Source organism: Moschus berezovskii, chromosome 23, assembly GCF_049115385.1.
Source record: "Moschus berezovskii isolate FMDL1 chromosome 23, NW_MosBer_1.0, whole genome shotgun sequence".
Lineage (NCBI taxonomy): Eukaryota > Metazoa > Chordata > Mammalia > Artiodactyla > Moschidae > Moschus > Moschus berezovskii.
Window position 1 is genome coordinate 45,697,496 of NC_142482.1, and position 288,358 is coordinate 45,985,853.

The window sequence follows — 288,358 nt, forward strand, 5'->3', positions numbered from 1 at the left end:
CCCTCTTCTAGCCCTAACCAAAGTAGAACAAAACATTCTGCCAGAATTGCCTGCTGAAGATTGCCATGAACAGAGTAAAAATCTTAGCTTTTGACATAGACCAAGGAAAAACTAAATTTGAAAGAATACAAGAATACAAAACCAGAACAGTATTTTTAATCCCTAAGGTCTGAATAAAATTTGCCACATACAAGAAAATGAGAAAAACTGGTAAGAAAAAAAGAAATAAACAAAAATTTGTGAGAAGGTCCTTGCACCATACTTCTTTCCTCCAATTCATTTGGGGGTAGGAAGAATATTAGAATCCTTGAATTTCATTTAGAAATCTAAGAGCATAGAAGTATGCCCTCCAACCACAGAGTCACATACTAGGAAACTGGCAAGTTCTTTATCTTATGGAAAGAAATATTCTGTGCATCTGAGAGGAACAAAGAAGTGTTAAAGAGTCTTTCATTGCCCCCAAAAGTTCACAGAGTTACCCATGTCCCAGTCCAGTAATGAAAGTATCTGGATAGATGCTTCCAGGGCCTGATAGGTGGATGGTGGCAGGTGGTGGAGAGCCGGACCTGAAGGGTTGTTGTAGTTGGAAGCATGGGACACCCCGACAGCTCTGCGAGAGTTGGAATCTATGGAGCAGGTGAGATGAAATATGGCTCAAGAGATGTCAGCCTGCAGTGATAATAAGTAAGAATCAGATACTCCCCATCTCCAAGCAAGACACCATGAATCTCTGGAATTTAGATGCCATGGAGAGAAAATAGGGATAGGGAAACTCTCCCATCCCTAATCCAAGCACTTCACTTTTTCCACCAACAAGGAAGCAGGCACAAAGTGAGAATTAAGGTAATGTATTAAAATATATTATTTATTAAGCCTCAGAGCTTTGGGAATATGGAATGAAAGTCTTTAGAGAATGACATCAAGTAATTCTTGCCTCAGTTACAAACTCTGGTCTTGTGTCAGTCGGTTTGGGCTGCTATAACAAAGCACTGTAGATTAGGTGGCTTACAAACATCAACAAAAAATTTATTTCTCAGAATGTGGAGCCTGGAAGTGGGAGACCAGGGTGCCTACAGGACTGGGGTGTGGCAAGAGCCCTCGTCCAGTCTGTGGATTACTGATTTCTCCTAGTGTCCTCACATGGTGGAAAGAGAGCTAGCAAAGTCTCTGGTCTCTTCTTGGTGGTTTAGTCACTAAGTCGTGTCCGACTCTTACGGCCCCATGGACTGGAGCCCACCAGGCTCCTCTGTCCATGGGATTTTCCAGGCAAGAATACTGGCGTGGATTGCCATTTCCTTCTCCAGAGGATCGTCCCGACCCAGGGATCGAACCCAGGTCTCCTGCATTGCAGGCAGATTCTTTACCGACTGAGCTATGAGGGAAGCCCGGTTTCTTCTTAAAAGGGCATTTATCTCATTTTTGAAGTTCCACTCTCAAGATATAATCATCTCCTCAAAGCCCCACCTCCAAATACCATCACATTGAGATTAAGGTTTGAACATATTAATTTTTTTGTTGGGGGGGACACAAACATTATATCCATTGTAGATCTAGACAAACACATCAAGATTTATTAACAGTTAGATTTTCCTGTGATGCGCTATGATAACTGTTTATAGAACATTTTCAGAAAAAAACAAAAAAGGCTAAGCCAAGAAAATTTAAAGGGACACATCATGATGCTATGTGATTATTATGCTCTGTTTGCTGAGGTTTCAGATAGTTCTATAGGGATGTAGACCAAGGCATCCAATGCATCCTATATTCTCCATCATCACTAGGGTAGTGCATGGACTTCCCAGGCAGTGCGAGTGGTAAAGAACCCATCTGCTAATGCGGGAGACATATGAGGTGTGGGTTCAAACCCTGAGTTGGGAAGATTCCCTGGAGGAGGGTATGGCAACCCACTCCAGTAATCTTGCCTAGGGAATCCCATGGAGAGAATATCCTGGAGGGCTCCAGTCACAAAGAGTCAGATATTACTGAAGCGACTTAGCAAGCACACACACATAGGATTGAAGGCTCAAGAGCAGAGAGTCAGAAGAAAACTAAGTAGGCAATGTCTTCTATTAGCTCAAAACACAATACACATTAGGTACAATAAAGGGATATTGGAAGAGAACTATTTTTAACTAAAAAATTGAGTCATAAATTACTGAAGCGGCAGAGGCATGATCAAAGCGTAAATAGTATAGAGATGCAAGACACTGCTTTGATTCCATCTTTGTTTTGCTTCTGTGAATACATCAGTTCTGACTTTTCTTGGGGAAGAGGTGGCAAACACCTTCCACCAAATACTTTCTGCCCTGTGTTCTTTGCCATCAAGGGCAACAGACTCACTGATCTAGCCTGATGGATTTCCAAATACCTCCTATTTCCCCAAGTTAGACTCCAGCTTGCAAACAGTTTTATATAGACCTTGAGTTTTAGAGTGATTTATCTGTATGGGTGTGTTGAAGTAATTTACATGAAGTCAGATGTCCAACTCACTTACCCCAAGTCTGGCTCCTTCAAGGTCCAACAGCTTTGCTTCTTCTTAAATCAGTCGCGGAAGACAGAAGTGATCCTGGGTATTAGCATACACAAGATTAATCTGCATGGAAGTCACCAGTCAGGGGTGCAGAGGTGAAGTGGCACACATAAAGTATAAGAAATTGGTCACTGAGGGACTTCTCTGATGGTCCAGTGGTTAAGACTTCATCTTCCAGTGTAGGGGGTACAGGTTTGATCCCTGGCTGGAGAGCTAGAATCTCGCTTGCTTTGCAGCCAAAAACCAAAACAAAAGCAATATTGTCGCAAATTCAGTTAAGATTTTAAAGATGTGTGATGTGCTTAGTCACTCAGTCATGTCTGACTCGTGACCCCATGGACTGTAGCCCACCAGGCTCCTCTGTCCATGGGATTCTCCAGGCAAGAATACTAGAGTGGGTTGCCATTCCCTTCTCCAGAGGATCTTCCTGACCCAGGGATCAAACCCAGGTCTCCCACATAGGAAGCAGATTCTTTCCCATATGAGCTACAGGGAAGTTCCCAAGGCTTTAAAGATGATCCTCATCAAAAAAAAAAAAAAAAAATACATAAAATAAAAAGAAGAAGAAAAGAAAAGAGAGAAAGAAATCTAGGGGGAAGAAAAAGAAATTGGTCATTGAAAATCCCTTTCATGCCTAGTTTTTTTTTTTTTTTTTTTAGTGGATATAGTTGTTTGCAATACATTGCTGAGGGTGTTCCAATCTTAATGATCTCAATGGTTAGTTACAGCCTATCACGCTTCTCCTCCAACACTACATTTCGAATTATGGTGCTGGAGAAGAGTATTGAGAGTCCCTTGGACTGCATGGAGATCAAACCAGTCAATCCTAAAGGAAATTAACCCTGAATATTCATTGGAAGGACTGATGCTGAAGCTCCAATACTTTGACCACCTGAAGAGAAGAGCCAACTCATTGAAAAAGACCCTGATGCTCTGATGCTGAGAAAGATTGGGGCAGGAGGAGAAGGAGGCAACAGAGGATGAAATGGTTGGATGGCATCACTGGCTCAATGGACATGAATCTGAGCAAACTCTGGGAGTTGGTAAAGGACAGGAGAGCCTGGCGTGCTGCAGTCTATGAGGTCTCAAAGACTCGGACACAACTTGGTGACTGAGCAACAACCACACCCCTATTATATTCCTCTAGAAAGAGGACAGCAGTTTCCTTGCTAAATAAAGCTGAAAGAGGGACTCTTAGAAATGTCTTTCATGCTCTTGTATGCAGATACCTAACCATTTATCTATTTTAGCGTTTTCACTGAGTATGTCCTGGAGCTGTTATATCAGACGTAGCTTTAACCTTGTTAAAAGTTGAGTGTGAAGCCTTTATCAATTATACTCCAATTTAAAGACAAAATTTCTAGAATCAGTAGAGGTGGGCTGAGTTTGAGAACTTGCAGGGGGGCCGTAGGAATCTTTGCTTTTTTTTTTTTTAAACAACCTGCTTCTTCCCACTAAAAGTTAAGAGCTTTCCTAGCTCTTCAGAAACCAGGCTGCCTTAAACAAGGTTTTCCAGTGCAAGCATGGGCCAAATCAAAATGAGCCCTAGTTTCTCTGGTGTGAAATGCCTCTGAGTTTCATTTGGGTGAATTGTTCCACTGGGATTCTGTCCTGATGGGTGAGCTGAGATTACACAGTTGATCAGCAGCCAAGAGAACAGACTGTAGCCCCCGGATACTGCTGAATAAGCCACAGTCATGTGTGCAACATTGAGTGTATGGTCCCATCAAATTTATGGACAACTCTGTTTATAATCTTGTGGCATATGCCTCTGTAGTATTTGTTTATAAAGGGCCAGGGCTGGGTGTATTATGCATCACAAAGATATACTGTAAAGTTTCCCAGGATAAATGAAATATGTCCATTTTGTCCCATCTGGATCTTGTTATTTATTTTTTTTCCATGATTAGCATTTTGGCAGCTTTCACTCTTTTATTCTGCTGTTCTGTGTGCCCAGGGGAGACGAAGAGTTGAGTTCTTTCCAAACTCAGGGTAGTGCTGTGTGGAGAAAAACTACAGCTGAAAGGGCACTTTCTTTATGTAGATTCTCCACACTCCGGTGGAGAAAGCCGAGGTTGGGAATATGATTAGTGGGGAGTGAAAGCACCGTGAGCTCAAGGCTCACGTGAGTCACCAAGTGTGGAAATGTTCTTACCAGATGATAGTCAGGGTACAGGAGATGTTCTGTCCCCCAGAACCAGCTGAGCTTATAAAATGCTCCACAATCCGGTTTTGCTGAGCTGCAGACAGAGGCTCTGTTCTCCGTTATGAATTTAGTTTGCTTGAGATAAAAATGGGGTCATGCTGATCATCTGACACCTTGTTAACTTCTGCTGCAACCAAACCAAACCAAATTCACTTGTATGCAGTAATATGACTTACTCTTTTTAAAGAATGCTGTAACAGAACCAAAGTCTGCTTTCCATTTTGGGCGAGTTACTGGAGGTGAGCATAGAAACAAAACAGTCCACAAGGGCAAAGGTCTCTTTGTCACTTGTGAAATAGATGTAAGCAACTCAGAAGCCAGTCTTCCTGGCCTGATGGCTTTCTGCTTTAAGAGAAACATCTATGGTTTGTTTCAATTTTCCATTTAAACAGTAACTTGCTGTTTTATTCTGCAAGATCTACTTCTATTCCTATTTTTATTTATATTTGCAGACTAAATTTTCACTTGCATTGTATTCATTTTAAATGTGCTGAATCAGGGAATTAGAAACCAATTTGAGATAAATAAGCACTGTACAATACCTAAAACAAGAGCGAAAAATCAAGAAATAATCTTTAGGAGTTTTGATAAATAATTAATGCAGATACCCATCTATAATCAAATGACTTCCCAGGTTTCAGCTACTTAAATGCCTTTATTTTCATGTTATTGAAATCAAATATTATATACAGGTGAAATGTCTAATATATTTTTGATATGCCACTTCAAATGATGAAATAAAGTGTTTTATTCAAAGCAAAACCCCAAAATCTTCACTTAAAATATTGTTCTGATTATTATATTTATATAATTTCCATATGAACTGAAGCATATTGGTACAAATTACTTTGCCTGAATTATCCATCTGCCTATTTATCTATCTGTAATGTATTATATTACATATTATGTAGCATATCACCAGTTGATATATTCGTTTTCCTTTTCCATTTTCTGCCTCTGCAGAAATACTGCTGAATTTTTCAGCTTCTAGAATCAGCTGTCTCCAGCTTCTCAAACCATCCATTCAAAAGTAGGAATTGCAGAGAAAGTGCAGTTGCCTCTCCTCATATCTCCCCTCCATCCCAGTCCTTTGGTGTTTGATATCTGTTTTCCAGATTTTTTTAAGCAGTCTCCTGGAAAGTTTATAAAAAGTCCAGAGCCTTATTGGCTATCCTCCAAATACTTCTAATTTTGACAAGCCTGAGCTGAGGCCCAGAAATCTTCATATGAAATGACCTCACAGGTGGCTCTGATGCAGATGGTTCTTTGCAAAGCAGTTTTGTAAGATCCATGGTCTTATACAAAGAAGACAGGCTTTCCTATTGCATCTCAACTCTCCTGGAATTAAACTTCCCCAGAACAGAGAGCCAGGAACTTGTGATTCTTGATTTTCTCTCTCATAAATGAATATTGTCATGTTTTGATTGAAATAATCATCATGCCAGCTGGATTTTTGACCCCAAGGTGCAGAGTAATGACATCTCAACTCTATTGATCCTCAAAACACTCACCCCTTTCCAGCAACCTGTCCTCTGACCCCTTGTTGCTGACAATTACCTGGATTGCAAACGAACTTGCTCTGTTTTTCTGAACCCTGTGTCTGTATGTCTGTTTACTCCTAGGCAGTCAGACTCTGTGAGCTGGTCAGTTCCACTGTATCCTCTCTTCATCTGACAGGTAACAAGGGCCAGACTCCAGAGCTTGCCTCTTCCATGCCTGCTGTACATACACGATCACCATGCCTTACAAACTCAACTTAAACCATCAGATATTAACGTTTCTTAGCTCTTTGAAATCTTGGGTTAAGCAAAGCTTTAAGATCTATTAGGAGACAAAACACATGAATTATAAAAGAAAGATTTGTTAAATAGGACATTATAAAAATTAAAAGCTTTTGCTCTTCAAAATATACTGTAAAAAATGAACCAAAAACCACACACTGGCAGAAAATAATTTACAAAAACATATGATGATAGCTAACTGGTTTCCAGATGTCTAAAGAAACCATTGTAATTAATTAAAATTAATATTTTATTAATAAGAAAAAGAACCAGGAGATATTTTAAAACAGGGAAAAAACTTGAACAAATGCTTCATCAAATAAGCTCTATGGATGGCAAATAAGTCAAAAGATGCTCAGCATAACTAGTCATTAGAAAAATTCAATTAGAACTTCAGAGAGATATCACTTTGCCTCTAAGAACAGTAAAAAAAAAAAAGCGAGTACCAATATCAGGTATTGCTAAAATATGGAGCAACAGAAACTTTGTAAATCTTTGGTGGCAATGAAAAACAGCACAACCACTTTGGAAAATAGTGGACAGTTTCTTACCAACTTAAACATACATTAACTGTGCATCCTAGCAATTCCACTTATCTAGAAATAATGAAAATATACATATACAAAAACCTATATTCATATTTTTATGACAACTTTATCAATAGTCATCAAGAGCTGAAAATAACTCAAATGTTCATCAACTATAAAACAGATCAGCAAATATAGTCACAGTCAAATAATGAAATGTCATTCAGCAGTAAAGCACGCTTCTTATGTATGCAAAGAAATGGATGAATTTCAGATGCACTGACTTTTGTGAAAGAAACCAGATACCAAATCAAAATACTATACAAATCTATTTGTATAATATTTTGATAATATTAATAGCAAAATAATAGGGACAGAATGTAGACTACTTATTGCCAGGGTCTGGGAGTAAGAAGAGAAAATTGATTACAAATGTGTATGTTCTGTTCTGTTCAGTTGCTCAGTCATGTCCAACTCTTTGCGACCCCGTGGACTGTAGCCTACCAGGCTGCTCCGTCCATGGGATTCTCCAGGCAAGAATACTGGAGTGGGTTACCATTTCCTTCTCCAGGGGATCTTCCCGACCCAGGGATCGAACCCGGGTCTCCCGCATTGGAGGCAGACGCTTTAACCTCTGAGCCACAAATGTGTATAAGACAATATTTACTTTAAAAAAATTATTTATTTTTATTATTTGTTTTGACTGTGCTGGATCTTCATTGTGACATGCAGGCTCTTGGTTGAGGCATGTGGGCTTAGTTGCAATATGTGGGATCTTGGTTCTGCAACCAGGAATGGAACCTGGGCCCCTGCATTGGAGCAAGAAGTCTTATCCACTGGACTACTAGGGAAGACCCAGCAACATTTTAATGTGATGGAAATGTTCTGTTTTTATTATTATGGTAATGACGTGACTATATGGATTTGCAAATTTCATAGAAATGTGCCCCTAAAAGGGTGAATTTTATTGCGTGTAATATAGACCTCAAAAAAACTAACTTCCAAAAAATTAAATTTTGTCAAATGTGGCAAAAGCGAGATCTTTTTATAGAACATTTCCTGTGACTTTGCAGCACCATACCAACTCTTTTCCCCTTCTACACTCTTTGAAGATAGAGGCCTATTTTTGCAATTAAGTTTCTTACAACTGAAATCCCATAATCTTTGCAATTAGACTTCTCCTGACCTCATAGTAATAGACTATGAATGAGTTGAAAATATCTTTTTCTTAATAGTCTTTAAGGATCTGAAATGGAGAATGGGAATAAAGATTCTGATAATCATACAATTCAAAATGTTTAATTCTGTGTAATCTAACAATGTCTGTAATTGCTATTTTCCACCAGAGACACTTGTATTTGCTTGGCAGTACAATACGGACACGCACATGAAACAGAGGAAATGGATTGTGACCTCCCCCGCAACCCTCCTCCCCAAAAAAGTCACAACAGCAACAATAACCATAATCGCTTGGGTTGTTTTAGTGTTTAAGTCATGGTTGAAAAGAATCTGATGCTAGGAGGGATTGGGGGTGGGAGGAGACGGGGACGACCAAGAATGAGATGGCTGGATGGCCTCACCGACTCGATGGACATGAGTTTGAGTGAACTCCGGGAGTTGGTAATGGACAGGGAGGCCTGGCGTGCTGTGATTGATGGGGTCACAAAGAGTCGGACACGACTGAGACTGAACTGAACTGAACTGAATATTTAACCCGTTAAAATCCTTTCAGAATCAACCCGTTGCTTCCTGATTATGCTGCAGCCACCTGTGGGGTCACTAGAAGATGACTTTTAATACAAGTAATCCAGCCTGTGCCAGCTAGCATGTTATGGAGATTTAGTAAGAGAGACCAGCAACTGAGAACGAAACATCACACAGATGGGCTCATTGAAAATCCACCACATCCTGGCTTCTTCAGTCTTCACAACAGATAAAGTGCCTTGGTTGTAGTAACTGTGCTGCAATCATAATGGAGCCTGGCTGCATGGACACGGTTTTGCACGACTTTCTGTGTGACCCATAGAATCTCATGAGAAGAACACACTGATGAGAATAAATCACCATGGATTCTATAGCTGATGCTCTTCCATGCTGTGCCACGGAATGATTGTTTATTTAAATAACACCTCTAATCAATGCACTAACTTCCAACTAAATGGATACAGCAGTCTTACCACCATTTGAGTTTCTCAATAATAAGGGGTGCTTTGAGCATCGCCATGGATTGGAAAATTAAATACTCACAATTGTTAATCAAAAATGGATTTAAGGAGTGAATAGATTATGGATTTATCTGCATGAGTACAACCATCTGGGTGAGCAGAGTTGCATGTTTAAGCAGAGAAGAAACACACCATTTCTGGTGATCTGATGTGAGACAGGATGACAACCAAAGAATAGGAAAGGTTTGATATTCTTAATGACTATGATCATGATTCACTAATCCAGCAATCATTTCTAGGGTGCTAACTGTGCAAGGCATTGACTTAACTTCTCAGGAAGTAATAAGAGTAATCCATGCTTTCTAATATCTCTATAAAAACACATGTGACCTCACTGAAGATTAAGTGCTAGATACTTAAACTCTGAAAATACCCCGTCAGCCTCATCCAAATAATAACTCTAACCCAACAAATGAACATTTTCACTTTAATCTTCAATAATTAAAATATCACTGAACTGGAGAGGGAATGGGAGTCACATCCTTTTAGTTAAATGAAAAATAATGTGGAAAACATATCACAAAACCAAACTTCTGAAATTTATGCCAGAGACATTTTTAAAGCACACTATAACCCATTAATAATGACTTTTAACTAGAACAAATATAAACATATCAGTAACATTTGTTTAACAAGGAAACCTTGAAAACAATTATTAGAATGTGTCTAGTGTATTAAACTTACAGTATAGTGAGGGCATCTTTACTTTGGACCTTTTAAACTGTAAGAAATAAAACAATTGGAACTAAAGCTCACAGTGAGAGTAGATATGTGCATTCATGTCATTCAGTGGAAAACAAATACCACGTTTGCACATGTTGTCCTATATTCAGTTCAGTTCAGTTCAGTCGCTTAGTCGTGTCCGACTCTTTGAATTCATAATTATCACCAGAAAATGATCAGTTTTTAGCTCTCATGACCAATAAGGAGAAAAGATCTAGAAATTATTTAATGTTTTTCTCCCAAAACAAATATATGCCCAAAATATGATAAGTGGGAAAGACTTCATTTGTTCATAATTAAAACAAAACATAGTCAATGTTGTATTTATGCAGAGTATCAGAGGTATATATTGCTTTGTTAACTGCAGGAGAAGGGAATGCGGATGCAACTGAGGATAGGGATAAAGTTAAGTTTGCCTTTGTATCACTTAGGCGCTGTTATTGATTGATTTATTTTTTCGGCTGGACTGGGTCTTCATTGTTTTGCAAGGATTTTCTCTAGTTGCCACAAGCTGGGGCTACTCTCTAGTTGCAGTGCACAAGCTTCTCATCGCAGTGACTTCTCTTGTTGCAGAGCAAAGACTCAATTGTGGTGGCTTAGTTGCTCTGTGGCATTTGGGATCTTCCCAGATCAGGGATCAAACCCATGTCCCCTGCATTGGCAGGTGGACTCTTAATCAATGGGCCACTAAGGAAGTCCTGACACTCTCTCTCTCTTTTTTTAATTGTGTTTCTTTGTTACTGAATGTGATAAGGAAGAATTCTGAGAACAGTAACCTAGCACGCATTTGCTAGTTTGTTCAGCCACTAAGTTGTGTCTGACGCTTTGCGACCTCATCTGCAGCACGCCAGGCTTCCCTGTCCTTCACTATCTCCCAGAGCTTGCTCAAACTCATGTCCATTAAGTTGGTGATGCCGTCCAACCATCTCATCCTCGGTCACCCCCTTCTCCTCATGCCCTCAATCTTTCCCAGCATCAGGGTCTTTTCCAATGAGTCAGTTTTTCTCATCAGGTGACCAAAGTATTGGAGCTTCAACTTCAGCATCAGTCCTTCCAATGAATATTCAGGGTTGATTTCCTTTAGAATTGACTGGTTTGATCTCCTCTCTGTCCAAGAGACTCTCAAGAGTCTTCTCCAGCACCACAGTTCGAAAGCATCAATTCTTCGGCACGCAGCCATCTTTACGGTCCAGCTGTAACATCCATACATGACTACTGTGGAAACCATAGCTTCTTCTAGATCGACCTTTGTCAGCAAAGTGATATCTCTGCTTTTTAGTATGCTCTGTAGGTTTATCATAGCTTTCCTTCCAAGGAGCAAGCTTCATTTAGTTTCATGGCTGTAGTTACCATCTGCAGTGATGTTGGAGTCCAAGAAAATAAAGTCTGTTGCTGTTTCCAATTTTTTCCCCTTCTATTTACCATGAAATGATGAGACTGCATGCCATGATCTTAGTGTTTTGAATGTTGAGTTTTAAGCCAGTTTTTTCACTCTACTCATTCACTCTCATCAAGAGGCTCTTCAGTTCCACTTCTCTTCTGCCATTAGAGTAGTATCAGCTAATTATCTGAGGTTGTTGATATTTTTCCTGGCAATCTTGTTTCCAGCTTGTGATTCATCCAGCCCAGCATTTTGCATGATGTAGTCTTCATATAAGTTAAATAAACAGGGTGACAATATATAGCCTTGTCTTACACCTTTCCCAATTTGGAACCATGCCATTGTTCCATGTCCAGTTCTAACTGTTGCTTCTTGTCCTGCATACAGATTTCTCAGGAGGCAGGTAAGGTGGTCTGGTATTTCCATCTCTTTCAGATTCTCCACAGTATTTTGTGATCCACACAGTCAAAGGCTTTTGTGTAGTCAATCAAGCAGAAGTAGATGTTTTTTCTGGAATTCCTTTGCTTTTTCTATGATCCAGCAGATGCTGGCAATTTGATCTCTGGTTCCTCTGCCTTTTCTAAACCCAACTTGTACATCTGGAAGTTCTCGGTTCAGGTACTGCTGAAGCTTACCTTGATGGTTTTCAGCCTAACCTTACTAGCATGTGAAAAGAGCACAATTGTTTTATAGTTTGAACATTCTTTGGCATTGCCCTTCTTTGGATAGGAATGAAAATTGGCCTTTTCTAGTCCTGTGACCACTGCTGAGTTTTCAGATTTGCTGACATGTTGAGTGAAGCACTTTAACATCATCTTTTAGGATTTGAAATAACTCAGGTGGAATTCTATCACCTCCACTAGCTTTGTTCATAGTAATGCTTCCTAAGGCCCATTGACTTCACTCCAGGATGTGTAGCTCTATGTGAGTGACCACACCATCATTGTTCTCTGGGTCATTAAGAAATCTTTTGAATAGCTCTTCTGTGTATTCTTGCCACCTCTTTTTATTCTCTTCTGCTTCTGTTAGGTCTTTACCATTTCTGTCATTTATCATGCCCATCCTTGAAGAAAATGTCCCCTTGATACCTCCAATTTTCTTGAAGAGATTTCTAGTTTTTTCTATTTTATTGTTTTCCTCAACTTCTTTGCATTGTTTATTTAAAAAGGCCTTCTTATCTCACCTTGCTATTCTCTAGAACTCTGCCTTCAGTTGTATATATCTTTTCCTTTCTCCATTGCTTTTGACTTCTCTTCTTTCCTCAGCTATTTTCAAATCCTCCTCAGACAACCACATTGCCTTACTGCATTTCTTTTCTTTAGGATGGCTTTGGTCACTGCCTCCTGTACAGTGTCACAAACTTCTGTCTATAGTTCTTCAGGCACTCTGTGTGACCTAAATCTAATCCTTCAAATCTATTTTTCACTGTCACTGCATAATCATAAGGGGTTTGATTTAGGTCATACCTGGATTGCCTAGTGGTTTTCTCTACTTTCTTCAATTTAAGCCTGAATTTTGCAATAAGGAGTTCATGGTCTGAGCCACAGTCAGCTCCAGGTCTTGTTTCTGCTGAATGTAAGAAGCTTCTCCACTTTAAGCTGCTAAGAATATAATCAATCTGATTTCCATAATGACCATTTGGTGTTATCTATGTGTAGAGTTGTCTCTTGTGTCTTTAGAAAAGGATGTTGGCGATGACTGGTGTGTTCTCTTGACAAAATTCTGTTAGCCTTTGCCCTGCTTCATTTTGTACTCCAAGGCCAAACTTGCCTGTTACTCCAGGCATCTCTTGATTTCCTGTTTTTGCATTCAAATCCCCTATGATGAAGAGGACATTTTATTGGGCTCCAAAATCACTGCGGCTGCTGATTGCAGCCATGAAATTAAAAGACACTTACTCCTTGGAAGGAAGGCTATAACCAACTTGGATAGCATATTAAAAAGCAGAGACATTGCCAAAAAAGGTCTGTCTAGTCAAGGCTGTGGTTTTTCCAGTAGTCATGTATGGATGTGAGAGTTGGACTGTGAAGAAAGCTGATAGCTGAAGAATGATGCTTTTGAACTGTGGTGTTGGAGAAGACTCTTGAGCATCCCTTGGACTGCAAGGAGATCCAACCAGTCCATTCTAAAGGAAATCAGTGCTGGGTGTTCATTGGAAGGACTGATGCTAAAGCTGAAGCTCCAATACTTTGGCCACCTCATGCGAAGAATTGACTCACTGGAAAAGACTCTGATGCTGGGAGGGATTGGGGGCAGGAGGAGAAGGGGATGACAGAGGATAAGATGGCTGGATGGCATCACTGACTCGTTGGAGGTGGGTTTTACTGAACTCTGGGAGTTGGTGATGGACAGGGAGGCCTGGTGTGCTGTGATTCATGGGGTCACAAAGAGTCAGATACGACTGAGTGACTGAACTGAACTGAACTGAACTAGAAAGTCTTGGAGGTCTTCACAGAACCTTTCAACTTCAGCTTCTTCAGGCTCAGTGTTTGGAAACAGACTTGGATTACTATGATGCTGAATTATTTGCTTTTAAACAAATTGAGATCATTCTGTTGGTTTAAGACTGCACCCAAGTACTGCTTTTGAACTCTTTTGTTGACTATGAAGCCTACTCCATTTCTTCTAAGAGATTCTTGCCCACAGTAGTAGATACAATGGTCATCTGAATTAAATCCACTCATTCCTTTCCATTTTAGTTTATTTATTTCTATTACGTCAATGTTAATTCTTGCCATCTCCTGTTTGACCACTTCCAATTTTCCTTGATTCAAGGACCTTGCATTCCAGATCCCTATGCAATATTGTTATTTACACCATTGGACTTTACTGTTACCACCAGACACATCCACAGGTGGGCGTCATTTCTGCTTTGGGCTAATTGCTTCATTCTTTCTGGAGCTCTTAGTAAATGCCCTCCACATTTCCCCTGTAGCATATTGAACAGCTTCCAACCTGGGGGGCTTATATTCCAATGTCATAACTTTTTACCTTTTCATGCTGTTCATAGGATTATCATGGCAATAATACTGGAGTGGTTATCATTCCCTCCTCCAGTGGGCTATGTTTTGTCAAAACTCTCCACTATGACCTGTCCATCTTGGTTGGCAATGAATGGCATGGCTCATAGCTTCTTCAAGTTAGACAATCCCCTTCACCGGGACAAGGTTGTGATCCATGAAAGGGTTTATGATCATAATTTTTATGAATTATGTTTTTAAGATCTGAAACATGTAAAATAAACACAAATTTCCTAGAAGTAATTGACATTTTACTCTAGGCACATATACCTTAGTTGGTTTTGTTTTTTTTTTTTTAATTATTGTTGCTAATTTTGAGTGAATTCTAAAGGAGATCAATCCTGGTTGTTCATTGGAAGGACTGATGCTAAAGCTGAAACTGCAATACTTTGGCCACCTCATGTGACGAGTTGACTCATTGGAAAAGACTCTGATGCTGGGAAAGGTTGGGGGCGGGAGGAGAAGGGGACGACAGAGAATGAGATGGCTGGATGGCATCACCAACTCTGTGGACATGAGTTTGAGTGAACTCCGGGAGTTGGTGATGGACAGGGAGGCCTGGCGTGCTGTGAGTCATGGGGTCGCAAAGAGTCAGACACGACTGAGCGACTGAACTGAACTGAACTGAACTGAGGATACACTTGTAGTCCTGAAGGTAGTTTGTGCACTTGGGAAAGTGTGATGTCTATCAGGTTCCTTTCAGTTACAAACGTGATCCACATCATATACTCTGGTTGCACCCAGCTGATTTTCTTTCTTTTTTTTTTTTTTAATATTTGAATGCCTTTATTTTATTTATTTTTTTAATTTATTTTAATTGGAGGCTAATTACTTTACATTATTGTATTGGTTTTGGCATACATTGACATGAATCTGCCCCAGGTGTACATATGTTCCCCATCTTGAACCCCCCTCCCATCTCCCTCCCCATCCCATCCCTCTGGTTCATCCCAGTATACCAGCTCCAAGCATCCTGTATCATGCATTGAACCTGGACTGGCAATTCGTTTCACATATGATAATATACATGTTTCAATGCCATTCTCCCAAATCATCCCACCCTCGCCCTCTCCCACAGAGTCCAAAAGACTGTTCTATACATCTGTGTCTCTTTTGCTGTCTCGTATACAGGATTATTGTTATCATCTTTCTAAATTCCATATATATGCGTTAGTATACTGTATTGGTGTTTTTCTTTCTGGCTTACTTCACTCTGTATAATAGGCTCCAGATTTTCTTTTTGAAAGTGTCTCATACTAAAATTTTCCAAATAATTATTCCAAGTTTTAACAAAGACTTACTGACCATCTTAGTCAGAAATCTGATAGTATAGAAAAAAACAAGCTTTTTCCCATGTTAAGCCCCCATGAATGTGTGTATACATTTATGAATTCAGTATCTATCTGAAATTTCCCATATTTGTTTTGTCCTTGATGTTAGGAAGAATATTATTGCTATCTCCAAAAGCACAGATATAGTCTGAGGTTAGACTTTCTTTGAACAAATGCAAGTGAATTAAAAGCATTGTCCCTCCTGATTTAAAAAGCAAACAAAACCAAATCTTTTTTATGTAAACTAGCAATAATTAACAGTGATAATATTTCTGAGTTCATATACATGATGCTTAAAAGCAATATTTACAGTTTTCTGTTTGATGCAATAATGACACATTTCATTCTTATTATCTTTCAAAATAAAACTACAAGCAGAGTTATTTGATCAGTTTTGTTTACCCCACTGCTTATTTTAAATAACTCACTCTCTTTTGAGGAATTTAGAAAATCATCTCTTTTTAAACTGTGAATTTTCTTGTTTTAGTTCTTAGAAACCACAACTGTTCATGGAGTCACAAAGAAATGGACACAACTCAGTGACTAAGGACAATTGAGAATTAGAGCTATATTTTATTTCCTTTGAATCACCACAACTGGCTCCACAGTGGGACCTAATGTCCAAGTGAGTGGGTGAATGGATGAGTAAAAGACTCTTAACCTGCTGTATAAAAGACTTTTTTTGCATCTAAAAAAAAAAAAAAAAAAGAAACCATGAAGGTTTAGAACATATAGCCTATCTCAAAATGAAGGAATTTTGATATTACCTTTTATTTTTTAATATTATTTTATTGATTGCCAACAATGAACTAGGTAACATACTAAAGAAAGCTTAATTTTAGATCACTAGATTTTTTCCAAAATGATAAAGTTGTAAACATTTTTTTCCGGCAGATAACATGGATCATGTTGACTATAAGTGGGCCATACATTGATAATAATCATGGGTCTTCACTGAGTCCAAAGGTAGCCTTGTTCTTTGAAAAGTAAGGGGTTGTCAGTTAAGATTTGTTAATAATCATTTTAACAATGGACTATAAACTGGCCCATTACCTGTTGTTGTATTGATTCTTTACAATGGTTTAGTAATAAAGTTATTAGACCATGTATTAGATTCCTATTGCCACTGTACCAAATCACAAATGATTGGGTGGATTAAAACTAGAAAAATGTATTAATTTACAGATCTGGATGTCAGAAGTCCATGTGGGTCTCATTGGTCTACAGTCAAGGTATTGACAGGGCTGCATTCCTTCTGGAGGTTGTAGGGGAGAATACTTTTGCCTTTTTCCAGCTTCTAAAAGCTCTTATCCTTCCTTGGCTCCATCTTAAAGGCCAGGATTCGCATGACTCCCAACTTTTCTTCTCTTGTCACATTGCCTCCCCTGCCTTTGACTCTGTGCCACTCTTTCATTTATAAGGCCTGAGTTTGTGATTATATTGGTGCCATGCAGTAAATCTGGGTTAATTGCTGAAGAATTTCAATTTAGTCACAATTTGCAAGGTCCCTTTTGCCATAGAAGATAACGTAGTCACAGATTCTAGGAATTTGATCTTGGACATTTTTGGGGAGCCATTTTTCTCCTATATCAAATGCTTTTCTCAATATGAACAAACAACATACATCTACTGGGTTTCTGTCAAACTGGGATTTTTCTTTATCTCAAATATTTTGAACATTTCATGACATTGCCATTGTCAGCCAACTTGAAGAAATAAAAGAAAACATTAGAGATACAATGAAACATAAATGGGTCATTTGAACATGACATTGTCCCAATGAGAATATGGATAAAAATATATAATTGGTAATAAGTTTAAAAAGCGTAACATTCCAATCACCTTTGATCTGTCACTTTACTCTGGAAATTTTGACCTTTGATGGTGTCCCCTTCTGATTCCAGGAAAGTGAAAGAAAGGAATGTTTGCACATTTGTCATTGCCTGTTGGGGTCAAAATTGTCTTTGGAACAATAGCCAGGTAAGAGAGCAGAGGGTAGTCATGGCCTTTCCTATTAGCCTTGAATGGTCACAATGGGGTGTTTTTCTCTAACTGTCCTAAAGGGTAAATCAGAGTTTATCAGTCTCATTAATCCTGGCTTCCACCAGGGCTTGGGTGAAAAGGTATAGAATGTGATCAGTATGCAGCTTTCATGACCTTTCTATTGAACGAGGATCTTAGCAAGGGACAGACCTCTTGTAAGTCTCAGCCTCCATGGGAGGTGGTTTGTTCCTTCCTACATGAAGATGAAAGGAACCATACTGAAGTCAATTCAGCAGAGATAGTGAAAAGGTCATTGAGATTGTATTCTCATGTCATGTATTCTCAATTCAGGCTGAGTGGGTGTAGCTTTATTTTTCTTCTCAATCTATTTCATGTCAGTGAATTTTTATTAGCAAGAATAATGGATGTCTTTGCCATTTTCCTATAAAATAGTCTTGATCAGTAGTCAGAGAGGAAGTATTGGCATTGGATGACTACTTACTGTTTTTAATGCACTACAGTTGTCTTTGTTTTTATCCTTGGCATCTTTTTTGAGACATATAGTTAAAAACAAACAAACAAACAAGGAGTGGGGATAATCCAAGTCTTGTTTGGGTTTTTGAGCATGAGATGTATCGACTATAATCAAGAGATTTTTTGTATCTTTGCTTCCATCTGTCCCTGACAGTATCAGAGCTTAAATGAATAAATTCTTAATTCTGTTGAATGAGAGTCCAAGGATGCAAGGTGCAGTAAAAATATCTTCTTGTGAGTATGAGGAGGGCAGTAAGCCAACTGTTTTGTGTCCGTGCGTTCAATGCTTCAGAAAACCATGCTGCTGCTGCTGCTAAGTCGCTTCAGTCATGTCCGACTCTGTGCGACCCCAGAGACGGCAGCCCACCAGGTTCCCCCGTCCCTGGGATTCTCCAGGCAAGAACACTGGAGTGGGTTGCCATTTCCTTCTCCAATGCATGAAAGTGAAAAGTGAAAGTGAAGTCGTTCAGTCGTGTCCGACCCTTAGCGACCCCATGGACTGCAGCCCACCAGGCTTCTCCATCCATGGGATTTTCCAGGCAAGAGTACTGGAGTGGGCTGCCATTGCCTTCTCTGAAACCATAAGTTAAGTCAAATAGTTGCATCACATGTGAATCCTTGGAACCTTTGTGAATCTTAGCAACATTTAGCATCAGATGGGGCAAAGGAAGGGTGCCAAGCTTCTGTTACCTTTGCACGTAGGTTTTACTCCTCAGGAAATTAGTAGGATTGGTATTTATGGTCAAGTTGACCTTCTAATAATTGCATTAATATCCACAGGAGACCTGTAAGCAAGTATTGTTCATTCTTCTATACTACTCGACTAGAAGTGGGGTATCTGACCTTATGTCATTTGGGGCAAACCAACAGGCCTTACCATGTGGACATGCATAAGCCATTGAATGTTATTGTGTTTTTCTTTGAATGAACACACACAAACACACACACACACACAACCTAATTTTGGAGCATTTATGGAAATGTCTAAGTGATTATAAAATTGAGTGCTCTATTTACCATTAACACCTGAATTATAATAAATTATGATCGTACAATGCAGAGGGTGTCATTCTTATTTACTCATTCCATTAATGTCTTAAACCATCTAAAAAGAAATGACATTATAGTGTCAACTATGGGAATCAAAATTAATGAACTATCCTAGAAACAGAAATATTTTTTTTTAGGACCAGAACAAATGACTGGTATATAGTTCCAGTATCGGGGACCAGCCTCGATATGGCCCAGGGTATCCTCGGGATGAACGGCGTCGGCGTCAGAGAGAGAGAGAGAGAGAAAGAGAGAGAGACAGGGACTGATGATTCCTTGGTTTACGCTGGAAACCAATAAAACCCCAGCACGGGGTTTGCTCTGTTTACGTAGGCTGCAGGCGCCCTCTCGAATCACTGGAGGCACCCCACCAGGGCACCCCCTCGAGTGGGTCTTAGAAGCCCAGGCAGATAAGTAAACTCAGAGGGCCCAGCGCTCCAAGGATCTCAACCAGAAAAAGGAGAATAGAGAAAAGGATGGAAAAAGAGAAAGAACGACACGGGGAGACCAAGCTTCAGTGAGCAAGGCCCAAAACTTTATTTTCCAGTGCTGCTTTTATACCCTAAGTTATGCACATAAGAACAGAGAAAGGGAGGTATAGAGTCACGCCAAAATCGCATGGGGTCAGCAGTCTTGACCCTTATCAGGATCAGGGCTTATTTTTGTGTGTCTTGTGATAAAAGTTTTAGGTGGTTTACATCCTCTTCTGGCCAGGGGGCCTGCTAACAGTTTATGGCCCTCTCTCCTAACAATAGGTTAGTTAGCAAGTAAAAGGCTTATATTCTTTTAAGGTGACTTTCCTAGAGTCAGGTGCTAGACACATAACAAAGTTACATTCCTATAAGGCACCGGTGTAGTGAGCTGCAAGAAAGGAATTTATTAACTTAAGATCTGATGTGGTTAAATCAAAGGCTACTACTTATATTCTCTATATGTGATTAATATATTTCCAAGGATACAATAGATAGAGGAAACTGCAACAAGCATTGATTCAACAATGAAATCTTTTTTAGTACTACTCTAATGATTTTAACTTCTTCAACAGATTCCTGTATTTTAGAATATTAGGCTTTCTGTCCTTGCATGGCTGGGAGGCTATAAACAGTCACACTCATAGTTGTAAGAGCCCGGACAAACTTGTCATGCAAGTTAGAAAGCTATCAGAGGGGCTTGGATTGGAACACTCCTATTAAGCCGAGGAGAACTTTTAAACTACAGCTCTGAATTAATGTTTTCAGAGAAAGGTGGTTGGGGGAAGCCCCTGTAAGTATTAGAGGACTTGGTAAGAGGCGTAAGATAGTAAAGCAGTCAGACTCCAGTTTTCTTTGGGGTAGATGCTCAGGTAAGTCCAGGGGGTTCCTCGAGCCCTGATTAGCCTTTGCCCGTCAGGCCTCTTCCCCGATTGACCTTTGCCATGGGTAGGATTTCCCTCGCTGGCTCCCGGCATTCCAGGTCCTGAGAAGTAAAGGTTTCTTTTCATTTCTCTCATTTATAACAGCCAACTCTTAAAATTGTTCTAGCCATCTACTGTTACATTGTAGTAGTATTTTAGTGGTGTTTAAGTGTACAAAGAAAAGCTATGACCAAACTAGACAGCATATTAAAAAGCAGAGACATTACTTTGCCAACAAAGGTCTGTCTAGTCAAAGTTATGGTTTTTCCAGTAGTCATGTATGGGTATGATAGTTGGACTATAAAGAAAGCTGAGCACTGAAGAATCGATGCTTTTGAACTGCGGTGTTGGAGGAGACTCTTGGACTGCAAGGAGATCCAACCAGTCAATCCTGAAGGAAATTAGTCCTGAATATTCATTGGAAGGACTGATGCTTGTAGCTGAAATTCAAATACTTTGGCCACTTGATGAGAAGAACTGACTCATTGGAAAAGACCCTGATGCTGGGAAAGATTGAAGGAAGAAGGAGAAGGGGACAACAGAGGATGAGATGGTGGGATGGCCTCACCAACTCATTGGACATGAGTCTGAGTAAGCTCAGGGAGTTGGTGATGGACAGGGAAAACTGGCGTGCGGCAGTCCATGGGATGGCAAAGAGCCAGACATGACTGAGTGACTGAACTGAAATGTACAATTTACAGATGTAGAGAGGAGATAAAAACTGAATGTATTTCAATAACACCCTTTAAAAAATAGCTAACATTCCATGTTTCAAGTGCTCTTCTGTTGATTTGCTTAATCTCCACCAAAGTTTCACAGTGTAGGTGAGAAGCATATTCATTTTGTAGACTAGGAGATCAAGAAATAAATAAAACTCAGTTGCCTGTATATTAAATATCACAGCTGGATTTCATAGTCAGCTTCAGATCAATGGTCTTGACCATTATACAGTACACTCCCAACTCATTGAGTCACTTTTGAAATAACCTTTTGACAACACCTCCAGAGGCAGGAGATGGAATTGACACAAAATGAACAGCATTCGATTTGCATGATATAGATGTATATGCAAAACACGTGATAGATGGAATGCGTTAGAGAGGGGCAACTATGCAGGTATGCTGTGGAGGACGTAGGCAGTTTGCTTTACTGGTTAGCAAGAGCTAAACTTTCTAAGTATCTTGTTCTCCATGGCTTCATGGAGAACTTATCCTGGTAAGCTTATCCCCTTACCAGGGTAAGCTGCCTCATAAAATCTTACTGCACAGTTTGCCACCTTCTCAGTCATCCTCAACTGGACTCAAAGGCAGTCAATTCAAAAGGTTATGAGGAAGCTGTGATGTGGTCTGACTCACAAAATATGAACTCAGTTAGTGAGATTCTCTTGAACCAGAAAATTCTAGGAGAATGAGTCATTTAGCAGCAGGAACTAAATTTGAATGTGATAGAAATCAGCTGGAAAGATATGATGAACTTTGCCAAAGTTATGAGGTAATAGAAACTATGAGTAAGCAGAGCAGTTGGGTAGAGAAAAATTCAATGTAAAGGATAACAAAACTATTTTTTTCATAGGATATTAAAAGTAAGTTTGTGGGGTGTATTTGTGTCATATTGTTGGAGCAGCAGGGTGTAGAATAAAGAGTCCCACCTTATTGCTATTGAGATTTTTATACATATTGTGCATCCAGTAATACCTTTCTTTTCGAGTCTCCTTTACAAGGTGGCCTTGTCGATAGCTCCTATTCTCTTTCAATAGAAGCTGATAATTTTTTCCCCTTAAAAATGGAAATTACTTAATACAATAAAGATGAGCTCAGAATTCTATTTTATTGTCCTAGGCAGTCGATTCTGGTAGTTATTATTTCATAGCTTTTCCAGGTAAAGAGTTAGCAGTTTACCTGGGATTCAGCTGGTGACACCTTGGGCATTTTTTTGAACAGTACTGGCATGTGACTTCAAAGAATGGAAGTCTAGCCAAATTAGAATAATTTTAGTGGCAGAAATAATAAAGAAATATGTCTCTTGCCTGAACTCAATTTTAGATGTGGAATTGAAAGAGAAACAATTCTTATAAGAATCTATTTTTGAAGAAACTAGAAAATATATTTGGACTGATATTAATCTTTTCCTCAACTCTAATTTCTCCATAGTAAATTAAATAATTAGGCAAGAGTATCCATCTCTGCAAATGCAACTGATATTTTATTTTTCTTACTATTTCAGACAAATTTTATAGATAACATAATACTGTATTATTCAGTAAATTCACCCTAACTTTTTTCTTTTTAGAAACTATGCTCATCCCATCATTTCCAGATTTCTTTCTTTCTTTTTTTTTTTTTACGTCTGGCAGTTAGCCAGTTGTCTGTAACATTTCTTCAGAGTTACCATACTAATCACATCTAACTACATAACTGGGAAGCTTTTATTTTGTTTCAGAGTTTATAATTAACAGAAATCAAGTTTAAACCCATTTACGTTAGGAGTTGCAACATATATACATGATGATTTTTAATTTATGAAAAAATTTTAAATCAAATATTATCATTTTTTTTTCTACTGATGACTTTTGAAATGACATCCCATTTATTATGCTTTCAATTTCAGATACATGACCAAGAATAGTTTCTATTGCAATTGACAGAAACCCAAACACAAGTGGAAAAGCATAAAGCATTTATTAGATGACTGAAAACCTCCAATGGCAGCTCTGGCTTTAGATAGTTGAAATGGGGTTCTGCATCCTTTACTCTGGAATTTCTGTATCTGTCCAACAAACGTTGCCTTTTTATGCAGGTAAGATTGCCACATGGCAGCAATATAAAGCTCCAACACTAAAAGAATTCACATCTTCTCACCTGACCATCTGCTGGACCAGGGAATTAGAAAGTTTTTGTTTCAAGAATCTTTCAAAATGAATATTATCTTAGGAGTGGACATTTTAAAATTGTTTATTTGATTAAGTATTAGCTGACCGTCTGCTGAGAGTAAGACAAACGAGGGACAACCATAAACAAGGGAGGATTATAGCAAAAGGATTGAGAAACACTTGGAGGAAGTGGACACATGTTTAAGGACAGCACTACTTCTGCTTTGCTTAGGTTTTGGAACGGGATGGATCTGTAAAGGAATGGGTCGCTTTCATTTTATTTGCATCCATCCTCTTTGCTTTACAATGTATGTCTTACGTAAGTGTTGGAAGTGACTAGTGACTTACTGCTTGTTATCACTGCAAGTGATGCTTTGGTTCTGGTATTTGATAGAATCTAGCTGAGGCTCTTGAGTGCAGTTATTTCTGTGATTTGCTGAAGTAACTTAACATTTTTTGATGACTTCTGCTTCTAAGTCAGTACCATTGATGAAATACAGGAAAATAAAGTTCAGATGCTTTTGGACAAAAGCTTAATTTGTCTCTTCCCTTCTCTCTGACTTTTCAGTCATTTATTTACGCATCTAGTCTCATGTTTTGGATGCCTTTTTGACTCTTATGTTTGCCTCATTCCCTCTGTGTGGTCAAGGCCTTATTCTTTTCCTGTATCTCTCACATCCTTTGCTTCTTTTCCCTTGGCAGAGCCCTCTGATTTTCCTTTAGTGTCATAATATTCCCAACTGTTTCTGGGATGCTTCTTTTTCTCTGCTAGCCCCAACACTCACAACCCCTCAATCCAGGTTAAGATTTCTCTTATTTAATTCTGGACTTATTGCTCTCTGGCAATAAAACTTCCTGGTTTCCTGTTGCCTTTAGAATAAATACAATTTCTCCAAATTGTCATAAATGATCCTCCCTAATGCATAAGCAATCCACACAAGATTTTCTCCAGTATAACTCTGCAGTAATGTATATAGCATATCATGGGAGTATAATCCTGAGAGATATTACATGTTTATTAGAAAAACGAATATTTCTTGTGTTTTGGTCAGACTTGATTATTCACTGACACATTTAATGCTATATGTTTTAATATCTCAGTTCCCTAGGTCCCAGATGTAGTAGATGATCCTAAATGAATTGACAGATATGCTGTCCTCCTATTTTTGCATATAAATAACCAATAAGCTTTTCAAAACTCCATCATAAAGTGACACAGTTGTGTCACTCCAAGAACTCTTTGTTCTCACATCCAGATGGCTCCTAGCTGTATTTCAGTCCACTGTAGCACCTTATTTGGCATCACCTCTTTTCTTTACTTTGCTGTAATATAATATTACATATAATACATATAATATAGTAATTTGCATGTTTATGTCACTTCTCTCTCCAAAACATGAGAGCCAACATCTGGAAAATAAAGATATATTTAAACCTCAATTTTAGTCCTTGCTGTTTCCAAGACACATGATTTACTAATCTATGTGGTCAGTGAACTTCAAGGGTTCTTTGTTTGTTCGTTTCCATTCTGTAACTTCTGCTACTATTCTTGCTATGCTCCTGCTGCTGCTAAGTCACTTCAGTCGTGTCCGACTCTGTGCGACCCCATAGACAGCAGCCCACCAGGCGCCCCCGTCCCTGGGATTCTCCAGGCAAGAACACTGGAGTGGGTTGCCATGTCCTTCTCCAATGCATGAAAGTGAAAAGTGAAAGTGAAGTCGCTCAGTTGTGTCTGACTCTTAGCGACCCCGTGGACTGCAGCCCACCAGGCTCCGTCCAAGGGATTTTCCAGGCGAGAGTACTGGAGTGGGTTGCCATTGCCTTCTCCAATTTTTGCTATAGCAGGGCTATTTCTTCAAATGTAGTCTTACATGGAAATCTGTAAAAGAAGAAAAAAAAAGTACTCTAGATAGCAAGGGAGTGACTTAAATCTTGGCCAAATATCCTCTTTTCAGCTACTTCTCGCTGTCTCTACAGAACACCTATGGCTCTGCTGAATATTGTCTGAAACCTACAGTGTTCAGTTTACATGTCATGGTCAAACTCAGAGAGGTCTTTCAAAATCATCACCTCTGTTATTGATCCAAAGCCTTCTTTTCATCACAGCACTGTTTATATTAGCCAGGACATGGAAGAAACCTACACTTTGAATAAACTTTATGAGACGAATACATGAAGATGTTTGTTGGTAAGTTGTGAGTGTATGTTTCCTACAGTTTCATTGTCCCCCTTATTGCCAAATTTCTCTTCTAATAAATATCATCCTCTCTTCTGGAAATACATAGACATTGAAGGAAAGAAACTTAAGTGAGTAACACAATAAAATTAAATGTTTTCAGCAATAGATGATTTGGAAAGAAAATGCATATGGATTTTACCTATAGTCTTTTGCCTTTCAAAGAAGAAAGCACAAATATAGGAAAGCATGCACACAAGAGTCAAAAAGAGATTGGTAGATTGATTTGGAGTAGAGTATTCTGTCACATTTTGAAAGGTTTGGGTCATCACAGCTAGAGGCAGGAGTAGGACTCAGGTAAAAATACCCCTGGCTATGAGGGAAGAGGGCTTCCCTGGTAGCTCAGTTGGTAAAGAATGCACTTGCAATGCAGGAGATTCCAGTTCAATTTCTGGGTCAGGAAGTTACCCTGGAGAAGGGATAGGGTATCCACTCTAGTATTCATGGACTTCCCTGGTGGCTCAGATGGTAAAGAATCCACCAGCAATGTGGGAGACGTGGGTTCGATCCCTGGGTTGGGCAGATCCCATGGAGGAGCGCTGGCAACCCACTCCAGTATTCTTGCCTGGAGAATCCTCATGGACAGAGGAACCTTGTGAGCTACAGTTCATGGTGTCACAAAGAGTCATACACAACTGATCAACTGAACACACATGAGAGAAGAGGCTGGTTTTGCTGGACAGCGTTCCTGTGTGAATATGAAAGCTTCCTTTGCGTGACAGAAGAAAATTGCCTTGAATTCTTAGCTGAAGAGGTATCAAGTTTTGTTCATCTCTAGAACTATGGCAACTCAATTAATAGCAACAAAATAATACCTATAAACAAAGGGCAATTTCAGAAAAAGAGAAGAGGAAAGGAAAGTAAAAGGAGAAAGAAAGTTTGGTGGTTTAGTTGCTAAGTCGTGTCCAACTACTGTGATCCCATGGACTGTAGGCAGCCAGACTCCTCTGTCCATGGGATTTCCCAGACAAGATTACTGAAGTGGGTTGCCATTTCCTTCTCCGGGGGATCTTTCTGACCCAGATGTTGAACCCAGGTCTCCGGCATTGCAGGTAGATTCTTTATCAACTGGGCTACCAGGGAAACAGTGATGATATTTGGTCTCAGAGTATAAAAATTAAAACATATATATTTGGGTCTTCACCAATTACAGTGTTCTAATAGCATTTCATTCTTCGTAATCCAAGTCTTTTACTCACTTTCCCTCTTCTGTTTTTCTTTCCTTATATTGCCTTCTTCTTATTTTACTCTTCGTCCCCCTTCCCTTTGCCTTTTTATTTTGTCACTATCAGGATGTTGGATGAAACATTTCCCATTGTATATTGTCTAAGAATTCCTGCTAATGCCCTAAGGATGCTACAAAACCAGTCCAACAACACCACTGCTTTCTCAGGAGAGCTGATCAAGAGATTGTCCTTCATCAAAGGTTGTTGGAGGCAGTTGAACAAGCTGAGCAACCCCAATCCAGTCACATTGCTCCAATCTCAATAGAGACTAAGTCTATGAAGAGGGTTTTGCAATTCAGGGTCCTAGCCCGGGATGTTTGTAAGGCCAAATCACTATTGACAAAGATAGTTACTCATGGTTCTAAAAGGAGGAGATAATGGAATCTTACTCCTCAGATAAATGTATCTTTATGTATCCAATTTTCTGATCTACTCTGTTTCTATGTGACCAGGTGGAGAATTGTCCATAGACTCCAGAAGGTGTCAGATGCACACCAGTATTTATTCCATTCAGTTGTTTGGAGTGTTTATGATACATGGGTTTCCTGTGGGTCAGCTAGTCAGCAGCTGACCTTAAGATAATAAATTTTTTCCTGTAGGGTGCTTGCAGATTGAGGGAAACAGAGAGGCTGTGGAGAATACATGCAGGTGGTGAGCTGTGTGAATGGGAACATTTTTCCTGATTTAAAAAAATCCAAAAAAACAAAAAAACTATGCAGTAGGGTGGAAAAAGTCAGTTTTCATTCTAATCTTAAGGAAAGACAATGCCAAAGAAGGTTTAAACTACCACACATTGTACTCATTTCACACACCAGCAAGGTAATCCTCAAAATTCTCCAAGTTAAGCTTTAAGAGTACATGAACCTAGAACTTCCAGATGTTCAAGCTGGATTTAGAAAAGGAAGATATCAAATTGCCAACATCCATTGAATCATAGAAAAACCAAGAACATTCTAGAAAAACGTCTACTTCCGTTTCATTGACTACACTAAAACCTTTGTGTGGATCACAACAAACTGTGGAGAATTCTGAAAGAGATGGGAATACCAGACCACCTTACTTGCCTCCTGAGAAATAGGTATGCAGGTCAAGAAGCAGCAGTTAGAACTGGACATGGAACAACAGACTGGTTCCAAATTGGGAAAGGAGTACATCAAGGCTGTATATTGTCACCTTGCTGATTTAACTTATATGCGGATTACATCATGTGAAATACTGGGCTGGATGAAGCACAAGCTGGAATCAAATATTGCCGGGAGAAATATCAATAATCTCAGATATGCAGATGAAACCACCCTTATGGCCAAAAGCAAAGAGGAACTAAAGAACCTCTTGATGAAAGTGAAAGAGGAGAGTGAAAAAACTGGCTTAAAACTCAACATTAAAAAAAACTCAGCTCATGGCATCTGGTCCCATCACTTCATGGCAAATAGATGGGGACACAATGGAAACAGTGATAGACTTTATTTTGGGGAGCTCCAAAATCACTGCAGATGGTGACTGCCACCATGAATTTAAAAGATGCTTGCTCCTTGGAAGAAATACTATGGCCAACCTAGACAGCATATTAAAAAGCAGAGACAGTACTTTGCCAACAAAGTTCTCTCTAGTCAAAGCTCTGGTTTTTCCAGGAGTCATGAGTGGATGTGAGAGTTGGACTATAAAGAAGACTGAGCGCTGAAGAATTGATACTTTGAACTGTGGTGTTGGAGAAGACTCTTGAGAGTCCCTTGGACTGTAAGAGATCCAACCAGTCCATCCTCAAGGAGATCAGTCCTACTTTCATATGTAAGAGACACAAAGAGCTCCATAGTCGTATCCCAACATGAGGCTACAGTAAGAAGTGTGTGACTGGAAGAGGGCCCTGCCTGATGCCGTTGTGGAAATCCATTTCCATTGTTAATAAGTCTGTGATATTTTATTTTAACACCCCAGAAGGACTAAGACAAAAGTCTAATGATCTCTAGACATTTCAGTAAACCTCATGCTATTTGGGTAGGAAGGGGCACAACACTTATATTTTCTGGTGTAACACCATGAAAGTTGGCTGACAGTACATGGCTGGCTTTCATAAAGAATGAGAATTCAGTCTTCTTGTTAGCATAACCAGTGCAATGAATAATTATCTAATTCATTGATTCTAATAACTTGACCCAGAATAATTTGCTGTAATTCTAAAGCAAGCTTTTAATGGTCTTCTGTTTAATGATAGCTTCTGCTATTTTTGACAAATTTTAATTGGAACTTCATTCTCTCAAATGTAGGGATGGATTTTCTTTTGCTTTTCTAATAAACGACAACAAGAAACTTTGACAAATTGCCTTATTAGATGTGGTTTTTTTATTTTTTAAGACAAGACCCTTTACACTCAAGCATGCATTCAGTTCAGTTCAGTTCAGTTGCTCAGTCGTGTCCGACTCTTTGCGACCCCATGAATCACAGCACACCAGGCCTCCCTGTCCGTCACCAACTCCCGGAGTTCACTCAAACTCATGTCCATCGAGTCGGTGATGCCATCCAGCCATCTCATTCTCTGTCGCCCCTGTCTCCTCCCGCCCCCAATCCTTCCCAGCATCAGTCTTTTCCAGTGAGTCAACTCGTCGCATGAGGTGGCCAAAGTATTGGAGTTTCAGCTTTAGCATCAGTCCTTCCAATGAACACCCAGGATTGATCTCCTTTAGAATGGACTGGTTGGATCTCCTGCAGTTCAAGGGACTCTCAAGAGTCTTCTCCAGCACCACAGTTCAAAAGCATCAATTCTTCGGTGATCAGCTTTCTTCACAGTCCAACTCTCACATCCGTACATGACCACTGGAAAAACCATAGCCTTGACTAGACGGACCTTGGTTGGCAAAGTAATGTCTCTGCTTTTTAATATGCTATCTAGGTTGGTCATAACTTTCCTTCCAAGGAGTAAGCGTCTTTTAATTTCATGGCTGCAATCAGCATCCTCAGTGATTTTGGAGCCCAAAAAAATAAAGTCTGACACTGTTTCCACTGTTTCCCCACCTATTTCCCATGAAGTGATGGGACCAGATGCCACGATCTTTGTTTTCTGAATGTTGAGCTTCAAGCCAACCTTTTCACTCTCCTCTTTCACTTTCATCAAGAGGCTTTTTAGTTTCTCTTCACTTTCTGCCATAAGGGTGGTGTCATCTGCATATCTGAGGTTATTGATATTTCTCCCAGCAATCTTGATTCCAGCTTGTGCTTCTTCCAGCCCAGCAATCCTCATGATGTACTCTGCATATAAGTTAAATAAGCAGGGTAACAATATACAACCTTGACGTACTGCTTTTCCTATTTGGAACCAGTCTGTTGTTCCATGTCCAGTTCTGACTGTTGCTTCCTGACTTGCATACAGGTTCCTCAGGAGGCAGGTCAGGTGGTCTGGTATTCCCATCTCTTTAAAAAGCTGTAAAAGAACTTGCTATAGGATGCATCACTAAAAATCATCTCAGAATGAATGGGATGGATGTGGACTAGCAGTTGTTTTTGTAGATGATTTGGGCAATTCAGGTGATTGAGGTAAGTGCTAATCTTACATGAATCACTGTGCAGGCACTGGAGCAGGTTATATAAAGCAGTTTGGCATGCATCTTCATTTGTCTGCAGGAATGGGAGTCTTGACCACAAGGGATAAGTCACATTCTCCTTGACTCCAGGATGAATCTAATCACCCAAAAGATAATGAGTCATTATGAGTTTTATTAGTATTTTCTCTTTTTCCATCTAATTATCAAATTAAGAGTGGGGAAAGAGACTTGAAACTCTCTTGATATGGGTTTTGGAGCCAGCATATCAGAAATCTGTTAGTAATCTAAAAACTAGAAGCAGAACTCAAGTATGAATTCAGTTTTAACTTTCTCTCTTCTTCCTTCCCACTCTCATTCTTTGGTTTGAAGAAAACAAAGATAATATATGAGCAAACTTTCACTAGCAAATGTCCCGGGATATACTTTGAAGAAAACATTTGTCTTGGAAATTCTGTTCTCTGGTTCTCTTATCCTTAAAATATATCAATCTCCTGTGCCCAGGAAGAGGCAAGTTTTTTTTGGTGGAATTGTGTGCATTGCAGGGAAGACTGCACATGTCAAAAATTGCAATGGAATTCTGATTCACTTACACTAGAATCTATCGCGATAAATGACTCTGCTCTTGCTTTATGTATTAGAAATCTAGAATACAGAAGGCCTGGATCTTGTTCCTGTAAAGTGAGAAATTTCAAAGCTCATTCCTCATTACAGAGGTCACCTCTTTCATTCATGAGAAAAGCAAAGAAGCTTAGGAGTCTGTTCACCTGGTCAGTTATAGTTTCAATGCCTTTCTGAAATACTTTGTGTATTCTCAATTCTTCTGGCCCTCTGTAGGAGAGCATCTGGGGCTCTTTTTGTACCTCTCGGCTCTGTGACTAGGTGATGCAGAGGGCCATTCTGGGAGCACAGCAAAATAAGCACCCACCTCAGAAGGATTTTTATCCTAAGCAACCATAGGAAACAATCTCATTAAAATAAGCATAATTCAGTGGGTTTCATAACAAGTGATTTTTCATCAGAGCAACTGAACTAAAAAGCTTTCTTATTCATCTGTTTATGCAAAAGTTCCTGAAGGTGGTAAAAGTTGTAACATGATAAAATGAAAACTATTAGTTTCTACTCTGCAGAAATATTTTTAAAAATCTTGTTTATTTTGGTACCTCATCCTTCTGATAAGTTCTAATCTATAACATGAAGAATTTCCTTTTCCTTCTGAAATTCTACCATCCACTCAGTGAGTTCTTTTGTGTTTGAATGCTATGCTTGTCCATGGAGAGAAATCTAAGCATTTTGTTGAAACTCAGTATGTGCCTGGAGTACCTGACCCAGAAAACACAAATTCTACCTGTGCCCATGTCATTTTCACCCAAGGATTCATTTGTATTAATGAATCAGTTCACTCACTAATGTATTCATTATCTGATTGGTAGTTTGTTTTATGATATTACAACAAAGAGACAATGAAGAAGACGTGGCATTCCTAAATACACTTTCCTCAAATGATCCCAACAGCAGCCCCCATGCAGATATCAGAGCAGTCTGTTTTGTTGACCTGTGTAGGGACGGAAAATGGCACAGTACTGTCTTTAGTAACAGCATCAGTGGGATTCACAATGGAGGGTTTTCTCCCCTAAATCACTACTACCAGGATTGAGCATGAAACTCCCAGGGGCTGAGTATCTCTAATTAAAAGGCTTGATTTTTTGAAATACTTTAGTGGTACAATAAATGAAGAGCAGAGAATAATCAGATAGACATTGCAATGCAAACATGATGGGATGTGAGAGTAAGGAGCTGAAATGCAATTCAGACTCTAGGGTGAGTGTCAGCATATATTTTCTGGGGGCGTTGTAGCTTAAAGAGGAAGACTGAGAATTTTGAGTTGGATGAAACCTAGACTCACAACCTGTGTGACTGGCAGAACTTCCACAACTTTTCTGAGCCTTGGTTTCCATATCTCAGGAAGTATAATAACAGTCACTGTGTTACAGGATTTTTTATGAGGATTAAATACAGTAATAAACACAAAACACTTTGCAAATTGTATGGCAATGTAAGAGCTCTAAAAAATTTTAAATTTATTTCAAAAAGTCCTCCTCCTCCTTCTCCTCCTTTTCCTTCATTTTATCATCCTCGTTATTAAGGAGCTTAGCAGATGGAAAGAATGCTGGTATCATTGTTGTAGAGAAAGAACAGATTGTATTTAAGTGGGGATGCATGTGAAAATATTTTAAATAATGTTAGGACTGAGATTAGTGCAGGGAATCAAAAAAGAGAGATTATAATGATAAAAAGTTGGAATAATTGATTGAAGCTTGATATAGAGATTGTGTTGTCATCAGAACAGAGGCAATTGTTGTAGCCATGAGAAGGAAGACAAAATTTTATAGGCCATTGGTGGATAGACTTATGATTAAGAATAAAAGATGATAGAAGAGTCATTGAGAATGAAGAATGAAGGAGGTGTCAGAGAGGCAGAAGCAGAATCAGGAGATCCTGGAAAGTTAGAAGCGATGGCTAAGTAGTATGGTGTAACAGTGACTCCTAGGTAGGAGTCACGAGTAACAGGGAATACTCAAAACTGGGGTTGTGTTTCTTACATATCAATGGATTCTGCAAATCTTATATTTTATACATGGAAGGTCCAGTCAGTTCATGTTTTCATACAGTAATAGCTGCAATCCTGGGTCTAATGCATTTGTTGAAATAAGGTTGTCTGCATGGACAATTTATAGATCTGTTATTTATTTTGCTGCTGCAGATCTTAAGTCATCACTCGATTTTACTCAAACTTTATCAGCTGTATAATATAGTTTCTCTTTGATTGCTTATTCTTCTTCTACTTTTCTCTGCATGTGCGGTAGCTGCTGCTGCTGCTGCTAAGTGGTTTCAGTCGTGTCCGACTCTGTGCGACCCCATAGACGGCAGCAGACCAGGCTCTGCCATCCCTGGGATTCTCCAGGCAAGAACACTGGAGTGGGTTGCCGTTTCCTTCTCCAATGTGTGAAAGTGAAAAGTGAAAGTGAAGTTGCTCAGTCATGTCTGACTAGTAGCGACCCCACAGACTGCAGCCCACCAGGCCCCTCTGTCCATGCGATTTTCTAGGCAAGAGTACTGGAGTGGCTTGCCATTGCCTTCTCCAACTCCTCTAATAATCTGAAGCCTCGTAACATGCGTGTACTGTCTCAGCTGCTTGGGTGAAAACCTGGATAAAAGACCCAACTTTGTGCAGCTGCTTGTTTGCTTTGAGGGGTAGAGAGGGAGGAGGTGTGGCAGCTATTGAAGAGATCGAAGTCTTTTCCTTGGCCATACACTGTATCCTAGAAATGACTGAACAAATTCAAAGAGTTACTGTTATATGGAGCTTCCCTGGTGGCTCAGACGGTAGAGCATCTGCAGTGCTGGAGACCCCGGTTTGCTCCCTGGGTCAGGAAGATCCCTTGAAGAAGGAAATGGCAACCCACTCTGGTATTCTTGTCTGGAGAATCCCATGGACAGAGGAACCTGGTAGGCTATAGTCCATGGGGTCGCAAGAGTCGGACACGACTGAGCGACTTCACTTTCACTTTTCACCGTTACATGGGCATTCAATAAACAAACCCATTACTAGAATACTAACACATTTGATAGATGTGTACTTTTTTTAATGAGGATCACATAAAAATTGAAAGTCTTTCTTTTTCCTACATTTTCTTTCCATTATCTCTATAAACATTTTTTCATCTAGCTCTCTAAATTTCAATCTCTTCCCTTCTTTACTCTTCTTGTTTAATATTATCCTTCTCACAGTTAATATTTGGATAGCAAACACTAAAAATACCACAAATATGAAATAGTAAATGTTTTATTAAGTACCATTATTTTAGTATTTGAAACAAATATAGTACCTATATAGGTATATGTTGCCATTCGATCTCTAGTTTACTGTTAATTGGAACCAATATATTCCTTTAAAAGGAGTTATAAAATTATAACTTCTCTTTGTCTAATCTCTGAATCCATACACCTATAGCTTAGTGTTCATTATAGATGCAGAATACAATGTTGTTGATGGCAATACCATGATAGTCAGAAAAACATGAATTCTCAAAGTTCTAAGAAATACTAAGCAATGGACTGAGAATAAGAATACAAAACTAGCTAACATACTGATAGAGAAAAAACTAAACAAATCTCTGAACATTTAAAGAGATTACTTGGAAGATTTGGAAAAAAAGATGACAGTCTAAAATGGAGGATGAAAGAAAAGTTAGTGAATAAAAAGAACTACATGAATTTAATAGTTATTTTTTAAAGGTGTCTGCTCTACTGTGGGCTCCTTGATTAATCTAAAAGAGTTTACACATTACTTCAAGATAAATTTATCAGAAAGAGAATAATTATCTCCAATTCTAAACCCACCCATTTGTTTTAGTTCTCAACCTATTCACTGCAAATCTTACAGCGATATACTGTAGCATTTAAAAAACGGTTATTATTTGTTTTCATGACAAGAATTCAGCTTTGTCTAACATGTTCCATCCACCCAATTCACTGACATTCAGTTCTCATTGATTGGCTATTTACTGTGTGATGGGTGAAGAATGCCCAGAGAGACACCGAAGGACCAAAAAATTAACATGCTTCCTTTTCCCAGCCCTACCTAAGAGTGCTTTATGTCAGCTACTGTTATGGACTGAATGTGTCTCCCACACATTCATATGATAAAGCCCTGAATCCCAGGGTAGTGTGTTGTAAAGGGCCTTTAAGGTTAAATGCGCTCATAGGGTGGAACACTAATCCAGCAGGACTAGTGTCTTTATGAACAGAAACACAAGAGAGCTTTCTCTTGCATCTCCATGTCTCTGTCTTTGCCACTATCTCTCCCACCCCTTCACCCTGTGAGGATACAGGCTGAAGCCAAATTGGGAAGAGAGTTCTTATCAGAGCCTGACCTTGTTGGCACCCTGATCTGGGGCCTTCAGCCACAAAAACTGTGAGAAAATTAATTTCTGCTGTTTAATCCACTGAGTCTATGATATTCTGTTAAAGCTGTCCAAGCTGACAAATACAGGTGCTTTAAATTTATTTTAGAACTTTAAAAATTAAAATGAATGAAAGGAAATTGAAACAGCCATTTCACTCTTTAAGAATCTTCGAGATTTCACAAAACTGATCCCTTCTTCCATTGCTCTTAGGAGCTGACGCCTTCTTTGATCTAGAAATTGTATTATGTGAAATTTGGCTGATGCAGCCTTCTTGTTTTGAGGATGATATAGCCCAGTCACTTACACAAAGGTTCCTTCTTTAAATAAGCAAGAAGTACAGCACTTAAAAATTTGTGGAATATTTCCCTGGAGAGGTAACAGATATAGTTGGACACTGTGACTGCAAGGTAAATCATTTTGGAAGGGGAATCTCACAGTTGTCAAAGTTGGAACAGATGAGCGTGGAGACCACACTCTGGCACAAAAGCAGATTTGACATCATCAGGAGATGGAGCAGGTGCGGCCCTGCTTAAGTAAAAACATGAGCCACTCTGAGATGATCTATTCACTCATGGTTAGCAAAAGCCATCCTGTCCAGGGAAGACTTCTCTCTCCCCATTGCTCTGAGCAGGATGTGGTGCTGGAGTAGCTGGGATGGGGAAGAGGCAGAACCTTCCACTGTGCAAATTTAGATGGATGAGGATATTTGCACAGATATATAGTTGGAGAAGTCGGTTACTCCCTGCATTTTTGCATTGCTCCCAGAAGTGCTCTGCAAACATTTGGAGCTTAAATTAATCCTGAGCCAGAGTGTTTAGGTCATTTTCGTAAAGGAGTTTAATGTCTTGTGACTTTCTGCAGACTCTCAGCAGCGAAGCTCTCTAGGAGTTCGTAATTTTTTCACTCTACATTGACTACTGGTTGCATTTTAGACACTGAAATGGCAAGAATAGCACAGTTGATGTGTGTGATTTTACCATCATGCTGGGTAAGAATGAACACTTGGCTGATATTGCTACTATAAAGTACAAAGAGAATTCTAAGAAGAAAAGGATACTGTAGCTTGAATCCACATGCATTTCCTGATACTTTGCCAGAAGCTTTAAAAATTTTGTAAAATTTCTGTTTCACAATAACCCTTTGAAATAGCCTTGACCTTCATTGTGCTGTTGTTTCTGAACATAGCTAAGTCTTGTCTGACTGTCACCCCATAGACTGCAGCATGCCAGACTGCCCTGTCATTTACTCTGGAGTTTGCTCAAATTCATGTCTACTGAGTCAGTGATGCTATCTAACTATCTCATCTTCTGCTGTCCCCTTCTCCTGTTGCCTTCAATCTTTCCCAGCACCAGAGTCCTTTTCAATGACCTTCATTATTTTCATGAAATAGTGAAATAGTATTAATGAAATAACAAGGCTTAGAGAGTGTAAGTGATTTACCCAAGTCCCATGATTAGCAGATGAAAGTGACTGGGCACCAATACTGTCCTTTTTTCACTTTCTCACATCACATCACACAAATATGTGAGCTCTTGGTCTGCGCGTGTATAACAGGGACCACATCAGTAGCTGTGATACCCCCGTGCTTGCAGAGGTCATTGCCATTACTAGCAGAGAAATATATTTTGTCTTTGCATGACAGCAGTGACCCTAGAAAGTTGACATTATCTACTTGTTCTGATCTATCTATAAAACACTCACTTTTAAAGTCTTTGGCAGTTATCAGAGATGATTTAGTCACCAATTTCTATCTCAGCAGACAGACAGTCATCTCAAGGTTGAACTCTGCTAATTGTTTTTTGAAAAGATAATCAATGACATTTTCCTGTTTCCTCATATGTCAAGCAATTTCATAATGACAGTTTCCACTCATCATTGTAAATGTCATATTGTGTTTAGACTTTGTTATAATCTATTGCAAAGAATTGCTTTTTGCTTATTTGTTTTAGCTAATGACTCACACTTTAAACTCCATTTCTTAGATGGCAATTCAAACCTTGGATCAGTTATTTAATCCTTAGCTGTGCTGTGTGAAGTCTGACACACACACAGAGGTCAGCCAGAAATTTACACAGAATTTGGGATTCCTCTTCTCTGTGTTTTTACTTTCTGAGAGTCTCCCTTCACTTTCAGTTCAGCCACTCAGTCGTGTCCAACTCTTTGCGACCCCATGAAATGCAGCACACCAGGCCTCCCTGTCCATCACCAACTCCCGAGTCCACCCAAACTCATGCCCATTGAGTCAGTGATGCCACCCAACCAATCTCACCCTCTATCCTCCCCTTCTCCTCCTGCCCTCGATCTTTCCCAGCATCAGGGTCTTTTCAGATGAGTCAGCTCTTCGCATCAGGTGGCCAAAGTATTGGAGTTTCAGCTTCAACATCAGTCCTACCAATGAACACCCAGGACTGATCTCCTTTAGGATGGACTGGTTGAATCTCCTTGCAGTCCAACAGACTCTCAAGAGTCTTCTCCAACACCAAATTTCAAAAGCATCAATTCTTCCCCATGCAGCTTTCTTTATAGTCCAACTCTCACATCCATACATGACCACTGGAAAAACCATAGCCTTGACTAGACAGACCTTCGTTGACAAAATGATATCTCTGCTTTTTAATATGCTGTCTAGGTTGGTCATAACTTTCCTTCCAAGGAGTAAGCGTCTTTTAATTTCATGGCTGCAATCACCATCTGCAGTGATTTGGGAGCCCAGAAAAATAAAGTCAGCCACTGTTTCCACTGTTTTGCCCTCTATTTCCCATGAAGTGATGGGACCAGATGCCATGATCTTAGTTTTCTGAATGTTGACTTTTAAGCCAACTTTTTCACTCTCCTCTTACACTTTCATCAAGAGGCTCTTCAGTTCTTCACTTTCTGCCATAAGGGTGGTGTCATCTGCATATCTGAGGTTATTGATATTTCCCCTGGCAATCTTGATTCCAGCCTGTGCTTCCTCCAGCCCAGTGTTGCTCATTATGTACTCTGTGTATAAGTTAAATAAACAGGGTTCGCCTAGAAGGATGGTGGAGTTCCTAACAGATGGTGGAGTTCCAACATTCTGTTGGATGGTTTATCCACCCAACAGAATATTACTATACTCTTCTCTTAGACTAAGAGCCATTCAATGCAGAACTATCATTCTTATCATTTTTTTACTTACTCTTCAGTTATGGTCAAGCATGGCTTTGCTTGTTTTACTTTTCCTTCTGCATCTCTTTTCCTTTCTCCTCTCCTTCTTCTGCTCTGTCCTCCCTCCCTGCCTCTCTTTTTGCTCCCATCTCTCCCTCTTTCCCTCCTGCATTCCTACCTTCCTTCCTCTCATCCTATCTTCCTTTCTCTCTCTCTCTCACACACACTTTCTACTTCCCTTAGTGATCATAATGATTACCAGAAGAAGGAATTAACATAGTAGAAGCTTCAAGTATATGTAAATTGAGGATGATAATTCTCCGTTGAAATTCAACAAAACTCAAATCTTCTGATACCCTGCTCTAAAAATATAAACAACCCATGGTTATTAGATGAACCATGATCTATTTTATATAATGTTATTTCAATTGCATAAAAATAACTCTCAATAGCATTTTCAAAGGTGATTATGCATTTGCCTTAGTATAAGAAGAATATCAGAGGACAAGCAAATATCCTTTTCATCTAAATATGCTAATATTCTTGCTTTTAAAATAATTTTATTTTGAATATCTCATAAAAATGTTTCTGAGAAGGGAATTTTAAAAATATCTCTATAAAATTAACCATAGTCAGATCTGCTCTAACTTTCATGCTGCCATCAAGTTTTACTAAAATGCATTTTTACCCATGAAACTGAAAATGTAAATACATTGAAAATTGATTTTAGAAGAATAATATGGCTGTTGACCTTTGTGATTAATCAGGATTTAAGACTGAAGTGAACAAACTTTACTTTGGACAAAGACTGACAAATGAGATTTTATCATTTTGAATGAGCTCTGAACATGATATTGTTTTTCCAATTTATCAGTTCAGTTCAGTTCAGTTCAGTCGCTCAGTCGTGTCCGACTCTCCGCGACCCCATGAATCACAGCACGCCAGGCCTCCCTGTCCATCACCAACTCCCGGAGTACACTCAAACTCATGTCCACAGAGTCAGTGATGCCATCCAGCCATCTCATTCTCCGTCGTCCCCTTCTCCTCCCGCCCCCAACCTTTCCCAGCATCAGAGTCTTTTCCAGTGAGTCAACTCGTCTCATGAGGTGGCCAAAGTATTGGAGTTTCAGCTTTAGCATCAGTCCCTCCAATGAACATCCAGGATTGATCTCCTTTAGAATGGACTGGTTGGATCTCCTTGCAGTATAAGGGACTCTCAAGAGTCTTCTCCAACACCACAGTTCAAAAGCATCGATTCTTCGGCGATCAGCTTTCTTCACAGTCCAACTCTCACATCCATACATGACCACGGGAAAAACCATTGCCTTGACTAGACGGACCTTGGTCGGCAAAGTAATGTCTCTGCTTTTTAATATACTATCAAGGTTGGTCATAACTTTCCTTCCAAGGAGCAAGCGTCTTTTAATTTCATAGAGGGCTAATTTCATTAAGGATAAGATATCAGCATTTCCTGGGTTTTCTCTGCTCTTAGTCAGCTATAAAGGGGCATGGTATCTAAGAATAAAATGGTTATTTAAAATTAGGTGATGAAAATAAAAGAAGACTCTCAAAGAGAAGAAATATGTTGGAGAGATTTGAGGCTATTTCTCTCAACATTTCAGAGCTTATTGCAACAATCAAGGAGAATAATAGCTTGTATCACATAGACGTATTGGTGTACATATATTTCTGTGTATGTATACATGTGTTATGCATAAATATAAATGCATACTTAATTCCTACATGAAACTTTGGACCTTATCAAAATTAGATTTTATAGGAGGCAATAAGTATAGCAGAATATCCTAAGTCCTAATGTAATTGATTATTTATTGGCAGATGGCTAACTATATGTTTTTTTCTGTTAAAATATAATTTGGTGATCATATAACATATCCAAATATCCAATATATGACCAAAGAGGGTCTTAGTGAGTCATTCACACTGTAAACTGTTGGCATCAATTATCCCTGGATAACTATCCATTAACTTTATAGTTTAATGAGCAAACTAAACTAGTAAACACTATTTTCTTTGACTCCGTGTCATAGCAAGCGATAAAACCTACGTATGTTAATTTTAAGGTTCTGTAGTGCTCAAGCATTGAAGTTGAGGCTGTTCCCAAAACTCACAGACAGAAGCCTAGCTCCAGAGTTTTTGTTCTTGATACTGGGTCTCTCGTTCCCTGGTCCACTAAGTCCCAAGCTTTGTTTCCTGAGCATGCTCTGGTTCCACCATTTGCACAAGTGTTTCTACTTTGGTTTTCAAATTTTAATCTCTTGTTCTTTTGATCAGACTACCAAGTCTCTTGATGATTTATATTTTAGAAAATTTTGTTGTTTATTTTTCCTGAGGTTCATCAGTGTATTTGCTTTCTAACTTGCTTTCGTATTTACTTCTAAGCCTGAATTTCTGTATCTACATCTAACCTACCCTACCCTATTCTCTTGCAAAAATTTTGACTTTTAGCATCAACATATTTCTATGAACTTTTCTTTCTGATATAGTTTCTGGTATATACCTTAAGCTGCTTCCTTACATCTGGCTTGTTCTTCGTACCTCAAGCAACTTTGAGAATGCTTTCTCTCTAGGCAATACAGCCCTTTATTTTATTTTACTTTTTTTTTTTTTTTTGGTGGTGTAAATTTTTTTTAAATTTATTTTTAATTTTTTAAAAATTTATTTTATTGGAGGCAAATTACCTTACATTAATATATTGGTTGGTTTTGCTATACATTGACGTGAATCCGCCCCGGGTGTACATGTGTTCCCTTTCTTGAACCCCCCTCCCACCTCCCTCTTCCCCATATCCTCCCTCCAGGTCATCCCCGTGCACCAGCCCCAAGCATCCTGTATCAAGCGTCAAACTTGGACTGGTGAACCTTGATAATATATTGAAAAGCAGAGACATTACTTTGCCAACCAAGGTCCGTCTAGTCAAGGTTATGGTTTTTCCTGTGGTCATGTATGGGTGTGAGAGTTGGACTGTAGAGAAAGCTGATCGCCGAAGAATTGATGCTTTTGAACTGTGGTGTTGGAGAAGACTCTTGAGAGTCCCTTGTACCGCCAGGAGATCCAGCCAGTCCATTCTAAGGGAGATCAGTCCTGGGTGTTCATTGGAAGGACTGATGCTAAAGCTGAAGCTGCAATACTTTGGCCACCTCATGCGATGAGTTGACTCACTGGAAAAGACTCTAATGAGTTGACTCACTGGAAAAGACACTGGGAAAGGTTAGGGGCGGGAGGAGAAGAGGACGACGGAGAGTGAGATGGCTGGATGGCATCACCGACTCTGTGGACATGAGTTTGAGTGAACTCCAGGAGTTGGTGATGGACAGGGAGGCCTGGCGTGCTGTGATTCATGGGGTCGCGGAGAGTCGGACACGACTGAGCGACTGAACTGAACTGAACTGAACTGAATATACATGCTACAATGCCGTTCTCCCCAATCATCCCACCTTCACCCTCTCCCACAGAGTCCCAAAGACTGTTCTATATACCTATGTCTCTTTTGCAGTCTCGTATACAGAGTTAAGGTTACCATCTTTCTAAATTCCATATATATGTGTTAGTATACTGTATTGATGTTTTTCTTTCTGGCTTACTTCACTCTGTTTAATAGGCTCTAGTTTCATCCACCTCATTAAAACTGATTCAAATGCATTCTTTTTGATGGCTGAAAAATACTCCATTGTGTATATGTACCAAAGCTTTCTTATCCATTCATCTGCAGATGGGCATCTAGGTTGCATCCATGTCCTGGATATTATAAACAGTGCTGCAATGAACATTGGAGTACATGTGTCTCTTTCAATTCTGGTTTCCTCGGTGTGTATGCCCAGGAGTGTGATTGCTGGATCATATGGCAGTTCTATTTCCAGTTTTTTGAGGTATCTCCACACTGTTCTCCATAGTGGCTGTACTAGTTTGCATTCTCATCAACAGTGTAAGAGGGTTCCCTTTTCTCCACACCCTCTCCAGCATTTATTGCATGTAGACTTTTGGATAGCAGCCATTCTGACTGGTGTGAAATGGTATCTCATTGTGGTTTTGATTTGCATTTCTCTGATTATGAGGGATGTTGAGCATTTTTTCATGTGTTTGTTAGCCATCTTTATGTCTTCTTTGGAGAAATGTCTGTTTAGTTCTTTGGCCCATTTTTTGATTGGGTCACTTAGTTTTCTGGAATTGAGCTGCAGGAGCTGCTTGTATATTTTGGAGATTAATCCTTTATCAGTTGCTTCATTTGCTATTATTTTCTCCCATTCTGAAGGCTGTCTTTTCACCTTGCTTATAGTTTCCTTTGCTGTGCAGAAGCTTTTGATTTTAATTAGGTCCCATTTGTTTATTTTTGCTTTTATTTCCAATATTCTGGGAAGTGGGTCTTGGAGGATCCTGCTGTGATTTATGTCGGAGAGTGTTTTGCCTACATTCTCCTCTAGGAGTTTTATAGAATCTGGTCTTACATTTAGCTCTCTAATCCATTTTGAGTTTATTTTGTTGTATGGTGTTAGGAAGTGTTCTAGTTTCATTCTTTTACAAGTGGCTGACCAGTTTTCCCAGCACCACTTCTTAAAGAGACTGTCTTTTCTCCATTTTATATTCTTGCCTCCTTTGTCGAAGATAAGGTGTCCATATGAGGCCACCATCACCCTAATCCCAAAACTTGGTAAAGATCCCACAAAAAAAGTAAACTACAGGCCAATATCACTGATGAACATAGATGCAAAAATCCTTAACAAAATTCTAGCAATCAGAATCCAACAACACATTAAGAAGATCATATATCATGACCAAGTGGGCTTTATCCCAGGAATGCAAGCATTCTTCAATATCCACAAATCAATCAACGTAATACACCACATTAACAAACTGAAAAATAAAAATCATATGATTATCTCAATAGATGCAGAGAAAGCCTTCGACAAAATACAACATCCATTTATGATAAAAACTCTCCAGAAAGTGGGAATAGAAGGGACATACCTCAACATATTAAAAGCTATATATGACAAACCCACAGCAAACATTATCCTCAATGGTGAAAAACTGAAAGCATTTCCCCTAAAGTCAGGAACAAGACAAGGGTGCCCACTCTCACCACTACTATTCAACATAGTTCTGGAAGTTTTGGCTACAGCAATCATAGCAGAAAAAGACATAAAAGGAATACAAATTGGAAAAGAAGAAGTAAAACTTTCACTATTCACTGATGACATGATCCTCTACACAGAAAACCCTAGAGACTCTACCAGAAAACTTCTAGAGCTAATCAATGAATACAGTAAAGTTGCAGAATATAAAATCAACACACGGAAATCCCTTGCATTCCTATACACCAATAATTTGAAAATAGAAAGAGAAATTAAGGAAACTATTCCATTCACTGTTGCAATGAAAAGAATTAAATACTTAGGAATATATCTACCTAAGGAAACAAAAGACTTGTACATAGAAAACTATAAAACACTAGTGAAAGTAATCAAAGAGGACACTAATAAATGGAGAAATATACTGTGTTCGTGGATTGGAAGAATAAATATTGTGAAAATGAGTATACTACCCAAAGTAATTTATACATTCAATGCAACTCTTTCAAGCTGCCAATGATATTTTTCACAGAACTAGAACAAATAATCTCACAATTTGTATGGAAATACATAAAACCTTGAATAGCCAAAGCAATCTTGAAGAAGAAGAATGGAACTGGAGGAATTAACCTGCCGGACTTCGGGCTCTACTACAAAGCCACAGTCATCAAGACAGTATGGACTGGCATAAAGACAGAAACATAGATCAATGGAACAAAATAGAAAGCCCTTTATTTTAATACCATTGCTGACTTTTTGTAATTTCACTTCCTGCCTCATATTTTGTCTTTCTCTATCCACTATAACTTCAGTACTATATGTCTCTATGTGTTTGCATTAATATTTATAATAAAATATTAACCTGATGTACCAGAGAATTAAAAAGAATAAAATTACAATGGTAAAAATAAACTCCCTCCAAATTATAATCCATTAATGTTCCCATTTTAAATGATTTTCTATCCATATGCTATTGAGATCCCCTAACTCATGTTCCTTTACTACGTGGTTCAATTTTGAAATAGAATGTAGAGAATCAGTTCAGTTCACTTCAATCACTCATTTGTGTCTGATTCTTTGTGACCCCATGAACTGCAGCACGCCAGGCCTCTCTGTCCCTCACCAACTCCCGGAGTCTACTCAAACTCATGTCCATTGAGTCGGTGATGCCATCTAACCATCTCATCCTCTGTCGTCCCCTTCTCCTCCCACCTTCAATCTTTCCCAGTATCAGGGTTTTTTCAAATAAGTCAGTTCTTCACATCAGGTGGCCAAAGTATTTGAGTTTCAGCTTCAGCATCAGTCCTTCCAATGAACACTCAGGATTGATTTCCTTTAGGATGGACTGGTTGGATCTCCTTGCAGTCCAAGGGACTCTCAAGAGTCTTCTGCAACACCACAGTTCAAAAACATCAATTCTTCAGTGCTCAGCTTTCTTTACAGTCCAACTCTCACATCCATACATGACTACTGGAAAAACAAGAGCTTTAACTAGACGTACCTTTGTTGGCAAAATAATGTCTCTGCTTTTTAATATGCTGTCTAGTTTGGTCATAGCTTTTCTTCCAAGGAGTAAGTGTCTTTTAATTTTGTGGCTGCAGTCACCATCTGCAGTGATTTTTGTGCCCAAAAAGATAAAGTCTGTCCCTGTTTCCATTGTGTCCCCATCTATTTGCCATGAAGTGATGGGACTTAGTTTTCTTAATGTTGAGTTTTAAGCCAACTTTTTCATTCTACTCTTACTTTCATCAAGATGTTCTTTAGTTTTCTCTTTCTGCCATAAGGGTGGTGTCATCTGGATATCTGAGGTTATTGATATTTCTCCTGGCCATCTTGATTCCAGCTTGTGCTTCATGGAGCCTGGCATTTCACATAATGTACCCTTCATAGAAGTTAAATAAGCAAGGTGACAGTATACACCCTTGACACACTCCTTTTCCAATTTGGAACCAGTCTTAACTTTGGAACAGTTTTAACTGTTGAGTCTTGATCTGCATACAGATTTCTCAGGAGGCAGGTCAGGTGGTCTGATATTCCCGTCTTTTTAAGAGTTTTCCACAATTTGTTGTGATTCACACAGTTGAAGGCTTTGACATAGTCAATAAATATTCCAGATGTTTTCCTGGAATTTTCATGATTTTTCTATGATCCAATAGATGTTAGCAATTTGATCTCAGGTTCCTCTGCCTTTTCTAAATCCAGCTTGAACATCTGGAAGTTCACGGTTCACATACTGTTGAAGCCTGGCTTGGAATGTAGAGAATAATGGGTTATTAAACTCTGGCAATTGCACTGCTTTTTATATGCTACATTAGTAATATTAATGTTAATAGTAATAATATCAGTTTTTGTCCAGTGGGGCTTTTCTTACCACATATTATAGCTCACTGCGGGCTAATTGCTTTTGAGTGAAGGATGTACACTGTGAACTGCAGTTACCAAATAAGTGAATGGAGATGAAAGAAAGCAATGCAAGGGAGGCATAAGTTTTTGTTGTTCTGAAAGGAAACGCTTTCCATGTCTCCCATCTACAGTCTAATCTTCAGATTTATCTAAACCGTTACTCTTTCTATGATTGTTTAAAAATTTGGGTTATTTAGGGTTTTTGCTATTGAGGCATAGGAGTCTCATATATTCCTGGGTATTAAAAGCCTTTCAAACATGTGATTTGCAAATATTTTCCCTCATTCCATAGGTTGTCATTTGATTTTGTTGACGGGTTCCTTTACTGTGCAGAAGTTTTGTGTTTGGTATAGTTCCACTTGTTTATTTCTGCAGATGTTGCCTTTGTTTTCGGTGTCAAATCCAAAATCTCATTGCAAAGACCAGTGTCAAGGAGATTACCCTCAGTGCTTTCTTCTTGTAGTTTTATGCTTTATGGTCTTTTGTTCAAGTTTTTAATTCATTTTCTGTACTGTTCATTTCTTTATTTTTGCATAGAACCATCTAGTTTTCCCAGTGCCATTTATTGAATAGACTGTCTTTTCCTCATGGGACATTCTTGGCTTCTTTGTCATAAGCTAACAGACAATACATGGGTGTGGGTTTATTTCTGATTTCTTTGTTATGCTCTTTTGATTTATGCGCTTGTTTGCATGCCAATCCTGTATTCTTGTCTGGAGAATCTCATGGACAGAGGAGCCTGGCAGGCTACTGTCCATATGTTTGCAAAGAGTTGGACATGACTGAAGCGACTTAGCATGCACACCTCATTATTTTTTATTAGTATAGCTTTGTAATGTAATTTAAAATCAGCAACTATGATGCCTCAAGCTTTGTTCTTCCAGATCAAGATCTTTGTGACTATTTAGTGTCCTTTGTAGTTCTTTACAAATTCTAGATTTGTTTTACTCTGCTCCTGTGAAAAATTCCTTGGGATTTCAAAAGAGACTGCCCTGAGTCCATAGATATCTAGTAGAATGGATATTTTAACCATCATTTTCTTCTAATCATTAATTATGGAATATGTTTCCTTTTATTTGTGTCTTTTTTAAAATTTCTTTATCAGTGTCTTCAACGTTTTCATGATCTTTCAACACTTCATTCAAATTCAATCCTGTAACATGCATCGACCCTGAACTGGTGATTCGTTTCTCTTATGACAACATACATGTTTCAATGCCATTCTCCCAAATCATCCCACCCTCACCCTCTCCCACAGAGTCCCAAAGACTGTTCTATACATCTGTGTCTCTATTGCTGTCTCGTATACAGGGTTATCATTTGCATATTTCTAAATTCCATATATATGCGTTAGTATACTGTATTGGTGTTTTTCTTTCTGGATTACTTCACTCTGTATAATAGGCTCCAGTTTCATCCACCTCATTAGAACTGATTCAAATGCATTCTTTTTAATGGCTGAGTAATACTCCATTGTGGATATGTACCACAGCTTTCTTATCCATTCATCTACAGATGGACATCTAGGTTGCTTCCATGTCCTGGCTATTATAAATAGTGCTGCAATGAACATTGGAGTACATGTGTCTCTTTCAGTTCTGGTTTCCTTGGTGTGTATGCCCAGGAGTGCAATTGCTGGATCATATAGCAGTTCTATTTCCAGTTTTTTGAGGAATCTCCACACTGTTCTCCATAGTGGCTGTACTAGTTTGCATTCCCACCAACAGTGTAAGAGGGTTCCCTTCTCTCCACACTCTCTCCAGCATTGATTGCATGTAGACTTTTGGATAGCAGCCATTCTTGACTTATAATTCTTATTTTACTAATAACTGCTAGCTATGGCTATATTATTTTCTATGTCACTTGTTTCACTGAGCCTGTGATATAATGCTGAACTGACAGTTCCATATGGGATCAATAATTGTAATAATGTGACTCTGGGTTTGGGAAAAAGCAACAACAGGAAATATTTTCCTGGACCAGGAGGCTAGTAAGACAGTGGTCCAGAGACTTTTGCTACTTGCAAGGCCTGGTCCAATTTTAGCACACTGAGTGGCCCATCACTTCCCTAGACCTGGGAATGAGCCTTCCCAGCACCGTGGGACACAATGGCCATGAAATGGTGTCACATGGTCAGATATGTGGCTATGAAGGGACCCTGCTGACTGGAAGTTGGTACTTGCCAGCTGCCTCTACAAAGATTACATCATGACCATTGCAAGCTGCTGACCTTCAACATCCCCTGAAAGAAGTTCAGGGTGAAAATCAGGAATGAGGCACTCCATGCTCTGAAAAAAAAAAACAAAACTGGCAGAACAGGCTTTCAGATAGTTAGATCTTTTCAGAAAAATGTTTTATGAGTTCCAATTCTTGCATCTTCTCATACCTAGAAAAACACTGACATCATTAATGGTGAAATCTCCTTTGGCTATTAAAAAAATTTTTTTTTTTTTTTACAATTAAAAGTCAAAGTAGAGTAGCTATGGTTCAGACATCCTGGGAAATAACTATTTCCCAGATATCCTGAAAAATGATATTATGGGTGTGATTTCAGATTAGACGCTGTGACCTAATGTAGAACTTAATGCTCCTGTAATGCATTTTTGCTTCTGTACTTTGCTTGTTGCTCGTAAAACCAAAGTTACTCCATTTTAAGATAAGGTTGTTTTCAAGTTCAGCTCAGTTGTCAGTCGTGTCCGACTCTCCGCGACCCCATGAATCACAGCATGCCAGGCCTCCCTGTCCATCACCAACTCCCGGAGTTCACTCAAACTCATGTCCACAGAGTCGGTGATGCCATCAAGCCATCTCATTCTCCGTCGTCCCCTTCTCCTCCCACCCCCAACCTTTCCCAGCATCAGAGTCTTTTCCAGTGAGTCAACTCGTCGCATGAGGTGGCCAAAGTATTGCAATTTCAGCTTTAGCATCAGTCCCTCCAATGAACATCCAGGATTGATCTCCTTTTTTAAGTAAAGATTCCTAAAATTGTTTTCATTCCTAAGTATTTTATCCTTTTTTTTTTTTTTGATGCAATTGTAAACAGAATAGTTTTCTTTATTTCTGTTTCTGATAGTTGTTCCTATATGTGTAAGCAACTGAGTATTGTATATTGGAATAAAGTATATAAAATGTATTCTACAGCATTATGGAACAGACATTTTCCCCCCAATAAGACATACAGATGGTCAAGAAGTATATGATCAGATATTCAGCATGACTAATTTTCAGGGAAAGGCAAATGAAAAGCACAGGTGATATCACCCCATACCTTTTTGAATAGCTATTACCAAAAGGTGTGAAATAACAAGTGCTGGAGGGAATCTGGAGAAAACAGAGCTGTTGTGAACTGTTGGTGGAAATGTGTATTTGTGTAACTCCCGTGGAAAACCATTGGGGAGATTTCTCAAGAAATTTAAAAGAGTACTGCTATGTGATCCATTAATCCCACTTCTGGGAATATATTCAAAGGAAATGAAATCATTATCTCAAAGTGAGATCTGTACTCCCATGTTCATTGTAGCTTTATTCACAGTAGTCAATGTATGAGAGAAATCTAAGCATCTGTCAACAGGTGAACAGGTTAAAACAATATGATGTGAGACATATATACATATATATGTATGTATATGTGAATATTATTTAGCCATTAAAAAAATCCCATCATTTTTGGTGACATGGATGAAACTGGAGGGCATTATACTAAGTGAAATGTCAGAGAAAGATAAATTCCATATGATCTCATAAATATCTGAAATCTAAAAAAAATCCCATAATATCTCATAAATATCTGAAATCTATTAAAAAAAGAGAGAGAGAGAGAGAAACTCAGAAACAGAGTATGAAAGTCTGGTCTCCAAAGCCTGGAGGGTGGGAAAATAGGGAGAGGTTTGTAAAAGGTTACACATTTTCTCACATAAAATTAAGAAGGTCTGAAGATCTAATGTATAGTTTGGTGACTAAAAATGATAAGATTGTGTTGCAAAATTGAAATGGTCTAAAAAAAGTGGAACTTCTTTTTCATTTTTTTCAAAAAACAAAAGGCAAACGTGAGGTGTTACTAAAGTCGATAGAAATTGAAATTCTTTTCTAATACATACATAAATTGGGTCGACGAGATGGCAGAGGAGTAGGTGAACATGGAGTCCATCTCTCACTATGGATGCCTCTTGAATACATTATAGATGCAGCATTTCTCAAAGAATACCAGCTAAATAGGGGTAGGAGTCCCTGACCAATGGAAAGGAATATATGGATCCACTCCACAGCTTGCAAGGATGAAGTAAAGAAAGGGAAAGAGGAGGAGAGTGAGTGGGACTGACCTGCACTTGGAGTGGGGGAGCAGAAGCAGGGGAGAGGTCCCCACATCTGGGGCAATCTGTTGGGACAGAGGGAGGCATTTGAGGCTGCTGGAGATTAAAGAAGCTGATCTGCGATAGTCTGAATGGAGAAAGAGCCACATAGACAAGCATGCCACAGCCTTATGCACCTTGGACAGGGTGGCAAGTCCACTGGTGTCCAGGGCAACTGGGAATTGGACCTATGTGGGTTGGAGAGCAATCTCAGGATGAAGGCTGCTTCTGACTGTCGGGAAATGGCCTGACTGGACAGATGGAGGAAGTCTGTGGTGGGTAATACCTTGGGAGGAAAGTTGGCCTTACGTATACGGCGCTATTGCTGAGTAACACCCATGGGCTGGAGCAATCACTGTAGCTTCTCTCTCGCCAATTCTGGTGCCTGTGGATGAGCAATGGGGAAAGACCCCAGCATTGGTGACCCTTGAAGAACTGAACAATAGGGAATTTCAGTATTATTATGTATCTTACCATATACCAGAGAACTTCCAGAAGTACAGCTGGATTCAGAAAAGGCAGAGGAACCAGACATCAAATTGCCAACATCTCTGGATCACAGAAAAAACAAGGAGATTTCAAACAAATAAATAAATCTACTTCTGCTTCATTGACTACACTAAAGCCTTTGACTGTGTGGACCACAACAAATTGGAAAATTCTGAAAGAGATAAGACCAGACCCCCTTACCTGCTTCCTGAGAAACCTGTATGCAAGTCAAGAAGCAACAGTTAGAATCGGGCGTGGAACAATGGACTAGTTCAAAATTGAAAAAGGAGTACATCAAGGCTGTATATTGTCACTCTGCTTATTTAACTTATATGCAGAGTATAATCACGCATGCGAAATGTCAGGCTGGATGAAACTCAAGCTGGAATCAAGATTGCCGGGAGAAATATTAATAACCTCAGATACGCAGATAACATCACCCTAATGGCAAAAAGCAAAGAGGAATTAAGAGCCTCTTGATGAAGATGATAGAGGAGAGTGAAAAAGCTAACTTAAAACTCAGCGTTCAAAAAAACTAAGCATCCCATAGACAGAGCTGCTGTCTACGGGGTCACACAGAGTTGGACACGATTGAAGTGACTTAGCAACAGCAGCAATAAAGCTATGGCTTTTCCAGTAGTCATGTATGACGTGAGAGTTGCACCGTAAAGTAGTCTGAGCACTGAAGAATTGATGCTTTTGAACTGTGGATGTGAACTGTGGTCTCTGGACCTGCTGTGTGGAGAGCTCATACTTTAATTTGGTCCTACTCCATATGTTTTTGCCTCCAATGTCCACAACTGCTAAATCTAGAGCATTTCTTTAATGGAACATTCATGGCCCTTTTATATATTCCAAGGGCTAAGAGTCTACCTAGTTGTCATTTGGGTTTTTTCTGTAGCTTATATATCTGATGGAAAGATGTTTGATACTCTTCCTTAGTCACTGCATCTCTGGGACTCAGTTGTGGTTTCATTCCCACAACAGCCTGTGGGTCAACAGGAGTTTGCCCCTGGAGGACTTGGGTCTGCCTCCCTGAGTACCAAATGGGAAGTGATGCCCCAGCTGGGATTTCAGATACCCCAATCTCATCAAATCGCTACCACAGGTTTAGGACATATGGCTCTATTAGGCTTATTTTCTAACAGCTGGTACTCAAAGTGCCTCACTGGTTGCTCCTTTGCTATTGCTCGCCACATCAGGCATTAAAAGGAACACTGTTACTGGGGTCTTTATTGCTCAGCTGCTGGCACCTGAATGAGGAAAGAAACAAGCTACAGTGGTAACTCCACACCTGGGAGTGACTCAGCAGTAGCACCCTGCTTTCACAGCCACCCAGGTTTCCTCCAAATGCATTCCCCATAACGGATTTCCACCCTCCCATTCCCTCAGACCATCTTGCCACAATCAACAGCAATCTTTACCCTGAGATAGCTCTTCAATCCCCATGGCTCTAGCTCCCAGCTGCCATGCACACCAGTGGACTCCCAACCCTGTCTGAGATAGATATGGCCAAGACTCGGATTCTCAGTGTGGTTCTCACTCTATTCAGACTGTCACAGATTACCTGCTTCACTCTCTGACAACCTCAGATGCTCCCTTCTCACCTAACCCTATCCCTAAGGCATGGATCTCTCCCTGTTTCAGCTCCCCCTCCGCCGGGTGCAAGTCCTTTCCAGCTAGCTCTCCTCCACCTTCTTCATTCTTTCTTTCATCCTACTGAGTTGTGCCTGGATCCCTATGTTCCTTTCCATTGGTCAGGGACTGCTGCCAGTATTCCACTGGTGTTCTGTGATAACTGCTGCATCCGTAGATGTATTCTTGAAGTACTCCATGTCCAGCTACCCCTCCACCATCTTGCTGATCCCCGTTTATGTATGTAGAAGGGGAACGCATGTACACCCAGGGCAGAATCGTGTCAGTGTATGGCAAAAACAACCAATATATTAATGTAAAGTAATTCAGTTCAGTTCAGTTCAGTTCAGTCGCTCAGTCGTGTCTGACTCTCCGCGACCCCATGAACCACAGCATGCCAGGCCTCCCTGTCCATCACCAACTCCCGGAGTTCACTCAAACTCATGTCCACAGAGTCAGTGATGCCATCCAGCCATCTCATTCTCCGTCGTCCCCTTCTCCTCCCGCCCCCAACCTTTCCCAGCATCAGAGTCTTTTCCAGTGAGTCAGCTCGTCGCATGAAGTGGCCAAAGTATTGCAGTTTCAGCTTTAGCATCAGTCCCTCCAATGAACATCCAGGATTGATCTCCTTTAGAATGGACTGGTTGGATCTCCTTGCAGTATAAGGGACTCTCAAGAGTCTTCTCCAACACCACAGTTCAAAAGCATCGATTCTTCGGCGATCAGCTTTCTTCACTGTCCAACTCTCACATCCATACATGACCATGGGAAAAACCATTGCCTTGACTAGATGGATTAGCCTCCAATAAAAAAGAAAAAAAAAGATTCTGTTGACTTTAGTAACACAGGCTTCATCTCACATGGTTTACCTTTACTTTTTTGAAGAGAAAGCAGGTAAGTTCCACTTTCTTCAACAATTTCAATTACACAGCACAGTTATATTAATAACAGTAACCTTGCTTTATAATAGATCCTTAATTTTGTATGTGAAAATGTGTAACCTTTAACAAACCTTTCCCTATTTCCCCCATCCTCCAGGCCTTGGCAATCACTTTCCTACTCTGTTTCGGAGTTTCTGTTTGTTTTTTTTTTTTAGATTCCAGATATTTGAGATCATGTGTTGTTTGTCTTGCTCTGACTTATTTCACTTAGCTTAATATCCTCCATTTTCATCCATGTTGCTACAAATGGCAATATATCTTTCTGTTTTTAATGGCTAAATAACATTCACATATATATGTCATGTTGCATTGTTTTAATATGTTCTCCTGTTGACAGACACTTAGGTTGTTTCTGTACCTAGGCTACAATGAACATGGGAGTACAGATCTCACTTTGAGATCATGATTTCATTTCCTTTGAATATATACCCAGAAGAGGGATTAATGGTCACATAAAATTTCTCTTGTAGACTTCTTGAGAAACTTCCAGAATGGTTTTCATGGGAGTTGGACCTATGCACATTCCCACCAACAGTGCTTTTTTCTCCACATCCTCACCAACACTTATTATTTCTTGCCTTTTTGGTAATAGCCATCATAAAAGGTATGGGGTTATATCTCTTGTGCTTTTGGTTTGCATTTCCCTGATAATTAGTGATGCTGAGCATCTTGTCATATATCTCTTGACCATCTTGAGAAGGAAGAACAAAGCTCAAGCTATCATAGTTGCTGATTTCAAATTATTTTACAAAGTTATAGTAATCAAACAGAAAGGTGTTGACACAAAAAAAAAGACACATAGATCAACAGACCAGAAAAGAGAAATCAGAAATAAACACACAACCATGTATTATCTGTTAGCTTATGACAAAAGAACCCAAGAATATCCAGTTGGGAAAGGACAGTCTCTTCAATAATTGGTACTGGGAAAACTAGATAGTCCTATGCAAAAAAATTGAAACTGTATCCCCTTTTATATCATATATGAAAAGCAACTAAAAATGGATTTAAAAGTTGAACACAAGACCTTAAACCATAAAACTCCTAGAAGAAAACATTGAGGATAATATCCTTGACACTGATCTTTGCACTGAGTTCTTAGGTTTGACATCAAAAGCAAAGGCAATATCTGTAAAAATATACACGTGGTATAATATAAAACTCAAAAGCTTCTAAATAGCAAAGGAACCCATCAACAAAAGCAAGTGGCAACCTATGGAATGAGAAAAAATATTTGCAAATCACATATTTATCATCTTACTCTGAGTTCCAATTTTCTTTAGATTCCAAATAATTGAGACATTACAGTATTAATCTTTCTCTGGTTTATTTCACTCAGTAACCAAAAATATATGAGACTTATACAACTAAATAGCAAAAAAGCAACCCAAATTTTTGAATGAGTATAGAAAGATTACTCTTTCTTTTGATAAATCAGAAATTAGACTGTAGATGAGAGACATGGGAAGCTTTTCCTTCCAAAACAACAAAAGTCGGCACCAATTAATACGACAGTCTCCATACAAATTTAACTATGTGCTTGGTCCCCAGAGGTGACAAAGTCCTTTATCACTTGGAACAGCTTGTGGGGAATAAAACCCTCCCCAATCCCTTGGACGAGGACATGGCAACCCACTCCAGTGTTCTTGTCTGGATAATCCCATGGACAGAGGAGCCTGGTGGGCTATTGTCCATAGTGTTGCAGAGTTGGACACAACTGAAGGGACTTAGCATGCACACACCGGTATCACTTGTATTTTTGAGGAGATCCAAAAGGCTGAAGTAATGCTGAAGGAGAGGTTCTGTTTTCCAAGCTGGACTCCTCCTGTCAAGACTAGAGTGGTGGTACATGAAATTTTTTAGGCTGGTTGAGCAGCGGTGGTAGTCTTATGCATGTATACATATGCTCCTCACACACGCACACACACACACACACACACACACACAATAAATCTATGGGCATACAAACAAAAGTCAGGATACCAATTTCCAGTGAGCAGCGAACAAAAATTTAGACTTCTTGTCTGGTTACTTTAATTCTCTTCTTTTCAGAGTAAAATCTGAATGAAGTGAAAACACCACACCACAAAACCTTGAAATCAGAAGAGATTCTTAACTTTCCTCCTTCATTTTCTTAAAATAAGAATATTAAGAAATATAAAATTAATCAGTAAAATGCACATACATACGCATAAACATATTCATACAGATGTGCATAAAGGGTAGCTAAAGGATCGTCTAACAAAGATGTCATTAACTTGTGTGTGGATTGTCTCTGACAGTGTTTATGATGACTAGTCACTGAAAGGTTGGATGTTTTAAATATGGCTGAATTTTTTTTTTTCCTGGACACTTCATATCATAAAGACTTCTTGGGAATACAAACAAAAACTGAGAAACTTGCTCTTGTGCTGCTACTACCACCTCTGTGATTTTTGAACCTCTTGCTTCTGCTGCTGCTAAGTCACTTCAGTCGTGTCCGACTCTGTGCGACCCCATAGACGGTAGCCCACCAGGCTCCGCCATCCCTGGGATTCTCCAGGCAAGAACACTGGAGTTGAACCTCTTGGGGTGCCTTATAAACAGAAGTCTCATCAGAAATGGCCACTGTGAAGAATTCCGAGTATTGTGCAGTGCATGTTTTATTTGAAAGTATTTTTATTATTTGTTAGCATAATAGTCGGGATTTTAAACTAATTTTCTAATCTGTAGGAGATTTTGCTTTTTAAAATATGTATGTTTATATTAAAGTTATAGGGACTTTGCATAAGAGTTTTTAAAAATTATTATTTTGACCAAATTTTGGAGCTGGAAAACAAGATTGGGGTGACCAAATTTTTCTCATTCCTTTTGCTTGGTTACAAAGTGTGAACCACTTTAGAGGGTGACCATTCTGCTCCTTATACGATTCCTGGGAAGTCAGTCCACAGTCTCCTTTAATGATTCATCCATCACAGGGCTCAACAACCCAGACTACTGAAATTTCTTATTATATATATCTTAAAAATTGAAGTCATTCCATTTTTTTTCCTGTTTTACATTTAATTTGAAGCCTCTTTAGTCTTATAATTCCTAATGTACTTACATGTGATTATTAAATGATCTTGAACATAATTTGTAAAGGGAAGCATTCTTAAGCATTTACCATTTCTCATGTCTTCCTTTCCACTCTATCTTTTGTATATTTCAGCATATGAATAAATAACCATAGTTGAAATTATTACAAAGCTTCATAGTTTACAAAGCACCCTTTTATTCATGCTGTCTTTTTCTTGTTTCTCCCAAGAACATTGTGATACACAAAGAGACAAGGCTTCAATACACTAGATGGGGAACGAAGAGATCTGGGGGAGAAAGTTATGGTAATGCGTAATGAAGGGTCAGATGGATGTAAGAACTTGAATTAATGGGATGCTTACATAGATCAGTGGCCAAGCTATGTAAGTGATGGGTCTTCTGAGGAGTTTCCCTTTTCTGATTCACTAATTTTCATAGCAAAATTTATTTTTTGCAGATTCTTGTCTGAATCCCATCCTGACCACGTTGGCACATGAATGCTCAACATACAGGTATGCACACAGACCTTAACAAGTGAAATGAACCAGTTATTTGGATTGTGGCTACCAATCGCTTTTGGTCTTCCCCTCTTTCCCTCCAGCTTTCTGTACTCTTCTTGCATGTTCTACTGGGTAGGATGTGGAAAATGAGGAACTCAAACAGACTCATACATTAAAAGCTTAGGGATAACATTGGCTCCATTAAAAGTTAGAGTCACACTGGTGGTTCAGCAGTAAAGAAACCGCCTACCAAAGCAGGAGACAGGGTTCCATCCCTGGGTTGGGAAGATCCCCTGGAGAAGAAAATGACAACCACTGCAGTATTCTTGCCTGGGAAATACCATGGACAGAGGAGCGGGGTGTGCTGCAGTCCATGGGGTCATAAAGAGTCAGACAAGATTAGCAACCAAACAATAACAACATCAGAGAAGTCTTTCCCCCATCACTCCCTCTTTTTTTCTGGTCACTGCTGAATAGGATTTAAAAGCTGGACATTTGGGGTTCTAACTGAAAATTAGAATTATTTATAAACTTTATGACTGAAGGAGGAGTCCATAAACTCAGTCCCTGAATGTTTAAAATCTTAGAACTTCCTTAAGCTGTGATGCCTGCAGTGAGACAGTCAGGGTTGAGAAAGAGAAGCTCAGCCTTCTCTCCCCAGCAAGGCAGCTGCCAGATGATACTGTGCTCTGAGCTTATCCTCCTTGCCTCTCTTCTGTTTGTCTCCTGCAGAGCAAGAAAGCTGAAAAGGTTGTTAGGGTTTTGTGGTTCAGATACCCAATGGCAAAATTTTCCCCCCTCCCCAGTCTTAAAAAGAAAACAACCTTTAAAAAAAAATTGAAAACTTTAAGAGAAGCTTTAGGAACCTTCCAGTTTATGAAACCATCTTGTGCTTTGGAGTTTGCAGGCTGGTTGCTCTGACAGTTCAAAATTTGGACTGAGCATGCCACCACTACCACCACCACTCCTCCTTATTGAATAGTTCGATTTAGTTTCTACATTGATACCTAAGGAGCTAATCTTTTAAACTTATTGGACAACTTGTAAAAATCAGTAGGATTTAGAATATACTTGTTTCTTTTTAAAGGCATCTTTACTGTTTGCTCCATGCTCCATTAAGGAGTCCAGCTGGTGAGCTCTGGTTTCCACTCAGCTTAGCTTCCTTGCAGGAGCACTGTGTAATTTGGGTTTTGTTTTGGCTGTTGGTGACCTTTGACCCCCTGAGTAAAATGTTTAGGCTGAGAAGGACTGAAAAGAGCTTTCAGATGGGATATTTCCAACCTCTTCCAAACTAGACCAGTTTTCCCCTCAGTCATTTCAGTCATGTCCAAATTTCTGTGACCCTATGGACTGCAGCCCACCAGATCTTCCCAACCCAAGGATCAAATCCTTGTCTCTTAAGTTTCCTGCCTTGGCAGAAGGGTTCCTTACCATAGTGCCACCTGGGAATCCCCTCTTCTCATTGGCAAACCTTTATACAGAAATGATTTTCAGCCTCTGTAGAGTGTTCTGTTAAAGCAAATCAGATCAAAGGCTTGCATAATATGTTTGAAAAATGCACATGAACACTGCAGAGCACAAAACATGTTCTCGAAATCAATAATATCATATTCAAATGGCCCCAACTTCTAAGTGACTCCTATGTGCGTTTTCAGTTTCAAAAGAAAATGGAGAAAATGAAAACAGGGTGCATAATTTTTCTCTGCTTAATTCTATTTGTAACTGAGCTGAGATCTCAATGATCTTTTTATTGCTATTTGATGGGTCCCCAAGGATTCTGGGCATAGGGCAATATGCCTATTAATTGCCTGCATCTGTGATAATCTTGTACACATAAGTTACAAGGGTGACAAACTTTCATCCACCCCGCACTTTTGGAATTCAAATTATTTACACTTTATTGGAGGGATAGCATTTCAGGGAAGAATATAAAATGAGAAACAGAGATACTGTGGATTAGCTAGCCCTTTAGATTTTTTATTCCCAGAAAATTGGTTGTTTTGATAAGATTTTTTCTGTTACAGTATTTGTTGAGTACCCATGGCATGGCTGTCTGCCATTCTCCTAGGTACAATATAATTGTATCTTTGCTGCTGCCAAGTCACTTCAGTCGTGTCCGACTCTGTGTGACCCCATAGACGGAAGCCCACCAGGCTCCCCCGTCCCTGGGATTCTCCAGGCAAGAACACTGGAGTGGGTTGCCATTTCCTTCTCCAAATTGTATCTTTAGGTGATAAAATATTTTAGGGATAAGACTGTAATTTTTTGCATGCTGAATATGCTCTATGATAACATTAGAACAAGTAGTTTTATGTGTGCATCTATGCGTGTATTATATCAATACTTACTTGACATGTGCATCATCATACATTATCTGATTTTCTAGAAACTAAATATTAATCATATCATGATAAAAAGATTGTACAAAATCAACTATCCTGACAACTCCTTTTTTTTTTACTTTTACCTTGTTTGTTTCACTTTTTTCTTTTCATTTTAATTAATTTATTTTAATTGGAGGATTATTACTTTACAGTAGTGTGGTGGTTTTTTGCCATACATTAACATGAATCACCCATTGGTGCACATGTGTGCCCCCATCCTGAACTCCCCTTCCACCTCCCTCCCCACCCCATCCCTCTGGGTTGTCCCAGAGCAATGGCTTTGAGTGCCCTGCTTCATGCATTGAACTTGCCCTAGTCATTTATTTTACATATGGTAATATGCATGTTTCAAAGCTATTCTCTCAAATCATCCCACCCTTGCCTTCTCCCACATAGTCCAAAATTCTGTTCTTTACATCTGTGTCTCTTTTGCTGCTTTGCATATAGGATTGTCATTACCATCTTTCTAAATTTCATGCTGCTGCTAAGTCACTTCAGTCGTGTCCGACTCTGCGTGACCCCATAGACGGCAGCCCACCAGGCTCCCCCGTCCCTGGGATTCTCCAGGCAAGAACACCGGAGTGGGTTGCCATCTCCCTCTCCAATGTGTGAAAGCGAAAAGTGAAAGCGAAGTCGCTCAGTCATGTCTGACTCGTAGCGACCCCATGGACTGCAGCCCACCAGGCTTCTCCGTCCATGGGATTTTCCAGGCAAGAGTACTGGAGTGGCTTGCCATTGCCTTCTCCGTCTAAATTTCATATGTATGTGTTAATATACTGTATTGTTGTTTATCTTTCTGACTTACTTCACTCTGTATAATAGGCTTCAGTTTTATCCACCTCATTAGAACTGATTCAAGTGCATTCTTTTTTATAGCTGAGTAATATTTCATCATCATCATCATGTATATGTACCACAACTTCCTTATCTATTAATCTGCTGATGGACATCTAGTTTGCTTCCAAATCCTAGCTATTGTAAACAGTGCTACAAAGAACATTGGGGTACATGTGTCTTTTTCAATTCTGGTTTCCTCAGTGTGTATGCCCAGCAGTGGGACTACTGGGTCATATGGCAGTTCTATTTCCAGTTTTTTAAGGAAGCTCCACACTGTTTTCCATAGTGGCTGCACCAGTTTGCATTCTGACCTACCATGTAAGAGGATTCCCTTTTCTCCACACACTCTCCAGCATTTATTGTTTGTAGACTTTGATGGCAGTCTTTCTGACCAGTGTGAGATGATACCTCATTGTAGTTTTGATTTACATTTATATGATAATGAATGATGTTGAGCATCTTTTCATGTGTTTATTAGCCATTTATATGTCTTCTTTGGAGAAATGTCTGTTTAGTTCTTTGGCACAATTTTTGATTGGATTGTTTCTCAATGGTGAAAAATTGAAAGTATTTCCTCAAAAATCAGGAACAAGACAAGGGTGCCTACTCTCACCACTGCTATTCAACATAGTTTTTGGAAGTCCTAGCCACAGTAATAAGAGAAGAAAAAGAAATAAAAGGAATCCAAATTGGAAAAGAAGAAGTAAAACTATCACTGTTTGCAGATGACATGATCCTCTACATAGAAAACACTAAATATATATATACCACCAGAAAATTATTAGAGCTAATCAATGAATATAGTAAAGTTGCAGGATATAAAATTAATGCTCAGAAATCTCTTGAGTCCCTGTACGCTAACAATGAAAAAGCAGAAAGAGAAATTAAGGAAACAATCCCATTCACCATTGCAATGAAAAGAATAAAATACTTAGGAATAAATTTACCTAAAGAAACAGACCTATATATAGGAAACATATACACTGATGAAAGAAATAAAATATGGCACAAATAGGTGGGAAAATATACCATGTTCATGGATTGGAAGGATCAATATAGTGAAAATGAGTATACTACTGAAAGCAATCTATAGATTCAATGTAATCCCTATCGGAGAAGGCAATGGCAAGCCACTCCAGTACTCTTGCCTAGAAAATCCCATGGATGGAGGAGCCTGTTAGGCTGAGTCCATGGGGTCACTCAGTCGGACACGACTGAGAGACCTCATTTTCACTTTCACGCATTGGAGAAGGAAATGGCAACCCACTCCAGTGTTCTTGCCTGGAGAATCCCAGGGACGGGGGAGCCTGGTGGGCTGCCGTCTATGGGGTCGCACAGAGTCGGACACGACTGAAGCGACTTAGCACCTAGCACTAGCACCAATCCCTATCAAGCTGCTGCTGCTGCTGCTGCTGCTAAGTCACTTCAGTCGTGTCCAACTCTGCGTGACCCCATAGACGGAAGCCCACCAGGCTCCCCCGTCCCTGGGATTCTCCAGGCAAGAACACTGGAGTGGGTTGCCATTTCCTTCTCCAATGTGTGAAAGTGAAACGTGAAAGTGAAGTTGCTCAGCCACATCAGACTCGTAGCGACCCCATGGACTGCAACCCACCAGGCTCCCCCGTCCATGGGATTTTCTAGGCAAGAGTACTGGAGTGGTTTGCCATTGCCTTCTCCGCCCTATCAAGCTACCAATGGTATTTTTCACAGAACTAGAACAAATAATTTCACAATTTGTATGGAAACACAAAAAACCTCAAGTAGTCAATCCAACCTTGAGAAAGAAGAATGGAACTGGAGGAATCAACCTTCTCTACTTCAGACTATATTACAAAGCCACAGACATCAAGACAGTATTGTATTGGCACAAAGACAGGAACACAGATCAATGGAGCAAAATAGAAAGCCCAGAGATAAATCCACGTACCTTTGGACACCTTATCTTTGGCAAAAGAGGCAAAAATGTACAATGGAGAAAAGACAATCTCTTTAACAAGTGGTACTGGGAAAACTGGTCAGCCACATGTAAAGAAATGAAACTAAAACACTTTCTAACACCATACACCAAAATAAACTCAAAATGGATTAAGGATCTAAATGTTTTTGGCAAAAGAGGCAAAAATATACAATGGAGAAAAGACAATCTCTTTAACAAGTGGTACTGGGAAAACTGGTCAGCCACATGTAAAGAAATGAAACTAAAACACTTTCTAACACCATACACCAAAATAAACTCAAAATGGATTAAGGATCTAAATGTAAGACCAGAAACTATAAAAATCTTAGAGGAAAACATAGGCAGAACACTCTCTGACACAAATCACAGCAAGATCCTCTATGATCCACCTCCCAGAGTAATAGAAATAAAAGCAAAAATAAACAAATGGGACCTAGTTCAACTTAAAAGCTTTTGCACAATGAAGAAAACTATAAGAAAGGTGAAAAGGAAGCCTTCAGAATGGGAGAAAATGATAGCAAATGAAGCAACTGACAAAGAATTAACTTCCAAAATGTATAAGTAGTTCAATAATAGAAAAACTGACAACTCTTTTTTTCCTTGTGTTCTTTCCTGAAATGATGGTGGTAAACCATAATATTATGGAAGTCATGTTCAGGATGTAAAGCTCAAAACAAAAAACCCAGACATTGAATCATGAGGTCTGATCTGTACCTTCACTTTGCCTTAACCTGTTGAACATTACATTAGCAGTTAGGCAAGGCAATGACTTTCCTTATGCAACAGTAGCTCTTATTTTGCTACTCACCCTCTGATAAATCTACTTGTTTGGATCTTTTTTCCAACACAGTGTTAGCATGTCGAAGTTCATATGACAGACTGAGATAAAAACTGAATTGTGGATCTTAAATAATACCACACAGTTATTTGTTTGGAAAATGGGGATACTCTAGATTGAGCAGATATGGTACACTGATCTTTGTCTAAACTGGTTCTGGATTGGACTCATCTGTGACAAAATCTTGGTTATTAGACCTGCATTTCATTTCTACTTAAACTCCAAAAGTGCTTCAGAGATTTTGATCAAGTTCTTTAAATTTACTTTTATTTAGTCCCTTTAGACACAGTATAGACTATGGGGAAACTCCCAACTCCTTGCAAAATGAAATTGCATCCCCTAAAATGGTTCCTTCTTGAACTGCTCTTTGACTGATTGGCATAAGAAAGCAGGCTGACTTGGGCTGTTTTCTTTCCTATTCTTTTGTAGCAGTAGAAAAGGAAAGGGCTCGGAAAGTTTAGTTGAGTGAGTACACAGCTAAAGGCTCAAGATTTTAGAGCCACCTTCGCTCACTCACTTCTTTCCTGTCCTCAGATCTATCTGTCACCAGTTTTCTCAGACGGTTCCTTCAGAGTGTGGGCATTTCCACCTGACTTTGATGTCAAATGCACTCAAAATAGCTTTGAGCTTTGACAAACATATCAACTTCAGTTTTTCTAACTAGAAGTACCAAATAAACTCTGACTTGCCATTTACTGACTCCGTGTCTGCCAACTGGGGTTGATCCATGGTTGACATCACTTTTTAGGAAAGTACATTTGAAAACATCACATGATGTGAGTCTCAATTGCAAAGTTTTGGGGATCCTCAGAATCCATCTGTTGCCACAAGTGTGAAATTTAGAAAATCTCTGAAACTCTATATATGCCCTTTTGTATACTATTTTATATATAAATATAATTTATATAAATAAACATATGTATGCATGTATATATAAATTGCAAAGGTTATTTGTGTTAAATATTTTTTATCTTTTTCGAGAAAAGACAAAACAAATTCTGTTCAATCTTTCACATTAATATGTTTGGTCTTTCCTCTTAAACTAGAATCAAGTTCTAGTTTTCACTTTAAATTGAGTGGAATCCAGACCGAGTTTGTTATTCTCCCCAAGCTTATTAAATGTTTCATCATGGGGTCATGTTCATGTGTTTTTTGACCTCTAAATCTCACCAGAGCAAAGTCACAGTTTTCCTTAAAACTCACTAGAGTCTGCCAGCCTTGGCCTCTTGGTCATTTATTTGAGATTTTTATACTAACTTTGCATTTCTGGGTAAGTGAGCACACATATCCAGAGAGGGCAATGGCAACCCACTCCAGTACTCTTGCCTGGAAAATCCCATGAATGGAGTAGCCTGATAGGCTGCAGTCCATGGGGTCACTACGAGTCAGACATGACTGAGCGACTTCACTTTCACTTTTCACTTTCACACATTGGAGAAGGAAATGGCAACCCACTCCAGTGTTCTTGCCTGGAGAATCGCAGGGATGGGGGAGCCTGGTGGACTGCTGTCTGTGGGATCTCACAGAGTTGGACATGACTGAAGTGACTTAGCAGCAGCAGCAGCAGCAGAGCACACATATCCATGTTCTTCTGCAATATTATGGTAAAAGCCTCTGTCAGTGGTTTTCACAGGGTTGAGAAAACTGTACTTTTAGTACCAGAGGGGCCTGGGTAAAATGTAGACTGCAGAAAAGAATACATGAACAATCCAGAAACTTTGGCCTTTGACCCAGAAATATATATTGACGGGTCTCTGGCTGAATCTCCACAGCAATTCTTAGCCCAATAAAACTGACTACCATGAGTTTTTCTCAAATGTTTACACTGTAGTTTCTTAACCACATGTGAACACAATTGAAACAGTTAGAAATCTTTGGATTATTTGTTGTCTCATTTCAATAAGGTGAGCCAAGGTGTAAGTGACACGGTGCCTTGAAATGCCCCAGCTATGTTTCACTTTTGTTTTCCAAATCTTATGGCAAAATGCCTCTTGCCTTATGGCCCACACTCATCTGGAACTACTCCAGGAAGGGATTTCTGGAAACACAGTTTCAGCTCATCTTAAAGCAGACAAAAAGAAAACGGACAATTAATACTTGGTGAATGAGTGAACAAATGAAAAATCAAATTAATTACCTTTAAGAATTAACTGCTGTGAATTTCAGATATCTGAATTGTCAGGGCTCTTCTTTTCCCTAGGGAATTTAATATCACCTTTGCTGGAAAATATACTTATTATCTTTTTTTTTTTTATTTGCTAGCATCAAGTCTCTTACCTTCTATCTTCCATTAAACATCATCTCAGCCCATTTACTAGAACTTCTGTTTCCAACAGCCTCAACTCATTTATCTGTGTCATGGAAGCAGCACTGCCCTAGATTAACCAGGCATCACTTTCCTGATGTTTTGATTATTCTAAATGTCTATCTCAACATGCAAGAGTAATCAAGTAGCATTTATAGAAAGGGTTCAGGAAGAGATAAAAGATAATAAAGGCTGCATCTTGTGTAATGGAGCATGTGATGTTAACTTCTTTGGATAATGAAAACAAGGAGGCAAGGAGAGATAAAGAAAATAAAGATTAGCTGTTTCCCTCACCCTGAGCCTCAATTCTAATACATTTATAATAAGACACCATCTCTCAGGGTAAAGATAAATATTCAAAATTAAGAGATAAGTTATCATTTTTCATTAATATTAAATGATTTCCCAGCATTTGCCAATTTGGATATAGAAGGTTAATTCATTAAGAATAATTATAAAAGTGATTCATGATGAATTGTTTGGTGCCAAAACATAGCAGGGATATGTGTCAGGCATTCTCTTATAACCAGTGATTCTCAAACTAGCAAGAGAAGAATCACCAGAGGGACTTTTTAAAGCATAGATTGCCCGACCTCATCCCTAGAGTTTCTGATACACTGGGTCTGTGCAAGGGCCAAGAATTTGCATTTTGAACATATTCCCAAATGATGCTGATTTGCTCCTCTTCTGAGGACTGAGCTTTGAGAAACACCGTTAGAAAAAAAGCTACATAAAGAGGGCGGAGAGTCTGTATCTTATTTGTCAGGATCACTTAAAGGTATGTCTTGCAGGTACCTACAATTAACTCCACAATTAACGTGCTTATTATCACAAATGGCTAAACACTAAGCTATGTGTCAAATCATTGCTTCACACAACCTTAAGTTAAAGCATCTACTGTATGTCTTGTTATCCAGCCAATACAGAAAGTCGAGCCAAGCATTTAAAACCGTGTTTAAATAGACACAGTTGCTATATCTAATCAACACAGCAGCAGGGCTTGCCAAAAACCTATAAAACTAATGGATTTGCAAGAAAATTACATCACCTTCAAATCAATGCTGGTAACACAGGTGGCATTTATAAAAAGTAAAGAAATTGACATTAACACAGCCCATCTTTTCTGCCTGCCAATGAATACTCTAGCTTTGTTGAGGAAAGATCGACTTTCTTCCAAGAATTATATGTAAATTCACTAACTTAAATCATTCCAAAATAGTGTAGTAGAAAGCAGCAGAGACTGTTCTGAAATGTGTCAATTGATAAGTTGAGAATATTTGGGTCTAAGTTTTATAGGGCTGTCCTTATCCAGCAATGGGCAAATGGTCTTCAAAATCAAGGATTCTTTTCCTATTGAAAAAATAAATAAAAGGATTAACTGTCTAACTCTCATTTTCCTTACTTCATCACCAAAGAGGCCCACAGAAATTACAGTGTACTATGTAATGGAAAAGCAGCTGAGGACTCAAACCTGTGGCTGCAGGCATAACCTCTGCTCTGGGGACCTGCATTTACTTAGCAAATGGAATTAAAATTCTGATCAGTGATATAAAAGGTTTATAAGGGAGGAAATTGTTGTGTGGCCACATTGGCTGCCTTAATCCCTTTCAGTTTTTGCTGCCCAACTTGTTTTAAAACCAATCCACAAGGAATCATTTTCACCTTGAAAACTCCAGATTCATGTGAAGCTTAGAAATGAAGCTCTCTGGGAAATGCTTTCCTGGATAATCACAGAGAAATAGGAGGCATGTGTTGAAAGTGTGCACACACGCACACACACATACACACACATGCACACACACAAATATGCACTTGTGCATGCTTACACACCATCATCATAAAATACCTATATGAAGCCAACATTTGCCAGGAAGAAATACTGCCTACTATAAATGTAATTGACTATAAATCTACTCAAGCATAGAAATGGCTTATATTCCACTGATTGAGCTGCACAAATATTCCATCTAAATGACTGGATAGTGACACAGACTATTTAGATCATTTGGGTTTGAAGTATCTGTGTTCTCTACTAAAAATGCTTTGTTATCTCCTTTGGAAAAAAATAACAATTAGGGCGAGAAACTCAAAAACCTGGTTATACAGTGGAAGGACAAAATAGATAATGGTCCATTTGATTATAAGTTTTGGTATCTTGTATAGTTCATTTTTTACATGGAGACGACAGACATCCAGGGAATGTGTGAGCAATAATCACGATAAAGACACTTATGTATATGACAGTTGTTTCAGAAAGGCAGGTTTTAAGAAAGGACATCATAAGTATAATTATCAACAAATATTTTTTTAAAGTTCGGTAGAAGATCAGTCAAGGTGGAGTAAGAGGACATGGAATTCACCTCCTTCCATGAATAACTTTAAAAATACATCTACATGTCAATGTATGGCAAAACCAAAACAATATTGTAAAGTAATTAGCCTCCAATTAAAGTAAATAAATTTAAAAAAATGTGGAACAATTCTCACTGAAAACTAACTCTTGTACATCCAAGGCTGCAAGAAAAATTCACACATAATCAGGTAAGAAAAGAAGAAAGGCAATGCAGACAGGACCTGTGCCCCTGGGAGGAAATCTAAAGAAAAGAGAGAGTATGTGGGTGGAGATCCCCTCCTCTCACCCCGCTCCCACCCCCACTACCCTCACCTCCCTGTAGGAGTGAACAATGAGAGCCACAGATTGGGTGCTTCCATCCTGGGTTCCTACACTTGGGAGAGGAGTCACCTTGTTTGGCTGGAGGGCTTACAGGAGGGCTGTGGGAAGCTGGAGGAGTGCTTGGGGGTTGGTTTGCCACCAAGGCAGAGCGGAGAGGGTAGAGAGAGGACTGCTCTAGAGACTCCCTGGTTTCCGCCTACCACCTCAACAGGAACCCCATCCAAACCAAGTAAATGCTGCAGCCCTGCTCATTCTGCCTCCTAGCACAGCACTGGATCTAGGGTGGCCAGACTGGGGAGAAAGCCAGGCCATGGACTTTCTCAGAGGCAACCTGATCTCTTGGGGGCTGAGCCCAGGTAGAGCAGCTGTGGCCATTGTTGGTGCTTATTCAGAAAAGTCATCTGAAGCAGCCCAGAATTCTACCATGACTGATGCCCCAAAGTATGCCAAGAGTTGATGGGAGTCCCACCTGATGTACAGCGTGGCTCCACAGCAGGGCAAGGGTGGTAGAAGCTGGGCTCAAAGACTGGCAGCAAGGAGCAAAGGGAACTTGCACCCAAGGCTCTGTCTGAGCAAAGGCAGAGAAACAACTTGGGGCACCCGCACAGGCAGTTGCATCAGAAAGTGCTAAGGCCTCTGTCTGTGGCTGATATGAGCAGATAACCTGCATGGGCCTCCTTGCTGAAGTTCTCCCGCATCTGGGGCAAGGGTCCCAGTGCTAGGAAAGGGGAAGGCATACACTTAAAGAGAAGAGAGCCACTGTGCGTGGGCTCCACCCTCAGGGCTTCTTCACCAGCAGTTTGGTATCAGACCCTACCCCAAAAGGGTAGTGAGGGTCACTGAGCAGTGGGGAAGTCCCACCTTACACCTGGCTCTGCTCCAGCCCCTCCATCTCCAGCCCCACCACCTGCCAAGGTGGTACCTGCAAGGATACCCTGTGAAAAGATGTGACTTGCATCCTTGTCAGTGCAGCTCTCCCACCAGAGGCATGAGCACACACAGTCTATGTCAGGATACAAAAGAACACCCATTCAAGACCACGTTAGGGAACTGCTTCACCTAAATTCATTGAGGCAGAGAAAGTTATACAAAACGAAAAGGCAGAACTGTTCTCAGTTGAAAGAACAAGAGAAAACCCCTGGTGGGGCAGATAATGAAACAAACAATTTATCAGATAAAGAAGTCAAAGCATTGGTAATCAAAATGTGAACTGAATTAGGGAAAAGAATAATGAATTCACTGAGAATTTTAGCAATGAACTCGAAAAGAGATAAAGAAGTCTCACTCAGAAATGAAGAATATAATAACTGAATATATAATTATATGAATGGTCCCCTCTAGAGCAGTCCTTGGTCATCACGGTAGCCTTGTGAGAGGAACGTTTCAACACGTGAGAGAGAAGACTGAGTAAAATACTTAATTGAAAGAATAAACATGAAGAACATTAATTTGCTAAATTAATATGTTCAATTGTTTTTATTTATTAATACACTAGAGTCTATATTTAGTATGATTCTGAATATTTTAAAGAACCCAACACAATTACCAATAACTGCCTATGGATAATATTTCTGGGAACATGGGACATAAAGCATATATAACATTTAAGTGTGTGGCTTAGCTAATGTTTTTCAGGTTGTTAGTATGTCACCACAAAGCAACTTGAAGACTAAAAGACAGAGCGATAATAGTTTTCATCAATGATGTTCACACAGTTCAAGTAAAGACACAGATGGAAAGCATTCCAGTTGCAAAATATTAACAGCCAATATTGAGAGGAGAAAGAACGATTAAGTTGAGCAATGAGCTATTTATAATTTCGGTTGCCTTGAATCCTGAATTTTCTTTATTACCATGAGGCTGTGGTTACTTCTTGAATGAGTTTTGGCCTGAAGTATCCTAAAAGTAGGTTTTCAGTTTGATGAAAAAGTTTGTTTTTGTAAAAATAATAATAATAAGGTGCCATCGTTAGTATAAATGTACAAGGTCTTTGTTACCTTCCATTCTTCCTGATGTCCTTTTTATACACTTTTTTGCACACTGGTCGCAAGTCCATCATCTTAGTCAAATGTGACAGTCAACGGGCCAGAGTGACGTGACAAAACAAAGTCCCACTTTAATATACCAGATTATAAGCTTCTTGAGGGAAGGGACTGGTCAATTTTATTTGTACCTCCAGTATCTAATAAACTGTCTCTTAAATAGTAAAAGAGAACTGCTGTTTTGAATGAATGCATAATATTTATACGATTGACTAATATTCACACATAAGCAGAACACTGTCAAATATACATACAAATAAAATTATTCTAAGTTTAGTTTTTATTCTGTGATTCTGGGAGTGTTAGGATGTTATTTCTAGTCCTACCTCAACAGTGTGAACAATAGCAGTTGCAATGCTAGATCTGGATTATTTTGACTTTTGGTTATTTAGATTCTTGATAGGTATTTGTAAATTTTAAGTTATCTTGTGATAGTTTTTTAAAAGCCTTAGAAGTTTTTTGAATTTTCTCCATTTTCCTTTAAATGCCCCTTTTTTAAAAAAAAAAAAAAAAACATGGTCTGGGCTTTGAGAAACATCTCTATCAGTAATTAATAAAGACAGAGACACATGAAGCAACTTTTTCCACAAGAGTTATTATAGATATATCACTCGTGACAGCTTTTTGGGTCCCCTATAAATTCCTGTCTCACCAAAAGAGTTATCAATCTCACACGCGTCATGAGAATCTACCAAACTCAGATTGCTATGTTTTTTTGTCAATTTAAGCTTATTTATAGAACAGCAAGCACTGTAGGTTAAAAAGAAAGCTATCCCACAGGGAGGATCTCTTCAACTGAAAAACCCCTGTTTCAGCATGAGTTTCCACGGCCTATCAAACTGAAATAGCTTAGCAGTAGCTATACGAGTTTGGTGTATCCTTTTCCTTCTAAGACTTGTATTTAAGGATAACAGAAGCCCTTCTTTTAACATGAACTTTATCATAACCAATAAAGGATTAATATGGGGGAAAGAAAGCTACTTTGTGGAATGAACAATTAACAGTGTAGCCATTTGTTCCCCAAATATTTATGGACAGCCACCCACATGCCAAGAAATGTGCCTAAACAATACAACATTCACCTTTGGGCCACACATCACATGAAAAGTAAGTAATGTGAAGGTATAATTGCAACCTAATTGCTTCTTCACCATGGTATTTTTAACCTTATCTAGAAGCAATGGGATGAAGGGGTCTTCATGCTGATCTTTCTTCATCATTATAATTCTATGACTTTGACTTCTCTTGTTGTCTATGAAACACTGGCTCTATTAGGTTGTGAAATTCTCCATGATTATACTGGAAAACTCTTAATCTCTGCAATTGCAGTTTGCCAACTTTCATTCCTATGCTCTTTATACCTCTATAGTCACAATTCCTCACTAGTATCATTGTGGGAAATCTTTTGATTCCTAATTGATACTGCCTTAAATCTAAGGAATGTCTGTAAACACTGAGAGGTACAAAATCTTTTCTGTATTTTGAAATGTCGGTATAAGCATCCCAACTTCAAGTCTGTAATGGGTAGAGATTTATAAATCTTCTAAAATTAAGATGAAATAAAAATAACTCCTGAGATGAAAGCTCAAGGTCATTTATCACATGTTTTTCCTTTGATCCAGTAGAAAGGTCACTTCCTTCTTCATTCTTTCCCAATTCCATAGTCATCCTCCACTGAAGCTGTAGAAGTTAAAAGATAGACCAGAGCATCTTGAAACAATGCTTTTGTACTCGTATATAAAGCAAGCCCCCTTCTCAGATCAATTTTTGTTCACTAGTAAGGCAAAAGATTTTTTCTCTATAAGGCTATCAGCTAAACCTCCGAATGTGTAAATTTTTTAAATGTGTTTTCCATAGCATTTACTGGAGAAGGAAATGGCAACCCACTCCCGTATTCTTGGGTGGAGAATTCCATGGACAGAGAAGTCTGGCAAGCTACAGGCCATATAGTCCATGGGGTTGCAAAGAGTCAGACAGAACTGAGCAACTAACATTTTCACTTGCATAGTATTTATTCATATTACCACTAAAGTACTTATCATATTCCACTGTTAGCTAATTCAGTGTGTCTTCTCCAAGAAACACCTTCTTGAATCTTGGTGGCTCAGATAGTAAAGAATCTGCCTGCAATGCAAGAGACCCAAGTTCGATTCCTGAGTCAGTCGGGAAGATCCCTGGACAAGGGCATGGCAACCCACTCCAGTATTCTTGCCTGGAGAATACCAAGGACAGAGGAGGCTAGCAAGCTACAATCCATGGGGTTGCGATGAGTCAGCCATGACTGAGCAACTAACATTTCACTTTTCTTTTGTCCAAGAATTTATAAACTTCTTGAAAGCAGAGGGGATATCTCTGTATTTTCATTCCTTTTGCCCAGTTCTGTGACAGATACATTGTAGGTATCAGTAATAGGACTTATAAAAGAAATAAATGAGTTTATTTAAAACACTGCTTTCTGCAAAAAAAAAAAAAAAAAAGTCTGTATTACTGTGTTTTGCAGCTTAACTTTTCATCCCTTTTACCTAAGGGATAATTAGCAACTAAAAGGGAAAGGGCAAATGCTTATTTTTAATTTAAAAATCATGCTGTGATGAAAGTTAAGAGAAAGCAATTTGACTTTGAATATCACTGTAGGGCTCAGGACACAGTCACAGTTCAGACAATAAAATGTCTTCATATTTTCCACCTGGAATTCAAGCAAATGTGAAGACTGGATGACTGAATGCCCTACTTCCCTCCGCTCCTGACAAAATGGTCCAGATCACACTGTCATGGATCCACACAGACCCATCCAAGTCAGCCAGTGACAAAATGACCATCTGCTTGGTCAAAAGTTGGTAAATACAGGGTATGCTGCTGTCCCACTGATAACCTCTACAAATTGATCAAATCAGTGCACTTTTAAAGAATGTATAATCTTTTCCTCCATTTTCCTCATTCTTCAGTTCAGTTCAGTCGCTCCGTCATGTCCGACTCTCTGCGATCCCATGAATCACAGCACGCCAGGCCTCCCTGTCCATCACCAACTCCCGGAGTTCACTCAAACTCATGTCCACAGAGTCGGTGATGCCATCCAGCCATCTCATTCTCTGTTGTCCCCTTCTCCTCCCGCCCCCAACCTTTCCTAGCATCAGAGTCTTTTCCAGTGAGTCAACTCTTCGCATGAGGTGGCCAAAGTATTGCAGTTTCAGCTTTAGCATCAGTCCCTCCAATGAACACCCAGAACTGATCTCCTTTAGAATGGACTGGTTGAATTTCCTTGCAGTCCAAGGGACTCTCGAGTCTTCTCCAGCACCACAGTTCAAAAGTATCAATTCTTCGGCACTCAGCTTTCTTCACAGTCCAACTCTCACATCCATATATGACCACTGGAAAAACCATAGCCTTTACTAGATGGACCTTGGTTGGCAAAGTGATGTCTCTGCTTTTTAATATACTATCAAGGTTGGTCATAACTTTCTTTCCAAGGAGTAAGCGTCTTTTAATTTCATGGCTGCAATCAGCATCTGCAGTGATTTTGGAGCCCCAAAAAATAAAGTCTGACACTGTTTCCACTGTTTTTCCATCTATGTCCCATGAAGTGATGGGACCAGATGCCATGATCTTTGTTTTCTGAATGTTGAGCTCAGGTCAACCTTTTCACTCTCCTCTTTCACTTTCATCAAGAGGCTTTTGAGTTCCTCTTCACTTTCTGCCATAAGGGTGGTGTCATCTGCATATCTGAGGTTATTGATATTTCTCCCGGCAACCTTGATTCCAGCTTGTGCTTCTTCCAGCCCAGCGATCCTCATGATGTACTCTGCATAGAAGTTAAATAAGCAGGGTGACAATATACAGCCTTGATGTACTCCTTTTCCTATTTGGAACCAGTCTGTTTTTCCATGTACAGTTCTGACTGTTGCTTCCTGACCTACATACGGGTTTCTTAAGAGGCAGGTCAGGTGGTCTGGTATTTCCATCTCTTTCAGAATTTTCCACAGTTTATTGTGATCCACACAGTCAAAGGTCCACAGTAGAGACACACTTAAATGATCTCAGAAGAGTTATAGCTGAGTATAACCTGGCTACCGCTTCCTGAACCACACGGCACACAAGCTTTTCTTAGGAAACATCCATTGTTCCTACAGGCAGGTAAGGACCATTTGGTTTTAACCTCAGCGAGTTGTTTATCAGCATCATTTTAACTCATGACATCTGGTCTAGTAATATTTTTAACTTTGACGACGCATGATACAGGTAGCTTGGGGCTGGTGCATGGGGATGACCTGGCGGGAGGATATGGGGAAGAGGGAGGTGGGAGGGGGGTTCAAGAAAGGGAACACATGTACACCCTGGGCGGATTCGTGTCAATGTATGGCAAAACCAACCAATATATTAATGTAAGGCAATTTGCCTCCAATAAAATAAATTAAAAAAAAAAAACTTTGAGGACGAAGCTTTGTAAAAAATCATGTAAAAAATCATTTTTCATTGTGTATCAGACTTCTAGTCAGAGATGTCTGAATATTCATATATATACCGGGTTGTACACTTTGTTTTCTGTTATGAAGTTATACTTCAAATTCGTATTTTTGTCTGCTTTTCTTAAGCACATTTATAAAATATATTACACTCACCTTTTTCTTTTCCAGCAAAAGGCAGTATCCTTGAAAGAGACAGGAACAGAGAACTGAAGGACCAGCGGAGTCTAATTTAGCATCCAGTTCTGCCACTTACAGTGAGAATCGTCTCATCAGCCAAGTAACTTCTCAAGCCTCAGATTTCTTTCTTATATAGAAAAGAAAGTTTGGCTAGATATTATATTTTCCAGTTTTAAGATTCTTCGTAAGATAGAAATCTTACTTCCTCATGGTCAATTGGAAGTGTAGCATCAAAAGTCAAACAGCCAAGAACATCTGTAGTCGGGGTAGGTAGCAGGCTGTGCCCATGTATTCTAGGAGCCTAATACCGATGCTGGAGTTTTACACTGCAGCAGCATAATCATTCCTACCAGCATGTTCCATTAAAGCTTGACTTACTGCCAGGGAATTCACCTGCTGACACAGTAAAACTCCTAACTGGAGGCATTAACATTGCGATGTCAGATGGGGAAAAAAATTGTTCATAAATTCCACAAACATGCACTGCTTTATTTGGGGTCCTGGTTGCAAACTCATTATTTATGCTGTGTACAGTAGGCCATCAACATATCCCACTGGGAAATTAGTTTGCAATTTAGAATCGTTTCAAAGTACAAGTGATTCTCAAGTCATTTTCTGAGGTTAAATGAGAACTCTTATTGCTTTTCGTGGGCTCTGAGGGAATTTTTACTCCGTGTGTTCCCTCCTCCCACAGCTTCAACTATACTGTCTTGATTTTACTTCCTTAAATGCACTTTGGTGCTAAATCTCTTACTTTTTTCCCCTAAGTTTTGAAAGCCAGGAAATGGAATGGTATTTGTTGCATTTTCTTGCTTGCTGGGACAGTTTAAGTACCTCACTTTTGATTACTGCTTTTATTCTTCAAAGACCCCTCCTGAGAGATTTCCAAGTTCTCCATGAATGACATTGCAAAGCTAACATAGCAGTCGTGGGGGAAGACTGGATGGCATCCACTTTAAGGTGCATCGAGTCAGAGTCATGATGCCACTCTCATTTTGGCTCCTCACTCTGTCATGGGACAGGCCTGAATCCCGGCAGATGGGCTGGGAGCAGAAGGCATTAGTCTTAGAATTCCAGGTAATGGAAAATGGAGGTTCAACCTTGCTTATGGGTTTATGAGCCCATAAGAGTGGAACAAATTATTTAGATAAAAAGCATTCATTCCACTGACCCTTTTTATGTTAACACGCCCCTTTATTTGATTCTTTCCTTTAGAACTTCCTTAAGCAATTTTTTTTTTTTGACGTTTGAAAGTTTTGGTATAATTTAAATTTCTTCCAGATTGAGAAATTTACAAAGCTCATTCATTTTGAAAACTGAAATCTCAGAAATGGAATCAAATCTTTAGGAAGAAAGGAAGTAGTAAGTGGTATTTTAAAGGCAGTTCTATAGATCAGTTTCTTTTTTTTTTTTTTACTTTACATATTGTATTTGTTTTGCCATACATTGACATGAATCTGCCCCGGGTGTACATGTTTGCCCCATCTTGAACCCCTCTCCCACTCCCTCCCCATCCCATCCCTCTGATTCATCCCAGTACACCAGCCCCGAGCATCCTGTATCATGCATTGAACCTGGACTGGAGATTCGTTTCACATATGATAATATACATGTTTCAATGTCATTCTCCCAAATCATCCCACCCTCGCCCTCTCCCACAGAGTCCAAAAGACTGTTCTATACATCTGTGTCTCTTTTGCTGTCTTGTATACAGGGTTATCATTACCAGCTTTCTAAATTCCATATATTTGCGTTAGTATCCTGTATTGGTGTTTTTCTTTCTGGCTTACTTCACTCTGTATAATAGGCTCCAGTTTCATCCACCTCATTAGAACTGATTCAAATGTATTCTTCTTAATGGCTGAGTAATACTCCATTGTGTAGATGTACCAAAGCTTTCTTATCCATTCATCTGCAGGTTGACATCTAGGTTGCTTCCATGTTCTGGCTATTATAAACAGTGCTGCAATGAACATTGGAGTACATGTGTCTTTTCGATTCTGGTTTCCTCGGTGTGTATGCCCAGGAGTGCGATTGCTGGATCATATGGCAGTTCTATTCCCAGTTTTTTAAGGAATCTCCACACTGTTCTCCATAGTGGTTGTACTAGTTTGCATTCCCACCAACAGTGTAAGAGGGTTCCCTTTTCTCCACACCCTCTCCAGCATGTATTTCTTGTAGACTTTTGGATAGCAGCCATTCTGACTGGCCTGAGGTGGTTCCTCATTGTGGTTTTGATTTGCATTTCTCTGATTATGAGTGATGTTGAGCATCTTTTCATGTGTTTGTTAGCCATCTGTATGTCTTCTTTGGAGAAATGTCTGTTTAGTTCTTTGGCCCGCTTTTTGATTGGGTCGTTTGTTTTCCTGGAATTGAGCTGCATGAGTTGCTTGTGTATTTTTGAGATTAATTCTTTGTCCATTGCTTCATTTGCTATTATTTTCTCCCATTCTGAAGGCTGTCTTTTTACCTTGCTTATAGTTTCCTTTGCTGTGCAGAAGCTTTTAATTTTAATTAGGTCCCATTTGTTTATTTTTGCTTTTATTTCCAATATTCTGGGAGGTGGGTCATGGAGGATCCTGTTGTGAGAACCTCTTTAAGCATTTTTAAACTTTATTTCACTGCTAACTGTGGGCATATCCTCTGTCTTATCCCCAACCTAGGAGACTTGATCTCAGACCATCTGGTAAATCATTTGTAACCCAATCTTATCTTTGGGGAAATACATAGCATTACTTTAACTGTACCATTTTAGCCTTATCATTCCCAGAAAGTAGCAAATAATCCAAAGTGGAGATCTTGTCAAAACATTGTTTTCTCCTTTCTGAAATGCCAATATTACTAGCTATTAGGCTGATATTATTAGCTATAATGAACAAAAATCAAAATAGAAAATAAAGCAGAGTTGCTAAGCCATATCAAAGGGTTCCTCTCCTCCAAGAAGGAACACTAGAGTTTATCTGAAACCAAAATTTTAACATCTCTCTAACGCATTGGGAAAGTCTTTCCATAAGCCCAGACCAGAAAGTATACAAACCAAAGAGATTGAGTGTTTAGTTTCAAAATACATGAAATCACCAGTTTAAACATAGACACTACACACAAGAAGTGCAAAGAAACAATGAAAGCCAGAGATCAACAGAGTAAATATCACCTAGAAATACTAACAGTCTTAAAGGTTAGAAATCCTTAGTTAAACGAAAAGACCCATCCATTAAAAACAATCAATTACAAGATAACCTGAGAATAGCACACTATGAATTCTCTTTAAAAGCAGATGTTATTCAGTGAAAAGCTATTAGCTATGTGTTTTAGAAGTAAATAAATAGAGCAGGTAACAAATAGAGACTGAAACTTGAAGAAAAAGAAACCAAAAATTAAGTGCATTTGAAACTGCTTAATATTGAACGTCTAAGGCACTGGAGAAAGTCTTTGTTCCACACGTATAAATCCATGAGTGTCAGTATGCTCAAGCTCTGGTATTGCATGGAAGAAACAAAAATGATTCACTAGTTATATTTTGAGTTAGCCTTCCTGGCTGAAATTGTTTTAAAAGGTCTTCCTTGATTATGGACGATTCAAGTCTTTCTCTACTGCTGTTAGATGATGAACATGCATCCAAAATAATCCCCTTTTCCTTAAGGCTTTGAAGGATACACATTTTGGATGGTTTTCTAGTGTTTTTGGTGTTTTTTTTTTTTTTTTCCTTTCTAAATGTTATATAGACTTTATAAATTGTTAGCACCTATATTCAACTAAGGGGTTTCCCAGGTGGCGCTAGTACAGGAGTGTCCAACACAGGAGACGTAAGAGATGTAGGTTCCTGGGTTAGGAAGAACCCCTGGAGGAGGCTTGGCAACTCACTCCAGTATTCCTGCCTGGAGAATCCCTTGACAAGAGTTGCCTGGCGGGCTACAGTTCATAGGGTCACAAAGAGGCAGACAATACTGAAGAGACTTGGCATGCACACACACATATTCAACTTATCTTGGCCTTTGCTTGGTAAAATAACAGGTTAGACAGATATGATACTTGGCATATTGAAGCTTAACATCTCTTAATCTATAAGAAATCTGGAGTGGATGATATTTATGAAGACTTTTCTCTTGTCACCAACAGTTCTTTTTTCTTAAACTTTCATATTATTATTGCAGATAACACTTTCTGATAACATACTAATTTCAGATAACTGCTTTCAGATAACATACTAATTATTTATCATTAAAGCCCCAAATCTTCTTATATTTATGGAGATAGGCTAAATCCTTTGAAACTTTCCAACTCTCCAAGGTAGTATCTTATCATTGGCAAATTCAGACATTCCTACACGTTTAATGTTTCATGAGATAAGTAGTTTATTAATAACATCATCAGACAATGTGGCAAAAAAGCAGTAGGATATGTTCTGTGGCTTTTCTGTTTTCATAACATTATCTGAGCAAGAGAAGAACTCATTCTTTAGAAGTCAGATTCCACTTCCAGCTTCTCAAAGCTGTATCTTACTCTGATTCTGTAACAGAGCCTTTCTGGAAGGTTTATCATAATTTACCAACAAAAGGAAATTAATATATATTTTTCTCCTTTCTCCCCAAAATGTTGTTTTGCTGAGTGGTCTTTCTTTCTTTTTTGAGTGATGTTGATATTTATTGACATCAATGCAAGACAAGCTAAGTTGCTATTTAACTAGAACAAATATTGGCGCAATTTCCTTCCTGGAGAAGGTAGGTACTCAGCTCATGAAACCTAAGGTCAAGCAAAGGCTGGATTGTCAAGCACCAACTAAGGGTTAAACTTCATGAATATAAAAATTGCTAAAGGCAAAAGGATATGTTTTTTAAAAAAATTTTTACACTAATCCCACATAATCAAACAAATAACTAAAGTGAAAGTGAAAGTCTCTCAGTCATGTCTGACTCTTTGTTACCCCATGGACTACATAGTCCATGGAATTCTCCAGGCCAGAATAATGGAGAAGGTAGTGGTTCCTAAACTAATTCTAAAATTTTAGGACATAAGATATTGACATGACATGACTATTTAAATTTCTGCATAAATGAAAATGTGTTATATCTTCCACTGTACTTGTATTACAATTACATGCTTCTTGATTCTACACTCCACAAAGTCAACAGTTATCACCAACAATGACCTTAACTAGATCTGAATGAGACTTCACAGTGACTCTGCTCCATTGAAATTTAAGAAAATTCAATCCAGGATTAACAAAACCGTTTGATTTTAAAGCCAGTTCTCATATCTTCTACTCCTGTCATACTTAAATAAGTCCTCTCGTGACATTTCTTGCCTGCAAACTGCGATGCCTGTCCTCTCCCCATCAGCTTTGTCTGACATTTTAATTTGTAGAAACTGCATAAAAAAATGAAAATTGTACTTCCAATCTGAACCTGCAATCGGGTTCCTGCTTGGACACAAAACATAATCCTCTGCAGTGTACCCCACCAGCACAGCAACTCCTTTTCTCTCTCTCTCTATCCCTTTGTCCTGAAGGCACTTCAGGATTGCTTAATTCTGTGCTCTTTGGCTGCTTAGACAGTCAGGACACCTAAGGCCATTTGGACTTACCACTCCTCGCTTCCTTCTTTTCTATGGTTGATACCACTTTCCTGCTTTATTTCTATGGCTGAATCTCCAGTCCTGGTGCTGGTCTCAGGGGGACAGAGTCGATTTAGTCTTCGAGCTTGTGGCTGGTGAAGCTGCATCGCTGGGCGTTCCTTGTTTCTTCTGCAATCTCTCTTAACCACTTCTTTCTTTTCAGTTCTTTTCTGAGTTGCCTACTGGCTCTGTACCTTCAGGCTTCTTCCCTTTATCCCAAAGTGCTTCTTTCTCCTTCTCCATTTCTTCTTCCTTTCTCTTGCAAGCCTTCTCCTTCTCATAGCGCTCCTTCTGCCTGAGGATCTCTTCTTCCTGCCGGTTCAGCCTCTCTCTTTCCCGCAGGATGAGCTCTTGCTCTCATTCGTAATCCCTCTCCCTGCATTCTCTGCCACTCTCGTCTTCAGGTCTCTTAGGCTTTTTACCTTTAAATTCACCCTCAAAACTCCTGGGCAGTGTACAGCTTTGTCCACTGGCTCTTTCATCACTCAGATTCTCTTTGTCCAATTTCTTGAGCTTTTTTGTCCAATGCTTTTTCATCCCCTTTTCACAGCTTGATCTTTGGTTCATCCTTTAATTTGTCCTTTTCTGGAACTCTGTCTTCTTTAGCTTTTCTATATCTTTCTGTTTCTCTTCTTCTTTCCGCTTCCTCCTCTCTCCTTGTCCTTGTCTTTTTCTATTTCTCGCCACCTCCTTTCTTCTCTTATCTTCTGCTTGTTTTTTAGGAAGCTCAAAAGTGGAGTTGCCTTTTTAGCTATTAGTTCTCCATTTTTTGTTTCTATTTCCTCTAGCAGTGTCTCGGGAGTAGATGTCATTTTCTCATTATATGCGGCATAGCTTTCCAAAAATTTTCTATATTCTGGATCATCATCAATAGTCCCAACTTTAGTATCTATTTTCTTAGTCTTCTTTTTTTCAGCTTTTTGAAAAGGTGTAAATTCTACGATGGCAGGATATTCCTGACCTTTATTGTCAAGGAATAACCATCATAACCATCAAAACGTTCCCTGAACAAAATAATGTCCTCTTGGCTTTAAAAATTGATGTATGCTCTTGCATACACATGCGGATACATACTAGTATCATTAGAAAAAAAAACTCAAAATAATCTTGCTCAGGAATAGGCTGAAGATGTTCCTGAAGTTGCTCCTTGGTCAAAGTGGGCGGTAATCTCTGAATTACCACCTTGCTCAATGCCTTTCTTCTCCTTGTTCCAATCCTGCTTATCTTCCCCTTTAGTGCTGTCTCCTGAAGCCCCACCACTGCTGCCTGTAGCACCGTGGTAGCTCGGCCTAAACGCTGGCTATGCCAGTCACCTACGCCTCCCAGCCCCTGCTGAGAAGTCTTACTTTAAACCCTATGCCAGAGGATGCTTCCTCTATCTAAATTAAGATCTGAAGTACTGTATAAGTGAAACCTTTAAAATAATTCCATGGAGGCAAAATCCATGTTTTCTAGGTCACTAAAACCTAATGTTCATGCTATACTTGCAAGTGAACGTTTGCAAAATGCAAGCATAGTATTGAAATCAATAAGAACCCAGTGACTGCAGGGAAGCAGAAAGACTCCAGGATAGATAGTCTCGTGTCAGCAGGCTGGGTGAGGTGCTGAAGATGCTGGTGAATTCAGAAATCCCCTTCTTTATAGTAATATCTATCTGACTCTAATCCTAAGCCTAAAGCAGGGATTGAGGACTGCCCTTGTAGTCCAGTTGTTCATACTCCATGCTTCCAGTGCTTGGGGTCTGGATTCAATTCCTGGTCATGCAACTAGATCTCATATGCCATAGCTAAGACCTGGTGCAGCCAAATAAATAAATAAATATTAAAAAAAAATAAACCCAGGGCTGACCTCTATGTTCATTAACATTATTATGCCCTCCCTCTATTCTCCAAGCCAGGCTTCAACAGTACGTGAACCATGAACCTCCAGATGTTCAAGCTGAACTTAGAAAAGGCAGAGGAGCCAGAGATCAAATTGCCAACATCCACTGGATCGTTGAAAAAGCAAGAGAGTTCCAGAGAAACATCAACTTCTGCTTTACTGATTACAACAAAGCTTTTGACTGTGTCTATCACAACAAACTGTGGAAAATTCTACAAGAGATGGGCAGACCACCTGACCTGCCTCCTGAGAAATCTGTATGCAGATCAAGACACAACAGTTAAAACTTGACATGGAACAACAGACTGGTTCCAAATCAGGAAAGGAGTGTGTCAAGGCTGTATACTGTCACCTTGCTTATTTAACTTCTATGAAGAGTCCCTGAACTGAACCGAACTCTATCATCCAACTCTGATGCTAGGAAAGTTTAAGAGGAGGAGGAGAAGGGGGAAACAAGATGAGATGGTTGGAGGGCATCACTGACTCAATGGACATGAATTTGAGCAAATTCTGGGAGATGGTGGTGGATAGGGAAGCCTGGCGTGCTGCAGTCTGTGGAGTCGCAAAGAGTCAGACACAACTTAGTGACATAACAACTACACTCAAACATGTTGTTCTTAATTATTAACATTTAATTTTGAGGGATTATGTATTTTCACATTAGATATAATCACACATTCTGAAAGTTTGCCTAGCTGTCCTGAAATTTTTACCAAAAAGAAAATAGGACACACACCTCCTCTACCAAAAACATGAATTTTTTGAGGCCGTGCATATTTTACCTAGTGGGTCCCATGGTCAGGTCTCTGGAGAAGAGACATGGTACACTAACAGTCTAGTTTTGAGGTTCTCAATATTTAAAGTGATATTTTTAAAAGGCAATATAAGCAGCCTCAAAACCTGTTGTTTGGACACATAAACACATGGCCTTGGATCTGGAAGAAACAATGAGGTTGTAACATATTATGAGGCAAATTGTTGAAGCCAGGAGTTGAAAGAACACAGAGCATCCCTTTCTTCAGCTGGTTTTTACGTTTGTCCATGTCAGCAACTCAGACTCGAGACAGTCAAAACAGAACCCTTGGGTTGACCTCGAAACTTGCCACTTCAAAACTTGCCACTCTGCTGCACAGAGTCAACATTTTTTGGTGAGTTTTTTAAAAGTCCTGTTTCTGAGCAGCAACAACTCTCAAGGACAGTGTCTTATTATTAAGACAACCTCAGAGCAGAGGGGAGACATAAATGCACTGCCACAATGATTGGTTTGGATTTCTTTCTTTTGTAAGTTTCTTAGAAACATAGTGGCCCTCCCTGTAAAGATCTTGAAAGATCTTCTGTCTGAATGCCCTTGGAAAATTGAAAACAAAACAAAGCAATACCAAAAAACAAAGTCTATGCAACAGATAGCCAGATTTGACTTTAAAAAGTTGCTAATTTTGGACTCACTTCTCTCCATTAGGGCCATGGAAGAATTATGCACGCAAGGCTGAGGCTTTTCTCTGCTCACAGAACATCTGCAGTCAATTAGAAATAAGCCTGAGTGTCGTGTTAATTCTGCAGAACCAAACAAAGTCATTTTTGTTTAAACTCTTTCAGTGCTGTGAGAATGAGAGGTTACAGGAGGGGCGAATAAAATAAGCAATAGAACAAAACTGCTGTGTGGCCCTGGAATGGAGCTGAGGGAGCAAATAAGACATTACATTTCTTTGAGAATACAGACCTGGACATTTTTTCCAGGAGAATTCTATTCTATACTATATCTCTCTTGGGGCATGGGGGTGGGGAGCAAGCCTACTCTTTCTTTTAAAAAGGCAGCATTTAAAGTAATGGAACATCTTCCAGATTCTCTCAAAATGAATCTGACCAAATAGTTGAAGTGTTTGGCAAATGAGTAGCAGCATTTCATTTTTAATTTTGAGGTGGGCCAAATAAATCAAAACTATATTTATAGACCATTGTGTGTGTTTCAAATCACTTTCATAGTTATTAATTGTGATTGGTGCTCGGAGCTCAAATGTACTAAAAAACAGCTATTTCTATTGAAACACATCTTGCCGTGAATATCAGCATCTTTGTCTACCTTTTGTTAACATCAGTGGTACTGATTCTACTGGAATTTGAGTTTACTTCTCTAAAGAAATCTGTGGCTAACCCCAGAGAGAATTTCCAAACAAATACAGTAGAACTACATGTTTTTAAGTTTGATAGTCCCTAAATTGAAAAGGGGGATTTCGGTTATTCCTTTGGGCCGATGATTTATTTCTTCTCGATACCTTTTCTTAAGGCTTCCCTGATGGCTCAGCTGGTAAAGAATCCACCTGCAATGCTGGAGACCTGGGTTTGATCCCTGAGTTGGGAAGATTCCCCTGAAGAAGGGAATGGCTACCCACTCCAGTATTTTTGCCTGGAGAATTCCATGGACTGTATAGTCCATGGGGTCACAGAGAGTAGGACACAACTGAGCGACTTTCACTTTCACCTTTTCTTAAGATTAGGTCTGATTGTAGATCTGATAAGAGAGGCAGGCAAAGACTCTATCTTTGTTAATAGAGTTTTGAGAAATATGATTCAGCATTTAATCTGCAGTTTCCAATAGCTACACTACAGGTTTTTTCAAGCAGGTGAAAATGTTTAAATCTTTGTTATTTAATCCTTATCAAAACATGAGTGATAGCAAATTGTTTCTAGATACAGACTGAGAGATTTCCTGGTGGCTCTGCGGCAAAGAATTGTCTGCAATGCAGAAGATGAGGGTTCAATTCCTGGGTCACAAAGATCCCCTGGAGAAAGGAAATGGCAACCCACTCCAGTATTCTTGCCTGGAAAATCACATGCACAGAGGAGCCTGGTAGGCTACATTCCTGGGGTTGCAAAAGAGACATGTCTGATCAACTAAACAACATAAATAGGTTTGATGAGCATGCTAAACATTTATACTTTTATATATTTTAACTATTTTCCCTAGTGGCTCAGATGGTAAAGAGTCTGCCTGCAATGCAGGAGACCCAGGTTCGATTCCTGGGTCGGGTAAGATCCCCTGCAGAAGAAAATAGCAACCCACTCCAGTATTCTTGCCTGGAAAATTCCATGGACAGAGGAACCTCATGGGCCACAGTCCATGGGATCACGAAGAGTTGGACACGACTGAGCGACTAATACACTTATATCAAACCAAACAGTTGGGCATTCAAACACAATATTTGATATTTTTAATGATTTTCACTTAATTATCCATAACTTTATACCAGTTGTCTGTATTAAGAAGCACCATCAGAAACAGTCCAATAAAATTACCGCTATACTTACCATAGGCATATTTCTATTACATTATTCAATACTTTATGAGAAGTGATGAGAGAAAAACCTCAGATTTCTACTTTTGGATTATTTTTTCCTCAATTACTGTTTTCTATTTCAGTTTCATTCTGAAATCTTAGGAACACTGTGATTCTTATAATTGATACTAGTTCCCTTATTGCTTAACTTGCTAAAAGCTTTAAGGCAAAATTTGTGGCTTACTTTTTAAATTACTGTATATCTATTATATATATTTACACTTCTATATGTCTCTAGCTCAGTTCAGTTCAGTCGCTCAGTCGTGTCTGACTCTTTGCGACCCCATGGACTGCAGCACACCAAGCTTGCCTGTCCATCACCAACTCTCAGAGCCTACTCAAACTCATGTCCATGCAGTTGGTGATGTCATCTAAATATCTCATCCTTATCATATCCTTCTCCTCCAGTCTTCAATCATTCCCAGCACTGGGGTCTTTTCTAATGAGTTAGTTCTTCACATCAGGTGGCCAAAGTATTGGAGTTTCAGCTTCAGCTTCAGTCCTTCCAATGAATATTCAGGACTGATCTCATTTAGGAGGGACTGGTTGGATCTCCTTGCAGTCCAAGGGACTCTCAAAAGTCTTCTCCAACATCACTGTTCAAAAGCATCAGTTTTTCAGTGTTCAGCTTTCTTTAGAGTCCAACTCTCACATCCATACAAAACTACTGGGAAAACCATAGCCTTGACTAGATGGACCTTTGTTGGCAAAGTTCTATCTCTGCTTTTTATCATGCTGTCTAGGTTGGTCATAGCTTTTCTTCCAAGGAGCAAGCATCTTTTAATTTCATGGGTGCAGTCACCATCTGCAGTGATTTTCGACCCCCCCCCCCCCCGAATAAAGTCTGTCACTGTTTCCATTGTTTCCCCATCTATTTGCCATGAAGTGATGGGACTGGATGCCATGATCTTAGTTTTCTGAATGTTGAGCTTTAAGGCAACTTTTTCACTCTCCTCTTTCACTTTCATCAAGAGGTTCTTTAGTTCTATATATCTAGGAGTTTAAGAGAAGGCAATGGCAACCCACTCCAATAATCTTGCCTGGAAAATCTCCTGGCCAGAGGAGCCTGGTGGGCTGCAGTCCATGGGGTCGCAGAAAGTCAGACACGACTTAGCAACTTCATTTTCACTTTTCACTTTCATGCATTGGAGAAGGAAATGGCATCCCACTCCAGTGTTCTTGCCTGGAGAAACCCAGGGACAGCAGAGCCTGGTGGACTGCCATCTATGGGGTCATACAGAGTCAGACAGGACTGAAGTGACTTAGCAGCAGCAGCAGGAGTTTATTTAAGTGCGGCCCTTATATTTGATTTACTCTATCTTTCTCTCTCTCAACTATTTGTTTTCCTCTTTTTTTTTTAATGTTTATTTCTTTAAGCTGAGACAATTCATTCGTGATATAAATCAGGTTGTTTATCAGTACATAAATAAGTAAATCTAAGTTAAGCCCTGCTGTTGAAGTGTTAGTCTATTTAACCTAAACCTTCTCCATGAATTTTGCTACAAAATAACTTTCCTAGAACATTTAATTTTGGTATAATTTGTATACCATACAGCTTAATTGCATTCAAAAATTTTTTTTAAAGTGAATAACATGAAGTAAATGGTTTTGAATATGTACAATACACTCGACTAGAACATCTGAAATGATTACATAATTGGCAAAGGGGGCAAAAAAGAATGTAAAAGAAGTTGTTTACTTGACCAAAGGGGGAAAATGATGATAAGAAAATTAAAATACAATATTCAAAATAAACACTTGACAACTGTTTTTATTTTTTCCTTTACCCCTTTAGAAAACAATTCCTAAGGAAAACATAAGAGGAATTAAGTTTAAAAATTTGAAAAGAACACTGAGAAGATGGTCTGTGTGCTTAAAAAAATGTATTTTAAAGCATTTTTATTTTATATCAGAACATAGTTGATTAACAATGCTGTGTTAGCTTCAGGTTTACAGCACAGTGATTCAGTCATATACATGTAACTATTGTTTTTAAAAATTGTCTCCCATTTAGGTTATTACAGAATGTTGAGCAGAGTTCCCTATGCTATATAGTAGTATCTATTTTAAAGAGAGTAATGCTAAAGCTGAAACTCCAATACTTTGGCCACCTCATGCGATGAGTTGGAAAAGACTCTGATGCTGGGAGGGATTGGGGGCAGGAGGAAAAGGGGACGACAGAGAATGAGATGGCTGGATGGCATCACTGACTCAATGGACATGAGTTTGAGTGAACTCCGGGAGTTGGTGATGGACAGGGAGGCCTGGCGTGCTGTGATTCATGGGGTCACAAAGAGTCAGACACGACTGAGCGATTGAACTGAACTGAACTGGATGTGTATATGTCAGTCCTAAACTCCCAATCTATCCCTCCCTGCTACCCTTACCCCTGGTTAATCTTAAATTCATTTTCTTACTTGAGAACTTTAGCAGGAATTTATGTTACTTTCTGTGCTATCTGTGAAAGTTATCTAGGAATCCAAATCAATTAAAACAATGTCTTCCCCCAGAATTTAAAAAAAATACAAATTTGCAAAAGTAAACATTTTAACACCAAACTGAAATGATCGAGAAAATTTATATTAACCTCATTTTTGTTTTTCTCTCAAGTTACCATTGATAATTGAAAGGAAAGAGTATGTTTTGCTACCATTATCACCATATCTATATGGCTTCCCAGGTGGTGCTAGTTTTAAAGAACCCTCTTGCCAGTGCAAGAGATATAAGAGAAACGGGTTCCATTCCTGGGTAGATCCCCTGAAGAAGGGCATGGCAACTCACACCACTGTTCTTGCCTGGAGAATCCCATGTCAGAGGAGCCTGGTGGGCTATGGTCCATAGCGTCACAGAGTTAGACACGACTGAAGTGACTTAGCACAGCATATAAATACAAATGAATCATAAAACTGAAACACAGAGTTAAAGAGTTAAAATGATTCCAGTGTCATCAGATATGAAAAGGTAGACCTGTCTCTTGACTGTTGGTTGAAACTGATTTTTTTCCCTTGGTTTTCAGGAAGATGAATGCAATGGTGATGTAAACTTTAGTCTACATAGAAAAAAAAGAAAGAAAAAAGGCTCCATTGTTTATACAGTGTCTTTAGATTTTAGGACTGAAGTCAAAAGCAGAGGGATATCTTCATATTATATTTTAAAAAAAGGAAGTAAGGGCAGAGATGGGGCTAAAACTCAGATCCACACCACAAACTCCCTCTGACCCTCTCATAACTAGACGTATTTTCATCTAGCAGTAGGTACAAATGGAGAACTTGAGTGACAACAATCTACAAAGCCTATGTAGACAATAAGAAAAAGTCATCAGTTCAATTCAGTTCATTCACTCAGTCATGTCCGACTCTTTGTGACCCCATGAATCACAGCACGCCAGGCCTCCCTGTCCATCACCAACTCCTGGAGTTCACTCAAACTCATGTCCATTGAGTCGGTGATGCCATCCAGCCATCTCATTCTCTGTCATCCCCTTCTCCTCCTGCCCCCGATCCCTCCCAACATCAGGGTCTTTTCCAATGAGTCAACTCGTCGCATGAGGTGGCCAAAGTATTGCAGTTTCAGCTTTAGCATCAGTCCTTCCAATGAACACCAAGCATTGATCTCCTTTAGAATGGACTGGTTGTATCTCCTTGCAGTCCAAGGGACTCTCAAGAGTCTTCTCCAGCACCACAGTTCAAAAGTATCAATTCTTCGGCGACAGCCAGCTTTCTTCATAGTCCAACTCTCACATCCATACATGACCACTGGAAAAACCATAGCCTTGACTAGATGGACCTTTGCTGGCAAAGTAATGTCTCTGCTTTTTAATATACTATCTAGGTTGGTCATAACTTTCTTTACAAGGAGTAAGCGTCTTTTAATTTCATGGCTGCAATCAGCATCCACAGTGATTTTGGAGCCCCCCAAAATAAAGTCTGACACTGTTTCCACTGTTTCCCCATCTATTTCCCATGAAGTGATGGGACCAGACACCATGATCTTTGTTTTCTGAATGTTGAGCTTCAAGCCAACCTTTTCACTAAACCATAGGTTCTACTATTTTGTTATAACACAAAGAATTATTCTATTGTTCACTAGCAATTCTTTCTGTCTTCCTACTGTCTCACAATAGTTCATTAAATGCTGAAAAGAAAAATCAAAGCAGAGTATCAGTCATTTAGCTCTTTTCAAACTCCAGACATGCTGGTCCTATGCCACCTCAGCTCCATTTCTATATGACATTAACGAATTTTTTGAAAAAGTAATAGTTGTTGTATAAGAGAAGAGTCATTGCACATCTTAACATGGAAAGTGATTTTAATAGACAATTATTTAAATTGAGATTTTCCTGGAGACCTAGATACCCACAACAATCTATCATGTAAATGATTTTTCTCATTTTATATCAATCAACAATTATTGGGTAATACTACCCAGTGTTTGTGTTATGTCCCATTATATTTTTAAAGAAATACTTATATTACATCACGAATCCATGTTAACAGTAAGATTTTCCACTGAAGGAGATGGTTAAGAAAAGTAGGGGGAAAAAGTTGGGAGCCAAAGGACATCAAATCTTTCATGTTTTTCCTATGTGTTTTTTTTTTTTTTTTCCATTGGTTGCTCTAAATTTGTCATTATTTCCCACATGAGTACTACCTGGGTAAATTATGGCTTACATCACCCTCCACTTGAAATGAAAAGCAGATTGTATTGCAGACTTGAATTATCCTCTAATATTGTATGATATATGATCCATCTTGATGGGAAACTATTGTTATATTATATTTCACAGTTATGATTTCCAAGGTATCAAACTCCTCATTATCTTCCCGGGCTAGCCAGCTATAAATGCCAAACACTCTAGTTTCCAGCATGTGCTTTTTGAAACTTATAGTGCTGTGTTCTGTGTATGTTTAGCATTTTATGGTGCTACATAATATAGAAATGTCATAATACTTTATCAAAAGCCCTAGCTAGGCTATTGACAGTATCAGTTCAGTTCAGTTCAGTTGCTCAGCGTGACCGACTCTTGCAACCCCATGAATCACAGCACACGAGGCCTCCCTGTCCATCACCAATTCCCGGAATTCACTCAAACTCATGTCCATTGAGTCGGTGATGCCATCCAGCCATCTCATTCTCTGTCGTACCCTTCTCCTCCCGCCCCCAATCCTTCCCAGCATCAGAGTCTTTTCCAGTGAGTTACAGTATAGGTTTCCTTTAATTCCAGAAGGCAGCAGACATTTTTTGATATTTCCTGTATAATATAATAAACATCAAATGCAGTGCTTAAAATGAATATTTAAAAAATCAATCAGGCTTGAAATTTAATTTTATATAATTCACTTGCTATATGCTAACTAAATTGAATGACATAAAAATTTCACCTCCCTTATATACTTTTGTATTTTCTATAATCATAAAAATAGATTATTTTAAGGTTCTTTCATACCATCTTTTAATTTACTAGGTTAATTTAGCTCTCTCTTAAACAGGTTGAAAAAAGGGTTTATTATCATCCCAGGATAATAATCACATATGTGATATAACTTTATGTCTGCCACTCTATTCATGCTTTGCTTCTATAGTAGCTCTGAGACAAAGTGTTAAAGAAGTCTTTGGTCTAGATTGAAAAGGCTATTTTTTGTGTGTACGTTTCGGAATGGACTGAGCTTTAAGAGGATAGACACAAGCTGTCTCTTCTGCTGTTCTGGACCCTTCTGGAATTAGGCATCGCACACTGATTCATCCTCTGACAGAAAGCAGCCATCAGTATGACTCATACCACCGTGAACATTTTCAGTGCCTCTGGGAAAGAACAAGTAGGTCTTAATGGAAACTATCAAAGCAACAACAGCAGCTGGCTTATAAGCAGACAACAGTAGGGGAATATATTTTTTACATACACTCAATATGTCTGGTTGAAAAATAAATATATATAAATGGAATGCCCATGTAGAAACCCCACAGGAGTATGAAGCACATGTTTGTTTCTGATTAGCTTACATTACTAATTTAGTACACTGACTTGGCTGTGTTCCATACACAGTTAGGGCTTCCCATGCGGCATGGTGGTAAAGAATCCACTGCCAAAGAAGGAAATGCAAGAGACATGGGTTGAATCCCTAGGTCAGGAAGATCCTCTGGAGCAGGACATGGCAACCCCTTTCTTGGAAAATCCCATGGACAGTGGAGCTTGGTGGGCTATAGTCCATGGATGGGGTTACAAAGAGTCGGACATGACTGATCAACTGAGCACACACACAGTACCATACACAACTGGGTTTATTGAGTTTTCTCTTAAAAAGAAATTGTATTTACTAAAACAGTTTTATTGTTGCTGTTTTACCATAATGTCAAATAATTACCTTGCACGTATTTTCCCTTTTCACGTTTCCCTCTGATGGTCATACTGTCAGAGGCATATCCAGAAGTAGCAGTGTAATGAAAAATTCAACCTTATTGATTTGGACCAATTAATAAATATTGTAAACAAAGTTTACATATGCATGACAGATAGGGAAATGAATCTACCTGACAATCCCAAGTGCAATGAACTTTTAGAATACTCTTTCCTTATGTGGTATGTAAGTTTCAGAGTATCATTACTCAAGGCTCTTTTTAACATCCTGATAAAGCATATGTATGTAAATTAGGGATGGATCAAAACAAGGTTCAGCACTCTTCCAATCAATTTTCTATCACCGTTTAATGTGGCCCAGCCAATTAACTGGCTGCCACAAGGAAGAAGGATCAGAATATTTTTCTAAGAATGAAAACTTCTGTGATGAGACAGACAAACTAAACAAAATGAGTTTATGGTGCTGAAATTATGGCCTTAAGGTGTGCTGATTTGCCAAGTTTTGAACACATGACTGGACGAAACACTTTGAGAGACAAAATACAGGACTACCCCCACCCCTCAAAAAAATATTTTGCCCTGACCAGCATCACCAGCAAGTCTATGTGTCCCTGTTTTTTATTTTATTAAGGAACATTATTAAGTATAAGGATCAATTTTTTCAGTAGAAAATTATCGATAAAATGGAGAAAATTAAGAATAGGCCTGTGTATGAGAACTGCTCTTTTCTCTCCACTGACCTCCTGTGTCTGTTTTTAAACTAACTGGGAACGTCTCAGTTTTACCCGGGTATCTGATTGACATTCAGATTAATCCTACAGTTGTGATTTACAATGCCTTGGGTTTCATATTTACCGCTAATACAAACTAATAAGCTCTCCCTGGACCAGTGCCATGACACCAGGTCAACGCCTAGTTAATCACACCATTGTTTTTCAAACCATGTTGCCCTCAGAATTATCTACAATGATAATTGATTAAAAACACATCTTGGATGATGTCATTTTTTAAAAACAAACAGATTCAATTTTTCTAAGAAAGCTTGTTTTAGCTTTGTACGAGACCCTTTTTGAACATCTTAAGTCTTTTTATTAAATAGATTTTTGCATTCATCAAAATGTATATATTTAGAATTAGCGTTAATCACCATTAAAGGCTCTTTTGACTCTCCATTTGTAAAGCCACAGTACTTGAGTTCCAAATGTGAGTGTAAACTAGAGCGCACCATAGAGAAATGAAAGTATGGTGACAGTTTTATTTCAATGTGTTATTTCATACTACATAAATCCATTATTTTCTACGTTTTTATTGGAAATAAGAGTTTTTTTGTTAATTACGTTAAAATGCTCAAGATAACAGGATTAAAGCATAAGATGCTATACACACTACTGATTTTTCAGTTCTGGGACTAATTTTTACTAAATCTCTCCATATGTAGCATGTACAGTGTTTTGGGGTTTTTTTCCTTAAGAGAACACCTTATTTTATTCAATTTCCGCTATCCATATAGGACTATATTCAGGAGAACTTAAAAGGAGAGAGTCACTTTTGGACCATCTTTTCAAGTAATCTGAATCATACCAAATGCTGCAGATGTGTAAAAATAAAATTAAAGATAGTGCTAAAATATTAAACCAGGAAGCAAATGGTTTATATCTATTTTTGATTTTATGCATACCGACCTTAGAAGAGTTGCTTGTTTTTCTGTCTTATGTTCCTTGGAGTAAATACAGCCTCTGTATACTGACAATCACAAACATATTACAATATAAAGTTTTAGCCACTGACTGCCAGAAACACTCAGATCCACTAGTATCGTACGCTTTGCATACTGAATTTATATTGATTACATGGCACACAATTGAAAGGGGGGGAAAAAGAACAAACCCATATTCTATTGGCTTAGGGGTCTTCAGGAGAGGCTTGAGCAAATAGTTTTTAAATCAAAGGAAAGAAATTCTTTTGGGAAAGCAGATCGAGCATGAGGAAGATGGGAGAGAAATTAAAATGTGCAAATAGAGAAGGTAATCTATCAAGGCAGTAGGAAAAAATTCCATTAGTAACACATATTGGCTTCAGTGTTTGCCCTCAATCTTTTCTTTTTCTGCATTACGTCCAAATTCTCATTCACTATTGCTTATCTTTGTATGGGTTGAAGTAGTGACTATCAGCTTTGGACATGCTAGTAGTCACAGTTAGATTTTGATTACTGGTAGTTGAGTATATAGTGGCTCAGAGGTAAAGAATCCACCTGTGATGTTCGATCTTGGGTGGGAAGATCTCCTGGGGAAGAAAATGGCAACCCACTCCAGTATTCTTGCCTGGGAAATATCATGGACAGAAGAGCCTGGCAGGTTACAGTCCACAGGTTGCAGAGTCAGACACGACTTAGTGACTAAACAACAACGAGGAATTGATGACTAGCAGTATTCTATACTAATGGCTCTGTGTACTATCCAGTGCTGTTTCTACAGCATTTATACAGCAAACCTATTTCATATTATGAAAGCATTTAACTTGAGCTTCATCATATATAACCACATACTTCACCACTTAATCAACATCTCCCTTCTGCTTTTTAAGGTTTAGGTTAGCTCTTCATCCTCACTGAAAACTGGGCAAATGCCTCTCCAGTATTTCATCTTGTTATTCTACAATCTTCATTTACCATTTGGACCATCTCATCAAGAGCCTAGTTATTTAATCTCTGAGAAACACTAGCTAGGGACTTAAGTTTTAGTAAGTCTGGATTCTAAGATTCGCTCTTCTGCTAAGTATATGGATTACTTGATATTTACAGACTTAAGAGATTTCTTAATCAATAAAGACAGCAAGTGGGGTTAAATGATGGCTAAAGTCCAGTCGAAGCACTGTGGAGAGGAGTTACCCTACATCCAAGGAGCAGCAGCTGCACGGGCGCAGGAAGGCTGAGAGGAACTACTCCATGTTCAAGGTCAGGAGGGGCGGCCATGAGGAGATTCCCCTCATCAAAGGTAAGGAACGCTTTGCTGGAGCAGCTGTGAAGAGATACCCCACGTCCAAGCTAAGAGAAACCCAAGTAAGACGGTAAGTGTTGTGAGAGGATATCAGAGAGCAGACACACTGAAACCATAATCACAGAAAACTAGCTAATCTCATCACATGGACCACTCAGCCTTGTCTAACTCAATGAAACTAAGCCATGCTGTGTGGGGCCACCCAAGACAGATGGGTCATGATGGAGAAGTCTGACAGAATGTGGTCCACTAGAGAAGGGAATGGCAAACCACTCCAGTATTCTTGCCTTGAGAACCCCATGAACAGTATGAAAAGGCAAAAAGATAGGACACTGAAAGATGAACTCCCCAGGTCGGTAGGTGCCCAATATGCAAGTGGAGAAATAACCCCAGAAAGAATAAAGGGATGGAGCCAAAGCAAAAGCAATGTCCAGTTGTGGATGTGACTGGTGATAGAAGCAAGGTCCAATGTGGTAAAGAGCAGTATTGCATAGGAACCTGGAATGTTAGGTCCATGAATCAAGGCAAATTGGAAGTGGTCAAACAGGAGATGGCAAGAGTGAACCTTGACATTCTAGGAACCAGCAAACTAAGATGGACTGGAATGGGTGAATTTAACTCAGATGACCATTATATCTACTACTGTGGGCAGGAATGCCTTAGAAGAAATGGAGTAGCCATCATGGTCAACAAAAGAGTCTGAAATGCAGTACTTGGATGCAGTCTCAAAAACAACAGAATGATCTCTTTTCGTTTCCAAGGCAAACCATTCAACATCATGGTAATCCAAGCCTATGCCACAACCAGTAACACTGAAGAAGCTGAAGTTGAACGGTTCTATGAAGACCTACAAGACCTTTTAGAACTAACACCCCAAAAGATGTCCTTTTCATTATAGGGGACTGGAATGCAAAAGTAGGTAGTCAGGAAACACCTGGAGTAACAGGCAAATTTGGCCTTGGAGCACGATAAGAAGCAGGGCAAAGGCTAATAGAGTTTTGCCAAGAGAACGCACTGGTCATAGCAAACACCCTCTTCCAACAACACAAGAGAAGACTCTACACATGGACATCACTAGATGGTCAACACTGAAATCAGATTGATTATGTTCTTTGCAGCCAAAGATGGAGAAGCTTTGTACAGTCAGCAAAAACAAAGACCGTGAGCTGACTGTGGCTCAGATCATGAATCCCTTATTGCAAATTCAGACTTAAATTGAAGAAATAGGGAAAAGCACTAGGCCATTCAGGTATTACCTAAATCAAATCCTTTATGATTATACAGAGGAGGTGAGAAATAGATTTAAGGGACTAGATCTGATACATAAGTGCCTGATGAACTATGAATAGAGGTTCGTGACATTGTACAGGAAACAGGGATCAAGACCATCCCCATAGAAAAGAAATGCAAAAAAGCACAACGGCTGTCTGAGCAGGGATTACAAATAGCTGTGAAAAGAAGGGAAGCGAAAAGCAAAGGAGAAAAGGAAAGATATACCCATTTGAATGCAGATTTCCAAAGTATAGCAAGGAGAGATAAGAAAGCCTTCCTCAGCGATCAATGCAAAGAAATAGAGGAAAACAACAGAATGGGAAAGACTAGAGATCTCTTCAAGAAAATTAGAGATACCAAGGGAACATTTCATGCAAAGATGGGCTCGATAAAGGACAGAAATGGTATGGACCTAACAGAAGCAGAAGATATTAAGAAGAGGTGGCAAGAATACACAGAAGATCTGTAGAAAAAATATCTTCACCACCCAGATAATCATGATGGTGTGATCACTCACCTAGAGCCAGACATCTTGGAATGTGAAGTTAAGTGGGTCTTAGAAAGCATCAATATGCCAGCAAATTTGGAAAACTCAACAGTGGCCACAGGACTGGAAAATGTCAGTTTTCATTCCAATCCCAAAGAAAGGCAATGCCAAAGAAAGCTCAAACTACTGCAGAATTGCACTCATCTCACACACTAGTAAAGTCATGCTCAAAATTCTCCAAGCCAGGTTTCAGCAATATGTGAACCATGAATTTCCAGATGTTCAAGCTGGTTTTAGAAAAGGCAGAGGAACCAGAGATCAAATTGCCAACATCCGCTGGATCATGGAAAAAGCAAGCGAGTTCCAGAAAAGCATCTATTTCTGCTTTACTGACTATGCCAAAGCCTTTGACTGTGTGGATCACAATAAACTGTGGAAAATTCTGATAGAGAATACCAGACCACCTGACCTGCCTCTTGAGAAACCTGTTTGCAGGTCAGGAAGCAACAGTCAGAACTGGACATGGAACAACAGACTGGTTCCAAATAGGAAAAAGAGAACGTCTCATCTGTATATTGTCACCCTGCTTATTTAACTTATATGCAGAGTACATCATGAGGAACGCTGGGCTGGAGGAAGCACAGCTGGTATCAAGATTGCTGGGAGAAATATCAATAACCTCAGATATGGAGATGACACCACCCTTATGGCAGAAAGCAAAGAGGAACTAAAAAGCCTCTTGGTAAAAGTGAAGGAGGAGAGTGAAAAAGTTGGCTTAAAGCTCAATATTCAGAAAACTAGGATCATGACATCTGGTCCCATCACTTCATGGGAAATGGATGGGGAAACAGTGGAAACAGCGTCAGACTTTATTTTGGGGCTCCAGAATCACTGCAGATGCTGATTGCAGCCATAAAATTTAAAGACGCTTACTCCTAGGAAAGAAAGTTATGACCAACCTAGACAACATACTGAAAAGCATAGACATTACTTTGCCAACAAATGTCCGTCTAGTCAAGGCTATGGTTTCTCCAGTAGTCATGTGTGGATGTGAGAGTTGGACTCTGAAGAAAGCTGAGCGCCAAAGAATTGATGCTTTTGAACTGTGGGGTAGGAGAAGACTCTTGAGAGTCCCTCGGACTGCAAGAAGATCCAACCAGTCCATCCTAAAGGAAATCAGTCCAGGGTGTTCATTGGAAGGACTGATGCTGAAGGTGAAACTCCAATACTTTGGCCACCTCATGTGAACAGTTGACTCATTGGAAAAAACCATAATGCTGGGAAGGATTGGGGGAAGGAGAAGAAGGGAATGGCAGCAGATGAGATGGATGGATGGCATTACCGATTCGATGGGCATAGGTTTGGTAAACTCTGGGAGTTGGTGATGGACAGGTTGGCCTGGCGTGCTGTGATTCATGGGGTTGCAAAGAGTTGGACACGACTGAGCGACTGCACTAACTGAACTGAAAGTCCAGTCAGTGTAAAATTGTGCTGACAATATCCTTTTCAATACTTTGTTTTTTCATCTCCATTTTGAAATATGACTGTACCACTCATAACCATTCCCATTCACATTAAAAATGTAACATCTACCCTTCTGTTTCTCTACAACAAATCCATCACTCATTTGATTACATTTACTCCCAGACATAGATAACTTCCCTGGTGGCTCAAACAGTAAAGCGTCTGCCTACAATGCGGGAGACTCGGGTTCAATCCCTGGGTTGGGAAGGTCCTCTGGAGAAGGAAATGGCAACCCACTCCAGTACTCTTGCCTGGAAAATCCCATTGCCAGAGGAGCGTGATAGGTTACAGTCCATGTAACCTAGGTCGCAAAGAGTCAGACATGACTGAATGACTACCTGGGCATAAAATAGTTACGAGTAAATGTCTCATACTAGGTTCAAATCAAGAGACGTAGCCCTACTTTGTGTCCTGGGCCAGCTCTATTGTTGTTCCATTGCTAAATTGTGTCTAACCCTTTTGTGACCCTATGGACTATAACCCGCCAGGCTTCTCTGTCCTTGATATTTCCCAGGCAAGCATACTGGTTGGGTTGCTGTTTCCTTTTCCAGGGGATCTTTCCAGATCAGGAATCGAACCCATGTCTCCGGTTTGGCAAACAGACCCTTTAGCACATGAGTCACTCGCCTAGCTCTAAGGAACACACTAATCCACATTAAGCAATTGACCTACTTTCCACAACCAGCAGGGTCCAACGTGAGGCTCCAACTTTAAGTGTCAGAGGAATGCCCAAGTAACTTCTGAGTTTCAAAGCTGCCCCAGCATGTCACATCTAAATGTCATTGCTCAATCCAGCTTCCAGAGGGCAGTTAAAATAACAGCTTTTTCCTTCTAAACCTTGATGAATTCAACAAACAGTGAATATTCAAATGATCCCTTGGGTTTTGTTGTGAAATTCAAGAGTGTTTAGTAAACATAGCTCAAAGATCCCTCTTTCATGAATCCTGTCCAAGTCTGTAGGAATCTCTAAGCTTTACTTCACTGGTCCTAGGCAAATCACTTCAGCAGAAACTGTCCTCTAATGTAAACAAAAATAATGTTTTTCTTCTTTAGTGAAGAATCATTTTAAATTCAGCATTTCATCAGTTCTTAATATTTGTTCTAAAGCGTAGGAAAACCCAGCACAGAATTGGACATAAAGATGGCTTAATCCACTGATAAGTCCTTGGGGCAGACTGCAAAATAAGTTAATCAGCAGAACATCCTAGTCTCTGAGACTTTCTGGTTTTTGCCATTAAAAATCTTGCTCAAACCAAATATTTTTCACCAGTCATTGGCATAGCTCTTTCTGCCAGCTTCTCAAGTTTCTGTTAGCAATTAGCCTGTATCAGTGGTTTCAAAACCTGTTTATTTGAAAATCCCACAGCAATTTCCAAGTCCCCAGGGATCTAGTTTCACTCATGGAACTAGAAACTTTGAATAAATCCAAGCTTGGCTACCATCAATCTTCTGTACACTTCCAGAAATGATTCCTACTCCTTAAGAGACAGGGTCTCCTTAGAGTTTGAGTTAAACACTCCCAGGCAGCAAATGCAGGAAAGAATATTAAAAAATCACTTCTCTCTGGTAAGCATATATACAAATGTATAAGATCTGCTTTCTCTGGAAAATACAGTTCCAAATAGAACATTCTCTCTTGTACAGCAATTTTGACCTCACTGTAAACCCCATTATGTCTTTTTTTCCCCCCATGGCTGTTTTTTTTGTTTGTTTTTTTTAATATGTGTGTGTGTGTGTGCATATATATTATATGTTTTGTTTATATTTCTGCTTTTTGAAAGCTATCATGGTTCAAGAAGTTTGCCAACCCCACCCAAACTTTGTTTTTTCTAACAAATAGGTAACACACTACTGCACAACCCATGGTTGCTTGAACCCCAGGATGCAGAAATGTGGGTTCAGAAAACCAACTATAAAGCTTTATGTGGATTTTACATGGTGTGGGATTGGCACTCCAACCCCTGCATTGTCCCACTGACGATTATGTATTGTGAAATCATCACTATAATAAGTCTAGTTAATATCCATCACACTTTACATAGTTATAAATAAGTTTTTTTCTTGTGACAAGAACTTTTAAGATCTACTCTCTTAGCAACATTTAAATATGCAATGTAGTATTTATTAACTATAGTCACCATATTATACATTACTTCCCCATGATTTATTTATTTCACAACTGGAAGTTTGACTTCCCAGATGGCTCAGTAGTAAAGAATCCACTCACAATATGGGAGATGCAGGTTGGATCTCTCGGTCGGGAAGATCCCCGGAAAAGGAAACGGCAATCCATTCCAGTATTCTTGCCTGGAAAATACCATGGACAGAGGAGCCTGATGGGCTACAGTCTGTGGGGTCACAAAAAGAGGCAGACATGACTTAGTAATTACACAACAACAAAGTGGAAGTTTATACCTTTTAACCCCATCACCCACTTCTCCCACCATCATTGGAAACAATTAAAGAAAACATAAACCATTGAAACAATATCCAGTGCTCAGAGATTGGAAGACAACATTGCCAAGATAATACTCTTCAAACTGATATACTGGTTCAATACAATTCCTTGTACAATCCCAATTTTTCTTTTTATTTAAGAAATTGACAAAGTGATTCTAAAATTCATATGGAAAGTCAGAAACCCAGAAGAACTAAACTATCTCGAAAAGGAAAAAGAGGATTCACACTTTTTGACTTCAAAACTTACTAGCTATAGTAATTGAGCCAGAAGGAAATGGCAGCCCACTCCAGTGTTCTTGCCTGGAGAATCCCAGGGACGTTGGAGCCTGGTGGCTGCCGTCTTTGGGGTCGCACAGAATCGGACACGACTGAAGCGACTCAGCAGCAGCAGCAGTACTGACAAAAGGATAAATGATAGATTCATGATAGATCAATTGATTGATAGATAAATTCATCAGAGGAATAGAATTGAGAGTCTAAAAATAAAGTTACACATTTATCATTAAGTCATTTTGACAAGAGTTCCAGAACAATTCAAGGGAGAAAAATCCTTTCAACAGATGGTGCTAAGATGCCTAGATATTCGCATGCAAAGAATGAAATTAAGACTTTTACTTCACATCACACACATAAATTAACTCAAATTGGACCATCCACTGAAATTAAAGCGATAAAATGATACAATTCTCAGAAGAAAATACAAGAGTAAGTTTTCATGACTTTGGATTAGACGTCCAAGGACATCTAAACCTCAAAATTCAAAAGAAAAATTTAGGAAAATTAGACCTTAACTAAATTAAAATGTTTTGTGCTTTAAAGGATACCATCAAGAAGAAGGAAAGAAAACTCATAGGATGGGAGGAAGTACTTGAACATCAAATATCTAATCAAGGACTTGTAACCATAATACAGGAAGTCTAAAAGCACAAGAATAAAAAGGCAATAACCCAATTTTAAAAGGGATAAAAGATTTGAACAGAGAGGTTTCCAAAAATTAAAAATATATAGATTTGTTGACTAAAAATAGATGTACAACGTGAAAGCTGTGAGTTAAGTTTTATTTGGGGCAAAATGAGGATTGTAGCCTGAGGGATAATACGTCAGATAGCTCTAAGAAACTGCTCCAAAGGCACAGTGGGTTGGGGGTGGCGGGAGATCAATATATGTGATTTTGGTGAAGGGGGAGTTCAAACAATCAAGCACTTATCTTACAAAATGTTTTCTGCTAAACCCAAGGAGCTGATGTCACCATGAAAGGATTTAGAGCTTTTCTAGACATGAGAAGATGCAAGGATCAGGATCATGAAATTAGTTCCTGAAAATATCTATCTAAAGACCTGTTCCACCAGTTTTCCTGGAGCACGAAGTACCTCACTCTCCCTGAATTCCCTTTAGGGCATGTTGAAGGTCAAAAGCTACAGCAATCCAAAATTCAATTCCTGGAGAGACAGATGGCAAATGCCCTTGGAAAGTGCCAATTTGTCATTGACATACTAATGGTCAAGACACACATTAGAAAATACACAATTGTAGTCATTAATGGAAATGAAAACCACATGAGATACATCTTCATACTCACTAAGATGGCAAAAGTTTTAAAAAAAGACAGATAATAACAAGCACTGGCAAGAATGTGGCCAAACTGGAATCCACATGCACTGTTAGTAGGAATGTAAATGGCACAGCTCTTTGGAAAGCTTTTTGGTGGTTCCTCAAAATGTTAAACCATACGACCCAGAAATTTCACTCCAAATAGTTACACAAGAGAATTGAAAATGCATGTCCATGTGAAAGGAAAACTTGCACGTGAAAGTCCATAGCAACCTGTTATTCATAATAGTCAAAAAGAGGAAACAATGAAATATTCATCAAATGAAGAATAGAAAAACAAAATGTGATATATTCATATCATGAAGTGTAATTCATCCGTAGGAAAGAATGAGATAATGATTCCTTCTACCTCATGTATGTATCTTGTAAACAGTATGTTGTTGTTGTTTGGTTACCAAGTCAAGTTCACCTTTTTGCAACCCTGTGGACTACAGCACTCCAGGCTTCCCTGTCCCTCACCATCTCCCAGAGTTTGCTCAAGTTCATGTCCGTTGAATCAGTGATGCCATCCAACCATCTCATCCTCTGTCACACTCTTCTCCTCCAACCTTCAATCTTTCCCAGCATCAAGATCTTTTCCATTGAGTCAGCTGTTCACATCAGGTGTCCAAATTATTAGAGCTTCAGCATCAGTCTTTCCAATGAATATTCAGGGTTGATTTCCTCTAAGACTGACTGGTTTGATCTCCTTGCTTTCCTACGGACTCTCAAGAATCGTCTTCATTGTCACAGTTTGAAAGCATCGATTATTTGGCTCTCTGCCTTCTTTATTGTCCAGCTCTCACATCTGTGCAGGACTAAGGGAAAAACCATAGCCTTGACTAGATGACCTTTGTCAACAATGTGATGTCTTTGCTTTTAAACTTGCTATCTAGGCTTGTCATAGCTTTCCTGCCCAGGAGCCATCATCTTCTAATTTCATGACTGCAGTCACCATTCACAGAGATTTTAGAGCCCAAGAAGAGGAAATCTGTCAATGCTTCTACAGTTTCCCCTTCTATTTACCATGAAGTGATGGGGCTGGATATCATGATCTTAGGGTTTTTTTTTTTTTTAATATTGAGTTTTAAGCCAGCCTTTTACTCTCCTCCTTCAACCTAATCAAAAGGCTCTTTAGTTCCTCTTCACTTTCTGCCATTAGAGTGATATCATCACATATCTGAGGTTGTTGATATTTCTCCTGGCAATCTTGATTCCAGCTTGTAACTCATCCAGCCCAGCATTTTGAACGATGTGCTCTGCGTATAAGTGAAATAAACAAGGTGACAATAAACAGCCTTGTTGTACTCCTTTCTCAATCCTGAACCAGTCAGTTGCTCCATACAGGGTTCTCACTGTTTCTTCTTGACCCACATGCAGGTTTCTCAGGAGACAGGTAAGATGGTCTGGTATTCCCATGTCTTTAAGAGTTTTCCACAGTTTGTTATGATCCACACAGTCAAAAGAGCATAGTCAATGACAAAGAGGTAGATGGCTCTTTTTCTGGAATTCCCTAGCTTTCTCTATGGGCCAATGACTGTTGGCAATTTGATCTCTGGTTCCTCGGCCTTTTATAGACTCAGTTTCAACATCTGGAAGCTCTTGGCTCACATAATGCTGAAGCCTAGCCTGGAGGATTTTGAGCATAACCTTACTAGCATGGGAAATGAGTGCAATTGCTCAATGGCTTGAACATTCTTTAGTACTGCTCTTCTTGGGAACTGGGATGAGGAAAGACATTTTTCAGTCCTGTGGCCACTGCTGGGTTTTCCAAATTTGCTGACATATTGATTGCAGCACTTTAATAGCATCATCTTTTAGGATTTTAAATAGCTCTGCTGGAATTTCATCACTTCCACTAGTTTTATGAAGCAGCACTTCCTAAGGCCCACTTCACTTCACATTCCAGAATGTCTGGCTCTGAGTGATAGACAATACTATCTTGATTATCCCAGTCATTAAGATCTTTTTTTGTACAGTTCTTCTGTGTATTCTTTCCATGTCTTCTTGATCTCTTCACTTACATTACATATATTGTAGGATTTCATGTATAGAACATCTCCAGAACATGTCCATGGGGAAAGAAAATATTAATATGTTAGTGTTTGCCGAGGACTGAGAGGAGAGGGAAATGGAAAAGTAACTGCTATTAAGCATGGGATTTCATTTGTAGGTGATGAAAATATTTAAAAATTATACATAGAGTGGTGTTATATAACTCTGAATGTATTACAATACCAGAATTGAGTCCTTTTTTTAAAATATGAACCATTTTTAAAGTCTTTATTGAATTTATTATGCTATATTTTCTGTTTTCTGTTTTTGTGTTTTGGCCATGAGGCATGTGGTATCTTAGCTTCCTGACCAGGGATTGAACCTACACTCCAAGAATTGAAAGGCAATGTCTTAAGCACTGATACTAATAATGTACTTTAAAAGAGTGAATTTTATAAAATGTGAAATACATCTCAATGAAGCAATCTTTTAAACACTCAATTGTATGTAGATCATTGTCTTTTCTGGGCTTCCCTGGTGGTTCAGATGGTAAAGAACCTGCCTGCACCGCAGGAGACCCAGTTTGACCCCTGGGTCAAGAAGATCCTCTGGAGAAGGGAATGGCTACCCACTCCAGTATTCTTGCTTGGAGAATTCCATGGACAGAAGAGCCTGGTAGGCTGCAGCCCATTGGTTTGCAAAGAGTTGGACATGACTGACTCACACTTTCACTTTTTTACTTTTTTTTCTAAAACACCTTGTATCATATTATGTTTATTTCTATAATCACTGTATCATTGGATATCATGGGGGTTTTTTGCTTCTCAAGATCAACTCTCCATGATTTCTACTGTTCTGTACTCCAGGAGGCTGAATTATATGGACGACATCAAGGACTTCCTTGCCCGCTAGCTGCCTGTTGAGTCCATTGGTGGAAGACTCTGACAGAGGTTGACAGACAGGAAAAGAGTGAGGTAGAAGAGCTATTATCCTAATTCATTCCTGCTGGGTCTCAGAGATTGCTGTCTCTCTAGCAAGTGCCACAGCCTGATAAAGTTTCTCTTTGCAGACTTGATTTCTATCATTCTGGTAACTCTTTCCTCCCATTGCCTTTTAGGGCTATAAGTGGAAAAGATCTCTGACGTTGCTAGCTCCAGGACCTAATTTTATTTTGCTGATGTCCCTAACTCTGTCCATATGTTTTTAAAGAATTTTTTTTTATGTGAACCATTTTTTAAAGTTTTATTGAATTTGTTCAATAACTGCATCTGTTTCATGTTTTGTTTTTTTGACCCCCAAGGCATGTGGGATCATAGTTCCCTGACTAGGGATCGAACCCACACCTCCTGCATTGGAAGGGAAAATCTTAACCACTGGACCATGGAGGAAGTCTCCTGTTCATACATTTTAAACAGTACTTTTTTTGACTTATCTGCTTTTACCATCTCCTGCCAGCTTGTTGATGTACTGAGCCTGGTTTAAAACTTTTTCATCTCAGTGTATGATTTAATTCCAGTTTCTTTGCTTTTTCAGTTTCCTCTATTTTGCTATAGGGGCTCTTTCAGTTTTGTTTTCAGCAGGGACTTCCAAGGTAAGCATTCTATTTTTAGTTCTATTTGAGATTAGCTGAATATCTTAACACAACTCTTCGAACTATGTTAAAGGGCTAAAATCTAGTAAAAATAATTTCTGATTCCTCTTTCTTCAAGATAAGAGATTTTGCCTTTTTCTTACCTCTCTTTCTTTCTCTGTGTTAGTTATTCTGGGTTTGTTGTAAATTCTTTCTTCATTTAAAAACATTTCCTTTGTTTATTTACTTTTCACTGGGTCTCATGGCTATTTATTATTCTTTGTTTCAAGTCTTTGTCAAAACTCAGATGATGTAGTAATGCTGTCTGAATGTCACTAGGAACTAGTTCATTTACATCAGAGGGTGTTTAGGTGCTTTCAGGTCAAAGAGAATGGGAACATGCTTAATTTACCTCAGTTAAAATAATTTTGGGTTTTCCTAAAAGACGCTTGCTCCTTGGAAGGAAAGTTATGACCAACCTTGATAGTATATTAAAAAGCAGAGACATTACTTTGCCAACCAAGGTCCGTCTAGTCAAGGCAATGGTTTTTCCCGTGGTCATGTATGGATGTGAGAGTTGGACTGTGAAGAAGGCTGACCGCCGAAGAATCAATGCTTTTGAACTGTGGTGTTGGAGAAGACTCTTGAGAGTCCCTTATACTGCAAGGAGATCCAACCAGTCCATTCTGGAGGAGATCAATCCTGGATGTTCATTGGAGGGACTGATGCTAAAGCTGAAACTGCAATACTTTGGCCACCTCATGCGACGAGTTGACTCACTGGAAAAGACTCTGATGCTGGGAAAGGTTGGGGGCGGGAGGAGAAGGGGACGACGGAGAATGAGATGGCTGGATGGCATCACGGACTCTGTGGACATGAGTTTGAGTGAACTCCGGGAGTTGGTGATGGACAGGGAGGCCTGGCGTGCTGTGATTCATGGGGTCGCGGAGAGTCGGACACGACTGAGCGACTGAACTGAACTGAACTGAACTGAATAAGCATAACCAGGTGGCATTAGTGGTGAAGAAGCTGCCTGCAAATGCAGGAGACTTGGGAGTAATCTCTGGGTCAGGAAGGTCCCCTGGAGGAGGACATGGAGCCCACTCTGGTATTCTTACCTAGAGAATGCCATGGACAGAGAAGCTTGCAGGTTACAGTCCATTGGTTCTCAAAGAGTCGGACACAACTTAAGTGACTTAGCATGCACACTCACACAAGAAAGAAGAAATAAGATGAAACTGCTATAAAGCTTGGCCTTTCAGAGATTTTTGAAGGATGTGCAGATCTAATCATTCACATAAGTCTAGCAATTTAAATGGAAGCTGTAATTATTGTCACATTACGATATTTTCAAGAATAATGATCCATATTTCCCTACATTGTAATTCAGTGACTTGACTACGGAATATTTTTTATTTGATGATTTAACTTTAACGTCATTCTCCAGTGTTCTTGCCTGGAGAATCCCGGGGAAGGGGGAGCCTGGTGGGCTTCCGACTATGGGGTCACACAGAATCGGACACGACTGAAGTGACTTAGCAGCAGCAGCAGCAGCATGAGTCTATTGGCTATAGCCATTTTGGCCATCCAACCCCCTTGCAAACAAAACGATCCTGGGATTCAGTCAAAGATTGTGTCTCTTAAGAAGCATAAATATATATACCTTGAAGGGCAACATTATTCTCCACAGAAAAACTTTCATGAAGTTGCCTGTTAAGCCTAATTCAAATGATAACATTTTTTATGTTCCTGGTTTGCTTCATTTTTATTATTTATGATATTTCTTGAGTCATTCCGTTGGAATTGCTTTTCAAATTCTGCTTTATTATTTATTTTCTGTGCAATTATCTTATCTCTCCAAATTCATTTAAGCTTTTTGAGACCACAGACCTTTTCATTTATATTTTATATTTATCACACACCTAACATCTCAATGCTGGATATGCAGAGATGTTCAATAAATATTTCTTAATTTGATTTATTACAGCTCTTATTAGTTCTGTCTGCTCCGTCTGGTAGTACATTCCCTTCTGTTTGGTATAAAGCAGACGGCACTTGATATACTTTGAAATGCAAGCCAGAGTTAATAATCTCTGGGAAACCTGATAGGCTTTTAAACTTCCCAGATCTCTTGTTAGAAAACTCAAGAGATTTTAAGCATTGACTTTTCATAATCTGTTAGCTCATTTGGTGTATATTCATATCTCCAGCAACATCACGAGGTGAACAAGGGCTCCACAAATCTTTGGATTTGTTTAAAATTGGCATTTAATATATATGTATTTTTTCTTTTTAAAAGCTTTTGGGGAGAGTTCAACTGCCAGGCCCCTTGAGCAAAATGGTTTTCTTGACACTGCTTCTGTGTTGTCTCACAGCCATATATCTGGCTCTGGAACTTGAAAACAGGAAAGGAGGGGGTTGGGGAGGGAGAGAGACCTTCTGTTCATTCCCAGTGGCAATCCATTGGGATTCCAAGTACTCGAATATTTTCAATTCACTGGGAGGCTGGAAGCCATACTAGAAAACAAAATGTAGAAATTCTAAAATAGTAAATCAATTTCATATAAATCATGTTTCCAAAGGACAGAGGTTGAAATCACAGTCTTTCTTGATAGAGGTTTAATTGTATAAGTAGTTCTTAGGGATTATATCAGTTCATCTCGCCTGCAATCTGAGGCTGTGTCTAGACAACTCATATAAAATCATTGAAAAATATAATTTTACCTGGATATGTTTAAATTACCCAGATGTTTGGCAACAGGTAAAACAAACCCTCAGGTAATTGGTTAGATTTTTAAATATTTCTTACAAGTCTTGACAAAGACAGTAAAGATGAAAGTCAGTTACCAGATAATTTCAGGTTTAATGATCTTCTATTAATAAAAGAACCATACCCATGAAGAAAAAACCTTAGAACTTTGATCCAAAATTATTTCTAAATATACTAAAATGCAGAGAGGCTGTTCTCTCCTCTTTCTGCCCCACCATGAAGGATGCACTAGAAAGCCAGTCTGATATACAGATGGGTGAAGAACTATTTCTTCTGTAATTTCTGGGAGTGTACTTGTTCTGCAGTGACATCCTATAGATGCTGTGCTGATAAATGCTATAGGATTGCACCTGGATACCCAGAGATAAGACGACTGAAAGGATATGAATTCCAAGTGGTAGCAATCTCTGAGGTCATTTTGCTTGAAGTCCCTTAAAACGATTGACTGATTAATAGAGCAATCCTAGGAACTGCAAAAAGTCCATTTAGAAGCCATTTTTTGTTTGAAAGGAATCCTTTATTTTTATGAGGATTATATTTTCTATTACTTTTTCTGTATAGTGTATTCCACTGACTTTTACAGTAATTGGGAGTATTAATTGATGGCGTGGATAGGACTGTCATAAAACCTAGTGGCGACAGACAATCAGGACTCAGAATGCTATTCATATCACAAAGTGTCTCTGGTTTGTCACCATTCTTTCTCCATCTCAGACTGTAATTTTCCAATGACCTTTATACAGACCGGCCCATTGTTTCACAGTTGTCACTAAAAAGGCCCTCACTTGGTGTGATTATTTAGGGAATTATGACAGGTAACTGTGAAATTACAAAAGAATGGTACCATTGATTGCAGTAAATTTTTTTCCACTGTTTTCGGCCACATGATAAAAACAGGATGCTTCATTCTCAGGGCCCGGTGGCTGGCAGAAATTATCAAAGCTGCCTCTCCCCTTTCCTCTGACTTTCCCCTTTGTTTCCTTGAGGGATGTAGATATGACATCAAACTGTTCAAAATAGCTCTGTCCTATTATAGATGACCAAAGAATTATTTGCTTTATTTTGAAAAAAATAAAATAGTCTTAACCTTTTGTTTTGTACAGAAAACAAACAGGATATATTTTTTTCATTGTCTCCAGGTTTTATCTCATCCTTTCCTGGTCTTTTGAAATAAAATAAATCAGTTTTAAAAAGCAAAGAAAAGTAAATAAATTGTATAAAAAGAAGGTGCATTGCGATTTTCCTAGTAAAGTTCCAGTGACATCTTACACACAGGAATGAAGATATTATCCCAGTAAGTGACTGTGGGTCTAAATTATAATTATTTTAAAGCCACAGGAAGAGAAAATGGAAATATCTCACACCTGTGAGCCAAGTGAGTTTCTCTCAAAAATGTTAACATTCAGCAGTGAGATCAATTTGCACAATGTCAAATCTTGGGACTTGGCCTCCTTTAAGATCCTCTTTCAACTCTTCTGAGTAATGAAGTCTACATTTAGTAATACAAAGGCAATTTCCCCACAGCTATAACCTCATAATTGAGAGGAACCAATTCTTAATGCCCTGCCCAACGTGGAAGCTTCCTCAATCATATCACCAAAACCAGCTTAGCTGTCCCAAGAAAGACATTTCATCATTTGTATAGTATAAACTCTCAATCCTACCTTAGAAGGCCATCCTGAATAACTCTAGAACATTCCTCTACCTCCTCTGACAAGAAGAACATTTGATTCCATGTGTATGGGTTTAACTGTGGTATTCATCTTCAGAGCCCTGCTATTCAATTGAAATGTCTACAACAGTGCAATTTTTTTTAAAATATTTGCACTGTTTAACATGATAGTCTCTAGCCAATTATAACTCTCACATACTTGAAACATGGCTAGTGCACCTAAGAACTAGAATTTTTAATTTTATATAAGCTAATTAATTTACATTTACATTTATAGAGCTACCTGTATCTAGTGACTACCACAGTGAACAATGCCACTTCAAAATTCCCCACAATGCACTTTCTAGCCTTGAACTCCCTAAAGTATATTTAAACAAGGAAGAGCAATTCTGATCTTTATTTTGCTAAATGCAAAAAGTAATAATAAGCCTCTCTCACCCCTCACTGGGGCGATAAGAACATTTTAACAGATTTTAAATATAATCTATGAAAAGTCTATTGTAGGGCCTTTCAAAGGCAAAATTCCAAAGGTGATCTATAGATATATCATTTTACATCCCAGCTATTTTCTTTTGACATAAGTATAAACCATATGCAATGGTATAATCAATGGTATACAATGTTATAATCAAATATTGGCAGACATAATAATGTTTCAAAGAGTTATTTGCATCAATTCTCAGACACTAGTCGCCAAACACGTTTACCTCTAGGTAAACGAGGGTAGGTAGAGAAGAAAATGTCTTTGTGTTATTTCTGGAAGGGGATGCTTAATTCAAAGTCTCAGGTGATCCACATTTTAAAGACAGTGCTAACACAATTTGGGAAATTTTTAAAATATTGGTTAGAATACATTGGACAATTCTGAAACTCCTCTTGTACAAGGAGGGTAGAAAAGTATTTGGATCTAGGGAATTGAGAGTACTCTTGAGGACATTTTCTTAGGAGAGAGTGTGGTTTTGAATCTCTCCCAAAGGGAAGGGAAGAAATCTTTCATCTGCTCCTTATCCCATGTCTGGAACAAGGCTTAAAAAGAAAAAAAATAAAATTGGTGTATAATTGCTTTACAATGCTGTGTTAATTTGTGCTGTACAACAAAGCATATCAGCTGTATGTATACATTATCTGCTCCCTCTTGAGCCTCCCTCCCACCTACCCCCTGCCATCCCACCCCTCTAGTCATCACAGAGAACAGAGCTGAGCCTCTGTGTAGTACAGCAGCTTCCCACTAGCTATCTATCTTACACACACTAGTGTATATACGTCAGTGTTACTCTGGGTTCATCCCACCCTTTCCTTCCCCCATGGTGTCCATGAGTCATGAGAAATCACCAAAATGGCTCCTGCATCTTTAGAAACCCCAGCCCCACCTGACCAATTGAACCCAAGGAAGTTGCAGAAGACTGGTGACCATGTCATCCCAAAGGTAAAAAGGATTGGCAGAGAGACAGTAGCTGTTTGTGAACTAATTGTATCCCCAGAGACTGTTAAGTGAAGAATCTAGAAAAAAAACTCCCCTTAGGTAAATTCATGAATGCAAGAGGACCACCTGGAAGAAGGACACTGAAGTGTCATTGTATTTCTAGGACATTTATCATACTCAAGGGAGCTAGATTTGAAACTTCCTTAGATGAGTGGAAGTGGGGTGTGGAGAAGACACACAAAGGTCTCCAAAGAAGTCATAAATCTCAGGGCAAAGTGAATTTAACCCCTGCCATGCCCCTAGAACACTAACACAAGCTCAGGAGAGTTTTTGACGATTGGAGGGCTTCCTGCCATCCTTTTTTCACTGCTTCTCCTGTGTCCCAACCCCAGGGCTCAGCCCTGCAGAACCACCTGAAGGCAGGGAAGCTCTGGAGGTAGTGGAGAGATGGAAGGAGTCCACCTGTTCTTCCCTTCATGGCAATCTTTCCCATGTGTGGAGGCCTGAGCTGGGGGCACAGGAGACACTTTCAAACAAAATCAAGTTTGCACATTTGTTTCTGATAATGGATGGGATATTTTATTCATGAAGTAAAGTTTTATTTTGCAGCTGAAAGCAATGAGTAAGGTTCAAGAACCTCTGCAAGTTTCCATCCAAGGACAAGAAAAGAATTAGAATTTTTTTTAAATTAATTTTTGTTATAGTTGTCTTACAATGTGTTCATTTCTACTGTACGGCAAAGAGGACAAGACCTAGGATTCTGAATAAAAAAAGGATAGAAACAAAAATAAAATAGTTTCAAGATTATACTCCAATTATTATGTCAGTTGAACATAATGATTACTATATATTGTCGTGGCATAGATACATAAAGGGGGATTGTCTGGGAGTTTGGGATTAGCAGATGCAAACTGCTAAATATAGAATAGATGACTAAAAAGGTCCAACTGTATACCACAGGGAACTATATTCAATATCCGATAATAAATCATAGTGGAAAAGATTATATATATATAAGAATATACATACATATGTACATATATATGTATAACTGAGTCACTTTGTTGTACAACAGAAGTTAACACAACATTGTAAATCAACTAATCTTCAATAAAACACATTTTTTTAAAGAAGAAAGACTATTAAGACTCTAAATAAAATAACATTACCTTCTCCTATTTCTGTGAATAATAAAGACTGCTAGGTCCCTCAGCCTAATGCATTTTCATCATGAAGTTGTAAACTGACAACCAAAAAGTCACATCAAGCCTGAAGTGAAGTTTTTGTTGGTGTTGTTCAGTTGCTTAAATCATGTCTGACTCTTTACGACCCCATGAACTGCACATGCCAGGCTCTTCTGTCCTCCACTGTCTCCTGGAATTTGCTCAGATTCATGCCCATTGAGTCATTGATGCTATCTTACCATCTCATCCTCTGCTATCCACTTCTCCTTTTGCCTTCAGTCTTCTCCAGCATCAGGGGCTTTTCCAATGAGTCAGCTCTTTGCATCAGGTGGCCAAAATATTGGAGCTTCAGCTTCAGCATCAGAATTTCAGTGGTTGGACATTTCCCTTTTTGGACCCAGCTCTTTTTGAAGGGAATTATGGGAAGTAAAAAAGTACCTTTCTCCTCATCCACATGAATAAAGGCAACTTAGAGTTAAGACTTTATAAACAAAGGGACTGTTTTTGCTAACCAATACAGTTTAGGAATACCTTAAATGATAATACGTGTTGGAGGATTAAACTAATAATGTTAATGATTCAAAATAGTTGTTACTTCATGTATATCTTATTCATTATTTCAACATTATATATTAATGCTTATTGTATTCTTTGTGAAAAGCTTTGTTCTAGAGCTAAGTTTTAATTTTAGGCTAAACATTTCCTGTATTTTCCTAATGGAAAATCAGAAAAATGCCAACATATGTGAAATGGTCTGCCTCAGACAGAAGTATATCTGACAAATGTAAATTGGGTTCTGACCCTTGGGTAAGGGATGCTAATTTCTTGAAATGTAAATCATTTGCATACTCATAATTAGGGTCTATTTAATAGATGGTTGAAGAATCATCAAGCTTGAATGGACTTTACAGCTTATTTCATCCAACAAATTTAATAAGAAAATAGAGTTTAAATGGCTTAATGAAGCTCACAGTACTCAGAAACAGAGTAATGAACTAAACTCACACCTTGTAGCTTCCTATTCTGGATGTGTCCTTTAGGAAATGACCTTGGTCATCTAATTTACCCAACAGTCTCTTTAGCTATAATGTTTCTTAAACTTGACCTTGACTCTAATAAATATGTGTGTCAACTTTTGTGTTAATTTTAAATATGTATTCAGACTGTGATACTTTAGAACACAATGCTACAGAAATAGTTTATTAAAATTGTTGGAAATGTTGAACTGAAGAATGATTCAGTTGAATGTCCTCTTCCAAATTCTTGAAAACCTAGTATTTAAAATACCCTAGAAAGCAAAGTGGCATACTATTTCAAGTTAAGAGTTTTTAACTTCTCGCTTCTTATTTTTGTTCTTAACCCACAAGCTAGATGAAAGTTGACAGCTGTCAGTTACATAAGATTAATTTAAACTACTCCAGGTCATGAAGTGCCTACCTACATAGACCATTAGCTCTCTTGATTAGCTGCTGATGAAATGTTTTGACCAGCAGCTTGTCTCAGAAGAATCAGATTGGTTGGGAACTAACCCGTTGATGAAATGGTTCCTTTAAATAGCTCTATTTAGCCTTTAAAAAGGCCAGAATGTCCTTTTTTTTTTTTCTCCTTCTGAAAACATTTATCTCACCTAAATATAGAGCAGAGCATTGGGAATGTTGAATTCCCCAAAATATTAATGTCTCTTTGGTTTCTTTTCTTCTAGTTGTGTCCTCTCTTATTTCTTATTATTGAACTTTTCTCCCCCTCTAAGTTTATTTTGGTATATTTTAAAGTAAATAACAGAAAGTCTCTCTCAATTCCAAATTTTTCTGACACTAGCTATTTCTTATTGTCATGTTGCCTAAATAAATTGTTGAGGGCAGGTCTGAGGAAGAAGCATACAATTCCAAAATACTTCATTTCAAAATTATTTCAATAGTGAGGATAGACTATTTGTTTGCTTTCATGGATGCTGTAGTTGTGGAGGGCTTCCCTAGTGGTTCACCAGTAAAGAATCCGCCTGACAAGCAGGAGATGTGGGTTTGATCCCTGGCTTGGGAAGGTACCCTGAAGAAGGAAATGGCAACCCACTCAACCCAGTATTCTCGCCTGGGAAATCCCATAGACAGAGGAACCTGGAGAGCTACAGTCTGCAAGGTTGCAAACAGTTGGACACAATTTAGCAACTAAACAATAATAACAATGGCTAAACAACAGTTGTGGATAAACTTTCTCAGAAAAACCTATAAACTCTCTGGACTTTGCACTGGGCAGACATTTTCTGGCTTCTCAACATTCAGTCAAACCTATTTTTGATTCTTAGAAGATAGAAAAGAACAATAAAAGTAAGTTTATATGAAGAAGCTTAAAGTCATTCGTTATTTAAAAGGTATCTTTCTGATTATAAATTCATCTAGGCCCAAGAGCTCAAGACAAGATCAGTCATCACATGTTCTTATTTTCATCACTGACACTGGTTTCTAAACTTCAAAAGACAAAGCTATTATCTTCTGTTTAAAAACCTGTTTAATCCTGTAAAGTTGGACTGCGTTATATTAAAAAGGACAAATGCAAAATGATTTTAGTAGATAAACCAAGAAAATTTTTCTGCATAAAAACATAGGCAACAATATACTCCAGGTTTTCTGTGATGATTCTAGTTTCAACTACCTGGTTCTTTTTCTATAATTATAAATAATTCCACCAACTGGAAAAATAATACAGCTTGCCATAGCTAGGATACATTTTTTGATTGTTCTTGAGGAGCTCTGTCTAACTGGAAAAGGGAAAACAAAAGTTTGCGAAGCCAGCCAGCAGCTTATTTCTGAAATCTAGTGGGAAGACAACGACTTCTGAATTGAGGAAGGAGCAACAGGGAGGTAAACAAGGGAAAAAGCACAAAAAGTTAAGAAGATTCAAGAGTTGTTTGAATTTGGATGGTGAGGGAGGAGGATTTATAGGTTCTCTAAATTGGTTCGCAATAACCTTAACTGAGATGGAAAATTGAAAAGCAATAATAGTTATAAAGATGGGAATAGATAAGGAATAGAAGCTCAGTTCTGAAAATGGTGACTTTTCAACATTTTCATTTCCAAATCTAGAGCTTGAGGATAATAAAGGGTTGAAGGTTTTTTGTTTTTTTTTTCCAATTGGGAATCATCCTTGTATGGGTGGTAATTAAAACCATAACATTGCATGGAATCCTGAGGATTCATTTACAGAGCAATAGGATTGGAAAGAGATCCAGGATGATAAACAGGGTATGTATTTAGAAAGGTGGGGAAAAAATAAAAGTACAGAAAGGCGTGATCCTAAGGAGTTCTGAAAAGGAGATGATGTTATAGATACACATTGGAAATGCCTGATATCGTATGGTTCAGGGCTTTGTTCAGATAAATAATACAATCTTGAGTACTACAAAAAAACTTGGTTAAGCCCTGGTTGGAAATTACCAGCTCATTGTCACTATTAATTGGAAGTATTACCAATACTTTCACACTTTAATCCTTTTGAGAGTTATGTATCACATAGTTTATAGATGAAAAAAATTAAAGCTCATGGAAATAAGTAATTTTCTTGAGGTCTCAAAGATAAGAAACGTATGTAACTGAGTTTTGGTTCTTGTCACTCCAAAATATGAGTTATTAACTGATAGGGTGTTTTGCCTTCTTTCCTAGATTTTACCAACATACCTTCCATTTGATGGAAGAGTAATCAGTTTGAATATGTGTCATACCAATTAGCTGTTGAGAGATCTACTGAATTCCTTTCACCAGAGTTTAGAAAATGCCTCTGTTATCATAAACATTTCTGTGACCTTGTGATATGGTATCATAAACCACTTCTTTCTTTGAATTGGTCTTGGCTCCCTGTCTTTCTTTAAACAGCATGTGAACGAGAGAAGCACTGTCACCCTTGAAAAGTTCTGTGTGACAAAGAACAGATGGGGCTTGGGAAGAATGGAAAGTAAAACAGAACTGAGTTAAAGCCAAGGTTTGAGGAACGAGAGCCATGAACTGCACTTGAAGATCCAAAGTCCCAGTCTAAAGTCTCCAGGAGTCTTGACTTGGAGATATTTCCTGTATATACATGAGAAATCTGTTGAACTCAGGAGGCACATGGATGGACTTCACAGAGAGGTTAAGGGAGAATAGAAATCTCTGAACTTCTTCAAATGTATGTGTATAAATATTTTTGAATGAATGCATATTTCTGGACAGATTATCAACTACTTTCTTCAACTATTCAAAGTGGCAATACACAAATAAGTTTAAGAAATACTAATATTATATATTTATTTATATTCCTTTATTATGAGGAATTTTTAACATACCCAGGAGAAACTCCCAAGTAGCCATCACCTATCTTTAAAAGTATCAACATTTTGTCAATTTATTTTATCTAGTCTTTACTTTTATTCTTTACTTTTACTATCTTTTACTTTCTGATTTTGTATTGTGCTTTAAAGAAATCATATGTGCTATTTGTAATGCATAATAGATTGTTTTTTAGCTGATATCTCTAGCTTCTTTGCCTACCTTTCATTTAGTACATCACTGCTGAGTTTTCTGAATGCTCCACTCTCATCACTATCAAAAGCTTTGAAGATACAGGGCTTAGTGAGCATCTGAGACTTTTAAAGCCACTTCCAAATATTCTTTCCATTTTCTCTCATGGGAATACTCTAGAACTTTCTCTCCAAACAACTTGTGTGATTCCTGGAATAGATCTTAAATATTTTCATGTTTAGGACTAGAAATATCCAGGACTCCTTAAAATGTCTTTATTCTAGGCTTCTCGTCTAAATTTAACCACTTCTTAAAATATAACTGAAATCTCATTGTGCCTTTCCAAAATATCTCAGAGAGCTGGAAGGGTTCTGAGTCCTGTGAAGTTCTCAGATACTCATATATTTTGCATATACATTTGTCATTCTGACAGTACAACTGTAAAAGACTAAATATGCATTTTAGATAGTCTTTTAGACATCTTAGAAAATATCTTTGAAGACTTTATTCTAGGAAGTCAGAAAGAAGTTGGCTTTTATGTCCTTTTTCTGTTTTCTGGCAAGTTGAATACAGGCTAACATGTACTGGCCAAATATCACTCCATGGGTATTTTTCCCATATGCTTGTTAGCCTGAATAGCCTAAATAAGTTCTAAAGATTTACTTGAGCCCCTTATTTGCCTTCGGTCCCAAATAAAAGAAGAAAAAATTAATGACCATTCAAGGCAGAAACAATTGCAGAACTTATTTCCAATACATTTTGTTAATCTCCATCACAATGCAATAAGGCAGGTCTTATTTTTGTTATCTTCATTATTTTTATCATGATTGATGTTAGCAATTTTTATATAAAGAGACTGACAGAAAGAATAAAAGTCCAATACAAAGTTACATAGCTTAAAGAGGAAGATGAAGACTTTAAAACCAGCTCTTTCTAATTAAAAACAGTCTCCCTTGTTTCATTAACACAATGAGTCTTCAAAGATGCTGTGATGACACCATACATTTCTCCTAGACTTAATCCAAACCAACTATAATCCCTTCATTCTATCCCAGACCTACTTTCCAGGTCAATAATAGCCAAACAATCAATATTTTAATTAGCTCACCCATATGACCAGACAACAAAGATCAGATAATCGGTTCTGATGCCTGCTTGGTAGACGACTAAGTCATTGATTGATAATCATCACTTAAACTATAAGATTCTCTCTCCAGATGCTAAATAGGTTTCTCAGTGACCCATGGGCAGTTACAATTCTTATTGCAGGGTTCATCCTGAGATCAAATTGCCAACATCCGTTGGATCATCGAAAAAGCAAGAGAGTTCCAGAAAAACATCTATTTCTGTTTTATTGACTATGTCAAAGCCTTTGACTGTGTGGATCACAATAAACTGGAAAATTCTGAAAGAGATGGGAATACCAGACCACCTGACCTGCCTTCTGAGAAATTTGTATGCAGGTCAAGAAGCTACAGTTAGAACTGGACATGGAACAATTGACTGGTTCCAAATCAGGAAAGGAGTACATCAAGGCTGTATATTGTCACCCTGCTTATTTAACTTATATGCAGAGTACATCATGAGGATCGCTGGGCTGGAAGAAGCACAAGCTGGAATCAAGATTGCCGGGAGAAATATCAATAACCTCAGATATGCAGATGACACCACCCTTATGGCAGAAAGTGAAGAAAAACTAAAGAGCCTCTTGATGAAATTGAAAGAGGAGAGTGAAAAAGTTGGCTTAAAATTCAACATTCAGCATCCAGTCCCATCACTTCATGGCAAATAGATGGGGGAAAAATGGAAACAGTGACAGACTTTATTTTGGGGGGCTCTGAAATCACCACAAATGGTGACTGCAGCCATGAAATTAAAAGACACTTGCTCCTTAGAAGAAAAACTATGACTAACCTAGACAACATATTAAAAAGCAGAGACATTACTCTGCCAACAAAGGTCTGTCTAGTCAAAGCTATGGTTTTTCCAGTAGTCATGTATGGATGTGAGAGCTGGACTATAAAGAAAGCTGAGCATCAAAGAATTGATGTTTTGGAACTGTGGTGTTGGAGAAGACTCTTGAGAGTTTCGTGGACTTCAAGGAGATCATTGTAGTCAATCCTAAAGGAAATCAGTCCTGAATATTCATTGGAAGGACTGATGCTGAAGCTGAAACTCCAATGCTTTAGCCACCTGATACGAAGAACTGCCTCATTGTAAAAGATCCTAATGCTAGGAAAGATTGAAGGCAGGAGGATAAGGGGACAACGGAGGATGAGATGGTTGGATGGCATCACTGACTCAATGGATGTGAGTTTGAGCAAGCTCCAGGGGCTGGTGATGGACAGGGAAGCCTGGCGTGCTGCAGTCCATTGGGTCAGTCCAAAGAGTCAGACACCATTGAGCAACTGTACTGAACTGAGTCTGAAAACTTCATTTGCATATTCAAATTGAAGTCAATCAAAAGAACAGATATCAGTTATCAGTTTAGTTCTAGACAGAAATATATTCAGGCTAGTATGTCCCTATTAAAAACAAAAAATTAAACAAATATCACCTTCTACTTCTCTTAGTAATATATGTGATAACTGGTATTTTAACTTTTTTTTTTGCATAAAAAACTGTAAACGAAGTGGGAAGGTTTGCATATTAATTTGCAGAGGGTTGAGTCCAATTATAAATTAATACTGAAAAGTATATTTTGACAACTTATTAAAAATTTAAATTTGATTCCAAACCCTCAGGCTACTTGATTTTTGAAGTTAAAATTTCTTCTGAAATACCAATATATGATGCCTGTCAAAAACCCAGAGCCATAATAGCTTTAGGCTACTTTCCAAAAATAAAATAGCAGGCAGTATCAGTCAGCAAAGAGCTGGTGCCTTGCTGTACATGGCCTCTTTTAATAGCTGATAACTCTTGAGGTTGAAATTTGCCTGCAACTTGTCTAGAAAAGACTGGCTCTGTGCTAAGAACATGAAACAAATTATGCCTTGTCCATCGAGATGACAAAACAAGAGTGGACAGCCTGCTTTTGATAAGCAAATGGGTAAGAAAATGACTTACTCTTTCCAAATGAGCAATAAAGTCATAACCAAAATGTTTCAACATGAAATGTTTCCTTACTTCACTTCTTCCTCTTGGAAAAAGGGACTTGAGGAAAGAAATGCAGTGTTCATTCAACACCTAATCTGTACTGGATATTATACAAATTTTCCTGTTCTGATAAAGTGGTTGATACTAGAAAACAGGGATTTTTCTTAGCTTGATTGAACATTGAGGAGGGAAAGGAAAGGAAGCAAAGCAAAGGAAAGGGCAAAGGAAGATATGTACTTTTCTTGATACTTCTCTTTCTTCTTTTAAGAAAATATACTTTAAAAAAAAAAATTCAGATCTGTGCCCCGAAACCAGAGTAGCACTGTTTACCCAGAGAATGGTTGCAGATATGTGTGTGTGTGTGTGTTTTGGGAGGGGAGGTTGTGCTTGGTTTCCCTAATGCTTCAGGGTAGGGATGCTCCTGGCATTTAGTGGGCAGGAGTCAAGGATGCTGATTTTCCTGGGTTGTGCCAAACTGTCCACCCAACATGTCAACAGTACCACCCCTACTCCATCATCTCAGTCAGAAATGCTTATCTCCAGTATTGGAGGGTATTTATTTTATGTAAACATTGAAATGGAAGGACAACTTTAACATTACTATTACAAATACATAGACAGCAAATATCACATATCTGTGACCTTATTGGTGGTAGGGTAACATGAATATGTAAAAAATAGAAAGGATTTATGGTATTTTTCCCCCTATGAATCAGATAACCTCAGGGATCTGCTATTATTATAGCTACTGTTATAAATCCAATATTCTCAGTGATTGCAATAGTCTTCAGGAAATAGAATGTTCCTCACTTGAAGACATTACCTTTCTTCCAGAAAAGATATAATTTGTGGCTCAGCTGACCCTTCCAAAATGTAAGTTTCTTGCCAATACACAGCATAGTTTGTAAATGACCATCTTCATTTATTATTTTTGTGGGAAAACAGTCAAACAATGCATAATGGTATGTAGAAGTGATATGTAATAGTTCAATTATCTGTAAAATAATATAGATCCAACCCCAAAAAAGTAGAATATCATCCTGCATATGGGGACAGGTGCCCTCCCATTTATCAGCCTTCCTGATAATTTCAGACAGACTTTGAAAAGGAAGAGTGCTGGTGGGAATAAGGAAAGGGAATGGTGTGAGATCAACTTGAAATATCTAATTGCTTACTTCATTTCTCTTTTCTTTCACAAACACTCTTTCCTGGTTGCATAAACCACCAATTCACCCTTTGCAGGCTTCCAATAAAACCAGCCAGCTGGAAGGTGTTTTCTCTTATTTTCTTTATCTTTTTCCCCTCCCAAACTATATTTGTTTGATATAAAAGATTTCACCACACTCCATTAACAGTTCCAGAGCCAGGCTACTCCAACTCACAGAATATCTTCAGCAAATTACAGCCAACTCTCTAATCTGTTTTTCAGTGAGGATTTTCTCTTTTGCTTTTCTTTCAATTTTTTTCTCTTGTTTTTCTTTATGACTCTTAAATTATGTCTATAAAGCATTTTTATCCCTGCTAGTTCTCTAGCTTTATTGAAAGTGAAAAAATGAAGATATCAGGTACTAAATAAAACTCCTCTCTTAACACTTGCAAGTCATCAAGAATATATAGAAATTAGTGACTTGTATTATTCACTTGTGTCTGATAGAACCTTGGAGAACTGTATAAAGTTCTCCAAGCCAAGGTGATGCCATTTGCCTTGGTAGCATTTCATTCATTGCTATCAATATAAGTGAACTTAATGTCAAGGTCACCTTAATGTCCCTTTCTTATATGCATGAAGATAACTGGAGAACCATGTGATGGTCATCCATCTTAACCATTCATGGAAGTGACACAATTTTTAAATTTACTTGTCATTCATAACTTAGAATTTTTATGTCATTAGAGTCAATCCTGTAGTTAGGATTTACTGAGGGGTTAGAGACCAGAAGAGTATCAGTCTACAGCAGCAATCCCCAGGTTTTTCACAACAGAGACCAGTTTTCTGGAGGAAAGTTTTTCCATGGTTACTGTTTGTGGAGTCGGGTGGGAGTGGGAGATGGTTTCAGGGTGACTCAAGTGCATTATATTTATTGTTCATCAGCTCCACCTTAGCTCATTAGGCATTAGATCCCAGCAGTTGGGAACCTCCAGATAGGATCCTAAAAGGAAGAAAGAGATACTTCTAAGGAGAGAGAGAAATCTGCAAGTTCATCAACATTCTTATCTATGGCCTGGAATAAATGTTCACACTGTACTCTCTCTGTAGATGAGATATCTGACCAAGAAATTCTAAATAGACTCACACTTTTACAACTTTAACTGCTATATCTTGTTAAAGAAAATCTAGAAAATGAATATGTGCATATGATGTGAATAATGAGCTCTTATTTATGTCCTGAAATTTGGATTTTTCTTGACAAATTTGTTTAATGAAAGAAGTCATTCTTGAGGAGCTATTTATAAAGCAAACATTTATCTCAAGTGGATCCTGTATTTGTTTTGATTTTTTTTTTCCATTCCTCATATACAATTTCAGGACTTATTCCTTGACAGAAAAAAAATGTGATCCAAAGCCAAACATAGGGGTGGCTGACAGTGTGTGCCTGGCCTCTGGCAGAAGGAAAGTCTCAAGGTGGATTAGCTCATAGGAAAGCATGCAGAGAGTGCAAGGGCTGGGATCCTGGGTGACCCGTGGCCCAGAACTGAATATTTGAATGTGAATATGCCCTCCGGGGAGACACATGGAGCAATAACACTAGCAATAATGAAGATAGTAATAGCAATAATAATATTTTTGAGTATTCATATTCTGCTTAAGTGTTTTGTATGTATTTGATTGCAACAGTTTCTTCAGGAAAGTATTATGAAGGCTGTCACTTGCATTTTACCAAAAAAAAAAAAAATGTCATAGCATGTTCTGCCCAAATTACAGAAATAAAGGCGGCAAACATTCAGTACTTCTGAATATTTTGTGTGTGTTGGGGCAGAGGCTGCCCACAAATTTATTCAGGATATTGGTGTTGTATCTTTATTACTTTCCTAGAGATACCATGACTAGGAAGTACCACTAACTGGGGGACTTAAAACCTCAGAAACCTACTGTCTCAGAACTTTGGAGGTCAGGACTCTGAAATCAAAGTGTAGGTAGTTCTATGCTCCCTCTGAGACCTGAAGGGAATCCTTCCTTATCTCTTCTAGCTCTGTTGGGTGGTCAGCAGCTTTTAACATTCCTTGCCTTGCAGAGGCATCACTCTAATCTGTCTTCATCATTACGAGGCTTTCTTTCTGTGTCTTCACACGGTCTTTCTTCTCTGTGTGTCTGTGTCCACTCCCCCCTTTTAAAGGGAAGTATAATCCAGTCATATCTGGATTAGCACCACCATAATGACCTCATCTTAACTTGGTTAAATATGCAAAGATTCTGTTTACAGATGTCAACTACAGACTGGCATTTGCCATTGGCACTTGCCATCTACTCCAGTTCTTGTATCTCCTCATATCTAGAAAAGCACTAAAATCCTTCATGGTGACATCCGTTCCTCACAAGTAGCGGTAACCTTCAGAGCCATAGCAGAAACTTCTGCAAAAAATATGTGCTTAATTGCATGTACTTCCCCTTCGACAAAATCACAAATACACTGACTTTCCCCCCGGCTCTGTTTCTCAGAGCTACCTGGCTTTCTGTCTCCCAGGCTATAGTCCTCATTTTGCCCCAAATAAAATCTGACTCACAACTCTCATGCTGTGCATGTTTTTAAGCCACACATTAGAAGTATGGTGATGAGGATATCAACATTTTTTTTAGTTCGGGATGGGAGTGAAGATGCAATTCAACCATAACACTTGGTATTGTGGTAAAGGAAAGTGATGAAAAGGTGAATTGGACACTTTCATGTCATTAAGCATCTCACCATTAATTTAACAGCCATAAAAGTAGATGGAAATGACACCATAGGGTGTCAAATACTTTGGTTAAGTGAAGTTCAGCATATTTTGGAGTTTTTACAAAATTTGTCAAGACAAGCTGAAGAATGCCTAGGTAATTCATGAAAGATGAAGATGATCTAACAAGTGAAAAATAATACAAAAAGACAAAAAGTGAAAGTGAGTGAACATGATATACCAGGAAACTTTCAAGAAGTTGTGTGTGGCTGGAATTTAGGGAGTGGATACAGATAAGAGAAGAATAGACGTGATGAGAAATAAAACTGAACTCATGGGGGATAAAACCGGGAAGGCTCTTGTGCCTCATTAAAAAGAATTTATATTTGCTTGCCGATGGTAGGAAATTATAGATAGATTTGTAATATAGAGATTGGCATTAAAAAATGTGCAGAGTTAGATGTGAGAATTATTAAGGAAATAAAAATGACTAGGATATAATGACCAATAGATATGATGGAGAGAATGGAAACAGTGGAAAGGATAATTCTCAATCTTTGGACAACTGGTTAGGGAATTGGGATGAGCTCCATATGCAACTTTAGCTGAATATCTACTTGGGGGGAAAAGTATAATGAGTTCAGTTTGGGACATTTCAAAATGTCTGAGATGCCTGAAATACCAACAAATTAGTTTGAAGAAGAAGTAGTTGAATCTGCATGTCTGGAATGTGACTCACAACCACGTATGGAAATCATCCACATGTCAGGGTTGAAAGATCACTGAGAGGGAGCTAGCAGAATGAGAAGAGGATCTTAAAGAAGACCAAACTCAAACCCTCATGACCAGCAGCTTCTTAAAGTTTGGATCACTAATTGCCAAACTTTTCAACATGATGTCTCACAGTGAAAAGGAGCAATTGTTTATATGGCACATGTCCAGAGTCAGCTCCCTGGAGATTCTTATTCTGTAGTGTCACTATCTCTGGCACAACTGTAATCTATTTGTATCACACTTTAAGTGAGTGGAAGTGAAAGTCACTCAGTCGTGTCTGAAACTTTGAGACCCCATGGACTCCATTGAATTCTTCAGGCTGGAATACTGGAGTGGGTAGCCATTCCCTTCTTCAAGGGATCTTCCCAACCCAGGGATCGAATCCAGGTCTCCCACATTACAGGCAGATTCCTTATCAGCTGAGCCACCAGGGAAGCCCAAGAATACTGGTGTGGGTAGCCTATCCCTTCTCCAGTGGATCATCCCAGCCCAGGAATTGAACTGGGGTCTACTACATTGCAGGTGGATTCTTTACCAGCTGAACTACGAGGGAAGCCCTGGAGTTCCTGAAAAGCCTATTGTGAATTTCTCAGAAAAATAAAAAAATGTAAACTATAACAAAGTGGTCAGAGATAAGAGCAAATTCAGGAAAGAGTGATGAACTAGAAGACTAGAAAGAGATTCTAAAATGGGGAAATGTTTTATAGTATTAGCACCTCAGAAAGTTCAAGATAATGACTTTAAAGTGTCCTTGGCACTTAGCAGCTAGAATCTTTGATGATTTTGAGAAGGTCAGATTCTATAGGATGATGGATGAAGAAATGACCTTGCATCAGATGAGAAACTGAGAATTAGAGTTGGAACTATCCAGTTAAAAGTACTCTTTATAATACCTTTGTAATTCAAAGAAGGAGAGAAGTGTGTGCTCATTACAAAGAAAAATCAGAGCAAAATTTTAAGTTGGGAGTGGTTTGAGTATGATTATATGCTGAAGGAGATAGCCAGGGGGAGAGAGAGAGAGAAGTTGTTATTTTAGATGAGAGAAGAGATAGTCAATGAGTCATGAAGGCAGGCATTGACGGCTCCAGGTTTCAGGTGCAGTGATGAATTTTGGATGAAGGAAGAACTTCTCATTGTAAGATGTTAGAACAGGAGGAAAAGATGCAAGAGGATACAGATATATTAATGGGATTGGAAAGCAAGATATTCTCTGTGAAATGGGAGACTAGTAATTTTTTGAGTCTAACAAAAATCCCAGTCCTACAGCAGTCAAAGAGAGAAATTGGTATTGAAAATGCTGTTGCAAGAAATTGTGAGTGCATGCATGCTAAGTCACTTCAATCGTGTTTGACTCTGCGATCCTATGGACTGTAGCTGCCAGGTTCCTCTGTCCATGGGGATTCTCTAGGCCAGAATACTGGAGTGGGTTGCCATGTCTTCCTCTAAAGGATCTTCCTCATCCAGGGATAGAACCCGCATTTCTTATGTCTCCTGCATGGGCAGGTATGTTCTTTAACACTAGCGCCACGTGAGAAGCCCAATGGTAGCAAGAACTAGAAATGGGGCTAATAGGTAGGATGTGTGACGAAGTGTGTAATAGGAAAGAGAAAACCATACACCAGGGGCCAAAGCCTGCATTGAATGAATCCCATTAAGTCTATGTGATGGTTTTATTTATGTTGATGAATGGTTTTCCTGAAGTAGCTGAGAGCCTAAGAACCAAGAGGCCAATGCCATTTTCACTACAGCAAATTTGATCACACAAGGGTTTCCACCCTTTATGAATCTTTAGTTCATTTGTGATTTTTCCAGTCTTTAAGTTGAAAGGGTTTAGAAGAATCATATTTTTTAGACACATAGTGAAATATAGCAAGTGAATTCAATAGCATTTTTTAGGAGACAGCTGTACATGTGCAAATACTCATACACACCTTGTACTGGACATGTATGCTTGCTGGTGGCTAGTCAAAGAGGAATGTTGTAAGAAGTTGTTTTCAAGAGTGATTGCTTTGAAATGGAAAGCATTTTTACTTGTCCTTGTTCTATGTCTTTTTCTTTCTTTTAAACAAAGGAGAAATTGTTTATGCAGTTAAACTGTATTTTGTAACACATCATTAAAATGATCCAAACCAGGCTGTTCACAAGAGCCCATTTTTTAGGTGATAATGAATTTCTGAAACACAGAAGCCATACAGGTTAAGTTATTCTGCTGATTCCGTCAGGTTTGGAGAGGGCTGGCGTCTTTTATGCACGTAGCTTTCTCCTAAGACAAAATTAATAAATTTAAAAGCACCTAAAGTGTACAAATAAATATCCTAAACTCTAAATTAATGGGGATATCTCATTGTATATTTCTCTCTGCATCAGGGAACCTAAAATGATAGTGGTAACAGACTACATGATGGTGATAATTTTAAAGAGCACTGTATACCAAGCTTAATTTTTTCCCCAACATGTCATTTACTTTAATAGTATAGACCATATTTTTAAAAATAATTTTTGGGGAAAACTGGCTATTTAAAGTGTCATCTCTAAGCTCCTTTTAAATGCAAGCATTGCATGTAATAATAAAGAACACACACCCAGACATTTGCCATTAGCACTTTAACTCAAACATTTCCTATCTCCAATGTTTAAAAAAAAATTGCAAATATATTGTACCTTGTGTACCTTCTTTTTTCTCTTCCTGCCAACAGATGCAGATTCCCTTCTTTTCCTAGACACTTGAGATGTCATCAGCTATTATGAGAAAAGACAGGTTCTTAAATTCAGACTTGAAAGGAGAAAAATCTTTTTATTTCACCTTTTGTAAGGATTTCCTTTGTAAATGTTGCTGTCAATTGAAACATACCAATGAAGACATTGACTGAATATGGCAGCAAAGTAAGGTGGCAGACGGAAATTAGGCGGTGGAGGAGACTGGCATTGCTGGGATTTGCTGGCTGTGTAGACATGGATTCTTTCACCATTATAAATCTCTCTCACAATTCCATCACCAGATAAAGGTCACCTACCCTTATATATTCAACTCAACCCTCTTTCGATTTACAAAGATGGGACTCAATCACAAAATAAATGAGTATGTCTTAGAATACGACTAAATTAAATTTCACAAAAGACAGCAGATAGAAAATCATGAAACCTCATGAGGGAGAGAGAGGTTAAAGGCAGCTATCCAAGATCAACTTTACCTAAGTCAGAATTTTGTTCTTAACTGTCCCCGCACATTGATTTCCATTGGCACAAGAAGAACTTGAGGCAGAGAAAGAAGCCCACCAGGCAAGGAGGGAGGGGCAGAGGAGGAACCTCTAAAAGATGTAAATGGTGGGTTAGAAATTGACCTGATTATTGAAAGAAGAGCTTTATTATCTTCAAGTGTAGAGAACACTTCTCTGATCTCTTTTTTCTTTAACCACACGCATAGTCACAGTTAGTTTCTTTCAGCTGTTGTTACAGAATTTTTGAGAATCTTCTATAGTCTTTCAATATATGGAGCTGATCAATATCTGAGGCATATCTGCACTTAAACAGTTAATTTTTTAGACTCATGGTAAGATTTAATATTTATCTTATTAAAATTGATCTTGTTTTATTGAAGTCAGTTGCTATGTGTTATTTCCAGTTTCACAGCATAAACACAGTATAAGTTCACTGAGAGAAGGAGGAAAAGGCAGAGGATGAAATGAAATATTTCAGATCTGACATTTGTATTGGGCTTTGAAGGGTAAGAAGGATATGGAGAAATGAATGTCACATAGAAGGTTACATTTATTTCTTATTGTACTATGCTTTGCATCACCTACTTCTCCAACACCCACCAAAACATATCTTACACAAAATGGTCATACCTGTGGAACAAGAAAAAGAAAATATTAACACCACCCCAAAGAGTCTAATACTTATCATGATGATTTTACTTTATGTTGTAAGCTGTAGGGAATTTGAGAACTTGTAAACAAAGGAAAGTAAATTAACTTGTGAACAAAAATCCCATTCATATATGAGGGAACAACAGGTGTGAAGAAAGCTGATCGCCGAAGAATCGATGCTTTTGAACTGTGGTGCTGGAGAAGACTCTTGAGAGTCCCTTATACTGCAAGGAGATCCAACCAGTCCATTCTAAAGGAGATCAATCCTGGATGTTCATTGGAGGGACTGATGCTGAAGCTGAAACTGCAATACTTTGGCCACCTCATGCGACGAGTTGACTCACTGGAAAAGACTCTGATGCTGGGAAAGGTTGGGGGCGGGAGGAGAAGGGGACGACGGAGAATGAGATGGCTGGATGGCATCACCGACTCTGTGGACATGAGTTTGAGTGTACTCCGGGAGTTGGTGATGGACAGGGAGGCCTGGCGTGCTGTGATTCATGGGGTCGCGGAGAGTTGGACACAACTGAGCGACTGAACTGAACTGAACTGAATGGTTAAAAAATAGAGGTTCTCAACAAAGGTGATAGCACCCATTTCAACTAACTTCTATCCAATTAATTGCAAAAGATGAAGGTTCAGAAGAGGGCATTATTGTCAAGATAAACATAAATGGAAGGCTGTAATGATCTTTGATGTCAAGAGTGAGAGATGGTAAACATCCTGCAGATTTTCATGCAGACTCAACAAAGAAGAATTATCCTTTTCCAAATGCTAATAACGATTCCACTGTGAAGCAATGGTAGCTGTTAGATGATTTCTTCAAAACTCAGACGGTGTGTGCCAGACAGGGCCCAAACTCTGCCTTGACCTCTTTACAAGTTCACTTCTTAAACCTTTAAAAGCCTTTACGTTTTTGCAGTGAGGGTTTTTATAAACACTGTTTGTAGATTTCTCCTTAATTTCAGTTTTGTTTTTATTTTCCATGTTGCTTATCTGGCATTTAACATGTGATAACTAGTTGTATCTTGTTCTATATAAGGAAATTAGGTGATGTTAGAAACCGAGGGTGCTAGAAGTTACTGGGTGTTTGGGAGTGGAACTTCTCAAGGATATAAATAAATGCTATGTCACTTAGTAAACTGCAGGAACTTTCGAGGCAATTCTATGTCTATTGTTTTGTTATAACTTTATTGCCAAGCGCCATAATCTATAAGATGCAAGAATGTAATTGTTTAATCTTGAAGAAATAGGGAAATGTTTATTCACAGGCCTTATTTGTGAAGTATATATATTATCATCCTCTCTAATAAGATTAGTGAGTCTAGTGACAGGATTCTGGAGAAAATAGTCCTAGAATCAAACTCTACAAGCAACATAAAGGCTGAAAAGTTGTGCAATAGATGTTTTCTGCACATTTGTTAGAAAAAGATATCAAATAAGCATATAGAAAAGAGAAGCTGCTTCCTTTATAGATATACAATTTGGCTAATGATTATGCATATAAGCATACTCCATACATCAGTATTTATGGCTTGTTTGAGTATCTGCCAAGGATTTGATAGTGGAACTATATTTTACAAGCTATTTTTCCATGAGAGTTGGACTGTAAAGAAAGCTGAACACCAAAGAATTGATGCTTTTGGACTGTGGTGTTGGAGAAGACTCTTGAGAGTCCCTTGGACTGCAAGGAGATCCAACCAGTCTACCCTAAAGGAGATCAGTCCTAGGTGTTCATTGGAAGGACTGATGTTGAAGCTGAAACTCCAATACTTTGGCCACCTGATGTGAAGAGCTGGACTCCTTTGAAAAGACCCTGATGCTGGGAACGATTGAGGGCAGGAAGAGAAGGGGACGACAGAGGATGAAATGGTTGGATGGCATCACTGACATGGGTTTGGATGGACTCTGGGAGTTGGTGATGGACAGGGAGGCCTGGCGTGCTGCAGTTCATGGGGTCGCAAAGAGTCGGACACGACTGAGAGACTGAACTGAACCGAACTTTCCCTATTGATTAAGCTGTTAGATGACATTGGGCAAATCCTCATTTTTATCATGAATCAGTACTCTTGCCTGGAAAATCCTATGCATGGAGGAGCCTGGCAGCCTACAGTCCATGGGGTCGCAAAGAGTCAGACATGACTGAGAGACTTCACTTTTCTTTACTTTCTACCCACTGGAAAAAATGATCCAGTGATGAGTGGGTATTAGTTCTTTTTTTTTTTTTCTTTCAGCATCGATGACACGTATCACTAGATTGCATTTTGAACAGCTGCTGCAACTTTTGTGTACCATTCTATGTTCAAGTCCTATGCCTCTAAGACCAGCAGTGCCCACTCAAATAAAGAAAACCTTCTTCCATTTCCTGTGTCATGAATCTCTTTGGTTATTCCGTTATTTCTTTGTCCTCTTGTCTCTGTTTGTTTTTTGAGCATGTTTGCACTTTGAAAGTTCACAATTTGCAGATTTGTATGTAAGGGATTTACTGTAAAGGAAAGTGAACATCACCTGTGATGTCTGGGGCAATTGAAGCTCATTTTGACAGAGGAAAGTAACATCAGTTGAATTAGCCAAAGTAGTATCGGCTCCCAGAGGAAAGTATCTACTTCACATATATGGAAACCCATCAGGGATATTCAGCTGTAACCACTAGAAGAAAATTTCTCATTTTTACCCTCAAAACTGGTCTACGTAGCTAAGATGGCATTTTAATTTCAGGCAACTTCTGATCCTTTGTGAAATGTGTAAGTGCTAAAGACCACACATCATGTTTTATGTGTGGTTGGTGGTGAGGGGTAATCACTCAATATGTGAATAATCCCATTTCAAACAGAGAACAATGGCTGGGACTCAGGAGGGTGGAGCAATGACTCTTACATCAGGACTATCAGGAAAGCATGGTACCACGTCCCGTGCAGCAGACAAACTATTTTAGAAGTAAGAAGGATGAGAGTGTAGGTTAGCTCAGGGACTGGGGTAACAGATTCATTCCTAAAATGAAAGGTAATAAGGAAAAAAATGGTAAATGCAAACTTTCCTTACTTTAAAACTTAACCTCCAGGTGGCCTGGGGTGAAAAGATTCTTTGAGATAATTATAAACTATGGGCATTCAGAATCTCTTCACAGTATTTATTATATTCCTGTTTTTTTAAAAAAACAAAACTCTATGCACTGAATATTTGAAATAGACCTTAAAATACACTAAATTCATTTTAATGTACATTAAATGTTGAACCAAAGCCAGCTCTAAAGTGTACATTCATTGACTCATTGGCTTTCTTTTTTAATCCATACTTATGTACTCTAAGGGTTTGAATTAAAACAGTATGTGTATTTCTACTAGTATAGCTGACTGTTTTATAAATATTTAATTAGTCCTACATCTAGAATACGTCCCCTATATAGTACCCCTACAAAGTTCAAGTTGCGAATTTTCAAAGATGTGAAAGTGTTCTCCATCCATGTCAGGTGTGAGAAATATTGCAGCTTGCACCCCATCTCCCATTGCAAATGATCCTTCAGCTCTATCATCTCCTATCCCCTCTCCGTCCCCTAGTCACTAACCCTTCTTGCCTGTTGATTGGATGCCAGCCCCTTTCTGCCAGATGTTGTACTGCACTACTGAACTTTTCAAAGCACTGTACTGTGAGATTAAAAATGTTTGTTTTGTGTGTTTGTTTTTATGTCTCATTTGTGAGAAAAGTATTATAAACCTATTGCATTACAGTACTAGATATTGGACTGTGTTAGTTGAGTACCTAGGCTTCAACTTGGGTACAATTTGATTGGACTTGTGAATGAATCTGACTACAAATGCACTCTGGGAAGAGAACTCATTCCTATGTAGGGGACTTGGTGTATTCTCTTTCATAAAGCATAATTTAAGAAGATGAAAGGTACTTACTACTGAATATATAATAGGGTTGAAAAACCAGTCACGTTATATTAACCCAAGTTCCTAGCCAACATCAGAACTCTTCAGTTATGGACACATGGATGATGTGACACTTTTGCCAATGATGAAATTCACACACAGGAATTACAAATCACTTTGAGCGAGGCTCCATGATGGCTACTTCAGAGAACTTCCCAATAAAAAAGTACTTAGTCCTTGATCTTAAGATAATTAGAAAGTCCAGAGATTTTAAAACTATCCAACTAACTCAAGTGGATGATTTGGGACAAAACCAGAATTTATCCATTTCCTACTCTATTTAAAAATAAATGTTCAATGACTAATATTTTAAGTGTGTGGCTAACTTTTCACTGAGTAATTTGGTTAAATTTTCCCTTTGCAATTTCCCTCTCCAAATCTCCTTTTCAATGGCCAATTCCTTAATCAACACCCTGATACCTTTAAGCCTACATTACCTCAAAACATAATTCCTACCTGAGTCTATTTCTTCCCTTCCATCAGGCTATCTTAAAAACTACTTCCAATTGATTGTTTCATTTGTTAAAAATAAATTTGAAGTATTGTTGCATGTTGAAAAAAATAGCAGAATATATAAAAGAAAAATAAAGAAGATAGAGTCACCCAAAATTTCACAGCAGAGAAAGCCAGTTAATATTTGGTTTATTTCTGCTTAAACCTCTCTAAGAAGATAGCAACACTCAGATATTTTACAAAATTGAGGTTAATTTGAATGTATTGCAATCTGATTTGTCTTAACTTGGCAATATATCAACTGCATTTGTCATGTGTGAACGATCATTTAAGACATGTTTCAATGGTTTTGAATTATCCCAGGATATGGATGTCCTCTAGTTATTTAAATATCTTGCAGTTTAGACATAGAGATTCTTTGTAAAATTTCACTATTACAATGATCACAGTGATAATCATCAGTTCAGTTCAGTTCAGTTCAGTCACTCAGTCGTGTCCGACTCTTTGCAACACCATGAATCACAGCACGCCAGGCCTCCCTGTCCATCACCAACTCCCGGAGCTCACTCAAACTCATGTCCATCGAGTCGGTGATGCCATCCAGCCATCTCATTCTGTCGTCCCCGTCTCCTCCCATCATGCTGCTGCTGCTGCTACTAAGTCACTTCAGTCGTGTCCGACTCTGTGTGACCCCATAGATGATAGCCCACCAGGCTCCCCCATCCTTGGGATTCTCCAGGCAAGAACACTGGAGTGGGTTGCCATTTCCTTCTCCAATGCATGAAAGTGAAAAGGCAAAGTGAAGTCGCTCAGTCGTGTCTGTCCCTTAGCGACCCCATGGACTGCAGCCTACTAGGTTCCTCTATCCATGGGCTTTTCTAGGCAATAGTACTAGAGTGGCTTGCCATTGCCTTCTCCGCCTCCCATCATACATGTACATAAATTTCTAATCTTTTTTAAAATAAGCTCTCTCAAGTAGAACTACTAATTCTAAGTTTATGAACATGTTATGTTTTTAATCTAATGACTGCATTGCCTCTCAAAATTTCCTTCATGTTTCTTATAGATGACGTTTCTCATAGTTGCTATTATACAAAGATGGAATAAATATCATCTTGCTTTGTAAACTGCATTACTCCTGAGGGGGGGAGACCATGACAACAACTTTGGTAATATCTCTACCTAATTACACTTACAATACACTTATCTCACATAAAGACTGTTAAGTTAATAAATTTTCTCTCAATAATGATGGCAAAGCTTCACTATTTTTCAGACAACCCCCCCTTTTATTAATAATAAAGAATTTACCCCCAAACTTGCTAAAGCAAACATGCTATAAAAATAAATATTTCAACATAATTGTCCCAGAGACAGTTTACCTGACACAACAGGTTCTGGTTGAAGAATATTGCATGGAACAAATTTAAATTGTGCCCCGTGTTCTGATGAGTCTCAAGATCAATGGTTTGCTTGAAGTTCTTTTTCCTGAAGCCTGATCAAGGGAAGGTGTATGCCTACTTGGCCCTTCCACATCGAGATTACTTTCTCCACTTTTGAAGAATTCTCATTTTGGAACTGGAGTCACCTTCAAGGTGCATCTCTGCATAATAACTCTTTCTGTAAGTCAGAGTGCAAGATAGCCATGGCACCAAAAGGGTTAAAAATATGGTGAAGAAATAATGCAGAAAAGAAACATCAGTACCTCACTTCCCTCCTATACCATCCACCACCAGGAGGGCTCTTCCTCTAAAGTAAGTAAAAGAAATTGTCACGGTATTATATTTTATGCATAAAGTGTGCTTATTTACCTCCAAATTATTGTTGATTACTTAGATTAATTTGTACTTAGATAACTTAAAATCAGTTGTTGACAGAATACTTTTCTTTTTTAAAATTTATTTATTTTAATTGGAGGCTAATTACTTTACATTATTGTATTGATTTTGCCATACATTGACATGAATCTGCCCCAGGTGTACATATGTTCCCCATCTTGAGCCCCCCTCCCATCCCTCTGGTTCATCCCAGTGCACCAGCCCTGAGCATCCTGTATCATGCATCGAACCTGGACTGGAGATTCGTTTCACGTATGATAATATACATGTTTCAAAGCCATTCTCCCAAATCATCCCACCCTTACCCTCTCCCACAGAGTCCCAAAGACTGTTCTATACATCTGTGTCTCTTTTGCTGTCTCGTATACAGGGTTATCATTTGCATCTTTCTAAATTCCATATATATGCGTTAGTATACTGTATTGGTGTTTTTCTTTCTGGCTTACTTCACTCTGTATAATAGGCTCCAGTTTCATCTACCTCATTAGAACTGGTTCAGATGTATTCTTTCTAATGGCTGAGTAATACTCCATTGTGTATATGTACCACAGCTTTCTTATCTATTCGTCTGCAGATGGACATCTAGGTTGCTTCCATGTCCTGGCTATGATAAACAGTGCTACAGTGAACATTGGAGTACATGTGTCTTTCAATTCTGGTTTCCTTGGTGTGTATACCCAGGAGTGCGATTGCTGGGTCATATGGCATTTCTATTTCTTGTTTTTAAAGGAATCTCAGAATACTTTTCTGTCAGCAAAAATTTCTCAACAAAATGAAGAGAGCTAGATTTTCATTGGGAGCCTTTGGAAATAACAATGAGGCATTCAGGGAAAAAGCAGTATATTTAGGGAGGTTTGACACTTGAAATCAGGTGGAAGAAAAGTAGATTTCAAAAAATCTCCTTTCTGATCATAATTTCTATGAATTATGCTTTTTTTAAAAAATATTAAGCTTGTAAAATAATCAAATTTCCTAGAAGTAACTGATGTTTTAATCTATGCACATATACCTTAGTTAAAAAACTTATTGTTGCCAGACTTTACCTGAATTATATAGGCAACTAGGATACACTTGTGGTCCTGAAGGAAGTTTGCCCACTTCGGAAAATGTGATGTCCATCAGGTTCCCTTAGTTACAAATGTGACCTAGGTCAAATACTTTGCTTGCAACCAAATGATTTTCTTTTCTGAAGTGTCATACTAAAATTTTCCAAATAACTATTTCAAGTTTTAGCAAAGATTTATTGACCTTCTTAGTCAGAAATTTTATAGTATAGAAAAAATATGCTTTATGCCCAAATTAATCCCCCATGAAAGTGTATAAATTAATAGATTCAGTATCTATCTGGATTTTCTCATATTTGTTTTTGTCCTTGATGTTAGGAGGAATATTACTGTTATCTCTAAATGCACAGATGTAGTCTGAGGTTAGACACTGTTTTGACAAATGCAAGCAAAGTAAAAGCATTGTCTTTCCTGATTAAAAAAAATCAAAACTCCTTTTTTATGTGAACTGTTGATAATTATAGTGATAACATATCTGAGTTCATGTACATGATATAGAAAAGCAATATTTGCAATTTTCTGTTTGATGCAATAATAAAACATTTCATTCCTAGTAGTGTCTTGCAAAATAAAACGACAAGCAAAGTTATTTGGTCAATTTTATTTATCCCCAGTGCATATTTTAAATAACTCACTCAATTTTGAGGAATTAAGCAAAATCATCTTTTTTTTAAATGTGAATTTACTCCTTTTAGTTTTAGAAACCACAAATGTTTAGCAGATTTTTATAGTCTCACATCATCTTTTATTTTTGAAAATTATTTATTGATTGCTAACAATGACTATGTAACACGTTTAAAAAAGCTTAATTTTTTAAAAAAATTAACATTTATTTTAATTGGAGGCTAATTACAATATTATAGTGGTGTTTGCCATGCATTGACATGAATCAGCCATGGGCGTACATGTGTTCCCCATCCTGAACTCCCCTCTCACTCCCTTCCCATTCCATCCCTCATGGTCATCCCACTGCACTGGGACTGAGCACCCTGTCTCTTGCATCAAACCTACACTGGTGATCTATTTCACATATAGTAATATACATGTTTCAATTCTATTCTCTCAAATCATTCCACCCTCGCCCTCTCCCACAGAGTCCAAAAGTCTGTTCTTTATCTCTGTATCTCTTTTGCTGTCTTGCATAAGAGTTCCAAAGAATAGCAAGGAGAGATAAGAAAGCCTTCCTCAGAGATCAATGCAAAGAAATAGAGGAAAACAATAGAATAGGAAGACTAGAGATCTCTTCAAGAAAATTAGAGATACCAAGGGAACATTTCATGCAAAGAGGGCACAATAAAGGACAGAAATGGTATGGACCTAACAGAAGCAGAAGATATTAAGAAAAGGTGGCAAGAATACTCACAAAAAACTATACAAAACAGATCTTCAGGAACCAGATAATCACTATGGTGTGATCACTCACCTAGAGTCAGACATCCTGGAACGTGAAGTCAAGTGGGCCTTAGGAAGTATCACTATGAACAAAGCTAGTGGAGGTGATGGAATTCCAGTTGAGTAATTTCAAATCCTAAAAGATGATGCTGTGAAAGAGCTGCACTGAATATGTCAGCACATTTGGAAAACTCAGCAGTGCCCACAGGACTGGAAAATGTCAGTTTTCATTCTAATCCCAAAGAAAGGCAATGCCAAAGAATGCTCAAACTACCGCACAATTGCACTCATCTCACGCTACTAATGTTCAAAATTCTCCAAGCCAGGCTTCAGCAATACATGAACTGTGAACTTCCAGATGTACAAGCTGGTTTTAGAAAAGGCAGAGGAACCAGAGATCAAATTACCAACATCTTCTGGATCATGGAAAAAGTAAGAGAGATCCAGGAACACATTTATGTCTGTTTTATTGACTATGCCAAAGGCTTTGACTGTGTGGATCACAATAAACTGTAGAAAATTCTGAAAGAGAGGGGGATAACAGACCACATGACCTGCCTCTTGAGAAACCTGTATGCAAGTCAGGAAACAACAGATAGAACTGGACATGGATCAACCGACTGGTTCCAAATATGAAAAGGAGTATGTCAAAGCTGTATATTGTCACCCTGCTTATTTAACCTCTATGCAGAGTACATCATGAGGAACGCTGGGCTGGAAGAAGCACAAGCTGGAATCAAGATTGCCGGGAGAAAGATCAATAACCTCAGATATGCAGATGACACCACCCTTATGGCAGAAAGTGAAGAGGAACTCAAAGGCCTCTTGATGAAAGTGAAAGAGGAGAGTGAAAAGTTTGGCTTGAAGCTCAACATTCAGAAAATGAAGATCATGGCATCTGATCCCATCACCTCATGGGCAATACATGGGGAGACAGTGTCAGACTTTTTTTGGGGGGGCTTCAAAATCACTGCGGATGCTGACTGCAGCCAGGAAATTAGAAGACGCTTACTCCTAGGAAGGAAAGTTATGACCAACCTAGACAACATACTGAAAAGCAGAGACATTACTTGGTCAATAAAGGTTCATCTAGTCAAGTCTGTGGTTTTTCCAGTAGACATGTATGGACGTGAGAGTTGGACTATAAAGAAAGCTGAGCACCGAAGAATTGATGCTTTTGAACCGTGGTGTTGGAGAAGACTCTTGAGAGTCCCTTGGACTGCAAAGAGATCCAACCAGTCCACCCTAAAGGAAATCAGTCCTGAGTGTTCATTGGAAGGACTGATGTTGAAGCTGAAACCCCAATATTTTGGCCACCTGATGTGAAGAGCTGACTCATTTGAAAAGACTCTGTTGTTGGGAAAGACTGAAGGCTGGAGGAGAATGGGACAACATAGGATGAGACGGTTAGATGGCATTACCAACTCAATGGACATGAATTTGGGTAAACTCTGGGAGTTGGTGATGGACAGGGAGGCCTGGCATGCAGTGGTTCATGGGGTCACAAAGAGTTGGACACGACTGAGCAGTTGAACTGAACTGAACTGATATAGGGTCATCGTTACCATCTTTCTAAATTTCATATATATGTTTTAATATACTGTATTGGTGTTTTTCATTCTGACGTACTTCACTTTCTATAATAGGCCCCAGTTTCATCTATCTCATTAGAACTGATTCTAATGCATTCTTTTTAATAGCTGAGTAATATTCCATTGTGTATGTGGATCATAGCTTTCTTATCCATTCGTCTGCCCATGGACATCTAGGTTGCTTCCATGTCCTAGCTTTTGTAAACAGTACTGTGATGAATATTGGGATACATGTGTTTCTTTCAATTCTGGTTTCCTCAGCGTGTGTGCCCAGCAGTGGGATTGCTGGGTCATATGACAGTTCTATTTCAAGTTTTTTTAAGGAAATTCCACACTGTTCTCCATAGTGGCTGTACAAGTTTGCATTCCCACCAACAGTGTAAGAGAGTTCCCTTTTCTCCACACCCTCTCCAGCATTTATTTTTTGTAGTCTTTTTGATAATAGCCATTCTGACTGATATGAGATGGTTCCTCATTGTGGTTTTGATTTGTATTTCTCTGATAATGAGTGATGTTGAGCATCTTTTCATGTGTTTGTTAGCCATCTGTATGTCTTCTTTGGAGAAATGTCTGTTTAGTTCTTTGGTCCATTTTTTGATTGGGTTATTTATTTTTCTGGTACTGAGTTGCATGAGCTGCTTGTATATTTTTGCTATTAATTCTTTGTAAGTTGCTTCATTTGCTATTATTTTTTCCCATTCTGAAGGCTGTCTTTTCACTTTGGTTCTAGTTTCCTTCATTGTGCAAAAGCTTTTAAGTTTAATTAGGTCCCATTTGTTTATTTTTGCTTTTATTTCCATTACTCTGGGAGGTGGTCATAGAAGATCCTGCTGTGATTTATGTCAGAGAGTGTTTTGCCTATGCTTTCCTCTAGGAGTTTTATATTTTCTGGTCTTACATTTAGATCTTTAATCCATTTTGAGTTTATTTTTGTGTATGGTGTTAGAAAGTGTTCTAATTTAATCATTTTACAAGTGGTTGACCAAGTTCCCCAGCACCACTTGTTAAAGAGATTGTCATTTCTCCATTGTATATTCTTGCCTCCTTTGTCAAAAACAAGGTGTCCATAGGTGTGTGGATTTATCTCTGGGCTTTCTATTAATTGGGCTTAATTTTATATAACTAGATTTTTTTTCATAATGATAAAGCTGCAAATACTTTTTTTCAAGCAAATAATATGGGTCAGGTTGAGTAGAAGAAGGAAATACTTTGGTATCTTAGTCATGGGTCTTCACTGAGTCCAAAGGTGGCCTGGTTTTTTGAAAAGTTCTACTACTACTACTACTACTAAGTTGCTTCAGTCATGTCCGACTCTGTGCGACCCCATAGACGGCAGCCCACAAGGCTCCCCCATCCCTGGGATTCTCCAGGCAAGAACACTGGAATGGGTTGCCATTTCCTTCTCCAATGCAGGAAAGGAAAAGTGAAAGTGAAGCCGTTCAGTCGTGTCCGACTCTTAGCGACCCCATGGACTGCAGGCTACAGCCTACTAAACTCCTCTGTCTATGGGATTTTCCAGGCAAGAGTACTGGAGTGGGTTGCCATTGCCTTCTCCCTTTGAAAAATAAGGAGTGGTCAATTAAGATTTTTAATAATCATTTTAACAATGGGCTATAAACTAGTCCATTACCTATGGTTGCACAGATTCTTTACAATGATTTAATAATAAAATTATTAGACCATGTCTTAGATTCCTAGGGGCTTCCCAGGTAGCTCAGCTGGTAAAGAATCCACCTGCAATGCAGGAGACCTGTATTAGGAAGATACCCTAGAGAAGGGATAGGCTACCCATTCCAATACTCTTAGACTTCCCTGGTGATTCAGACAGTAAAAAAAAAATCCACTTGCAATGTGGGCAGGAGTCCTGGGTTTAATCCCTGGGTTGGGAATATCCCCTGCAGAGGAAATGGCAACCCACTCCAGTATTCTTGCCTGGGAAATCCCATGGACAGAGGAACCTGGCAGGCAACAGTCCATGAGGTCGCAAAGAGTCAGATACGACTGAGCGACAAAGCACACACATTAGATTCCTATTGCCTCTGTACCAAATCAGCACAAATTCAGTGGATTAAAACTAGAAATATTTATTAATTTATAGATCTGGGTGTCAGACGTTCACATGAATCTCATTGGTCTACAGTCAAGGCTTTTACAGGGCTGCATTCCTTCTGGAGGTTGTAGGGGAGGATTCCTTGCCTTTTTCCAGCTTCTAGAAGCTCCTCTCCTTTCTTGGCTCCATCTTAAAAACCAGTATTTATATCACTCCCTTTTCTTCTGTTGTCACAACTCTTTCCCTGCCTTTGACCTTTATGTCACCTTTTTTTATTTATGGGGCCTGAGTTTGCAATCATATTGGTGCTGTGCAGTAAATCTGGGTTAATTTCTGAAGAATTTTAATTTAGTCACAATCTGCATGGTTCCTTTTGCCATAGAAGATAGTATAGCCACAGATTCTAGGAATTTGGTCATGGGCATTTTGGGGAGACATTTTTCTCCTATGTCAAATGTTTTTTCATTATGAACCAACAATAAACATCTACTGAGTTTCTGTCAAACCGGGATTTTTCTTTGTCCCAAGTATTTTGACATTTTGACTAACTACTATTTTCAGCCAACTTGAAGAAATAAAAGAAACATTAGAGATAAAATGAAACATAATTAGGTCATTTGAACATAAAATTGTCCCAATGAGAATATGGATAAAAATACTTTATTGGTAATAAGTTTAAAAACATTCCTGTAACCTTTGATCAATCACTTTATTCTGGAAATTTTGACCTTTGATGGTGTCCCCTTCTCCTTCCAGGGAAGTGAAAGAAAGGAATGTTTGTACATTTGCCATTGCCTGTTAGTTTCAAAATTGTCTTTGGAACAATAGCCAGTTAAGAGAGCTGAAGGTAGTCATGGCCTCTCCTATTGGCCTTGAATGGTCACAATGGGGTGTTTTTCTTTAACTGTCCTAAAGGGTAAATCAGAGTTTATCAGTCTCATTAATCCTGGCTTCCACCCGGGCTTAGGTGAAAAGGTGTAGAATGTGATCAGTATGCAGCTTTCATGACCTTTCTATTGAGTGAGGATCTTAGCAAGGGACAGACCTCATGTAAGTCTCGGCCTCCATGGGAGGTGGTTTGTTCACTCCTACATGAAGATGAAAGGAACCATATCGAAGTCAATTCAGCAGAGATAGTGAAAAGGTCATTGAGACTGTATTCTCATGTCTTGTATTCACAATACAGACTGAGTGGGTCTAGCTTTAATTTTTTTCTTCATCTGTTTCATGTCAGTGAATTTTTATTAACAAACCTCATGCGACGAGTTGACTCACTGGAAAAGACTCTGATGCTGGGAAAGGTTGGGGGCGGGAGGAGAAGGGGACGACCGAGAATGAGATGGCTGGATGGCATCACTGACTCTGTGGACATGAGTTTGAGTGAACTCCAGGAGTTGGTGATGGACAGGGAGGCCTGGCGTGCTGTGATTCATGGGGTCACGGAGAGTCGGACACGACTGAGCAACTGAACTGAACTGAACTGACTGAACTGATAGTGGATATCTCTACCATTTTCCTATAAAATAGTCTTGACCACTATTCAAAGAGAAAATATTGGCATTGGATGACTACTAAATGTCTTTAATGCATTAAACGTACCTTTGTTTTTACACTTGGAATCTTTATTGAGACATAGAGTAAATAAAAGGACTGGGGGAAATCCAGGTCTTGTTTGGGTATATTTGAGCATGAAAAAATGAAAGTGAAGTCGTTCAGTCATGTCCGACTCTTTGTGACCCCATGGACTGCCCCTACCAGGCACCTCCGTCCATGGGATTTTCCAGGCAAGAGTACTGGAGTCGGGTGCCATTTCTTTCTCCACGGGATCTTCCCAACCCAGGCATCGAACCTGGGCCTCCCACATTGAGGGCAGATTCTTTACCCTCTGAGCTACCAGGGAAGCCCTTGAGCATGAAATGTGTAGAATATAATCAAGGTTTTTTTTGTATCTTTTCTTCCATCTGCACATGACACTATCAGAACTTAAAAGAATAAATTATTAGTTCTGTAGAATCAAGAATTATCCAGTAGACTCCAAGACCATCAAGAACTTTTGATAGGTCCTTTAGACCCCACCTTCAGAGGCAGGAGATGAAATTGATACACAGCACAGCATTCTATTTGCATGAAATGGGCCTATGTACAATGCATGTGATAGATGGAATGGGTTAGATGGGGGCAGCTTTGCAGCTGTGCTGGGGAGGATGTAGACAGTTTGTTCTACTGGTTGTTGTTGTTCAGTAGCCTAGTCGTGTCTGACTCTTTGTGACTCTGTGGACTGCAGCATGCAAAGCCTCTGCTAACCAGCTCTACTGGTTAGCAAGACCTAATCTATATCATGTAAGTACCTTGTTTTCCATAGATGTATAGAGAACTTATCCTGGTAAGCTTAACTCCTTCCCAGGATAAGCTGCCTCACAAAACTCTTACTGCACAGTTTCCACCTTCTAAGTCATCCCCAACTGGACACAAGAACAGTTAATCCAAAGGTTGATGAGGAAACTGTGATGTGGTCTGACTCACAAACGATGAGCTCAGTTAGTGATATTCTCTTGAACTAAGAAATTCTGGGGGAATGAGTCATTTAGCAGCAGGTACCAAAGTTAAATGAAATCAGCTGGAAAGATATGATGGACTTTGCCAACGTTATGAGGTAATAGAAACTTTGAGTAAGCAGAACAATTAGGTAGAGAAAAATAAAAATAAAGGGTAAGAAAATGATTTTTTTCATAAGACATTAAAAATAGGCTTTTGGGGAACATTTATGTTGTATTGTTGGCACAGTATATTGTACAATAAAGATTCCTACCTTACTGCTGTTGAGACTTTTATATGTATTATGCATCCAGAAACACCTTTTTTTTTTTTTTTGAGTCTCCTTTAGAAAGTGGACTGTCAATAGATCCTGTTCTATTTCAGTAGAAATTGTTTTCTTCCCCTTGTAAATGGAAACTACCTAATACAATAAAGATGAGCTTAGAATTGTTTAGAATTCACTTTTATTGTTCTAGGCAGTAATTTCTGGTAGCTATTATTTCATAGCTTTTCCAGGTAAAGAGTTAGCAGTTCATCTGGGATTCAGCTGGTGACACCTTGGACATTTCTTTGAATGGTACTGGCATGTGACAGTATTTAAAGAAGCTTTCTTTGCTGTCCACTACGACGCATGTGTCTGAACTACAAAGAATGGAAGTCTTGCCAAATTAGAATAATTTTTAGTGGCAGGAATAATAAAGAAATATGTCTCTTCCCTGAGCTTGATCTTAGATATGAAATTGAAAGAGAAATGATTCTTAAAGGAAACTATTTTTGAAGAAATTGGAAAAATATTTGGCCTGATTTTAATCCTTTCCCGAAATCTAATTTCTCCACAGTAAATTAAATAATTAAGCAGGAGTGTTCATCTCTAGTGTCGAAACTAATGAAACTGATATTTTATTTTTTCTTACTATTTCAGATGAATTTTCTAAATAACATCACACTATATTATTAGCTCAGCTGGTAAAGAATCCACCTACAATACAGGAAACTTGGATTCCATCCCTGGATTGGGAAGATCCTCTGCAGGAGGGCATGGCAACCACTCCAGTATTCTTGCCTGGAGAATCACCATGGATAGATGAGCCTGGCGGGGTCCGTGGGGTCACAAAGAGTCAGAGGTAACTGAGCATAGCACACAGCACATCACACTGTATCATACACTAAATTCTTTGTTTAACCTTACTTTTTTCCTTTTAGAAGATACACACATGGCATTCTTTTCAGATTTCTTTTTTTTTTTTTTACATCTGGCAGTTAGCTGATTGTCTAACTTTTCTTCTTAGTTACCATACTAACCACGTCTAACCATATAACTGGAATTTGTTTTTATTCTATGTTAGAATTTGTAATTAACAGTAATCAAGTTTAAACCCATTTAAGTTAGGAGTTGTAATAGGAATACATGATGATTTTAAATTTATGAAAAACTTTTAAATCAAATATTGTCATTTTTTCTACTGATAACTTATGAAGTGAAATGCCATTTACTATTCTTTCCATTTTGTGTAAACTTATGAAAAACTTTAAAATCAAACATTATCATTATCATTTTTTCTACTGATAACTTATGCCATTTACTATTCTTTCCATTTCATGTATATTACAAAGAATAGTTTCTGTTGCAATTGACAGAAACCCAAACACAAGTGGGAAAAACATAAGGCACTTATTGGATGACTGAAAACATCAAATGGCAGATCTGGGTTTAGGTAGTTCACATGGGGTTCTACATCCTTTACCCTGGAAGTTCTGGATCTGTCCAACAAATGTTGCTTTTCTATGCAGGTAAGATTGCCTCAGGTGGCACCTGTGGTAAAGAACTCGCTTGCCAAAGCCCGGAGACTCAAGAGATTTTGGGTTCAATCCATGGGTCAGGAAGATCCGCTGGAGGAGATCACGGCAACCCACTCCAGTATTCTTGCCTGGAGAAACCTATGAACAGAGGAGCCTGGCAGGCTACAGTCCATAGGGTCACAAAGTGTCAAACATGACTGAAGCAACTTAGAACATATGCAAGATTGCCACATGGCAGCAATAAAAAGCTCCAGTAGTCAAAGAAGTCACATCTGCTCACCTGACCATCTGCTTGACCAGGGGATTATAAAGCTTTCCAGTTTCAAGAGTCTTTCAACGTCTTAAAAGTGAACACTTTTTAATTATTTATTTGATTCTCATGCGACGAGTTGACTCACTGGAAAAGACTGTGATGCTGGGAAAGGTTGGGGGTGGGAGGAGAAGGGGACGACCGAGAATGAGATGGCTGGATGGCATCACCGACTCTGTGGACATGAGTTTGAGTGAACTCCGGGAGTTGGTGATGGACAGGGAGGCCTGGCGTGCTGTGATTCATGGGGTCGCGGAGAGTCGGACATGACTGAGCGACTGAACTGAACTGAACTGAACTGATCATCTGCTGAGAGTAAGACTAGGGAGGGACAATAGTAAACAAGAATGGATTCTGGCAAAAGGAATGAGAAACTCTTGGAGAAAGTGGACACGTGTTTAATGAGAGCATTATTTACATTTTGTTTAGGTTTTGGGTCAGGCTGCCTCTCTAAAGGAATAGACTGTTTACATTTTATTTGTATTCATCCTCTGTGCTTTACAATGTATGTCTTATGTGAGTGTTGAAAGTGACAAGTGACTTATTGCTTGTTATCAATGAGTAGTGATGCTTTGGTTCTGGTATTTGATACTGTCTAGAAGAAGCTCTCGAGTACTTATTTCTATGATTTGCTGTAGTAACTTAACTTTTTAAAAATTTATTTCTGGTACTAATTTGATGAAGTACAGTAAAACAAAGTTCAGATGCTTTTGGACAAAACCTTAATTTGTCTCTTATCTCTTACTTTCCTGTCATTTATTTACTCATTTTTCCCATGTTTTTGGATGCATTTTTTACTCATATCTGCCTCATTCCTGCTGTATGGTCAAGGCCTATTTCTTTCCCTGTATCTCTCACAACCTTTGCTTCTTTTCCCTTGGCCAGAGCCCTTGTGATTTTCCTTTAGTGTCATAATATTCCAAGCTTATTGGGCTACTTGTTTTTGTCTACCAGCCCCATTACCAACAAGACCACAATCCAGGTTAATGTTTCTCTTTTATAATTCTGGACATACTGTCCAGTTCAGTTCAGTTGCTCAGTTGTATCCAACTCTTTGTGGCCCCATGAATCGCAGCATGCCAGGCCTCCCTGTCCATCACCAGCTCCTGGAGTTTTACCCAAACTTATGTCCATCGAGTCGGTGATGCCATCCAGCCATCTCATCCTCTGTCGTCCCCGTCTCCTCCCACTGCCAATCCCTCCCAGCATCAGGGTCTTTTCCAATGAGTCAACTCTTCACATGAGGTGGCCAAAGTATTGGAGTTTCAGCTTCAGCATCAGTCCTTCTAATGAACACCCAGGACTGATCTACTTTAGGATGGACTGGTTGGATCTCCGAACATACTGTACTCTTGCACTAAAATTTCCTGGTTTCTGTTGCTTTGTAGAAAAAGTACAAACTCTCCAAACTGACATAAATGATGCTCCCTAATACACAAGCAATCCTTACAAGATTTTCTCCATTCTAACCTTATAGTAATATACACAGTGTATCTTGGGAGCATAATAATGAGAGATATTACATGTCTGTTAAAAAAAAAATGAACACTTGTGTTTTGGTCAGACTTGATTATTCGCTGATACCTTAAATACCATAAGTATTAATATCTGAGTTGCCTTGTCCAGGATGTAGGAGATACATATTTCATAAGATGATCCTAAATGAATTGACAGATATGCTGTCTTCCTGTATTTGCATGTCAATATCTCATCAGCCTTTCAAAACTCCATCATAAAGCCATCACAGTTGTGTTAATCCAAAAACTCCTTGCTCTCACATTCAGAGGGCTCCTAGTTGTACTTCAATCCACTCTTGTGCCTTGTTTGGCATCATCTCTTAAGTGGTGTTCTTAAGTGGGGCCTTTGGGAGGTGATGGAGTTATAAGGATGGAGCCTCCTGAATAAGATGAGTGTTTTTATGTATAAGAGACTCATAGAGCTCCCTAACCCTTCCCCCGTGTGAGGATACAGTAAGAAGTGTGGGACCAGAAAGGGCCCTGCCTGACCACACTGTGCAAATCCATTTCTATTGTTTATAAGTCTGCTATTTTGTTATAGCAACCCAGAAGGACTAAGACAGAATCCTAACAATCTTTAGACAGTTCTGTAAATTTCATGCTATTTGGCTACCCAGATACAAAGCACTTTTATTGTCTGTTGTAACACTGTGAAACTTGGTTGACAGTACATGGCTGACTTTCAGAAAGAATCCTGAGAATTCAGTCTTCTTGGTAGGATAACTAACATAATGAATAATTATCTAATAAGTTGACCCAGAATGACTTGCTAGCATTCTAAAGTAAGCTGCTAATGGTCTTCGTTGTAATGCCAGCTTATCCTATCTATGACAAATTTTAATCAGAACTTCATTCTCTCAATGGTAAGGATGGATTTTCTTTTGATTTTTCTCTTAAATGAAAATAAGAAACATTGAAAAATTGTCCTTTTAGATTTTGACATCTCTACAGATTATTTTTTAATTTTTTAAGATGAGATCCGTTGCACTCAAGCATACATAAAAAAGGTGCAAAACTCAAAGAAATTTGCTATTGGATAGATCATTAAATACCATCTCAGAAGTTCATGTGAGGGATATGAGCTTAGCACTTTTGCTGTAGATGATTCAGCAATTCAGGTGCCTGAGGTAAGTGTTAATCTTACTTGTATCCATGCACAGGCACTAGAGCAGGTTATTAAAAGAGGTTTGGTGGACATTTTCATCTTTTGACTGCAGTGATGGGAGTCCTGACCACAAGGGGTAGGCATGTTCTTCTTGACTCCAGGATGAATCTAAGCACCAAAAGATAATAAATTATGAGTTTTATTAGTATTTGTTCTTCTTTGTTCTGTCTAATTATCAAATTAAGATTAGGGGAAAAGACATGAAATTCCCTAGACATGTGTTTTATAGCCAGCACATCAGATATCTATTAGTAATCTAAAAACTAGAAGCAGAACTCAAATATGAGTTTAGTTTTGACTTTCTCTCTTCTTGTTTCCCTCTCTCTCTTTTCGTTAGAGGACAACAAAGAAAATATACTAGCAGAATTTCACTAATGAATGTCCTGGGATATACTTTCAAGAAAGCATTTATCTTAGAAATTATTCTATAGTTCTCATACCCTCGAAAACATTTCAATCACCTGTGACCAGGAAGAGGCACAGTTTTGGTGGAATTGTGTGCAATTCAGGGAAGGCCGCACCTGTCAAAAATTACAGTGGAATTCTAATCCACTTACAGGAGAATCTATCACTATGAATGACTAGGCTTTTGCTTCCTGTAATAGCAATCTAGAATATAGAAGGCCTGAATCTTGTTCTTGCGAAGTGAGAAATCTCATAACACATTCCTCATTACAGAGGTCACCTTTTTCATTCATGAGAAAAGCAAAGAAGCCTTCAGGAGGCTGCTCACCTTGCCAGTTATAGTTTCCATGCCTTCCTGAAGTACTTTGTTGTCTTCCTCAATCTCTTTGGCCTTTGATGGAAGAGCCATTTGAGCCTCCCTTCATATCCTGCAGCTCTGTGACTAAGTGATGCAAAGGGGCATTCCAGGAGACCAGCAAAATGAGCACCCACCTCAGAAGGATTTCATCCTATGCAACCATAAGAAACAATCTCTTAAAATAAGTATACTTCATTGTGCTTGGTAACATGTGATTTTTACTCAGAGCAGTTGACCTAAAAGACTCTTTGTTATTCTTATGTGTATGCCAAATTTTTTGAAGGTGGTAAAAGCTGTAAAATTATAAAGTGTAAGATCTTAGTTTATACTGCATGGGCAATTTATAGACTGGTTATTTATTTTGCTGCTACAGATATTTAGTCATCACTTGATTTTCTTCATAGTTTATCAACTGCAGAAGTAATTTCTCTTTGATTGCTTGTTTTTCTTCCACTTTTCTCTGCATGAGTGGTAACTGTAACCTCTAATGATATGAAGCTTTGTAACACAAGTGTACTGTCTCAGTTTCTTGAGTGATAAACTGGACAAAAAGACTCACCTCTGCCTGCTCTGTTGCTCATTTGTTTTGAGGAGTGGGGAGGGAGGAGGTGTGGCAACTGTCGAAGAGATTTAAGTCTCTGCCCTGGGCATACTGTTTATTCTGGAAGTGATCAAGCAAATTCAGAGTTAGAGTTATTTGGGCATTCAATAAATTAATCCATTACCAGAATATTAACACATTTGATAGATGTCTAATTTTTCTGAAGGTCACATAAAAATTGAAAGTCTTTCTTTTTTCTACTTTTTCTTTCCCTTATATCTATAAACATTTAATCTCTGGTTTACTGAGGTTGGAACCAATACACTCTCTTAATAGGAGTTATAAAGTTATAACTTTTCTTTGACTAACCTCTGAATCCACACACCTATAGCTTCGTGCTCATTGTAGATGCAGAATGCAATGTTGGTGATGGTGACAAAATAGTTAGAAAGACATGGCACAAAATTCTAGGAAATACTAAACAATAGACTGAGAATAAGAACAACAAAATCTAGCTAACACATGGATAGAGAAAAACTAATCTTTAGTGGAAGTTGTGAACATTTAAAGAGATTACTTGGAAGATTTGGGAAAAAGATGACAATCAAAAATGGAGGATGACACCAAAATTCTGTGAAGCAATTATCCTTCAATAAAAATAAATTAGTTAAAAAATTTTAATAGAGGATGAAAGAAAAGCTAGTGAATATAAAGAACTACATGAAATTAATAGAAACATCAAGCACCTTTTTTTTAAAATCATTTGTCTGCTCTACTGTGGACTCCTTGATTGACCTAAAAGTTTACACACTACTTCAAAGTAACTTCATCAGAAAGAGAATAATTGTTTCCAATTCTAAAACAACCCTCTATTTTAGGTCTAAACTTATTCATTGCAAATCTTATAACAATAATTTGTAGCATTTAAAAAACTGTCATAATTTGTTTTCATGACAAGGATTTAGCTTTGTTTAACATGTTCCATCCACCCAGTTCACTGTAGCGCAGTTCTCATTTATTGTGTATTTACTGTGTGCATGTGAAGAATGCCCAGAAAGACACTGAAGAGCCAAAGATTCAACATGCTCCCTTTTCCCAGCCCCTTCCCCAAAGTGCTTTATGTCAGGTATTGTTATGGACTGAATATGTCTCCCTGGAATTCATGTGCTGAAGCCTCAACTCCCAAAGTACATGTTTGGAAAAGGGGCTTTATGAAGATTAATTAAGGTTAGATGAGCTCATAGGGTGGAACAGTAATCCAGTAGGATTAGTGTCCTTATGAGGAGGAACACCAGAGAGTTTTCTCTTTTGTCTCTGCCTCTGTCTCTCTTCTCCCCCCCTCCTACCCCCGCACCCTGTGAGGACACAGGGAGAAGCCAAGCTGGGAAGACAGAGCCCTTGCCAGAACATGACCTTATGGCACCCCGATCTGGGATGTCCAGCCCCCAAACTGTGAAAAAATATATTTCTGTTGTTTAATTCACTGAGTCAATGGAATTCTGTTACAGCAGTACAAGATAACAAATACAGGAACTTTAAATTTATTTTGGAAAAGTAAAAATCTAAGTGAATGAAAGGAAATTGAAACTGATTTTTCAATCTTGAAAAATCTTTGAGGTTTCACAAAACTGATCTTTTTTTACTTTTGATTCCACATCTTAGGAGCTTATGCCTTCTTTGACCTAGAGAGTGTATTATTTAAAGTTTGGCATATGCAGCCTTCTTGTTTAAATGATAGTATAGCCCAGTCAGTTACTTGAAGGATCCTTCTGGAAATAAGCACAAACCTCCCATGGGGTCACAAAGAGTCAGACACGACTTGGCATCGCAATAACAATGGTTACAAATACATTTATCATTTTTTATGGCAGTCACTATAATCAAGATTTCTTAGTATCCCTCCCCATGATACAGAAACTTCTAATACATTTATGAAGCTTGCATCAAATGTTGATACTCAGTGAAAGTGAAAGTCACTCAGTCATGTCTGACTCTTTGCGAATCCATGGAATATACATGTCTACGGATTATACATGTCAATGGACCATACAATCCATGGAATTCTCCAGGCCAGAACACTGGATTGAGTAGCCTATCCTTTCTCCAGCAGATCTTCCTGACCCAGGAATTGAACCGGCGTCTCTCGCATTTCAGGTGGATTCTTAACCAACTGAGCTATCAGGGAAGATGAGAATATACTTTATTGAAATGATATTATTAGATAATAAATGTAATAGTGATATGTCAAAATGGTTAATCTTGGACAATAAACTCATACTATGTCACGATATTGAGTACAACATTTTCACAGCATCATCTTTCAGGATTTGAAATAGCTCAACTGGAATTCCATCACCTCCAGTAGCTTTGTTCATAGTGATGCTCTCTAAGGCCCACTTGACTTCACATTCCAAGATGTCTGGCTCTAGGTGAGTGATCACACCATCGTGATTATCTGGGTGGTGAAGATCTTTTTGTACAATTCTTCTGTGTATTCTTGCCACCTTCTCTTAATATCTTCTGCTTCTGTTAGGGCCATACCATTTCTGTCCTTTATTGAGCCCATCTTGCATGAAATGTTCCTTTGGCATCTCTAATTTTCTTGAAGAGCACTCTAGTGTTTCCCATTCTATTGTTTTTCTCTATTTCCTTCATTGATCAATGAGGAGGGCTTTCTTATCTCTACTTGCTATTCTTTGGAACTCTGCATTCAGAAACAGTTGAGCTATTTCAGATCCTGAAAGATGATGCTGTGAAAGTGCTGCACTCAATATGTTAGCAGATTTGGAAAACTCAGCAGTGGCCACAGGACTGGAAAAGGTAAGTTTTCATTCCAATTACAAAGAAAGGTAAACCGAAAGAATGCTCAAACTACCACACAATTGCACTCATCTCACACGGTAGTAAAGTCATGCTCAAAATTCTCCAAGCCAGGCTTCAGCAATATGTAAACCATGAACTTCCAGTTGTCAAGCTGGTTTTAGAAAAGGCAGAGGAACCAGCGATCAAATTGCCAACATCAGCTGGATCATGGAAAAAGCAAGAGAGTTCCAGAAAAATATCTCTTTCTGCTTTATTAACTAGGTCAAAGCCTTTGACTGTGTGGATCACAATAAACTATGGAAAATCTAAAAGAGATGGGAATACTACACTACCCGACCTGCCTCTTGAGAAACCTAAATGCAGGTCAGGAAGCAACAGTTAGAACTGGACATGGAACAACAGACTGGTTCCAAATAGGAAAAGGAGTAGGTCAAGGCTGTATATTGTCACCCTGCTTGTTTAACTTATATACAGAGTACATCATGAGGAACGTTGGGCTGGAAGAAGCACAAGCTGGAATCAAGATTTCCGGGAGAAATATCAATAACCTCAGATATGCAGATGATACCACCCTTATGGCAGAAAGAAAAGAGGAACTAAAAAGCCTCTTGATGAAAGTGAAAGAGGAGAGTGAAAAAGTTGGCTAGAAGCTCAACATTCAGAAAACAAAGATCATGGCATCTATACCATCACTTCATGGGAAATAGATGGAAAAACAGTGGAAAGAGTGTCAGACTTTATTTTTGGGGGCTCCAAAATCACTGCAGATGCTGATTGCAGCCATGAAATTAAAAGATGTTTACTCTTTGAAAGGAAAGTTTTGGCCAACCTAGATAGCATATTAAAAAGGAGAGACATTCCTTTGCCAACCAAGGTTCGTCCAGTCAAGGCTATGGTTTTTCCCGTGGTCATGTATGGATGTGAGATTTGGACTGCGAAGAAAGCTGATCGCCGAAGAATTGATGCTTTTGAACTGTGTGCTGGAGAAGACTCTTGAGAGTCCCTTGAACTGCAAGGAGATCCAACCAGTCCATTCTAAAGGAGACAGTCCTGGGTGTTCACTTAAAGTACTGATGCTAAAGCTGAAACTCTAATACTTTGGCCACCTCATGCGAAGAGTTGACTCACTGGAAAAGACTGATGCTGAGAGGGATTGGGGGCAGGAGGAGAAGGGGATGACAGAGAATGAGATGGCTGGATGGCATCAGCGACTCAATGGACATGAGTTTGAGTGAACTCTTGGAGTTTGTGATGGACAGGGAGGCCTGGCATGCTGTGATTCATGGGGTCGCAAAGAGCAGGACACGACTGAGCGACTGAACTGAACTGAACTGAGCTGATGTCACAATACCAGTCTTTCCTTTTCCTTTGCTGTGGTAAGTTTCCTTACAAGAGACAGAAACAGAATAATACAATAAAAATATAAACATCTAAAACATTTTTTTAACAGCAGTTTCTGAGGTTATTTTCCCTTTATAAAACTCAATATAAATGTTTAAAGAACAAACCGATAATAATGTACATTTTAAATCAATGTTTTCATTTTCTTAAGCTGGAGGATATAAGAAAGAAAGAAAGAGAGAAAGAAAGAAAGTGAAGTCGCTCAGTCATGTCCTACTCTTTTCGAACCCATGCACTGTAGTCTACCAGGCTCCTCTGTCCATGGAATTCTCCAGGCAGGAGTACTGTAATGGGTTGCCATTTCCTTCTCCAGGAAATCTTTCCAACCCAGGGATCCAACCCTGGTTTCCCGCATTACAGGCAAACACTTTACCATCTGAGCCACCAGGGAAGCCCCAGGGAGCGGAAGAAGTCCCTTTAAAGTTATGAAATGACACACTGGAACACTTCAGTTTTCACAACTTTCCCTTTCGACTGTTTTTTCTGTTTACTTGATAATGCTTCCTTACCTTTCAGTGTCTTAGGCATAAAGCTTATCTCCTTATTTGCTGAAATCTGAGAGATGCCTGAATAATGGGCAGTTTTAGAGCAGTAGGCATGTCATGTCAAAAGCATGGCTTTGAATGAGTGAGCTCTTCCAGAGAGCAGCTGAAAGTTGAATGTTCCTAATAGTCCATCTTGCCTGGAGCACTGGTTGTGTAGTTGGGGTGTGTAAAATAATTTAGGGTCAGATTGTCAGGGGACTCATGTGACATATTGACACATTGGATTATATCCTTAAGGAATGGTGAACGTTGAAGGAGGTGTGAAGTTAGAGAAAATTTGAGGAAGAATATGAAAGCAGGATTTTTGTTCCTAACTGTTCCTTACCTTACTGCTAGGTAAGCCCAGTCTAACATTATCCAAAAATCATGAATTTTTTGGTTGTAAACCAGACATCTAAACTACTGTGGCCTTAGGTGTAACTACGGTGCCTGTTAAGCATATGAAAGAAGGAGAAACTGTATATGGCTCTTCTTGTATTTTAATTGTTCATTTTAAAAGTAAAGAAGCAGCTTGAAGTGGTCCATGCAGTCCGTGGCATCAGAGAGTTGGACGCAACTGAGCGACTCAACTGACTGACTGACTGAACTGAACTGAACTGAAGTGGTACATTTGGAGAGGAACTTCACTGAGGCAGGTCATTATGCTTTGAGACATTTCTCCTGCTCTGAAAGGTTTCTGCTGCTTTCTCTGCAAGTACTGTGCTAAGCACTGCAGTACTGCTTTCTCTGCAGAGTATTGAGAAGACTAAGAAAAGACTAATAAAACAGCTTGTTTAAAACAAGCTGTTAAGTGGTCTTAAAATATTGGATTGGCCGGAAAGGTCGCTTGGGTTTTTGTAAGATCATATAGAAAAACCAGAACGAACCCTTAGGCCAACTTAATATAATACAACCAGGAGAGAGGCAGGGTTTCCCTGGTGGCTAGAGAGTAAAGAACCTGCCTGCAATTCAGGAGACCTGGATTTGATCCCTGGGTCGGGAAGATGCCTGGATAAGGGAATGAATACCCACTCAAGCCAGGTTGAGATGAGGAGGCTGCTTGAAGGGACAGTACGGACGGTCGGAGAAGCTGGAGTGAGGGACCAGTACTGGGGGGCCACGTGAAGAGATTGAAAAGGTGTCAGGGAGAACTGGCAGATTTGGATGATTATAAACTGATTCCAGTGCTTGATTCAGGCAAGAAACTGGATGGTAAGAGAAGCTGATAGTCAGATGAAAGAGAAGTGAGCTCAGTGGCTTGAAAGGAGAAAGTTCAGGTTTGGGCTTCCAGACTGAGGAGTCTAAAGTCTTTCTGTCATTCAAAGGGCGTTTGAAAGTTTTGAAGGGAGAAAAGATTTCCTTACTTATCCAGACTATGGGTCCAGCAAGGGTTGCTGCTGCTGCTGCTGCTAAGTCACTTCAGTCGTGTCCGACTCTGTGTGACCCCATAGACGGAAGCCCACCAGGCTCCCCCGTCCCTGGGATTCTCCAGGCAAGAACACTGGAGTGGGTTGCCATTTCCTTCTCCAATGTGTGGAAGTGGAAAGTGAAAAGTGAAAGTGAAGTCGCTCAGTCGTGTCCGACCCTTAGCGACCCCACGGACTGCAGCCTACCAGGCTCCTCCATCCATGGGATTTTCTAGGCAATAGTACTGGAGTGGCTTGCCATTGCTTTCTCCGCCAGCAAGGGTTATAATTCCTTTTTCCTGCTAAAGCTGAATAATGCTAGCGTGAGAGTAGTGCATGCACGCTTAGTCACTAAGTCCTGTCCAGCTCTGTTCTTACCGTGTGGACTATAGGCAGCTAGGCTCCTTCTGTCCATGGAATTCTCCAGGCAAGAATACCGGAGTGGGTTGCCATTTCCCACTGCAGGGGAATATTCTTGACCCAGGGACTGAACCCGCGTCTCCAGAACTGTCAGGTGGATTCTTTATCACTTAGCCCCCTGGGAAGCCCAGTTTTAGTGTAGTGAAAGTGAAAGTCGTTCAGTCACGTCTGACGGTTTGCGACCCCATGGACTACACAGTCCATGGAATTCTCCAGGCCAGAATACTGGAATGGGTAGCCTGCCCCTTTTCCAGGGGATCTTTCCATCCCAGGGATCAAACACAGGTCTCCCACATTGCAGGCAGATTCCTTACAAGCTGAGCCACAAGGGCATAAGCCAAGAAATGAAATGTTAGTCTGCCGCTCTTATTTGGTCAGGTAAAGTAACCCAGAAATATGCTTGTGTATTTTGTGATGTGTTTGGTTACATATGGTATTTATTGATGTTTTTTGAATTTTAATATATGTAGTATAATGTAAGAGAAGTGCTTATCTTATAGAGGAGTGGTGCTAAGTCTCTACAGTCGTGTCCAACTCTGTGCAACCCCATAGACGGCAGCCCACCAGGCCCCCAGTCCCTGGGATTCTCCAGGCAAGAACACTGGAGTGGGTTGCCATTTCCTTCTCCAACGCATGATAGTGAAAAGTGAAAGTGAAGTCGCTCAGTCATGTCCAACTCCTAGTGACCCCATGGACTGCAACCTAACAGGCTCCTCCGTCCATGGGATTTACCAGGCAAGAGGACTGGAGTGGGTTACCATTGCCTTCTCCATTTCAGTTCAGTTCAGTCGCTCAGTCGTGTCCGACTCTTTGCGACCCCATGAATCACAGCATGCCAGGCCTCCCTGTCCATCACCAACTCCCGGAGTTCACTCAAACTCATGTCCATCGAGTCGGTGATGCCATCCAGCCATCTCATTCTCTGTCGTCCCCGTCTCCTTGGACTGCAAGGAGATCCAACAAGTCCATTCTAAAGGAGATCAATCCTGGGTGTTCATTGGAAGGACTGATGCTAAAGCTGAAACTGCAGTACTTTGGCCACCTCATGCGACCAGTTGATTCACTGGAAAAGAGCCTTCTCCATAGATGTATACAAATCCATGTAGTAATATGGCAATATTAATACTAATAGTACACAATATATAATAATATGGCAATTTAGTATTTTTACTAAATAAGGTAATTATGTATCTAATTCTGCCTTTTATTCAAAGTAAAGTTCCTATGTCTCACTGTTAGAAATACTTTCTGAAGGATGTTGAAGACTTATATGTATCTATCACATCCAAGGTAAGAAAAAAACAAGTAAGACCGTAGGTGTTGCGAGAGGGCATCAGAGGGCAGACACACTGAAATCGTAATCACAGAAAACTAGCTAATCTCATCACACAGACCACAGACTTGTCTAACTCAATGAAACTAAGCCATGCCGTATGGGGCCACCCAAGACGGGCGGGTCATGGTGGAGAGGTCTGACAGAATGTGGTCCACTGGAGAAGGGAATGGCAAACCACTCCAGTATTCTTGCCTTGAGAACCGCATGAACAGTATGAAAAGGCAAAATGATAGGATACTGAAAGAGGAACTCCCCAGGTTAGTAGGTGCCCAATATGCTACTAGAGACCAGTGGAGAAATAACCCCAGAAAGAATGAAAGGATGGAGCCAAAGAAAAAACAATATCCAGTTGTGGATGTGACTGGTGATAGAAGCAAGGTCCAATGCTGTAAAGAGCAGTATTGCATAGGAACCTGGAATGTTAGGTCCATGAATCAAAGCAATGTGTAAGTGGTCAGACAGGAGATGGCAAGAGTGAACGTAGACATTCTAGGAATAAGTGAACTAAAATGGACTGGAATGGGCAAATTTAACCCAGATCACCTTATATCTACTACTGTGGGCAGGAATCCCTTAGAAGAAATGGAGTAGCCATCATTGTCAACAAGAGTCTGAAATGCAGCACTTGGATGCAATCTCAAAAATGACAGAATGATCTCTGTTCGTTTCAAGGCAAACCATTCAATATCACAGTAATCCAAGCCTATGACCCAACCAGTAATGTTGAAGAAGCTGAAGTTGAACGTTTCTATGAAGACGTACAAGACCTTTTAGAACTAACACCCAAAAAGATGTCCTTTTCAATATAGGGGACTGGAATGCAAAAGTAGGTAGTCAGGAAACACGTGGAGTAACAGGCAAATTTGTCCTTGGAGCACGGAATGAAGCAGGACAAAGGTTAATAGAGTTTTGCCAAGAGAATGCACTGGTCATAGCAAACACCCTCTTCCAACAACACAAGAGAAGACTCTACACATGGACATCACCAGATGGTCAACACTGAAATCAGATTATTATATTCTTTGCAGCCAAAGATGGAGAAGCTGTATACAGTTAGCAAAAACAAGACCAGGAGCTGACTGTGGCTCAGATCATGAACTCCTTATTGCCAAATTCAGACTTAAATTGAAGAAAGCAGGGAAAACCAATAGACCATTCAGGTATGACCTAAATCAAATCCCTTATGATTATACAGTGGAAATGAGAAATAGAATTAAGGGACTAGATCTGATAGATAGAATCCCTGATGAACTATGAACGGAGGTTCGTGACATTGTAGAGGAGACAGGCATCAAGACCATCCCCATGGAAAAGAAATGCAAAAAAGCAAAATGGTTGTCTCCAGAGGCCTTACAAATAGCTGTGGAAAGAAGAGAAGCAAAAAGCAAAGGAGAAAAGGAAAGATATAAGCCTCTGAATGCAGAGTTCCAAGAACAGCAAGGAGGGATAAGAAAGCCTTCCTCAGTGAGCAATGCAAAGAAATAGAGGAAAACAACAGAATAGGAAAGATTATATATCTCTTCAAGAAAATTAGAGATACCAAGGGAACATTTCATGCAATAATGGGTGCAATAAAGGACAGAAATGGTATGGACCTAAAGGAGATCAGTCCTGGGGGTTCATTGGAAGGACTGATGCTAAAGCTGAAACTCCAATACTTTGGCCACCTCATGCGCAGAGTTGACTCACTGGAAAAGACTGATGCTGGGAGGGATTGGGGGCAGGAGGAGAAGGGGATGACAGAGAATGAGATGGCTGGATGGCATCACAGACTCAATGGAAATGAGTTTGAGTGAACTCCGAGAATAGGTGATGGACAGGGAGAACTGGTGTGCTGTGATTCGTGGGGTCACAAAGAGTCAGACATGACTGAGTGACTGAACTGAACTGAACTGAACAGAAGCATAAGATATTAAGAAAAGGTGGCAAGAATACACAGAAGAACCATACAAAAAATATCTTCAGGGCCCAGATAATCATGATGGAGTGATCACTCACCTAGAGCTAGACATTCTGGAATGTGAAGTCAAGTGGGCCTTAGAAAGCATCCCTATGAACAAAGCTAGTGGAGGTGATGGAATTCCAGTTGAGCTATTTCAAATCCTGAATGATGATGCTGTGAAAGTGTAGCACTCAATATGTCAGCAAATTTGGAAAACTCAGCAGTGGCCACAGGACTGGAAAAGGTCAGTCTTCCTTCCAATCCCAAAGAAAGACAATGCCAAAGAATGCTCAAACTACCGCACAATTGCACTCATCTCACACGCTAGTAAAGTAATGATCAAATTATCCAAGCCAGGCTTCAGTAATATGTGAACCATGAATTTCCAGATGTTCAAGCAGGTTTTAGAAAAGGCAGAGGCACCAGAGATCAAATTGCCAACATCCGCTGGATCATGGAAAAAGCAAGAGAGTTCCAGAAAAACATCTATTTCTGCTTTATTGACTATTCCAAAGCCTTTGACTGTGTGGATCACAATAAACTGTGGAACATTCTGAAAGACATGGGAATACTAGACCACCTGACCTGCCTCTTGAGAAATCTGTATGCAGGTCAGGAAGCAACAGTTAGAACTGGACATGGAACAACAGAGTGGTTCCAAATAGGAAAAGGAGTTCATCAAGGCTGTATATTGTAACTCTGCTTATTTAACTTAAATGCAGAGTACATCATGTGGAACACAGGGCTGGAAGAAGCACTAACTGGAATCAAGATTTCCGGGAGAATATCAATAACCTCAGATATGCAGATGACACCACACTTATGGCAGAAAATGAAGAGGAACTAAAAAGCCTCTTGATCAAAGTGAAAGAAGAGAGTGAAAAATTTGGCTTGAAGCTCAACATTCAGAAAACTAAGATCATGGCATCTGGTCCCATCACTTCATGGGAAATAGATGGGGAAACAGTGGAAACAGTGTCAGATTTTATTTTTTATTTTTTAATTTTATTTATATTTATTTATATATTATATTTATAAATATAATAAATAAATATTTTATATTTATTTTATATTTTATATAAATATATATATATATATTTATTTATTTTGTTTATTTTTTTTCACAGTTTCTTTGACTCTGCCCTATATGCCTTTTTCCTGGGCAGTTTTTTTATCTGTATCTTTCAAAACTCTGCAATCCCCTGGGTATGTACCAGGAGAAAACTATAATTTGAAAGGATACATGCACCTCAGTGTTCATTACTTCATATGGGCCTCCCTGGTGGCTCAAATGGTAAAGAATCTGCCTGCAATGAAGGAGATCAGGGTTCGATCCCTGGGTTTGGAAGATTCCCTGGAGGAAGGGATGGCAACCCTCTCCAATATTCTTGCCTATTCTTTTCCATGGGGACAATCCCCATGGACAGAGGGGCCTGCCAGGCTATAATCCATGGGGTCACAAAAAGTCGGACAGAACTGAGTGACTAAGCACAGCAGTGTTCATTGCAGCACTGTTTACAATAGCCAGAACATGGAAGCAACATAAATGTCCACCAACAGAGAAATGGACAAAGAAGATGTAGTGCAGATATACAAGTAATGTTACTCATCCATAAGAAGGAACAAAATAATGCTATCAGAAGCAATATGGATGGACCTGTATATGGTCATACCAAGTGAAGTTATGTCAGAGAAAGACAAATCCATATGATATCTCTTACATGTGAAATATTAAAAGATTGTACAAATGAGCTTATTTACAAAGAGAAAGAGAGTCAAGATGTAGAACATAATCTTATGGTTCCAGGGGGAAGAGGGGAGGAATAAATTGTGATATTAGGATTGGTGTGTACACACTAATATATATAAGATAGATAAGTAATAAGGACCTACATATAGCACAGGAAACTCTACTCAATGCTGTGTAATGACCTACATGGGAAAAGAATCTAAACAAGAGTGGACATATGTATATGTGTAACGTATTCACTGTTCAACAAAAACTGACATTTGTAGCATTGTAAATCAATTATACTTCACTAAAAATAAAAATAAAAAGGCAGAGGCACCAGAGATCAAATTGCCAACATCCGCTGGATCATGGAGAAAGCAAGAGAGTTCCAGAAAAACATCTCTTTCTGCTTCATTGACTATGCCAAAGCCTTTGACTGTGTGGATCACAATAAACTGTGGAACATTCTGAAAGAGATGGGAATCCCAGACCACCTGACCTGCCTCTTGAGAAACCTGTATGCAGATCAGGAAGCAACAATTAGAACTGGACATGGAACAACAGAGTGGTTCCAAATAGGAAAAGGAGTACGTCAAGGCTGTATATTGTCACCCTGCTTATTTAACTTATATGCAGAGAACATCATGAGGAACGCTGGGCTGGAAGAAGCACAAGCTGGAATCAAGATTGCCGGGAGAAATATCAATAATCTCAGATATGCAGATGACACTACCCTTATGGCAGAAAGTGAAGAGGAACTCAAAAGCCTCTTGATGAAAGTGAAAGAGGAGAGTGAAAAGGTTGGCTTGAAGCTCAACATTCAGAAAACAAAGATCATGGCATCTATACCATCACTTCATGGGAAATAGATGGAAAAACAGTGGAAAGAGTGTCAGACTTTATTTTGGGGGGCTCCAAAATCACTGAAGGTGCTGATTGCAGCCATGAAATTAAAAGACGCTTACTCCTTGGAAGGAAAGTTATGACCAACCTTGATAGTATATTAAAAAGCAGAGATATTACTTTGCCAACCAAGGTCCATCTAGTCAAGGCTATGGTTTTTCCCGTGGTCATGTATGGATGTGAGAGTTGGACTGTGAAGAAAGCTGATCGCCGAAGAATTGATGCTTTTGAACTGTGGTGTTGGAGAAGACTCTTGAAAGTCCCTTGGACTGCAGGGAGATCCAACCAGTCCATTCTAAAGGAGATCAATGCTGGGTGTTCATTGGAAGGACTGATGCTAAAGCTGAAACTCCAGTATTTTGGCCACCTCATGTGACGAGTTGACTCACTGGAAAAGACTCTGATGCTGGGAGGGATTGGGGGTGGGAGGAGAAGGGGACGACAGAGAATGAGATGGCTGGATGGCATCACCGACTCTGTGGACATGAGTTTGAGTGAACTCAAGAGTTGGTGATGGACAGGGAGACCTGGCGTGCTGTGATTCATGGGTCGCAAAGAGTCGGACACGGCTGAGTGACTGAACTGAACTGAACTGAAAAATACAAAATGAATTAAAAATAAATCAAAGATGTTCAATAAACTACAACCATGTGTGTAACAGCTTTCAGTGAGCTCTTGGAGTCCTAGCTGATGATTGTGAAACTTGTAATTGCTATCTGAAATGAATCAAGTCATGAGGACCTTCCAGTATAAAGCTTGTCTCTCAAAGGCTCTTTTCTTTAATCTATGAACTCAGTAATTAACTCATATTTCAAATAGGAACATGTATGGGGAAGAGTGGGATTACTCAATGACTGATAACCAAGGAAGACCCTGGAGACACTCATATACTGTTGTGAAATCTATCAAGGAGTTTGCCGTCTCAGACCCTCCACCTGGGGCTGCTGGTCCTTATTCAGCTTCCTTGGTCCTTGGCTTCCTATCAGCACCACAGAACATTCAGTGTGGATGAGGCATTGGGTTACCTTAGACAAGTCAGTCTCCTCATTGGGTGCCATGGTGTAAATGCTTGTGTTCTCCCAAATTTCATATGTTGAAAACCTAATCCCCAAAGTGACGATTTAGAAGGTGGGACCATTGGAAAATGATTAGGTCATGAGGGCAGAGCCCACATGAATGGGATTAGGGCTCTTGTGAAAGAGGCCTGAAATACTTACTCATCCATTCTATGCAGGGATATGTCCTGGAAGGGGCCCTCACTCACTCAACCATGCTGACACCCTGATCTTGGACTTCTAGCCTCCAGAACTGTGATAAATAATGTGGTTTATAAACCACTCAGCCTCTGGCATTTTGTAACAGCAGCCTGCAAGCACTAAAACACTGGACATGATTAAGTGGGAAAAAAATTTTTTTTTTCAATCTCGTTTTCCCTTCCTAGGTTATGAATGTAGAACAGGTAGCATAGATATTCAATTCCTGAGGCATATGGTAACATACTCCATAGAACTGTACATTTCTTTCCAATTGTAGTTCTTTGAAATGCTCACCTGGGAAGATATTTTCTTAGATGTAATTAACATTTAAACCAATAGATTGTGGATTTTATGGGATCAGTTGAGGGTCTTAAGAGCAAAGACGGAGGTTTTCCAAAGTAAAAGCAGTTCAGCCTGAAGACTGCAACATTCCTGGTACCCCAGTCACCAGCCTGTCAGCCTAAAGATGAAGCAATTGGACCCTAAGGCCTGTCACTGGGCTCTCATCAGAATCCTAAAATAACTGCTCTTTGACTTCGAAAACTTATCTTCACTCTCTAGGCCTTGGTTTTCTCAACTAAACAAGGAAATTAGAGTAGAAAATACTTTACATTTCCAAAGATAATGAAAATATCTGTATAAACATGATCCTAAACTGAGGTTTTATTCTCCTTCCTGAAAAGAAAATTATTAATTGGTTGTGCAGCTTCTGGGTTTGGATCTTGTCTACTTCTAATTATCTGTTCTATCTCACAGTGTATTTATCTAGCTTAGCTTTAAGAAAAATTCCTTGATAGAAATAATTACTTGATTGTTATGGAATACTACTTTTATCTCTGGTGTTTCATTAAAAGCAGGAGTTGTAGTTAAGCACAGTAGTGAGAGAAACTTTCTAAATGTCAGTATGTTACCTTGAGGAATTTAGCTATGCATTGCTGCTCAGTCGTGTCCAATGCTTTACCACTCCATGGTCTGATGACCCCATGGAGCCCACCAGGTTCCTCTGTCCATGGGGATTTCTAGGCAAGACTACTAGAGTGGTTTGAAATGCCCTCTGCCAGGGATCTTCCTGACCCGGAATGGAATCCAGATCTCCTGTACTGCAGGCAGACTCTTTACTCTATGAGCCAAGAGCTCCCAATAAATGAGTCTTGACATATACAGAAAATGCGTGATTTGTCTACTTTTGTTTCCTGCAACAGTGTTTTTTTTCCAGTTAACATATCAGTCCCGTTTCTATTCACCTGAAAGCTATCTAGAATGCAAGTTATTTCTGAAAGAAAAAAAAAAATAACACAAAAGGAACTTTTATCTGGAATAGCAGTTAAGATTTTGCTCATTTGTCAGTTTATTTAAAATACCAGAGGCTGAGTATTTGTTTTAACTGTAATATTTACCTCAAAAGAAACAAATAAGCTGGTCTGTGAAAAATAACAGTTTCTGCCATGGTTGGTACTCAATAAATAGTAACTTCAGGGTAGTTTGTGCAGCCTTTGTAGACCCAAGGGAACTGAATGAAAGTAGTGGGAATTGGTGTTGTTCAGATAATTAAGTGTAAGACAGAATGTGGTCAGTGAGATAAAAATGGTGAGAATGAAATTAGGAAGCCATAAGGAGGAAGATGGTAATTTCATCTGGGAAAGGTAGGTAATAATTCATCCAGGAAGTGAATTTCTTTTGTACCTTCGAAGAGAGATTAGGTGGTTGTGTACAATGTAAGAATATTTGATTTGTAGGCTCTCCTTAAAGTATTTTTATCTGTCATGAGTTCGAGTACAGCTAAGAAACTGAACTCCTCTAGTGAAGTTGAGAATCCTATGGTGATAAGTAGACTCAAGTGGCAGGTTCAGAGCACTGTCTCTAGTTCTGTCCTATTCAGCCTTTTAGACAGTGACTCGATTATCAAATTATCTTAGGACATGAAACTGTGAGGGCTAGTGTAATTGGAATAAAAGACCCAAACACCCAGAGGTTTCCATCTAATATGGTAACAATTAAAAGCATATGCATCCATTGTACTGTGAAAGCGAAAGTCAATCAGCCGTGTCCAACTCTTTGTGACCCCATGGACTATACAGTCCATGGAATTCTAAAGGCCAGAATACTGGAGTGGGTAGCCTCTCCCTTCTCCAGGGAATCTTCCCATCCCAGGGATCAAACCCAGGCCTTCCACATTGCAGGCCAGATGTTTTACCAGCTGAGCCACAACGGAAGCCTCACAGTTCTAGTTCTGTAATTATGTCCAAATAAGCAGGGTATGAGGGTTTGGGTGGGGAGAAAACCTCAATGGTTTTAGTTCACTGTATGCTGTGAGCATCAAAAATTCATTGAAATTTTATTCTGTACGAATAAGTGTTTCATTAAACAAACAACAAACGATGACCTGCTGGATACAAAGAATGGACAGGAGTGAAGGGCACACATGTGGACTTTGTAAATTAGGACTTAAATTTTAATTGAAAAACAGAAATGAGATAAATTTCAAAGTTAAATTATGCACCACACTTGGGACAAGTGTCGAGAGGAAAAAGCACAGAATGCCACGTGTCTACATAACAAGGAGACCTGAGCTGTGTCAGAGGCAGGAAATGTTACTTTGCGGAAGTGGCTTTTACTGAGATCAGAAAGATGTCGTATAAGTAATCAGGTAAGAGAGAGAGGGTCTTCCAGGGAGAAGAAATGGCATTGATAAAGAGCTTTAGTCATATGTGAGAATATAGAGTGAGAACAGACACGTTAGGATTGAATCTTCAAGTAATTTAATGTACTTGGTAAAACTTATGCAAACTGGATAGTGAATACAAGGTTTAATATGATCAGTTCTGTTAAACAGATAAGAATCAATTTTTGCAGAGCCCAGGAGATATTTCCATTTGCCAAGTAATTCGGTAAAGATTCACTTAAACCTAGGAATCCCTGTTTCTGTTGCTAATTTGCATCGAGTTTTGTAAGTTTAGATAAGTGACTGACTCACTCTGTGTTTACTTATAAATCCTAAATGTGGGAAGATTGTCTACATAATTTCCAAGGTTTCTTCCTTTTCTGAATATCCAGTGAATCCCGCTGGTTATTATCTGGAATTAAAAAAAAAAAACCCTTTTACATACCAAGAGTAATGGCTGAAATATCTATAAAATTATATAAAAAGCATTGAAATTCTTGCTGTTTTTCTTTTTTCAGTTTTTTAAAAATATAATTTCCAGATAAAATGGAAAGATATTTAAAGTATACATGACAATTAAATAGGTATACATGATTAATGGATTCTCTCATTGATTTCATCAAGATATCTAGTAATATCACCTCACATAATTACTTTTCAAGATTTTTTTGTTGAAGACCTTTAAGTTTTACTCTGTTACATGTGTGCTAATTACTTCAGTCATGTCCAACTCTTTGTGACTCCATGGACTGTATAGCCTGCCAGGATCCTCTGTCCATGGGATTCTCCAGGAAAGAATACTAGAGTGGGTTGCCATACCCTCCTCTAGGGGATCATCCTGACCCAGGGATTCAACCCACATCTCTTATGCATCCTCCACTGGCAGAAGGTTCTTTACCACTAACACCACCTGGGAAGCCCCACAAATGTCAAGAACACATTACAAACCATAGTCACCATGTTACACGTTAGATCCTCAGAACTTATTCATCATCTTACAGCTTAAAGTTTGTGCACTTTGACCAAATCCATTCTTAAATCATAGATTTCTCAGCACTTATTTTTACATGACCTGTGACATGTTCTTGTATTTATGATTTTGGAGTCAGGAAAAAAGATGTCCCCCTCCTGTCATAAGCAGTTTAGGATAGATCTTTGAGGGACCATCTTTATCTAGCAGCTCCAAAATCACCCCTATCATTGTCAGAAATCAAGATGATTTACACAGGTAAGGAAAATAAAGAAAACTGGCTTCCCTGGTGGCTCAGATGGTAGAGAATCTGCCTGCAAAGTGGGAGACCTGGGTTGCACCCCTGGGTCAGGGAAGATCCATGCAGGAGGGAATGGTTGCCCACTCCAGCATTCTTGTCTGAAGAATCCTTTGGACAGAGAAGCCTTGTAGGCTGCAGTCCATGGGGATCACGTCAGACATGCCTGAGCAACTAACACACAATGAACTTTAAGGATTTGGAAGCTGTATCAGAGCTAAGGATAGCTTAAAAGGAATAGCAAAACTATTTGAGACAGGCAAGAACATGGGTGCATGAACACTTTTAAGCCCACAAAGCAAAGGAAGAGAATGGATATTGCAGTCTCTAAAGAGTCTTGTACATCAGTTCAGTTCAGTCGCTCAGTCGTATCCGACTCTTTGCGACCCCATGAATCACAGCATGCCAGGCCTCCCTGTCCATCACCAACTCCTGGAGTTCACTCAAACTCATGTCCATCGAGTCGGTGATGCCATCCAGCCATCTCATTCTCTGTCGTCCCCGTCTCCTCCCACCCCCAATCCCTTCTAGCATCAGACTCTACATAGCTGCAGCTAAAAGCAAGGGCTTCTGACAAGAACTCTGGGCTTCAGAGGAGAAACTTTGCCACTTCACAGCAGGAAAGAAGTCAGAGGAAAGATTCAATCCACTAATCTCTTTTCCAATGACTCACCAATCTCTTTTGTCCACCACTGGCCAAACTCAAGTAAAAGTCAGAGTTCAGGAGAGCTGGAGGGACAAAGTCTGGTCTTCTCAGCCTCCAAAGGTTCATAACATAATAGAAAATGATCAATAGTGTTCCCCAGGGGCAAATAAAGAATATCAAACACACCCACAATTTCTGTGTAGTAGATATGTTTTCTTTTTCAAAGGAATCTAGTTGTAGCTATTTGTGCTAGACATTTAGAATGACCGAGATGATTAACTTTAATGGGAGAAGTCAGTTTCTGATTTGACATAGACTTGAGCATTTGTCACTGTTTCTGGTATGATAGTATTATTACTGGGACCCTAAATGACTGTATCCTTGATTCACTTAAACCCTTTGAAGAGATAGGTAATGTAACCAGACTTGGGAAGTGACCAGAAACTATCAAGAGATGTTTTATATATTGTTGAATTCACTTGGTTAATTTGTATGTGTGAGAGTGAAAACTTTTAATTCCAAATTTATGAGAGACGTTAGTATGAAACTTCCCTTTTTTGAACTGCCTTTGTCTGATTTTTGCTGAAACAGAAAGTGTACTCACTCAGAGCTGAATATACGTATCAAATTTTCTTTGCTTTAAATTCTACTTTATCTAATATTAACACAGGTTTTTATTCATTTTCCAAATATCCATGCCATTATTGAATTTCTTGGGCTTTCCTGGTAGCTCAGACAGTAAGGAATCCACCTTCATTGCAAAGACCTGGGTTCAGTCCCTGGGTTGGAAATATCCACTGGAAGAAGACATGGGAATCCATATTCTTGCCTGGAGAATTCCATGGACAGATGAACCTGGTGGGCTATAGTCATGGGGTCACAAAGAGTCAGACACAACTTAGCAACTAAACCACCACCTGCTGTTCCTTCACATTTATTCCTTGGGAGGAACAGCCCTACTCAGGCTGCCTTCTGATGCTAGGTTGGACGTCAGGAATGCTGGGCCTGGGTTGTCTTCTTTTAGGTGCTGCTGTGTTGCTTCTCCGTTCTTCAGGCCATAATCTAGTTCACCTTCTTCTTGCCAAATATACAAGGTCTCCTTTAGTGGTCTCCTCTTTTTTCCAGAACAAACAGAGGAGTGGGCACAAAAAGATCAAGTCCATCTTGTCTGAACCAGAAGCCCAAGTTGTGTTTCTAACCTAGGGCAGAGATTTCATGGAGGGAAGTTGAGGAAGAAAGTGGAAAGGAGTCCAGGGTAGGCTGGAGATGAAAGTCATGGAGTCCCTTTCTTTAGAAGTCATCAGAAGCTGAGAAAGTACTTTTTCTAGGTGATACGTATATTCAGCTCTGAGTGAGTACACTTTCTGTTTCAGCAAACTGTAAGTCTTCTGTGTTTTTTTCATTAACTTTCTTTACAAATGTGTATATATAATGATATCCATATGATATTTTATTCATTCTTCTAGACCATTGCTCTGCTTTTATTATGACTTGAGATTTAAACCCTTGAAAATAAGAAATCTATTGTGGAGTTTGGATTATGTAATAGTAGATTAATTGATGGAATAACAAAATAATTAAAGATTAGTTAATTGAGCTCACAAAATTTTATATAAGCATATGAAGAGAGTTATTCACATATAATTGTATTCTTGGCCCCTTGTGGTATTCTGAGAATTTTGATTGAAGCTATACGTAAAAGAAATTACTTTATTATGATAGCTAGATAAATGGTATAATTATGTGTGTATTCAGAATCCATTATTCCAGTGGCCATAAAAATGAGTGTCCTCATACCCTGGGGAAGAAAATGTTAGCATTTCCATTTCTATTTATTTTTATCTCACTGTCATTTAATTTATATTTTGTGTATATTTTTAAATATCATAATATATGATAGAAAAGCATATATAATATTTTTACATAATATAATTAGGTCATTGACAGTGTGCTGTAAAATGAAAAATAATTTGGAGATTAGTTCTTCAGGAAACAGAAAATTATCAAAAGTTGCTGCATAAAATGTTACTTAATTTCAGGGAGTTTACCAAAATTCTTTTATGAAACCAGTTCAACTGAAGAGAGGCAGAATGTTCAGAACATCCATGATTTTGTTAGAGCCTCAGAGACGGAAACATTTTTGAAGTTGGGTAGAAGACCAAGAGACCTGACTGGATGGGGGAAATCTTGAATCTTGAATGCAAGAAAGCATGTTTGCTCTCCTCAGTGTGTTCTAAGTTGTTTTTCTCTAAATCACCTCACTTTCTTCACCTTTATTCCCTAAACCCTGTCCTCTGCTTCACTATTTCTTTTCCCATAGTACAGATCACCAGTTAACATACCACATAATGTACTTGGATTCATGTTTATTGCAGATTATCTCTCTTCCCCCAGCTAGAATATCAGTTCCATGATGATAAGTGTCTGCCTGCTTTGGTTACTGATGTAAACTAAGCACCTATAAGAGTTTCTGAGTCAAGGAGAAAGTAAGTCAATGATCAATTGGTTAAATGACCAATAGCAGAGTACTGGGCAGGCCTACAGGTTTCAAAATTTTATGATTTTCATTAACAATTGTAAATAAGCTGATCTGCAGTTGATGTTACAAGGTTAAGACACATTTCTGTTTCTTTTATCAACAAAAACATAAACTATATTTGAAGATAAGGTTTTAGACCCAACATGATAGCCAAAATGCATAGTTGAAAAGAAAAAATTATGCTAGCTGATTTGTTTTTTATCCAAAAGAGAATTATATTCCTTTTCAGAAACTTTTCCTTACATAGGTGTGTGTACATATATGTTTATATATATAAATAAAATTCCATCTATTCAAGGCTATGGCTTTTCCAGTAGTCAGTATGGATGTGAGAGCTGGACCATAAGGAAACTGAGCACCGAAGAATTGATGTTTTTGAACTGCGGTGTTGGAGAAGACTCTTGAGAGTCCCGTGGACTGCAAGGAGATCAAATTGGTAAATATTAAAGGAAATTAGCCCTGAATATTGAAAGGACTGACACTGAAGCTGACGTGCCAATATTTTGGCCACCTGATGCAAAGAACTGACTCATTGGAAAAGACCCTGATGCTGGGAAAGATTGAAGGCAGGAGGAGAAGGAGATGGCAGAGCATGAGATGGTTGGATGGCATCACCGACTCGATGGACATGAGTTTGAACCAGCTCCAGGAGATGGTGGAGGACACGGGAGCCTGATGTGCTGCAGTCCATGGAGTCTCAAAGAGTGGATATGACTGAGTGACTGAACTTAACTGAAGGTATGCATATGTTTTACGTATATGCTGCTGCTGCTGCTAAGTCACTTCACTCGTGTCCAACTCTGTGAAACCCCATAGACGGCAGCCCACTAGGCTCCGCCGTCCGTGGGATTCTCCAGGCAAGAACACTGGAGTGGATCGCCATTTCTTTCTCCAGCATGAAAGTGAAAAGGGAAAGTGAAGTCACTCAGTATTGTCCGACTCTTCACAACCACATGGACTAAAACCTACCAGGCTCTTCCATCCATGGGATTTTCCAGGCAAGAGTACTGGATTGGGGTGCCATTGCCTTCTCCTTTATGTTTATGACCTAATGATTATATGATTATTATACATAGGCCACATTGACAAATAATGCTATTTCAGTTTCAGGTATCATTATACATAGATAATATTGACATTTAATGTTATTTTTGTTTCAGGTATACAACGTAATTATTTGATATATATTGCAAAATGATCACCTCAATAAGTCTGGTGAGCATTCGTCACTAGAAATAGTTACAATTCTCTTCTTCAAATGAAAACTTTTATGATCTCTTCAGTTCAGTTCAGTTCAGTCGCTCAGTCGTCTCCGACTCTTTGCGACCCCATGAATCACAGCACTCCAGGCCTCCCTGTCCATCACCAACTCCCGGAGTACACTCAAACTCATGTCCATTGAGTCAGTGATGCCATCCAGCCATCTCATTCTCTGTCTTCCCCTTCTCCTCCAGCCCTCAATCCCTCCCAGCATCAGAGTCTTTTCCAGTGAGTCAACTCTTCACATGAGGTGGCCAAAGTATTGCAGTTTCAGCTTTAGCATCAGTCCTTCCAATGAACACCCAGGACTGATCTCCTTTAGAATGGACTGGTTGGATCTCCCTGCAGTCCAAGGGACTCTCAAGAGTCTTCTCCAGCCACAGTTCAAAAGCATCAATTCTTCAGCACTCAGCTTTCTTCGCAGTCCAACTCTCACAGCCATACATGACCACGGGAAAAACCATAGCCTTGACTACATGGACCTTGGTTGGTAAAGTAATGTTTCTACTTTTTAATATGCTATCCAGGTTGGTCATAACTTTCCTTCCAAGGAGTAAGCGTCTTTTAATTTCATGAATGCAATCAGCATCTGCAGTGATTTTTGGAGCGCCCAAAAAAATAAAGTCTGACACTGTTTCCACTGTTTCCCCATCTATTTCCCATGAAGTGATGGGACCAGATGCCATCTTCTTAGTTTTCTGAATGTTGAGCTTCAAGCCAACTTTTTTACTCTCCTCTTTCACTTTCATCTAGAGGCTTTTTAGTTCCTCTTTTCTTTCTGCCATAAGGGTGGTGTCATCTGCATATCTGAGGTTATTGATATTTCTTCCAGCAATCTTGATTCTAGCCTGTGCTTCTTCCAGTCCAGCGTTCCTCATGATGCACTCTGCATATAAGTTAAATAAGCAAGGTGACAATATACAGCCTTGACGTACTCTTTTTCCTATTGGAAACAGTCTTTTGTTCCATGTCCAGTTCTAACTGTTGCTTCCTGATCTGCATACAGATTTCTCAAAAGGCAGGTCAGGTGGTCTGGTATTCCCATCTCTCAGAATTTTCCACAGTTTATTGTGATCCACACAGTCAAAGACTCTGGCATAGTCAATGTAGCAGAAATACATGTTTTTCTGGAACTTTCTTGCTTTCTCCATGATCCAGTGGATGTTGGCAATTTGGTCTCTGGTTCCTCTGCCTTTTCTAAAACCAGCTTGAACATCTGGAATTTCATGGTTCACGTATTGCTGAAGCCTGGCTTGGAGAATTTTGAGCATGACTTTACTAGCGTGTGAGATGACTGCAATTTTGCAGTAGTTTAAGCATTCTTTGGCATTACCTTTCTTTGGGATTGGAATGAAAACTGACCTTTTCCAGTCCTGTGGCCACTGCTGAGTTTTCCAAATTTGCTGGCATATTGCATGCAACACTTTCACAGCATCAGGATTTCAGGATTTGAAATAGCTCAACTGGAATTCCATCACCTCCACTAGCTTTGTTCATAGTGATGTTTTCTAAGGCCCACTTGACTTCATATTCCAGCTGGCAGACCTAGAACAGGAGGAGAAGAAAGCTCCTGGTAAATTCCTTTATAGACTGTGAAGCCCTTTGCAGATTCTCTGAGATTGATTCCAAAAGTGAAGAGGGAAAAGTAATCTTAAAAGATAGATTTTTCACTCAGTCGCTCCAGATATCTGCTGTAAGCTATTAAAACTGTCGTGTGGACCAAATCAGTCTTTACATACTTTGTTACAAGTGGCTCAGATAGTCTATTATGGCAGGGAATATGAGGAAAAGAAAGAAAGGCAGAAAAAGACAAAGGAAAAGACAGACGCCTTCGCAATGGCTATGAAAAACGTCCTTAAACAGCCTGAGAAAAATGCCAGAGGGACCCAGGTGAAAAGGGATGGGCTTGCTGTTACTGTGGGAAGGAGGGGGACCTCAAGCGGGATTGCTGCTTAGATGAAGCCCCTGGCTCCATGTTCTGTCTGCAAAGGACCACACTGGAAGAGAGACTTCCCCCCGAGGCGTAGGTTTCAGGGGTTGGACTCTCAAGACAATCCAGACTGAATTTGCCCAGGGGTCCCCACACAAGCTCCCATCCTAATTACACCTGAGGAACCCCAGGTATTAATAACTGTGGGGGGCCAATCCATCGATTTCCTTTTAGATACTGGGGCAACTCACTCCGTGCTTACTGAAGCCCCTGGCCCACTTTCTTCCCGATCTGCTTCCGTAATGGGACTGTCCGGACGAGCCAAAATGTATCGCTTCAGTGTTCCTGTCAGTTGTGACTGGGATTCGGTGCTATTTTCACACGAGTTTCTGATTGTGCCAGAGTCCCCCTCACCCCTTTTGGGGAGGGATATACTGAGCAAGGTCCATGCCTCTGTTTTCATGAATATGGAACCTTCCCTTTCTCTCCCTTTAATTGAACAAAATGTAAATCCTAGAGTGTGGGCTGATGGAAAATGTGTGGGTCGAGCACAAAATGCTATTCCTGTAGCTGTCAAGCTCTAAGACCCACACTTATTTCCACATAAGAAGCAGTATCCACTGAAACCTGAGGCAAAGGAATGGTTAAAACCCATCATCGAAAATTTAAAGGAGCAGGGACTATTAATTCCCTGTAACAGTCCATGCAGCACTCCTATTTGGGGTATAAAGAAATCAAATGGCAAATGGAGACTAGTTCAAGATTTACAAATAATAAATGAGGCTGTAGTTCCTTTACACCCCGCGGTCCCTAATCCTTATACTCTATTGTCTGAAATTCCTGAACGAGCCAAATATTTCTCAGTAATTGATTTGAAAGATGTCTTCTATTCAGTGCCTTTGGCAGAGGAAAGTCAATTTCTATTTGCCTTTGAGGACCCTACACAGCCAGCTTCTCAGTTAACCTGGACAGTTTTACCCCAGGGATTTTGTGACAATCCTCACTTATTTGGACAAAGTTTGTCACGAGATCTACAAACTTTAATAGCTCCAAAGCAGTGGTGTTACAATATGTAGATGATATTTTGCTCTGCTGAGACAGAGGAAGCTTGTTCGTGAGCCTCAGATTTCTTAAACTTTCTGGCAGACTGTGGTTCCAAGGCATCAAGAGAAAAGGCTCAGCTTTGTCAACAATCTGTTAGATATCTGGGCCTAATCATATCAGAAGGGACTAGGGCCATAGACCCCGAGAGAATTAAACCTATACTAAATCATCCCCTACCTATGACTTTAAGACAATTGAGAGGATTTTTGGGAATCACAGGCTACTGTCACATTTGCCTTCCGGGTTATAGGGAACTTGCCCAGCCTTTATATAAACTTATAGCTGAAACTCAGCAGGCCCAAACCGACAGACTGTTTTGGTCTCCAGATACTCAAAAGTCTTTTAAGGTTCTTCAGACTGCTCTCCTACAAGCTCCCCCACTGAGCTTGCCCACAGGGTCAGAATTTAATTTGTTTGTCACTGAAAGAAAAGGTGTGGCCTTGGCAGTTTGACACAACGCTGAAGGCCTCACCAGCAACCTATTGCTTATCTAAGCAGAGAATTAGGTGTAACTTCATGTGGGTGGTCCCACTGCCTAAGAGTAATTGGGGCAGAGACTTTATTAGCACCTGAAGCTTTAAAAATAATGGACGAAACTTTACTGTACTGACTTCTCATGATGTGAGTGGAATCTTAAATTCTAAGGTTAATATTTGGATGACAGACAGTAGGCTTCTTAAATATCAGTCATTGTTGTTAGAAGGACCAGTAACTAAGCTTGAAGTTTGTGGAAATTTAAATCCTGCCACTTGCCTTCCTGGGAAGGAAAGTGAAACACCTGATCACGATTGTTCCCAATTCCTAACTTTAAACTATGCATTTCGGGAAGATCTAATGGATACCCCATTAGACAATCCTGACATGGAAATATTTAATGATGGCAGTTCCTTTGTTCAGGATGGAAAGTGTAAAGCAGGTTACGCCGTGGTGACTGCTGAACAGGTTTTAGAAGCAAAATCTCTCCCCCAGGGAACCAATGCTCACTAGTGGAGCTTGTGGTTCTGACCCAAGCTCTAGAGTTAAGCAAAGGGCAGCAGGTAAATATCTACACTGATTCTAAGTATGCTTACTTGACTTTACATGCTCATGCTGCAATATGGAAAGAAAGACAATTTAAAACAGCATCAGGAGAACCTATTAAACATTTCAGAGAGATTGAGTGACTTTTAACTGCTATGCTGCTAAGCTGCTAAGTCACTTCAGTCGTGTCCGACTCTGTGCGACCCCATAGACGGCAGCCCATCAGGCTCCCCCGTCCCTGGGATTCTCCAGGCAAGAACACTGGAGTGGGTTGCCATTTCCTTCTCCAATGCATGAAAGTGAAAAGTGAAAGTGAAGTCTCTCAGTCGTGTCCGACTCTTAGCGACCCCATGGACTGCAGCCTACCAGGCTCCTCCGTCCATGGGATTTTCCAGGCAAGAGTACTGGAGTGGGTTGCCATTGCCTTCTCCATATATTGTCCTAAAGAAGTAGCTGTTATGCATTGCAAAGGACTCAACAGGGATGGGAGTAAAGTAGCCGAAGGTAATCAGTTGTCTGACTGTCAAGCCAGAAAAGTACCACTTTATGAAACCCCTTCACTACAGATGCCTTTGATCTGGACAGGTCCTGTGGAACAGGAAAAACCACAATATACTGAGGAAGAGTTAGAAAGATATGAGAAAAGAGGAGCAAAGATTACTGATAAAGGATGGTTATTGTTGGAGGATGGATGATTAATAATTCCTGAAAGTACTCAATGGAAAATTCTTAAGGGTTTATACCAGAGTTTTCATTTGGGTGCAGAGAGTACTTACCAGATTGCTTCTTGTTTGTTTGAAGGTAAAAATGTAATGAAAACTTTAAAGAATATTATCAAAAGGTGTGAGGTTTGTCAGAAAAATAATTCAAAGACTGAAAAGCTAGCAAAATCTGGATTACAACGAAGTGGGAAATATCCTGGAGAGGACTGGGAGATTGATTTTACACATATGCCAAAAGCTAATGGATATTCTTGCTTACAAGTTTGGGTAGATACTTGTACTGGATGGATTGAGGCTTTTCCATGTCGTAGTGAAAAAGCTAAGGAGGTTATAAAGATTTTAATCCATGAAATTATCCCCAGGTTTGGGCTGCCACAGAGCCTTCAGAGTGACAATGGCTCTGCTTTTAAGCTGCTGTAACTCAGGGGGTGTCTAAAGCTCTAGGAATTGAATATCACTTACACTGTTCCTGGAGACCCCAATCCTCAGGAAAGGTTGAAAAAGATAATGACATTATCAAAAGACATCTGCATAAATTAACTCAAGAAATGCAGGACAATTGGATTCAAGTCCAGTTGGATTTAATGAGGGCTCAAACTGCCCCCAAAAAGAAGGGGCTGTCCCCTTTGAATGTATTTATGGAAGGCCTTTCTTACACACGGACATTGTTTTAGACCCAGAAGCCCTGGAATTAACTAATTATGTAACTCAGCTCTCAGCTTTTCAACAGGCATTAATAGAACTCACGGGGGACTACTCCTGATCCAGCCTCTGAGTTAAGCAAGCCTCTATGTGAGCCAGGAACCGAGGTCCTCATAAAAACATTGGGGTCTGGGGACCCATCCCTTGAACCCCTCTGGGAAGGCCCTTACCAGGTTATTCTTTCTTTTCCCATGGCAGTCAAAGTGCCAGGAATTGATTCGTGGGTACATCACACTCAAGAGGTGGCACCCTGACCAGAACTAAGTGACTTCATTTTATGTCTTTACTTACTATGCTCTGACTTTGTACTTTTCAGATGGGCCTGATAATCTATGTGAGCCTACTTTTGCTGACTCCAAAAATCCTGAGTATGCTGTTTGATCCTCAAGACAATGCCTTTTTGTCCTGGGCTCACTCTTATGCTGCATTCCACAATCGGTCTAACTGCTGGGTCTGCGGAGTGCTCCCCTCTTCATCAGTGGAAGGCTTCCCATGGTGGACATCTCCACTTCAAGGAAAAGACTTTCTCCAGGTCTGTGAATACATTCAACAACAATCATACGTGATGCCTCTTCTTAAACTGATAACATCTAACAGAAGCACAAGCTGGAATCAAGATTGCCGGGAGAAATATCAATAACCTCAGATATGCAGATGACACCACCCTTATGGCAGAAAGTGAAGAGGAACTCAAAGGCCTCTTGATGAAAGTGAAAGAGGAGAGTGAAAGGTTGGCTTGAAGCTCAACATTCAGAAAACAAAGATCATGGCATCTGGTCCCATCACTTCTTGGGAAATAGATGGGGAAACAGTGTCAGACTTTATTTTTTGGGGCTCCAAAATCACTGCAGATGCTGATTGCAGCCATGAAATTAAAAGACGCTTATTCCTTGGAAGGAAAGTTATGACCAGCCTAGATAGCATATTAAAAAACAGAGACATTACTTTGCCAACCAAGGTCTGTCTAGTCAAGGCTATGATTTTTCCAGTGGTCATGTATGGATGTGAGAGTTGGACTGTGAAGAAAGCTGAGTGCCGAAGAATTGATGCTTTTGAACTGTGGTGCTGGAGAAGACTCTTGAGAGTCCCTTGGACTGCAAGGAGATCCAACCAGTCCATTCTAGAGGAGATCAATCCTGGGTGTTCATTGGAAGGACTTATGCTAAAGCTGAAACTCCAATACTTTGGCCACATCATGCGATGAGTTGACTCACTGGAAAAGACTCTGATGCTGGGAGCGATTGGGGGTAGGAGGAGACGGGGACGACAGAGAATGAGGTGACTGGATGGCATCACCGACTCGATGGACATGAGTTAGAGTGAACTCCGGGAGTTGGTGATGGACAGGGAGGCCTGGCGTGCTGTGGTTCATGGGGTCGCTAAGAGTTGGACACGACTGAGCGACTGAACTGAACTGAACTGAACAACCTTAAGGTAGACTGATGTAACTATGGACATAATGTGACTTTTCATTTTGATTTTAACTGGGTTTAATGACTATTTTGCCTTACATCTGAAACTATATAATGGGGTTTTCTAACCATCTAAAAGCTTTTAAGTTACAAATGGTTGTCCGAACTCCTATGAGTGCCACAGCCTCCTCCAACTATTACTTGGGGCCCCTGGATCAGAGACACTCATATGAGGGTTAGGAGAATATGTTGCCTCAACAATTTAGGGACAATACCCCTTATCAGCTTAGAAGCAGCTATGGAATGAAAACGACGCCCCTTTCCCTTGGCAACATAATTCTCCTAAAAGAAAAGGGGGGAAGGAAAGAGTCATTTCCTAGGCAGGTTGATAAGAAATCTAGGGGTCCCCAAGGAGAGAGGGGTCTGGAATTCTCAAGGAGGAGGAAAGGCCAAACTTTTTTGTCTCTCTACATTCCTTAGGATTGTGTAACAATAATGTATCCTGCTTGAGGATTGTCTCTGGAAAAACCTTCTGGCTAATCCTGTTATCTTAAGGTGTAAATTATGGGATTAGGTCTAATGAGGTCTTTACAACCTCTGGACATTCTTTGGATTCACTGTAATAAGTAATTCAAGAGTATATAACTCCATGTCCAACACTAGCAAGGGGGTACTTTTTCTACCTCCTTCTGATGCCTATGTCAGAAGCTTTCTCTATTTCCTTTATATTTTAATAAAACTTTATTACACCAAAGTTCTGAGCGATCAAGCCTCGTCTCTGGCCTGGATTGAATTCTTCTTCTCCGGAGGCCAAGAATCCTGGCGTCTCTGTGTTGTTCAGCAACAACCTTTCATCTTCTTCAGTCTAATCTTCAGATTTTTCAAAACACTTACTCTTCCTTTGCTCACTTAATAATTTGGGTTGTTTGATTCCTTTTCCTACTGAGTTGCATGAGTCTCTTATATATGACCAGATATGAAGCCCTTACCAAACATAAGATTTGCACATTTTTTTTTCCTTCCATACATTGCCATTTCATTTTATTGATGATTTCTTTTACTATGCAGAAGGTTTGAGTTTGATGTGGTCTCACTAGTTTATTTTTGCAGCTGTTGCCTTTACTTTTGATAGCTGAGTTGTTTGAGCTGCTTGTATTTTAGAAAGCAATCCTTTATCAGTAGTTTTATTTGCTATTATCTTCTTCCATTCTTACCAAAAGACACAGACTGGCTGAATGGATATAAAACAAGACCATATATATGCTGTCTACAAGAGACCCACTTAAGTCCGAGAGACACATACAGACACATACAGTAAGAGGAAGAAAAAGATATTCCATGCAAATGGAAACAACAAAAAAAGAAAGCTGGATTGGGAATTCTCGAATCAGAAAAAATAGACCTTAAAATCAAAACTCTTATAAGAGATAAAGAAGAACACTAGCAAATGATCAAGGGATCAGTCCAAGAAAAAGACATAAAATTTTAACTATTTATGTACCCAACATAGGAGCACCTCAATACATAAGGTAAACACTAACTGACATAAAAGGGGAAACTGACAGCAACACAACAATAGTAGGGCATGCTAACACCGCAACTACACCAATGGACAGATCATCAAAACAGAAAATTAATCAGAAAACATAAGCCTAAAAGGAAATATTAGATCTAACAGACCTAATTGATATCTTCAGCACATTCCATCCAAATGCAGAAGAATACAGTTTGTTCTCAAGTGCACATGGAACATTTTCCTCATCTTAGGTCACAAATAAAACCTCAGTAAATTTAAGAAAATTGAAATTATATCAAGCATTTTCTCTGACCACAACACTATGAGACTAGATATCGATTATAGGAAAACAACAACAACAAAAACTTTAAAGAACACAAACACATGGTGATTAAACAACACATTTCTAAATAATGAACAGGTTACTGAAGAAATAAAGGAAATCAGAACATTCCTAGAAACAAAGAACAATGAAAACATGATGATCTAAAACCTATACATTGTAACTAAAGCAGTTCTAAGAGGGAAGTTTAAAGTAATACAAATCCTACCTCAAGAAACACATTGAATTGACCACCTAAATTTACATATCTTTAACTCTTTTGAAATTTCTCTTAAAAATGTCTTAAAGGTTTTGCATAAAATCTTTCAACACCTTGCTTAAGTTTATTTCTAAGTGTTTTATCTTTTTGTGATGCAATAGTAAATGGGATAGTTTATTCCACTTTCTGATAGTTTGTAGTTGATATATAGGTAGGCAACTGAGTTTCGTATATAAGAATATAGTAAACATAATGTATGTTATATCTTTAAAGAATAGACATTTTCCCACAAATAAGACATATAAATGATCAAGAGGTACATGACAAGATGTTCAGCATCACTAATAATCAAAGGAAATGCAGATTAAAGGCTCAAGGAATATCACCTCATACCTGTTTGAATGGCTAGTACCAAAAGAAAAACAAATGACAAATGCTATCGAGGATGTGGAGAAAAAGGAGTGAGAGTCCCTTATACTGCAAGGAGATCCAACCAGTCCATTCTAAAGGAGATCAATCCTGGATGTTCATTGGAGGGACTGATGCTAAAGCTGAAACTCCAATACTTTGGCCACCTCATGCGACGAGTTGACTCACTGGAAAAGACTCTGATGCTGGGAAAGGTTGGGGGCGGGAGGAGAAGGGGACGACGGAGAATGAGATGGCTGGATGGCATCACCGACTCTGTGGACATGAGTTTGAGTGTACTCCGGGAGTTGGTGATGGACAGGGAGGCCTGGCGTGCTGTGATTCATGGGGTCGCGGAGAGTCGGACACGACTGAGCGACTGAACTGAACTGAACTGATACACTGTTGGTAGGGATGTATACCAGTGCAACTTCCATAGAAACATACTGTGGAGGATCCTCAAGAAATTTAAAAGAGAACTGTTATGTGCTCCATTATCCCACTTCTGGATATATATTCAAAGGAAATGAAATCATTGTCTCAAAGAGAGATCTGTATTCCCATGTTCATTGCAGCATTATTCACAGTAGACTTGATATAGGAACAACCTGAGTATCTTTCAACAGGTGAATGGATTAAAACAATGCGATGTGACATATATAGGTAAATATTATTTAGCCATTAGAAAAAGAAATCCTTCCATTTGTGGCAACATGGATGAAACTGGAGGGCATTACATTAAGTGACCTAAGTCAGAGAAAGACAAATATCATATGATCTCAATTATAAGGAATCTCAGGAAAAAAAAAAAAAAGATGGAATTAGGAGTAGAAAAATATTGCCAAAGGCTGGAGGGTAGGAAAAATAGGGAGAGATTTTTAAAGGTTACATATTTTCATGTATAAAATTTAATAAAGTCTGAGAAGATCATGGCATCTGGTCCCATAACTTCATGGGAAATAGATGGGGAAACAGTGGAAACAGTGTCAGACTTTATTTTTGGGGGCTCCAAAATCACTGCAGATGCTGATTGCAACCATGAAATTAAAAGACGCTTACTCCTTGGAAGGAAAGTTATGACCAACCTAGATAGCATATTAAAAAGGAGAGACATTACTTTGCCAAAAAGGTCCATCTAGTCAAGGCTATGGTTTTTCCAGTGGTCATGTATGGATGTGAGAGTTGGACTGTGAAGAAAGCTGAGTGCCAAAGAATTGATGCTTTTGAACTGTGGTGCTGGAGAAGACTCTTGAGAGTCCCTTGGACTGCAAGGAGATCCAACCGGTCCATTCTAGAGGAGATCAGTCCTGGGTGTTCATTGGAAGGACTGATGCTAAAGCTGAAACTCCAATACTTTGGCCACCTCATGCGAAGAGTTGACTCAATGGAAAAGACTCTGATGCTGGGAAGGATTGGGGGCGGGAGGAGAAGGGGACGACAGAGAATGAGATGGCTGGATGGCATCTCCGACTCGATGGACATGAGTTTGAGTGAACTCTGGGAGTTGGTGATGGACAGGGAGGACTGGCAGGCTGTGATTCACGGGGTCGCCAAGGGTCTGACACGACTGAGCGACTGAACTGAACTGAACTGAACTGAACTGAGGTTCTAATATTTGAGCTTAATGATCTAATCATGGGATCTAATCATGAGATTGAACAAGCTCTGGAAGTTGGTTATGGACAGGGAAGCCTGGGTTGCCGCAGTCCATGGGCTCACAAAGAGTCGGACACGACTGAATGACTGACTTAACTGAAGACAGTAGAACAAAACCTGTGTTCTCCTCAAAAAGCAAAAGTTAAACGTGTGGTGATGGCAGTGTTACTTAATAGAAAGGGAAACTCGTTTCTAATACATGCACAAATGGGGGTGGACAAGATGACGGACGGGTAGGTGGAAGAGGGGTACACCTCTCTCCACCGATGCATCTAGAACGTCTAAAGACACAGCAGTTCTCACAGAAGACCAGGTGAACACTGGCAGGACTCCCTGAATACTGAGAAGGAATATCCGGATCCATACAGAGCTCAGTAGGACAAAGGAAAGGGGACAAGGAGGAAGGGGAAAGAAGGAGCAGAGCAAGTGGGACCAGCCTGCACCCGGGGGACAGGGAGCTGAAGCGCAGGGGAGAGACCCCCGCGTCCATAGCCATCCACTGGGACAGGGGAGTCATTTGAAGCTGCTGGGGAGTGAACTAACTAATCTGTGACAGTCTGAACGGAGAGAGAACCACAGAGACAAGCCATGCTGCAGCCTTTCATACCTCGGACAGGGCTGAGAGTCCACTGGTGTCCACGGGAGCTGGGAGCTAGAGCCATGGGGATTGCAGAATGATCCCAGGGTGAGGACTCCTGTTGACCGTGGGGAGTCAGCCCAATGGGATGGGATGGAGGAAATCTGCTTCATGGAATGCTTCTTAAGGAAAGCCATGAGGTCATAAAAGTAGGCTTCAACTGCCTGTGGAGTAGAGCCTCTCTTTCTCCATGCTGGAACCTGTAGGTTGAGCAATAGATAAAGACTTCAGTGAGGGTGGTCCTTGAGTGCCTGATGTACTAAGCAATGGAGAATTTTGAATTTCTATATCCCCTCCCCTCCCCTATTCTCCATCTAAATTCTGGGTTTTAGCATCGTAATGTTTTTATGAACTTAAATTTCTTCTCGTAGAGTTTTTGGTTTACAAATTAAGTTAATTGCTCACATCTGGCTCATTTTTCGTGTTTCAAGAAACTTTGAGAACCTTCCTTCCTCTCAAGGCAATACTGCCCTTTAGTTTATTACCATTGCTGACTTCCCATACTTTCATTTTTTGCATAATATATTCCATGTCTTTCTCTATTCACTACAATTTTAGCAGTATGTGTCCCTTTGTGGTATTAATATTTATAAGAAATTATTAACGGATGCAGTTGAGAATCAAAAGGACTGCAGTTACAACAGTAGTAATAAATTACCCCCAAATTATAATCCATTAATGCTGCCATTTAAAACTGATTTTCTATCTATATTATTGAGTTCTCTTAACTCATTTTCCTTACTAGGGGTCTCAAGTTTGAAATGAAATATAGAAAACAATGGAGTGGTAAACTCTGGAAATAACCTTCCTTTTGATATATCTCATTAGTAAGTATGCAAATATTAGTTGTTTTTTTTTTCCCCCAGTGGGGCTGTTCGTACATATCATAGTTCACTGTGGGGCGATTGCTGTTGACTGAAGAATGGACACTGTGAACTGCAATTGTCAAACAAGTGAGTGGAGATGAAGAAAGTAACGCCAGGAAGGCACAGGCTTTTGTCGTTCTAGAAGGAAAGCCTTGCTGTGTCTCTCATCTACAGTCTAGCCCTCAGATTTATTGAAACTCTTACTTTTCTTACACTCCCTTAAAAATTTTGGATTATTTGGGATTTTTTACCCTTGAGTTGTATATCTCATGTAATTTTTGATATTAAGCCTTTATCAAATATATGATTTGGAAATATCTTCTGTCAATCTGTAAATTGCCATTTGATTTTGTTGATGTTCCTTTGTTCGGAGTTTGATGTGGTCCCACTGGTTTGTTTTTGCAGTTGTTGCCTTTGTTTTTGTGTGAAACCCAAAAAGTCGTTGCAAAGACCGATGGCAATAAGATTACTTCAATGATTTCTTCTAGGGGTTTATTCGCTTAAAGTCTCATGTTCAACGTTTTCATCCCTTTTTAGTTGATTTTTGTTGATGGTAAAAGACAGGGGCACAATTTCATTTTTTTCATGCCACTATCCAGTTTTCCCAGTATCATTACTTGAAAAGCTTGCCCTTTCCCCACTGGATATTCTTGGCTCCTTTTTCATAAGCTAACCGACAATATATGGGTGTGCGTTTCTTTCTGGCTTCGCTGTTCTGTTCTGTTGATCTATGTGTCTGTTTTTGTGCCAGAAGCAAATCATTCTGTTTTGATTACTGAAGCTTTCTAATACAATTTGAAATCAGCAGCCATAGTCTCAAACTTTGTTCTTCGTTCCCAAGATCACTTTGACTCTTTGGTGTTTTGTGATTTAATACAGCAGAATAGACCAAGATGAGATGGAAAAACTACACAGAAGAACTACACAGTAAAATATCTTAATGGCCGAGCTAATCACCGTGGTGTAGTTTCTCACTCAGAGCCAGACGTTCTGGGATGTGAGGTCAAGTGGGTCTTAAGAAGCACTGCTGCCAATAAAGCTAGTGGAAGTGATGGAATTCCAGCAGAGCTATTTAAAATCCTAAGAGATGACTCTATTAAAGTGCTCTACTCAATATGTCAGAAAATTTGGAAAAGCCAGCAGTAGCCAGAAGACAGGAAGAGGTCAATCCTCGTCCCAATTCCAAAGAAGGGCAGTAGGAAAGAATGTTCAAGCCACTGAACAGGTGCACTCATCTCCACTGCTAGTGAGGTTATGCTCAAAATCCTCCAGGCTAGGCTTCAGCATTATGTGAACCTAGAACTTCCAGATGTTCAAGCTGGGTTTGGAAAAGGGAGAGAAACCAGAGATCAAATTGCCAACATTTGTTGGAACATAGAGAAAGCAAGGGAATTCCATAAAAACATCTGCTTCATTGACCTCACCAAACTGTGTGGATCACATCAAAGTGGAAACTTCTTAAGGAGATGGGCATACCGGACAAACCTTACCTGTCTTCGGAGAAACCTGTATGCAGTTCAAAAAGCAATACTTTGAAGCAGACAAGGAACAATAAACTGGTTCAAAATTAGTGAAGGAGGCCGTCAAAGCTGAATATTGTCACCCTGTTGATTTAACTTATATGCAGAGCATGTCATGAGAAACGCTGGACTTGATGAGTCCTAAAAGCTGGAATCAAGATTGCTGGGAGAAATATCAACCACCTCAGATATGTGAATGATACAACTCTAATGGCAGAAAGTGAAGAGGAACTAAACAGCCTCTGATGAGGGTGAAAGAGGAGAGTGAAAATGTTGGCTTAAAACTCAATATCAAAAAAGGTAAGATCATGGCATCTGGTCCCATCACTTACATGCAAATAGAAGGGGAAAAGGTGGAAGCAGTGACAGATTTCCTCTTCTTGGGCTCTAAAATCACTGTGGATGGTGATTGAAGCCATGAAATTAGAAGACGATTGATTCTTGGCAGGAATGCTATGGCAAAACTAGACAGCGTGTTAAAAGCAAAAACATCACTTTGCCGACAGAGATCTGTACACTCAAGGCTATGGTCTTTCCAGTAGTCATGCACACATGTAAGAGCTGGACAGACATTAAAGAAGGCAGAATGCTGAAGAACTGATGTTTTCAAACTGTGGTGCTGAAGAAGACTCTTGAGAGTCCCTTGGGCACCAAGGAGATCAAAAGTAGTCACCCTTAAAGGAAATCAACCCCAAATACTCTTTTGAAGTACTCAAGTGAAGCTGAAGCTCCAATACTTTGGTCACGTAGTGTGAATAGCTGACTCGTTGGAAAAGACCCTGATGCTGGGAAAGGCTGGACTCAAAAGAAAAGGAGGGTGATAGAGATGAGACGGTTGGATGGCATCTACCAATTCAATGGGCAAGAACTTGGGCAAATTCTAGGAGATGGTAAGGGACAGGGAATTCTGGCATGCTTCTGTCTGTGGAGTCACAAAGTTTCAGACGACCTGGCAACTGAAAAACAACAACAGTTTTATAGAAGTTGTAGAATTTTTTTTTTCTGTTTTGTGAAATATGCCTTGGAATTTTGAAAGAGATTGCAGTGACTATGTAATAGTAGTATGGATGTATTAACAATATTAATTCTTCCAGTCAATAAATATGAAATATGTTTCCTTTTGTGTCTTTTAAACATTTCTTTCATGAGTGTCTGAATGTTTTCATACATAGAGCTTTCAACACTTTGCTTAAATTTATTTCTAAGTATTTTATTTTTTTATGCAATTGTAAATGGTATTGTTTGTATTTCTGTAATGTGTTTCGGTATATGGATAGGTAACTGAGTTTTATATATTCAAAATGCATGCTATTTTTACAGAATAGACAACTTTCCCCCCAAAGAAGACATACAGAATGCCCAGGAAGAATAGGACAAGATGCTCAACATCACTATCAGGGAGTGCAAATCAAGTACAACGTATACCGCCTCATTCCTGTTTAAATGGCTTTTACTAAAAAGTCAGAAGTAAGTGTGGCTGAGCATGTGCAGGAAATGGAGGTCTTAATGGATTCCTGGTAGGAATGTATATTGGTGCAACTCCCATGGAACACCTGCTGGAAGTTTCACACGAAATTCCACAAAGAACTGTTATGTGGCCATTAATCCCACATCTGGATATATATTCATTTCTGAATATATATTTAAAGGAAATGAAATAATTATCTCAAAGAGAAATCTGTACTCTCATGTTCATTTCATCAGTATTCACAGTAGCCTAGAAACAACCTATTATAGGAACAATCTAAGTATCTGTCAGCAGGTGAAATGATTAAAACAATGCGATGTGATATATACGTGTGAATTTTATTTATCCATTAAAAAAGAAAGAAATTCTTCCATTTGTGGCAGCATGGATGAAATTGGAGGGCCTTATGCTAAGTGAAACAAGTTAGAGAAAGACAGTTACTGTATGATCTCAATTGTAAAGAATCTTAAAAATTGTGGAACTCAGAAACATTGTAGGTAAGTGATTGCCAAGGCATGGAGAGAGGGGGAAATAGAGACGGGTTTGTAAAAGTTTATACATTTTAACATATTAAAATTTTAATGTCTGAGGATCTAATGTATAGCATGATTACTATAATTGATAAAATTGTGTTGTATAATTGATCAGTTCAGTTCAGTTCAGTCACTCAGTCGTGTCCGACTCTCCGCGACCCCATGAATCACAGCACGCCAGGCCTCCCTATTCATCACCAACTCCCAGAGTTCACTCAAACTCATGTCCACAGAGTCGGTGATGCCATCCAACCATCTCATCCTCGGTCGTCCCCTTCTCCTCCCGCCCCCAACCTTTCCCAGCATCAGAGTCTTTTCCAGTGAGTCAACTCGTTGCATGAAGTGGCCAAAGTACTGCAGTTTCAGCTTTAGCATCAGTCCTTCCAATGAACACCCAGGATCGATCTCCCTTAGAATGGACTGGTTGGCTCTCCTTGTGGTATAAGGGACTCTCAAGAGTCTTCTCCAGCACCACAGTTCAAAAGCATCAATTCTTCGGCCGTCAGCTTTCTTCACAGTCCAACTCTCACATCCATACATGACCACGGGAAAAACCATAGCCTTGACTAGACGGACCTTTGTTGGCAAAGTAATGTCTCTGCTTTTTAATATATTATCAAGGTTGGTCATAACTTTCCTTCCAAGGAGTAAGCGTCTTTTAATTTCATGGCTGCAATCAGCATCTGCAGTGATTTTGGAGCCCCCAAAAATATATAATTGATGCTGTCCAAGAACTGTACTGAACTGAACTGAAGAGAGTGGAAATTACCTGTTTTCTCTTCAAAAAATTAAAGGTAAACATATCAGATGACAGCTATATTACTTAAGTTAATAGAAAGGGAAAATCTTTTCTAATACTTATGTAAATGAGGATCAGCACTATGGCAGAGGTGTGGGTGGAAATGGCAAGTCTACTGGAGTGGGATGCCATTTCCTCCTCCAGAGGAGCTTTCCGACCTAGGGATTGAACCATCGCCTGTGTCTTCTGCATTGCAAGCAGATTCTTTACCTGCTGAGCCATCAGAGAAGTCCTAACAAAACAACCATATGACCTAGAAATTCTACTATTGGACATATACCCTGAGAAAACTATAATTCAAAAAGACATGTGTATCCCAAAATTCATTGCAACAGTGTTTACAATAGCCAGGGCATGGAAGCAATCTAGATGTGCATTGAGAAAGGAATGGATAAAAAAGCTGTGGTACACCTATATTAGGGAATTTTAATTTACCTTAAAAAGAAGTGAATTTGGGTCACTTGAGCTGAGATGGATGAACCTACAGTGTGTTATGTAGAGTGAAGTAAGTCAGAAAGAGAAAACCAAATATTGGATATTAATGCATATATGAGGAATCTAGAAAAATGGCACTGGTTCACCTATTTTCAGGGCAGGAAGAGCGACACAGACAGAGAACAGATTTGTGGATACAACGGGGGAAGGAGAGGGCAAGTTGAATTGAGAGAGCAGCATTGACACATAGTCCGTCACCATATGTAAAGTATTAACAGATTGCTAGTGGGCAGTCGCTGTGTGACACAGGAAACTTACCCAGTGCTCTGAGACAACCTAGAGACGGGGGATGGGGTGCGTGGTGGGGGGACTCAAGAGGGAGGGGATACATGTATACTTAACAGCTGATTGACGTCATTGTACAGCAGAAACCAACACATTGTAAAGCAATTATACTCCAATCAAAAGTAAATTAAAAAAATAATACATACATATATCAAATTCTCCTGTTAATTACATTAAATATCTTATAGTTTTATTTGCCTGTTCTGTCTCAAAAAATACTCTGCTTGCTAGTCACTATTCATGACATTTGATTTATATATGTTGGTATCTACAAAGGAAAAAGAAAACTTTGCAGTATCTAATGAGAAAGGCAAAATGGAGACTTTTTTGATGGTTAAATATGACTTAAGAAAAGGGTTAATAATTAAGTAGTTATCAGGGGATGAATAGCCCCTCATCCTCTGGCCTCACTTTTAACTGGACCCTGCTTCTCCTCTTTCTAGTGCTTTGGTAGGTTCCTTATCTTTGAGGACAAATTTAACAAGTCAGTTTCCATACAAATGTTATAACTGGGTGCTTAGTGCCCAGAGGTGACAAAGTCCCTTATCACTTGATGCTTCTTGTGTGAAATAAAAGCCTCCCCTTGTATCATTTGTGTTTTTAAGGAGATCCAAAAGTCTGAGGGTAGATCTGAGGGAGAGGTTTTGTTTTCTAAGCTGGGCTCCTCTTATCAGGACTAGATCAGTGGTCTAAGAAATTTTTCAGGCTGCTTGAGCAGCAGTGGCTGTCTTATGCTTGAATACATATGCCCATCACAGACACACACACACACACACACACACCCCACATAATAAATGACAGGCATGCAAAGGAAAGTTAGGTTCCCATTTTCCAGTGACTGAAAATAAAAAAATTTAGACTGATCTTGTCTCCCTAGTTCTCTTCTTTTCAAAGTAAATTGTGTATGAAAAACATGACAATCCCACACAAAACCTTCAAATCAGAAGAGAATTTTAACATTCCTCCTTCATTTCCTTAAAATAAAACTATTCAAAAAATATAAATACATAGACATCAATATATTCATAAAGATATACATAAAGGGTAGCTGAAGGATCTTCTAACAAGGATGTCATTAACTTTGGTGTGGAAGGTCTGTGACAGTGTTTATAATGACCAGTCACTGAAAGGTTTGACATTTTTATGTGGCTGAAATATATTATTTCTTCTGGACCCTTCAGATCATAAAGCCTTTTTGGGGCTACACGCAAAAGCCAAGAAACTTGCTCTTTTGTTGCTATCACCACCTCTGATTTTTGAACCTCTGTGGGTGTCTTATAAACAGAAGTCTCATCTGAAATGGTTGCTGTTAAAATGTCCATGTGTTGCATTTGAAAAGATATTTTTATTATTTGTTACCATAATAGCTGGAATTTTTGATTAATTTTCCTTTCTTTGGAAATTTTACATTTTTAAATATGAGTGTTTGTATTAAAGTTATCAAGTTTTGCAGAGCATAGGAGATATTTCCATTTGCCGGATATTTCTACTAAACCTTGGTTTCTATTGCTACTTTTGCATCGAGTTTTATAAGTTTAGATAAGTGTCTTAATCATTCTTGGATTTATCTATATATCCTTAATATGGGAGGACTGTCTAGTTAATTTCCAAGGTTTCTTCCTTTTCTGAATATCCAGTGAATCCCACTGGTTATTATATGGTATAAAAAAAAAAAACAACCTTTTACATACTAGGGGTAATGGCTGAAATATCTACAATATTATCTAAAAAGCATTGAAATTCTTGCCTTTTTTTTCTTCAGTTTTTTAAAAATATAATTTCCAGATAAAATAGCAAGATATTTAAAGTATACATGAAAATTTAAATAGGTATACACAATTAATGGATTCCCTCATTGATTTCATTAACATATCTATTAATATCACCTCACATATTCACCTTTCAAGATCTTTTTGGTGAGAACTTTTAAGTTTTCCTCTCTTACGTGTGTGCTAATTACTTCAGTCATGTCCAACTCTTTGTGACTCCATGGACAGTATAGCCTGCCAGGCTTCGGTCCACGGGAATTCTCCAGGAAAGAATACTAGAGTGGGTTGCCATACCCTCCTCTAGGGGATCTTCCGGACCCAGGGATTCAACCCACATTTCTTATGCATCCTAAACTGGCAGAGGGTTCTTTACCACTAACACCACCTGGGAAGCCCCACAAATGTCAAGAACACATTACAAACCATAGTCACCATGTTTCACGTTAGATGCTCAGATCTTATTCATCATCTTACAGCTTAAAGTTTGTGCACTTTGACCAAATCCATTCTTAAATCATTGATTTCTCAGCACTTATTTTTACATGACCTATGACATGTTCTTATATTTATGATTTTGGAGTCAGGAAAAAAGATGTCCCCCTCCTGTTGTAAGCAGTTTAGAATAGATCTTTGAGGGACTATCTTTATCTAGCAGCTCCATAATCATCCCTATCATTGTCAGAAATTAAGATGATTTACACATGTAAGGAAAATAAAGAAAACTGGCTTCCCTGGTGGCTCAGATGGTAGAGAATCTGCCTGCAAAGTGGGAGACCTGGATTGCACTCTTGGGTCAGGGAATATCCATGCAGGAGGGAATGGTTACCCACTCCAGTATTCTTGTCTGAAGAATCTTTTGGACAGAGAACCCAGCTGGCTACAGTCCACAGGGATCACAAAAAGTCAGACACGCCTGAGTGACTAACACACAATGAACTTTAAGCATTGGAAGTTTTATCAGAGCTGCTGCTGCTAAGTCACTTCAGTCGTGTCCAACTCTTGTGTGACCCCATAGACGGAAGCCCGCCAGGCTCTCCCGTCCCTCGGATTCTCCAGGCAAGAACACTGGATTGGGTAGCATAGCTTAAAAGGAAAAGCAAAACTCTTTGAGACAGGCAAGACAGGTGTACATGAACTCTTTTAGGCCCCACAGGGCAAAGAAAAGAATGAATATTGCAGTCTCTAAATTGAGTCTTGTACATAGCTTCAGCTCAAAGTGAGGGCCTCTGACCAGAGCTCTGGGCTTCAGTCGAGAAACTTTTGTACTGCCTTAGTCTGATTTTGATATAGAGCAATACTGGTCCCAATTAATTAGTTGGGAATGGTTTCCTACTTTCTCATTTTCTTGAAGAGATTATGTCAAATTGAACTTAATTTTTAAAATATTTGTTAGAATTCTCTGGTCAAACTTAGATTGATGATTTCTTTTTCAAAAGTTTTCTGTCACAGTTTCAATCTCATTAAAGTTTATAGGAGTATTCAGATGATGTATCTATTTATGCTTCAAGTATTTTGAGATTATGTTGTTTGGTGTATACATATTTAGGATTATGATGTATTCCTGCTGGACTGACTCTTTTTTCCTTATGTAATGTCCTTGTATTTCTTTGTCTTTCAAACTTTTCTTTGCTCTAAAGTCCACCTTATCTAATATTAACATATGTTTTTATCCTTTTATTTTCCAAATATCCATGCCATTATTGAGTTTCTTGGGGTTTCCTGGTGGCTCAGACTGTAAGGAATGCACTTGCCTTGTGAGGACCTGGGTTCAACCCCTGGGTTGGGATGATTCCCTGGAAGGGGACATGGGAATCCATATTCTTGCCTGGAGAATTCCATGGACAGAGTAATCTGGTGGGCTACAGTGCATGGGGTCACAAAGAGTCAGACACAGTTTAGCAACTAAACCACCACCTGCTGTTCCTTCACATTTATTCCTTGGGAGGAACAGGCTGCCTTCTGATGCTAGGTTGGAGGTCAGGAATGCTGGGCCTGGGTTGTCTTCTTTTAGGTGCTGCTGTGTTGCTCTTCCGTTCTTCAGGCCATAATCTAGTTCACCTTCATCTTGCCAAATATACAAGGTCTCCTTTAGTGGTCTCTTCTTATTTCCAGAACAGAGGAGTGGGCACAAAGAGATCAAGGCCATCTTGTCTGAACCAGAAGCCCAGGGTGTGTTTTATAACCTAGGGCAGATTTCACGGACGGAAGTTGAGGGGGAAAGTAGAAAGGAGTCCACAGTAGGCTGGAGATGAATGTCGTGGAGTCCCTTTCTTTAGAAGTCATGGGAAGCTGAGAAAGTACTTTTTCTAGGTGATATGTATATTCAGCTCTGAGTGAGTACACTTTCTGTTTCAGCAAACTGTAAGTCTTCTGTATTTTTTATTAATTTTTTTGCAAAGGCATATATATAATGATATCCATATGACATTCGTTCATCTAGGCCATTGCTCCGCTTTTTTAAAAAATGTATTTATTTTAATTGGAAGCTAATTACTTTACATTATTGTATTAGATTTGCCATACATTGACATGAATCTGCCCCAGCATATGTTAAACGAATCGCCAGTCCAGCTTCGATGCATGATACAGGATGCTCGGGGCTGGTGTACTGGGATGAACCATTGCTCCGCTTTTATTATGACTTGAGCTTAAAACCCTGAAAAAAAGATATCTACTGTGGAGTTGGGATTATTTACCAGTAGATTAATTGATGGAATAACAAAAGAACTAAAGATGATTACTTAATTGAGCTGACAGAAATTTTCATAAGCATATGAAGAAAGTTATTCACACATAATTGTATTCTTGGCCCCCTATGGTATTCTGAAAACTTTGATTGAAGCTATATGTAAAAGAAATTACTTTATTATGATAGTTAAATAACTCGTATAATTACGTGTGTACATTCAGATTCCATTAGTCCAGGGGACATAAAATCGGTGTCCTCATACCCTGAGGAAGAAAATGTTAGCAATTCCATTTCTATTTATTTTCATCTCACTGTCATTTAGTTTATATTTTGTGTATATTTTTTAAATGTCATAGTTTAGTAGAATAACAAAGCATATATAATATTTTTACATAATATAATTTGGTCACTGACAGTGTGTTGAAAAATGGAAAATAATTTGGAGATTAGTTCTTCAGGATACAGAAATTTATCAAAATTTCCTGCATAAAATGTTACTTAATTTGGAGGAGCTTACCAAAAATTTTTTATGAAAGCAGTTCAACTGAAGAGAGGCAGAATGTTCAGAACATCCATGTTTGCATGAGTTTGCACAGAGCCTCAGAGATGGAAACATTTTTGAAGGTGGGCAGAAGACCAAGAGACCTGACTGGACGGGGGAAAACTTGAATCTTGAATGCAAGAAAGCATGCTTGCTCCCCTCAGTGTGGTATAGTTGTTTTTCTTTAAATCACCTCCCTTTCTTCACATTCATTCCCGAAACCCCGTCCTCTGCTTTACTATTTCTTTTCCCCATCGTACAGATCACAGTTAACATAACATATATGTACTTGGATTCATGCTTTTTGCAGATTATCTGTCTTCCTCCAGCTGGAATATCAGTTCCATGAGGATAAGTGTCTGCTGCTTTGTTTATTGATAAACTAAGCACCTATAAGAGTTTCTGAGTCAAGGAGGAATTTAGTCAATGATCAATTGGTTAAATGACCAGTAGCAGAGTACTGGGCAGGCCTCAGGTTTCAAAATTTTGTGGTTTCGATTAGCTATTGTAAATAAGCTGTTCTGCAGTTACTCCTACAAGGTTAAGACACGTTTTTGTTTCTTTTATGAGCATAAACATAAACTATATTTGAAGATAAGGATATAGAGAGGGAGATGGGAGGGGTTTAAGATGGCAAATCCATGTACACCCGGGGTGGATTCATGTCAATGTATGGCAAAACCAATACAATATTGTAAAGTAACTAGCCTAAAATTAAAATAAATAAATTAATTAAAAAAATATACTCAACCAGATAGCAAAAATGCACATTTGAAAAAAAAATTATGCTAGTTGACTTGTTTTCTTTATCAAAATATAATTTTATTCCTTTTCAAAAACTTTTCCTTACATAGTTGTGTGTACATATATGTTTATACATATAAATAAAATTCCATCCAGTCAAAACTATGGTTTTTCCAGTAGTCAGTATGGATGTGAGAGCTGGATCATAAGGAAACTGAGCACCGAGGAATTGATGCTTTTGAACTGCGGTGTTGGAAAAGACTCTTGAGAGTCCCTTGGACTGCAAGGAGATCAAACCAGTCAATACTAAAGGAAATCAGCCCTGAATATTCATTGAAAGGACTGATACTGAAGCTGAAGCTCCAATACGTTGGCCACCTGATGCAAAGAACTAACTCATTGGAAAAGACCCTGATGCCTGGAAAGATTGATGGCAGGAGGAGAAGGAGATGGCAGAGCATGAGATGGTTGGATGGCATCACCGACTCGATGGACATGAGTTTGAGCAAGCTTCAGGATATGGTGGAGGACATGGGATCCTGATGTGCTGTAGTCCCTGGGGTCTGAAAGAGTGGATGTGATGAGTGACTGAACTTAACTGAAGGTATGCATATGCGTTATGTATATAACATAATGATTATATGATCATTATACATAAGTCACATTGACAAATATGCTATTTTAGTTTCAGGTATCATTATACATAGATAATATTGACATATAATGTTATTTTGGTTTCAGGTGTACAACGTAATTATTTGATATATATTGCAAAATGATCACCGCAATAAGTCTGGTGAACATCCCTCATTAGAAATAGTTACAAGTTTCTCCTTGTGATGAAAACTTTTATGATCTCTTGGCAGTGTTCAAATAGGCAATAAGTATATGCCACCCCACTCCAGTACTTTTGCCTGGAAAATCCCATGGACAGAGGAACCTGGTAGGCTGCAGTTCATGGGTTCACTAAGAGTGGACACGACTGAATGACTTCACTTTCACTTTTCACTTTCATGCATTGGAGAAGAAAATGGCAACCCACTCCAGTGTTCTTGCCTGGAGAATCCCAGGGACGGTGGAGCCTGGTGGGCTGCTGTCTGTTGGGTCGCACAGAGTCGGACACAAGTGAAGCGACTTAGCAGCAGCAGCAGCAGCATATTCCCTTTTTGACTTAGTGCACTTAAATGAGACAAGTGGCTCTGAGTCTTAGAATCAAAGATTCATGTTGAAACAGTTGAGTTGAATCAAACTTCTCAGTGACAACTCATATAGAGGTTTCTTGAAAAATTCATCCCTGATTAGTCCCACCAGGCTCCCATCACACATGGTATGGTGTGCAGGCATATATTGGTGTTTAAGGCTTATGCTATCTTTTCCACTTGTCCATGCATTTCATTCTCGATTCATCCGTCTCCTGTCTTCACTATCCAAACAGGTTATAATTACAGAGGAAGATGTCTAAATACCTAGACTCGCAATTGCTTCCGACTGGGCATTTTGGAAAGAGGCCTGGAAGGAGTCCTTCCAGTATTGGAGTTTTACTTTCAGGGGATTAGAAAGCTTTTCAGTTTGAAGAGTCCATCAATACAAATATATCTCAGGGGTGAACACTGTTTAATTATTCATTTGATTAGTGATAAGCTGACCATCTGCTGAGAGTAAGGCAATGAAGGGTCAGTAAGCAACGGAGGATTCAGGCAAACGGAATGAGAAACTCTCGGAAAAGGTGGACACGTGATTAAGGAGAGCATAACCTCTATTTGGTTTAGGTTTTAGGTTTTGTTTAGGCTGGCTCTGTAAAGGAATGGGTTGTCTCCAATTTATTTCCATTCATCCTCTATGCTTTACAATGTATGTCTTATTTAAGTGTTGAAAGTGACCAGTGACTTACTGCTTGTTATCACTGCCTAGTCCTGGAATTCCATAGGGCCTAGCAGAGGCTCTGTAGAGTGCTTATTTCTATCATTTGCTGCAGAAGCTTAACATTTTTTGGTGATTTCTGGTACTAAGTCAATGAAATATAGGAATATAGAACTCAGGTGCTTTTGGATAAAACCTTAATTTATCTCCTCCCTTCTCTCTGACTTTTCAGTCATTTATTGACTCAACTAGTCCCATATTATTGGATGCCTTTTCTGACTCTTATGTCTGCCTCATTCCTTGCATGTGGTCAGGTCTATTGCATTTCCTGTGTCTCTCACATCCTTTGCATCTTTTCACTTGGCAGAGCCTGCTTTGATTTTTAGTGTCATAATATTCCCAGTTCTTTCTGGTCTCTTTCTCTTTCTCTACCAGCCCCAACAGCCACAACTCCTCAATCTACATTAAAGTTTCTCTTTTCTAACTCTGGACATACTGCTCTCTTGGTCTAATGTTCCTGGTGTCCTATTGCTTTTTAGAATAAAGACAAACTCTCCATTTTGGCACATAAGATTCTCCCTAGCGTATAAAAATCAATACAAGTATTTCACCATTCTAACCCTACAGCAATATATACAGTATATTATGGGAGCAGAATCATGAGAGATACAACATGTATGGTAAAACATGAACATTTCTTGTGTTTTTGTCAGACTTGATTATTCACTGACACCTTATAATGCTATATGTATTAATATCTCAGTTGCCTTTATCTAAGATGTGGGAGATCCTTAATTCATAAGATGATCCTAAGTGAATTGATAGATATACTGTTCTCCTATTTTTGCACATCAATATCCCATCAACATTTCAAAACTCCATCATAAAGCCATCCCATTTACGTCACTCCTATGACACACTCAGATGGCTCCTAGCTCTACTTCAATCCACTGTAGCACTGTGTTGGCATCACATCTTATTATTCTTCACTGTACCCCATAATATAGCAATTTGTGTGTTTATATCACCCTCTCCTTTTCCACAAATTGAAGGGCCTACTTCTAGAAAATAGAGACTTCCTTAAACCTCAGTTTAACTCCTCATTATATTCATGACATGTGACTTACTAATCTATAAGGTCAGTGAACTTCAAAGGTTCTTCATTTGTTTGTTTCTGTTCGGTAACCACTGCTACTATTCTTGATATAGCAGGGCCATTTCTTCAAATGTAATCTTACATGGAAACCTGTAAAAGAGGGGAAAATCAACACTTTCTGGATGACAAGGGAGTGATTGTTAAATCCTGTCCAAATATCCTCACTTTGGCTATTCCTGACTGACTCTATAGTATAACTATGGCTCTGTTCAATATTGTTTGAAATGTACAGTATTCACTTTATATGTCACAGCCAAGCAAGGAGAGAGCTCTCAATGTCACCGCCTCTGTTCTTGATGTAAAGTCCTAAATTTATGCTTGAAATAAATTATATAAGAGACAAATACATAAAGATGTGTGTGGTCTATTGGTGAGTGTACGTTTCCTCCAATTTCACTGTCCTCCTTAGTGCCAAATTTTCCATCTGATAAATACCATCTTCTCTACTGGAAATATCTAGACATTGAAGGAAAGAAAGTTAAGGAAGTGACAAAATATAATCAGATGTTTTGGGCAGTAAATGACTTAGAAAGTGCTTACAGGGTTTTTGATGGTCTTTTACCATTTGAAAGAAGAAAGTGAAAATATAAGAAAGCTAACACTTAGGAGGGATTGATAGATTGCTTTGGGGCAGAGTATTCTGTCATTTCTGAAAGGTTTGGGTCATCCCTGGTAGAGGCAGTTTTAGGACTCAGGCAAGAATAACCCTGCCTATGAGAGAAGAGGATGGTTTCGCTGGACAGTGTTCCTGTATGTGGGTGAAAGGTGTCTTTGCCTAAAAGAAGATAATTTGGCTGGATTCTGCCCTGAAGAGTTGCCAAGCTTTGTTCACCTCTAGAACTACGGCCTTTAGTAACAACAAAAGAATACTCTTAGTATAAAGGACAATTTCAGAAAAAAGAGGAGAGAAGAAAAAATGGATATACAAGACAATATGAGATATTTGTTCTTAGGATATTAAAAAAAAGCATATGTATATGGTTCCTTAAAAGTAAAGTGTTCTAACAGCATTTCATCCTTCACTACCCAAGTCCTTGACTCACGTTCCCTTTGCTGCTTTTCCTACCTTCTGTCTTTCTCTTCCTTTCTCTTATTCATCCCCCTTTCCCTTCTATGTTTTGATTTCCCATTTTCTGTTTACTAGGAATTACTACTAAACCCCTAACGATACTGCAGAGCCAGCCCTGCAACATCACTGACTGGCCAGTAAAGAGACTGGCCCTCATGCCAGGTTGTTTGGAGGCTGTTGAACCAGCTGAGCAACCCTAATCCAGCCACATTCCTACAGTCTCAGTAGAGAACTGGTCTATGTGGAGGATTTTATAATTCAGGGACCTACTATGGCATGTTGGTAAAGCCAAGTAATTAATGACAAGGAAAGTTACTCTAAAAGGAAGAGAGAATGGTATCTCACTTCTCAGATAAATGTGTTTTTGAATCCAACTTTCTGATCTACTTGGTGTCTATGTGACCAGTTGGACAATTGTCCAGAAGCCTCAGGCAGGGGACAGATGCACACCAGTATTTCTGCCATTCAATTGTTCAGAGTGTTTATGATACATGGGTTTCCTGTGGATCAGCTAGTAGGCAGCTGACTGTGGGCTACTTAATTTTCTCCAGATGGTGCTTGCAGAGTGAGGGAAGCAGGCTGCAGTTAATACTGCAGGTGGGGAGCTGTGGGTACCAGACATTTCCCCTGATTAAAAAGGAAACTATGAAGTTGGGAATCCACAACTTGTGAATGTCCTGGAAAATCACAAGGATACCCCACAAGGGAAACACTTGTCAGTCAAGGGGAATTACAGACCAGTCCGTCTGGACCAAGAGAAGGCTACAAAAGCACCATTTAAGTCAGTGATGTCAAAACTTTCCCATCTCGTTACCATCTACCCTGTTCCAACGTGGCCCAAGGAATGAGATCCAGAAAGGCAGAGAGAAGGAACCCTGCAGAAATGGACACATCTGCATTTCCTGTAGGTCCCCTGGGCTTCAGTAGGGGAGAGGGAAACATTGAATAGGCTGAATATGAGATGGAGTTGACACTTGACTGACCTGGATTTGTGAAACCCAGAGTGATAGAATGTATGGAATGGTTGCATGGTGATGCAGGAAATGAGGATGCAGTGGAGTGTGGGTGAAGACAGCCACTGGAGGAGGATGGAGCCAGTTCACGTTTGTATCTGCTATGGTCTCAAACTTTGTGTCCCCAGAAATTTCATTGATGAAATCCTGATTCCCATGGTTATGGTGTCTATAGGTGGTGCCTTTGTGAGGTGATGGAGTTATAAGGAAGGAGACTCTTTAATGAGATGAGAGCTTTTGTATATAAGAGACACACAGAGCTCCCTAGCACTTCCCCCGTGTGAGGATACAGTAAGAAGTGTGTGACCAGAGAGGACCCTGCATGACCACGCTGTGGAATCCATTTCCATTGTTTTTAAGCCTGCGATATTTTGTTATAGCAACCCAGAAGGACTAAGACAGCATCCTAACAAACTTTAGACAGTTCAGTATACCTCCTGCTGTTTATAAAAAGGTGCAAAGCACTTATCTTGTCTGGTGTAACACTTGGCTGACTGTTGGTGGGTGGCTTTCACATAGAATCCTGAGAATTCAGTCTTCTTGGTAGCATGACCAGAACCATGAACAATTGTCTAATTCTTTGATTATAATAACTTGACCCAGAATAATTGGCTGTGATTCTTAAGTAATCGTTAATGGTCTTTGTAATGCCTGCTTCTGCTATTTGTGACTAATTTTAATAGGAGCTTCATTCTCTCTTTGAGTTTCTATTAAATGAAGATAAGAAATGTTAATAAAATGCCCTCTTAGATTTTGACATCTCTACAGAGTCTGTGTTTATTTTTTTTAAGAGAAAACCCATTTCACAGAGCATGCTTTAAGAAGTTGAAATTTCAAAGACGCTTGGTATGGGTAGATCATTATTACCACTTCAAAGCTGGATGGGATGGATGTGGATTTAGCATGTTTAGGGGACTCGGTACCACAGAATCTTGATGTACATGTCAACTTTTAGTGAATCCCTGCGCAGGCAATAGAACAGGTTATAAAATTCAGAATGACGCCTGTCTTCATCGCTGGACGTCAGGGATGAGAGTCCTGACCAGGTAGTGCGAGTATCGTGCATCTTCTGCAAGACTGGAACAATACTCTGAATACCCAAAAGATAATAACTTCTTATGTGTTTTATTAGTATTTCCTTATCTTTTTTGCCTCTAATTATCAAATTAAGATTTGGGGAAGACATATGAATATAAAACTCTCTAGATATGAATTTTGGAGCCAGCCTATGAGAAAACTATCAGGAATCTAAAAACTAGGAACATAACTCAAGTTGTGTTTTAACTTTCTCTTTTCTTCCTGCCCACCCGCATCCTTTGATTTGAGGAGAACTGAGAAAGAAGACAAGTGAAACTTCAATAGCAGATGGCCTGGGATACTTTGAAGAAAATGCTGATCTTGGAAATTCTGTTCTCTAGTCTCTGACTCTTGAAAACATTGCAACCACCTGTGCCCAGGAAGAGGCAAGTTTTTGGTGGAATTGTGTGTAATGCAGGGAAGGCTGCACATGTCAAAAGCTGCAGTGAAATGCTGATTCCTTTACAGTAAAATCTATCACTATGAATGACTAGGCTCCTGCTTTATGTAGTAGCAGTCTAGAATATAGAAGTCATGAACTTTTTCCTACAAAATTAGATATTTCCAAACTTCTTATGCATTACAGAGGTGACCTCTTTCATTCATGAACAAACCAAGAAAACCCTCTGCAGGATGCTTACCTTGCTGAATTGATCCTGTATGAATTCTTGAAGTTTGTCTGAAATATTCTTCATCTCTATGATGCGTAATAGGATAGCCACTGAGACTCCTTTCAAATTCGGCACCTCGTTGGCTAGATAATACAAAGGGTTATTCCAGGCGTACAGTAATACGAGTGTCCACACAGTAAGGTCTTCATTCTAAGCAACCATAAGAAACAGTCTCATTAAAATAATCAGAATTCAGTGGTTTTGGTAACATGCGATCTTTATTCAGAGCAGCTCACCTAAAAAACTTTTGGTTATTCCAAGAGATTTTTGAAGGTAGCAAAAGTTGCAAAAGTATAAAATGTTAGCTATTACTTCACACTTCACTGAATTATTAAAAATCTAGGTTATTTTAGGAACTAATTCTCTGAGGCGTTCTAATTTATAACATGAAGAATTGTATTTATTCCTCTGAAATTCTACCACCACTCAATGAGTTCTTTTATGTTTGTATATTTGCGTGAGAGAAATCTAAGTATTTATGGCAAATCAGATGTGCCTGCAGCTCCTGACCCGGGAATGAGGGATTCTACCTGTGCCCACATCATTGTCACCCAGTGATTCATTTGTATTAATGTATCAGATGAGTCATTCGTATTGATTTTTGATCGGTAATTTGTTTTATGATATTACAACAAAGAGACAATGAAGAAGACATGACATTCCTAAAAAGGCCGTCTTTCCTCAGTTGATCCCAACACCAGCCCCCATGGTGATATCAGAAGAGTCTGATTTGTTGACATGTGTCCGGGAAGAAAATGGCACAGTGTTGTCTTTAGTAACAGCATCAGTGGGATTCACAGTGGAGGGATTTCCCCCCTAGTTCACTACTACTAGAAGAATTCAGCATGAAAATCCCCGGGGCTGAAGATCTCTAGTTAATGCGATATGCTTGATTTCTTTACAGCCATGAACTGTTTTACTGGTAAAGAACAGAGAACTGATTAGGATTAAATATAGTAATGCACATAAAGTGCTTAGTAAAATGTAAGGCCATGTAGTAACTTGCAATAAACTTTAAATTTAAGCTTAAATTTAACCCCTGCTCTTCTTCCTCTTTGACCTTTTTCCTTTACTTGATCATCCTCATTATTAATGAGCTTAACAGAGGAAAAGAATGCTGGTATCATTAAGAAAGTTGTAGAGAGAGAAGATAGTATTCTAAGGGGTGATGCATGTGAAAATATTTGAAATAATGTTAGTATGAAGGTTAATGCAGGAGATCAGAAAGGAGAGATTGTAACGGTGAAAATTTGGAGCTGCCATAAATGATTGAGGCTTGATATGTAAACTGTGTTGTCCTCAGAACAGAGGCAATTGTTGCAGCCATGAGAAGCAAAGCAATGTTTAATAGGCCATTGTGGCTGCTGCTGCTGCTAAGTCACTTCAGTCGTGTCCGACTCTGTGTGACCCCATAGACAGAAGCCCACCAGGCTCCCCTGTCCCTGGGATTCTCCAGGCAAGAACACTGGAGTGGGTTGCCATTTCCTTCTCCAATGCGTGAAAGTGGAAAGTGAAAAGTGAAAGCGAAGTCGCTCAGTCGTGTCTGACCCTTAGCGACCCCATGGACTGAAGCCTACCAGGCTCTTCCATCCATGGGATTTTCTAGGCAAGAGTACTGGAGTGGCTTGCCATTGCCTTCTCCGAGGCCATTGTGGGGAGACTTACAAATTAAGAATAAAGGTGACAGAGGAGTCATTGAGAATGACGAAGGAAGGAGGTGTCAGAGAAGTAGAAGCAGAATCAGGAGAGCCTTGAAAGGCAGACGCGAAGGTCAGGTGGTGCACTATAGGACTCCCACATACGAGTCACTAGGAATAGTGAGTACTCAAATCTGGGGTGTGTTTCTTACATGTTCATGAATTTTGCAATCTTATATTTTACACATGGAAGTTCTCATTCATTTCCTGTTTTCATACAGAATAATAGCTGCAATCCTGTGTCTATTGCATTGGTTGAACTAAAGTTGTCTGCATGGACAATTTATAGATCTGTTATTTATTTTGCTACGACAGATCTTTAGTCATACCTTGATTTCGCTCCTGCTTCATCAAATGCATAATATAATTTCTCTTCAATTGCTTACCGTTCCTCCACCTTTTTCTGCATGTACAGTTACCATTACTTCTAATAATCTGAAGTCTGGTAAGCTACATACTGTCTCATTTGATCTGGTAAAAAACCCAGGTGAAAGGCTCACATTCGTATGTAGGGCTATTTCTAGTTCTTCGGGAATATTGTAGGGATCGGTGTGGCAACTCTTGGTGGACCTGATATGGTACTGTTTTCCATGCGCATATTTTTCATCCTGAAAGTGATCAGGCAATGAGTTAGGGTTGTTGGGAATTCAGTAGATGAATCCATTACCAGAACATTTACATGTTTTATAGACGTGTAATTTTTTTAACAGGGGGACATCACAAAATTTGAAATTCATTCTTTTCCTACTTTTTCTATACATTGTCTCTATAAAAATGATTTTACATCTAACATTTCTAAGTTTAACCTTTTCCGTTATCTGTTTTATTATTATTATTTATTATTAATAATTTTTTTTACTATTTGAACCAAATATAGTACACATGTACCAATATTTGGTGCTTCCAAGGGGACAGTAGTGGTAAAGAATATTCTTGTCAATGCAGGAGTTATAAGAAGACTCAGGTTTTATACCTAGGTGAGGAGCATCCCTTGCAAGAGGCTTACAGTAGCATTCTCCAGGATTCTTGCCTGGTGAATCCTATGGAAAGAGGAGCCTGTTGGGCTACAGTCAGTAGGGTTGCAGAGTTACACAACTGAAGTGACTTAGAATGCATGCACGCACCTATATTTAACCATTTAATCTCTTGTTTACTGTAGGTTAGAGCCAATATATTCCCTTATAAGGAGTTATACAGTAATGACATTGACTTATCTCTGAATCCGCACACCAGAAAGCTTAGTGTTCATCCCTGGTGCAGAATACAATGTTGTTTATGGTGACAAAATGGTATGTCAGAAAAACATGGCATAAAGTTATAAGAAATACTAAGCAATGGACTGAGAATAATAAGAGTAGAAAAATCTAACTAACACATTGATAGACAAAAGTTAAACTTTATTGAAAGTTATGAACATTTAAAGAGATTACTTGGAAGAGTTGGAAAAAAAAATGGGCAGTCAAATATGGAGGATGAAACAAAAACTAGTGATAAAAAGAACTGCATGAATTTAGTGGAAACCTTTAGCTCTGCCTTTTATTAATTTCTGCTCTACCTCGGGCTCCTTGATTGATCTAAAAGAATTAACATACAACTTTCAAATACCTTCATCAGAAAAAGAATAACTGTTTCCAATCGTAAACTCCCCTTTACTGTAGCTCTAAAGTAATTCACTGCAAATCTTAAAACAATAATTTGTAACATTAAAAAAAAAAAAACAGTATTCATTTTTGTGACCGGCATTCAGCTTTGTTTAACATGTTCCATACACCCAGTTCACTGTAGAGCAGTTCTCATTTATTGGCTATTTACTCTGAGCCTGGAGAAGGAAGCCCAGAGAGGCAGTGAAGGACCAGAAAATCAACATGCTTCCTTTCCCCAGTCCCACCTAAAAGTGCTTTATGTCAGGTAGTATTATGAACTGAATGTGTGTTCTTTAAATTCATGTCTTAGAGCCCTAACTGCCAAAGTACTGTGTTTTGAAAAGCATTCCGACATTTTGGGATCCCATGGTCTATAGTCCACCAGACTCCAATGTCCATGGGATTTCTCAGGCAAGAATACTAGAGTGGCTTGCCATTCCTTTCTTCAGGGAATCTTCCAGATCCAGGGATAGAACCCAAGTCTCCCACATTGAGGGCAGATTCTTTACCATCTGAGCCAACAGTGAAGCCCATTAAGGTTAAATGAGCTCTTAGGGTGGAACACTGATCCAATAGGTTTAGTGTCTTCATGAAGCGGAACACCAGAGAGTTTTCTCCTTGTCTCTGCGTCTCTGCGTCTTTTCCTCTGTCTCTCTTCCCCACTGCCCACCCTGTGTGAGGACGCACGGAGAATCCAGCCTGGGAGGAAAGAATTCTTACCAGAACCTGACCTTGCTGGCACCCTGATCTGGGACTGCTAGCCCTTAGAACTGTGACGAAGTAAATTTCTGTTGTTTATTCCACTGAGTCTATTGTATTCTTCTATGGCATTCCTGACTGACAAATACAAAACCATTTATTTTGGAAATTTACAAAAGAAAATGAATGAAAAGAAATTGAAAAAGTTATTGCGCTTCTTAGGAATCTTTGAGATTTCACAAAACTGATCCTTTCTTTGATTTCCACATCTTATGAGCTGATGGCTTCTTTGACCTAGAGTCTGTGTTATTTAAGTTTGGCTGATGCAGCCTTCTTGTTTATAGGATAGTATAGCCCAGTCACGTAGGTGAAGTTCCCTTCTGGGAGCCTGGCCGGCTACAGTCCATGGGGTCGCAAGAGTTAGACACGACTTAGCAACTAAACCACCACCACGAGAGTACTTACAAACTCACTGAAAATTATTCTGGAAAGATTATGGAAGTCGTGGGAAAGCCTGTTGGCATCTGTAAACACATCTCTAAGGGATGTCAGGGAGGTGTCAGACACGTCAGGACCGCAGGATGGGCATAATTTGCCTTGACACAGGAGCAGATTTGACATGACCAGCAGCAGGAGCAGGCAGGACCCTGTTTAAATAAAAACATGAGCCATTCTGAGATGATTTAATCACCTGAGCTTATCAAATCCATCCTGTGGAGGGAAGCCTTCTCTTTCCCTGTTGTTCTGAGCAGGAGTTGGTGCTGTAGTGGCTGGGGTAGGGAAGAAAGAGCGCCTTCTGTGTAAATTTAGATGGATGATGATGTTTGCACAGATAGAGAGTTGGAGAAGTAGGTTACTCCCTGTATTCTTGTATTGCTCCCAGAAGTACTTCTGTGCTCTGCAGACATTTGGAACTTGATTCTGTACCAGAGTGTTTAGGCCATTCTTTTAAGACAGTTTCTTGGGACTCTGCAGACTCTGAGCAGTGAGGCCCTCTAGGAGGTTGCAATTTTTTCACTCTACGTTGACTAAGGCTTGCATTTTAGACACTGAAATGACAAGAAAAGTCCAGTTGATCTGTGTGGTTTACCGTCACGTGGGGTAGGAGTGAACACATGACTGACTGACCGCTACTATTGAGTACAGAGAGAACACTAAGAGAAAAAGGATACTGTACCTTGGATCTGCTAACTCACCTTAGTAACCCCATGCATGTCTTTGATACTTTCCCAAAAGCTTTAAAACATCTTAAAAATCTGTGTTTCACAGCAACCCTGTGAGATAGCCTTAACCTTCACTATGATCATCAAGTTGTGTTAATGAAGATGCGATGACTTGGAGAGGGCAAGTGATTTTCCCCAGGTCCCATTATTAGCAGATGCAGGTGACTGGGCTCCAATACACTATCTGTCCTGATGTCACATCACACATGCCTGTGGGCTCTCTGTCGGCATGTGTGTAACCAGGACCACATCAGGACCTGTGATAACTCTGCTTAAAGAGAAAAATACTTTGTCTCTGACTGCAAAGCATCAGTGACCCTAGAACACTGGTTTTATCCATTTGTTCTGCTCTGTCTATAAAACACTCACTGTTAAAGTCTTTGATCATTATCAGGGTGGGGGCCTGGTTCTACTGGCCTGCATTTCTTCTAGGCGGTACTGCCCCTTGTTTTGATACTATTGCTAATTTTCTGTGATTTCACTTCCTGCCTCATAAGCTTTGTCTTTCTCAATCGACTGTAACTTGAGTATTATTGTCTCTATGTTGGTATTACTATTTTATTTTATTTTGTTTATTTTAATTGAAGGCTAATTACTTTACAAAATTGTATTGGTTTTGCCATACATTAACAGGAATCAGCCATGGGTGTACATGTGCTCCGCATCCTGAAACCCATTCCACATTCCTCCCCATATCATCCCTCTGGGTCATCCCAGTGCACCAGCCCCAAGCATCCTGTATCATGCATTGAACCTGGACTGGCAATTCATTTCACATATGATAATATACATGTTTCAATGCCATTCTCCCAAATCATCCTGCCCTCACCCTCTCCCACATAGTCCAAAAGACTGTTCTATACATCTGTGTCTCTTTTGCTGTCTCGTATACAGGGTTATCATTATCAGCTTTCTAAATTCCATATATATGCGTTAGTATACTGTACTGGTGTTTTTCTTTCTGGCTTACTTCACTCTGTATAATAGGCTCCAGTTTCATCCACCTCATTAGAACTGATTCAAATGTATTCTTTTCAATGGCTGAGTAATACTCTATTGTGTATATGTACCACAGCTTTCTTATCTATTCGTCTGCAGATGGGCATATAGATTGCTTCCGTGTTCTGGCTATTATAAACAGTGCTGCGATGAACATTGGAGTACATGTGTCTCTTTCATTTCTAGCTTCCTCGGTGTGTATGCCCAGGAGTGCTATTGCTGGGTCGTATGGCAGTTCTATTTCCAGTTTTTTGAGGAATCTCCACACTGTTCTCCACAGTGGTTGTACTAGTTTGCATTCCCACCAACAGTGTAAGAGAGTTCCCTTTCCTCCGCACCCTCTCCAGCATTTATTGCTTGCAGACTTTTGGATAGCAGCCATTCTGACTGGCGTGAAATGGTACCTCATTGTGGTTTTGATTTGCATTTCTCTGATTATGAGTGATGTTGAGCATCTTTTCATGTGTTTGTTAGCCATCTGTATGTCTTCTTTGGAGAAATGTCTGTTTAGTTCTTTGGCCTATTTTTTGATTGGGTCATTCCAGGAAAATATCCTGGAATTGAATTATAGGAGTTGCTTGTATATTTTTGAGATTAATTCTTTGCTAGTTGCTTCATTTGCTATTTTTTCTCCAATTCTTAAGGCTCTCTTTTCACCTTGCTTATAGTTTCCTTTGCTGTGCAGAAGCTTTTAATTTTAATTAGGTCCCATTTGTTTTTTTGTTTTTCTTTTTGCTTTTATTTCCAATATTCTGGGAGGTCGGTCATGGAGGATCCTACTGTGATTTATGTTGGAGAGTTTTTTGCTTATGTTTTCCTCTAGGAGTTTTATAGTTTCTGGTCTTATGTTTAAATCTTTAATCCATTTTGTGTTTATTTTTGTGTATGGTGTTAGGAAGTGTTCTAGTTTCATTCTTTTACAAGTGGTTGACCAGTTTTCCCAGCACCACTTGTTAAAGAGATTGTCTTTTCTCCATTGAATATTCTTGCCTCCTTTGTCAAAGATAAGGTGTCCATAGGTGCATGGATTTATCTCTGGGCTTTTAATTTTGTTCCATTGATCTATATTTCTGTCTTTATGCCAGTACCATATTGTCTTGATGATTATGGCTTTGTGGTAGAGCCTGAAGTCCGGCAGATTGACTCCCCCAGTTCCATTCTTCTTTCTCAAGATTGATTTGGCTATTTGAGGTTTTTTGTATTTCCAAACAAATTGTGAAATTATTTGCTCTAGCTCTGTGAAAAATACCATTGGTAGCTTGATAGGGATTGCATTGAACCAATAAATTACTTTGGGTAATATATTCATTTTCACAATATTTATTCTTCCAATCCATGAACACGATGTATTTCTCAATCTATTAGTTTCCTCACCACTGATTTTTTTCACCAGTTTTTTATAGTGTTCTCTATATAGGTCTTTTGTTTCTTTAGGTAGATATATTCCTAAGTGTTTTATTCTTTTCGTTGCAACGGTGAATGGAATTGTTTCCTTAATTTCTCTATTTTCTCATTGTTAGTGAATAGGGATGCAAGGGATTTCACAAGGGATTCCCATAAGGATAACAGCTGATCTTTCAATAGAAACTCATCAGGCCAGGAGGGAATGGCAGGGCATACTTAAAGTGTTGAAAGAAAATAACCTACTGTACCCAGAAAGGATCTCATTCAAAAATGAAGGAGAAATCAAAAGCTTTACAGACAAACAAAAGCTGAGAGAATTCAGCATCACCAAACCAGCTCTCTAACAAATGTTAAAGGACCTTCTCTAGACAGGAAACAGAGAAAGAGTGTATAAACTCGAACCCCATACAAGAAAGTAAATGGCAACGGGATCATACTTATCAATAATCACCTTAAATGTAAACGGGTTGAATGCTCCAACCAAAAGACAAAGACGGGCTGAATGGATACAAAAACAAGACCCCTATATATGTTGTCTACAAGAGACCCACCTCGAAATGAGGGACACATACAGACTGAAAGTGAAGGGCTGGAAAAAGATATTCCACACAAATAGAGACCAAAAGAAAGCAGGAGTAGCAATACTCAAATCAGATAAAATAGACTTTAAAACAAAGGCTGTGAAAAGAGACAAAGAAGGACACTACATAATGATCAAAGGATCAATCCAAGAAGAAGGTATAATAAGTATAAATATATATGCACCCAACATAGGAGCACCGCAATATGTGAGACAAATGCTAACAAGTATGAAAGGGGAAAACAACAATAACACAATAATAGTGGGAAACTTTAATACCCCACCCACACCTATGGATAGATTAACTAAACAGAAAATTAACAAGGAAATACAAACGTTAAATGGTACAATAGACCAGTTAGACCTAATTGACATCTATGGGACATTTCACCCCCCAAAAATGAATTTCACCTTTTTCTCAAGCGCACAAGGACCATTCTCAAGGATAGATCACATCCTGGGCCATAAATCTAGCCTTGGTAAATTAAAAAAAATTGAAATCATTCCAAGCATCTTTTCTGACCACAATGCAGTAAGATTAGATCTCAATTACAGGAGAAAAACTATTAAAAATTTCAACATATGGAGGCTGAACAACATGCTGCTGAATAACCAACAAATCTTAAAAGAAATCGAAAAAGAAATCAAAATATGCATAGAAATGAATGAAAATGAAAAGAAGTTCTAAAAGGGAAGTTTAAAGTAATACAAATCCTACCTCTAGAAGCACATTGAATCAACCACTTAACTTTACATATCTTTAACTCTTTTGATATTTCTCTTATCAATGTCTTTAAAGTTTTCTATAAAATCTTTCAACACCTTGCTTAAGTTTATTTCTAAGTGTTCTATCTTTTTGTGATGCAATAGTAAATGGGATTGTTTTCTTTATTCCACTTTCTGATAGTTCGTTGTAGCTATATAGGTAGGCAACTGAGTTTCGTATATTGGAATATAGTAAACATAATGTACGCTACATCTTTAAAGAATAGACATTTTCCCACAAATAGGACATATAAATAATCAAGAGGGATATAACAAGATGTTCAGTGTAACTAATAGTCAAAGGAAATGCAGATTAAAAGCACAAGAGGTATCACCTCATACATGTCTGAATGGCTAGTACCAAAAATGTAAGAAATGACAAATGTTATTGAGGACGTGGAGAAAAAGGGGTGCTTATGCAATGTTGGTAGGGATGTATAACAAGGCAACTCCTGAAGAAAAATACGGAGGAGGTTCCTCAAGAAATTTAAAAGAGAACTGTTATGTGATTCATTATCCCACTTCTGAATATATATTCAAAGGAAATGAAATCATTGTCTCAAAGAGAGATCTGTATTCCCAAGTTCATTGCAGCATTATTCACAGTAGCTTTGGTATAGGAACAACCTGAGTATCCTTCAACAGGTGAATGGATTAAAACAATGTGATATGACATATATAGGTAAATATTATTTAGCCATTAGAAAAAGAAAGATATCCTTCCATTTGTGGCAACATGGATGAAACTGGAGAGCATTAATGTAAGTGACCTAAGTCTGAATAAGACAAATACAATATGATCTCAATTATAAGGAATCTCAGAAGAAAAAATAAAAAGATGGAACTCAGAGTAGAAAAATGATTGCCAAAGACTGGAGGGTAGGAAAAATAGGGAGAGATTTTTAAAGGTTACATATTTTCATGTATAAAATTTAATAAGGTCTAAGGTTCTAATATTTGAGCTATGTGATCTAATGATTGGATTTAGTCATGAGATTGAACAAGTTCTTGGAGTAGGGTTATGGACAGGGAGGCCTGTGTTGCTGCAGTCCATGGGGTCACAAAGAGTGGAACATGACTGAATGACTGACTTAAATGAAGAGAGTGGAACTCACCTGTGTTCTCCTCAGAAAGCAAAAGTTAAACATGTGTGGTGATGACAATGTTACTTAATATAAAGGGAAACTCATTTCTAATATATGCACAAATGGGGGTGGACAAGATGATGGACGGGTAGATGGAAGTGGGGTACACCTCTCTCCACCGATGCGTCTAGAATGTCTAAAGATGAAGAAGTTCTCACAGAAGACCAGGTGAACATTGGCAGGACTCCCTGAATACTGAGAAGGAATATCCGGATCCATACAGAGCTCAGTAGAACAAAGGAAACAGGGGACAAGGAGGAAGGGAAAAGAAGGAGCAGAGCAAGTGGGACCAGCCTGCACTCGGGGGAGAGGGAGATGAAGCGCAGGGGAGAGAGCCCCGCGTCCATGGCCGTCCACTGGGATGGGGGAGTCATTTGAAGCGGTTGGGGAGTGAACTAACTAATCTGTGACAGTCTGAACGGAGAGAGAACCATAGAGACAAGCCATGCTGCAGCCTTTCATACCTCGGACAGAGTTGTAAGTCCACTGGTGTCCACGGGAGCTGGGAGCTAGAGCCATGGGGATTGCAGAATGATCCCAGGGTTAGGACTCCTGTTGACTGTGGGAAGTCAGCCCGATGGGATGGGATGGAGGAAATCTGCTGCATGGAATGCTTCTTAAGGAAAGCCATGAGGTCATAAAAGTAGGCTTCAACTGCCTGTGGAGTAAAGATATCTCTTTCTCCATGCTGGTACCTGTAGGTTGAGCAATAGAGAAAGACTTCAGTGAGGGTGGTCCTTGAGTGCCTGATGCACTAAGCAATGGAGAATTTTGAATGTCTATATGCCCTACCCTACCCTATCCTCTTTTCTGTCTAAATTTTGGGTTTTAGCATCATAATATTTTAATGAACTTATGTTTCTTCTGGAAGAATTTCTGGTTTAAAAATTAAGCTAATTCCTTACATCTGGCTCGTTCTCTGTGTTTCTAGAAACATTGAGAACCTGCCTTCCTCTCAAGGCAATACTGCCCTTTACTTTATTACCATCGCTGACTTCCCTTACTTTCACTTCTTGCATAATATATTCTATGTCTTTCACTATTCTCTATAAATTTACTAGTATGTGTCCCTTTTTTTGATATTAATATTTATAAGAAATTATTAATGGATGCAGTCAAGAATCAAAAGGACTGCAGTTACAACAGTAGTAATAAATTACCCCCAAATTGTAATCCACAGTCCATTTTAAAGGAGATCAATCCTGGGTGTTCATTGGAAGGATGATGCTAAAGCTGAAACTCCAATACTTTGGCCACCTCATGCAAAGAGTTGACTCAATGGAAAAGACTCTGATGCTGGGAAGGGTTGGGGGCGGGAGGAAAAGGGGACGACCGAGAATGAGATGGCTGGATGGCATCACCAACTCTGTGGACATGAGTTTGGGTGAACTCCGGGAGTTGGTGATGGACAGGGAGGCCTGGTGTGCTGTGATTCATTGGGTCGCGGAGAGTTGGACACAACTGAGCGACTGAACTGAACTGAACTGAATGCTCCTATTTAAAACTGATGTTCTATCTATATTATTGAGTTCTCTTAACTCATTTTCCTTACTAGGTGGCTCAATTTTGAAATGAAATATGGAAAACAATGAAGGGGTAAACTCTGGAAATTACCTTCCTTTGGATATGCCTCATTGGTAAACATGCAAATATTAGTATTTCCCCCACCCCCAGTGGGACTGTCTTAGTACATATCATAGCTCACTGTGGGGCGATTGCTATTGACTGAAGAATGGACACTGTGAACTGTAATTGTCAAACAAGTGAGTGCAGATGAAGAAAGTAGTGCGAGGAAGGCACAGGCTTTTGTTGTTCTAGAAGGAAAACCTCGCTGTGTTTCTCATCTACAGACTAATCTTCAGATCTATTGAAACTCTTAGTTGTATTACACTCCATTAAAATTTTGGATTATTTGGGATTTTTGCCCTTGAGTTGTATAACTCATGGTCTTTTGAATATTAGTTCAGTTCAGTTCAGTTGCTCAGTCGTATCCGACTCATTGTGACCCCATGAATCACAGCAGGCCAGGCCTCCCTGTTCATCACCACCTCCCGGAGTTCACTCAAACTCATGTCCATCGACTCGGTGATGCCATCCAACCATCTCATCACTGTCATCCCCTTCTTCATATGCCCCAATCCCTCCAGCATCAGAGTCTTTTGTAGCATTAGGTGGCCAAAGTATTGGAGTTTCAGCTTTAGCATCAGTCCTTCCGTAGAACACCCAGGATTGATCTCCTTTAGAATGGACTGGTTGGATCTCCTTGCAGTCGAAGATACTCTCATCAATTCTTCGGCTTTCAGCTTTCTTCACAGTCTAACACTCACATTCATATGTGACCACTGGAAAAACCATAGCCTTGACTAGACGGACCTTGGTTGGCAAAGGAATGTCTCTGCTTTTTAAAATGCTATCTAGGTTGGTCATAACTTTCCTTCCAAGGAGTAAGCGATTTTAATTTCATGGCTGCAGTCAGCATCTGCAGTGATTTTGGAGTCCCAAAAAATAAAGTCTGACACTGTTTCCACTGTTTCCCCATCTATTTCCCATGAAGCGATAGGACAAGAAACCATGATTTTAGTTTTGTGAATGTTGAGCTTCAAGCCAACTTTTTCACTCTCCTCTTTCACTTTCATCAAGAGGCTTTTTAGTTCCTCTTCACTTTATACCATAAGGGTGGTGTCATCTGCATATCTGAGGTTATTGATATTTCTCCCAACAATCTTGATTCCAGCTTGTGCTTTTTCCAGCCCAGTGTTCCTCATGATGTACTCTGCGTATAAGTTAAATAAGCAGGGTGACAATATACAGCCTTGACGTACTCCTTTTCCTATTTGGAACCAGTCTGTTGTTCCATGTCCAGTTCTAACTCTTGCTTCCTGACCTGCATACAGGTTTCTCAAGAGGCAGGTCAGGTGGTGTAGTATTCCCATCTCTTTCAGAATTTTCCACAGTTTATTGTGATCCAACAGTCAAAGTCTTTGCTGTAGTCAATGAAGCAGAAACAGATGTATTTCTGGAACTCTCTTGCTTTTTCCGTGATCCAGCGAATGTTGGCAATTTGATCTCTGGTTCCTCTGCCTTTCTAAAACCAGCTTGAAAATCTTTAAGGTCACGGTTCTCATATTGCTGAAGCCTGGCTTGGAGAACTTTGAGCACGAATTTACTAGCATGTGCAATCAGTGTTATTGTGAGAAGTTTGAGCTTCCTTTGGCTTTGCATTTCTTTGGGATTGGAATGAAGACTGACCTTTTCCAGACCTGTGGCCACTGCTGAGTTTTCCAATTTTGCTGGCATATTGTGTGCAGCACTTTCACAGCATCATGTTTCAGGATTTGAAATAGTTCAACTTGAATTCCATCACCTCCACTAGATTTATTCGTAGTGATGCTTTCTAAGGCCCATTTGACTTCACATTTCAAGATGTCTGGCTTTAGGTGAGTGATCACCCAATCGTGATTATCTTGGTCGTGAAGATCTTTTTTGTACAGTTCTTCTGTGTATTCTTCACACATCTTCTTAATATCTTCTGCCTCTGTTAGGTCCATGCCATTTCTGTCCTTTATCGAGCCCATCTTTGCATGGAATGTTCCCTTGGAATCTCTAATTTTCTTGAAGAGATCTCTTGTGTTTCCTATTCTGTTGTTTTCCTCTATTTCTTTTCATTGATCTCTGAGGAAGGCTTTCTTATGTCTCCTTGCTATTCTTTGGAACTCTGCATTCAGATGCTTATATCTTTCCTTTTCTCCTTTGCTTTTCGCTTCTCTTCTTTTCACAGCTATTTGTAAGGCCTCCTCACACAGCCATTTTTCTATCTTGCATTTCTTTCCTATGGGAATGGTCTTGGTCCCTGTCTCCTGTACAATGTCACGAACCTCCGTCCATAGTTCATCAGGCACTCTATCTTTCAGATCTAGTACCTTAGATCTATTTCTCGTTTCCACTGTATAATCATAAGGGATTTGATTTAGGTCATATCTGAATGGTCTAGTGGTTTTCCCTACTTTCTTCAATTTCAGTCTGAATTTGGCAATAAGGAGTTCATGATCTGAGCCACAGTCAGCTCCTGGTCTTGTTTTTGCTAACTGTATAGAGCTTCTCCATCTTTGGCTGCAAAGAATATAATCAATCTGATTTTGGTGTTGACCATCTGGTGATGTCCATATGTATAGTCTTCTCTTGTGTTGTTGAAAAAGGGTTTTGCTATGACCAGCGCGTTCTCTTGGCAAAACTCTATTAGCTTTTGCCCTGCTTCATTCCCTGCTCCAAGGCCAAATTTACCTGTTACTCCAGTGTTTCTTGACGTCCTACTTTTGCATTCCAGTCCCCTATAATGAAAAGGACATCTGTATTGGGTGTTAGTTCTAAAAGATCTTTATGTCTTCATAGAATTGTTCAACTTCGGCTTCTTCAATGTTACTGGTTGGGGCATAGACTTGAATTACCGTGATATTGAATGAATTTGCCTTGAAAGGACCAGAGATCATTCTGTCGTTTTTGAGATTGCATCCAAGTGCTGCATTTCAGACTCTTTTGTTGACCATGATGGCTACTCCATTTCTTCTAGGGGATTCCTGCCCACAGTAGTAGATATAATGGTCATCTGAGTTAAATTCGCCCATTCCAGTCCATTTTAGTTCACTGATTCCTGGAATCTCAACGTTCACTCTTGCCATCTCTTGTGTGAGCACTTCCAATTTGCCTTGATTCATGGACCTAACATTCCAGGTTCCTATGCAACATTGCTCTTTACAGCATCGGACCTTGCTTCTATCACCAGTCACATCCACAACTGGGTATTGCTTTTGCTTTGACTCCATCCCTTCATTCTTTCTGGATTTATTTCTCCATTGATCTCCAGCAGCATACTGGGCACCTACTGATCTGGGGTTTTCCTCATTCAGTTTCCTATCATTTTGCCTTTTCATTCTGTTCATGGGGTTCTCAAGGCAAATATACTGAAGTGGTTTGCCATTCCCTTCTTCAGTGGACCTCATTCTGTCAGACCTCTCCACCATGACCCGCCTGTCTTGGGTGACCCCACACAGCATAACTTCGTTTCATTGCATTAGACAAGGCTGTGGTCCGTGTGATCAGATTGACTAGTTTTCTGTGATTATGATTTCAGTGTGTCTGCCCACTGATGCCCTCTCGCAATACCTACCGTCTTATTTGGGTTTCTCTTACCTTGGTCGTGGGGTATCTCTTCACGGCTGCTCCAGCAAATCGCAGCTGCTGCACCTTACCTTGGATGAAGGGTATCTCCTCGTGGCTGCCCCTCCTGACCTTGAATGTGTAGTAACTCCTCTCGGCATTTCTGTGCCCGCTCAGCCACCACCACTTAGACGTGGGGTTGCTCCTCTCGGCCGCCGGCCCTGACCTCGGACGTGGGGTAGCTCCTCTCAAGCCCTTATCAAATATATGATTTGGAAATATCTTCTGTCAATCTGTAAATTGCCATTTCATTTTGTTGATGTTCCTTTGTTTGGAGTATTTTTTTTTTTTAGTTGGAGGCTAATTACTTTACAATATTCTATTGGTTTTGCCATACATTGACATGAATCTGCCCTGGGTGTACATGTGTTCCCCATCTTCAATTCCCCTCCCACCTCCCTCCCCACCCCATCCCTCTTGGTCATCCCAGTGCACCAGCCCCGAGCATCCATTATCATGCATCAAACCTGGACTGGTGATTGATTCACATTTGACAATATATATGTTTCAATGCCATTCTCCCAAATCATCCCACCCTCGCCCTCTCCCACAGAGTCCAAAAGACTGTTTTATACATCTGTGTCTCTTTTGCTGTCTCGTATACAGGGTTATCGTTACCATCTTTCTAAATTCCATATATATGCGTTAGAATACTGTATTGGTATTTTTCTTCCTGGCTTACTTCACTCTGTATAATAGGCTCCAGTTTCATCCACCTCATTAGAACTGATTCAAAAGTATTCAATTGCTGAGTTTGATGCGGTCCCACTTGCTTATTTTTGCAGTTCTTGCCTTTGCTTTTGGTGTGAAACCCAAAAATTCATCGCAAAGACCGATGGCAAGAAGATTACCTCAATGTTTTCTTCTAAGAGTTTAATTGCTTAAAGTCTTATGTTCAAATTTTTCATCCTTTTTTAGTTGATTTTTGTGTATGGTAAAAGACAGGGGCACAGTTTCATTTTTTTCATGCCACTACCCAGTTTTCCCAGTATCATTATTGAAAAGCTTGTCCTTTCCCCACTGGATATTTTTGGCTCCTTTTTCATAAGCAAACTGACAATATATGGGTGTGCATTTCTTTCTGGCTTCGCTGTTCTGCTCTGTTGATTTATGCGTCTGCTTTTGTGCCAAAAGCAATTCATTCTGTGTTGATTATTGTAGCTTTCTAATACAATTTGAAATCAGCAATCCTAGTCTCGAACTTTGTTCTTCTTTCTCAAGATTACTTTGACTCTTTGGTACTTTGTGATTTAATACAGCAGAATAGACCAAGAAGAGATGGAAAAAGTACACAGAAGAACTATACAAAATAAATCTTAATGATCCAGATAATCACAATGGTGTAGTTTCTCACTCAGAGCCAGACATTCTGGAATGTGAGGTCAAGTGGATCCTAAGAAGCACTGTTGCCCATAAAGCTAGTGGAGGTGATGGAATTCAAGCAGAGCTATTTAAAATCCTAAAAGATGATGCTATTAAAGTGCAGCAGGCAATATGTCAGAATATTTGGAAAAGCCAACAGAGGCCAGAGCACAGGAAAAGGTCAATCCTCAACCCAATTCCCAAGAAGGGCAGTAGGAAAGAATGTTCAAGCCACTGAACATTTGCACTCATCTCTAATGCTAGTAAGGTTATGCTCAAAATCCTCCAGGCTAGGTTTCAGCATTATGCGAACCTTGAAATTCCAGATGTTCAAGTTGCCTTTAGAAAAGGCAGAGGCACAAGAGACCAAATTGCCAACATTTGCTGGAACATAGAGAAAGCAAGGGAATTCCAGAGAAACATCTGCTTCATTGACCTCACCAAATTGTGTGGATCACAACAAAGTGGAAAATTCTTAAGGAGATGGGCATACCAGACCAACCTTACCTGTCTTTTGAGAAACCTATATGCAATTCAAAAAACAACAGTTAAAAAAAGACAAGGAACAATAAATGGTGTCACCCTGCTGATTTAACTTATATGCAGAACATGTCATGAGAAATGCTGAACTGGATGAGTACTGAAAGCTGGAATCAAAATTGCTGGGGGAAATGTCAAGAACCTCAGATATGTGAATGATACAACTCTAATGTCAGAAACCCAAGAGGAACTAAAGAGCCTCTTGAAGAGGGTGAGTAAAAAAGCCGGCTTAAAACTCAATATCAAAAAAGCTAAGATCATGGCATCGGGTCTCATCACTTACACGGCAAATAGAAGGGGAAAAGGTGGAAGCAGGGACAGATTTCCTCTTCTTGGCTCTAAAATCACTGTGGATGGTGACTGCAGCCATGAAATTAGAAAGCGATTGCTTCTTGGCAAGAAAGCTATGACACACCTAGACAATGTGTTAAAAGCAAAAACATCACTTTGCCGACAGAGGTCTGTATAGTCAAGGCTATGCTCTTTCCAGTAGTCATGTACACATGTAAGAGCTGGACAGACATTAAAGAAGGCGGAGTGCTGAAGAACTGATGTTTTCAAACTGTGGTGCTGTAGAAGACTCTTGAGAGTCCCTTGGGCAACAAGGAGATCAAACCATTCAACCTTAAAGGAAATCAACCCCAAATACACTTCAGAAGGACTGATGCTTTAGCTGAAACTCCAATACTTTGGCTACCTAATGTGAATAACTGACTCATTGGAAAAGACCCTGATTCTGGGAAAGATTGAAGGCAGAAGAAAAAGAGGGTGGCAGAGGATGAGATGGTTGGATGGCATCACCAATTCGATGGGCATGAACTTGGGCAAATTCTAGGAGATGGTAAGGGACAGGGAATTCTGGCATGCTGCAGTCTGTGGAGTCACAGAGTCAGATATCACCTGGTAACTTAACAACAATAACAGTTTTATACAAATTGTAGAATTGTTTTTTTCTTTTTTGTGAAAAATGCCTTGTAATTTTGAAAGAGACTGCAGTGACTATGTAGATAGCTTTGGGTAGTATGGATGTATTAACAATATTAATTCTTCCAGTCAATAAATATGAAATATGTTTCCTTTTCTGTCTTTTAAACATTTCTCTCATGAGTGTCTTGAATGTTTTCATACATAGATCTTTCAACACCTTGCTTAAATTTATTTCTAAGTATTTTTTTATGCAATTGTAAATGGTAGTATTTGTATTTCTTTAATTTGTTTTGGTGTATAGATAGGTAACTGAGTTTTATATATTGAAATACAATATACAAATTGCATGCTACTTTTTACAGAATAGACAATTTTCCCCCCAAAGAAGACACACAGAATGCCCAAGAAGAATAGGACAAGATACTCAACATCACTATCAGGGAGTGCAAATCAAAAGTACAACGTATACAGCCTCAATCCTGTTTAAATGGCTTTTAGCAAAAAGTCAGAAATAAGTGTGGCTGAGCATGTGCAGGAAATGGAGGTCTTAATGGATTACTGGTAGGAATGTATATTGGTGCAAATCCCATGGAATACCTTCTGGAAGTTTCTCACGAAGTTTCAGAAAGAACTGTTATTTGGCCATTAATCACACTTCTGGCTATATATTCATTTCTGAATATATACTCAAAAGAAATGAAATAATTATCTCAAAGAGAAATCTCTACTCCCATGTTCATTGCATCAATATTCACAGTAGCCTAGAAACAACCTATTATAGGAACAATCTAAGTAACTATCAGCAGGTGAAGAGATCAAAACAATGCAATGTGATATATGTATATATATGTGTGTGTGTGTGTGAATTTTATTTAGCCATTAAGAAAGAAAGAAATTCTTCCATTTGTGGCAGCATGAATGAAATTAGAGGGCCTTATGCTAAATTAAATAAGTTAGAGAAAGATTATATTATCAAGGTTGATCATAACTTTCCTTCCAAGGAGTAAGCGTCTTCTAATTTCATGGCTACAATCAGCATCTGCAGTGATTTTGGAGCCCAAAAAAATAAAGTCTGACACTGTTTCCACTGTTTTTCCATCTATTTCCCATGAAGTGATGGGACCAGATGCCATGATCTTTGTTTTCTGAATGTTGAGCTTCAAGCCAACTTTTTCACTCTCCTCTTTCACTTTCATCAAGAGGCTTTTGAGTTCCTCTTCACTTTCTGCCATAAGGGTAGTGTCATCTGCATATCTGAGGTTATTGATATTTCTCCCAGCAATCTTGATTCCAGCTTGTGCTTCTTCCAGCCCAGCGTTCCTCATGATGTACTCTGCATAGAAGTTAAATAAGCAGGGTGACAATATACAGCCTTGACGCACTCCCTTTCCTATTTGGAACCAGTCTGTTGTTCCATGTAAAGTTCTGACAATTGCTTCCTGACCTGCATACAGGTTTCTCAAGAGGCAGGTCAGGTGGTCTGGTATTCCCATCTCTTTCAGAATGTTCCACAGTCTATTGTGATCCACACAGTCAAAGGCTTTGGCATAGTCAATGAAGCAGAAATAGATGTTTTTCTGGAGCTCTCTTGCTTTCTCCATGATCCAGCGGATGTTGGCAATTTGATCTCTGGTGCCTCTGCCTTTTCTAAAACCTGCTTGAACATCTGGGAGTTCACGGTTCACATATTGCTGAAGCCTGGCTTGGAGAATTTTGAGCATGACTTTACTAGCGTGTGAGATGAGTGCAATTGTGTGGTAGTTTGAGCATTCTTTGGCATTGCCTTTCTTTGGGATTGGAATGAAGACTGACCTTTTCCAGTTCTGTGGCCACTGCTGAGTTTTCCAAATTTGCTGGCATATTGAGTGCAGCACTTTCACAGCATCATCTTTCAAGATTTGAAATAGCTCAACTGGAATTCCATCACCACCACTAGCTTTGTTCCTAGTGATGCTTTCGCTGAAGAATTGATGCTTTTGAACTGTGGTGTTGGAGAAGACTCTTGAGAGTCCCTTGTACCGGAAGGAGATCCAACCAGTCCATTCTAAGGGAGATCGATCCTGGGTGTTCATTGGAAGGACTGATGCTAAAGCTGAAACTGCAATACTTTGGCCACCTCATGCGACGAGTTGACTCACTGGAAAGATTCTGATGCTGGGAAGGGTTGGGGGCGGGAGGAGAAGGGGATGACCTAGAATTAGATGGCTGGATGGCATCACCGACTCTGTGGACATGAGTTTGAGTGAACTCCAGGAGTTGGTGATGGACAGGGAGGCCTGGCGTGCTGTGATTCATGGGGTCGTGGAGAGTCGGACACGACTGAGCGACTGAACTGAACTGAACTGAGAGAAAGATAGTTACTGTATGATCTAATTGTAAGGAATAAAAAAAAAAAATTGGATTTCAGAAACATAGTAGGAAAGCGATTGCCAAGGCCTGGAAGTTGGGGGAAATAGGGACAGGTTTGTTAAAGGTTATACATTTTAACATATGAAATTATAAGGTCTGAGGATCTAATGTATAGCATGATGCCTATAACTGATAAAACTGTGTTCTATAATTGATGCTGTCTAAGAGAGTGGAACTTGCCTGTTTTCTCTTCAAAAAGTAAAAGATAAACATGTAGGATGATAGCTCTGTTACTTAAGTTAAAAGAAAGGGAAAATCTTTTCTAATACTTATGTAAATGAGGGTCAGCACTATAGCAGAGGTGTACGTGGAAATGGCAAGTCTACTGGAGTGGGATATCATTTCCTCCTCCAGCAAAGCTTCCTGACCCAGGGATTGAACCATCTCCTGTGTCTCCTGCATTGGAGGCAGATTCTTTACCTGATGAGCCATCAGGGAAGTCCTAACAAAACTACCATTTGACCTAGGAATTCTACTATTGGGCTTATAACCTGAGGAATCCAATTCAAAAAGACACGTGTACCCCAAAATTCATTGCAATAGTGTTTACAATAGCCAGGGCATGGAAGCAATCCAGATGTGTATTGAGAGAGGAATGGATAAAGAAGTCGTGGTACATCTATACAAGGGAATTTTAATTAACCTTAAAAAGAAGCGAATTTGGGTCACTTGAGCTGAGGTAGATGAACCTACAGCCTGTTATGTAGAGTGAAGTAAGTCAAAAAGGGAAACCCAAATATTGGATATTACTCTATATATGGAATCTAGAAAAATGGCACTGGTTAACCTATTTTCAAGGCAGGAAGAGAGACACAGACAGAGAACAGATTTGTGGATACAACAGGGGAAGGAGAGGGCAAGTTGAATTGAGCAGCATTGACACATAGTCCATCACCATATGTAAAGTATTAATAGATTGCTAGTCGGCAGTCTCTGTGTGGCACAGGAAGCTTACCCAGTGCTCTGAGACAACCTAGAGACGGGGGATGGGGTGCGTGGTGGGGGGACTCAAGAGGGAGGGGATACATGTATACTTATGGCTGATTCACGTCCTTGTCCAGCAGAAACCAACACATTGTAAAGCAATTATACTCCAATTAAAAGTAAATTTAAAAAATAATACATACATATATCAAATTCTCATGTTATATACTTTAAATATCTTACAGTTTTATCTACCAATTCTGTCTCAAAAAATACTTTCCTTGCTAGTCACTATTCATGACATTTCATTTATATATGTTGTTGTCTACATAGGAAAAAGGAAAACTTTGCAGTATCTACTGAAAGGCAAAATGGAGACTTTTTTGATGGTTAAATATGACTTAAGCAAAAGGATTAATAATTAAGTAGTTATCAGTGGATGAATAGCCCCTCAGCCTCTGGCCTCACCTTTAACTGGACCCTGCTTCTCCTCTTTCTAGTGCTTTGGTAGGTTCCTTATCTTTGAGGACAAATTTAACAAGTCAGCTTCCATACAAATGTTATAACTGGGTGCTTAGTCACCAGAGGTGACAATGTCCCTTATCACTTTATGCTTCTTGTGTGAAATAAAAGCCTCCCCTTGTATCATTTGTGTTTTTAAGGAGATCCAAAAGGCTGAGGGTAGCACTGAGGGAGATGTTTTGTTCTCCAAGCTGGACATCTCTTGTCAGGACTAGATTGGTGGTGTAGGAAATTTTTCAGGCTGCTTGAGCAGCAGTGGCTGTCTTATGCTTGCATATTTATGCCCATCACACATACACCACACATAATAAATGACAGGCATGCAAAGGAAAGTCAGGTTCCCATTTTCCAGTGACTGAAGATAATAAATTTAGACTGATCTTATTGCCCTAATTCTCTTCTTTTCAGAGTAATATGTGAATGAAAAAAATGAAAATCGCTCAATATACCTTCAAATCCGAATAGAATTTTTACTTTCCTCCTTAATTTTCTTAAAATAAAAAAATATTCAAATAAATATAAATATATAGATATCAATATATTGATAAAGATAGTTCAAGTGTAGTTGAAGGATCTTCTAACAAGGGTGTTGTTAACTTTGGTGTGGAAGTTCTGTGACAGTGTTTATGATGATCAGTCACTGAAAGGATTGACATTTTTCATGTGGCTGAAATATATTTTTTTCTGGACACTTCAGATCATAAACCCTTTGTGCGGTTACACGCAAAAACTGAGAAACTTACTCTTGTTTTTTTATCACCACCTCTGATTTCTGATCCTCTGGGGGTGTCTTATAAATAGAAGTCTCATATGAAATGGCTACTGTTAAAATGTCCATGTGTGGCATTTGAAAAAATATTTTTATTATTTGTTACCACAACAGCTGAAATTTTCTACTATTTTTCCATTTTGTAGTAAATTCATTTTTAAGTGGAAGTGTCTATATTAAAGTTATAGGGACTTTGCATTAGAGTTTTAAAAATTAATGCTTTGATCAAATTTTGGAACTGGAAAATAGGATTGGGGTGACCTGATTTCTCTCAGTCCTTTTGCTTGGTTACAGAGTGGGAACCACTTCAGATGGTGACCACTCTGCTCCTTACACAATTCCTGGGAAGTCAGTCCACAGTCTCCTTTAATGATCCACCCCAGGACTCAACAGCCCAGATTGTTGAAATTTCCTATTATATATACCTTGAAGCTTGAAGTCATTCCATGTTTTGTTTTCCATTTTCCATGGAATTTGAAACCTCTCTAACCTAATAATTCTGAATGCACTTGATATGGTTATTAAATGATCTTGAACATAAATTCCTAAAGGAAAGCCATCTTCAGCATTTAGCATTTCTCATGTCTTCCTTTACACTCTATCTTTTGTATATTTTGGCATATGAATAAATAATCATGATTAAAATTGTTTCAAGCTTCATAATTTACAAAGCAATTTTTATATCCATTCTGGTCTTTGTCTCATTGTAATAAACCAGGAGACAAAGATTTCATGCACTTAGGGAAGAAAGAAATCTGGGAAGGAAGGAAGGAAGTTAAGATGATGTGTAATGAAGGGTTGAATAGAGCAGGAAATGGATGTAAGAACAAGAAATAATGGAACGCTTATGTATTTCAGTGGCCAAACTATACAAGCTAGATGGTTCTGACAAGAACAGTTGCCCTTTTCTGATTCACTAATTTTTGTAGCAAAATCAAAGCCTCATATTTTTTGCAGACTCTTGCCTGATTGAATCTCATCCTGACAAAGTTGGCACACAGAAGCTCCACCCACAGGTGTGTACACAGACCTTGACAAGTGAAAAGAGTCGATTTGCATTGTGGCTACCAATCGCTCTTTGGTCTGCCCCTCTTTCCCTCCAATTTTCTGTACTCTTCCTGCATGTTCTACCGGGTAGGATGTGGGAAATGGGTAGCTCAAACACACATTGAAAGTTGTAGGGATAAAGTTGACTCCATTACAGATTAAAGTTACACTGCTGGTTCAGCAGTAAAGAACCCACCTGTCAATATAGGAGACTCAGGTTCGATTTCCTGAGTGGTGAAGATCCCCTGGACAAGGAAATGGCAACCCACTCCAGTATTCATGCCAGGGAAAACCCATGGACAGAGGAGCCTGGTTGGTTACGGTCCATAGGGTTGCAAAAGAATCAGGCACAAATTAGTGACTGAATAACAAAATCAAGGAAGTCTTTCCCCCATCATTCCCTCTTTCCTGCTACTGCTGAACATGATTTAAAAACTGGAGATTTGGAGTTGTAATTGAAAATCAGAAATATATATTACTTTTCTAATTGAAGGAGGAATCTGTAAACTCAGTCCATGAATGTTTAAAATCTTAGAACTTCATTACATTGTGATGAGTACAGTGAGACAGTGAAGCTTGAGAAATAGCTCAGCCTTCTCTCCCCAGCAAGACAGCTGCCAGACGATGCTGTGCTCTGAGCTTGTTTTCTTTGCCTCTGTTCTGCTTGTCTCCTGCATGCAGAGCAAGAAAACTTAAAAGCTATTAGGGTTTGGGGGGCTTAGATACCCAATGGCAAAAATTTTTCCCAATCCCACAAGGAAAACAACCTTTTTTTTCTTGGAAAATGTAAGGAAAGATTTATGGACCTTCAGGTTTATAAAACCATCTGGTGCTTCGTAGTTTGCAGTCTGGCTACTTTCAAAGTTTAAGTTTGGACTGACCACACCACTATTTCTACCACTCCTTCTTTCTTGAATAGTTCAATTTAGTTTCTACTAAGAAACTAAGAAGCTAGTCTTTTAAACTTATTGGACAACTTGTAAAAATCAGTAGGATTTAGGAGAATGTACCTGTTGTTTTCTAAGGGCAGTTTTACTGTTTGACCCTTGCTGCATTAAGGAGTCCAGTTGGTGACCTCTGAGTTTCCATTTAGCTTAGCTTCCTTGTGGAAGCACTGAATATTTGGGTTTTGTTTTAGCAGTTGGTGACTTTTGATCCTTCAATAAAGTGTTTAGGCCGAGAAGGACTGAAAAGAGCTTTCAGATGGGATATTTCCAACCTCTTCCAAGCTAGAGTATTCGTCCTCTCAGCATAGCAAACCCTTATATAGAAATGGTTTCCACCCTCTATAGAGTGTTGTGGTGGACCAAGTCAGATCAAAGGCTTGATATTTGAAAAATGCATATAACATTGCAGAACAACAACAACAAAATGTTATGCAAGTCAATAATATCACTTCAAAATATCTCAAGTGTGTCCTCAATTTCAAATGAAAATGGAGAAAATGAGAACAGGGTGTATAAGTTTTCTCTGCCTAATTCTATTTGTAAATGAACTGAAATCGCAACTATCCCTTTACTGCTAGAGACGGGTTCCCAAGGACTCTGGGTGTAGGGCAATCTGCTTATTAATTGCCTGTACCTGTGATAATCTTGTACACTGAGATTACAAGGGTGACAAACTTTTATCCACCTCACACTTTTGGAATACAATTTAGTTACACTTTATTAAAGGAATAACATTTTAGGGAAGAATATAAAATGAGAGATGAGATAATGTGGATTAGCCCTTTAGATACATTTAGTCCCAGAAAATTAGTTGTAGTCATAGGATTTTTTTCTGTTGTTGTTATAGTATTTGTTGAGTACCCATTTTTGGGTGTCTGTCATTCTTCTAGGTATAGTATAATTGTTCTTTAGTTTACACAACACTTTAGGGATAGGGCTGTTTGTTAATTTCTTTGCATGTTCTACATGCTTTATGATAACATTAGAAAAAGTCTTCTCTGTGCGTCTACACATGCAAATGTTTTAGCATATTATATTGGTACTTACTTGACATATGTACCTTGCATACATTATCTGATATGCTAGAAACAAAATATTAACCATATTGTGATGAAAATTATCTCTCTTGACAACTCTTTCTTTCCCCATATTCTTTCCTGAAATGATCATGGTGAACTAGAATATTGTGGAAGTCTATGTTTACAATGTAAATCTCAAAGCATGAGACTCAGAGATTGAATCTTGAGGTCTGATCTGTTGCTTAACTTTGCCTTAAGCCATTAGATGTTAGGTCAGCGGTTAGGCAAGGCAATATTTTTCCTTCCACAACAATAGGTCTTATTTTGCTTCTCAACCTCTGTTAAATCTACTTGTTTGCATCCTCTTTTCAACACAGTGCTAACATGTCAAAGTTCATATGTAGATTGAGATGAAAACTGAATTATGGATCTTAAATGATACTACACAGTCATTTGTTTGGAAAATGGGGAGATTCCAGATGAGCAGATATGACACACAGATATTTGTCTAAACTGGTTCTGGATCTGACTCACCTGTGACTGAATCTTGGTTACCAGACCTGCATTTCATTTCTACTTAAACTCTGAAAGTGTTTCAGAGATTTTGATCAGGTTCTTTTGAATTTACTTGTAGTAAATCCCCTTCAGTTCAGTTCAGTTCAGTCGCTCAGTCGTGTCCGACTCAGCAACCCCGTGAACCACAGCATGCCAGGCCTCCCTGTCCATCACCAACTCTCGGAGTTCACACAAACTCATGTCCATCGAGTCGGTGATGCCATCCAGCCACCTCATTCTCTGTCGTCCCCGTCTCCTCCTACCCTAAATCGCTCCCAGCATCAGAGTCTTTTCCAGTGAGTCAACTCGTCGCATGAGGTGGCCAAAGTATTGCAGTTTCAGCTTTAGCATCAGTCCTTCCAATGAACATCCAGGACTGATCTCCTTCAGAATGGACTGGTTGGATCTCCTTGCAGTCCAAGGGGCTCTTAAGAGTCTTCTGCAACACCACAGTTCAAAAGCATCAATTCTTCGGCGATCAGCTTTCTTCACAGTCCAACTCTCACACCCATACATGACCACGGGAAAAACCATTGCCTTGACTAGAAGGACATTGGTTGGCAAATTAATGTCTCTGCTTTTTAATATGCTATCTAGGCTGGTCATAACTTTCCTTCCAAGGAGTAAGCGTCTTTTAATTTCATGGCTGCAATCAGCATCCGCAGTGATTTTGGAGCCCAAAAAAATAAAATCTGACACGGTTTCCACTGTTTCCCCATCTATTTCCCAAGAAGTGATGGGACCAATGCCATGATCTTCGTTTTCTGGATGTTGAGCTTCAATCCAACATTTTCACTCTCCTCTTTCACTTTCATCAAGAGGCCTTTGAGTTCCTCTTCACTTTCTGCCATAAGGGTGGTGTCATCTGCATATCTGAGGTTATTGATATTTCTCCCGGCAATCTTGATTCCAGCTTGTGCTTCTTCCAGCCCAGCGTTCCTCATGATGTACTCTGCATATAAGTTAAACAAGTAGGGTGACAATATACAACCTTGACGCACTCCTTTTCCTATTTGCAACCAGTCTGTTGTTCCATGTCCAGTTCTAACTGTTGCTTCCTGACCTGCATACAGGTTTCTCAAGAGGCAGCTCAGGTGGTCTGGGATTCCCATCTCTTTCAGAATGTTCCACAGTCTATTGTGATCCACACAGTCAAAGGCTTTGGCATAGTCAATGAAGCAGAAATAGATGTTTTTCTTGAACTCTCTTGCTTTCTCCATAATCCAGTGGATGTTGGCAATTTGATCTCTGGTGCCTCTGCCTTTTCTAAAACCTGCTTGAACATCTGGAAGTTCACGATTCACATATTGCTGAAGCCTAGCTTGGAGAATTTTGAGCATGACTTTACTAGCGTGTGAGATGAGTGCAATTGTATGGTAGTTGGAGCATTCTTTGGCATTGCCTTTCTTTGGGATTGGAATGAAGACTGACCTTTTCCAGTCCTGTGGCCACTGCTGAGTTTTCCAAATCTGCTGGCATATTGAGTGCAGCACTTTCACAGCATTATCTTTCAGGATTTGAAATAGCTCAATTGGAATTCCATCACCTCCACTAGCTTTATTCGTCGTGATGCTCTCTAAGGCCCACTTGACTTCAATTCCAAGATGTCTGGTTCCAGGTGAGTGATCACGCCATCATGATTATCTACGTCATGAAGATCTTTTTTGTACAGTTCTTCTGTGTATTCTTGCCACCTCTTCTTAATATCTTCTGCTTCTGTTAGGTCCATGCCATTTCTGTCCTTTATCAAGCCCATCTTTGCATGAAATATTCCCTTGATATCTCTAATTTTCTTGAAAAGATCTCTTGTTTTTCCTATTCTGTTGTTTTCCTCTATTTCTTTGCATTGATCACTGAGGAAGGCTTTCTTATCTCTCCTTGCTATTCTTTGGAACTCTGCATTCAGATGCTTATATCTTCCTTTCCTCCTTTACTTTTCGCTTCTCTTCTTTTCACAGCTATTTGTAAGGCCTCTGAAGACAGCCATTTTGCTTTTTTTGCATTTCTTTTCCATGGGAATGGTCTTGGTCCCTGTCTCCTGTACAATGTCACGAACCTCCATCCAGAGTTCATCAGGCACTCTATCAGATCTAGACCCTTAAATCTATTTCTTACTTCCACTGTATAAGGGATTTGACTTAGGTCATATCTGAATGGTCTAGTGGTTTCCCCTGCTTTCTTCAATTTATGTCTGAATGTGGCAATAAGGAGTTCATGATTGGAGCCACAGTCAGCTCCTGGTCTTGTTTTTGTTAACTGTATAGAGCTTCTCCATCTTTGGCTGCAAAGAATATAATCAATCTGATTTTGGTGTTGACTATCTGGTGATGTCCATGTGTAGAGTCTTCTCTTGTGTTGTTGGAAGAGGGTGTTTGCTATGATCAGTGAGTTCTCTTGGCAAAACTCTATTAGCCTTTGCCCTGCTTCATTTCGTGCTCCAAGGCCAAATTTGCCTGTTACTCCAGGTGTTTTTTGACGTCCTACTTTTGCATTCCAGTCCCCTATAATGAAAAGGACATCTTTTTTGGGTATTAGTTCTAAAAGGTCTTGTAGGTCTTCATAGAACTGTTCAACTTCGGCTTCTTCAGCATTACTGGTTGGGGCATAGACTTGGATTACTGTAATATTGAATGGTTTGCCTTGGAAATGAACAGAAATCATTCTGTCATTTTTAAGATTTGTAAATCCCCTTAGACTCAGTTTATAGACTAAGGGGAACCTCCCAACACTTTGCAGAATGAAATTGTATCCCCTAAAATGGTTACTTATTGTATTGCTCAGTGACTGATAGTTGTAAGAAATAGGCTGCCTTGGGCTGTTTTCTTGCCTACTGTTTTGTAGTTAGTAGAAAAGAAAAGGGCCTGAGTGCCTAACTCAAAAAGGATGTCCTTTTCATTATAGGGGACTGGAATGCAAAAGTAGGAAGTCAAGAAACACCTGCAGTAACAGGCAAATTTGGCCTAGGCATACAGAATAAAGCAGGGAAAAGGCTAATAGAGTTCTACCAAGAGAACGCACTGGTACTAGCAAACACTCTCTTTCAGCAACACAAGCGAAGACTCTACACATGGCCATCACCTGATAGTCAACACCAAAATCAGATTGATTATGTTCTTTGCAGTCAAAGATGGAAGAGCTCTATACAGTCAGCAAAAAAAGACCGGGAGGTGACTGTGCTTAGTTCATGAACTCCATATTGCCAAATTTAGAATGAAATTGAAGACAGTGGAGAAAACCACTAGACCACTCAGGTATTACTTAAATCAAAATCGTTATGACTATACAGTGGAAGTGAGAAATAGATTTAAGGGATTAGATCTGATAGAGTGCCTGATGAACTATGGACACTGTGTCATGACACTGTACAGGAGACAGGGATCAAGACCATCCCCATGGAAAAGAAATGCAAAACAGCAAAATGGCTGTCTGAGGAGGCCTTTCAAATGCTGTGAAAAGAAGAGAAGTGAAAAGCAAAGGAGAAAAGGAAAGATATTCCCATTTAAATGCACAGTTCCAAAGAATAGCAAGGAGAGAATAGAAAGTCTTCCCCAGTGATCAATGCAATGAAATAGAGAAAAACAACAGGATGGGAAAGACAAGAGATCTCTTCAAGAAAATTAGAGATATCAAGGGAAAATTTCATGCAAAGATGGGTTCAATAAAGGATAGAAATGGTAGGGACCTAACAGAAGCAGAAGATATTAAGAAGAGGTGTCAAGAATACACAGAAGAACTGTACAAAAAAGATCTTCATGACCAAGATAATCACGATGGTGTGATCACTAACCTAGAGCTAGACATCCGGGAATGTGAAGTCAAGTGGGCCTTAGGAAGCATCACTATGAAAAAAGCTAATGGAGGTGATAGAATTCCAGTTGAGCTATTTCAAATCCTAAAAGATGACGCTGTGAACGTGCTGAACTCAATATGCCAGCAAATTTGGAAAATTTAGCAGTGGCCACGGGACTGGAAAAGGTCAGTCTTCATTCCAATCCCAAAGAAAGGCAATGCCAAAGAATGCTCTAACTATTGCACAATTGCTTATTTCACACACTAGTTAAGTAATGCTCAAAATTCTCTAAGCTAGGCTTCAACAATACGTGAACCATGAACTTCCAGATGATCAAGCTGGTTTTATTAAAGGCAGAGGAACTGGAGATCAAATTGCCAACATCCGCTGGATCATGGAGAAAGCAAGAGAGTTCCAGAAAAACATCTATTTCTGCTTGACTGACTATGCCAAAGGCTTTGACTGTGTGGATCACAATAAACTGTGGAACATTCTGAAAGAGATGGGAATACCAGACCACTTGACCTGCCTCTTGAGAGACCTGTATGCAGGTCAGGAAGCAACAGTTAGAACTGGACACGGAACAGACTGGTTCCAATAGGAAAAGGAGTACATCAAGGCTGTATATTGTCACCCTGCTTATTTAACTTATATGAGGGTTATATCATGAAAAACACTGGGCTGGAGGAAGCACAAGCTAGAATCAAGATTGCCAAGAAAAATATCAATAACCTCAGATATGCAGATGACACCACCCTTATAGCAGAAAGTAAAGAGGAACTAAAGAGCCTCTTGATGAAAGTGAAAGAGGAGAGTGAAAAAGTTGGCTTAAAACTCAACATTCAGAAAACTAAGATCATAGTATTCGGTCCCATCACTTCATGGCAAACAGATGGGGATACAGTTTCTGACTATATTTTTCTGGGTTCCAAGATTGCTGCAGATGGTGATTGCAGTCATGAAATTAAAAGATGTTTACTCTTTGGAAGGAAAGTTATGACCAGCCTAGACAGCATATTAAAAAGCAGAGACATTTCTTTTCCAACAAAGTTTCGTCTAGTCAAGACTATGGTTTTTCCAGTGGTCATGTATGGATGTGAGAGTTGGTCTATAAAGAAAGCTGAGCACTGAGGAATCGATGTTTTTGAACTGTGGTGTTGGAGAAGACTCTTGAGAGTCCCTTGGACTGGAAGGAGATCCAACCAGTCCATTCTAAAGATAGGTCCTGGGTGTTCATTGGAAGGACTGATGTTGAAGCTGAAACTCCAATATTTTGGCCACCTGATGCAACAAGCTGACTCATTTGAAAAGACCCTGATGCTGGGAAAGATTGAAGGCAGGAAGAGAAGGGGACGCCAGAGGATGAGATGGTTGGATGGCATCAGCAACTCAATGGACATCAGTTTGGGTAGACTCTGGGAGTTGGTGCTGGACAGGGAGGCCTGGCGTGCTGCAGTTCATGGAGCCGCAGAGTCGGAAATGACTGAGTGACTGAAATGAACTGAGGCATAGCTGAGTGAATACACAGCTAGAGGCTCAATTTTAAAGTCACCCTTTGCTGACTGACTTCTCCTTTCCTTTCCTCATTTCATATCTGTCACCAGATTTCTTAGTTGGTTTCTCCAGAGAGTGGGCATTTCCACCTGCCGTTGATGTGAAATGCACTGAAAACAGTGTTGAGCTTTGACAGACTTATCAACTTCAGTTTTTCTAACTAGCAGCACCAAATAAACTCTGACCTGGGGATCACTGACTTCATGTCTGCAACTGGGGTGGATCCAAGGTTGCCATCACCATTTAGAAAAGTACATTTGAATATATCACATGATGTGAGTTTCAGTTGCAAATTGTGGGAATCTTCAATCCATCTGTTGTCATAACTGAGAAATTTAGAAAATGTCTGAAACTGTATATATGCAATTTTATTTACTGCTTTATATACAGATATAATTTATGTATATAAACTTAATATATATAAAAATTGTGAAGGTTATTTGTATTAGATACAAATATCTAATACTTTTTACCTTTATCAAGAAAGGGCAAAACAAATTCAGTCTTACATGTTATTGTGTTTGGTCTCTCCTGTTAACCTTCTGAATCAAGTTCTAGTTTTCACTCTAAATTGAGTGGAAGCCACACCAAGTTTGTTCTCTCCCCAAGCTTGTTAAATACTTCATCATGGGGTCATCTTCATGTATATTCTGACCTCTAAATTTCACCAGAGCAAACCCACAGTTTGCTTCAAAACCTCATGATTGTCTGCCAGCCTTGGCCTCTTGATCATTTGTTTGAGATTTTTATACTAATGACACATTTCTGGGTATATAGGCACATATATCCATGCTTTTCTGCAATATTATGGCAAAAGCCTTAATCAGTGGTTTTCACAGGGAGTGGGGAAGCTATATTTTTAGTATTAGAGTTACCCATGGGGCTGGGCAAAATGCAGATTGCAGAAAAGAAGACATGACCATTCTAACAACTTTGGCCTTTGACCCAGAAATATACCCTAATGGGTCTCTGGCTGAATTTCCACACTGATTATTCTTAGCACAATAAAACTGACAACCATGAGTTCTTCTGAAATGTTTACTCTGTAGTTCCTTAACCAATGTGAACACCATTGAAGCATTTATAAATAATCTTTGGATTCTCAAAGTTCACAAACATTTGTCTGACCTTGAAAAAGGCCACAGGGAGAGTATATGGAATTCCAAATCTGGAATATTTGAATTAAATGAGATAATGTATGTGATAATTCTCTGTGACTTGTAACTACAAGACTAATGTTGATCATTGGTATCCACAGTTTGATTATTTTATTTAGGTTCCATGGATTAAGATTTAAGTTAGGTCAGATTATTTGGTTTCTGCATGTGTCATAGTGAAACATAATTGAATTAGGTTCAGATAAATGATTCTCTTCTTGCTTTGGTATACCAGTTGTCTGTTAGTTCTACATTCCTTCTACCCCTATTTCTAGGAAGTGTTTCTTTCCTCTGCTCTCTGTCTGTCTTTTTCTCTTAGAAATCATCTATTCCCTACCTGAGTCTATGTTTTGAGGGTGGGGCTGACCCTATTTCCTCACGCCAGGGATGGCTCGCTGTCTTACTCTGAGCACTGGTGAGCTTGTGAGTAGTGCTAGCTTAACTATACTTGCCTCTCGGACTTTGTTAGAACTTTTGGGATGAATAAAGATACAGCTTCTAGTAGTTGCATTTTCTGTCCAGTGGGACAGACTGCCTGTCAACTGGGAGCTAAGGAGGGGGATGGAGAAAAGAGACACATTCCTGATAATAAAGGTTGGACTCTGCCGCCTCCCATTCTCCAACTCAGTCCCACTGATGTTCCCTGCTCTGTGGTCCAAAGAAAATCTCCATCTTTTTGTCTGTTTAAATTGCTTCAGAGAAGCTTCTGTTCCTGGCAATGGAATGTTCTAGTTTCTTCAAACCGTCATTCACTGGCTGGCTAGAGATTGTATTACCATCAACTTGACAGTCGTGTTTCCTCTGGTTCAGTGTTTTCATGTGTAAAGTTAAATTGTAGAATTTAGAAATCAAACAAACAGTATACATAAATGAAACTATTTCAGGTTTGTTATCAAGTTATGGGAGTTGGGTGCTATTAAATGAGTTGTTATCAGCCTAGATCCAAAAATGGGAGAAGGGGGCATCTGTGGAACTTAAACAGAGTTTTGCAGAAGAGGATACCTTGAAGAAATTGTGATTGTATCTGGGAAAATTTAAGAGGAGGGAGCTGGGGGAATAAGTTCACTGATGTCCTTCTGTTTCATTCCATCCATCTTCTGCAAGGGCCTCCCATTTGTTGCTCCCAACAGGAAGACAGAAAGTAAGGGGGCCTGTTGATGTGGTCCCTAGGCCATCCCACAGAGACCATAAACATGGTGGAGAAGGAAAAAAGTATATCCAGAAGGGCAAAGAGAAGGTACCTGGCATGGCAGATAATCGTGGACTTGTCTTTCAGTTCTGAAATTAAATGAGAATGAATAAAAGGCTAGAAGGACGTGACATTAGGATTCGTTTGGATTAATGGACACATATGAGTGAGAAAAGAGGAGGAAAATCTTCCATTACTCCCCCCTTTTTTCTGAACATTTAATATTCCAGTTGTTTAAAAGCATGACTAATTAGGCCAATGATGTTTTACTGTTTCAAGGACACGGGAAAAGAGGTAATTTGCTAGTTAAATAAGACAATAAATTGATTCAAATTATTCCTGAAAGTAGATTTTAAAAATTAGAATAGGACTTTGAGTGTTGATTTTGAAAATAGATTTAGAAAAGGACTTTTCTTTTACATGCAGTAGAGTTGAATAGCTTTAACTTACTCAACTCACATGTGCTTGAGAAAAAAATCAGAAAAGTAGACTCACAGATGTGGAGAACGAACTAGTGGTTAGTAGTGGGTGCGGGATTATTTCGTGATGGGGAGTGTACAAACTATTGGATATAAGATAGGCTTAAGGATGTTTTGTACAAATGGGTAATGTAGCCAACATTTTGTAGTAATTATAAGAGGAAAGCAACCTTTAAACATTGTATATATTTTTTAATAAAAGCAGAAGACAGACAAACATTTATTTTGAAAAACTAACCCCTCATGCGAAGAGTTGACTCACTGGAAAAGATTCTGATGCTGGGAGAGATTGAGGGCAGGAGGAGAAGGGGACAACAGAGAATGAGATGGCTGGATGGCATCACCTACTCGATGGAGGTGAGTTTGAGTGAACTCCGGGAGTTGGTGATGGACAGGGAGGCCAGGCATGCTGTGATTCATGGGGTCGCAAAGAGTCAGACATGACTGAGCGACTGAACTGAACTGAATCACTAAACGGAGGCCTAGTGTTTCATCTGGTTTCTCCACTAAAGAGGTAGGAATTTGTCTAAATGCTTGAGAAAAGCTGACCATGTTAGTTTTATTGCAAGACCACAAAGTATATATAAAACCACGTATACCATAAGGGTGAAGAAAGCTGAGTGCCGAAGAATTGGTGCTTTTGAACTGTGGTGTTGGAGAAGACTCTTGAGAGTCCCTTGGACTGCAAGGAGATCCAACCAGTCCATCCTAAAGGAGATCAGTACTGGGTGTACATTGGAAGGACTGATTTTGAACCTGAAACTCCAATACTTCACCCACCTCATGTGAAGAGTTGACTCACTGGAAAAGTCTCTGATGCTGGGAGGGATTGGGGTCAGGAGGAGAAGGGGACGACAGAGGATGAGGTGGCTGGATGGCATCAGCAACTTGATGGACATGGTTTGGGTAGACTCCGGGAGTTGGTGATGGACAGGGAGGTCTGGTGTGCTGCGATTCATGGTGTTGCAAAGAGTCGGACATGACTGAGAGACTGAACTGAACTGAACCACTCATTGTGGGTGATTTAAAGAATGTTCAAGAGTAAGTTTTTCTCCATACAAATTTTCCCCACTTATTTAATTCCTGAGTAAGATACAGCTCCATTGTAATGGCACAATAGAATATTTAGAGTTGCTGTTGTTCGGTGCTAAATTGTTTCCAACTATTTGCAACTCTACAGGCTGTAGCATGCAGACTCCCCTGTCTGTCAGAATATTCCAAGAGAATAATTCAGTATAAAGCTATGGGGGTCTTACAAATTAAGGAAAAAGCCTGTTCAACTCCCATTCTATGTTAGAACTGCTTCCTTGTAGATACAAAGTCTAAATCTATGCGTGTTAACCTATAATACAGCAACACCACCCTCCTCCTTGGTGATAGTGATGGTCTGCCTCTATAGTTCAGTTCAGTTTAGTCCAGTTTCAGTTGCTCAGTCATGTCGACACTTTCCGACCCAATGAATCACAGCACGCCAGGCCTCCCTGTCCATCACCAACTCCCAGAGTTTAATCAAACTCATGTCCATCGAGTTGGTGATGCCATCCAGCCATCTCGTCCTTTGTCGTCCCCTTCTCCTCCTGCCCCCAGTCCCTCCCAGCATCAGGGTCTTTTCCAATGAGTCAACTCTTCCCATGAGGTTGCCAAAGTATTCGAGTTTCAGCTTCAGCCCTTCCAATGAACACCCAGGACTGATCTCCTTTAGAATGGACTGGTTGGATCTCCTTGCAGTTCAAGGGACTCTCAAGAGTCTTCTCTAACACCACAGTTCAAAAGCATCAATTCTTCAGCGCTCAGCTTTCTACACCATCCAATTCTCACATCCATACATGACCACTGGAAAAACCACAGCCTTGACTAGACAGACCTTTTTTGGCAAATTAATATCTCTGTGTTTGAATATGCTATCTAGGTTGGTAATAACTTTCCTTCCAAGGAGTAAGCATGTTTAAATTTCATGACTGCAGTGTCTATAGTTAGGAAATAAAACAGGCTTCTTTTGTTGTGGGATGGTTCTCCTGTGCCCTGCCCACCAAAGAGGTCTGTGTGTGGCCATCTCCATCTATGCGAACCTTGTGTGTGGGTCAATCGCAGTTCTATAGCACCCCCGCTAAGAAGTCACTTTTCTCATCAAAAGACATTTTAGCCTCAGGACATATTCTAGAATAATCAAGGTATTTAAAAAGCAGGCAATTGTCCCATCTTTGAAAAACAATTTCACAATTACCTGTCTCTAAGATTTGCAGGCAGTAAAAGAGAAGGACATCTGTATTTACTATTTCTTTAAAATCATGATTGTAACTGCTGTTTCCAAGGCCACCCACTTGAAGGTTCGGAGACACAGTTGTTATAAAAGTGACTCTAGATGCAAACGGTAATTCCATGGCTTAGACTCCCCAGTTGGCTTCCTGGAAAGAGTGTGAACTCCTATACTTCTTGGAGGAACTTTTCTCACAAAGAAAAGTAGAACTAAGAAATAAGGGGTGGGGAGGCCATCAATATGTTCCCACTAAGACACCTTGGGTTGCTTAGAACAGGTCTGTGTTGCTCCTCCATTGCTCGGTCATTTGTGTTGCTAGTATCCTATTTTGGATACCATTGCCTGCAGAGAGCTCATTCTGTCTGTAATGAAGGGCTGTGGGCTGAAACACTTCTGTCTTGCCAACAGAGCTTAGACTCCATCCTTTCCCTGTCCTCAGTTGATGCAAGGAGTGGGCTCTTTCACATAGAACCTTGAGGACCACATCTCATCAACCACCATTCCTCAGAAAAGTTAAAATTCCTTTCTTAAAGTAAAATTCACATTACATTTCTCTTCTGTCCACTGCATTTTCAGCAACCCCATTCCAATTGATTTACCAGTTTTCAACACCATTGGTCATATGGGAAGTTCATGAAAGCTTCACCCAAAAATAAGAAAATCATTAAAATACTGGATCTGTCAGACTGTGTAAACAAACCAGGGTATTCTGGGGTACAGGAAGTTTTCCATGTCATATGCTCTTGGGGAGAGTTTTAAGGGAAAAAAATTTCAGACTCTCAACATTCATATGAATTCTTTTCTAAATTTTTCTCTCTGAGAAAGCATTTGTATCTGAAGGCTTAAATACTGGTCTTCTTCCACACCTCCCATTTCAGAATTGCCCCAGCCCTCTTGACCCACTCCAGTACTCTTGCCTAGAAAATCCCGTGGACGGAGGAGCCTGGTGTCTATGGGGTCACAAAGAGTCGGACACGACTGAGTGACTTCACTTCACTTCACTTCACTTCACTTCTTGATAAAGAAAGGCATGCCTTTCACTATCTGGAATCCTATTATTTTGTGATGTCCCAGGGTGTACAGATTTCTGGAGTGCCAGACAAAGAGACCATATGAAATGCTTCTCTAGCCTAAGCCTTCTTTGATCATGGCATCATGAGCTTATGGTAAGTCTTCATGTCTTTCTGTCTTTTATTTATTTCTGTTAAATGGATAGCTAGAAGAGTTAGTGTTGTAAGTTTCTTAATTCATATATACTGTGGAACAGAATGACAGGACTGGAGAATATTGATTCAACCATCTTGTTTGGATATGCACTTGCACATGAACATTTACTCCAAATGGATATGGTGTTGGAACTTTCCCGATTTCCAGTGCTTAAGGATCCATGTTCCTAATTCAGGGGGCCTGGGGTTCAATCCTTGCTCACAGATCTAGATCCCACATGCTGCAAGAGAGTTGGAAGATCCGGATGTGCAAAAATTAAGACACAACACAACCAACTAAATAAAAATGCTAAAAAAAGAAATGCTGGTATCTTTGAAACAGCTGGCTTTGAGTATGAACCTTGGAGTCCTGTAGCCCTTGTACATACTCCCACTCCACCACTCACTAGCTCTGAATCTTTCAGTTCAGTTCAGTTCAGTCGCTCAGTCGTGTCCGACTCTCCGCGACTCCATGTATCACAGCACGCCAGGCCTCACTGTTCATCACCAACTCTTGGAGTTCACTCAAACTCATGTCCACAGAGTCGGTGATGCCATCCAGCCATCTCATTCTCGGTCGTCCCATTCTCCTCCCGCCCCCAACCTTTCCCAGCATCAGAATCTTTTCCAGTGAGTTGACTCGTCGCATGAGGTGGCCGAAGTTTTGGAGTTTCAGCTTTAGCACCAGTCCTTCCAATGAACACCCAGGATTGATCTCCTTTAGAATGGACTGGTTGGATCTCCTTGCAGTCCAAAGGACTCTCAAGAGTCTTCTCCAACACCACAGTTCAAAAGCATCAATTCTTCGGTGATCTGAATCTTTAGGCAAGCCTTATTTTACTTCTCTCCATAATGCCATTCAAACTAGTGTGCTCCTCATGGAGTTGCATAAGAATTAATGAAGATAATGCAAGAAAAACATTTCAGAGAAAGACCAGAAGAAGATAAATGCTTGACCAATGTTTGTCACTTCACATTTTCTTATTGTGAAGTTACAATGAGGGAGCCTTGTCAAGCAACACCAGCCTCACGGCTGTGTAGTGAAGGGCTTGGCCTCATCCAAAGGGAAGTCTGGACTTTGCCCTTGTTTCCTGGGAGCTCCTCTCTAAACCCTTAGGTTGTTTCCTTTGAGAAAGGGTGACTGAAGGTGTCAAAGGTTGACACTGAGAAAAGTGCTGTTGTTTATGTGAGGGTCTTGGGCTAGCCTGATAGGGATGTCAATAGTGTAATTTAGAGTAAAAACATTCAGCCACAAGAATGATGTGATTCAGGATGGGGGTTTTGGTCATGCAGTATCAGTTGCACCTCTAGAGAAGTTTGAGCCTGATATCAGCTGCAGTTTTCCTTGGCTGTGGAGTCCCAGTAAAAACTCTGTACACGGAGCCTGGAGTGAGTTCCCGTGTCTGCTAATATTCAATACCAGCACTTCGGTGCTGGGAACACAAAGCTGCCCCTGACACCCTGGGAAGAGGAAACCAAAGTTACATGTTTTACACTTTCTTTGACTGCCCTATATGCATTTTTCCTGGGCAGTTTTTTTATCTGTATCTTTTAAAAAGCTGCAATCCCCTGGATATATACAAAGAGAAAATCATACTATGTAAAGATATATGAACGTCTGTATTCCTTGCTTCATCAGGGCTTCCCTGGTGGCTCAGATGGTAAAGAATCTTCCTGTAGTATGAAGACCTGGGTTCGACCCCTGGGTTGGGAAGATCCCCTGGAGGAGGGAATGGCAACCCACTCCAATCTTGTCTATTATTGTCCACGGGGACTATCCCCTGGACAGAGGTGCCTGGCAAGCTATAATCCATGGGGTCGCAAAAAGTCAGACACAACTAAGCAATAAGCATAGCAGTGTTCATTGCAGCACCGTTTACAATAGCCAGACCATGGAAGCAACCTAAATGTTCATCAACAGAGAAATGGTCAAAGAAGATGTAGTGCAGATATGCAATGTAATGTTAGTCAGCCATAAGAAGGAATAAAATAATGCTATCAGAAAAAATATGGATGGACCTGCATATTGTCATACCAAGTGAAGTAAGTCAGACAAAGATAAATGAGTATGATATCACTGATACGTGGGATATTAAAAAATGGTACAAATGAACTTATTTACAAACAAGAAGAGAGTCACAATGTAGAAAATAATCTTATGGTTCCAGGGGGAAGAAGGGAGGGATGAATTGTGACATTGGGATTGACGTGTATACACTAATATATATAAGATAGATAACTAATAAGGATGAGTTCAGTTAAGTTCAGTCGCTCAGCCATGTCCGACCCTTTGCGACCCCATGAACTGCAGCACGCTAGCCCACCCTGTCCATCACTAACTACCGGAGTCTACCCAAATTCATGCCCATTGAATCGGTGATGCCACCTAGCCATCTAATGCTCTGTCGTCCCCTTCTTCTCCTGCCTTCAATCTTTCCCACCATCAGGGTCTTTACCAATGAGTCAGCTCTTCCCATCAGGTGGCCAAAATATTGGAGTTTTAGCTTCAACATCAGTCCTTCCAATGAACACCCAGGACTGATCTCCTTTAGGATGGACTGTTGGATCTCCTTGCAGCTCAGGGGACCCTCAAGAGTCTTCTCCAACACCACAGTTCAAAAGCATCCATTCTTCAGCCCTCAGCTTTCTTTATAGTCCAACTCTCACATCCACACATGATTACTGGGAAAAACATACCTTGATTAGATGGACCTTTGTTGACAAAGTAATGTCTCTGCTTCTTAATATGTTGTCTATGTTGGTCATAACTTTCCTTCCGAGGAGTAAGCGTCTTTTAATTTCATGGCTGCAGTCACCATCTGCAGTGATTTTGGAGCCCAAAACAATAAAGTTAGCCACTATCCAGTTTCCCCATTTACCTGACATGAAGTGATGGGACCGGATGCCATGATTTTAGTTTTCTGAAAGTTGAGCTTTAAGCCAACTTTTTCACTCTCCTCTTTCACTTTCATCAAGAGGCTCTTTAGTTCTTCTTCACTTTCTGCCATAAGGGTGGTATCATCTGCATATCTGAGGCTATCGATATTTCTCCTGGCAGTCTTGATTCCAGCTTGTGTTTCATCCAGCCCTGTGTGTCTCATGATGTACTCTGCATGTAACTTAAATAAACAGGGTGACAATATACAACCTTGACATACTCCTTTTCCTTTTTGGAGCCTGTTTGTTTCTCCATGAAAAAAGAATATAAATAAGAGTGGATATATGTATATATATATAATTTATTCACTGTTCAACAAAATCTGACTTTTATAGGATTGTAAATCAGTCATACTTCACTAAAAATTTAAAAAATGAATTAAAAATAAATCAAAGATCTGGAATAATTCATAACCACATGCATAACTGCTTTCAGTGGAGTCTTAGCTGATTATGGAACCCAAGAATGGTCTTGGGAGATCCCCAAACTTGTAACTGCTATCTGAAGTGAATAAAGTCTTGAGAACCTTCCGCTCTGAAATTTGTATCTGTCAAAGGCATTTTCTTCATATTCATAGTCGTGATATTATCATGTTTGTCAAATGGTACTTTGTCTAAGAACTCAGTAATTAACTCATATTTCAAATAGGAACATGTATAGCGGCGGGAGGGGGGGGATTGCTCAATGACTGATAACCAAGGAAGACCCTGGAGACACTCACATATTGTTGTGAAATACATCAAAGAGTTTGCCATCTCAGACCCTCCACCTGGAGCTGCTGGTCCTTATTCAACTTCCTTAACTCGTGGCTTCCTATCAGCACCACAGAGCATTCAGTTATGGATGAGGCATTGGGTTACCATAGACAAGTCAGTCTCCTCATTGGGTGCCATGGTCTAAATGCTTGTGTTCTCCCAAAATTCATATGTTGAAAACTTAATCCTCAAAGTGATAATTTTAGGAGGGGGGGACCATGGAAAATGATTAGGTCCTGAGGGCAGAGCCCATATGAATGGGATTAGGGTTCTTGTGAAAGAGGCCTGAAATACTTGCTCATCCCTTTTATTTAGGGATATGTCCTGGAAGAGGCCCTCACTCACTCTACCATGCTGGCACCCTGATCTTGGGCTTCTAGCTTCCAGAACAGTGATAAATAGCATGGTTTATAAATCACCCAGCCTCTGGCATTTTGTACCAGCAGCCTGCATGCCCTAAAACACTGGACATGATAAAAGGGAAAAAAAAAATTGTCAATCTTGTTTTCCCTTCCAAGGTCATGAATGTGGAACAATAGATATTCAGTTCCTGAGGCACATGGTAACATACTCCATATTGTACATTTCTTTAAAATTGTAGTTCTTTGACATGCTCACCTGGGAACATATTTTCTTGGAGGTAATTAACATTTAAACCCATAGATTGTGGATTTTATGCAATCAGTTGAGGGCCTCAAGAGCAAAGATAGAAGTTTCTCAAAATAAAAGCAATTCAGCCTGAAGATGGCACCATTACTGGTACCCCAGTCTCCAGCTTGTCAGCCTAAAGATGAAGCAGCTGAACCCTGAGGCCTGTCACTGGGCTGTCATCAGAATCCTAACATAACTGCTCTTTGACTTGAAAAACCTATCTTCACTTCTCTAGGGCTTAGTTTTCTTAACAGGAAAAGAAAAATTAGAGTATAAAATCCTTTACCTTTCCAAAGATTATGCAAACCTCTGTATAAAACATGATTCCAAACGGAGATTTTTTTTCTTTTTCCCGAAAAGAAAATTATCAATTGTTTGAGCAGCTTCCCTGTTTGGATCTCTTATAGTTCTCATCATCTGCTCTATCTCACAGTGCATTTCTCTAGCTTAACTTTAAGAAAAAGTCCTTGATAGAAATAATTACTTGAATGTTATGGAATATTACTTTTATCTTTGACCATCCATTGAAAAGCAGGAGTTGTAGTCGAGCACACTAGTGAGAGACACTGTTTCTAAATGTCAGTAAGTCACCTTGAGAAGTTTGCTGTGTGTAATTTCTCAGTCATGTCCAACAATTTATGACCCCATGGACTGAAGACCCCTTTGACTGTAGCCCGCCAGGCTCCTCTGTTCATGGGGTTTCTCTAAATAAGAATACTGGAGTGGTTTGAAATGCCCTCTTCCAGGGTTCTTTGTGACCAGGGATGGAACCTAGGTCTCCTGTATGCAGTCGGATTCTTTACTTGTCTGAGCTGCCAGCTCACAATAAAATGGGTCTTGAAGTATACAGAATGCAAGTTCTCTCTAAAATAAAGACATTAACACAAAAGGAACTTTTATCTGGAATAGCAGTTAAGATTTTGTCCAGTTGTCAGTTTATCCAAAATACCAGAGGGTGGGTACCTCAGAAAGAACAAATGGTTGGCCAGTTTCTGCCATGTTTGATACTCAATAAATAGTAACTTCAGGGCAGTTGGCGTACCCTTGTAGACCCAATGGAACTGCATTAAAGGAGTGGGGTTTGGTGTTGTTCAGATAATTAATTATAAGTCAAAATGTGGTCAGTGAGATAAAAATGGTGAGAAAGAAATTAGGGAGCCATAAGGCAGCAGGAAAACAACAGAATAGGAAAAACAAGAGACCTCTTCAAGAAAATTAGAGATTCCAAGGGAACATTTCATGCAAAGATGGGCTCAATAAAGGACAGAAATGGTATGGACCTAACAGAAGCAGAAGATATTAAGAAGAGGTGGCAGGAATACACAGAAGAACTGTACAAAAAAGATCTTCACGACCAAGATAGTCACAATAACGTGATCACTGACCTAGAGCCAGACATCTTGGAATGTGAAGTCAAGTGAGCCTTAGAAAGCATCACTACGAACAAAGCTAGTGGAGGTGATGGAATTCCAGTTGAGCTACTTCAAGTCTTGAAAGATGATGCTGTGAAAGTGCTGCACTCAATATGCCAACAGATTTGGAAAACTCAGCAGTGGCCACTCCAGGTGTTTCTTGACTTCCTACTTTTGCATTCCAGTCCCCTAGAATGAAAAGGACATCTTTTTTGGGTGTTAGTTCTAAAAGGTCTTGTAGGTCTTCATAGAACCGATTAACTTCAGCTTCTTCAGCATTACTGGTTGGGGCATAGGCCTGGATTACTGTAATATTGAATGGTTTGCCTTGGAAACGAACAGAAATCATCCTGTCATTTTTAAGATTGCATCCAAGTACTGCATTTCGGACTCTTTTGTTGACCATGATGGCTACTCCATTTCTTCTAAGGGATTCCTGCCCACAGTAGTAGATATAATGGTCATCCGAGTTAAATTCACCCATTCCAGTCCATTTTAATTCACTGATTCCTAGAATGTCGACGTTCACTCTTGCCATCTCCTGTTTGACCACTTCCAATTTGCCTTGATTCATGGACCTAACATTCCAGGTTCCTATGCAATATTGCTCTTTACAGCACCTGACCTTGTTTCTATCATTGGTCACATCCACAACTGGGTATTGGTTTTGCTTTTGCTCCATCCCTTTATTCCTTCTATAGTTATTTCTCCACTGATCTCCAGTAGCATACTGGGCACCTACCCACCTGGGGAATTCCTCATTCAGTATCCTATCATTTTGCCCTTTGTTACTGTTCATGGGGTTCTCAAGGCAAGTATACTGAAGTGGTTTGCCATTCCCTTCTCCAGGGGACCACATTCGGCTGTGGTCCATGTGATTAGATCAGCTAGTTTCCTGTGATTATGATTTCAGTGTGTCTGCCCTCTGGTGCCCCCTAGCAATACCTACCATCTTATTTGGGTTTCTCTTACCTTGGTCGTGGAAAATCTCTTCACAGCCGCTCCAGCAAAGTGCAGCCGCTGTACCTTACCTTGGACGAGGGGTATCTCCTCAAGGCCGCCCCTCCTGACCTTGAACGCGGAGTAGCTCCTCTCGGCCCTCCTGCGCCCGCGCAGCCACCGCCTGTTGGACGTGGGGTAGCTCCTCTCGGCCGCCGGCCCTGGCCTCAGGCGTGGGGTAGCTCCTCACGGCCGCACCTCTTTAAGTGGTTCGTTGCGCCTGGGCCGGCGTCTCTCACGTCGCGTCTGCGCCGCCGGGGCCCGCGTCTCTCGCGTCGCGAAAGCAAAGGAGAAAAGGAAAGATATAAGCATCTGAATGCAGAGTTCCAAAGAATAGCAAGGAGAGATAAGAAAGCCTTCCTCAGTGATCAATGCAAAGAAATAGAGGAAAACAACAGAATAGGAAAAACAAGAGACCTCTTCAAGAAAATTAGAGATTCCAAGGGAACTTTTCATGCAAAGATGGGCTCGATAAAGGACAGAAATGGTATGGACCTAACAGAAGCAGAAGATATTAAAAAGAGGTGGCAGGAATACACAGAAGAACTGTACAAAAAAGATCTTCACGACCAAGATAGTCACGATAATGTGATCACTGACCTAGAGCCAGTCATCTTGGAATGTGAAGTCAAGTGGGCCTTAGAAAGCATCACTAGGAACAAAGCTAGTGGAGGTGATGGAATTCCAGTTGAGCTATTTCAAGTCTTGAAAGATGATGCTGTGAAAGTGCTGCACTCAATATGCCAGCAGATTTGGAAAACTCAGCAGTGGCCACAGGACTGGAAGAGGTCAGTCTTCATTCCAATCCCAAAGAAAGGGAATGCCAAAGAATGCTCAAACTACCGCACAATTGCACTCATCTCACACGCTAGTAAAGTCATGCTCAAAATTCTCCAAGCCAGGCTTCAGCAGTATGTAAACCGTGAACTTCCAGATGTTCAAGCAGGTTTTAGAAAAGGCAGAGGCACCAGAGATCAAATTGCCAACATCCGCTGGATCATGGAGAAAGCAAGAGGGTTCCAGAAAAACATCTCTTTCTGCTTCATTGACTATGCCAAAGCCTTTGACTGTGTGGATCACAATAAACGGTGGAACATTCTGAAAGAGATGGGAATCCCAGACCACCTGACCTGCCTCTTGAGAAACCTGTATGCAGATCAGGAAGCAACAGTTAGAACCGGTCATGGAACAACAGACTGGTTCCAAATAGGAAAAGGTGTACGTCAAGGTTGTATATTGTCACCTTGCTTATTTAACTTATATGCAGAGTACATCATGAGGAACGCTGGGCTGGAAGAAGCACAAGCTGGAATCAAGATTGCAGGGAGAAATATCAATAACCTCAGATATGCAGATGACACTACCCTTATGGCAGAAAGTGAAGAGGAACTCAAAAGCCTCTTGATGAAAGTGAAAGAGGAGAGTGAAAAGGTTGGTTTGAAGCTCAACATTCAGAAAACAAAGATCATGGCATCTGGTCCCATCACTTCATGGGAAATAGGTGGAAAAACAGTGGAAACAGTGTCAGACTTTGTTTTTTTGGGCTCCAAAATCACTGCAGATGCTGATTGCAGCCATGAAATGAAAAGACGCTTGCTCCTTGGAAGGAAAGTTATGACCAACCTTGATAGTATATTAAAAAGCAGAGACATTACTTTGCCGACCAAGGTCCGTCAAGTCAAGGCAATTGTTTTTCCCGTGGTCATGTATGGATGTGAGAGTTGGACTGTGAAGAAAGCTGATCGCCGAAGAATCGATGCTTTTGAACTGTGGTGTTGGAGAAGACTCTTGAGAGTCCCTTATACTGCAAGGAGATCCAACCAGTCCATTCTAAAGGAGATCAATCCTGGATGTTCATTGGAGGGACTGATGCTAAAGCTGAAACTCCAATACTTTGGCCACCTCATGAGACGAGTTGACTCACTGGAAAAGACTCTGATGCTGGGAAAGGTTGGGGGCGGGAGGGGAAGGGGACGACGGAGAATGAGATGGCTGGATGGCATCACCGATTCTGTGGACATGAGTTTGAGTGTACTCCGGGAGTTGGTGATGGACAGGGAGGCCTGGCGTGCTGTGATTCATGGGGTCACAGAGAGTTGGACACGACTGAGCAACTGAACTGAACTGAACTGAACTGAACTTAACTGAAGGCAGCAGCAGCAAGGAAGAAGATAGTACTTTCAGCTGGGAAAAGTAGCTAGCAATTCATCAAGGAAGTGAATTTCTTTTGTACCTTGGAAGAGAGATTAGGTGTTTGTGTACAATGTAAGAATATTTGATTTGTAGGCTCTCCTTGTAGGCTCTCCTTCGGAGAAGGAAATGGCAACCCACTCCAGTGTTCTTGCCTGGAGAATCCCAGGGAAGGAGGAACCTGGTGGGCTTCCGTCTATGGGGTCACACAGAGTCGGACACGACTGAAGTGACTTAGCAGCAGCAGCAGCAGGCTCTCCTTAAAGTATTTTTATCTGACATGATCAGAGAGTACAACTGAGTATCTGAACTCCTCTCTATGGGGTCGCACAGAGTCGGACATGACTGAAGCGACTCAGCAGCAGCAGCAGCAGTGAAGTTGAGCATCCTGTGGTAAAAAGTAGACTCAAGTGGCAGGTTCAGAGCACTCTCTCTAGTTCTGTCCTATTCACCCTTTTAGTCAGTGACTCGATTATCACATTATCTTAGGACATGAACTGCAAGGGTTAGTGTTTGTAAAATAAAAGACCAAATATCCAGTGTTTTCCATCTAATAGGGTAACACTTAAAAGTAAATGCATCCACAGGTGCTTAGTCATATCCGACATGTGACACTATGGATTATACAGTTCATGGAATTCTCCAGGCCAGAATACTGGAGTGGGTAGCCTTTCCCTTCTCCAGGGATACTTCCCAACCCAGGGATCAAACCCAGACCTCCCACATTGCAGGCCGATTTTTACCAGCTGAGCCACAAGGGAAGCCCCCACAGTTCTAGTTCTGTAACTATGTCCAAATAATCACGGTATGAGGGTTGGGCGAGGAGAAAAAACCTCAATGGTTTTAGTTCACTGTATGCTGTGAGAGCAGCATCAAAAACTCATTGGAATTTAACTCTACACAAATAAAAGTGTTTCATTGAACAAACACCTAACAAAGGCCTGTTGGATGCAAAGAATGGACAGCAGTGAAGAGCAAACATGTGGACTTTGTGAATTAGGACTTAAATTTTAATAGAAAAACAGAAATGAGGTAAATTTCAAAGTTAAATGTACCGCAATTGGGACACGTGTCGAGAGGGAAAGCCCAGAATGCCCTGTGTCCACATAACAAGGAGACCGGAGCTGTGTCAGAGTCAGGAAGGCTGCTTTGTGGAAGTGGTTTATACTGAGATCTGAAAGATGTCGGGGGAGTCATGAGGTAAGAGAGCGAGGGTCTCACAGGGAGAAGAAATGGCATTGATAAAGAGCTTTAGTCATACGTGAGAATATAGAGTGAGAAGGACAGACATGCCAGGCCTGAACCTTCAAAGAATTTAATTTACTTGGTAAAACCTATGCAAACTGACAGTGAATACAAGGCAGAATATGATCACTTCTGTGAAAGAGATAAGAATCAAGTTTTGCAAACCATAGGAGATATTTCCATTTGCAGGGTAATTCGATAAAGATTCACCTAAACCTAGGAAACATGGTTTCTATTGCTACTTTTGCATCGAGTTTTATAAGTTTAAATAAGTGACTAAATCATTCTTGGATTTACTTATATATCCTTAATATGGGAGGATTTTCTAGATAATTTCCAAGGTTTCTTCCTTTTCTGAATATCCAGTGAATCCTACTGGTTATTATCTGGAATAAAAAATACCCTTTTACATACCAAGAGTAATGGCTGAAATATCTTCAATTTTATATAAAAAACATTGAAATTCTTGGATTTTTTCTTTTTTCAGTTTTTTAAAGTATAATTTTCAGATAAAATGGCAAGGAGACTGCAAAAGAGACATAGGCATTTAGAACAGTCTTTGGGACTCTGTGGGAGAGGGTGCAGGTGGAATGATTGGGGAGAATGGAATTGTAGCATGTATATTATCATAAGTGACCAGTCCAGGTTCGACGCATAAATTTTCCTCTGTTCAAAAAAAAAAAAAAAAATTTCATAAAGTATACATGACAATTTAAAGCCAGAAAGAAAAACACCAATACAATATACTAACGCATATATATGGAATTTAGAAAGATGCAAATGATATCTTTGTATATGAGACAGCAAAAGAGACACAGATGTATAGAACAATCTTTGGGACTCTGTGGGAGAGGGTGAGGGTGGGATGGTTTGGGAGAATGGAATTGAAACATGTATATTATCATACGTGAAACGAAACGAATCACCAGTTCAGGGTCGATGCATGTTACAGGATGCTTGGGGCTGGTATGCGGGGATGACCCAGAGGGAGGATAAGGGGAGGAGGGAGGTGGGAGGGGGGTTCGGGAGTGGGAACTCATGTACACCCGGGGTGGATTCATGTCAGTGTATCGCAAAACCAACCAATATAATATTGTAAAATAATTAGCCTCCAATAAAAATTTTAAAAAAAGAAAAAATAAAGTATACATGACAATTTAAACAGTTATACATCACATGATTTATGGATTCTCTCATTGATTTAATTAAGATTTCTATTAATATCACCTCACATGTTTACCTTTAAAGATCTTTTGGTGAGAACGTTTAAGTTTTCCTCTCTTATATGTGTGCTAAGTGACTTCAGTCATATCCAACTCTTTGTGACTCCATGGACAATATAGCCTGCCAGGCTCCTCTGTCCATGGGATTCTCCAGGAAAGAATACTAGAGTGGGTTGCCATGCCCTCCTCCAGGGGATCTTCCTGACCCAGGGATTCAACCCACGTCTCTTATGCATCCTACACTGGCAGGAGGGCTCTTTACCACAAACACCACCTGGGAAGCCCCACAAATGTCAAGAACATATTACAGACCATAGTCACCATGTTACACGTTAGATGCTCAGACCTTATTCATCATCTTACAGCTTAAAGTTTGTGCACTTTGACCAAATTCCTTCTTAAATCATTGATTTCTCAGCACTTATTTTTACATGACCTGCGACATGTTCTTGTATTTATGATTTTGGAGTCAGGAAAAAAGATGTGCCCCTCCTGTTCTAAGCAGTTTAGCATTAGATCTTTGAGGGGCCATCTTTATCTAGCAGCTCCATAACCATAACCTTGTCAGAAATCAAGATGATTTACACAGATAAGGAAAATAAAGAAAATTGGCTTTCCTGGTGGCGCAATAGAGAATCGGCCTGCAAAGTGGGAGACCTGGGTTGCACCCCTGGTCAGGGAAGATCCATTCAGAATGGAATGGTTACCCACTCCAGTATTCTTGTCTGAAGAATCCTTTGGACAGAGAGGCCTGGTAGGCTACAGTCCATGGAGATCACAAAAAGTCAGACATGCCTGAGTGACTAACACACAATGAACTTTAAGGATTTGGAAGCTGTATTAGAGCTAAGGATGGCTTAAGAGGAAAAGCAAAACTCTTTGAGGCAGGCAAGAACATGGGTGCATGAACACTTTTAGGCCAACAGGGCAAAGGAAGAAAATGGATATTGCAGTCTCTAAAGAGTCTTGCACATAGCTGCAGCTAAAAGCCAGAGCCTCTGACAGAGCTCTGGGCTTCAGTGGAGAAACTTGGCCACTTCCCAACAAGAAAGGAGTCAGAGAAAAGAATCAATCTACTAATCTCTTTCTCCACTAACTCATCAATCCCTTTTGTCCACCACTAGCCAAACTCGAGTAGAAGTCAGAGGCCAGGAGAGCTAGAGGGATAAAGTCTGGTCTTCTCAGCCTCCGAAGGTTCATAATATAATAGAAAATGAGCCACAGGTTTCCCAGGGGCATATAAAGGATATCAAACACACCCACCATTTCTATGTAGTAGATATGTTTTATCTTATGAATCTAGTTGTACTTATTTTTGCTAGACATTTAGCATGACTGGGTAGGATTAACTTTAATGGGAGAAGTCAGTTTCTCATTTGACCTAGACTCGAGTATTTGTCACTGTATTTCTGGTATCATAATATTTTATTACTGGGACCCTAAATGACCACAAGGAGACCCAACCAGTCCATTCTAAGGGAGATCGATCCTGGGTGTTCATTGGAAGGACTGATGCTAAAGCTGAAGCTGCAATACTTTGGCCACCTCATGCGACGAGTTGACTCTCTGGAAAAGACTCTGATGCTGGGAAAGGTTGGGGGCGGGAGGAGAAGGGGACAACCAAGAGTGAGATGGCTGGATGGCATCACCGACTCTGTGGACATGAGTTTGAGTGAACTCCGGGAGTTGGTGATGGACAGGGAGGCCTGGTGAGCTGTGATTCATGAGGTTGCGGAGAGTCGGACACGACTGAGCGACTGAACTGAACTGAACTGACTGTATCTTTGATTCATTTAAATCCTTTGAAGAGATAGATAATGTGACCAGATGTAGGAAGGGACAGCAAACTATCAAGAGATGTTTTTATATATTGTTGAATTTATTTGGTTAATTAGTATGTGTGAGAGTGAAAATTTTTAATTCCAAATTTGTGAGAGATGTTAGTCTGAAATTTCCTTATTGTATTGCCTTTGTCAGATTTTGATATAGAGCAATACTGGCCCCACATAATTAGTTGGGAATGGTTTCCTACTCTTTCATTTTCTTGAAGAGATTATGTCAAAATGATCTTAATTTTTAAAATATTTATTAGAATTATCTGGTCAAGTATGGTGGATTGTTGATTTCTTTTTTAAAAGTTTTATGTCATAGTTTGAATTTCATTAAAATTTTTAGGAGTATTCATATGATGTATTTATTTTTGCTTCAAGTATTTTGAGATTATGTTGTTTGATGTATATATATTTAGGATTATTATATATTCCTGCTGGATTGACTCTTTTTTCCTTATATAATTTCCTTGTATCCCTTTGTCCTTAGGTATTTTCTTTGCTTTAAAGTCTACTTTATCTAATATTAACATATGTTTTTATACTTTTAATTTTCAAATATTCATGCCATTATTAAATTTCTCAGGCTTTCTGGTGGCTCAGACAATAAGGAATCCACTTGCTTTGTGAAGACCCAGGTTCAATCCCTGGGTTGGGAAGATCCCTGGAGGAGGACATGGGAATCTGTATTCTTGCCTGGAGAATTCCACGGACAGAAGAACCTGGTGGGCTACAGTCCATGGGGTCACAAAAAGTCAGACACAACTTAGCAACTAAACCATCAGCTGGTGTTCCTTCACATTTATTCCTTGGGAGGAACTGCCCCACTCAGGCTGCCTTCTGATGCCAGGTTGGAGGTCAGGAATGCTGGGCCTGGGTTGTCTTCTGTTGGGTGCTGCTGTGTTGCTCTTCCATTCTTCAGGCCCTAAACTAGTTCACCTTCTTCTTGGAAAATATACAAGGTCTCCTTGAGTGGTCACTTCTTTTTTCCAGAACAACAGATGAGTGGGCACAAAGAGATCAAGTTTATCTTGTCTGCACCAGAATCTCAAGGTGTGTTTTATAACCTAGGGAAGAGTTTTCATGGAGGGAAGTTGAGGAGGAAAGTGGAAAGGAGTCCAGGGTAGGCTGGAGATGAAAGTCGTGGAGTTCCTTTCTTTAGAAGTCATCAGAAGGTGAGAAAGTATATTTTCTAGGTGATATGTATATTCAGCTCTGAGTGCGTACACTTTCTGTTTCAGCAAACTGTAAGTCTTCTGTATTTTTTACTAATTTTCTTTACAAATGCATATATATATAATGATATCCATACGACATTTTATTTATTCTTCTAGGCCATTTCAGTTCACTACAGTTCAGTCACTCAGTCATGTCCTACTCTTTGCGACCCTATCAACTGCAGCATGCCAGGCCTTCCTGTCCATCACCAACTCTCAGAGTCCACCAAAACCCATGTCCATTGAGTCGGTGATGCCATCCAACCATCACATGCTCTGGTGTCCCCTTCTCACCCTGCTCTCAATTTTTCCCAGCATCACAGTCTTTTCAAATGAGTCAGCTCTTCGCATCAGGTGGCCAAATTTTGGAGTTTCAGCTTCAACATCAGTCCTTCCAATGAACACCCAGGACTGATCTCCTTTAGGTTGGACTGGTTGGATCTCCTTGAATTTCAAGGTACTCTCAAGAGTCTTCTCCAACAGCAGAGCTCGAAATCATCAATTCTTTAGTGCTCAGCTTTCTCTATAGTCCAACTCTCACATCCATACGTGACCACTGGAAAAACTATAGCCTTGACTAGTCGGAACTTTTTGACAAACTAATGTCTCTGCTTTTTAATATGCTGTCCAAAGGAGTACGTCAAGGCTGTATATTGTCACCCTGCTTATATAACTTATATGCAGAGTACATCATGAGGAACGCTGGGCTGGAAGAAGCACAAGCTGGAATCAGGATTGCCAGGAGAAATATCAATAACCTCAGATATGCAGATGACACCACTCTTATGGCAGAAAGTGAAGAGGAACTCAAAAGCCTCTTGATGAAAGTGAAAGAGGAGAGTGAAAAGGTTGGCTTGAAGCTCGACATTCAGAAAACAAAGATCATGGCATCTGGTCCCATCACTTCATGGGAAATAGATGGAAAAACAGTGGAGACAGTGTCAGATTTTATTTTTTTGGCCTCCAAAATCACTGCAGATGCTGATTGCAGCCATGAAATTAAAAGATGCTTACTCCTTGGAAGGAAAGTTATGAGCAACCTGGATAGTATATTGAAAAGCAGAGACATTACTTTGCCAACCAAGGTCCGTCTAGTCAAGGCAATGGTTTTTCCCGTGGTCATGTATGGATGTGAGAGTTGGATTATGAAGAAGGCTGATCGCCGAAGAATCGATGCTTTTGAACTGTGGTGTTAGAGAAGACTCTTGAGAGTCCCTTGGACTGCAAGGAGATCAAACCAGTCCATTCTAGAGATCAATCCTGGGTGTTCATTGGAGGGACTGATGCTAAAGCTGAAACTGCAATACTTTAGCCACCTCATGCGACGAGTTGATTCACTGGAAAAGACTCTGATGCTGGGAAAGGTTGGGGGTGGGAGGAGAAGGGGACGACAGAGAATGAGATGGCTGGATGGCATCACCGACTCTGTGGACATGAATTTGAGTGAACTCCGGGAGTTGGTGATGGACAGGGAGGTCGGGGGTGCTGTGATTCATGGGGTCGTGAAGAGTCGGACAAGACTGAGCGACTGAACTGAACAGAAATGAACTAGGTTGGTCATAATTTTCCTTCCAAGGAGTAAGCGTCTTTTAATTTTTGGTTTCAATCAACATATGCAGTGATTTGGATCACAGAAAAATAAAGTCAGCCCATGTTTCCACTGTTTCCCCATCTATTTGCCATGAATAATGGGACCAGGTGCCATGATTTTAGTTTTCTGAATGTTGATCTTTAAGCCAAATTTTTCAATAGGCCATTTTTTTCAAGGCCATTGCTCTGCTTTTATTATGATTTGAGATTTAAACTCTGAAAAAAAGAAATACATTGTAGAGTTTGGATTACTTACCAGTAGATTAACCGACAGAATAACAAAAGGAATAAGATGATTACTTCAATTAATTCAGTTCAGATGCTCAGTCGTGTCCAACTCTTTGCGACCCAATGAATCGCAGCACACCAGGAACCCTGTCCATCACCAGCGTCCAGAGTTCACTCAAACTCACAGCCACCGAGTTGGTAATGCCAACCAGCCATCTCATCTTCTGTTGACCCCTTCTCCTCCCCCTTCCCCAATCCCTCCCAGCATCAGAGTCTTTTCCAGTGAGTCAAGTCTTGCCATGAGGTGGCCAAATATTGGAGTTTTAGCATCAGTGCTTCCAATGAACACCCAGGATTGATCTCCTTTAGCATAGACTAGTTGGATCTCCTTGCAGTCCAAGAGACTCTCAAGAGTCTTCACCAACACCACAGTTCAAAAACTTGGTGTTCAAAACAGTTCAATTCTTCAGTGATCAGCTTTCTTCACAGTCCAACTCTTACATCTATACATGACCACTGGAAAAACCATAGACTTGACTAGATGACCTTTGCTGGCAAAGTAATGGCTCTCTTTTTTGAATATGCTATCTAGGTTGGTCATAATTTTCCTTCCAAGGAGTAAGTGCTTTTAATTTCATGGCTTCAATCACCATCTGTAGTGATTTGGGAGACCAAAAAAATAAAGTCTGACACTGTTTTCACTGTTTCCCCATCTATTTCCCATGAAATGATGGGACCGGATGCCATGATCTTAGTTTTCTGAATGTTGAGCTTCAAGCCAACTTTTTCACTCTTCTCTTTCACTTTCATCAAGAGGCTTTTGAGTTCCTCTTCACTTTCTGCCATAAGGGTAGGGTCATATGCATATCTGAGGTTATTGAAATTTCTCCTGGCAATCTTGATTCCAGCTTGTGCTTCTTCCAGCCCTGTGTTCCTCATGAAGTACTCCGCATATAAGTTAAATAACCAGGGTGACAATATAAGCTTTGACGTACTCCTTTTCCTATTTGGAACCAGTCTGTTGTTCCATGTCCAGTTCTAACTGTTGCTTCCTGACCTGCATACAGGTTTCTCAAGAGGCAGGTCAGGTGGTCTGGTATTCCCATCTCCTGAATTTTCCACAGTTTATTGTGATCCACACAGTCAAAGCCTTTGGCAAAGTCAATAAAGTAGAAATAGATGTTTTTCTGGAACTCTCTTGCTTTTTCCATGATCCAGCGGATGTTGGCAATTTGATCTCTGGTGCCTCTGCCTTTTCTAAAACCTGCTTGAACATCTGGAAGTTCACGGTTCATATATTGCTGAAGCCTGGGGGCTTGGAGAATTTTGAGCATGACTTTACTAGCGTGTGAGATAAGTGTGATTGTGCGGTTTTGAGCATTCTTTGGCATTGCCTTTCTTTGGGATTGGAATGAAAACTGACATTTTCCAGTTCTCTGGTCACTGCTGAGTTTTCCAAATTTGCTGCCATATTGAGTGCAACACTTTCATAGCTTCATCTTTCAGGATTTGAAATAGCTCAACTGGAATTCCATCACCTCCACTAGCTTTGTTCCTAGTGATGCTTTCTAAGGCCATTTGACTTCACATTCCAAGATGTCTGGCTCTAGGTCAGTATCACACCATCGTGATTATATGGTCATGAAGATCTTTTTTGTACAGTTCTTCTGTGTATTCTTGCCACCTCTTCTTAATATCTTCTGCTTCTGTTAGGTCCATACCATTTCTGTCCTTTATCGAGCCCATCTTTACATTAAATGTTCCCTTGGTATCTCTAATTTCTTGTAGAGATCTCTAGTCTTTCCCATTCTGTTGTTTTCCTCTATTTCTTTGCACTGATCGCTGAGGAAGGCTTTCTTATCTCTCCTTACTATTTTGGAACTCTGCATTCAGATGCTTGTATCTTTCCTTTTCACCTTTGCTTTTCGCTTCTCTTCTTTCCACAGCTATTTGTAAGGCCACCCTAGACAGCCATTTTGCTTTTTTGCATTTCTTTTCCTTGGGGATGGTCTTCATCCATGTCTCCTGTACAATGACACAAACCTCTGTCCGTAGTTCGTCAGGCACTCTATCAGATGTAGTCCCTTAAATCTACTTCTAACTTCCACTGTATAATCATAAGGGATTTGATTTAGGTCATACCTGAATGGTCGAGTGGTTTTCCCTACTTTCTTCAATTTAAGTCTGAATTTGGCAATAAGGATTTCGTGATCTGAGCCATAGTCAGCTCCCAGTCTTGTTTTTGCTGACCGTGTAGAGCTTCTCCATCTTTGGCTGCAAAGAATATAATCAATTTGATTTCGGTGTTCACCATCTGGTGATGTCCATGTGTAGAGTCTTTTCTTGTATTGTTGGAAGAGGGTATTTGCTATGACCGTTGTGCTCTTTGCCAAAATTCTATTAGCCTTTGCCCTGCTTCATTCCGTACTGTAAGGCCAAATTTGCCTGTTTCTCCAGGTGTTTCTTGACTTCTTTCACTTGCATTCCAGTCCCCTATAATGAAAAGGACATCTTTTGCGGGTGTTAGTTCTAAAAGGTCTTGTAGGTCTTCATAGAACCTTTCAACTTCAGCTTCTTCAGCCTTACTGGTTGGGGCATAGGCTTGGATTTCTGTGATATTGAATGAATTTGCCTTGGAAACAACCAGAGATCATTCTGTCATTTTTGAGATGGCATTCAAGTACTGCATTTCAGACTCTTTTGTTGACCATGATGGCTACTCCATTTCTTCTAAGGGATTCCTGCCCACAGTAGTAGATATAATGGTCATCTGAGTTAAATTCACCCATTCTGGTCCATTTTAGTTCACTGATTCCTAGAATGTCGACATTTACTCTTGCTATCTCCTCTTTGACCACTTCCAATTTGCCTTGACTCATGGACCTAACATTCCAGGTTCCTATGCAATATTTCTCTTGACAGCATCGGACCTTGCTTCTATCACCAGTCACATCCACAACTGGGTATTGTTTTTGCTTTGGCTCCATCCTTTCATTCTTTTGGAGTTATTTCTCCACTGATCTCCAGCAGCATATTGGGCACCTACTGACCTGAGGAGTTCCTCTTTCAGTTTCCTATCATTTTGCCTTTTCACTCTGTTCATAGGGTTCTCAAGGCAAGTATACTGATGTGGTTTGCCATTCCCTCCTCCAGTGGACCACATTCTGTCAGACCTCTCCACCATGACCCGCCTGTCTTGTGTGGCCCCACAGAGCATGTCTTAGTCTCATTGAGATAAACAAGGCTGTGGTCCGTGTGATCAGATTGATTAGTTTTCTGTGATTATGATTTCAGTGTGTCTGCCCTCTGATGCCCCCTCACAATACCTACTGTCTTACTTGGGTTTTTCTTACCTTGGTCGTGGGTATCTCTTCACGGCTGCTCCTCAAAGCCCAACCACTGCTCCTTACCTTGGACGATGGGTATCTCCTCATGGCCGCCCCTCCTGACCTGAACGTCGAGTAGCTCCTCTCCGCCCTCCTGTGCCCGTCAGCCGCACTCCTTGGACATGGGGTCGCTCCTCTGGGCCACCACCACTGACCTCGGGCGAGGGGTCACTACCTTCCGCCACGCTTCTGTGCGTCCTTTGCAGCATGCGCGCTTGAGTTCAAAATTTTATATATGCATATGAAGAGCGTTATTCACGTATAATTTTATTCTTGTCTCCTTGTGGTATTCTAGAACTTTGATTGAAGCTATACATAAAAGAAATTACTTTATTATTATACTTAAACACCTGGTGTAATTATGATTGTACATTCAGAACCGATTAGTCCAGTGGCCATAAAGATGAGTGTCCTCATCCGCTGGGGAAGAAAATGTTACCATTTCCATTTCTATTTATTTTTATCTCACTGTCATTTCGTTTATATTTCGTGTATATTTTTTAAATGTCATAATATATTTGAATAGCAATGCATATATAATATTTTTACATAATATAATTAGGTCACTGACAGTGTGTTGAAAAATGGAAAGTAATCTGGAGATTAGTTCTTCAGGAAACAGAAAATTATCAAAATTTGCTGCATAAAATGTTATTTAATTTGGGGGAGTTTACCAAAATTTTTTTTATGAAACCAGTTCAACTGAAGAGAAGCAGAATGTTCAGAACATCCATGCTTGCATGAGTTTGCATAGAGCCTCCGAGACGGAAAAATTTTTGAAGTTGGGTAGAAGACCAATAGACCTGATTTGACAGGGGAAAACTTGAATCTTAAATGCAAAAAAGCATGTTTACTTCCCTCACTGTGGCCTAAGTTGTTTTTCTTTAAATCACCTCCCTTTCTTCACATTCATTCCTGAAATCCCATCCTCTGCTTTACTATTTCTTTTCCCATAGTACAGATCACCTGTGAACATACCATATAATGTACTTGGATTCATGTTTATTGCAGATTATCTGTCTTCCCCCAGCTGTAATATCAGTTCTATGAGGATAAGTGTCTGCTGCTTTGTTTATTGATGTAAACTAAGCACCTATAAGAATTTCTGAGTCAAGGAAGAATTTAGTCAATGATCAGTTGGTTAAATGACCAATAGCAGAGTATTGGGCAGGCCTATAGGTTTCAAACTTTTGTGGTTTCAATTAGCTATTGTAAATAAGTTGTTCTTCAGTTAATGTTAAAAGTTTAAGACATGTTTCTGTTTCTTTTATCAGCATAAATATACACTAAATTTAAAGATAAGTATTTAGACCCAACACGATAGCCAAAATGCACATTTGAAAATAAATATACTAGTTGATTTATTTTCTTCATCCAAAATAGAATTATATTCCTTCTCAAAACTTTTCCTCACATAGCTGTGTGTACATATATGTTTGTATATATAAATAAAATTCCATCTAATCGCAGATATGGTTTATCCAGTAGTCAGTATGGATGTGAGAGCTGGACCATAAGGAAACTGAGCACCAAGGAATTGAGGCTTTTGAACTGCAGTGTTGGAGAAGACTCTTGAGAGTCCCGACTGCGAGGAGATCAAACCAGTCAATAATAAAGGAAATCAGCCCTGAATATTCATTGAAAGGACTGGTATGGAAGCTGAAGTTCCAATACTTTTTCCACCTGATGCAAAGAACCGACTCATTGGAAAAGACCCTCATGTTGGGAAAGATTGAAGGCAGCAGGAGAAGGTGATGGCGGAGGATGAGATGGTTGGATGGCAGCACCGACTCGATGGACGTGAGTTTGAGCAAGCTCCAGGATATGGTGGAGGACACAGGAGACTGATGTGCTGGATTCCATGGGATCTCAAAGAGTGGATATGACTGAGATTGAGTGACTGAACTTAACTCAAGGTGCATATGTGTTATGTATATAACACAGTGATTGTATGATCATTATACATAGGTCACATTGACAAATATGCTATTTCAGTTTCAGGTATAATTATACATAGATAATGTTGACATATAATGCTATTTTGGTTTCAGGTGTACAACATAATTGTTTGAAATACATTGAAAAATGATCGCCACAGTAACTCTGCTGAACATCCGTCACTAGAAATAGTTACAATTCTCTTCTTGCAATGAGAATTTTCATGATCTCTTAGCAGTGTTCACATAGGCAATAAGTATATTCCCTTTTTATTTAGTGCAGTTAAGTGAGACAAGTGGCTTTGAGTTTTAGAATCAAAAAATCATGTTGAAACAGTTGAGTTGACTCAAACTTCTTAGTGCCAACTCATATAGAGCTTTCTTGGAAAATCCATCCCTGATTAGGCCCACCAGGCTCCCATCACACCTGGTATGGTGCGCAGGCAGAGATCAGTGTTAAAGGCTTATGCTGTCTTTTCCACTTGTCCATGCATTTTTTCTGTACATCTTTCAGTGCCACATCCATCGCCTGTCTTTACTTTCCAAACAGGTTATAATTACAGAGGAAGACGTCTAAGTAGCTAGATTCGCAATTGCTGCCCTTGGGCATTTTGAAAAGAGGCTGGGAAGAAGTCCTTCCAGTTTTAGAGTTTTACTTTCTGGGGTTTAGAAAGGTTTTCAGTTTGACGATTCCAACAATACAAATATATCTCAAGAGTGAACACTATTTAATTATTTATTTGATTAGTGATTAGCTGACCATCTGCTGTAAGGCAATGAAGGGTTAGGAAACAAGGGAGGATTCAGGTAAAAGGAAGGAGAAACTCTTGGAGAAAGTGGACACATGATTAAGAAGACCATTACCTCTACTTTGTTTAGGTTTTAGGATTTGTTTAGGCTGGCTCTGTAAAGGAATGAGTTGTTTCCAGTTTATTTCCATTCATCCTCTATGCTTTACAATGTATGTCTTATTTAAGTGTTGAAAGTGACTAACTGCTTGTTATCACTGTGTAGTCATGCTTTGGTTCTGGTATTCCAAAGGGTCTAGCATAGGCATCTTAGTGTACTTATTTCTACCATTTGCTGCAGAACCCTAACATTTTTTGGTGATTTCTGGTACTAAGTTGATGAAATACAGGAAAATAGAGCTCAGGTTTTTTTGGATAAAACCTTAATTTATCTCCTCCCTTCTCTCTGACTTTTCAGTCATTTATTGACTCAGCTAGTCCCATATTGTTGGATGCCTTTTTTGACACTCATGTCTGCCTCATTCCTTGCATGTGGTCAAGGTCTATTTCATTTCCTGTATCTCTCCCATCCTTTGCGTCTTTTCACTTGGCAGAGCCCTCTTTGATTTTTAGTGTCATAATATTCCCAGTTCTTTCTGGTCTCTTTCTCTTTCTCTACCAGCCCCAACAGCCACAACTCCTCAATCCACATTAAAGTTTCTCTTTTCTAACTCTGGACATACTGCTCTCTTGGACTAAATATTCTTGGTTTCCTGTTGCTTTGTAGAATATAGACAAACTCTCCAAATTGGCATATATGATTCTCCCTAATGCATAAAAATCCATATGAGTATTTCTCCATTCTAACCCTACAACTATACATACAGTATATCATGGGAGCATAATCATGAGAGATTATGATTTTACCATATATGGTAAAACATGAACATTTCTTGTGTTTTTGTCAGACTTGATTATTCACTGATACCTTATAATGCTATACGTATTAATTTCTCAGTTTCCTTGATCTAGAATGTCGGATCCTTACTTCATAAGATAATCCTAAATGAATTGACAGATATACTCTTTTCCTACTTTTGCACATCAATATCCCATCAACCTTTCAAAACTCCATCATAAAGCCATCTTATATGCGTCAGTCCTATGACACACTCTGATGGCTCCTAGCTCTACTTCAATCCACTGTAGCACTGTGTTGGCATCACATCTTATTCTTCTTCACTCTACCCTGTAATATAGCAATTTGTGTGTTTATATCACCCTCTCCTTCTCCAAAACTTGCGAGCATACTTCTAGAAAATAGAGATTATTTTAAGCCTCAGTTTAAGTCTTCATTGTAGCCATGACATGTGATTTACTATCTATAAGGTTAGTGAACTTCGAAGGTTCTTCATTTGTTTGTTTCCATTTGGTAACCACTGCTGCTATTCTTGATATAGCAGGGCCATTTCTTCAAATATAATCTTACATGGAAATCTGTAAAAGAGGGAAAAATCGACACTTTCTGGATGGCAAGGGTGTGATTGTTAAATCTTGTCCAAATATCCCCACTTTGGCTATTCCTGACTGACTCTATAGAATATCTATGGCTCTGGTCCATATTGTCTAAAATCTACAGTATTCACTTTATATGTCATAGTCAAGCAAAGAGAGTGCCTTGTTGTTGATATAAAGTCCTAAATTTATGCTTGAAATAAATTTTATAAGAGACAAATAATGAAGCTGTGTGTGGTCAATTGGTGGGTGTATGTTTCCACCAATTGCATTATCCCACTTATAGCCAAATTTCCCCTATAATAAGTACCATCCTGTCTGCTGGAAATATCTAGACATTGAAGGAAAGATACTTAAGCAAGTAACACAATAGAATTAGATGTTTTTGGCAATAAATGACTTAGAAAGTGCTTATAGGACTTTTTCATGGTCTTTTGCCTTTTGAAAGAAGAAAGTGAAAATACAAGAAAGCTGACACTTTACGTGCATGAAGGAACTAAAGGAGGGATTGATAGATTGCTGTGGGACAGAGTATTCTGTTATGTTCTGAAAGCTTTGGTTCATCCCAGGTAGAGGCAGGAGCAGGACTCAGGCAAGAATAACCCTGCCTATGAGGGAAGAGTTTGGTTGCTGGACAGTTTTCCTATATGTGGGTGAAAGTTGTTTTTGCCTAAAAGAAGATAATTTGGCTGGATTCTGCCCTGAAGAGTTGCCAAGCTTTGTTCATCTCTAGAACTGTGGCCTTTAGTAACAAGAAAAGGATACTCCTAATATAGAGGACAATTTTAGAAAAAAGAGGAGAGAAGAGAAAATGGAAATAAAAGGGAATATGAGATATTTATCTTGGGATATTAAAAAAGCATATATATTTGGGTATTAAAAATAAAGTGTTCCAACAGCATTTCATGCTTCACTACCCAAGTCCTTGACTCACTTTCCCTTTGCTGCTTTTCCTTCCTTCTGTCTTTCTCTTCCTTCTCTCTTATCCATCCCGTTTCCCTTCTATGTTTTGATTTCCCATTTTCTGTTTACTAGGAATTACTGCTAAATCCCTAAAGATGCTGCAGAACCAGCCCAGCAACATCACTGACTTCTTAGGAGAGCCAGTTAAGAGATTGGGCCTCATCCCAGGTTGTTTGGAGGCTGTTGAACCAGCTAAGCAACCCTAATCCAGTCACATTCCTCCAGTCTCAGTAGAGACTCGGTCTATTTGGAGGATATTATAATTCAGGGACCCACCAGGGCATGTTTGTAAGGCCATATAATTAATGACAAGGATAGTTACTCCACAAGGAAGAGAGAATGCTGTCTCACTTCTCAGATAAATGTGTTTTTGAATCCAGATTTCTGATCTACTCGGTGTCTATGTGACCAGTTGGACAATTGTCCAGAGGCCTCAGGTGGGGGACAGATGCACACCAGTATTTCTGCCATTCAGTTGTTCAGAGTGGGTTTGAACATGGGTTTCCTGTGGGTCAGCTAGTAGGCAGCTGACTGTGGGCTACTTAATTTTCTCCAGATGGTGCTTGCAGAGTGAGGGAAACAGAGAGGCTGTGGTGAATACGGCAGGTGATGAGCTGTGGGCACCAGAACATTTCCCCTGATTAAAAAAGAAACTATGAATTTGGGGATGCCCAACTTGTGAATGTCCTGGAAATTCACAAGGATACCCCATAAGAGAAACACTTGTCAGTCAGGGGGAATTTCAGATCAGTCTGTCTGGACCAATAGAAGTCTTCAACAGAGCCATGTAAATCAATGATGTCAGAACTTTCCCATCTCGTCACCATCAACCCTGTTCCAACACGGCCCAAGGAATGAAGATCCTGAGAGGCAGAGAGAAGGAACCCTGCAGAAATGGACACATCTATGTTTCCTGTAGGTTCCCTGGGCCTCAGCAGGGAAGAGGGAAACATTGAATAGGCTGAATATGAGATGGAGCTGACACTTGACTGACCTGGACTTGTGAAACCCAGAGTGACAGAATGTATGGAATGGTTGCAAGGTGATGCAGGAAATGAGGATGCAGTGGAGTGTGGGCGAAGACAGCCACTGGAGGAGGATGGAGCCCGTTTACCTTTGTAAACTTCTTCCGTCTCAAACTTTGCGCTGCCCAGAAATTTCGTATGATAAAATCCTGATTCCCATGGTTATGGTATCCAGAGGTGGGGCCTTTGTGAGGTGATGGAGTTACAACGATGGAGCCTTCTCAATTAGTTGAGTGCTTTTGTATGTAAGAGACACACAGAGCTCCCTAGCCCTCCCCACGTGTGAGGATACAGTAAGAAGTGTGTGATCAGAGAGGACCCTGCATGACCATGCTGTGGAACTCCATTTCCATTGTTTTTAAGCCTATGATATTTTGTTATAGCAACCCAGAAGGACTAAGACAGCATCCTAACAATCTTTAGACAGTTTAGTAAACCTCATGCTATTTATACAAAGTTGCAAAGCACTTATATTGTCTGGTGTAACACTGTGATATTGGCTGACTGTTCGTGGCTGGCTTTCCTAAAGAATCCTGAGAATTCAGTCTTCTTGTTAGCATGACCAGAACCATGAACAATTGTTTAATTCTTTGATTCTAATAACGTGATCCTTAAAAGCGTCTGCCTCCAATGCGGGAGACCCAGGTTCGATCCCTGGGTCGGGAAGATCCCCTGGAGAAGGAAACGGTAACCCACTCCAGTATTCTTGCCTGGAGAATCCCATGGACGGAGAAGCCTGGTAGGCTACAGTCCACGGGGTCGCAAAGAGTCGGACACGACTGAGCGACAGAATGGAACGGAATAACTGGCTGTGATTAAGTAATCTCTTAATGGTCTTCTTTGTAATGCCAGGTTCTGTTATTTGTGACTAATTTTAATAGGAGCTTCATTCTCTCAATTATAGTGGTAGATTTTCTTTTGATTTTCTATTGAATGAAAAAAAGAAATGTTGACACATTGCCCTCTTAGATTTTGACATCTCTACAGAGTCTGTGTTTATTGTTTTAGGAGGATACCTGTTTCACAGAGCATGCATTAAAAAGCTGGAAATTTCAAATAAGCCTGCTATGCGATAGATCATTATGACCATCTCAGACCTGGATGCCATGGATGTGGATTTAGCAGTTGTCGTAGAGCTGTCGGCATGCCAGGAGCTTGGTATAAGTGTCAATTTTACGTGAATCGCTTTGCAGGCAGAGGAACAGGTTATAAAATGCCGAATGACGCACATCTTCATCTCTCGACTTTAGGGGTCCTCCATACCAGTAAATGCCAGCCTTGTACATCTTCCTCCTGACTGTAGAAATGACCTGAATACCCAAAAGAGAATGGCTTCTTATGTGTTTTATTAGTATTTGCTTATCTTTTTTGCTTCTAATTATCAAATTTATATTTGGGGAAGACATACGAATATAAAACTCTCTAGATATGGATTTGGAGCCAGCCAATAAGAAAACTGCTAGGAATCTAAAAAGTAGAAACAAAACTCAAGTTTAGTTTTAACTTCCTTCCCACTCTCATCCTTTGATTTGAGGAGAACAGAGAAAGAAGACAAGTGAAACTTCAATAGCAGACGGCCTGGGATATTTTGAAGAAAATGCTGATCTTGGAAATTCTGTTCTCTAGTTCTCTTACTCTTGAAAATATTTCAACCACCTGTGCCCAGGAAGAGCAAATTGGTGCAATGCAGGGAAGGCTGCACATGTCAAAAATTTCAGTGAAATTCTGATTCCTGTACAGTAGAATCTATCACTATGAATGATTAGGTTTCTGCTTTATGTAGTAGCAGTCTAGAATATAGAATTTATGAATCTTTTTCTTACAAAATGAGATATTTCAAAAGTCCTTACCCATTACAGAGGTGACCTCTTTCATTCATGAGCAAATCAAGAAAGCCCTCTGCAGGATGCTCACCTGGCTGAACGGCCTCTCTATGAGTGCTTGAAGTTCTTTTACTCTTTTCACATTTTCTCGGGCACTTGATAGGATAGTATGTGAGACTTCTTTCATACTCCGCAGGTCCGTGACTAGTTGATATAGTGGTTTATGCCAGGAGTACAGTAACATGAGTATCCACCTAATAAGGCCTTTATTCTAAGCAACCATAAGAAACAATCTCATTAAAATAATCAGAATTCAGTAATTTTGGTAACATGTGATCTTTGCTCAGAGCAGCTGACCTAAAAAACTCTTGCTTATTCCTATGTTTATGCAAAGATTTTTGAAAGTAGTAAAAGTTTCAAAATTATAAAATGTAGCTATTAGTCCCTTGGAATGCAAGGAGATCCAACCAGTCCATTCTAAAGGAGATCAGTCCTGGGTGTTCATTGGAAGGACTGATGCTAAAGCTGAAACTCCAATACTTTGGCCACCTCATGCGAAGAGTTGACTCACTGGAAAAGACTCTGATGCTAGGAGGGACTAGGGGCAGGAGGAGAAGGGGACGACGGAGAATGAGATGGCTGGATGGCATCACCGACTCGATGGACATGAGTTTGAGTGAACTCCGGGAGTTGGTGATGGACAGGGAGGCCTGGCGTGCTTTGATTCGTGGGGTTGCAAAGAGTCGGACACGACTGAGTGACTGAACTGAACTGAACTAAATTGAAGCTATTAGTTCACGCTTTGCTGAATTATTAAAAATCTAGGTTATTTTACTAACTAATACTTCTAAGTTCTAATTTATAGCATGAAAAATTTTCTTTTTTCCTCTGAAATTCTACCACCCACTCGGTGAGTTCTTTTATGTTTGTATATTTACATGAAGAAAATCTAAGTATTTATGGCAAGTCAGTATGTGCCTGCAGTTCCTGACCCAGGAACGAGGGATTCCACCTGTGCCCGCATCATTGTCACCCAGTGATTCATTCGTATTAATGAATCAGATGAGTCATTCATGTTGATTTTTGATCGGTAATTTGTTTTATGATATTACAACAAAGGGACAATGAAGAGGACATGACATTCCTAAACAGGCTTTCTTTCCTCAGTTGATCCCAACACCAGCCCCCATGCTGATATCAGAAGAGTCTGTTTTGTTGACATGTGTCCGGGCAGAAAATGGCACAGTGTTGTCCTTAGTAACTGCCTCAGTGGGATTCACAATGGAGTGTTTTCCCCCTAGTTCACTACTACTAGCAGAATTGAGCATGGACATCCCAGGGGCTGAAGATCTCTCGTTAATATGCTTGATTTCTTTACAGCCATGAACTGTTTTAGTGGTAAAGAACAAAGAACTGAATAGGATTAAATATAGTAATGCATATAAAGTGCTTAGTAAAATGCATGGCCATGCAGTAGCTCTCAATAAACTTTAAATTTAAGCTTATTGAAAAACCCCTGCTCTTCTTCCTTTTTGACCTTTTTCCTTTATATGATCATCCTCATTATTAATGAGCTTAACAGAGGAAACGAATGCTGGTATCATTAAGAAAGTTGTAGAGAGAGAAGATAGTATTCTAACGGGTGATGCACGTGAAAATATTTTAAATAATGTTAGGACGAAGGATAATTCTGGAAATCAGAAAGGAGAAATTATAATGATGAATATTTGCAGTTGCCATGAATGATTGAGGCTTGACATGTAAACTGTGTTTTCCTCAGAACAGAGACAATTGTTGTGGCCATGAGAAGAAAAACAATGTTTTGTAGGCCATTGTGGGGGAGACTTACAAATTAATAATAAAAGGTGACAGAGGAGTCATTGAGAATGACGAATGAAGGAGGTGTCAGAGAAGTAGAAGCAGATTCAGGAGAGCTTTGAAAGGCAGATACGCTGGCTCGAGTGGTGGAGTATAGGATTCCCAAGTAGGAGTCACTAGTAACAGGGAGTACTCAAAACTGGGGTTCGTTTCTTACATATTCATGAATTTTGAAATCTTTTATTTTACACATGGACATTCCCATTCGTTTCCTGTTTTCGTACAGTATGATAGCTGCAATCCTTTGTCTAATGCATTGGTTTAACTAAAGCTGTCTGCATGGACAATTTATAGATCTGTTATTTATTTTGCTACAACGTATCTTTAGTCATCCTTGATTTCATTTATGCTTCATCAACTGCATAATATAATTTCTCTTCAATTGCTTACGGTTCTCCCACCTTTTTCTGCATGTACAGTTACCTCTCATAATACAGTTACCATTACCTCTCATAATCTGAAGCCTGGTAACCTACATACTGTCTCACTTGGTCTGGTAAAAAACCCAGGTAAAAGACTCACGTGCATGCGTTGGATGTGTTCTTTATCTTCAGGGATATGGAGGAAATAGGTGTGGCAGTTGTTGGTGGTATTGACACGGTATGGTTTTCCCTGGGCATACTGTTCATCCTGAAAGTGATCAGACAACTAGTTAGGTTTGTTGGGCATTCAGTAGACGAGCCCCTTACCAGAACATTAACATGTTGATAGATGTATAATTTTTTTTTATTGAGGGGCATCACAAAATTTGAAAGTTATTCCTTTCTTACTTTTTCTATATTGTCTCTATAAAAATGATTTTACATCTAACTTTTCTAAGTTTAACCTTTTTCCTTCTCTGTTTTATTATTATATTTTTCTATTTCTTAGTATTTGAACCAAATATAATACATATGTAGCAATATTTGGTGCTTCCCATGTGACGGTAGTGGTAAAGAACATTCCTGCCATTGCAGGAGATATAAGAAGACTCAGGTTTGATCCCAAGGTGTGGAGCATCCCATGTAAGAGGGTACAGCATTATACTCCAGTTCTTGCCTGGCGAACCCTAAGGACAGAGGAGCCTGTTGGGTTACAGTCAGTAGGGTTGCAGAGTTGGATACAACTGAACTGACTTAGAAAGCATGCAAGCACCTATATTTAACTGTTTAATCTCTTGTTTACCATGGGTTATAAGCCAATATATTCCAATACAAGGAGTTATACAGTTATGACTCTGACTTATCTCTGAATCCGCAGACCAAAAAGTTTAGTGTTCATCCCAGGTTCAGAAAACAATGTTGTTTATGGTGACAAAATGGTACGTAAGAAAAACATGGCATAAAGTTACAGGAAATACTAAGCAATGGACTGAGAATAAGAGTAGAAACATCTAGCTCACACTTTGACAGAGAAAAACTAATCTTTAGCAAAAGTTATGAACATTTCAAGAGATTACTTGGAAGAGTTGGAAAAAATGGATAGTCAAACATGTAGGATGAAACAAAAACAAGTGAGTAAAAAGAACTGCATGAATTTAGTGGAACTTTTAGCTCCGTCTTTTATTAGCTTCTGCTGTACCGTGGACTCCTTGATTGACCTAAAAGAATTAACATACAACTTTCAAATGCCTTCATCAGAAAGAGAATAACTGTTTCCAATTGTAAACTCCCCTTCTACTGTAGCTCTAAACCTATTCACTGCAAATCTTAAAACAATAATTTGTAGCATTAAAAAAACTACCATTATTCGTTTTTGTGAACGGCATTCAGCTTTGTTTAACATGTTCCATGCACCCAGTTCACTGCAGAGCAGTTCTCATTTATTGGCTATTTACTCGGAGCCTGGAGAAGAAAGCCCAGAGAGACAGTGAAGGACCAGAAAATCAACATGCTTCCTTTTCCCCAGTCCCACCTAAAAGTGTTTATGTCAGGCAGTGTTATGGAATGAATGTGTGTTCTTCAAACTCATGTGTTAGAGCCCTAACTGCCAAAGTACTGTGTTTTGAAAAGTGCTCCGACATTTTGGGACCCCATGGACTGTAGCCCACCAGACTCTTCTGTCCATGGGATTTCTCAGGCAAGAATACTGGAGTGGCTTGCTGATCCCTTCTCCAGGGACTCTTCCAGACCCAGGGATAGAACCCAGGTCTCTCACATTTCAGGCAGGTTCTTTCCCATCTGAGCCACCAGCGAAGCCCATTAAGGTTAAATGAGCTCTTAGGGTGGAACACTGATCTAATAGGTTTAGTGTTTCATGAAGCGAAACACCAGAGAGTTTTTCCATGTCTCTGCGTCTCTGCGTCTTTTCCTCTGTCTCTCTTCCCCACCGCCCACCCTGTGTGAGGACGCACGGCGAATCCAGCCTGGGAGGAAAGAATTCTTATCAGAACCTGACCTTGCTGGCACCCTGATCTGGGACTTCTAACCCCAGAACTGTGAGGAAATAAATTTCTGTTGATTATTCCACTGAGTCTATTGTATTCTTTTACGGCATTCCTAGGCTACAAATACAAAATCATTAATTTTGTAAAATAAAAAAGAAAATTAATGAAGGAAGTTGAAAAAGTTATTGCACTTCTTACGAATCTTTGAGATTTCACAAAACTGATCCTTTCTTTGATTTCCACATCTTATCAGCTGACGGCTTCTTTGACCTAGAGACTGGGTTATTTGAAGCTTGGCTGATGCAGCCTTCTTGTTTAAAGGATAGTATAGCCCAGTCACTTAGGCGAAGTTTCCTTCTGGGAGCCTGGAGGGCTACAGTCCATGGGGTCGCAAGAGTCAGACACGACTTAGCAACTAAACCACCACCACCACAGTACTTACAAACTCATTGAACATTTCCATGGAATTGTTATACATGTCACTGGACAGGTTGGAGGCACGCATAAACAGATTCCTAAGGGATGTCCGGCAGATGTCATCCCCGTCAGGACAGAGTGACGGGCATAAGAAGCATTGACACAGGAGCAGATTTGACATGACCAGCAGCAGGAGCAGGCAGGACCCTGTTTAAATAAAAACATGAGCCATTTTGAGATGATCTAAGCACCTGAGATTATCAAACCCATCCTGTGGAGGGAAGCCTTCTCTTTCCCTGTTGCTCTGAGCGGGAGTTGGTGCTGTAGTAGCTGGGGAGGGGAAGAAGAAGCGCCTTCTGTGTAAATTTAGATGGATGATGATGTTTGCACAGATAGACAGTTGGAGAGGTAGGTTACTCCGTGCATTTTTGTATTGCTCCAAGAAGTACTTCTGTGCTCTGCAAAGATATGGTTTTGTTTGTTTGTTTGTTTTTAATTTATTTATTTTAATTGGAGGCTAATCACTTTACAATATTGTATTGGTTTCACCGTACATTGACATGAATCTGCCCCGGGTGTACATGTGTCCCCATCCTGAACTCCCACCTCCCTCCCCATCCCATCCCTCTGGGTCATCCCGGTGCACCAGCCCCGAGCATCCTGTATCATGCATTGAACCTGGACTGATGATTCGTTTCACATATGATAATGTACATGTTTCACTGCCATTCTCCCAAATCATCCCACCCTTGCCCTCTCCCAGAGTCCAAAAGACAGTCCTATACATCTGGGTCTCTTTTGCTGTCTCGCATACAGGGTTATCGTTACCATCTGCAAACATTTGGGACTTAATTCTGAGCCAGAGTGTTTAGGCCATTCTTTATTTTTATATTTATTTTTTAATTTATTTATTTTAATTGGAGGCTAATTACTTTACATTATTGTATTGGTTTTGTAAGAGAGTTTAATGTTGGGCTTCCGCAGACTCTGGCAGCAAGACCCTCTAGGAGTTTGCCATTTTTTCACTCTATATTGAATAATGCTTGCATTTTAGACACTGAAATGACATGAAAAGTCCAGTTGAACTGTAAGGTTTACCATCACGCTGGGGTAAGAGCGAACACATGACTGACTGATCGCTACTATTGAGTACAGAGAGAACACTAAGAGAAAAAGGATGCTGTACCTTGGATCAGTTAACTCACGTTAGTAACCCCATGCATGTCTTTGATACTTTTTGAAAAGCTTTAAAACATCTTAAAATTTGTGTTCCACAGCAACCCTGTGAGATAGCCTTAATCTTCACTATGATCATCAAGTTGTGTTAATGAAGATGCGATGACTTGGAGAGAGCAAGTGATTTTCCCCAGGTCCCATTATTAGTACATGGAGGTGACTGGGCTCCAATACACTCATCTGTTCACTTCCTGATGTCATCACACATGCCTGTGGGCTCTCTGTCGGCATGTGTGTAACCAGGACCACATCAGGAGCTGTAATGACTCTGCTTAAAGAGAAAAATATTTTGTCTTTGACTGCAAAACAGCAGTGACCCTAGAACATTGGTTTTATCCACTTGTTCTGCTCTGTCTATAAAACTCACTGTTAATGTCTTTGACAGTTATCAGGGTGGGGGCGTGGTTCTCCTGGCTAGCCTTTCTTCTAGGCACCTTGACAGCTCTTCTACTTTTATGCATCTTTAATCTTCTCGTTACGTTTGTTTCTTCGAGAAAAAAGCAAATAAATCTCCAAATGGTAATACAAGAATATTACCTGGTCAGCACCCTAGACAACATCATTGGCTCTTTGAACAAGCCCTGCCCTTTCCTGACTTTGACATTTTAGGGAGAAAATTTATCTGTCTGTTCGGGAGTACATCCTGACAACCCATGGGGCTTAGTTTTTGAACCATCTCCAAACATCTCCTCTTTGATATTAGAATTAGACATTCATGCTTCCACGATATATTGTAATATTTCAGAAATTATTCCTGGCCCCACCTTTGGCCAACAGAAGCATAAAATCATAGACTCTAGCAAGCGTGATTTTAATATTACTTTTCCTGTCCGTCCTTTGTAATAAGCAGAATTTAAGACTGAAGTGAGCAAGAATTGAGTTTGGACAAGAGAAGAGATAAAATAGAGATTTTATCTTCCTGAATGAGATCTGAACATGGTTCTTTTTCCAAGTTACCATAAAATGGTGATTTAATTAAGGATAAGATATCAACATTTACTAGACTTTGTCTGCGCTTAGTTAGTTTAAAGGGGCATGGTATCTAAGAATAAAATGTTATTTAAAATTAGGTGATGAAAATAAAAGAAGTGGTTCTCAAAAAGGAGACATATAAGTTGGAGAAATTTGGGACTATATCTCTCATCAACTAAAGAGCTTATTGGGACAGGCAAGGAGAATAATAGCTTATATAACATAGATGTATTTGTGTGCATATATTTCTGTCCATGTATACATGTGTTATGCATAAATATATTCTTAATTCCTTCATGGTACTTTGGACTTTATAAAATTCAGTTCTATATGGGGCAGTAAATATAGCAGAATACCCTAATTCCTAATGTAATTGATCATTTATTGGTAGATGACTAACTATATGATTATTTTTTCTGTTAAAATGTTATTTGTGTGTTTGCTTTGGAAGGAAAACCTTACGGTGTCTGTAATCTACAGTCTACTCTTCAGATTTTTCAAAACACTTACTCTTCCTTTGCTCATTTAATAATTTTAGTTGTTTGATTTTTTTTCCAACAGAGTTGCATGAGCCTCTTATATATACTTGCATATGAAGCCCTTACCAAATGTGTGATTTGCAAAATTTTTTTTTTCACTCCATAGGTTGCCATTTCATTGTATTGATGGCTTCTTTTCTATGCAGAAGGTTTTGAGTTTGATGTGGGCTCACTAGTTTATTTTTGCAGCTCTTGCATTTGCTTTTGATGACTGAATTGTTTGAGCTGCTTGTATTTTGGAAAGCAATCTTTTATTAGTTGTTTTGTTTGCTGTTATCTTCTCCCATTCTCACCGAAAGACACAGACTGGCTGAATGTATACAAAAACAAGAACCATATATACACTGTCTACAAGAGACCCACTTCAGTCCTAGAGACACATACAGACTGAAAGTGAGAGGATGGAAAAAGATAGTCCATGCAAATGGGGAAAAAATGAATGCCGGATTGACGATTTTCATATCAGAAAAAATAAACCTTAAAATCAAAACTATTATAAGAGATACAGAAGAACACTAGCAAATGATCAAGGGATCAGTCCAAGAAAAGACATAATAATTTTAAATATTTATCTACCCAACATAGAGCACTCAATACATCAGGTAAACACTAACTGACATAAAAGGGGAAATTGACAGCAACACAACAATAGCAGGGCATGCTAACACCGCACCTATACCAATGAACAGATCAATAAAAAAGAAAATTAATAAGGAAACATAAGCCTAAAAGGAAATATTAGAGCCAACAGACCTAACTGGTATCTCAGACATTCCATCCAAATGCAGAAGAATACACTTTCTTCTCAAGTGTGCATGGAACATTTTCCTCATCTTGGGTCACAAATCAAACCTCAGTAAATTTAAGGAAATTGAAATTATACCAAGCATTTTCTCTGACCACAACACTATGAGACTAGATATCCATTATACGGGATAAAAAATCTTTAAAGAACACAAACACATGGAGATTAAACAACACATTTCTAAATAATGAACAGGTTACTTAAGAAATAAGGGAAATCAAAACATTCCTAGAAAAAAAGAACAATGAAAACGTGATGATCTAAAACCTATAGGATGCAACAAAACAGTTTTAAGAGGGAAGTTTATAGAAATATGAATCCTACAAATTCAATGAAACATATTGAATCAACCACCTAACTTTACATAACTTTAACTCTTTTTAAATTTCTCTTATCAATGTCTTTAAGGTTTTGTATAAAATTTTTCAACACCTTGCTTAAGTTTATTTCTAAGTGTTTTATTTTATTTTTTGATGCAATAGTAAATGGGATTGTTTACTTTATTCCACTTTATGATAGTTTGTTGTTGATATATAGGTAAGCAACTGAGTTTCATAGATTGGAATATAGTAAACATAATGTATGCTACATCTTTAAAGAAGAGACATTTTCCCACAAATAAGACATATAGATGATCAAGAGGGATATGACAAGATGTTCAGCATCACTAATAATCAAAGGAAATGCAGATCAAAAGCACAAGAGGTATCACCTCATACCTGTTTGAATGGCTAGTACCAAAAGTGTAAGAAATGACAAATGTTATTGAGGACGTGGAGAAAACGGAGTGCTTATGCACTGTTAGTAGGGATGTATACCGGTGCAACTCCCACAGAAATATACTGTGGAGGTTCCTCAAGAAATTTAAAAGAGAACTGTTATGTGATCCATTATCCCACTTCTGGATATATAGTCAAAGGTAATCATTTTCTCAAAGAGAGATCTATATTCCCATGTTCATTGCAGCATTATTTACAGCCTTGGTATAGGAACAACCTGAGTATCTTTCAACAGGTGAATGGATTAAAACAATGTGATGTGACATATATAGGTAAATATAATTTAGCTGTTAGAAAAAGGAAGAAATCCTTCCATATGTAGCAACATGGATGAAACTGGAGGGCATTATGCTAAGTGACCTAAGTCTGAATAAGACAAATACAATATGATTTCAATTATAAGGAATTTCAGAAAAAAAAAGGTGGAACTCAGAGTAGAAAAATGATTGCCAAAGACTGGAGGGTAGGGGAAATAAGGGGAGATTTTTAAAGGTTATATACATTCATGTATAAAACATTACTAAGGTCTGAAGATCTAACTTTGAGGTTCATGATCTAATCATGAGATCTAATTATGTGATTGAACAAGTTCTGGAGGTTGGTTATGGATAAGGAAGCTTGTGTTGCTGCAGTCCATGGGGTCACAAAGTGTCAGACATGAATGAGCAACTGAAATGAACAGAGGATCTAATGCACAGCATGGTTACTGTAACCAATAAGATTGTGTTGTATTTTTGAAATTGTCTGAGAGAGTGGATGTCATTGAGCAGCATCACTGACTCGATGGACATGAGTTTGAGTAAGCTCTCGGAGTCGGGGATGGACAGGGAAGCCTGCCGTGCTGCAGTCCATGGGGTCTCAAAGAGTCCCACAGGACTGAATGACTGACTCAACTGAGGAGAGTGGAACTCACCTGTGTTCTCCTCAAAAATCAAAGTTAAACATGTGTGGGGATTGAAATGTTACTTAATAGAAAGGGAAACTCTTTCTAATACATGTACAAATGGGGGTGGACAAGATGATGGACGGGTAGGAGGAAGTGGGGTACACCTCTCTCCACCGATGCATCAAGAACGTCTAAAGACACAGCAGTTCTCACAGAAGACCAGGTGAACACTGGCAGGACTCCCTGAATACTGAGAAGGAATATTGGGATCCATACAGAGCTCAGTAGGACAAAGGAAAGAAGGGACAAGGAGGAAGGGGAAAGAAGGGGCAGAGCAAGTGGGACCAGCCTGCACCCGGGGGAGAGGGAGCTGAAGCGCAGGGGAGAGACCCCCGCATCCATGGCCGTCCACTGGGACGGGGGAGTCATTTGAAGCGGTTGGGGAGTGAACTAACTAATCTGTGACAGTCTGAATGGAGAGAGAACCACAGAGACAAGCCATGCTGCAGCCTTTCATACCTTGGAAAGGGTTGCAAGTCCACTGGTGTCCACGGGAGCTGGGAGCTGGAGCCATGGGGATTGCAGAATGATCCCAGGGTGAGGACTCCTCTTGACATTGGGGAGTCAGCCTGATGGGCGGGATGAAGGAAATCTGCTGCATGAAATGCTTCTTAAGGAAAGCCATGAGGCCATAAAAGTAGGGTTCAACTGCCTGTGGAGTAGAGCTATCTCTTTCTCCATGCTGGTACCTGTAGGTTGGGCAATAGAGAAAGACTTCAGTGAGGGTGGTCCTTGAGTGCCTGATGCACTAAGCAATGGAGATTTTTGAATGTCTATATGCCCTACCCTACCCTATTCTCTGTCTAAATTTTGGGTTTTAGCATCATAATGCTTTTATGAACTTAAATTTCTTCTGGTAGAGTTTCTGGTTTACAGATTAAGCTAATTCCTCACATCTGGCTCGTTCTTGGTGTTTCAAGAAACTTTGAGAACCTTCCTTCCTCTCAAGGCAATACTGACCTTAACTTTACAACCATTGCTGACTTCCCATACTTTCACTTCTTGCTTAATATATTCTGTCTTTCTCTAGTCACTATAAATTTAGCAGTATGTGTCCCTGTGTTGGTATTAATATTTATAATAAATTATTAGCCTGAGTCAGTAAAGAATCAAAAGGACTACAGTTACAGCAGTAGTAAAAAATTACCCCCAAATTATAATCCATTAATGTTCCCATTTAAAACTGTTTTTCTATCTATATAATATTCAGTTCAGTTCAGTTCAGTTCAGTCGCTCAGTCGTGTCCGACTTTTTGCGACCCCATGAATCACAGCACACCAGGCCTCCCTGTCCATCACCAACTCCCGGAGTTCACTCAAACTCATGTCCATCAAGTCGGTGATGCCATCCAGCCATCTCATTCTCTGTCGTCCCCTTCTCCTCCCACCCCCAATCCTTCTTAGCATCAGAGGAAAACCTTGCTGTGTCTCTCATCTACAGACTAATCTTCAGATTTATTGAAACTATTATTTTATTATGCTCCATTAAAATTTTCGATTATTTGGGGCTTTTTGCCCTTGAGTTGTATGTCTCATGTATTTTTGGATATTAAGCCCTTATCAAATATATGATTTGGAAATATCTTCTGTCAATCTTTAAGTTGCCATTTGATTTTGCTGATGTTCCTATGTTTGGAGTTTGATATGGCCCCACTGGTTTGTTTTTGCAGTTGTTACCTTTGCTTTTGGTGTGTAACCCAAAATATCACTGCAAAGACTGATGGCAAAAGATTACCTCAATGTCTTCTTCCAGGAGTTTAATCATTTAAAGTCTAATGTTCAAACTTTTAATCCATTTTTAGTTGATTTTTGTGTATGGTAAAAGACAGGGGAACATTTTCGTTTTTTCATTGGACTATCCAAATTTCCACTGTATAATCATAAGGGATTTGATTTAGGTCATATCTGAATGGTCTAGTGGTTTTCCCTACTTTCTTCAATTTAAGTCTGAATTTGGCTATAAGGAGTTCATGATTTGAGCCACAGTCAGCTCCTGGTCTTGTTTTTGCTAACTGTATACAGCTTCTCCATCTTTGGCTGCAAAGAATATAATCAATCTGATTTTGGTGTTGACCATCTGGTGATGTCCATGTGTACAGTCTTCTCTTATGTTGTTGGAAGAGGGTGTTTGCTATGACCAGGGCGTTCTCTTGACAAAACTCAATTAGCCTTTGCCCTGCTTCATTCCCTGCTCCAAGGCCAAATTTGCCTGTTACTCCAGGTGTTTCTTGACTTCCTACTTTTTCATTCCAGTTCCCAATAATGAAAAAGACATCTTTTTTGAGTTTTAGTTCTAAAAGGTCTTGTAGGTCTTCATAGAACAGTTCAACTTCGGCTTCTTCAGCGTTACTGGTTGGGGCATAGGCCTGCATTACTGTAATATTGAATGGTTTGCCTTGGAAATGAACAGAAATCATTCTGTCATTTTTAAGATTGCATCCAAGTACTGCATTTCAGACTCTTTTGTTGACCATGATGGTTACTCCATTTCTTCTAAGAGATTCCTGCCCACAGTAGTAGATATAATGGCTATCTGAGTTAAATTCACCCATTCCAGTCCATTTTAGTTCACTGATTCCTAGAATGTCTATGTTCACTCTTGCCATCTCCTGTTTGACCACTTCCAATTTGCCTTGATTCATGGACCTAACATTCCAGGTTCCTATGCAATATTGCTCTTTACAGCACCGGACCTTTAAATCCCTTATGATTATACAGTGGAAGTGAGAAATAGATTTAAGGGACTAGATCTTATAAATAGAGTGCCTGATGAACTCTGGATGGAGGTTCATGACATTGTACAGGAGACAGGGACCAAGACCATCCCCATGGAAAAGAAATGCAGAAAAGCAAAATGGCTGTCTGAGGAGGCCTTACAAATAGCTGTGAAAAGAAGAGAAGCAAAAAGCAAAGGAGAATAGGAAAGATATAAGCATCTGAATGCAGAGTTCCAAAGAATAGCGAGGAGAGATAAGAAAGCCCTCCTCAGTGATCAATGCAAAGAAATACAGGAAAACAACACAATAGGAAAACCAAGAATGCTCAAACTACCACACAATTGCACTCATCTCACACGCTAGTAAAGTCATGCTCAAAATTCTCCAAGCAGGGCTTCAGCAATATGTGAACCATGAACTCCCAGATGTTCAAGCAGGTTTTTGAAAAGGCAGAGGCACCAGAGATCAAATTGCCAACATCTGCTGGATCATGGAGAAAGCAAGAGAGTTCCAGAAAAACATCTATTTCTGCTTCATTGACTATGCCAAAGCCTTTGACTGTGTGGATCACAATAGACTGTGGAACATTCTGAAAGAGATGGGAATACCAGACCACCTGACCTGCCTCTTGAGAAACCTGTATGCAGATCAGGAAACAACAGTCAGAACTGTACATGGAACAACAGACTGGTTCCAAATAGGAAAAGGAATACATCAAGGTTGTGCATTGTCACCCTGCTTATTTAACTTATATGCAGAGTACATCATGAGGAACGCTGGGCTGGAAGAAGCACAAGCTGGAATCAAGATTGCTGGGAGAAATATCAATAACCTCAGATAGGCAGATGACACTACCCTTATGGCAGAAAGTGAAGAGGAACTCAAAAGCCTCTTGATGAAAGTGAAAGAGGAGAGTGAAAAGGTTGGCTTGAAGCTCAACATTCAGAAAACAAAGATCATGGCATGTGGTCCCATCACTTCATGGGAAATAGATGGGGAAACAGTGGAGACAGTGTCAGACTTTATTTTTTTGGGCTCCAAAATCACTGGAAATGCTGATTGCAGCCATGAAATTAAAAGACGCTTACTCCTTGGAAGGAAAGTTATGACCAACCTTGATAGTATATTAAAAAGCATAGACATTACTTTGCCAACCAAGGTCCGTCTAGTCAAGGCTATGGTTTTTCCCGTGGTCATGTATGGATGGGAGAGTAGGACTGTGAAGAAAGCTGATCGCCGAAGAATTGATGCTTTTGAACTGTGGTGTTGGAGAAGACTCTTGAGAGTCCCTTGGACTGCAAGGAGATCCAATCAGTCCATTCTAAAGGAGATCAATCCTGGGTGTTCATTGGAAGGACTGATGCTAAAGCTGAAACTGCAGTACTTTGGCCACCTCATGCGACGAGTTGACTCACTGGAAAAGACTCTGATGCTGGGAAAGGTTGGGGGGGGGAGGAGATGGGGACGACAGAGAATGAGATGGCTGGATGGCATCACCGACTCTGTGGACATGAGTTTGAGTGAACTCCGGGAGTTGGTGATGGACAGGGAGGCCTGGCGTGCTGTGATTCATGGGGTTGCGGAGAGTCGGACACGACTGATCGACTGAACTGAACTGAACTGATCCAAATTTCCCAGTGAAATTTTTGAAAAGCTCGTCCTTTCCCCATTGATATTCTTGGCTCCTTTTTCATAAGCTAATCAATAATATATGGGTGTGTGTTTCTTTCTTGCTTCACTGTTCTGCTCTGTTGATCTATGTGTCTGTTTTCGTGCCAGAAGCAAATCATTCTGTTTTGATTACTATAGCTTTCTAATACAATTTGAAATCTGAAACCCTAGTCTCAAACTTTGTTCTTCTTTCTCAAGATCACTTTGACTCTTTGGTGTTTTGTGATTTAATACAGCAGAATAGGTGAAGAAGAGATGGAAAAAATATACAGAAGAACTATACAAAAAAGTCTTAATTAAGTAGATAATCACAATGGTGTAGTTTCTCACTCAGAGCCACAAATTCTGGAATGTGAAATCCCTGGGTCTTAAAAAGCACTGCTGCCAACAAAACTAATGGAGGTGATAGAATTCCAGCAAAGCTATTAAAATCCTGAAAGATGATGCCATTAAAGTGCTTCACTCAATATGTTAGAAAATTTGGAAAAGCCTGCAGTGACCAGAGGACTGGAAAAGGTCAGTACTCATCCCAATTCCCAAGAAGGGCAGTATTAAACAATGCTCAAGCCACTGAACAGGTGTACTCATCTCCAATGCTAGTAAGGTTATGCTCAAAATCTTCCAGGCTAGACTTCAGCATTATGCGAACCCAGAAATTCCAGATGTTGAAGCTGCATTTAGAAAAGGCAGAGAAACCAGAGATCAAATTGGCAACATTTACTGGAACATAGAGAAAGCAAGGGAATTCCAGAAAAAACATCTGCTTCATTGACCTCACCAAACTGTGTGGATCACAGCAAAGTGGAAAATTCTTAAGGAGATGGGCATACCAGACAAAACTTACCCGTCTTCTGAGAAACCTGTAGGTAGTGCAAAAAGCAACAGTTAGAAGAGGCAAGGAACAATAAAATGGTAGAAAATTGGTGAAGGAGTCCATCAAGGCTGAATATTGACACCCTGCTGATTTAACTTATATGCAGAGCATGCCATGTGAAATGCTGGACTGGATGAGTCCTAAAGGCTGGAATCAAGATTGCTGGGAGAAATATCAACAACTTCAGATATGTGAATGATAACACTGTAGTGGCAGAAAGCGAAGAGGAACTAAAGATCCTCCAGTGAGTGTAAAAGAGGAGAGTGAAAAAGCTAGTTTAAAACTCAATATCAAAATAGGTAAGAACATGGCATCTGGTCCATCACTTACATGCAAATAGAAGGGGAAAAGGTGGAAGCAGTGACAGATTTCCTCTTCTTGGCTCTAAAATCACTGTGGATGGTGACTGCAGCCATGAAATTAGAAGACGTTTGCTTCTTGGCAGGAAAGTTATGACAAACCTAGACAGTGTGTTAAAAGCAAAAACATCACTTTGCTGACAGAGTTCTGTTTAGTCAAGGCTATGCTCTTTCCAGTAGTCATGTACACCTGTAAGAGCTGGACAGACATTAAAGAAGGCAGAGTGCTGAAGAACTGATGCTTTTGAATTATGGTGCTGTAGAAGACTCTTGAGAGTCCCTTGGGCACCAAGGAGATTAAATCAGTCACGTTATGGAAATAAATCCCAAATACTCTTCGGAAGGACTGATGCTAAAGCTGAAGTTCCCATACTTTGGCCACCTAATGTGAATAACTCACTCATTGGAAAAGACCCTGATGCTGGGAAAGGTTGAACGCAAAAGAAAAAGAGGGTGACAGAGGATGAGATGGTTGGATGGCATCACCAATTCAATGGGCATGAATTTGGGCAAATTCTAGATGGTAAGGGACAGGAAAGTCTGGCTTGCTGCAGTCTATGGAGTCAGTAAGAGTCAGACACGACATGGCATTGAACAACAACAACAGTTTTATACAACTTGTAGAATTTTTTTTTCTGTTTTGTGAAAAATGCCTTGGAATTTTGAAAGAGACTGCAGTGATTATGTAGATATCTTTGGGTAGTATGCATGTATTAACAATATTAATTCTTCCAGTCAATAAATATGAAATATGTTCCTTTTGTGTCTTTTAAACATTTCTTTCATGAGTGTCTTGAATGTTTCCATACATAGATCTTTATACAACTTGCTTAAATTTATTTCTAAGTATTTTATTTTTTCTGCTGCAAATGTAAATGGGATTATTTGTATTTCTGTAATTTGCTTTGGTGTATGGATAGGTAACTGAGTTTTATATATTGAAATACAGTATACAAAATGCATGCTATTTTTTACAGAATAGACAATTTTTCTCCCATATAAGACAGTTTTTTAATCTGTATTTTTCAAAATTATTCAATCCCCTGGGTATGTATCAGGAGAAATCTATATTTCCTTAGTCCTTTGCTTCCTATAAGCACCAAGAGCATTCAGTATGGATGAGGCATTGGGTTACCTTAGACAAGTCAGTCTCCTCAGTGGGTGCCATGGTCTAATGTTTGTGTTCTCCCAACATTCATATGTTGAAAACCTAATCCCCAAGTGAGGATTTTAGATGGTGGGACTATTTGAAAATAATTAGGTCATGATTTCAGAACCCACATGAGGCCAGAGCCCACATGCATGAGATTAGGGCTCTTGTGAAAGAGGCCTGAAATACTAGCTCATCGCTTCTATTTAGGGACATGTCCTGGAAGAGGCCCTCACTCACTCAACCATGCTGGTATCCTGATCTTGGAATTCTAGGCTCCAGAACTGTGAGGAGATACCACTCGTCCAAGGTAAGGAGCAGCAGCTGGGCTTTGCTGGAGCAGCCGTGAAGAGATACCACATGACCAAGTAAGAAAAACCCAAGTAAGACAGTAGGTGTTGCAAGAGGGCATCAGAGGGTAGACACACTGAAACCATAATCACAGAAAACTAGTCAATCTGATCACACAGACCACAACCGTGTCTAACTCAATGAAACTAAGCCATGTTGTGTGGAGCCACCCAAGACGGGCGGGTCATGGTGGAGAGATCTGACAGAATGTGGTCTGCTGGAGAAGGGAATGACAAACACTTCGGTATTCTTGCCTTGAGAACCCCATGAACAGTATGAAAAAGCAAAATGATAGGAAACTGAAAGAGGAACTCCCCAGGTCAGTAGGTGTCCAATACGCTATTGGATATCAGTGGAAAAATAACTCCAGGAAGAATGAAGGGATGGAACCAAAGCAAAAACAATACCAAGTTGTGGATGTGACTGGAGATAGAAGCAAGGTCCAATGTGGTAAAGAGCAATATTGCATAGGAACCTGGAATGTTAGGTCCATGAATCAAAGCAAATTAGAAGTGGTCAAAGAGGAGATGGCAACAGTGTATGTCAACATTCAAGGAATCAGTGAACTAAAATGGACCGGAATGGGTGAATTTAACTCAGATGACCATTATAACTACTACTGTGGGCAGGAATCCCTTAGAAGAAATGGAGTAGCCATCATGGTCAATAAAAGAATCCATAATGCAGTACTTGGTTGCAATCTCAAAAACACCAGAATGATCTCTGGTCGTTTCCAAGGTAAATCATTCAATAGTAGAGTAATCCAAGCCTATGCCCCAACCAGTAAAACTGAAGAAGCTGAACTTGAACGGTTCTATGAAGAACTACAAGACCTTTTAGAACTAACACTGAAAAAAGATATCCTTTTCATTATAGGGGACTGGAATGCAAAAGTAGGAAGTCAAGAAACACCTGGAATAACAGGCAAATTTGGCCCTGGAATAAGAAATGAAGCAGGGCAAAGGCTAATAGAGTTTTGCAAAAGAACACACTGGTCATAGAAAACACCCTCTTCCAACAACACAAGAGAAGAATCTACACATGGACATCACCAGATGGTCAACACTGAAATCAGATTGATTACACTGTTTGCAGCCAACGATGGAGAAGCTCTAAACAGTTAACAAAAACAAGACCGGGAGCTGACTGTGGCTCAGTACATGAACTCCTTATTGCCAAATTCAGACTTGAAGATAGTAGGGAAAACCACTAAACCATTCAGATATGACCTAAATAAAATCCCTTATGATTATACAGTGGAAGTGAGAAGTAGATTTAAAGGACTGGATCTTATAGAGTGCCTGAAGATCTATGGACAGAGGTTCGTGACATTGTAACGGAGACAAGGACCAAGATCATCCCCATGGAAATGAAATGCAAAAAAGCAAAATGGCTGTCTGAGGAGGCCTTACAAATAGCTGTGAAAAGAAGAGAAGCGAAAAGCAAAGGAGAAAAGGAAAGATATAAGCATCTGAATGCAGAGTTCCAAAGAATAGCAAGGAGAGATAAGAAAGCCTTCCTCAATGATCAATGAAAAGAAATAGAGGAAAACAACAACTAGGAAAGACTAGAGATCACTTAAAGAAAATTAGAGATTCCAAGGGAACATTTCATGCAAAGATGGGCTCGATAAAGGACAGAAATGGTATGGACCTAACAGAAGCAGAAGATATTAAGAAGAGGTGGCTAGAATACACAGAAGAACTGTACAAAAATTATCTTAATGACTCAAATAACCAAGATGGTGTGATCGCTCACCTAGAGACAAAAATCTTGGAATGTGAAGTCAAATGGACCTTAGAAAGCATCACTAGGAAAAAAGCTAGTGGAGGTGATGGAATTCCAGTTGTGCTATTTCAAATCCTGAAAGATTACTCTCTGAAAATGCTGCACTCAATATGCCGGCAAATTTGGAAAACTCAGCAGTGGCCACAGGACTAGAAAAGGTCAGTCATCATTCCAATCCCAAAGGAAGGCAATGCCAAAGAATGCTCAAACTACCGCACAATCGCACTCATCTCACACACTAGTAGTCATGCTCAAAATTCTCCAAGCCAGGCTTCAGCAATATGTGAACCGTGAACTTCCAGATGTTCAAGCTGGTTTTAGAAAAGGCAGAGGCACCAGAGATCAAATTGCCAACATCCACTGGATCATGGAAAAAGCAAGAGAGTTCCAGAAAAACATCTATTTCTGCTTCATTGACTGTGCCAAAGGCTTTGACTGTGTGGATCACAATAAACTGTGGAAAATTCTGAAAGAGATGGGAATAACAGACCACCTGACCTGCCTCTTGAGAAACCTGTATGCAGATCAGGAAGCAACAGTTAGAACTGGACATGGAACAACAGACTGGTTCCAAATAAGAAAAGGAGTATGTCAAGGCTGTATATTGTCACCTGCTTATTTAAATTATATGCAGAGTACATCATGAGGAACGCAGGGCTGGAAGAAGCACAAGCTGGCATCAAGATTGCCAGGAGAAATATCAATTGATTCAGATATACAGATGACACCATCCTTATGGAAGAATGTGAAGAGGAACTAAAAAGCCTCTTGATGAAAGTAAAAGAGGAGAGTGAAAAAGTTGGCTTAAAGCTCAACATTCAGAAAACTAAGATCATGGGATCTGGTCCCATCACTTCACGGGAAATAGATGGGGAAACAGTGGATACAGTGTCAGACTTTATTTTGGGGGGCTCCAAAATCACTGCAGATGCTGATTGCAGCCATGAAATTAAAAGACACTTACTCCTTGGAAGGAAAGTTTTGACCAACCTAGATAGCATATTAAGAAGCAGAGACATTACTTTACCAACAAAGGTCCGCCTACCGTGGTCATGTATAGATGTGAGAGTTGGACTGTGAAGAAAGCTGATCACTGAAGAATTGACGCTTTTGAACTGTGGTGTTGCAGAAGACTCTTGAGAGTCCCTTGGACTGCAAAGAGATACAACCGGTCCATTCTAAAGATCAGTCCTGGGTGTTCATTGGAAGGACTGATGCTAAAGCTGAAACTCCAATACTTTGGCCACCTCATGTGAAGAGATGACTCACTGGAAAAGACTCTGATGCTGGGAGGGATTGGGGGCAGGAGTAGAAGGGGAAGACAGAGAATGAGATGGCTGGATGGGATCACAGACTCGATGGACATGAGTTTGAGTGAACTCCGGGAGTTGGTGATGGACAGGGAGGCCTGGCGTGCTGTGATTCATGGGGTCGCAAAGAGTCAGACATGACTGAGCAACTGAGGTGAACTGATAAAGCACCCATCCTTACCAGTCTGCATGCAGTAAAACACTGGTCATGATCAAGTGGGAAAAAAAAATTGTCA

At 39.5% G+C, this 288,358-nt stretch overlaps 2 protein-coding genes and 1 pseudogene across 2 annotated transcripts; all 3 read right to left on the bottom strand.

Moving 5' to 3' along the window:
• Positions 1–33,699: 33,699 nt before the first annotated feature.
• Positions 33,700–149,479, bottom strand: LOC129543306 (regulator of nonsense transcripts 3B-like; annotated as a pseudogene).
• A 51,971-nt stretch (positions 149,480–201,450) lies between these two features.
• Positions 201,451–212,965, bottom strand: LOC129543305 (chorionic somatomammotropin hormone 2-like). The gene is made up of 5 exons (XM_055406398.2): positions 212,911–212,965; positions 206,796–206,977; positions 204,489–204,596; positions 202,262–202,441; positions 201,451–201,633 (listed from the first exon to the last, which is right to left on the bottom strand). Exons 1-5 carry the CDS (start codon positions 212,963–212,965, stop codon positions 201,451–201,453), a joined length of 708 nt encoding a protein of 235 aa, XP_055262373.2.
• A 54,296-nt stretch (positions 212,966–267,261) lies between these two features.
• Positions 267,262–278,417, bottom strand: LOC129543476 (placental prolactin-related protein 4-like). The gene is made up of 5 exons (XM_055406586.2): positions 278,363–278,417; positions 272,652–272,833; positions 270,367–270,474; positions 268,058–268,237; positions 267,262–267,453 (listed from the first exon to the last, which is right to left on the bottom strand). Exons 1-5 carry the CDS (start codon positions 278,415–278,417, stop codon positions 267,262–267,264), a joined length of 717 nt encoding a protein of 238 aa, XP_055262561.2.
• Between the last annotated feature and the right edge of the window lie 9,941 nt (positions 278,418–288,358).

Bases quoted from the DNA above. Each gene is read 5' to 3' on its own strand.
- LOC129543305 (XM_055406398.2), bottom strand. From the start codon at position 212,965: ATGGCTCTAGCTCCCAGCTCCCGTGGACACCAGTGGACTTACAACTCT. The intron at 206,978-212,910 runs GTATGAAAGGCT...TTATTTAAACAG, and splicing joins GACTTACAACTCTGTCCGAG to GGTCCTGCCTGCTCCTGCTG. The intron at 201,634-202,261 runs GTAAGCATCCTG...TTGGGTATTCAG, and splicing joins TACAGGATCAATTCAGCAAG to AGTATTGTTCCAGTCTTGCA.
- LOC129543476 (XM_055406586.2), bottom strand. From the start codon at position 278,417: ATGGCTCCAGCTCCCAGCTCCCGTGGACACCAGTGGACTTGCAACCCT. The intron at 270,475-272,651 runs GTAAGTACTGTG...GATCACTTTCAG, and splicing joins TGGAAATGTTCAATGAGTTT to GATGAACAGTATGCCCAGGG. The intron at 268,238-270,366 runs GTGAGTCTTTTA...ATGGTTGCTTAG, and splicing joins AACACATCCAACGCATGCAC to AATAAAGGCCTTATTAGGTG.